Source organism: Condylostylus longicornis, unplaced genomic scaffold (genome assembly GCF_029603195.1).
Source record: "Condylostylus longicornis isolate FDR11 unplaced genomic scaffold, ASM2960319v2 ptg000100l, whole genome shotgun sequence".
Lineage (NCBI taxonomy): Eukaryota > Metazoa > Arthropoda > Insecta > Diptera > Dolichopodidae > Condylostylus > Condylostylus longicornis.
The window spans coordinates 4,314,211-4,602,568 of NW_026578068.1; the positions used below are offsets into that span (position 1 = coordinate 4,314,211).

The 288,358-nt window shown below is 23.2% G+C and overlaps 1 protein-coding gene across 2 annotated transcripts; it reads left to right on the top strand.

Annotated features, from left to right (window-relative positions):
• Window positions 1-39,862: 39,862 nt before the first annotated feature.
• On the top strand, window positions 39,863-158,986 carry LOC129614079 (dystrophin-like). Of its 2 annotated transcripts, XM_055528467.1 has the most exons (8): window positions 39,863-41,040; window positions 41,543-42,349; window positions 103,259-103,349; window positions 103,652-103,772; window positions 105,888-106,021; window positions 106,681-106,774; window positions 107,297-107,377; window positions 158,928-158,986. In XM_055528467.1, exons 1-8 carry the CDS (start codon window positions 39,924-39,926, stop codon window positions 158,946-158,948), a joined length of 2,466 nt encoding a protein of 821 aa, XP_055384442.1. In that variant the 5' UTR covers window positions 39,863-39,923; the 3' UTR covers window positions 158,949-158,986. The 2 variants fall into 2 exon arrangements, with proteins under 2 accessions (XP_055384442.1, XP_055384441.1); XM_055528466.1 differs by lacking the exon at window positions 158,928-158,986 and having other exon boundaries at window positions 107,297-107,490.
• The last annotated feature ends 129,372 nt before the right edge of the window (window positions 158,987-288,358 follow it).

Consider the following 288,358-nt stretch of genomic DNA (forward strand, 5'->3'; position numbering starts at 1 on the left):
CCCCTGTGCAGATTTTGTGGGGGTGGCGATGAGACCGCCGTGCACATTCTCTGCGACTGTCCGGCACTGGCTGTTCGGCGCCGCAATTGTCTTGGACATGGGTCCCTAAGTGTTCGGGAACTATTGTCCAACTCCCTTAGGGATATCTCCGGCTTTGTGATTGGGACGGGGATATTATAGACGGGAGAGTGGGGTGGCTACAATAAGTCAAAAATGGCTGCGGTGGCTTGGGGGGATGCTCCTGTCCCCACTCAGTTCCCTTAGAATCTACAATCTACAAGGTCGATTTATTTCAACATAACTAAAAAAGTAACTAATTGATGTGGGGACGGAATACAACTTTACAATTTTGTAAATAACTATAGTCCCAATTTTATAATTTCAATTTCGATTTATGTTGAATGGTTCAAATTAAAAGTCCTGTAAGCCAACGTGTAAAGTAACGTGTAATTTTTTTTTTCAACAACTTTTTAATTTTTTTCGAAGTCTAAGAAGAAAAGTACTTCACCACATTAGTAGAGTAATTTTAATTCAGTTTAAATGTATTAAGGGTGAATAGCCAACGCACTGCCCTCTTGATTAGTTTAACACTGCATTAAGAAGAAAGATGAGTTATGAATTTATTATTTTAGAAGAGGGTATATATACAAACGAATGTCAAATTGATTTATTTTACAGTACACCCCTTCTGTTAAATTTCATTTGAATTATTTATTCCAGAAAATATCAAAGCCAAAGTCAAACAAAAAAATTGTTCTTAATTTCTATCGCTTCATATATTTTTAAAACATAAACTAAATTTAAACTGAAACAATTTAATAATTTATTGCCATATTATATAATGCATGTCTCTTTGAAATCCTTTTACTTTAAATGCTCCTACAAGAAATTTTAACAAAACCTTCTGAAAAAATATTCAACTAATAATTTTTATTTTTCTTCGGGTATATCAATAACCTGATAAAGGTCTTGCAATTCTAATTTAATTTTATTATAAAACCATTCAACAATTTAAAAAGCAACAGATGTGGTTGAAATCTTAACCGCTAAGAAAATGAAAATTGAGGAGAGAAGTACAGGTAGATAACAAAATATTTTCTGTGTAAATTTTTAACTTAAAAATTCCTTTTATATAGGAATATAATAGTCCTTAAGGCAACATTATTTTTCCTACAACAAAAAAAAAAACTAGAAAAGAAAGTCATTCGACAAGCAGTGGCATAGTAACTATCTATTTCTCCATGTATTAGAAATGTTAAAAAAAATTTTTTTTTTTTGTTGTTTTTTATACATCCGTGATGTAAGAAAATTTTGTATCTTATGTTGTGTTTTTCTTTAGTTTGTATCATTTTTCTTTATTTCTCTGTAAATTTTATTTAAGATTTTCTCCGAAATGGTGTTACTTTTGTTGGTTTTAAATAAATAAAAATGAAAATTTTCAAATAACATGGAATAAAAGTTCTTGATATATTTAATCTTTTATACTTTGGTTCAATAAAAATTTTATTTGGTTCAACAAATTTTCTTTCTTTTTTGAAAAATTGAACAAACCGAGAGCAATAACAAGGTACTCGTACTTGTACTTTTTCTAGTACATAATAAAAATGATTGCAATTTGTATAACACTAAATATTTTATAAAAAAATTATTAATTTTTTTTAAATAGGAAATATTTTTAATCTTAGAATATCTTATAATCTGTTCAAATTGTATTAAATTGGTTATTTTATATAATTTTCATAATTCATTGGCTTATGATTGCCCAAAAAATAATAACTATTGATTTCTCTTACAACTTATTGTCTCTATTATTGTCGTTTTATTCGAACATCTTTAAGAAATATCATGAAATATATTTGAAATCTATTTCTTTTTTTAAATAAAGTTTAAATATTTCTTGTTATTTTACTACTTATTTGATTTGATAAACTGGGAGTTGGTTCAAATGTATATTAATGTATATATATACATGATATATAAAATATATATGAAAATTTTAATAATAAAATATCAATTCAATTATATTTTGTCGTTTTGCTGTAGGTAAATGTGGGATATATAAAAAGATATTAACATAATAAAAATTTTAAAATTTTATTAGATTTTCGTTTAAACAATAAATTTTAAGGATGGTAGCCCAAGGATAGAAATCTGTTTCATATGGAAAAAAAATAAATCAAGAGAAAACTAAGAGATATTTTAACGCTTTTGAAGCAGAACATATAACCTAATATAAGAGCATTATTATTTATTTTTTTAAATTTACATTCTCAATTGCTCTACTGAATTTCAATAGAAAAATGTATACCTACATATTTGCATTTTATTTTGTGTTTTATATTTAAATATTGATAAACATTAAGTTTTATATTGATTTATATACTAAATATGAGAGAACACTAGAAACTGTTATTAAAGTAAGACAGAAATTTTTGGGATAGGACGTTTTATATTTATAGGATCAAAATAAATATTGATTATTGATGATTTATTTCAATAAAATATTTAGATTTTTGTATCGTTTTGCATTAAAACATCACCTTGAAATTCTATATAGCAAAAAAAATTATGAATACATTATACATAATATTATTTATTACTATCATTACAATCACGATCCACCACACAACCTATAGCGGTTTATGAAGTTCTGAAATAATCAAAAACTTCGGAAACGTGGTAATGTTAATAAAATCTAGTGTAATAAGTAGTTCAATTTTCCTTTCGAGAATATTTTAAAAATGTCAAACATATTTGAAGTATTAAGGGGGGTTACTCAATACTCATATTCAATTTTCATATTTAATGTGAGCTATTCTGAAAAAATATTAAGAAACTTTTTTTGAAAATGCGAACTTTTCCGTGCAACAAAAAAAATATGATTAATCTCAATCGAATTTTTATTGTTATGGGTTCATTGATCAATAAGGCCAAACTTTAAAGGTATTTGCAAGTATAATATATATATATATATAATATTACTAAACCACTTACTATTATAATGAAAGTCGTCATATCATCATTATAATCTCTGTCGCAGAAATATATACGTTATGTACACGTAAATATTTTTTTCTATTACTACATTGAATACGTGTTCGTTAACCTCATTTCCGGTAATATTATGAGAGAAAAATATATATTTTTTTTTTATTTTTGTAATAATTTAAAATCTAGACAAATAAGGAAGAAACTTCTTACTTACTTATACATACTTATTCATACATATAGAAATATTATCATGAAAATAAAATTTTCTAGAATTTATTCAAAGTATTTTTTAAAAAAAAATTTTATGCAGTTATGATTCATCATTATTAAACTTAACATAAAAATCATTGATATTATTATATATATATTTGTGTTATGTGTACATTTATCATTTATGTAATGTTATCATCATTATACTCGACAAAATATTGAAATATGAATTTAACAAAATTTACAAGTAGTTATATAAATATAATATGGAAATTCAATGAAGAAAATAAAAATTTCCTTTTTTTTACGTACACATAAATACAAACATATATTAAAATTTCAATATTAATTTATTGCAGAAATTTATAAATCAGTATAGATGCATGAAGTTTTAGGATATTATTCGTAGTTTAATATTATATGGAGAAAATAATATTTTACTTAAACTGAATATAAGTATAACATGAAATTTTATATCTAAGAATAAAATTTATATGTAATACTTAACAGGTTTCTATGTATTCTACATTGTTACGTGAGGTACTTTTTTTTAAGAAAACTCAAAAGTAAATTTTAACAAAGAGACCTACATATCTAAATTTTGGATTTGAAATTAGAGATTTATAACCAATATTGTACATATGATAAATTCTTAATTTCATTTTGTAAAATATATTAATAAAATTTTAACAAAATTTACATACAAATTTGTATATATACATGCACATATTATATTTGTGTGAAATTTAATGATACAATATAATGTATAGTTTAATAATGTATATAATGGTATAGTTTAAATTGACCATAGATCGACTATTTCAGTTAAAATGAAGTATAATGAGTACTCGTATAACAGAATTCATGCAAATAATAAATTTAAATGTAAAAAAATTAGTTTTATTTGATACTCCAAGATAATTCTCCAAGAATAGTTTTCACAAAAACAGTCAAAGATCATGTCATACTGTAAAACTTTCTTGTAGTACCTTAACAGATTAAATTTGATTAAATGTTTATATTCGATTTGGTGTTAAAGCAAAAAATTTCAAATTAATTTTAATACATACGTAATTATCTAAAAAAGATACTTTTTGCTGTTAAAAGCCAAAATACATAATTTCATATTAATGATCATGAATTTTAAATAATTTTCTCATATAGCATAATTTTCCATTAGAACAGTTAGCAAAAATCTAGTTTAATCTTTAAAAAAGAAAAAAAAAATTCAATGTGCTTATAAAATTTTACGAGAATGCTTACGAAGTCTAAAAGTATGCAATTATTATTACTATTACGTATCTTTTATTTTGGTTTTGCCAACATAATAGTAATATGAGTCATTAAGGATTTCAAAATTTATTATTTTATTTAAGCGTACAACTACACACATATATTGTTTTTACATATAATACATGAAATAATTTATATATATATAATACGCAATTTTTATTATATTATACGATCATTATGAAAAGGTAATAAGAATTATTGTAATGATAGCAGCTAAACGATAAAATTCACTAGAAGAAAAAAAAAATGTTAAATTCAAAAAGCCCATAAAATTGTTTTATTACTGAGCTGTTTTTCTTTTAACTATAATAACGTGTAGAGAAAAATAAATACACAAGAAATACAGAGAACAAAGAATAGATGCTGTATAATGAAACCAGTTACAATTTGCCTATAAATTTTTATTCAAAATAAGAATGAAGAAAAATAATGATCAAGAATTTGGGACTAAAGATATTGAAATTATTCAAGATTCTTTTTGTAGCCATTAAGTTTTTTCTTGTTAATTTTTGAACAAGGTGATTCGAAACTTTTTGATTAATTTGCTTTAAAGCTTAGATTTTTTTTAAATAAATTTAATCTCACTTTAAACATGGAATATAATTGTAAAAATAAGATATTTTATATTTTATAATTAATATTATATAATTAATTTAAATATTAAAATTGTTTCATTTGAACTATTCGAATCACACGAATTTGAAGTTTTTGAATCACACTCTACTTTTTAATAAAACATTCCTCATTTGAATATTGTGTACATTTATGCACATATTATATATATATATTATATAAGAAAATATAAAATGAAAATAGCAATAACGTGTTCTTTTAGATAGGTACTTAAATAGTAGAAAAGCATACGACGGCATAAAAAATCTCATAAGATTATCTTGGTTTTTAATTCAAATCTTTATTCTTAAGTATTCAATACAGACATGAACAAAACAATACTGTTTTTGACTGAAATTTTTTTGAATTTCTGAACAATAATTCTAAAGGAATGTAACATAATTGATATACCAACATAACGACGTTGGGAATCTAACATGATTTTCAAGTGAATGTTAAACAGACTGAAGACTAAATTTTTAAATTTTCTTGGAAGAAAAGTTTTTAATATAGGTATTCAAAAGTTAATTACTATTCGATAGTTTTCAAAAAAGCAAATTTTTAGAACTTGATATAATTAATTGAATATTATTTTGTGCAAATTAAATAAGTTATAGTATATAGTGATACTCCGTATTCTCTTAAATTAGGTCTAATATCTAAAAAATCATCATAGTTTTAAATAAATCATCATAGTTTTCGTTAGTATTCGTATTACTCAATGAATGTTCGATTTTGACCACGAATGTACGAAAATTGCAAAGATTATCTGTAAATATAAAAATTTATAAACACATACAACATACATATATACACGTATATTATTGTAAATAATCAGGAGTACGCATACTGCATAGTAATCAGAAAATTTATTCATGTTCTTTAGACAATTTTTGTAATTTTTCAGTTTTTTCTTTCTATTTTTCTTATATACTTAGACTTTTTTCTAGTATTTGAAAAATTTTGAATTGAAAATAAAGGTGAAATTATTCAATAGAACTTCTTATTATTCTTGTTGTAGTGGCAACAGCAGTGTTGTAGTAGTTCCTGTTATTTTTCATGTTATATTTTTTTATTCCACTTTTTTCTTTTTTTTTTCAAATATTCGTACACTTTATGTACATTCATTTCAGGATACTTTAGTTGTCGGAACACGTTCTTCTATATATATATATATATATAAATATATAATTTTATAGATTTTTTCTACTCACATGAATCAAGATATGGTTTTGTTATTTTCTTCGTTTTCACGCAGAAAAGAAAAAATTGATATAATTCGTTCTTATTTACAATGTGTTGAATAATTTTCTTTTGGTATCTTACCTTGAAATCAACTAACGTATACCTGTAATTTATATAATGTTTATTGAAGAAAGAATTCATAATATTAGAAAAAATCAAATGCATGTTAAAGAAAATTTTAAAGTTTTTTAGAATTTATTTCATTTTTTTTTTCAAACTTTAAAAAACATACTTTTTTCCCCAAATATATCAAGAAGTTAAATTTATAAAATTTTCCTAAATCTACTCTAATACAATATTGAATTTCGATTGCTGTTAAAGATTTTTATTTAATTTTTTCAATTGTTATGCAAAACGAATTTTTTTTCTTAGTAAATTTTCAAGATAAAATAATCTTTGATTGGTAAATCAATTTTTTATTCATATCCTTTTTTATAAAGAAAAAAAACTATATTATACGCTTAAATGTTTTTAAAGTATTTCTTAAAGTGAAACTATACTTTAAACTTCGGAGAATTCAATATAATTTGAAATAGTTCTATAAACGCAAACTTTTGATTTTTTATTCTCTAATAAATTTATGGTTTTGACTAATTAAACGAAAGGGAAAAAATTTAATCGACTTTAAGTTTATGTTGACTTTTCATAAAATTGTTATAAATTTCTTTGTAATGTAGAATTTTTTGACTATCGTTTTAACATAGCATGAACTGTTTGCTAATTTAAATATTCTACATTTACAAATGGGGCAAAAACAACTTTGGGTTAAAAATTTTACAATGTGTCATTTTAAAATTGCTAAATGATTTGCATGCAATTGCATTATAAAACCCTTCACCAATAAGCTGACAAATCGTACTATATACATAATTAATAAAATGTCTTTATATTATAACCAAGTACAATTAGTTATATAACCAAGTATGTTACGCAGACCACGCCGTTTTATTAGCTGTAAATGAAGATGATTTACAGATGCTGTTATACACATTTAAATCTACTGCAGAGCACTAAAATATGAAAATATCAGTATCGAAGATAAAATCTATGACCATTTCGAAAGATCCACTCCGTTGTTAGTTGGCGACAGACGGCACTATAATTAAACAGATAACCTTGAGGCACAAACCAGTAAAGGCACTGCAATATCTGGATACTTACGTGATATAATATGGAGTAATAGATACGTGTTACTAGAAAATAAAATATCCACAAAATATGTCCTATATTGACATTTGCCGTCGAATCAAAATCTGAACAACTGAAATGAAAACATTAAGGCAGATATGCGGGTAATCACTATGAGGTAAAAAAAACCCGATACAGACGTAAAAGAAAAATATAATATTCAAGATACCGATCGCTGGACCCGTGACAGACAGCAACATTGAAGAGATCACGTCAATAGAATGAGTGACAACCGACTTGTGAAAATTGCCATGACCAGCAAACCGAGTGGGAAGAGACAAGTAGGAGGACCACCTAATACAAGAGGAAGAAGAAGAAGTACAATTATTTTATAAATTATAGAAGAACTCTATAAAATCTAGGAACTCTGTAGAATATCTGAGAATTTTGATTAGGTCTTAATCTTATTGCAGAATAACTAATGAGATTTCATGCCATCAAACAGATCTGAATGAGATGTCAAAATTTTTCCAAGAAAATAGTCATTTTATTTTGTAAAATATAACTTTTATGTAACTATCATATTTCGATGAAAGCAATACGGTTGATATTCAGAAAAAATTTATTTTATACTTTAAGAGTTTGAAAATTTTTAATATTCTTGTTATCTTTCTTCAAGATTTCTTTACATAATTTGAAAAGGTTTTTTTATATAACTTGTATGTAGAAGAAATGATGTAAAAGTTTTAAAAAATTTTTTGTTCTGTTTTTATGATTCAAAAAAACTTCATGATTCAAAGTAGTTTTTTAGTATCCCAGAGTAGAAATACAACTGTTTGTGTACAATATTACTAGTTTATTTGCTTTAGAAGTAACTTGTTTTTATTTGTTAGCAAATTCTATTAGAAACTTTTTAAATTTGCATATATGGTTTGTAAATAACTTTACATATATAAAGCAACACCTATGTATAGTTGATTTTATTTTCCTTTAAAAAAAAGTACTATAGCATTAATAAACCATTTTCATTTCCTTTTTTGTTTGTTGGAAAATCACTTTTGGTTTTAAAGTTTTAAACTTCATTATAGTATTTGAATATATTTACTATTTGTGGTATTATTAGTATAGTTCCGAAATTGATAAAATTTATAAAATTATATTTTCTAAATTTTCTATTAAAAGTAATTGAATTTTTTAAATTTAATTTTTTGAATTAAATTTTGGGAATATGAGGCAATTAATTTTACAAAGATTTTTAAAGAGTATTACAGTTAAAATTAAAGAATGTTTTATTTAAATGTGATGTAGAATATTATAATTTTACAATAAGAATATTTTGTGTTTAGTTCAAAAGAATTGATTCTAATTATATTCGTGATTTAGCATTCTGTTATAATTGTTCAGGAAGTAGATTAAAAACATTATTTTGTGTTAATTTTCGTCCTGTAAGCAATAATAATTTAGTTCTCAGTAACGAATACATAAATGTTAAATGTTTTTTTTGGTTGCGACAATTTATTGCAATTTAAGCATTTTTTTATAAATTTTTCATGCAAGACATAATTTATTTTTATAATCAGCCAACCGTAGAAATATGTACAAATTTATTTAAAATAAAACTGTCATTCATAATTTTTCTAGATTGGTAGAAAAAATGTTTTACATTCTGATGTTTAATCCAGAAGCTTTTTTTTATAGAATTGCTTTATTTCTTAAAACAGTATTTTAAAAACTCTGAGGTGCCAGTTACACATCAGACAAAATCTACGATCAAATCTTATGAGCATTTACACATCAGATTCATTTTAATGCCAGTCTTTTTGACAGTAATCGTGGAAAAACTTTTTAAAAATTTATTTTGCGCCATTTTTTTTTTAAAAAATATGACAGAAAATCTGATGATAGTGAGATATGTTTCTATTACTCTCATCAGTTTTTATCTATCGCCAGACTTCGATTACACATCAGATTCAGATTTAATTATAGGACTTGCAAGAACATTATTATTTGATTCAAAAGAAATCTCACACCGAATTCAGTTAAAATTTAAAAGGAGCTTTGTATAACAAATACGTACATATTGCTATACACAAATTAATGAAATTTTAAAAAATATTATTTTCCCTCTTTGTTCGTCTTAAAAATTTAATGTGTGTTCGTTAAAACATTTCTGGCAGGCTAAATCAAAATATACGTAATAGAAAAAATTTTCTATAAAATTATACAGTTAGATGACATTTAAATTTCTAGTTAAAGTACTCAAAAAAGAAATTAAGAACATTTTTCTGGGATTTTTTTCGAGAAAATTTTTAATTAATTTTTTGAAATCCTTGCAATTTTAAAATTACCAATTTGTGTACTCGACAATTAAAACTTTTGTTAAATATTTGAATATTTTATATTTTTGTGAAATTTTAATTATTATCTTTTACAAATGACATACTTTTTTTTTTAAAAAATTAAATTATTTGAAATTAATAATGAAAGATTCTGTATAAAGAAAATGTGCTCCATTTTTTTGTCCTAGTTTTACACAAATATTTAAAATATAACATTTTTAAAAAATTATTTTAGTTTTTCTCTTAAATTTTTATAAAATGTAGATGTAGTTTAACTTGAAAATATACGACGGTAAAATTGCTCACTTCTGTAAAAATAAAATTATATAATTAATATCCATATAAAATGAAAACATACCGAAATAACATTTTACTTACATATAACAGCTAGAGTAACAAATGTTATATTTTCGAACAAATGAAATAAATTATTCAATTTCGAGTATCTTATTAAACGCAATATTGGAATATTACAATTATTTACAATTATAAAATCATAGTTTAATATAATAGTATATAACAGTATAAGAAATCATTCGAATATTCACTTTAAAATGTCGCTTTTATAATGGAAATTACCGTATGTGTAAATATGTCAATTTGCAAAAGTTTTCAAAATTAGTAATCATAGTATATTAAAATATTCTCATCATTATTCTATAACTGATATCGTTCTTATAAAGGGAATATTTATTACTTTTTACTGGATAATTGAGATTGTCCATTATATTATAGCAGTGTACGCAGTAGTTTATATTTACACCATCATATTAAAATAAATTACTTTATCCTTAAAGCTTATGCATATCGTAAATTAAAATATATAATATCTCGCTACGTAAGTTAGATAATAACTTTTTTTTTCTAGGTCATCATTTAATCACGATCATATTCTATAGCATTCTATAACAATGTGCATGTAATTGAAAGATAAGGCTACAAATTATGCATTGTGCTTACATATAGGAATTTAAAAAAAAGAAAATAAGAATATAACACTATATTTTATCACAAAAATCCCAATCATTAAAATGAAAGGAGAACAAATTTTTACCCTTTCCTTTTTAGTTTATAAAAATTGAATAGCTTTTATTTATTCTTATATACATAATGTATCAATATATACATACATCAATATAATATAAAATTGCATTGTTTTATGAAATATCCTGCAATATATTAAAAAAAAATCCTGTTAAAACAATGAATTTTCAGTTATTTTCCGTTGTATAACAGTAATAGATACAATAGTTTTGTTCTTTATTTCAATGTTTCGTTGGTTCAGCTAGTTGTTTTTTAGTGAAAAAGTCAAAGAGCACAACACACATACAATTTATATTCACATATATATACATATAATAGATATAATAGCCACCACACAAGCCACTATGTGTTTTATCAAATAAATAGAGTAAAATACTTTGATGGCTAAATGTTTTTTTTGTTCCATAATGTACATAAATTGGTATCAATAATCTAGTACGAACAATAAAATTAAAAATACTAAAATAGGATTCTTAGTTATATATACTGAGATTATACTTAGTTATATATACTGCCTATGTACAAGTGCATGTTATTAAGTGTAATGCGGCTATAAGTAGTATTGTACATAACTGCAGTTATAATTAGGTTTAAAACAAGAAAAAATGTACAGTTGACCATGTCAACTTTGTGGTACTCATATAAAGTTTGCAAGTGACAGAAAATAAAAGTACTTATACAGCTAAATAAACTTTTTCCTGCAAAAGTTAAGTATACTTTAGTTTTTATCAGTTTTAATATTATGACTAAATTATTTTAGATTTTATATGGTGTATACACTGTAAAATTTACGCATTCCTATAATTAAATTTTATATTGATTTCTGTTTTATAAATGGGATCATAACTTCATAATACTTTCCGAACTTTTTTTCGTAAAACCATTAAAGTCATAAAATGAAATCAAGAACCGTATGGAAATATAAGAAAAGAATAATAAAATGTAACAGACATATAGGCTTATAATATATACGAGTATGTGTACATATGTAAATATAGCAGATAAAAATAAAAAGTACTTAAACGGGCTTTTTAAGCTTTTCGCAATAAGATAAAATTTTATTACACTCTGCACAAAAATAATTGAATTTTAAAAATTATTTGAATAATTATTCGAAAGAATCCTTGCATAATTCAATTATTCAAATTATTTTAATAGTTTATTATTCTTTTAAATATATAATATTGGATTCCTAAAAGGATTTTAATTTAAAAAAAAAAATTATGAAAATATTTGAAATATTTTCAGAACAAATTTTGGTTCATAAGATTTAGAAAATCCTATACATAAAATGTGCTATCCCAAATGTTATCTTATGATTCGCACTATTAGAAATAAAATAAAATAAAAATATTTCGAAATCTAATTTCGGATTAGTGACACTCTTGTTAAACAATTTCGAGCTATTTTTTAACACTTACACTTCTGATCCTTCGAATCGTTTTTAAGCTTTTTTAAGCTATAAAAATTTATTAATTACTTCTATTATTTCTATTTCTTCTATTATTTCTAAATATAGGCATAATCAGTTTGTAGAATATTTTAAAAATCCCAAATTCGTTTAATTTTTTTTTGTTCCCAAATGAATTGGTATATTACCAATAACAATAATTATATTACACTACTTTCAATAAGTTTAAAAATCATTAGGAAGTCACCCTATAAGTTTATAGTATTATGTTTTATATATCGTACATATATATATACATAAATGAAAATATAAATTATTTTTTAAGATAAAATAGTTTTCTCTTAAAGCATTCTGTTATATATTAAGGTCATACTTTGAAATTACAACAATAGTTTAAAAATGAGGAAAATAATTTAGAAAAGCCAGAAGAAAAATAAGGTCAAATATTTTCTACAAAAATTCTTTTAAACTATAAAATTATTAAATTCTTTTGCAAAGCTTGTCATGTATAAATTACATTCATAACAATACACATATATATTTATATATGTATATACTAAATATATAGTGCTAAATATTTTTAAGCAAATTTAATGCATGTATGCATGCATACTTCTTTAAATATAAAATTTCGATTTATTCATATATATACAACAAGCTTTGATTACTAATTAGATTTTTCTTTTTTTTTATTTTAAATCATAATATGTATTCAACTTGTATATATATAAGTTTTTTTCTTAAAATTTATAAAAATTTCATTTATATAAATATTTTGTTAGTTTTTGTTTTTGCTTAATCCTTTTTTACTTATCCAATAATCTTTAATAGTTTTATATATCATTTTCATATACATCTATATATACATAAAATGCAAAGTATATAATATTTGTGTAATATTTATTTCAATATATATGCACATATATGTTTTGTATATGTTAATGTTGTTAATATAATTTTATTAACTTAATATGGGAAAGCATATTTAGAATTCCCATAACATTATGAATAAGGATATATAAAAAGGATATTAATATTTAAAATTTAATATTTTGTTTTAAATTATTTTTTGTTCATTTTTTCTTCTTTTGTACTTTTTTTTTTGTTTAAATTTTTGTATTTAAGTTAATGTGCACATTATATTAAAATCGAGATTAAAGGAGACCTAAAGGAGACTTAAAATAATTAAAACAAAATCATAATATTGCCCTAATTTTTTTTTTTCGTTTTTTTACTTTACTTTTTAAGTTTTTATTATTCACATTTTCTTATTTTTCTTCTTTTTTCCTGCATAAATAAACAGTTCAATTAAACTAATTAAAATCAAGTTTTAGCTTTCAAACAAAAAGAATATAAAAATAATTAAAATGGTTATAAAACGTAAAGAGGGACGGACAAATTCATGTAAATAAAAATACCGAGAATGTTGTTAAATTATTTACAAAAATTCTTTGAACTATACAATTTTTTTAAACTTTTAAATGAAAAATTGATAAAATTTCGCTTAAACTGAATAAAGATTGTCTGCGTATATCAAAAATTTAGGCTATGAGATTTTGAAGTTGAAAGCTTACTAATATTTTAACTTACATTTAAAAATGAGACCATTTTTTCGAATTTCGTAAAATAATGGAAGAAAGTGGTAATAACTCAGATTGTAAATCGACCATGCGAGCTCAATATTAATTATATAAAGTACATAAAGATGAAAACACACACATTAAAATTTTAAAATATTTCGTTAATACGTTATAATAATTTTTGAAAATAATTAGAGATTTTGGAAGTGTTAAGGAATACATAAGTTTACTATCGCATTTATAAATATTTTTTTAAGATACATGTCAATAATGTGGTATACGTAATTATTAGAATAATGCAAAAAAACAATTAATTCTTTTTTTGTCAACAACTGTAATTAATTATGACATACATAATATGCTTACTTAATTATTTATTATATATAGAAAATTATAGTATTATTTCATAAATGGGAGGAGAAGATACACTTTTCATTTTCGATGATTTTCAATTATATTTTCATTATGAATTTCTAACAATTATCTACATATATTGTTAGAACATGTACAATACATACATTCATATAAAATATTTAAAACATATCAATCAAGATTCATGTAATTTGTAAAGACATAATTTTATTCATATGAAGAAATCAGTCAGACTATAATGTTATACAGGGAAAAAAAGATAGAAAATTTATTATTAGTATGTTATAACAAAAAAAAAAAAAACAAGTCCTTTGTGTGTATGTTATTTATATACTCATATGTGTACATAAATCATGTACACACTTATTATCTAAATATCAAATGTATGTATATGTATAAATAAATACAATATGTCCAATAATAAAAGTGATTTTAGTCAACCAATTATTTAGTCATCTATTATTTTCGGAAATTTCTTTTTCTTTTTTCAACAAAGAAAAAAAAGTAAAATCAAAATATACAAAAAATATTTCTTATTACATTAAACAACATATATGTGTACACATAATGTGCATATGCACTAATACTAATTGTATATAAGTATGGATTTAACTAAATGGTTCCAGTATATTATTTTTACATTAAACATTGAAATAACAAAGTCGTATAATTCATTTTTTCTTTGAAATATAAACTAGAAATAGGAGGACATTTTGTGTGTTATTCTTTTTCAGTATTTATAATTTTTATCAAAATGGTTTCTATTTTGAAGTACAACCTTACATCCTTGTTAAATTAACATCAGCATCATTATCAAAAATTTTTAGCAAATTTCAAGTTTTATTGAAATCTCCTCTTTTTATTTTAGTACTTGAAACACATTGTTTCTGAAGAATATATCTATAATTTTGTAAGTAATTATAAAGTAATTATACCTTTTTTATATGCAATTTCGTAATATTTTAATTATGTAAAATTTTATAGCAGTGTTTTCATATCGAACATTTTTGGTTTGATCTGATGAAAATTTCAAGAAAATTAGGCTGTGTAAACGTCCTTGGGCGTTAGACAATTTAAATTTTTGTGATAAAAGAACGTAGAAAATCTAAAGATTGTTGTACAGTTTGTGAATAAACATTATGCTATCATGTCGAATATTTTGCTGTTCATTACATGTAGTTGAAATTGTTCATCATAGTAGCAATATTCTCAACTCAATTATCGGTAAAACTATATATAAAATAATCATAATCTATGTGCATTGTATTTTGTTTTTCTCTATACTACACCCATTCGTTATAAATTTTTCTTAAATTTTTTTCCTGATTTTCACCAGTCCATTGAATGATTCATAAAAGAGAAGAAAATAATAGTACAAAAAGTATTCTGTTTCATCATTTTTTTCTTACTTACATTATATACCATTATCAAGGTTGATAATATCATGATAGTAATCATAAAAATAGTATAACATAAGTACTCTATTGAGTTCAATAACCTCTGTGATAACTAAGATATATAAATAAAAGTATTTGATGGCAAATTATAAAATTATTTTTTTACACACTATTTCGAATATTTTATCTTCTCTTATAAGAATGGTTACAAGCATTAATAACCAAAATAAAAAAAAATAAATTCTATAATAGTTATTTCCTTTAAGAAGATGGAAAACCAAACCACGCAATCTTTCTTTTTTTCCACAAGGATGTTTCGTGTCATAAATAAGGAGCTAACCAAAAACAAAAAAAAAATACAAAGAAGTCAAAATAGCCTTGATGCCATGAAAAAGTCTTAAATTTATCATATTATTAAATTATCGTACATAAATACATATATTATTTATATGCACATATACAATTATGTATATGTGTATAACTGTATAATAATTTATATTTCTATTTTTTTCCTCCTTGTGGTATTCTTTTATATAGAATTTTCTTCCATTTGTTGTATTATAAGAATTTGTGAAGAAGAACATGTAAACTTAATCTATTATTAGAATATTCGGAATTTTCATAACAATAGGACTGGCTATTTCTATTGTTATCAGTATTTTGAAGTTTTTATTTTTTCTTTTATTTGTTCTTTCTATCCTATTCTTATTTTCTTTTCTGTTGTGACAAGTATGCTGTCAGTATGACAGAATTTTCTACGTTTTTAATTGTATACAAAGTTTATACAAGAATATATTATATATTTCTCTTAAATATCCTCATTTATATGTATGTGAGTATATGTATATAAAATTATTTTTATTGGAAAATACAAAAAAAAAAATTAAATTTATGTATCATTAATTTAACGTGTAACATTTTGAATTGTTGCGGAGACAGAAGGAAAGTAATTGGTATATAATGAGTATTTTATAAGCTTTAATAAAATTATAAAAGTATGTATCAAGAATATTCTGATCTGATATACTTATAAAATTAGATATATATAAGTAGGTATGTACCAATGTATAATAATAAAAATTGAGGTCAAATGAAATATAATTTTTTCTCAATTTCTTCATTCGGTTTTTTTTTTCTCTGTAACAAAGTATTGGGTTTTGTAACAACACTATATAGGCATGAAAAATTCAACTTATTTTGTGAATTGAGAATATTAAAAATGAAAAGGGGAGAACTGAAAAAAATTAGTTATGACAAAAAATGTTTTAGTTTAAGATTTTCATGCAATGTTTAAGGCTCGGAAGATTTCTGAATAACAAAGGAATATTAAATATGTATGTGTTTTTTTTTTGCTGATATTATGGGAGAATAAAAAAATAGTTAGAATTTAATTAATATGCAATAAGAATTCTCAAAAGGCTGAAAATTTTAATTTTTACTTTAATTCAATTTTCGAAAATTTAAGTATACCAATGTTATGAGTTAGCAATCAAATGTAGTTTAAATAAAGTAGTTGAATATCAGTAGACTTGAAAGAGATGACAGTAAATTTAAAGTTTTAATACATAATTCTTGCAATCTACATATTAAACTCATAAATCAGTAAGAATTTTCGAATTCTTCTATTCCTATTATACAGTTTTTTTTTTTCATTTCTGAATCAACAGATATCACAAGGTCTGCCTATGTATAATAAATATGATTATATAAAATTGAATACAACTTAAACGAAAAACTGTAAATCAATCATAATAAAAGTTATTTAATCAAAATTCAGTAAATTGATAGACAAATTTTGATTATTTAAATATTTATACATGTTGTAACTATGAGCAGTAGACGTCTATATTATAAAGACTCTCTAAGTAACAATTTGCTTTGTAATATTATAATTTATTCAAATATTCAATATAAAATTTCCTTGCTATAAATTATTTAATTTAAAATTTTGAAAAGAAAATCTCTTTAAAGTCGTACTTTTCTCTTCTCAAATTTTCTCTTTCTCATCTCCTTTAATTTATATAAATAATATATGCAAATATATATACATATGTATGTAGTTTTCTCTAATAAATTTTACGCATATCATTAGTGAATATTATATTAAATTTTGTTACTCGATTCTAAAAAAAAAAAGTGTATGCAAATATATAAAAATATATTTTTAGTGGTATTGTGTGCATTGATAAAAACTAACACAATAGGAATTTTTAATTCAACATAATAAATACAATAACAAAATATTTTAAAGCATAGCAAAAGGCGCATGTCACAATTTTTATTTTATTTTCTTTTTTATATAATTTTTCATTCACCTTACTAGTTAAGCGTGTGTTTGTTTATACTAACTACTATATTTTAAACGTAATTTTTTTCTCAACACAAATAAACATTAATATTCCGGTTATACTATTTACATGTAGTTAATTTATTCTGTTTTAAGGATATAGTAATGAATTATTCATATATACAATTTTGTATAGTGGTGAGTTTTTATACTGAAAATTATTACCCATAAATTGACAGGAGAAAAACATACAGAGAGTTGTGTTTGCGCCCCAAAGAGAAATATTGTTGCTCTCTCTTTGTTTTTAATAATATTTTTCTCTTATTTAATATTTTTGCAAGACATCCAAGCTAAACGTATTTTTAATGCTAGTATGTGAATATCTAAATATCCTACATGTATTAGACATCTGTTTTATTTTATATTTTATGTTGAAGACGATTTTTATTTTTGCCGGTATTTCAATTTAAAATATACTTTAACATAACTTTATGTATATATGTATGTGAGTAAATATGTTCCTCTAAAATTTTCTATAAAATAGCCAACACTTATATATATATATTATATTAAGTAATGTAATATTTGGATAAAATATATACATACAACATAAAAATATACGCTATATTATTATAAATTTCGGAATGTTACACACTATGTTCACCTTTTTGAGAGTTTTTGTTTTTGTTTCATCCTTTTCTATTGAATTTATTTTTGGGTTGCTTAAATTAACATTGTACCTACATATATACAAATAGATGTATAAATATATTTTTGTAAATTAAAGTTTTAAATATTTAAAATAAACATGTTTACATACATATTGCAATTTGTTCAAAAAGTCTGAAGAGGTTGGAGGTTAAGGTTACTATATAATACTTATATATTATATAAATGGGAAATGGAAATTTATTTCGCTCTAAGGTATAGGAATATGGTATTAATATTAAAACAAAAGTATTAAACTAAATTATTCAAAATTTTAAAAATAATATTTATTTATATGAATATATAATAAATTTAAATGGATGTCCTTTTATTCTTTCGATATTGTTTTGTTGATATTTTTCTTGATTATATTTGTCATATTTTTTGTTAATAAGTTGAACAAATTCGAATTTCATTTTCTTTTGTTATATTATTACAAAAACTTTCAAATATATTTTCATAATATTTTTGCATAAAATTAAAGGTATGTGTGTATTTATAAAACTGCATTGATTTATTGAATAAAATCAAACAGTTTTTAAATCGATTAATTATTATTTACTTTATAACCAAATCATATATATAGTTTATTTTGTATTCTTATCAAAATATTATAAGTTTTAAGCGAATTGATAAATTTCCTCTTGAATACTGTAAAATTGAAAATTCTCGTTAAAATTCTCAAATTAAATTTTTAGCTAGGATCATTAACGAAATCATTGTCATAAATTTTGTTCTATCAATTTCTTACAATATCTGTATTTTGTTCAAATCACATTTATGTCTTTTTTATCTAATTCTTTTGGCGTTTCTTTAATTATTTTAAATTTTACTTAATTTATTTTACAAGATTTCGAAAATTATATCTGATTTTAATTATTTTGTTCTACGCTCTTGCAATTGTTCTATCTACCCGTTTTCTTTTCAGTTTTATTTCCATTTTGCTATTTTAATAAAAGTAATACTAATATACACTATTATCATAAAACGGTTAAAAGTTTTCTTCTTTATTTTATTACTACTGCAATAAATAGGTTACGCTCATTAACATTCATTTTGTCTGTATAATATGGCAATCTGCATAAAAAGCGGAACAAATTTTCAAAAACATTAGTAGAATACAAAAAAAAAAACCTTTTATCGATAGGATGTAATGCTCTAGAACTTTAATATAATAATTTTCAAATCCTTTTTGTTCTATATAAAGAGCTCTTATTATAACTATCATGTTATTTCATTAAATTTAAAAAAGTATAGTATTTACCGTGCTTTAAATAATTCTGTAGAAATAAATATGTAAATTTTTTACTGTTATCATAGCCAGCATTAAAAAAAGTAAAGCACAAGTAAAAGCAAAAAAGTACCTTCATATTTCCCCGTTATTTTTGGAATAATTTTAAGCACTTGTGATAATTGAAAAAAAAAATTGCAATTGCAGAAAGAAATAGCGCGTTTAATAGCATTTTGCTCAGAGCGGGTATATAAAAGTTGTAATTTGCTATTCTACGAGTATTTCATAAATTTTACAAAACAAGCAACTAATCTTAGATTTTTTTAATTAAATTTAAATATGATATTGTTTCTCTATGAATTTTGAGTGACATTTATTTTATGATAAAATCAAAATGAATAGTAGGTTTTGACAATTTTTTTCAATGGTGATTGCGGAGATTCCGGACTACATACATATGTATACTTTAACATCTGTTTTACTGCTTATACCCGTTTTTGGTCATTTTTTAGTTGTCTGTCATAGCATACCTTCGTATATTCATTCTTTCATCGTGTATTTATTCATTAATATTATTCTGCTAAATATTTTAGCAGATTTTACAAATATAGCTAAATAAAAATTTGGTCTTCTATAAAGTTCAAAATTATCCTTTAAATATTAAAATTGAAATAAAAACATTTTATTACAATGCCTATATGCATAAGTTGATGTTTTTACACTAAGAATTCTGTGAAAAATTTTTGTTAATTAAATATTATGTAGGAACATATTTGACCATAAGCACATAGGTAAAAATAAAAACATATTTGAAAAAATTTTTGTCATAAAATTGTTGCGGTTCTGTGATTTTTATGAATTTACATCAAATGTTGAATTATATGCGCTTTTGGCAAATATGATGATATTATTTTTCTCTAGTGAAATAAATATAAGAGAATTCAATTGGAAATGGCAGAAATCAAAAGCAAGTAACTATATCGATAATTATTCATTCAAGAGTGAAACATAAAAATATTTGTGTATTATTTTATTTTTAATTTAAACTCAAATAATTTTTAATCATTTTTATTTAACAGTTTTTCTTACAGTCTTCCAATATTACATTATTTAAAAGTTAAATTTCAATTTTCTGCCATTGAAAACGTATCTTAGTGCTTTATCGTAAAATTAGAACTTGCCTACTTTTAATGTGTAATTTAAAATGAAATTTATTTGCATTTTATGAGGAATTTTTATAATTTGATCAAATTTCCACCATTGAAGAACCTCATATGAAATTTTTACCGTTTTCCTTTTTTTACCTATTTCTTACATTCACTATATTAATCACGTTATTGGAAACAATTTGAAAAATTTAGTAACTTATAAATAGGGACAGTTCTACACTTTCAGAATTATCAAACCTTATAGTATTTTAATTTATGAAATAAATATAGAAAAAATATTTCAACTAATTTTATTTTTTGCTAAATTAATAATACTAGATTTAGTAAATTTTGTGAAAATCTTTTAAGAAATACAAAATGTGGTCGGTAAATAATGTAGTAAAACAATAGAATGATTTAAAATTTGCTCACACATTCAAATATATTTCGCAGAAGTAGTAAAATATTTTGGATAAGCATTTTTTTTTTGTAAAAAAAAAAATAAATAAAAAAATAAATAAATTTCTGGAAATGTTATTATTTCAAAAAAAAAAAAAAGAGAAACAAAAATGGTGAAAACAAAAATATATATATACAAAAAACCCGAACGGGAAATTGAAAAAAAGAAAATGTAATTTAAGATAAACAAGGCATAATTTTCACAAGGATATGTGCTTATCATTTATTATGTTTCATACATAATATGTACATACACAAATATACGTAATACATGTAAGGATATGTTTCTGAATTTTATTATGTGATTATTATTGTTATTTTATCTTAAATTAAGATTTGAAAAATAATATTGAATAATAATAATAATAATAATAATGAAATTCAGGAACATTTTTTTTTTATCCTTGTATAACATCATGATGAAATTGCGTACGAAAAGGCAATATCAAATGAACTGTATTTGAATAAAAATTTTGAAACTTATTCAAAAATATTATTGATTTTCAATATAATTTTGGTATGAATGTATGTATATATAAGTAAAAATTTATATACACATATACATATACTTAATATATGGAAGCGGTTTTCATTATTCAACAATATTATTTCAGATTATACAAGTATAAAATTTAAAAATGAATTTTAATAATTTTTTTAATTTTTTTTGTCAAGAAATTTTATTGCGAACGTATTATTTATAAATAATAATTGTTATTTGTAATATTTAAAATTATTGATTCGTATTGTGAATTTCATTAATTTTGGATCGACGAATTTGAGTTTTGTGAAGAGGCAAAATTTAATTTTGATGTCCATATTTCCGTAATTTCAGGATAGTTTTCTTTCTAACATCATGATAATTTTAAAGATTTTCTTACATTACGTTAGCTCATGCGAAAATTTTTGAAGTTCTTATTACTTCGTTATAGTTTCATTTAAAAATCATTTTTTCTAAAGGAAATTTTTAATAATTGTTTAACGGGCTTTGTCTAGTTTTCATTCTGTTTCATATTGTTTTATTTTACGGTCCTTTAAAGCAATTTTCTTTAAAATTTGTAATAATTCATTATATTAAATCTTAGGTTAAATGCTTCATCCCGTATTTCTTAATAAATAAAATAACATGTTATTTAAGAAAAACTTTTTTGTATAAATTTTGAAATATCCTTACGAAAGAACTAAAAAATCCTCGTCCGTTTTCTATATTCATTTTCTTTCCCGTTTAAATTTCAATTATTTTTTTTCAATCCCATCAAATGTATACTTTTTAAAGTTAATACTCTTTTGCAGTCTTCTTTTTAAAAATACATCAATTTGACCCAAATTAAAACAATTACTTTGGTGTGTCAATATTTACACTTATTGTTTTAGTATTTTTTTTATCTATTTTTAAAATATAAACCCCAAGAAAAAAGGCAAGAAAAAATGTAAACGGAAAAAACTCCTAAAATTTCTTTAGTTTTTTTCGAATCCTCCTTTATAAATAACTATCACGTGCTTGAAATTAACTCTTAAAAATAGAAAATTTTTAAAGGAGAAAACCAAAAGTTTAAAAGACATTACAAAGCCAAAAAATTTTCCCAATATTTTCTATATAATACGAATTTAAAAAATTTTCGCTGAAGGGATGAAAAAGTAAAAAAGAGCAGAAAATAAAATCAAACCCCTTTTTAAAGACATCTTCTTAATTTAAAGGCCAAGTGAAAAGAAAACAAATTTTTTTTTTCTTCATTTCAATTCTTAAAATAGCGTTTTTTTTTATATTTACTATTTCCCATTATCATAAATTTATGCCGCCTTCTTTTGAATTCTTTGTATCAGAACATTATCCTTTTTTTCACCAATTTCTTATTTTTCGGCGTTAACTATAAATTTTTTATAGCGTAAATTTTTTAAATTCACAACACCAATAGTGTAGAAAAAAGTATACTATTTCCCCTTTCTTCATCTTCCATGGTCGGAAACCATTTTTACTTTATGATTGTATTTTGACAGCATTTATCAGAAAATTTATCATAGCATCAAAACAACAATTTATTTTCACTATGCTCACAATGACCAATAGAGAAAATTTTTCTTATTTTTAAAAATTGCTCTCAGCAAATGGGAGTTCTGGTTTTCAATTTATTTACACTTTAACAAACTTAAATTGTTTGTCAAATTAATTTTAATGCACTTGGAAATCTAAACTTTGTAACATCTACAAGTTGTAAGCTTCAATTTACGTTTTAACTATCTTAAAAAATTTTTGTGACAAAATTTGTATATTGCAGCATTTCAATATTCTTCTTAAAATACAAGTTACCTTTTATAAAATTTAACATACAAACAAGAATTTAAAAATCTCATTATAGCAAAAAAACATCATTATGCCCTGCATGGTAGTATCACTAAAACCTCAATTATCTTATATCTGCAAACATTACAAACGAAATTATATAATACTGAAAAACATCGTAAAACTTTCAAAATAACCATTTTTTTTTTAGTCTATTTTGAACATATATGTACGTGTGTACAAGCGAACACAAGCGAAGATTTTCTTATCCTGTTCCTTGACTTTAATATACAGAAGCGAAATATGAAAATACATATTTATATGAAATATGAAAATTTAGAAATGATTTTTTTTTTTCTTTTTATGCGATAGTTAAGTGTGTCTAGTAGAACATTTGGTGCGGAATACGTAATTTTAAATCATTGCTTCAATTCACTTATAATGATTTTTTGTAAAGCATAAGCATGAAATTGTTGAAAAAAAAAATACTAAGATTTTCGCGATTTCTTTCGAGTACAAAAACAACAACAACTGAAAAACACAAAATTATGTAACAATTATGGTAAGAAGAAATAAAAATTCAATGTTCTGATGATGATATTTCAAGAACACGCAGTTTATGTACTTTTATAGAGGAGCAAAAATAACAAAACTGTCAAGATTTGAAAAGTAATGTCTAAAGAAAATTAAAGAAAACGAGGCGCAGGAAATGTTTTTTTTTTGTTCTTCTTTTATTTCTCGAAAAAGAAAAATGGAAAGCAAAACTTTTGAATTTTTAATAACGATTCTTGTTATCAAAAGAATGCCTCATTTTGGCTTTTATTTTCTTTTTTCCCCCCAAAGTATTTTTATGTTATGCGTTGTTGTTGCAGACTTGTATTTTGGTGTTCTGCAAAATATCAATGCCAAAATGTGGATGACGAGAAAATAAAAACACAAAAAAATTTTTCACTTAAATTTAAAGGAAAAAATTTTTTATCCACTTAACAGCAAGAGAACATTGCACTATTAAATTTTTGCTTTAAATTTTTAATTTATTATATTTTTTATTTATATATACATGTATAGTTGTATAAAATTAATAAATTTTACACAAGCCAATCCGCCTCGCGTTACTGTGGTCTTAGAAGAAAGAAATTATGACATTTTTCGTTATTAATTTATTCCAGCACTTAAACCAATTTCTCGAATGCATTCACATCTTCTTCTTGAGGCAAACTAAATGATAGTAAAGGCTTCCCTTTATTAAATTGTTTAAGGCTTCACTAGAACTTTAATATCTTTAGCATGATCACGATTTAGCCACTGGTGAATTTCTTTTCAAACTTAGTAAAATTCTAAATGTTTTTTTTATGAACTAAATTATAGAAACCTGAGGTCTCAAAGGGATGATCTCTAAAAATCTACCAAAACAAAAATTGTAGATCACAACAACATCTTTTCCGGTAAATAAAACCCGGTACGTCGATTTTTCATTTTAGTATAACGGGATCTTCCCACAGATTTTCCAAAAAAATTTTTAACTTAAGTTACATGATGATTAAAATTACCCAAGTTTTATCGTAATTGGACCTATATAGCGCAGGAGTACATGAAAGACACAGAAACAGACATACATCCATTAATTTTTACATAATATAAATATAAATACTCGTATGTATAGATAATGTGAATTTATGTACTTTAAAAATTTAAAATTTTTAATTATATTGAAAGTTTAAAAAAAAAATGAATATTTTCATATTTTAATGACAAATATTATTTAAAGTTGTGTAAGAAAAATGAATTTCTTGTTTTTATTACAGAAGCAACAATGCTTTTAATTAAATTAGTTTTGTCATAATATTCAAAATAATAAAGAAATTTGGCTAATTGATGCTGCCTGGTTGATATTTTTATACACTGTTATGAAAAAGTAACCCTATTGCAATTTCAAATGTTGTTGAAAAAAAATATTTTCAATAACAAGAAAATTCAATTAAATAAATTACAATTATTTTAAGACTTCATTTATATTTTCATTTAAGTCTCTTTAATTTTCATTATACCACTTGTATTTTCTAGTATTAAACCTTCTTTTCAGAAAAGAGACTAGTGAATTTATATAAGTATACGTAAGAATGATCTCAAACACTAAAAATGTCAATTTATTTCTTCTTTTATTTAAAATTTGCTTAATCAGATTGTGAACTCCAGTTCAATTAGATGTTGATTAGAATGAAACTCCTGACATCACTTCCTTAATTTTTAGTTGGCAGCCATATCGCAAGCCGAATACTGAATAAATTATTTATAATAAAGTAAATTAGTATTTGTCATTTAAATTTAAGAAAAATTTCATTTCAAATCGATGCAGTTCCTGTTTTAAATTCAAGTTGTAATTATTTTTTTTTAAATCAGAAACTTATAATAAGAAAAATTCGAAATAATTTTTGTTTTTGATTTATCGACAATCACAAATACTTTTACACCAACATCAAATATAAACTTCCTCTTCATTTCAAAATCTTATAAAAAATAAATTTCTTTATTTTAGAAAATATTTATTTTTTGGTATTTAAAAGTTGAAAAATGAAAAGTTAGAATACAAAAAAAAAAATTAGAAGAAAACTTTTTTCAAATTCAAAAATGTTATAAAAGTTTTAAAGTGAAAAATAAAAAAATTTTCTGTGAAACTGAAAAAGTTTTTCATAAATACACAGGCAATTCATTGTGCAGTAAAAATATTGATTTTAAACCATTAACAAAATTTTCTTTGAATTGTCAACTTTTGTACTTTATACAATATATGGAGGCGTATATAGAAAAATTTTGATGTGGTCAGTACAGCACCGATCGCCTTATGCTTCTTTTTTCGCAATGACACTTTGTAGAATTCATTTTTAATGTAGTGTACATTAATTGCTTTAGTTTCTGAATAAAAGTAAAAAAAATCAAAACAAACTTGTAGTAAAAGTCGATTTTGTAAAAGAATCACAAAAATTGATGAATTCATCCTATCTACAAAAAATCAGATTTCAATTTAATTTAAATCACAGTGTGTGTGATCATCTTTATGATCCCAATACTTATTTTAGTTATAACTTGGAGATAACGATTATATTGTTAGCAAAACTACCTAAAACTTTTATAATCATCTTAACACTAGGCCGTGGAAAATTTCTAATAATTATTCAAATATGTTAAAGTGAATTTAAACTCTTGTCCTAAATGACTTGAGTATTCTGTGAATATTTCGGAAAGTGGATTACTTATTGATTTAATCTACCGTATTTTCTCGTTTAGAATATAATTTAAAAGCCACTATGAATTATAACAGACTGACATTTTTAGCCACCATGAATCATAAAATTAATTAGTATAATGTAAAAATCAGTACAATACCATTCGAATTTTTATATCGCTTTCAAGTATTCAATATTTTATATGAGAATTTTCTTAAAATTTATTTTCTTGTTTTTCTTTATAAACTGTTATACAACATGTATGTACATTGTTGGCCAATTTACAAGAATATTAATATTTTGCAGAAAATTTGCTTAAAGGAAAATGTCTTAACAAGACATAATTAACCTCATTATAAAATTATTATGTGATTGATAACCTTCCTGTAGGATTTTTTTTTTGGTTTTTCTCATCCTCAATATTTTATGCGGCAGTTTGATTTGTTGGTTGTTTTCTTATGATGATATTCTTTTGTGTTTCTCAAACTTTTGAATGGATTCTACCAAATATATTTTTCTTATATTGATAAAATTTCAATTTTAAAACTGTTTTTGAGATTCGAAACGCGACAGATATTGGAACCGTATTTATTTTACTTCATGCAATAATTATTATGACAAAACACTTTATGCCAATAATTTAGACTAAAGTTTCTAAAGAAATTTTAAAATATTTACATAAAATAATAAATAATTTTTTTTTATTTTCTTTACAGGTAAATATTTTTAAGTGGATCTGTGTGTGATGTATATCGTAAATGTAAGCAATTTATAATTTTCTTAACAATATTTATATTTTATTTTCAAATTTAACTTATAAATAATGCTACATATATTGTTTATCTTCTTTTATAATTCAAAAAGATGAGTGATTCTATCAAATTATCCTACAAACTTTATATTTTTCACGTTCCTAAATAGTTTTTCTTGATACTGCTACAATTTCTTTTATAAATTTTAAATTACATGAGTTTTTTCTAATAAAATATTGGTAAGAATTCGATTGCACCATTTAAAATTAATTTGATGTACAACGTATTTAGTATTTACGAATATAACGAAATCCGGAAATTGCATTAAAATTGTCGTTATTTTTCTTTTAAGGAGAAAGTATTTTCCGTGATCTTATTTATAATTTATCAAAATCTTAAATATATTTTTATTTAAAAAATTAAGGAAGCCTTATTCTATTGCTTGACGTTTTTTTCATTTTTTTTTTGTACAATTTTCTCTTCCGCTTGAATTTATGAAAAATTATTAAAAAATATTTAATAACAAGTTCTTGTCTTTGTTGTGGTTTTCCCTCAATTTTACTTATATCCTTTTCATGTTCTTGAAATTATTTCTATAAAAACCAAAAAAAAACACAAAAGAATAAGAATTAAAAATGCTTGTTATTTCAAAATTCAAAAGAAATTGAAAAAGATTTTTAGCGGAACAACAGACTAAATTTATCAGTATAGACACAATTTTATAAAAAATGTGTGTGAAAAATATAATTACGTTTCTATAGCATAATTTTTTATGCTAATTAAAACAAAAAATTAAATATTTCAAATTGCGTTCACTCAGATTCCTAGACAATTTTGCGAAATTTTTTAATATTGGGTAGAAAAAGTTAATAAAAATAACTACGGTAATAATTATAGAGTTTCAATCTAAAATTTTCTCTTAATAGCATATTGAACAATTGCATACTGTTAGGCTTATCAATGTTATTAATAGAATATTTATAAAAAAATTGTCTTTCTTTGTTAAAAATTTTGGGTTGTTGGCGAAAGTTTCTTTTAGCTATTTATTTAAATTTTTTTATGAATTTCTTATCAATTTTGAAGAAAGCTTATTTAAAGTTCTTTGTTACTATGCTTCAGATTATTTTGCTTTTAGTTTGCATTTAAAGTTAAAAATTTCAAGTTAAATGAAATTGACGGCAAATTTCAATCACAATTCAAATGAAGTGGCATATATATGTATAATATTAGAAAATACTTTTAAATTTTTTATTTGAAACATTTTGCTAATTTTCTGTAGGCTGAATTTATCCCAATAGACTAAAATTCTCATCAGTTCTTTTGAAAACAATGTACTACTAAGTACGCACATCAAACCATTCATGAGTATTTACAAATATACATATTATATGAAATTTTTACGCTAAAAGAAATATTAAAACTTTTAAATCAATAAAACTTTAGTACTCTATATAAATCAGTATCTAGTAAAAGTCTTAAAATTTTTAAAATTATTTGTATAACATTATTGTAGAAATATATAGAATACATAATATGTATACAATATTAGAAATTATATTCAAACGAACCACAAAACCACTTGGACGAATGAATAAAAAAAAAATGTTTTTACAAAACAAGTTAAATATTTTTAATTGGAAAAGTATGGTTTTTTTTTTTGACAAATTATATTTAGATTTTTAAATTTGAAAATTGGTGTTTTGTGTCTAGAGAAGTCTTTTGCTGTCTGTAAGTGACACAAATTCAATTTTAATTTTATGTTGTTTCTTTTTTAAATTTAAGATGAATTTAGTACTTCTCATATAGTTTAGAATATTATTTTTTGTATCACTCGCAAATTATAGAAACCTGAAATACTTTGTACACCGTCTCTTTCGGCAATTAAAATTTTATGTTTGTATGTACATAAAACGTGATTAACAATTCTGCAAAAATAAATCATTTTTTGTACAAATTTGATATTTTTAATGAAATTCAAATAAAATTTAAAATTAATTTTTTAAAAAATTTTCCATATAAATTTTTTGTTTTGTTTTGTTTGTTTTTTATTCGAATGCAAATTAGATTATATGAAAACCTTTATTTACCAATTGTATAATTTAAATTATTATTAAATATTTATTACAAGATAATAACATTGAAAAATGCCGATGGGAATAAAAGTAAATTCAAGAGAAATACACACAATTTTCAGTTGTCTAACTATGTACAACAGCATAATAACAGATTTCTAAATTGCTATATAAGAAGGATTTGTGAACTTCAAATTGAAGATTATTATGATATTATTTTTTAATTAATGTTATAATACTTAACTTCTATTTGGTTTTTTAAAATTATATTAATCCTGTATTTGTATAAAAATTCACAATTTTTCTTTCCAAAAAATTTTCAAATTTAGTATGTGAAAATATTATTAGAAAAACATGTGTTTTTATTTTGATTTTCGAAAATCACATCAAACGAATATACCCAAATATAAAATACAATTTTTTGTATAATTATACAATAATAAAAATTAAATAATTTACAAAGAAACGAACTTTCTATATATATATATATACAAATCCTTTTACTTTAAAATTAATTCACTTATAATTATATACATAAATATATACCTTAATTCAAATAATATATTTAATGTAAATATAAATGTTTTCTATTATTACTCTTCTGTGAATAATTATCTAATTAATGTTTTCTTTATATTATGATAATAAGTCAATTATAAAGAATAAAATTTAAATAAAATTCATTAATTGTATATATGGTATGTATGTATATGTTATATTCAAATTTTATTCAAAAGACTTAAATCTATTTGATATCTTAGATATTGTTCTATTATTTTTACAAAAATTTACAAAAGAAAATTTTTGTTACATATACGTATAACATCTAAAACTTAATTTAATTTTTAAACCTTAAAAATATCCTTATCAAATAAATACTAAAGAAAAATCATTTAATGGAATTGTAACCGGTAGATTTGAAGTGACTCTTTTTAATTTAAGGACTTGTATATAAAGTTTTGGTTACACATACATTTAGAATAAATGTTATGTTTTTTTTTAAGGAAATATGCATAAAATGTTCGTATTAAAGAGAGAATTTTAATATGAGAAAAAAAAAACACAAATAAAATCTTGTATATAAGAGAAATATTCCTCGAAAAGAGAATTATTTATAGAGAGAGTAGTAAATTATTCAAACTCTTAAGATCGCAATAGTGAATAGAAAGAATGTATTTTAAACTAAATTTATATTAAATATATATACATAAAACGTGGCGAATTTATAATATTACTACTTAATTTTTATAGTAAATACTTTTATTTTTATAGTAAAATAAGACAACTTGTGATCTTAAAATATATCAAAATTAAAGATCTTATATATTGAAATTTCGAAATTAGATAAAAGTAAATCGAAAAAATTCTAACAATAATATACTACATTTCAATTACTAAAAAAGTGTTTATACTGTCAAACCAAATACTACTTACAATGTCTCTCGATGTTAAATTATTTGATATTCTATATTGTATATAAAAATTAAGAGATTTTTCAAAAGGAACCTAAAAGTACCTACATTCTAAATACCTATGTCTTAATAAAGACCTTCAAAACTTTTTGATTATCGAATTTTATTATAATTTTCTACATAAAAATTGATAATTTATTATTAATAAATTAACAACATTTTTTTCAGCTATAAAATATCGTCAAGGACATATCACTGTTTTTAATGCGTTCTCCTAAAGAACAGAAAAAAAAACGAAAAAAAAAACGAATATTAAAACAATAAAATAACAAATCTAAAAAATTTTCGAGGTCAATAGCATTTATCCGGTATAAATTATTATCATCATTGTATTTTTATTTCCCTTTCCTCCTCCATTGTATTTTTTTTTGTATGTTTATTGTGTTTATTTGTTTTTATTATAATATGTCCTTTTATTTCCTTCTTTTTTTTTTTAATAATCCTAACAATAACCAATACCAAATGCAGTTCATTTACCTACTTACTTATATTTTCTTATAATATTCAGTGAGAGAAGAGAGGAAATTCATAGTACAATTGTGTACATTTAAAAATTTAAGAGATACGAGTACTATACTCTTTTTTGATAAATTTTCAATAAAGAGAAAAAGAAAACTCACAAAAAGAGAGAAAATATTGAAAAAAACCCGTATTCTAGTGGTCTAACTTTTGGGAATTTTCATTGAAAATCTCTAGAATAAAGAAATCTCAGTTAAATTATAAAAGTAGCTGTTTTTCACCAGTCGGTTTTTGTACTTACGGTTGTGAAAACGTCGTAGTTGTCTATATACGTTTTGTATTTGAAAGGGAATAATAAAATATTTGTGCTGCCAAAAATTATATGAAAAAAAAAATAAGAAATACAAATATAATTGTAATAATAAAAAAAAAACAATTTAATATTACAAAAATATTTATTGGCAATTGGAATCTATTAAAAAATAAAAAAAATTCCAATTAAAATCTCTTACCATGAGAATTGAAAATTAAAAAGAAAACAAAAAATTTCTTTTTTTTTTAAGAAAAAATGTTTTTCTTATAAATACTTTTTTTGCTGATAAAATTTCGTCGGAATTGGAAACGCATAGTGTCTGATTACGGAATTATGAACGTATATTAATTTATTATTAAAATATATCGCAAATAATTTCATATCGTGGAATAATTTTATTTATAAAGAACAGGTACAAATGTAAGGACATTCTGCAAAATAAAAAAAATATTTCGACTTAACTAATAGTATCGCCCGCGTGCAAACGCGATGCGCTAATAAAAATTACTTCACATTTTGATTGCTAAATAAAATGTTCTATGTTATTTGTGAAAGATTAAATCCAATAAAAGATTTTGTAAAATAATTTTATTTTTTTTTATTAATTGAATGTTCATTATGCGTTCATGATTAAATAATATTATTAAATTATTGGATTAAATTGAATGTGAAAAAAAAAAAAATGTAGAAAAAAAAAATTATTGTAAACGGTATCGGAAATCTTGTTACCAATGAATTTGAATAAAACAAAAACAACAAAAAAGGATAACGAAATTAACATATCCTTGTTTTTATTTTAAGATTGTTATTTTTCCTTTTTTTTTGTATTATTATTACTTATTATTTTATATATCTACTTGAATCTATACATATACGGAAGTATTTAATTGAAAAAAAAAGGATAATAATACGAAAAAAAAATTCTATTTATTTGTTCTGAAATATTTTTTTTCTCTTTTATTTTTTTTTTGCTTGTGGGTCTTTTTTTTTAGCTCGAAGTAAAATTGTGCACATACAAACCCATACATTTAATATACATATATGCATGTATGTCTGTGTATATAAAAAGTGAAATATTTATTTACAAAAATAAAATTTCTGAAAGGATTTATTCGCACAAAATTCAATGAAATGATTTTCGAAACAAAAAAGCTACGCTCTATTACATAGTAAAATTGAAAAAAAAAAAAGATTTTATAAAAAGTATAAGAATAAAATCTATTGAGCAAGAATATTATGGAAAAAAACTTGTCCCATTCTTCCTTACATTTTCGAATCCTTCATAACTTTAAATTTATATGGACATTCATAAATGTATAAACCCCTTGTAAAGCAATGAACCAAGAAAAACAAATAATATATTAGAAAACAACAACTTCAATTACGAAAATAAAATAATAAATCGTATTTCCCGTTACTTATTTTACAACCTTACATTTTCTAATCGAATATGAATGTGTGTATGGCAGCAATTTAAATACTACTCAAATACATAATATATTTTTTATTTCAAAATAAATATACAATAAAACTTCCCCGTCATAACAAAATATAGAAAGGAGCAAGAAAAAAAATTTTTTTTTCTTTTTTACGAGTTACACAGTCAGTAGCATAAACCATAAAGTATACGATGTGTGCAATACAAATATTTTCGTTCATAAGTGTTTGTTTTACTTTCATTTTTGGGTTTGAAAAACCATTATTTTTTTCAACCCAAAATGTGATAAGCATTAATGTATATACATACTTATATTACAATTGTTATACGTTTTTGTGTGAGTATTTCCAAACTAAATCATTGATGTACTTTTAACGTTGTATTATAAATTTACTTTGAGTAAATTTATATGTTCATGGTGGATAATATAGTGGTGAATAAAATTAAATATTATGTATTTTATTTGTAAGAAAATTTTCAATTAAGAAACAATTATGTTTTTTAAGTTACCGTTATCTGAATTGCAGGTTTTCTAATATGTGGAAGTAAAATTTTTTTTTAAATTAGTCATAGTAGTGACTTTTGCTTCAGTCAAAGTAGGTTAAAACGTAGGTACCAAAGAGATGTAGAAAAGTTTAGTCGTAAGATTTCCTAACTCGTATTATGTTAAAACCTATAAGCTAAATCAATAGTTCTTGGCATCTATTATTATTTAAATATTTTTCATTTTCTTATACACTAATTTATTTTATCAAACCAATGATATACTGCAGCTCGTAATATTTCATTAAATATGTAATTCAATTATTGTAAATTTATAATATTGCGAAAAGTATTTCAAATATTTTTGTACACTATTCAAAAATGTTTCTATAATTTTTTATTATGTTCAGAGTTAAAATTTATTACATATACAGATTATTATTAAAATTTATTACATATTACAGATATATTCTAATATTTTTAGAGCAAATTTAGTTAATTTGAACATACATAAGCCAATTTGTCAGCTTATCAAGTGAACATGTGAAAATTTTCATGAGAGTAGTGGATGACAAGCAATTGCATTATCCATAATACCGTTTTCTAAAAAATATAAATTATACTTATGCTCAATTAAAATACATATACACAAAATCACTGTCAAAACATATGAGTTTTAGCTTCTAACTCAAAGTGATTAAAAAACTAATCAATTCATTTGTTTCAAAGGAAATTACTTTTTTATATAATTTTTATGATTATGCTTAATAAATAAATTTAAATTAATTTTTAAGTAAAACAGTGCCAGTATTAAAATATGAAAACAATTTGAAAGCAAAAAAATTTTAAACCCGGTAAATTTGTTTTCATGAAATCTGTATATATGTATAAGTGAATTGCAATAGTATGTACATTAAGTTTGCGTTACTACTTCAATATTACTCTATAAAAGCAAACAAACACACTTATAATATTGTTTTTCATACATGCTACTCTAATATTTCACCATTATGTTTTTAGAACAACATACATTTTTATTTACTTGTGTGTTAGAATACAAATATTATTTTACGCTTTAATGGTATGTGTATAGGCATATTTGTATAAAAATTCATAACTGTATTTAAAAATAGAGTACCGGAATTGTTAAGCAGTAAAAAAAGGAATATAAATTTTAAACATTTATCATGCCTGCATATTTAAAATGTGCTTTTTAAATTACAATAAAATATTTTTATTTCCAAAATTTTTTTGAATATTTTAAAACAGAAAAGATTTAGAATAACCTTCACCAATTTTGATATTACAGTTTTGATATTACAATTCAGAAAAAATATTACAGTTTATATGATGAAATTTTTGAAGAACATTTTCGATTTGTAATTCCAAATTTCAAACAACATCATTTAATGAAAATAAAATGTGAGACAAATCAATATGAAAATTTATACTGTTGCTTTTACTAATACATTTTTAAAATAGAAATAATAAATATATATATTATATTATTTAATATATGTTGTTTATTATTTCAAAAAATATATTGGTGAAGTTAAAATAACTTCAAAATAAAGAGAATATGAACCGGAAGAGAAAATTTCTCACAAGATTTCTACTCAAAGCAAAAAAAAAGAGAGTTTCTAAATTTTCTGTTTAATTTGTTTAATAAAAAGAGCGTTTTTAGAGAATTTTCATCCTAGAAATTTACAAAAACAAAAATTAGAGCATTATTTTCACACAGAAAAACTATAGTAAAATTATAAAAAAAGTAGTTGTACACTGCAAAAAAAACTTCCAATGAAATGTGGGGCTTAATATTCTTTTGCATTAACGTGAATCTATGCATTTTGCAAATTAAATGCTCATGAGAGAAAAATTAAAAAAAAATTCTTGAAAAATTTTAATTATTTTAAAAAATACAATTTCCACATAATTATATATAGAAAATTCTAATTTGTAAGGTACGTTGATATAAGTTTACGTATCTTAAGTGTATACTGGAACGTATACAATTTATTAATTTAAAAACTAAGGGTAAAGAAAAAAAGAACCTTTATATAATATATAAGTGTAATGGCTTTTAATACAGCAGAAGAGAAGAAAAAAAAATAAAAACTGAAAACAAAATAAAGATTTATGACTGTTTTATTCTTGAAAACTTAAAAAAGGGGATTTAGCAAACAGTAGAAATAAACCAAAAATCAAAAACAAAAAAATAGTAAAAAAGGATAGAAAAATATTAAACATAAAACATAAAAGAAAAAAAAATAGAAGAAAAATAGCAAAAAAGCAAACTATGTATGCCAAGCGGGACTAAAAATACACATGGCTGAAGAAAAAAAATAAAAAAAAAAATTCTTAGAGAAAATGTTTAAAAGAAAAAAGCGAAAATAAAAGAAAAAAAAATTCTGGTTATCGAGATTTGTGGACATTTTAAGTTAAAATTCTTTTTTTTTTTTTTTTTTTTTTTTTTTTGTGCCGTTAGAAAAAATTTCATGAAAAGAGAGAAGGGTCAGGATATAAGAATTCTTTTTTGTTGTTTTCGGTCTCAAGTGTGTTACGACAGAAAATTATTTGTGCACATACCAAGGAATATAAAAAAAAAAAAAAAAAACTGGAAATATATTTGAAATAATAAGACTTATCCTTTTTGTTTTTTTCTTCCATTGTAAAGGAGACGTAACCAAAAGAAAAATGAAACATTCAAGGGAACTTAAGGATGAAAATTTTTCATTCCACTTTTTATTTTATTTCATTTTTTTTTCTTCCTATCAGAATAAATTTGTAATAAAAACATTCCACAAATATTCGAAAAAGAGCCAAATAGAAAAAAAAGGTTGTAGACTATAAAACATCATATATGGATTATGGATATTACAGTATGCTTATATATGCAAATGTTTACGTACATACATACATACATGTTATGTGCTTGTACTAAAATTAACAAAATTAAAATTTATTTTACTTTGTTCTCAAATTTTCATATAAAACAGTGTAAATAACTTATTATAACATATTTACATATAAATCTACATTCATAAAATGATTTATTTGCTATTCATTTTGTCGTTTCAGTTTTAATAATATTATTATTATTTAAGTTTATTGTTATTATCCCCATATTTTTTGCATGTATACCTATATTATATATTTATTTACTACACCTAATACTTATATATGGTTTTGTTATTTCAATTTTATTAAATTTCCTAATAAAATTAAACCTAATAACAAAAAAATTTGTAGTTCATAACAAAATTAAATTGTTTCCAATTTAATAAAAAAAAGTTTAAATATATTAAATAATATTTAAATTTTTTATTTACATACACAAATATCCATAATAATTATCAAAAAAATAAATTATTTTATTAAAAAATATTAAATTGTTAACATTTTATGGAATTAAAGAATTTTTTCAAACCAAAGCATCAATGTTCAAAAATAAAAAATGTAATTATTTAAAGTTAAGGAAATTTAATGAATTTGGGGCATTAGATTTAGTGAATATAATAGTAGATAATTGTTAAAATATCTCCTACATACTCATGTCGATATAAATTTTCGCAATTGAAGTTGTTACTTAATTTCGGAAAAATAAAAAATTGAGGTATAGGTACTAGGTCTACTCTATTTCAATATTAAAAAAATAATAGAGGATGTTTTTAGGGCTTTGTCCCTATCCGTAATTTTTTCTTATACTAAATATAAATACATCGATGATACAAAATGCTATTATACAAAATATTATGTCCAGATAAAATAAATCTATTCAAATATGTTTTTCATCTTTTATATTATTTTGTATTACAAAATTTTCACTGAAATATATACGATATACAAATTATTTTCGTATAAAAAATTTAATGTTTAATCGTTCATAATTTAGCTATTTAAAAAAATTGAGAAATTGGTTATTATTTTTATTACAACAATTATTATTGAAATTTATAAATTTAAATCCTTTTTTTTTTGCAAAATTTAAAATTTCAAATAAATCTTTTTTATAGTTACCTATTGTAATGGTAAATACATTTTTATATATAAATATTGATAACAACAACATATTTATAACGAAATTATTAAATTCATAAAAATAATAATAATAAATTTATAATATTTATATAAAGATAAAATAACTTATAATTTAAATTTTCATAATATTATACGTAATATTGCAAATGCATACATAGTAATGTCTATTTATATGAAAATTATGGAATATATAATCAGCATATATAAAATTAGTGAAAAAAGTGGTAATCAATTTATTTAAATCAAAATAAGTGCATGTATAATTGGAAATAAAGTGTATGTATAAGTGGAAAAATATGATAATCAAAAAAAAATAATAATTTCATTGGAAATTGAAAATTTACAAAAAATATATTTGTATAAAATTTAATAATCGATGTGTTCAAATTATTGAATAAGAAATAAGAATTTAATAATCATAATACAAATTTATTACAATATTGTGTTTTTATATATGAGGATAAGAATTAAAATATCTTTCTAAATACATGAAATATTAAATATTTTAAAATATTCAAATAATTAAATTACTACCATAAACAAAAATATTTAAAATTGGAAAAAATGTAAGAAATGAGATAAAAATAAAATAATTATTGAAATTTCCCATTAATAAAAATATTACAAAATTTTAAAATAAAATAAAATATATGTATATCGAGATATACATACAAACTATACAATAATAACTAAATGTAATTTAAATTGGAATATGTTTCAAGAGTGAACAAAATTATAGTTTTAATTATAAGTGTATAATCAAAAAATAATATATCCAAAAGAGTAATATTAAGGTAATCTACATAATCATGATTCTAAAATTGTATAATTAATTAATATCCTATATTATTTACAACATAAAAATATTTATATATTAAATATTAAATTTTATGCATTTAATTCAATCATTACCCTTTCATATATAATTTAATTTAAAATTAAGCGATGTGATAAAAGTGTGTATGGTAATAAAAATAAAATAAAATAAAATATAATGGAATTGCTATTCATATAATACAATTTGGAGTAAAAATGCTTATAAAAAGAATATATAAAGTTAATTAAATAATATTATTATGTCTAATAGAAATAAAATCAAAATTAATAATATCAGAAAAAAAAAGCTATATATAAGAGAATTTAATGTCTAATTAAATTTTATGAAAAAAAAAATATATCATCGAAGAAGCTTTAAAAAAAGTAATAATATTTATCATAAAAGAATTTAATAATAATGATTAAAATTAAATTGAATACATAGTGTTTTACTACATATCTATATACATAATATATAGTTAATACAACATTATTAATTTAAATGCCGTATTTAATCAATTTATTAGCATGTCTTGATATATATAATATGTTCATGCCACTTGTATCCATATATATCTAAAAAATATATACATAAATGTTTAATATCTTAAGTCCATATAATTAATAAAATATTGGTATATCAATTCAATAGTCACAAATACACATATATATATATATATATATATATATATATGTATAATAATAATTATAATTATAATCAAAGTGTATTATCATTAATTATATGCAAATTTTATCGGCTTCAGTTTTTTATTAATAATATTTTCCTATAATCGTACATACATATATAAAACAACGTAATCTATATATAACCCTATATAATCATATATATTTAAAATATTATAAAATAACTAACGAATAAAACGCATATCATTTAAAAATTAGTATAATAAATGTGTATTAAATATATGTTAAGAACGTGTATGTTATATTTATAGAATATAAAAAAAAATAAAAATTATCAGTATTATTAATATAAATTATTTTTTTTTTTTCTGTTCGGTCAAAAAATTTAATTAAAAATTTAAACGCACAAAAAAATATAAGAAGATAAATTTTTTGATAAATTTTCCATAAATAAATCTATAATTTATTTATAACAATGTCGCAATCTAATCAACAATCAGTAGCAAATGCAACAAACTCAGAAAAATCTTCTGATATTTGTCCAGAAATACCTAAAATAACATCGGAATTAGCTGCACAAGCTGCTTTAAGAGCAAAACAAATGCAACATAAACCATTAAACCCCCCACCTCCACCCGTACCATTACATCATTATACGCATAATAATACTACTGAATTAAAAAAAGTTCCTGATATACCAGCTCGCTCAGATAATCATCATCGTATACCACCAGAAATTCCACCGAAACGTTCAAGTCTTAAAACAAAAACAATAACGGATCAACCAGTATCTCAACAAGCACAAATACAAAATCAACCACAGCCAATTCAACAACAACAACAACAACCGCAACAAATACAACATCATCAGCAACAATTACCAATACAACAATCACATTCACAAGCATCAACACAACAAATAGTACCACCAGCACCAACGCGTGCCCCACCGCCACTGCCACAGAAACCATCCTCAGCTTCATCGACAACATCGTCATCAGCAACAGGTAGCGCACAAAATTCACCACAACTAGTGCCAAAATTTAAAGAGAGACCTCATAGTGGTATTGGGACACCATTATCGCAATTACCAGCTGCTTTGATAGCTTATCAGCAGCAACAACAACAACATCAACAACAATCAACACATCCACAAAGGCCTATTTCAGCTGTTGGTTCTCTAACACCACAGATGTTACATAAATTTCAGCAACAAGCTCAACAACAACAAGAAAATAAAATATTACAAGGATCGCCACAACCAATTCAAAAATTTCCATCTGATAAAATTACTAGTTCACCACAATTTGGTATTCGTAATGTAAACTCTCCACAATTAAATGTTCGTTCAAGTCCAGCAACTGCGACCAATTCCCCACAAGTGAATAAAAAGATACCAACTAAGGTTATTTCACCAACAGAAGATTTTGGTTCTGAAGATGCCTTACGAGGTATTGAAAGTGGTCTTCGTAATATGGAACGTGCTATGCAAGAACAAATGAATTTACGTTCAATGGAAGCTGCTGCAGCTGCAGCTGCAAATCAAAAACTTCTGCAAGATAATATAAAATTTTCCATTGGAAGACAACTAGGTAGGTTGAATAGAACACAAAGCTTAATAACTGAGCATCAATTCTTTGGTATAACTCCTCTGTTTTTATATTTAAAGCCTATAGAGCTTTTTTACTTTCAAACTGGGCCTTGCATATTTTATGTATTTTTTTCTGTATTTATTTATCCATTTTTTTTGACTGTATCTCATATTTCGTAAGTTTTTATAAAATTTCTATTTTTTCCGAGTGAATAGTTTTGCTAATGCATACTCTAATTTCACATCAACATCCTCCATAGTTTTAAGTTTGCTGAAAGTAAATTTTCATTTAAAATCTAAAGCAAGGGCTTCAGTATTCGTTTATATTTTTCTATAACTATTTTTAATAGAAAAACCGATATAAAAAAAAACGTTTACATCAGTAGAATTGAATGCTCCTGAAATACTCAAAAAAAAAAAACAAAAAAAAAAATGAAAGTAAAATTATTTTTTTTTTTATTTCCCGTACTGTTTTTCAACGTTGTTCGTTTTTTTCACAACAGAAAATCAAAACCCCGCAATGCGTCTTAACAATCCAAATCAAACGGGGAAATCAAATTTAAATGATATCAATAATCAAAATACAGAACAACAAAATCAATTTAATCCAACAAGAGGATTAGAACGGAATTTAAGTATGGATCAAATGCGTCTCGATAATATTGCAATGTTAAATGCAACAAATGCATTGAATGCACCTGTTTCTAATATACGTTCAATGGAATCAAATCCGAACATACGTTCAGCATTTGAAGAAATTAAATTTCGTCATCAAAAACAACAACAACAGCAACAACAATCTGATCATAGTGGTATTAGTACCGGAAGTGGCAGTAGCAGTGGTAGTAATATTAGTGGAAATGCACTTACAAATAATAATAGTGGTATTATTAATAAACGCGGACCTGTCGAACATCATATGAGATCTTTGGACCGTAATTTACCTTTAGAATTGCAATATAGTCGTCATCGTTCTATACAAATGCAACAAGATTTTTCTATTAGTGGACCAGCTCCAACTAATATTGCTGAATTACGTGAACATATTAGACAACAATTGATCGGTGGTAGCAGTGCAACTGGTTTTTTACCAACTAGTCCCGCAGCTGCTGCATTAATACAACATCAACAACAACAGCAACAACAGCATCAACAGCAACAACAACAGCAGCAACAGCAAAATCTTAGCGGTATAATTGGTAGACAATCAGCTGGTATTGGTGGAGGTATATCAAGAGAAGATTTAAGAATGAGACGTCGTTCATCACACGATGAAACACAGTTATCACAACAGCAACAAGGAATTCCTGGTAATATAATACAAACAATCTAGAAAAAAAAATGCTTAATTTTTATTAACTATAACTTTTCTGTTCTATTTTTTTCCGCATTTTTTTTTTTTTTGTTGTTACAAGTATGAAAGAGATGTGTGTTCTTTATAAGTATATTTTTTTTCAAAAAGTTGATAGTTTTCTGTCTATAGCTTCAATCCATTTTTTGTGTAAATATACAAAAAGAAAACTGAAAAAAGAAAGAAAATAGCGAAAAGATTATTGGAAAATTTTGTGCCGTTGGTGGCATGAAACTTAGAGAGTCGGCATTCAAAAAAAAAATTAAAACCCAAAAAAAAAGAATATTTTTTGTGAAGTTAAAAAAGGAAGTCATATGCACAACTAGTTATATTCGTCCTACAGAATCCTTAATATGAATTGTAAAAGTTGCTAGAGAAACTTTCATTGTTACTATTTTTCTTCTATTGCTGATGGCATTATTCTTGTTTATTTTGTATATATTGTTCCTTTTTCATCCTTACTCCTTTCCCTTTCTCAGACATTAACTGAACTCAACAAGAATATTTATCTATAAGCTATTGGCATTGTGAAGGCATTCATATACATACATATTAAATGTATATATGTACATGTTATATTGGAGAATAATTCATAAGCGTAGATATTAATGTGTTGATTTTAGTTTATTTTTTTTTTTGATACATTTTCCGTTATTGAAATTCGAGTCATTGAACGTCTGGGAATGTAGTTTTGTTTTTAAACTTTTCTATTATTACTTGTTCTTTTTTTTCTTTTGGTTATCCTAGTTTTTTGCTTTTTTTGTGTCCTTTACACTTTATTGTATAGTGTGTGCTCTTATACTTCAATTATTTTCGCATTGATATTTTAAAAATGAAAAATAATTGCTTTACATCGTTTTAATTCGAAATCAAAAATAATTATACTATTGTAAACAAATATTGGAAAAAATTAATAAACCAAAACAAAAAGTTAAGTTTAAAGTAACATTACGACAATTAAGTTATTATTACTAGGACATTTATTGTTTTAGTCAACTTTAATTATATAAAATTTTTGAACAATTTTTTTTATGTTTGCAGATGAAATACTTGTGTAATTTAAGTTTTATATCTTAAAGTAATTTTTTAATAAAAATGGCCATAGAAATTTTGTTAACTAAAAAAATAATGTAAATTTTCTTTACATTTCTTGCGCAAGTTTTTCTAATTTTCATCTAAAAAAAATAAAATTTCCAATTGGATTACGTGGGAAATTTTCCATATTTATATTTGTATGTACACTATTGTATACATTTATGATACTCAATTGTAAAACAAAAATGTATGAATCCCATAACGTATTAAAATTTATCAACGTAGAAATTTGTGAAGAAAATTTATTAAGAACAATAACCGAAAATCTTCGAAATATGTAATATCAAGAAAAAAAAAATTTTCAATCCTTTTAAGTTTCTTTTATGAATTTTTCAAAACAAAAAGAATACACATACAATTTATTTCAAAAATAAAATATTTCAATTTTATTGACTTACATATATGTAATGTAAACATTTCAAAAAATTTGAAACGAGGAAATAAGTCAGGATAAATTTATTATATCCCTAATCAAGTTGACTTCCTTTTTAAAGTAATTTACGCCTAGAACATAAATTTTTATTTAAAAGCATAAGAAGAACAAAGAAAAAATAGAAAAGATAATCAAAATGAAAGAATTGAAGATGCGTATCATATTATAGAAGAAAATATAACATCAAGGATGTCTGTTTCTTACATTCTTTTATATAATCTTCGCATATATATCTGTCAGGTATCTAATATATAAACATAATATATCGAATTTTTGGAATATCATTATAAATAATACTTTATACTTTACCTTGAGCTTAAAATATAATATGTATATCCTTTCTACGTTCTATTAGTGCTTATATATTATTTAAATCATACAAGAAATATCTATATACTACACTGGCATACAAACAAATAACAAAACTGATAAAATGATAAAAGTATAGCTTTAATAATATATGCGCTCGATTATGGTAATAACATTTATTTATTCCTTCCTGTTTTGACAGTAATACCTTTCAGGACATATTAAGGATGATATTTTTTTCCCTCTTTCTCTTTGTCTCTCATATCTACTTCTTTTTGATTTAGTCTTTTTGTTTTTCTTTTCTGAGGGATGCGTTTTATATTTCAAATAATAAGCTATAATTTTCTCTTCTTACAACTCTCTTGTAGTCCTTGTTTTTTTTTCTTAACGTATATGTATTGATTTTCACTAATAATATTTTGTGCACAAATATAAATTGTGTATACCTATGTGTATATATTATAAAATAATCCTTATAAATAGAAATCATCATAATACCATATTCCTTATTTATTATGAAAAGTAGCATTGTTATACATTTTTATATCTGATATCGTGTGGCACGAGTAAATTACAACAAAATGAAAATTTGCATTTTTGTTACAATATATTTAACTGAAATAGCTAAAATATGCTATAATCAGCTATATTATCTGCTAACATTTTTTTAAGATTTCATTACATTGAATTATTCTTCAATAGTATTAATATGTATGTATAGGTAGAATATAGTAATTTTCTATGATGGTATACAAAGGATGAAAATGTACATAATTTATGTTCATAATGAAAGAAATCAAAAAAGCAGAATAAAAAATCTGTACTTAATAAGGTCATATAGCGATGTGTGGCGGCCAGTAAATATAATATATCATGAAAGTTTATATATTTGTGTATATTTGTGTATACTTTGGAATCCGATAATAATTTTTGATGCGATTATAGTAAAAAGTATTCAAAAAGGATGCTATACTTATTGACACATTTTAAATTAAAAAAACTTTTTTTAAAATGTTGATTGAAACACGTAAGGTACAATTTTGAGGTTTCTTTTTAAGCAATAACACTAGAGTCCGATAACTGAAAAATATAAAATATCTGTACAGAATTGAAATCAATTTTGAACTTATAGAACTGTTGTGTATGAAACAAGAACCCGGCGCCATATTAACTATTTAATATTTATTTGAAAAATAAAAATATGCTTTAAATTCTTCATTAATGATGAAGAATAAATTTAATTAAACAAATTATAGCAGATAGAGTCAGCTGAAATTATTCTTGTCACATTTTCTGTCCGTAATTATTCTTGTCACATTTTCTACAATGAATAGTATTTTAAATACAAAATAATAAAATAAAAATCTATGAATTTAAATTTATATTTTAAGTACAAATGTTTTTCTTGACCTAAAGTTAAAATTAAAATTTTTTTTTACAGTAAAATCTCTAACAATTTAATTTTCAATTTGGTTTAGCATTTCCTGACACTTAATTTTCAATAATTTTTGAACTTTTCTAAAATTTGGCAAACATAATTTTCATGGAAAAGAAAATTTTTTGTTTTTACTTTTGCATTTCTTTAAGATATCCTTTTATCTTTAAATGCTTTTTGAAATTCTCTTTTTTGTATGCTTATTTTTTATAATTATAATCCTTAATTAGTACTCAATTATTTGAAATCACCTTTCTGAAATCAAAAAAAAAAAAATGTAAAAAGTTTTGCTTTTTTTGTATTCATTAACCATTAAATTATGAAGAGGAAAAAAAAAATATTTTAACATTTTTCCTTCCTCTGGGCTTTTCTCTATTTAGCTTTTTTCTTTTTCACATAAATTTGAACTACGTTGATATTTCAATATTCCGCAGTTTCCGAGTTTTGGTATGTATACATATATGTAAAATTATATAATATTAGATTATGATATTTTTGTTCCTTTGGTATCGTATTTAACGAAATAACAACACACAGACAATAACAAGGTTCAAGGTCAAATTATTCTGTTGAGAATTGAATACCAGTTAGAGATCAATAAAGTGAATAATTTCATTTTCCTTATTATTTTAATTTTTTTATTTTCTTTTTTGTTTTCCCTGAAAACGGAAAGAAACCCATCAAGTTGATTATCATACACACACCATAAGTTAAATTTATTGATTTCAAGAAGTGAGGGGAATTTAATTTCATTTTATTTTTCTTTTTCTTATATTCTTCGCTTTAATACACACTTTCATGTATATTAGGGGCCGTTTATTATATAAAAAGTTTACATAGGTACTCGTATCTATGTTTTCATTATTCAAAGATAGAAACAAAATAAATAGAACCTTAAAAAAGGAAGAAAAAAATAAAAAATTTTTTTTTTTCTTTTCTTCCATTTCTTCTTTAATATCCTTTTGAATAAAAAAAACACAAATTATTTTTAAGGTACATATTTTAATTGTATGTATATTGATATATATATTTATATAACACAATACACAACACGACATACTCATTTACTCGCTTATATCTAACCAATTTATGTACGTACAAAAAATGAGAAAAAAAACTAGACTGACTTTTGTTCATTTCTTTTCAATGCTTTTTTTTCTACTGATATCAAATGTATAAACGGTGTTTATATACACAGAGAATATATTAGCAAATTAGTAAGAAAATTAAAAATTTCCTAAATGCAATTTTCCATCTTCAATTATCAAACTACATTTTATTGATTAAAAGTACTACCAAATAAAATATCAAAAGGAAACAATTGCAAACAAATTCATTTGTGTCTAAAACTCTTTTCCATTGATTAATCCGCTCATTATTAAACAATCTCAAATGTATTATGAGAAGTGTTTAATAAATATTTTCGGAAAATACACTTTGCGATCGGTTATATGCCGACTCATATCAGATTTTTTTATAATAAATGAAATGTTTTTTCTTAAATTATAATTTGAACTATTTCGAGAGAATTTGCTTGAAACAACTGTAAGGTTTTTATAAATTTCTACAACAAATAGAACTATATTAACTAACTTCAAAGTTTATTTGAATAAATATGAATTATTTTATAGAATTCGTTTTATATTGAAAATCAGAGAATTTTCTAAAATTCCATAATTACTTAAATAAATTGATAATTTGAAAAATAAAATAAACTATGTACCTACTTCTACTTCAATATTTGAAGTTGAGTAAGAAAATATTCTCCACGTTTTGAGCAGCGAGACCGCTCAAAAATAAAAAAAATATTATTAAAAAATACGATTTTTCTTTTTAAAGAAATAAAGAAAATTCAACGTAAAAAAAAGTATGTATATAATTTTATGATCCTGAAAAGGACATTAATTTTTATGTCTTTGAGCTTTTCATGAAAGAAAAATGAAAAGCAGAAAAAAAAAACCTTCCTCATTTTTTTTTGTTTTCTTTTCATTTGTTGATTATTTTATTTTTTCTTTATTTTTTTTTTTGTTTTCCTTGCGGATTCAGTGTTAATTTATTTAAGGACCTCTTTTTTTAGCACTATAAGGATTCCGTTTATTTGTTATTGTATGTATTTTGTCTTATATTTTTGAATTAAATTAATGATTTCAAAGAATATCACGAATAATTCATTCAAAAAAGCAAAAAAAAAAATTTTAATGTAGAATGAGAGAAAAAGATTAAATTTATATTTTTATATATAGAAGAAATTTTGTGATTCTTGAATAAAAATTCTTCTATCTGAGAAGAATTATGATGTTGTAATTTAAGAATATATTTTTAGTTTTTGTTTCTTTCTTTCTTTATATAATAAAATCTTAACAGAATAAGATTTGAAGCTTTTATTTTAGCACTTTAATGCTATATAAAAAGGAAAATTTATGGAATAATATTTTTGGAGAATCTCTTTCAAAATATATGAGAATATGCACTTAATTCCCACGTTTTTGTATACCATTGACTAAAAATTAATATTATTATTTGGATTCAAACAAAATAAGGAGATGACAAATTTTTAAGCTTTTCAATATTTTTTAATAGAAGGGAAGAACTTATATAATTTTTAAGTGGCTAGGTATTTAATTTTTTGTTTTTCTTTATTATTTTTCTAATTATTTAAAAAATGATTTAAAGTTTATATTAAAATATTTCAATGTGTTTGAAATTAGAAAAAAAAATTTAAGTGAGGGTAAATTTTTGTAATACTTTTTATTTTGGGGAAATTTATTATTGATGAAAAAGTATGCACTTAAACCACTTTCACGTACTGAAATTTACAACGGATTATTTTGTCAATTTTTCCTTAAATGAATTTCATGTAAACTTAAAATAATTTCGAGTTAAAAACAGGTTAAGTAAAATCAAGTCTTAAAATGAAAAATTTTGTAACTATTACAAATGATGGTTGTGTTTAGTCGTCATTTCCAATTTTCCATAATTTCCATAATTTCCCAATTTAAAAATTTCTCATTTTAAAAAAAAATTTAGAAATATTTTTTTTTAATAACGATTTCTTTGAATGCAATTAAAAAATTGAATGATATTAAAAAATTCCAAGTTAAGAAATGTAATATAGGAAAAAAATATATTCTCATAACTGCTTTTTATATGACCTTTTTTCTGTTTTCAATTTACCTTTTTTTCCCATTTTGCACTATATGTCGTCTTTCACTCTATATCAATAGAAGCAGCTGTATTATAGAAGCACTTATACAAAAGAATGTTATTTTTTGTATTAAAATATTTTTTGTATGCAAAAGCTCCTTTTAATTTATTTCTAATGAAAATATTAATTTCTTCATAGTTTTCGAAGTGGAATGTACCTGAAGAAAGCAAAAGTTCATTGTGTTATGAAATACATGCAATGTAATTAATTAAATTCAAAGAATTTAAAATGAAAATCATTCATTATTAGTATTAAAAAAATTTTTTTTTTAAACATTCTTTTTTAAATTAATTCGAAAGACGTAATGAAGTTCTTGAATAATTTTTTAATTTTATTGTGAAAAGAAATAAAACGAATTATATTTAATTTAAATAATTTAGTTCTGAAATTTATATTCAGTTATAAAATTATTATTGAAAAGTTAAGAAATATAGAGAACAAAGATTAGCTTTTGAAATTTTCTTGAAAATTTTTTTTTAATTTCTTTTACAAATTTTTGATACAAAAAGAAAAATTAATTAATTCTGACTTCCGATATATCATAGATTAGTTAAACTTAGGTTGGGTTAGGTTAGGCAAATAGCGACTACCGCAAAGTACGCATAGACCAGTAAGGTCCACTTTGATACCCTTGTATCCACAAAATCACCCACCCTCACGAAAACCAGTCGGAGCTTTTTATAAATCAGCTAAGGCCCCAAGCATTTACATTCGCGAGATACCGTAGTCTGTATAAAAAGAAAAATGACCCATGTAATTTCCGCCTTTTTTTTACGCTTTGTTAATTAGTCCGTTAATTTCGCCCTATGTTATTTTGAAAAGCCCTACCATTTCGAAAACTTTGTTTTCGCTACTTTTGAATTCAAGCAAACAAACATTCCATTATATCCAAGCAATAATAAACCTTATTCGAGAAAACAAAATTGTACGTCTTAGAGGACCTACATATTCGTAATTAATACCTGTTACATTGCTTAATAAAAACATTTCAATACATTGTAATTATTTTCAAATTACAAAATTTCACACAATACAATTAAATAGTTTCAATATAATCTATTTCGCATATGATTTTGCAAAAATTTTTTTATAAAGAACCAAGAAATGATTAACAATTTCTTTTATCTTGTTCCAGTTCAAAAGAATGTGCAAATCATTTTAATTTTATAGAAAAAAAAAATTTCTTTAATTTATGACTTATTGAGTAATGATTTGAAACCTGAAAATGGAAAAGGATCTTTTAGGTGAAATTCATTTATTATCTTAACACAATTAGTGATTGCACATATAAATTGCTTTGAATATTTTTGATTTATTATACTTTTCCAAAATAAATTAACTAGTAGGATTTAGTAACTATATACGATATACATAGTAACTTATGATCATAAAAGTAGTTTTAATTCGCAATAAATTATGAAAATTTGAGCTATTAAATATGAATATTCATTTCTCTATATACATATACATTATATAACTACAAAATATATATATATATGTATGGATGTGTGATAAAATAATGTTAATTCTTATCTCTTTATATTTTATTTATAATAGCCTTCAGTTTCTTTTTTAAAGAATAATATCAAAGCCACATATTATATTCATGAAAATACATACATAAAGCATTATGTCTGCAAATATTTAGAATTAATACAAATTTTATATGTATTTTAATATAATATATGTGAATATATATGTATGTACAATAAACATATTTGTGGATAGTATGTTTTTCTTTAAATATTATGTGCACATAATATATACAAACAAATATATATGTATATACTGAAATCAAATACAGAAAAAGAAATGAGAAAATAGAAGCGTTATTCAAGGCGAATTTGATATCAAATGGTCCAAATGATGAAAGATAAAGGAGTAGAAAAAGATGAATAGATGATAGAAATAAAAGGAAATAGCAAAATATCTATTTTTAGAATTTTCCTTTAACTTAAAGTTTTTCTTTAAGATTTCCTTATCTTTTATTATTTGTTTTTTTTTATATATCCTTGGAAGTGGAACATTTTTTCAGTAACACTTTACTTCTTTGAAAAGATTAATGTGTACATATAAAGTTTGTAAAACTTAAATAAATTTTCGACTATATGCTAAGAAGTTTTCAGGATAGAAATATAAATCTAACTGCTTACTATCCTTAGAATATGATTTACATTTTTAAAAATTTTTTAAAGTCAAGTGATCTATAATGAAATGTAAATGATTTTGTTTTCAACATGAATTTACAAATTCATATTTTTTTATCAAATTTTTCAAATTTCTGGAAATCTTTTAGTATAAATTTAAGTATAAGAACTTTTAGTATAAATTTTGTTCTTAAATTTAAAAATTTTGATTTTTATTTTAAATAGTGTGGTTAAGAGAAAAATTTGCAAAATTTAAAGTTTTAGTTTCTTATTCATATTATGTACATATATATACATGTAAATATATAATTATTTTAGCGGTTTTTAATATACATTTGCTCGTTTGAAAAAGAAGTTGAAATTCTTCGTCTAAAAGAGTTTAAAAGAAGTAGAATTAAGCGTTAAATACTGAAAGTGCATAACTTATTAAAACTTAAATGTTTGTAAATATTTTTTTTTACTATATGTTCTTATAAATATATTTTAGCATCTATATACCTTTATATATGTATATATGTATGTACAATCTTGCACAAAGTAATAGATGTGGTTAATGTGTACCATACTTGTATATTATATATTTATTTAAATGCAATGAACAAAACCTATAAATTTTGATTTGTCTCCATTCCATTTAACATTTATATAATAATAATGTGATTTTAATCACATATCTTAACGTTGAATCATCAACATATCTTTATGTTTATAGCAAACATTATTGACATTTTTCCTTCGTCACAATTTCGTATAATTCTATTATTAATCCAGTTCAGTATTTCTTTTTTCAATTGATGTTTTTTTTAGCTTATGATTTTATAAAATTTTAATTTAAAAACCTACATCATTTCTATTTATACCTTAAATAGGTCTAGGAAATCTAATATTTCCGGGAGAAAAGTATTAAATTTTAAAATCTTTATTGAAAAAAAATACTTTTCTCATTATATTTTTTTCCTAAAATTACCATCAAACAATTTGCAAATTTGGTTAAATTTTTCTTATAAACTTTTACTGTCTATTGTCTATAAATATTAACCATACATCCGTACGTATTTTAGTACCTATATTACTATGTATATACAAATTCTTAAGTGGAAAAATTATAAGTTTATTTCGTATAAAATAGAAGAAATATAAAATATTTTCTGAGAACTCATTTAAATTAGAAAAAAAATAAAATAATAATAAAACATTAATGGTTTCCTTAAATATCTCAACTCAACCCTTTTGTTTACAAGACAAACGTTTAATAATTTTGTTGCTCAAAAAATAACCATTCCATAACAGATTCTATTATTTTATACGAATGGGTCTTCATTCTCACACTAAAATTTTCAATAAAATACTTAAAAAAAAATTTTCCTTGAATATCCCTTATAACTAAAACAAAAAAAAATAAGAATTTTCTTTTCCCTTCAGTTTTCGTTTTTCTTTAAATATTTTATGTAACAACAACAATAATTATTATTATTCAAATTTATTATGGGGTGAAAAATGGTGGATATAATTTTTTTTTGGTGTTTTTTTTATTCTGTCGTCATCATTGTTGTTATTGTTTCTTCTACTTACACGTACAAAACAAAATAATAATGATGATAATATCAAACCACATAAAATTAAAAATACTTGAGAAATATAAAAAAAACACCCTCCATGTGTATTTGTTATTCACCATTACATGTATGTTGTGTTTTATCATATCTATGGTTGGTTTGATCTTGGAATAATAACATTTCAGTGTTTCCAAATATTGTTATACGTTTTACTATTGCATACACCATAAATATTTTTTGTATGATTGCCAAATAAATTAAACTTTGAATTTAATAAACTAAAAATTATTTTTTATAACATGCTTATGTAAAGAGTATTTATACTAGCAAAATGACATTGAAATTGTTAATCAAATTTAGTATATGTGTAGAATTACAATATATGTAAACTGTCATTAGCGAATTTCTCTTAAACCTAGAAAATTAATTCTTAATCAAATTTATACTTTAATTTCTTAAAGCAGCTACTATTTATTTCGAAATTTGAAGTTTTAGAATTGGTAACCCTAAATTAGTTTAAACATTTATGTTGCATATATATACAAAAACAAATGTTAAAATTCATTTGAAAATGAAATTTTTTTTCAAGATTCATTATCACTGATGACAACGACAAAGTACTTCTTATAATGTTGTATAAAAATATTGCAACACGAAAAAACAATAGATTTTTTTTCCTCTTTAAGGGATATGTAAACTATATATTATACGGTGGAGGAAAGTATAAAATACGAGGTGTTGTGGATCCATTTATAATTTATATATGTGAGTTTTAGCATATGCTATAAGTTTTTTGAAAGTGGAAATTTCATATATTTTGAAGGCAAAAGCTAGGATATGAAGGCGGTATTAGTAGTATATAAACTCATAAAACTATGTCAAACTATTTTTGTAGTGTTCCCTTATATAATTTTTGTTTTAAGATATTCATTTAATGTATAAACAGAAAGCGGTCTTGGTGAAAGTATGGGATCATTATCTTCTTTGGATTAATTTGTATATTTATTAAAATTTTTATTGAATTCTCCTATTATTAAAATATTTTAAAGTTTTCCTATTAAGCGATACTTTACAGTAATAACATTTTATACAATTTCTCCCTCACCAAATTAACATTTTAATGTGCACTTTTCTCATACTCGTATGCGTACATTTGTTATGTATTCATCAAATATTATGTAATATCAAAGTGTAATTGTTACCCTTAAAATTGTAATTTTTTTTGTTCTGATATCGTCCTGATGTACTGAGACAATTCGCATATTCTTATCATCCTAAATACTTATATATAACAAGTAATCTTATATACAAATAGTAAAAAAATTTCATTTTTTGTTACTCTTTTGTCTTATATCATACGTTGTATAATAAATAATATTATTTTATATTGCACCCAGAATTAAGTTAATATAAAAATCCTTTTTAGTATAATATTGTAGTTGTATAAATTTCATATAAATTTATTTTAAGTTTTGTTTTTTCTGTTTTAAGAAAAAAAAAGAATACAAATTTCAAATGCTTTTTATATTTTAACTCAATTTCTAAAAGGTATAATATTATGTGTATATATATATATATATATATATACAATTTTATATTATTATTTTATACTTATGTATATGTGATACAATGATACATCTGTTCTTGTTAAAAGGAAGATCGAAAGTAAAATACTATTGTTTTGATAAAATTATATTTTTCTAAAAGTGAATAAAAGTATAAAGTAGATTGGAAATGTTAGTACGTTGAGATGATGATGATATTCTATTAAGATATAAGACTACAAGTTCATGTGCATGCATTATATAAGCACATATAATATATTTTTATATATGTATATATGTATATATAAAGAAAAAAGGAAGTTAATACTTAGTTCAACATAATTTTCAATATTGAATAAAATCAAAATTTATGAAAAAGAAAAATGTAATTTTCAAGTGAAATGCAATTTTAAATTTAATGTAATATTCGTGTCTTATCAGTGTAAATATATGTATATTACTATATTAAATCAAAAATCAGAATTCTGTTCTACAATTATTTTGAAACTATATGGTTTAATTTTCTATACTTATACACATTATCTTATGCTCTTATATTATTTCAAATTTCAAACGGAGATATTTTCTTAAGATTACATAAAACGCGGTCGTTATTGGCAACAAAAAAAAATTATGTTTTCTTAGGCTAAAATAATAAATATATGCCCTTTAATAATATGTGAAAAATTTTCGCAAAATATTATTTTTGAATTTAAATAAAAATTTATATGAATTTTATTATTAGTAACATTTTTATTTTTTTCTATTAATTTAAATTAATTAAAATTTTGATACATAATGTTCGGTTTAGAAGAAACAAATAAAAAATTAATTAAAAATGAGTTCTTCATCTGTGGAAGTATTTAAAAAAAAAGTCTAAATAGATCACAAGCCATTTTAGTTAGGAATCTGATTGCTTATTATTTAATTACGTTTTGGATTGCTTTATCTAGTAAATATCGGCATTAACGTTATTTTATAATATTATTAACTTAAAATAGAACGTTTTAATAGTTTACCAAATTATTCAATGAACACCTACCCGCACAATGCTGAATTGTAAATTAAATTTAAAATCAATTTTGAAAAATTAATAAAACAATAAAAAGTAATTTAATATTAAAATTCGTGTTTATGTTAATGTATCCTTATCAAATTATCTTCGCTTTTTTTTATTGTACATCCATTCGTATAAAATTTCAGTAAACAATTATTTTATACAGTATACAAGTATTTTTTTCGCATTACACATTATACGTGTATTCCCTTTTTCATTTTTTCATATAAATGTACCATTATTTATCACACTGCTACTATGCATTTAATAGAAATGCAAAAAAATTGAAAACCAAAGAGAAATACAAGCAAGGTATGCTTCGTAATAACAAAATAAAAATCTTTTATATTTCCGTAGACGTCTTAGATTTCCTTCTCTTCCCGTGTTTTCCCATTTTTACCATTTCGCTTGAAAAATGTATGTATATGTATAATTCTCCCTTTTGAAATATACACGCATTTTACAAAATTAAATTTTAAAAGTGAGTAAATTATTTTATGAATAGCACACTTTAAACGATTTTACACAAATATTTTTAAGTCGGAACAAAAGAATACAAAAAGTGAAGCCGGAAAATGAAAAAACTCATAAAAACATGGTGGAATTGTTTCAGAAGAAAATTTTTTTATGTTTTACAGTCAGGAATTGTGTAGGTAGGTATGCACTACACAAACTATCTTATTTGCGTGTAGCAGATCCCATATTTCGCGTTCTTTTTACCGAAATAAAATCATGTTAGTTCGGAGTGGTTTGAAAAAAAAACTGTGTTTTTTTTTGTCTAGAAATTATCTTATATGTAGCAATAAAAACTAATTTCAATTTAAATATTAGAGATAACATTTATAAGCTAAATCATCTACCGGAATAAATGTGCGCAAGTATTCCTTTCAGCTATACTCTGGCATACGTATAGAGATTTATATTATATAAATGGGTGCGCCGAAAATTGAAATTTTACGAATTTCGAGATGTCGACAAGCTGGGAGGGAGTACAAGTGGAAAAACATTTTTTAAAAGCACCTGAATTTCAGACGCTTACAAGTTTCCATCCAGAAGAAAAATGGTATAAGAATGTGAAATTAATGTGTCTTATGTTAGTGTCAATTTCAACGGTCATTTTGTATTTTCAATAATCAATTGTGCTATGCCGTGGTAAAAGGAGCATTTCGCTACCTTTCTCCGTTTACGGAATTTAAAAATTTTTTATGGTTTCGTTACAATACTAATAGTCAAAAAAGGTTTTAGCAATTTGTTGAAATTTAAATTTTAAATTTCACACTTTACATTAAAATTAATGGCCAGTATCAAAAATAAATGTTAATAAACAATATCATAAGTTTATTCTCGGAATTATATTAAGATTTTCCTGTATTTATGTGATTACAAGTATGGCAAGTCTGAAATCTGCTTTGAAGAGAACATAAAAAGGAATATTAAATAAAATTCAAAGAGAAAAATCATAAATATTTAAGAAGTTCAAGAGAAACGAAAAAAATATCTTTAAAATTCACAATTTGTACTTTATTTTTTTCTCTTATTTTCCATTCCCAGATGGGGTTTTTCATTTTCACATGGATTGTGTTTAGTTTTCTTTTCCGGTTTACACAGAGAGACCAACAATTTCAAAAAATTTCCTTTAATTTATAGGGAAAATACAAAAGTTCTTAAAGTTTAAGGGATTTTTCTTTTTCATTTTTAAGATTTTTTTTTCTTCTTTTTAAGAACTCACATATACATAAAGAAAATAAAACGATTTAATGGGGTATTATCTTCTCATTCCTCTTCTTCTAATACAACTAAAGTATTTTAAGTACGTTTGTTTTTTCCACTACATATGCGTCTATGTCACTCAAAATTTTAAGTGTATTCTATGATTGTGATTTGTGAGTTTGTAACTCTCTCTCTTTTTTTTTATAAAATGTAATTTTTATTTTATTAACAACATTTTGTAAATTGAAAGCAGAATTTATTTGATAGAAGAAAATATTGATAAAGGCAAACTAGTTGATTTAATTTTTATATCTTATAGGAAAAGTGGTAATTACAAAAGTTTTGTTTTATTTCTGCAGAACATACACATATTTCTGTTATTTATGAATTTTATTGGGTTTTCATTTTATACATTAAGGTATATACTATTGAATCAATATTGATTCAGCACTTGGTACGTGATTTAGCTTATTTAATAACATTATTCATTCGATGTTTTTTTTATGGAGTATAATAAGGTTGGTATTATAATCGTTTTGATTCATTTATAACTAACTATCAAATGAAGCACAATTTCGTGGTGTCATCATTTATGTTGAACCTGATGAAGGGAATGGCCGTAAAAATGATTTTTGTACAAATTGATATTTATATCTTTTCTAGTATTTAGATAGTTTTCATTTTGACTATGTATTTTCAGATTTAGGTTGTAATTTTGTTACAAAACTATTGTAATTCTTTAAAAATATAATTGCCACACTCTGCTTGTATATAATATGCAATCAAAAATTCATTTATTCCTTCATCTTAAATCTTAATATTTTCCATGTGTTATAAAGCAGAGTTCTTTCTACAACATGTTTTTTAAATAAATATTATTTAATTTCCTATAAAAACATAGACCATTAAGTGCGGTTAATTATATTCAAGAAATTTATTCTCTTGAGAATAAAGAATCTCAAGTACATATTTTTAAAAAGTAAATTATGAGTGAGTGTTAAAATTCATGAATATATTCATATTCATTTTTCAAGCGTATTTCTCTGTATATATTTTAATTAATTTTAATAAATGAATAATTATTATTTAATTGAGCGAGTAAACTATTACGAAATATATTTGATTGCAGATTCAAATGGACCCTGAATCTGATTTCCGCGGTAATTCTATTTATTCATACATAAATTGAAAAATTTTATAAATAACTTTTATCTTTGTAATGAGAAATTGCTTTGATTTTCCTGAATCGAATTTACGAGTATTTTTAACATAGTAAATAATTGTTATACAAGTGATTGTGATGAGGTTTTCATTATAAATTTTTATGCTCACATAGGAACATTTGCTTTTTACATGAGTGTTGTCAGATTTTCGTATTATAAATTTCTTGTAGATTTTCCACTCTAATATTTTATTGTCTAGTACATTCATGTAAAAATGCTACCACAATACAGAAAAATGGAACCTCATATGACAAGCAACTTAGTTGTTTTTTATTATCGCATATTCTTTGATATTAAATATTTACATGAAGATTATTGTTTGGTGTGTTTTTTGACAATTTTTTGAACTAAAAATTTTCCAATATTCTATGTAAATACTAAAAATCTCACCAGAAAAAAATTTTCTTTCCTGATATAACATCTACAATTGGAGAACATAATACTGATTTGCAAAATGAAAATGTCTTTTTATACACACGCAAATTAATTTACAGATGTTATCCTGAAGTGTATTTAGAATTTTTGCATATCATGTTTATTTAGATCCATATAGAATAGGACATTCACACAAGGTTATATATAATATTATGTTGAGCAATATTTTTGAAAAATAATATATTTTTGACATTACAGTTTGAATTGTTGACTTGGTTTGTAAGTACAAACTTATTTGTGTAATTTGAAGTGATGATGAGAAAAGCTTATGGAAAATTAATAATTATTTGTCAAGTTGTGAATTCCCAGAGTATCTGTTGATTTTTCTTGGTATACAAGTTTGGAATCATACTTTTCTATAAGTAGCACAAATGACATAAGAATATTTTGTAAAATATTTGATCATAGTGTAAGATAAATGAGAAAATTGGTTTATTCTAGAAAAATTACTGTATATAACAAAAATTATGTGTGTAATATGTTTTAAGGTGTAATCGGATCAATTACTATTTAAATATTATTCATTCATAAATGAAATTTTTCAAAATTTTATAAATATAATTAATTGACTTTTTAATAAAAGTTCCGAGTTTCCGAGTATATTAGACTGAGTTTTATACAAGTATATAGTGTATTGAAAATTCTTCAATATAGGTGAGGTAAAATTGTCTTTTTTCCTTCTAAATGGAATTCTCCTTGCAATATGGAAAACCGGAAAAAAATAATATTTTCGAATAATGAATATTTTACAATATTTGGAGTAAGTTAAAAAAATTACTAAAAATTTTATAATATTTATATTTAACGGCACTTGTCTTTTAAATAATATGAAATGAAATATTTAATAATAATTGTTTATCAAAACTACATCGAATAATCCAATGATCCATGCATACAATGTACATATGTTTGTGTGCATATGTAAGTACGTATTGCAGCCTGTAGGCACAACAAAACATTTTGTAATGTGGTTCAATTTTTCCATATTTATTTTATAAAACAAATATTCTATATAATTTTCTTTTATATACATCATAATATTATTATTATTTAATTTAAAAAATATGCCAAATATTATTTTAAAATGAATGGATAATATTTTTATTTACCACAAAATGTATTGAAAAAATGTGGCTTGAAATGCTTAATGTAAAAATAAAGAGAACAGCAATATTTTGTGTTTGTAAATTTTAAATTAAAAATTGTATGTTAAATATTTATTGATGTAGGTGTTTACATGGAATCAGTTATTATGTACATGTTTGATTGGGAAAATGTACGTTAATAAAGGAATAGAAAAGATAGACAGACGGTATTGAAGATTGTAGATTTTTTAAGGGAACCGAGTAGAGTAGGAGAACCCCCCCGTAATTAAATTAGTTGTTTAAATTAATCCTAATTCAGAATCCTCATCTATTTTTTAGTTCCAAAACCTCTTATTCAAGTATGAAAATGTTTAATTTTTCTCCAAGTATTATTTCAAACTCAATATACTCAAAATATCGTTTTACGCATTCGTATAAATTTTGTTTTTAAAATTAAAGATTAAACTTAATTTTTATGTACAGTTTTATAATATCTCACATTCATCTGGGCCCTTAAAAAAAGTACTCAACGATGTATTAATATTAAATTTTTATTTTTAAAAAATATTGCAACATATGATTGCAACAAAAAGTGAACATTTTCATTTTATTCGTGATTAAGCTTCCTGTACATGTACCTACTTATTTATGTTATTAATATATTAATATATTGTAGAAATATATTTAAATTTACAAAAGAGAAAAAGATTATTCTTATTGAATTATATTTTAACATCACATTATTCCACCCGTATGATATTTATATTACTCGTATTATTAAAAAAAACAAATGACTATTTTAATATTTTATTTTAAAATACTTCCATAAAGGCATTAAAGGATTTAACAGTTAAAGAGTAATATATAAATTTCATGAACATTGTATAGGTTAAGTAGATTTTTTTATATTTTTATAAAAATATTATTTTTAAAGAAAATTAAAGATTTAAAATTAAATAAAGAAATGATATTAAATTACAGTAGAAGTTGGTTGTAATGAGTTGTAGTCTGTACAATAAATAAGTTTAGCTCATTTTGAAAACGGATGAAAAACGGACAGTTACAACTTTGTTAGCCTTAGGGAAAATATGGGTGCAACGATTGTTTCTATGTATATTCCCGTCTGAAATGTCTGAAAATTTTCTTTTGTATGTTTAAGAAACTTATTGCAGAAATATTAAATTAGATATGAATATTTGTATGAAAATGAAAATTTGTAAAGTTTTTGTAGTATAGTGACATCTCCCATACTAAAACATATTGATGCTACAAAATATAGGATACTAATTTACATTATCATAATAATGAAGATTGATACTTAACATTACACGCAATTAAAAATATGTTTGTTGCTATAATATGTCCACAAATCAACTATACACAATTTTTATATTCGTGTGAACAGATTTATTTCATAGCGAATCCAACAAAATAAATTTGTTATATAGGCTATTTTTTAAATATTTTATATATTATTATTATGCTGAGATTTCGATCGACTAAATGCTATACGTGAATGATTGTATGTTGATGAGGTTAAAAGAAAATTACATATTTATTTTAAATTTTTTATATTTTGTCATCAATAATTGTGGTTTAAAAAATATACATAAATTATACTTATACATGCATATTATATATGTATGTGTAGGCACTTATTATAATAAATATGATATAATAAAATTATTGTTGAAAACTGTTGGTAATTTAATCTTTTACATTTTAAATATTTAAAATGTTTTACAAATTTTTCGAATAATTAATTTATTACAAATCAGCTAGACTGTTCCGCGTTGCTTAGAAGAAAGAAAGATGCATTTTTTTATTTATTCTAGTGCTTTAAAATACTTACTAAAAAAAATGTTTATGTTTCAGATTTCACTTCTTGATAAATTTATTCTTAAGCCCATTAAAATACTAAATGTTAATAAATATGTTCAAAACAAAAATAGTAGATTTCGACTTTTCAATATTACTACAATATAACCAAAATATTGTAGATCTTCACTTTTGGCATAACAGGGCTTAAATAATCTAGATTGAACCAATTTTTTCTCCATAACTTTAAAGCCGAATTCTCATTGTGATCCTGAACATCCTGAAACTCCTAGACGTAATCGAATTAATGAATTTGTTTCAATATTCTAATATTAACACTCAAAAGTGTTCTGCTAAATTTTAAATTTTAGAAAGAAAAACTTTTAATATTCACCAATTTATATTTAAAAATTAATAAAAAAAGGAACTTATATACAGTGTACATTTGCATGCATATTAGAGTGGTTCATAGAAATTTTTTGTATAGGACCAGTTCGCTCTAGTGTTTTGATAATAGTCTTTTTGAGTTAATTATAAATCTGTAAATTTCGTTTTTTTTTTTAGGTTTAGTACAGTCTGAACCATGATCTCCAATGTTTATGATAATAAAAGTTTTTGAATCTCATAAACATATATGTACATATTTAATTTTCTAAATGAAGATTTTGTAAGTAATTAAGCGTGATGTTAGAAATATTATTAACTTAAAACAGTGTGATGTGGATGCGATGAACGAATAAAATTTTTAAAAATTTGTAATTTGTCTGAAAGACCAACATATTTTCACTCTTACAACTGTATATGGTAAAAAAATTTTATGACCCAATCTGGTGTACATCTATTCTATTCGTATATACGATTCTAATTTCCTTACCGATTCCTAAAATGTATAACAGCAGCTATAAAAATGTCCCTTAAAGTCATAAATCGTCTCAATTTACAAAATTAATGTTCAAGCGAATTGAATTCTCATATCTAACACATGTCTTGAATATTGTTAATTTCACTAATAATTCTTTTATAACATATAAAAAACAAACAAAAATCGATTTTTAGAAAATTGTTTAAAAGAAAAAATAATTTTGTTTTATGCCTACCCGAAGTTTTTTTATAGAAATTTTTTATGATGTAAAAATGTTTTTGCAATATTGAAATAAAATGTTGAAAATATTTTTCTAAAAATTTTTGTACACAAAAGCGTAACGGATATAGGCACTTCAAGATTATTTTAAAGAAAATACATCAGGTTAAATCTGAATGTCCATTTTGTTCGTTTGTTACTTGCTTATCATAATAAAAATAAAATAATAATTAATTGATCAGGTCCTGAACAATATTTTTAAATTTAAACGAACAAGTTTGAAAATATGACTAAAAAATGGATTTCGAGTTATCAAAATCAGTAAAAAAGTAGTATACAAATATAAGATGTTACTCTAAGTTGAAATTATTCAAAAACTTATACATTACTCTAATATTGTTTAAAAATAAAAAATATGGAGGCCATAAATTTTTATAGTTTTTATGTAAATGTAAATTGCTGTTGTAAACGTGTCCTTGATGAGATGGCAAAGAAAATCTAAAATAATAATAGTTAAAAAAAACATTACCAATAATATAGTAATACCCACTTACTTTGTAAAATGAAGTACTTTTAATGATATTCATTTTACATAACAATATCGTAAAGCATTTTTTAAAAAAATTTCACTTAAAAAAACAAATAATCATAAAAAATTAAACACCCACTTAAAATTTAATGTGAAATAATGCACCTTTTTAATTATTACGACTATAAATTGAAGTGTATTAAATTGATTAATGAGTAGGTACACCAAAAATTTAAAAGTATTAAAAAATTTTTATGTAACAAAATATGTCTGTTTGTGTATGTTGTTTTAAAAGTAAATCGTTTTATATATAAAACCTTTTATATTTATAATCCTACATATTTGGGATTTAATTTGCTGTTTTACATAAATAATAAACGTATATTTTTTTACGTTAAAAAAAGTAGCATGTTCTAGTTTATATTAACAATAACAATATTATTTATAGTGTATGATACTTAAAGAGGTCCTTTTTAAAATATCCCTTTTTTTTGATTAAATTGTATCCTTACATGATATTTCAAAAGAATCCTACATAATGAGTTATATATTCATATATATATATATATATATATATATATATATATATATATATTGTATTTATAGTTAGGATCCGACAACAAATGGAAAACTCGAAGTTTAAATTACATTCGTATATACAAATAAAGAAATTTCAGTTATAACGAGAAAAAAAATAGAGTTGACCTTGTCAACTCTGTGATACCCGTACGAATTTGTTATCCTATGTGCAAATAAAGATGCCATAACTGACTATGGGACAGACTATGACTTTAAGTTGCCGTATTACCATATTAATTTATGCAAAATTTCAGTACTGTGTGTTTTTCAAAATACTGTGTGTGCCAAACTACTATTTAAGTTGTATGGCAGCTACCAGAAAGAGCTAAGAAATTTTAACAAATTTTATCAAACACATTGGCACTGCTAATATATTCGGTTGTGTGAAATTTCAATACCATAGCTTTTATAGCTTCTGAGATATAGCCAAATAACTTTTGAAGTTGTATGGCAGGTACCAGAAGGAGCCAAGTAATTTCAACGACTTTTATGAAACACATTGGCCCTACTAATATATTTATTTGTGTGAAATTTCAGTACCATAGCTTTTATAGTTACTGAGATACAGCCAAATAATTTTTGAAGTTGTATGGCAGGTACCAGAAGGAGCCAAGTAATTTCAACGACTTTTATCATACACATTGGCCCTACTAATATATTCGTTTGTGTGAAATTTCATTACCACAAATTTTATAGTTTTTGAGATATAGCCAAATAAATTTTGAAGTTGTATGGCAGGTACCCGAACCGGTACCCCGATCATGTCCAATTTAAATAGGGTTCTGGCACTTACTCCAATAAACCATTTGCGAAAATGTGGTGAACTTAGCTCAATTAGTTTCTGAGTTATCATTGGGCCGGACGGACGGACGGACGGACAGACGGACAGACAAAGCTAAATCAACTCAGAATTTGACGCTGATCAAAAACATACTCTTGAGTCTATATCTAAGACCGTTATTTCTTAGCGTTACAAACGGTAAGGCAAATTTAGTGTACCCTTCGAACATACGTTCGTACGGGTATAAAAACTTGTCTACCCTTTTGTAATAACTACAAATCTAATTTTATCAGGTGATTGACTTTTACTTTTCAAATACGGCTCATACCTATGAACCTCTGTATATATACATAATATACTATACATACGATTTATACGCGTATAGAATGATATATTTTTACATATCAATTTATGTTCTATTCAAATTTATGATATTTTTGTATACTAATAAAGATTTTTAAAATAAAGCGACGAAATATGAAAATGTCCTTTTTTAATTTTTTTTTGGTTTGCATCTTTCTATATTATATTAGAGATATGTTTGTGTATTACACGATTTAGATTTTTCTTCAGCTCACATTTTTAATTATGTTAGCGTAGCTTAATCAAACTATTGATCGTAGCTTTTCAACAGAATTTTAGCACGAAATTTCAAGAAATTAGCACGAAAATTTTGAAATTTTGCACGAAATTTCGAAAAAAATGAATAACTAATGTTATTAAACAGCTTAAATAGACAATCTTTTGCTAATATTCTTATAAACAGCTTGTTTGGTGTGGAAACAAGCTTGTGTAAAAATTATTCCGCAGTCATTTAACACGTTTTTAGTGATCTTTTTCAACTTAAACTTTCAAAATTAACATTTCATGTTGCCGATATTAAAAAAATTATGTAAGTAAATTTTGAAGTATGAAAAATAAAACTAGTATAAAATTTAAGAGAAAAGTAAATGAATAAAATAACTTTTATTTGGGTCATATTATAAAAACGCAGTTCTGAAATAAAATAAAATTGAATTGAAATAAAGGGATTTTTATATCATAAGTAAAAATCTCTTATTGCCAAATTGATAAAGAACCGAAAAATATTTTATTATTTTTTTTGTGTTTATTTTCTCATTCAAAAAATACATTGCTTATTATAGGATTACCAGTTTCTTATGAAATAATGGTAAAATGCCCTTTATGTCCTTATGTTTCACGTTTTTTTCAAACTTTGTTTGGTATTTCGGTTTGAATATAAATTTCGGTTAAAAATAATCGAAATTTTCAGAAAAAAATATTGAGTTTTATTACTGACTATTGAAAATATAAAATTTTATATACGTGATTTAGTTAGAGAGAGTGATCTTACTAAATTATGCAAATAATTTATTAAAAGTGCAGTATATTAGTGTAAAAAACTTTCGTCTTAATTTTGATTGATGGAATACCTGCTAAATGAAAAACATTAATATTTGAGAAAATATGTGCGATATCTTCTAAGACGTTTTCCGTATGAAAGTCTTCGCATTGAAATTGTAAGCAAAAACAGTGTCTCTAATCAATTTTACGCAAATTCTTTTTATAGCATTCTGAAAAAAATTCTTAATGCCGTGTTTCAGAAATTGAAAAAAAGAATCAGCGTTGGAAAATTTAGTTTTATATTAGAACATTTGTCTCTAAACTCCATTTTATTGTTTCACTGAGAGATTTAAAACATTTATAAATTTTCTAACTTGAAAAGAAAAAAAAGCTCGACGACCAGAAACCCTAAATAAATTTTTTTTTGGTTATTTTTTTTTTAAATAATTTTTTTTTCATATTTAGTGTTATTTGCACTGGGGGTATAGTTTATGGTATTCTTTAGTAAAACTAACCCTAAATATTTTTTTTCTTTTTTTAAACACAAAAAAATTACTATAGGTGCATGTAGAGATTCATAAAAATGTATAAATATTCTTGTGCCTAAAGGATTCTATTTTTTTGATTGATAAGTATCAAGAGCTCTGATTTTCTTCATTGAATAAAATAATAGAAAAAAGAAACTGAATTTCTCCCAGTTTTTCTTTTTATTTTTTCTTTTTTCTGTTTTTTTTTTTTTTACAAAAACAATTTCTTGCAATTTTAATATTGTCCTTCGATTTTCTTCTTTACATACAATATACAATAAATTAGGTTTTCGTATAGCTTATATTTTACTTACCTTATCTCACCCACAAAATTTAACAAAAGAAATAGTATATATGTATTTGTATATTTTTATTATGAAGGATATTTTATAAAAATTTGTTCAAATGTGTGTATACGTACAATATAAATATTATAGAAAACTGAGAAAAAAAAAAGTTGAAAAATAGGAATATAAAAATAACTAAATCCTTTGAAAGGATAAATTTTGTAATGTGTTTGTTGTTACTAATAGTAAATGTAAATATAAATAATATGTTTCAGTGTTTGTATATTTGAAAAACATGTTATGAAAAAAAAATCAATAAAATTTCTTTTTGTTTTCTTTGATTACTTTTTATATTCTTGTTACAATAAGTAACCGAAATTTCAAATAATACACATAAAGTTTATTTAATATGCGCCTTATTAATTTAGTGATATTAATTATAATGTGAATTATATACTCAAGACTGCTAGTTAGTATAAGCACTAAAAATTTTAATTTATAATTTTTTTGCGCATTAATGTTTTATTCAATGAAATTGGGGCAGATCTATTATAGAATTACTAAATAAACAAAACCATTACCAATATAAAATTAATATTTGCTACAAGCGGATATATAGTACAAATACTCACCTGCAGTAATCGAGCATTTATATTGAGCATTTGTCATTGAGCCGTCAATTCGCCTATTCAAATAATTATTAGTCTGTTGTAACCACTTCGAATATTTGAAACAATAATAGAAAAGAAAAAAATAGAAAAAAAAATGAAATTAATTCAACATTTCACCACAGGAAAATTTGAAATAATTTTTGAAGCACATTTGGTATAGTCATAAAATTATTTTGAATGTTGTATGCAACATGTAAATATTTTCTTCATAAATAAAGCATAAAATAATACAGATAGTTCGAAAAATATTTTTAGTAAATTATTTGGAATTTTTAAAGCTCCAATTACACTCTAGATAAAATTACCCATATTTCAATATACTGATTCAGCATTAGAGAGTTTTAAAACTTTGTATGTACATTATTTATACTGAAATCTGTAAAATATTAAAATATTTTATTATTTTAAATTAAGCAAGTTATTTTTTTTTTTGTAATTTTTATAATAAAGCTTTTGCAAATGTGATTTTTTTTAATTAATAATTATTTTTTATTTATTTTTAGGTAAGTTGATGAAAATCACAATTAATAATTAATTATGCTCTTGTTGGTAAGCATTTTAAATTTCAAATTTTTGTACATTTATTAAGTATTTGTACACTTACTTTACTATTAATTATAATTAATCGTACCTATAGTCCCATGATTATGTAAATGTCTCTACTCTTAGAGATATGAAATAAAATATTAAAATATTCTAAATATCTTAAATTGTCAAATGTTCTCCGAATTAAATTATTGTTTTGATCCGATTTTATGATATCCGACTCAACTAAGACATAAACTAAATTTAAAAACTCTATTATTTATATGTAAGAAAATTAAAGATTTCTAATTTATTTATTATTTTTCACGAACATAAAATTTTCATATTTAATTCTATTCCCGCTGAAAATTGAATATTTAGAACATCAGTTTTATAACACTCTGCGTAAATACAGTATATTTTTGAAAAAATATACATTATGTATTATTTAAGTTATAAGGAACTTTTATTGTTGTTTGTGCACCACTATATACATATATTTATATACAGTAGCGCTTATATAAATAGTTAGTATAGGAACAGTTTGTCAACAAAAGAATTTTATTGTTATTTTTCACGGGGAATATTTTTTTTTCTTCTTCAAAAGCACAATATTCATATAAATAATTTAGTATATATATTTATACGAATATACTTGTACCTACACATACACATTTAACTAAGTACATTTATATACGTTTTGTGAATGAATTTAATAAAAAAAGATTTTCCATTGAAAATTTTTTTTGTATACAAGTTCTTTATTTTTTATTATCCTTTTTTTTTACTCTGTCATTGTCCTATTTTAAAGCGTAAAGTAAAAATTTTTTTTATTTTATTTTTTTTCAAATTGTTTTAAATATTAAATACGTATGTATACATTATACGTGGCTTCAATATGCACAATACATAAAGGAAATAATATATACTCAAAATAAAAATTATGTTAATGGAGTACAAAAAAAATATTTATAAAAAAAATACGAAATTTTCATTTAAATTCAAATAAACATTTTGTATAATGTACTCAAATTCTTAAAACTACATATATGAGTTACTTAAAACAAAAACTTTTATTTTTTTTTACAAATTTTCTATCGCAAAAACGTAAAATCTAGAACTACTTTGTAACAATTTTTAGAGTATTTGTGATATAATTATTTTTGTAAAATATTATATTTTATATGCAAACTGAAATTTTACCGAAAAAAAAACAACAAATTTTACCCATTTTACCCACATATAAGTAATTTTACCCCATAACAAGTCGTTTCTAATTTATTTTTGTTTAATATCTTGCTAAGCTTTTGTTAACATTAAAAATCTAAAAAAAAATTTCTATATATTCTATATATTTCTCTTCTGCAGAATTTAGTTCTTGTTCTTGAACCCTGCACACGTCATCTTTTGCCGGAAAAATATTTTCGGCTAAATTTTCCTCTTTTATAAAAAAGTTAAAATTTTCAGCATGTTGAAACCCAAATGACAGTTTCTAATTATTTTTTACTTAATTTTATTTCAATAAAATATTGTTTTTGCTTCAAATTTTTTTTTTCTATATTGTACAGTTTTTATTTAAAATTTTATTTATATTTTTAATGGCATTTTGCTCTGAAGGATAGTCGGCAGAATTTATCCTGAAAATGTTTTAATAATTTTTTCCCCTTTTGTTTTTTTTTATTTAATTAAACTGCCAAAAAATGGAATTTCCGCAAGAATATATTTTTTTTTTTTCATTAGAAAATTCATTTTTATTTACACTTAATTACCGAATATTCAGGAAAAATAAGAGTTTGTAAAATAGAGAGGACTTAAAGCGATTCTCTATGCAAAAGTTTACAAAATTTTACAGTTTCATCCTAAGAGGAAACCCTGAATTTTTCTTTTCTTTCGAAACTTGAGGAGAATTTTAAACAACATTTTACACAAACTATACTTTATGCTACGTTACCAACATTTACAGTGGAACTGAAATTATAGAATAGTATACAAAACGAAATTTATTTTTTTTTTAAATCAATATTAAGATTTTTATTGAAAAAACGAAGTGGTTCTGAAATATCTCAAATGTTATACATTAATTAAGAATTTACTCAAACAAAGCGCACTCATTTCAAATTCCAGTGTTGAATATAGAAGTTTGTATGGTCTTATTTAACATATTTGTCGTTCAAATTCATGGGGAATTTTATCTTTTTGTATGAAACATAATGAATCTTAAGCTATTTACATGAAAAATATTTTGACTGTTTTCGAAATTTTATAACATTAAAATTTTATGCAGACATTCTAAAACCGCCTAATTCACCCATTTTCTATTTTAATAATTTTTTTTTATTATTCTGATTCATTATTATTATTTTTTTTTTCATTTCTCTCATTTATTATATTCAAAACAATTCAACAGTTTGTTGAACCGCTAGAGCATATATTAACTTAATTTTTTATAGTTAAAGTTTAGTTTTAGAATTTTCACAATTTTTCCCCTATCATGCTGCATAATATTGTATTGTATTTGTATGAATTATATTCTAGTAATTTATGTATAATAACGTTGTATATATTCATATGAATACATAAAATAAGATGCGGTGTATAATTTTCATCTTATTTGTTTATTCCCCAGTTAAAGTCCTGTAGCCTAAATAATAAATATAGGCACTAAATGTATACGTATTTAAACGTGACATCTTTAAAGAATATGTTAGATATACTCGTACATACGATGAATTTACATATTAATACTTAGGTTAAAAATAAAATAAATTTTGTCTTTAGGGAAAAATAAAAAAAATTTTATTGTTAAACCTTTTTTTTTCTAAATTTTTGACTATATTTTCAAGTAAATTTAAAATGCAATAATATGTGTATGATATGTAACAAGTTATAAAATTAAAAAAAAAAAAAACAAATTAACTTTAAGTATTCATGATTTTTTAAGAACTTAATAGGTGGTTCCCCCATAAATATGGAAGTTGCCAAATTTTTATTTCTCTTATGAGATTCATTTTTTTTTAGCTAAGTTGTTTTATTATGCCATATGAAGTTGATACTAAAGCTTACAATAGTTAAAATTTTACAAAATTTACTATTTTTGTTATTATAACAGAAAGCAAAACTAAAAAATTTGATATGATCACCACATAACCGACAGCAAGGTGTATTGTTTAGTTCAGCAAAAATTTTGCACAAGATGAAAATGTCTTTTTAACACTTATTTCAAATTGTAAGGACGCTAGTAAGCTTTTAGTTAACATACCTAGAAAAATGTAAATTTCACTCTTAGTAGAGTTTCGCCTTGTGCTATCTTTGAAAGCTTGGTCAATTATTTCAGGTACCAAACAAAACCTAAATATTAAATTTCAAGAAGTTCAGTCAATTAGCTCCTTAGATATGGGGAAAAAATGTAAAATCGGCTTCTAGTGAAAGTTTCCGAGCTCTGATTTTCCCAGAAAATTTGTAAGTTCATTACTTTCATGTCCGGAATTGAAATATTATATTTCAAGGGAATTGATTGATTATTTCTCTTTATTAAGTTTTTTCACAAAATCTCCGAACATTCTAATATTAACATTATTTCTAAACATTACAAAATAGGAAACTACTTTTAATACAAAACTACATACTTACTCTTATACAACTGATTTTGCATTCGAAACACATAACAGCAAATATAAAATAGTTGTCTAAACTTTAAGTAATATGCTACCAAAACATTGGATTTAAACATTCGATGGCATAAATATCAGTCGTATATAACACATAAAATTGGAGGATTTATTAAAACCAATTACATTTAATAGAAATTTAGGTATAATTAAATAGAAAGTTAGATATACTTTTTTTAAAATATGTTTCCTAATAATTACGAGTGCATGTTTTGGTAATTGAATTCAATACCACCCCCCTCCCCCAACCAAAGTAATACCTATTGTGTAATTTTGACCTCCCAATTCTTATTAAGAAAAGTACAGCTCTTTACTCATGTATTTAAATTTTATATATATAATCTTTTAAATAAGATTCACCATTTTGTTTTTACTTATATTTAAATAGATTCGCTACCGTAACAGCCATTAATAAATAGCTATTAAGAAATTAAATTACAGTTTAAAATCTTTTAATCTCTGTCATAAATGGAAAAAAAAAATCTATTTTTCTCAATAAATCTTAAATAAAAATTAAATTGAAATCTACAAAATAGAAGAATACCTAAGGATGAATAAGACCCGGAGAAATAATTTTTTTTGAAATATTAAATAAGACAAAAAAGAAAGGACGATATTAATAACTTTTTTGCCTAATGACTTTAAAACCTTTCAATTGTTGTTTTGTTAGTCATATACCAACAGTAGCAACAACTACCTATGCCGCAAAATAATAAAAACAAAAAGTAAAAAAATTCTATTATAATTCAGTCAAATCCAGAAAATTTCCCAAAAATTTGTACAAATATGTACTTATACATTCACAGTTATGAATAGAAAATGCTCCTTAAAGCAAATTTTTAAATGATTATGGAATCGCCTTCAGTTTAACCTTAATAGCATATAATAAGTTAAAAATGTGAAAAACGAATAATTTACTGGCGCAATGTTTAGAGCGAAGCTATCTTTTATCAATATTTATCTCCGAAAATTAAAAAAAAAAGTCACTATAAAAGCAAAAAAATTGAAGAAATTAATAAAAATTCTTCCTTAATAACAATTTATCCCAAAAAATTTTAACAATACAATCATAAAAACGGGAGGAAAATTATGTTTGATCCTTATTACTTAAAGTCATCTAAACGAAAAACTGCTATATAAATGAAATTGAAAATAACACTATTCATTCCTTATTGTAATTATGTTGTAACATTTATTTGCTTAAATGCCTTGGTAACTTGAATAACAATCTTGTTACAAATTATTATTCTGTGTAAAATAATTTATTTAACATGAAAATTATAAATAATAATAGAAAACTTTTAGAGCCTATAATATTCAATGCCATACAATCTATTTACAATCCAGGATTACATTGATTGCATTTTGAAATTAGTGTAAATTTAAAAATAATAATGAATTAATCGTTGTACTGAATCGATCGTTAAAGATGCCAATGGAATTCCATTTTAAACGTATGTTTAGTAAGCAGTTAATTTGAAGAGACTCGATTATTGCTTTTAAGCAACTAGCTATAATATCTTATACTTTTCTTATATTTTAAATCCGTATAAAAATATAGAAAAATTCTATGTGTACTCGAAAACTCAATTACGTAACAGAGTGCAGACAATTTTTAAAACTGAAAACATATAAAACGTATTTTCCTCCCCCCGAAAATAATACCTCTTGTGTAAATTTTACCACCCTATTCTTATATTTTTTTTATTTATTCCTTTTCTAGGTTTTTCTTTCGCCATTTTTAAGCAGTTTTACTCCATTTTCAATTCCTCTTTGCCTCCTCATTATGTTTTGCCTCTTAAATATCCTTCATCTCATTTAAGTAATTTCTATTTATGATTTTGCAATATCTTTAACAGAGGCATAACAAAAAGACAAAAGAAACAAAAAAAAAAAAAAAGAAAAATAAAATCATATTTTTTTTCATTAAACTTTTTTCATTTCCCTATAGAATGAAAATACTTTTGCATTATCCTTTTTATTTAGACTAAGAGTAAAGAGAAAAAAAAATTTTTTTTTGTTTTGTTATGTAATAATATGTTTGTGAATGTATATGTTTATATATATATATATATATAAATTTTCTTTTTTATTCTCGCAGTCTATTTTAGTACACTCACAAGAATAAAAATCAATTTTTATATTAAAGCGAGAAGGATTTAATATATAATTCATATGCATATGTATGTGTACATAACGATACTTTCATACTGATTTACCCCTCAAAAAAGAGAGTATAGAAAAATAAATGTAGTTCAAAATATCGTAATATTAAATTACATGAATATAGACGTAAAAGTGGACTATAAAAACGAAGTTAATTCAAAATCAAAGTGCATTTTTTTTGTATACCTTAGCTTATCAAGAAATTTAGAAAAATAATTAAAACATTTTGAACTAACTGTGGCAACACTTGGTTACTATTAAAATAATATATGACGGCTTTTTGTGTTCATTGGAGTAATTGAAGCAAAAAAAAGAAGTGGCGTTATGTTCTTTATTACAGAAACTTTTTAAATTTTGGCTTAATTGCCTTGAAAACGGAGTGCACAAAAACAATTAAAATATCAAAATTTTTTATGTCCATGAAATTTGATGTTGATTTTTGAAAGACGAATGTGGTTGTAAGTTCAAAAATTAATAACGAATTTTCCAATTATCCCCAACTTTGAAAAAGAAGCATTTCGGCGCTATAACATTGTTGAATTGAGTAGCAATACAGCGTTATTGCAGTTTTAAATTTATGGTATTCGGAACTTTATGGATTATACAGACGGTATTTTCTTTTTGCCCTTTCAATAAAGAAAGTTTATTTAGAATAGGCGAATAATTCAATATACTCAATTTCTAAAATTTAGTTTTCCATAAAACTGTATCTGTACAATTTTTCTACCTTTTTGTAGTCGAAATTCTGATCATTAATGCGAAATAATGTATACATTATGAAAAATTTATAGAATAATCAAAAATACAAAAAAAAAAGAACATCTCAGATGAAATGATAAGTAGGGCGAATATAATATATACATATATATTTTTTCTATAATGCCTAAACGCTGAATAAAATGAAAGATAAAATAAGGAAGAAAAGAAAATAACTATGAAAAGAAACTAAAAAACGATGTCAAGGCAAAAAAAAAACTTTTTTTTTTTCTAAACACAAAGAAATGTTGAATAGAATGATGATATCCAGCCGAATTTGCAATTATATTATTTTAATAGCTTACAAAAGAGAAAGCAAAAAAAAATGTAAATGTGAATGGAAATTTCTTCCATAATTATTGTATTTGTCAAATTATTTTAGGTTCAAGAATTTAATAAATAAAAAATTAAAAATAACAAAAAAATTTAATAAGAAAGTCGTAAAAATTTACAAAATGGCTTTTCTATGTTTTATTAAGGGTATAGAAAGTGTGTAGCTTTGTTGGGTAGCTTTGTTGGTGTTTATGAGGGTAAAATAAAAAACAAATTATGTTATATAGCAATTGTGATGGGATAAAAAAAACTTATAAAAATGCAGAAAAATTTTATTATGAAGATTTTATTCGGCCATTAAAGATTATTTTTGGCTTGACTGGAAATTTAACTGATAAAAAAAATTTAATAGAAATTGTTGTTAAGTTGGATGTTAGAGAAAGTAAAAACGACGACGAAAAAATGTAACGGAAATAATATATAACAGGCTTTAATTTCACAGTCTTATTTTATTTTCATATGATGCATTTGAAACACAATTTAGTGGAAGAATATTGTGCGAAAAAAAAAATATAGTCAACATGATATTATACAAAACATACCGTATTTTTTACAAGACATAATCAGTTTATAATACGGGTGAGAATGCGGGGTTAAATTAAAATGAAAATGTTTTGTTTGCATACAATAAACATTGTAACATAAAGGATGCATAACTGCAATTTTGGTCAAAGTAACAAAACCAAAGGGATACTCATTTCTCACTTTGAAAAATTTTAATTCAATAATGTTTTAAAAAAAAAATCTTTAAAAAATAAAGCAGAATAATATGTTTACTTTCCTCACATAATTTCTCAAGATTAAATTTTTACCCTGATTTAAGAAGGAATTAATACGAGTATATTTCAGTTTTTAATTCAATTAAATTTTATTTCATTTATAAACACTCTTCTGTTGTACAAGAAGCGATCTTAATAAAGCATTATGTGCTCCACCCCAGATCAGAATACCATATTGTAGACTTGATGGAAATAAAGCATAATAAAGTGAGACTAGCAGCTTTTGCTAACCAATCTGCTTCAAGAGGTAAAACTGTCTAATTTTGTGTGCTCCGACCAATAACATTTCCTATTTAAAATCACACCCAAATATTTAAAAGAACTAACATATTCCAACTTAAAGCGGCCAGAATCACAACTGTCCAGGTTATTAAAATAAAAGTTTAATTTATCATAATTCAAATCGTATAAGTATTTCATTAAACTAAACTAATGACAGGTAGGGAAATAATAATATAAATTATGCCACCGACAAGTGGCACCGAGCGAACCAGAGTAAAAAAACAATATTTTAGTTTTATATCACTTAATAAGAATATGCGTATGTTTAATAATTTCTAAATCAAAATTAATATCACAAACAATTACAAAATTATAGGAATTGTTATATGAGCAATCAACATCTTCTGCGAAAGCAACAGTTCTATCTTTTATAAAATTTTGCAAAAAAATTAAAATAAAAAATATTAATAAAATTATAGGGCCCAATACAGAACCTTGTGGTATACCCACTTGATTAACATTAAAGTCACTAAAAACACCATATGCAATATACATATACATTATACATATAAATATAATACACATAGTATAGATACTACCAAAAATTCGTAACCTAAAAAAATGTGTGCAAGGTGTCGGATTTTTTGTTTTTAAGATTTGTTAAAAAATAATGTCTATCAGAAGTAATGAAGGTTAAAAATTCTTATAGCTTTTCTTTTTAAACCAAATTTAAGGTCAAAATATTTTTCATAAAATGTTTCCAATAAATTATTTCTTAATTAAGAAATGGAGTGAATATTTATGTGATATTTAAATGATTTTATTTTGTCCCTTATACTTACGATGTCTGTTACATATTAATATAGAGAGCAATGTGTTTTAATAGATTTTAATTTTAAATAAATTCTTGAACAATATTATAGTGCGATAAAAAATATTCTTCAAAGTATAAAATTATGGTAATGAGTGAAGGGACGAAAGTGAAAGAGATTATATGAAAAAAATTATTGAATTAAAATTTAAAAACAACATCAAATTTATTGAATAAAATATTTTAAAATGTAAATTTTATATTAAGCCAAACTAAAAACTCCAAAACCGATTGATTAGCATGGAACCTAAAATTTCATTTATACGTTGATATTATGGTCAAGCAATTTGATATTTCAACTTAAACACTTCAAAATTTTATAACAGAATTCTTTTTAGTTCTTATCTTATTTTAGTTCTGTCATTTTAAATAATTTATTCAAAATTCAAGTTCAATATAGATTTGGTATTGACATATTTTTTTTTTAATACCCTCTTCTTTAATTTGTTTACTATTAAATGTATAAAATCCAAAAATATTATTATGTACAAATATATGCCTTTATATATACATACATACAAATATTCCAATAAATTTTTAATTTTAAAATAAATTCTGAGAAAAGGATTTTAATTTTTTTTTTCATTTTTTTTTTTAATACTGTTTTTATTTTATCATAATACTTACATACATATATGTATTATAAATCTTTTAGAACTTTATTTTTTATACAAAAGAAAGTTTATTTCTTCCTAAAAATTTTGATGGACATTTCTGGTATGAAAAGATTATCAAAAAGATCCTTTTTTTTCTTGTTCGGGATATGATTCATGTCAGACCATTTTTTTGTGTAAGGTTAAAGAGATTCATTTTAGTTTAAAATTCATATCAATATAAATAATCCTTTAGGGAAATACATATATATATTTTTTTTTCAATCTACATAATATGCCATGTAAGTACATACTGTATAAATATATCAACATTTTATTTACGAAAAAATAATAAATTTGTGGTAAAATTATTATTAATATAAAATGAAAGAAAATCCGATTTACAATATATTTTTTATATTTCTTTCTTATACACATATAATTCAATATTTATAGGTGTTTGTTATATATGTGTATGTATGTCATTTATTTTATTCTTTTTTTTTAATATTAAATCATTGAACTTCTGATTTATTCACTTTGAATTATTTTTATGTGCATATTTTCCTATATTTAATTTTCTTATATAAAATGAAAATTAAAATCGATTTAATTTAAATTTTATTCTAAAGTACATGTGCATATAATTTGAATACATATAAAGCATAACTCATAAATTTTATTTAATTAATTTTGGAAAGTTTTTGACATTAAATGAAAATTCCGTAGATAAAATAATGCTTTTAAATTTTCTTAAATTATTGCTCAATAATTTTAATTCATAAAAATACCTTCTGTATAATTACATTTTTGCAACATAAATTTTATATACTTGAATATTTGCTAAAAGCAGTTGTTCTCAATCTCATAGTTTTATTAACGCTTGCTTATTATTTTTTCTTATTCTAATTAATTCAATATCATTTCAAGAAAATCTGTTTCAGAAGAGAATTTCATCATTCTAAAGAGAATTTCTTATTTAGTACTTGTTTGAGAATCAAGCTGTAGTGTCAATAACCGTGTTAATTGACAATAATATTAAAAATTAGCAAATCACTTAAAATAATTTTTCAAAAAACGCAGAAATAAGTTTTGAATTTGCCATTGTTTTTGACATTTTAAGCATGAATTATGTAATTTTTCTAAAAAGTAAATCACCTGAACGTTTTTGTGTAAAAAATGGCATGACTTAGATCCTGATATTTAATACCTATATAAAATCTCGTCATACAAATGTTTTTAGTAATTGCATTTTTCTCTCACCAGGTTTAAGTTCTTTATCATTTTATTTATTTAGAATAAAAAAAAACCGAATGCACACCATGCGATGACAGAAAAGCATGATGCTTTAAAATTTCATATTTTACAATTCATCATGTTTACTTTCATATTTTTAAACACTTCATCCTTGTTTTTTTCAAAATTTTCATTTTATGAGAATTGTAAAAGCGAAAAAAAAAATCATCTTTTTTAAACCCGTTTATATATTTTTTCAACAGCTTTTCAAAGTTTTTGTCATTCTCAAAGTAAATCAAAATTTTTGTCATTCTCAAAGTAAATCAAAATTTTTGAGGATGGAGTAAAATTTTTGTATTAATGTTGTCCTCAGTGCAAGTTCGAATTTTCGGTGGTGAAAGAAAGGAGGTTTGTGATTGGAATATCTCATTATTACTATTCTTAAAATATAATAACTATGTATACCGAATATGTACGCTACTTTAAGTTTTAGGTCTAATCAGTCATAAAATAAAACTCAAACTGTATTACATTATTTATGATAATTGAGATCATAATAAGGATATCGCAATTTTTAAACATCTTTTAACACAACAAAAATGAGAGACGAAATATTTGACAGTCTATCAGTACCTGTATATTTATCAATTTTAATCCAATCGTTTAAGAAATTTTTTCTACTCATTCTGATATCTAAGCATAATTAGGTGTTTTTATGGCAATAATAACATTAGAAATTTATTTTTCTTGCAAACAATAAAACAGAGAAAAGAGGCATGAAAATAAAATAAAAAAAAAATGAAATGTTTTCGCATATTATAATGCCTGTATTGTGTCATACTGTTGTGTCACAAACGGCGTATATGCTATTCAAAAAATTTCCACCGTCATTCTACTTCGCAGAAAATAAATTTGTGGAATAAAATTTTATTTTTCTTTTAATTTCACTACGTATATGTATATGTAAATACATATTTACGTAATTTTAATAAAACAGGGTTAATATTCAAAATACAGTTGGAATTTGATAACTTACAATCTCACGTTAGTGCGAAAAAATATTTCTAGTTGTAGAAAAAATAGAAGAAGTAACATAAATTCATGAAAGTGATATGAAAAAATTCGTTGAACAATGTGTTTTCTGCTGATTTAACAGTTCTTGCAATGTATGACGACAGTACTTTACTACTTTTGTGATTTTTGACATAGAAACACTTTCTCATGTTTCCGTGAATGATTTTTTCAATAGACAATCTTATCTCGTATTATGGCTATCTCATATAGTTTTAACAATACGAAAATTTTAAGTTGATTCACCTCTACTTTTTAGTCGATTTGGAGTGTACCATGTTCAATAAGGAAAATCGTTAATGACTGGATCAAATTTCCTTGTTACTCCACTTTATACACAAAGCCTATACGAACTACATACTTACATAAATATCAAAAATTTTCGTGGCTTCCGAGATTACAAAATATTCGAGGCTTCAATTGAAATTAAACATTTCTTCAAATATTTTTATGACTAAAATTGTTTTGATTTGAATAAAAAAAAGAAAAATTTTCATGGTTCGAGGTTTGGATATTTTGACTTTACAGCAGTTTTAATTTTCTAAAACTGTAATATGTAGTAAAAGTTTCTTTCTATATATAGAAAAATTCTATGAAAAATCAAAACAAAAAACGGAATTCAACAATTCGAACTTATCCGTCCTTCTGTCAGTATTCGTTCAAAAATTTTAAAATCTCTTTACATTCGGAGCTTAATTCGATATCTGGACTAAATGGGTCGAGTCTTGGGTCAATTTTCATTATTTTCAATAAACGTGACTAGCTTCAGTTTTTGTTTTAATATTAAAGTTTAAAATTTGTTTATTTTTTTGCCACATAGTAAAAAATGTGCTGTTGTAGCAAGTTAATTTTTTAATAACTTGTTTTTTTGCCATTCTTATTGTTAACTGTTTGTATGTGAAACTGTATGCTGCTTCCTAAAGTTTATATTTTTTATTTTCTCCTTTTTTGAAAAAATTTTTTTTTTCTCAAAATTTTCAAGTCAAAAATCCATATTAAAAGTTGTGAAGTCTTGAGAAAAGTTTCTAAAAAATAAGGGGTAAAATCAACTTTTTCTTTATGTAATCATTTTCTTATACAAAAAAGAGGAAAAAAAGAATTTAATTTTTCGGTATATATAGAAGAACATGGTCTTGAAAAAACGGCAACTAGAGCATTTTAAATTGTGACATTAACGTTTGTGTATTAGTATTTAAGAATACACTTTCATATATAAAATAATATGTGCATATACACACATATATTATGTTATATATTTATTTTCATATTTGACTATAGCAAATAAATTTTTAAATTGAAAAAAACATCTTGATACAGAAGTGAAAATTTTAAAAACTTGAATATTATAAAAAAATTTGGGTAGTTATAAAAGTATATTAAGAACCTATACACAAATTTTTTGATTGCTAAATTTTGTAGAATTAAATTTGTTAATACTAATAATATTAAAATAAGATTCGTACTTTAGCTTATCATTCTATTCAATATTTTTGGGAATAAGATAGAATATATTCTTTTTTTTATGTTTATTCAATGAAGAGGAAACGGTAATCCAACAGGTACCAAATTGTTTCTGTATTAAAAAAGATTTTTTTTTTGTTATTTTTTCAAATTCTTTATAATCATAAAGAGGAGCGACTCCATAGTGATACAATAAAGTTGTAGGTAAAATATTAGTATTAACGTTTGGTCAAACTAAGCAGTTAACAGCTTGTACATACGTGGATATGAATATATATATAAATATATATCTATACAACATGTACTTACATTAATTTAATAACACATACGTATGTACTCGTAAATATTTCATTATTTATGTGCACGTTTTATTGAAAATTTTATTAAAACATAAAATTTTAAAAACAGAAAAGTTCTTTTTTTTTTGAAAATATAAAATAAAATGAAATCAGAGTCCTTACGAGATTTTAATTTCAAAATTATTACATATATTAAATAAAATCAATACTAAATACTTATAAAAGTATATACATACTTATATACAAATATCGAAGGATTTCTATATAAAAACGTAATTTTCTTTGAAATAAAAGTTAAAAGGCGTTTAAATTTCCATTTTTATGGTTTGCTTTATAGGTAATTTTAAAGCGTTAAAACCAAAAAAAAAAAAACAACAAAAATATATTATATGTATAAAAAAAAAAAAAGAAGAAGCTTCGAAACTTTTAATAGTATATATTTAAGGATTTTATGATACATAATATAAATGAATTTATTTATTTTATTTTTTTTTATTTTTATTATATTTTAGGTGTAATGTGAGAAAAATTTTTACGTAATTTTCGTATTTATTGTCAACGATAAGTGAATCCTTTTTTTTCTGTTGATTATACTATACCTAATGTGTTGCATTATGTACTTATACTGCTCTATACATACACACATTTTATATACCGAAAATAATATGTGTAATTTAAATAGGTTTTTTTTATGAATTCATTTACACTTTGATATCTGTGATTTGTTTTTTATGCTTGTGTGTAAACTTGTAATATGATAGGTATACTTATATTTGTTTCATGTTTTATGTACAATATATTATTATTTTCGTTATTACCATTGTAATTTACAAGTAACATTAAACTTTATACAAATATACATAAACGCATAAGCATAGAACTATGTATGTGGCAAGCATGGTTTATTATTTTATTGAAAAAGTTTTATACGATATTTTTAACTGAACAAAGTTTATGAAAATTTTGAAAAGTAAAATCTGCAAGATTGACAGCTTGAATAAAATTATTATATGTGTAAATAATATGTGCGGAGTTTTTTTTATTTTAAAAGTAATTTTTTGTAATTTTAAACTTCGCGTTAGCTAATATTGTGCTTGATGCAAATAATGTGTATTAAATATAATAAATATATTAAATTAAATTCTTACACATGTAAACTTTTGTTTTAATTCTAAGTTTTTATTAATTTAATTTATATTTCTTAAAATAAAAATTTTTCGTATATTAAAACTATATGGTTCAAATTGTATGCAAAGAGATTATACATTTTAATTATTTTTCTTCTTAAAAACATACATTAAGCGAATTTAGCATTTATAAATATTAAGAGTTTGAAATCGTGTTCGAAATTTCAAATTTTATTAAATATTTAGATGTACATGTACTAAATATTGGATGTATAAGCATTTCTTTTGTTTTTAATAAATGCAATTTGCTAATTTTACTAATTTACTAATTGTTTAAGTTATTTAATAATTATTATAGATGAAAGCAGCAATGATTTATGTATGCGACATTACTCTCCACAATTTCCGGCTTCATGCTTTTCAGAAATAATTTTTGTACGTACAAGTATGCAAATTACTACTTAACACAAAATATTCTATCAGAATAAGATATTTATTTTGCAGGTGAAACTTTTTCTCCCTTTATAATTTTTTTAATAATTTTATGTGTTTGTGTTTTTTCATTTCCAAATTAAATTTCGAAAAACATATTAAAATTAAAACAATTTAATTGCAAAATGAAGTAAAAATATTTCATTTTTTTAAAAGCTCTTATATGTGTACTGAAATATTTTATATACATATATAAAATACCAGTACTATGTTTTAAGTGCTTCTACATACATTTAATTTGTAAAAAATACTATGAGAAGGATAAAATTAAAATTTCCTTATTCCTCATTGGTTATCGAAACTGAAAACTTTGTCGTTTCAAAAAAAAAAAAAAACAAAAAAAAGTTTTATACCCTTTTTTTAAATATTTAAATCACTGTAAGCATTAAGGATAATCTGACAAGCATAAATAATATGTATTTATGTACGTGCCTATACTTAGCTGCAAATACACTTTTAAACACAAAATATGAATAAAGGTATAATAATGTAAAATTATACTACACCTTATCGTACACATACACAAAATGCATGCAAGTTGAAAAACAAAAAATCGATCCCTTTAACTGATAAAATCAAGACAAATTTTATTTTGCTTTTATTTTTTGGAAAAAAAAAATAAATAAAAATACGAGTACATAAAGAGAAAAAAAATCTTTTTTCAAACTTTGATTTTTCGCCATATATTACGAAAGTACAAGTTTATATGCATGCAAGTGTTACCCATTTTCATTTCCCAATACCTGCTATGTAATTTACTGGTATTTATTCTTTCTATAATTTTAATTTTATATTTATTTTCTTCTTGTTTTTATCCATTAAAATTTCATTTTGCATGAACCCTTTTTAATAGCTTAAGTATTCTATTGGGCCTCAAAAATTTAAGAACTGTCCGTGCATGTATTTATTTTCGTATTGTAGTTTTATGTATTTTAAAATTAAAGAAAAAAAATTTTTTATACAACAAAAAAAAAAAATCTGGATTTTTTTTTCTTTTTATGTTTTTGCATGAGTGTCCTGATTGCTATTTAGCCTTGGCTTAAATAAGTTGGGTTAATGTTTTTTAGTTTTTTTTCTGCTTCTGTTGCAGTTCAATTCATTTTATAACTTTTTTGTCCTTGCATGTAGTTGTCTTTGTGGTTTCAAGACAATTACATGTAATGGAACAAATTTATAATATGAATACAAAATATATGAAAAGTCAAAATAATTAAATGTTGTGGGAAGGGCATTAAAATTATAATTGTTTTATAAAATAAATAGACTACTAATAATAATAAGTACATACTCGTATATTATGTTAAGCAACGATTAACGAGCATATTATAAAAACTTTAGGTTTCGGTTATTCTTCTCAACAACAGCTTCAAGACAAAATAATAAATTTTGGGACGATTGACCTGTGGCTAATTTGAAGATTTGTAGCAAGAAGCATGTCGGTGCTGTTGATTCTGAAAGCGTTTTTTAGTAACTGGAGATATTATGTATAGCATAACGGATTAAACATGAAAGACTAAAACTTAGTTCTACCTAGGAAGGAAAAAATATACATATATAAATACTTTTTTTTTAATTTTATAAAACGATTTTAGATTCTACTAAAATTTTTAGTAATAAATGAAATTATTAAATTTTTGTTGCCCGACATCTTTACAATTAATACTAAACTAGTATTAAAACAAAATTGAAATAAGATTAGAAAGAATTAATTTGAAAATTAATATTTTTTGAAATTATTAACTAAATTGGTTCGTCATTGTTAAATATTTGCATTGACTGTCAATGAAAACTTATTTAATTTTTTTATATGAAATGGTTTGATAACTTCGTTTAAAAACACCTATAATTGAAAAAAAATTTTATATTTCACATTAGTTAGCTAAAGGCTTACTAATTTCTCAAAAATTAGAAAGAAGTGTTTGAAAGGCATTTTTATAATCTTTTGTAACACGCTAAACAATACTTATTGCGGTCACTTACGTGTTGACCTCATCAAATTTTTTTGTTTTCGTGGTAATGTTACGCCGAACTAGAAAATGAATTGGTCTTCATTTTTAATCTTTGATCCTTAATCCGACATACGAAAAATGGAAAAAGGCAATGCCATATCATAAAGTTATAGATATAGTTAAACATTTAGATTTATTCGTAATATGTAGATTGTCTTGTAGGAAATAAAAAATACAAATCGGTAAAAATCATTTCATAAATTTATGAAAGCCTGCCTCTCTTTTTATATATTGTATATTGACTCTACTTGCTGAATTTTTAATAATATTTTATCTCTTTTATTTTTCTATTAAACTTTAGAATTTCACTTTCTGTTTGCAGTCGTATAACCTTACCTTGTGTTTACCTTTATCATAATAAAAATAATTTCCATGGCCTCTCTTTTATTGCTTTTTTAATAACAAAAAAGAAAAACAGGGAAAAAATTAAAAATATTTATTAATGTAAAAATTCAGGGATAAGAAAAACTTGTTTCTTATAACGGATATTTTTTAATGCATTTTCAAAATGAATTCCTTTTTTTTTTATCATTTCTACTGTTTTTTTAATTACTCTCGATAGGATTATAAGCATGCTTATTTTTGTTTTATCTCTTTCCTCTCTTTCCTAAGCCTATTTAAACATTTTTTCTTTTGTTTCTTTTAATACTTTTATATTTTCTTTGCTTAATAAAGAGAAAAGGAGAAAAAAAGGATCAAGGGCTATTAGAAAGTGTTTTTGTTTTAATTGTTTTGCCACTTAATACTACGCGCCAATTGTGTACAATAATAATGATAGCGGTAGTAGGGTTAATAATGATGAATGTTTAAAATATTTAAAAAAAAAAAACAAAAAAAGAAAATTTCACGAAACGCTTTTATCGTTTTTGTATAAACTTTTTGTAGACTTAAAGAAGTGATCTTTGCGGTGCAATTTTAGTGTTTGTTACAAGAAGGAAAACCATAAAAATAAAGTGAATAAAAATAAAAATATACATAGTATAATAACAAGTTGAAAACAGAAAAAAAATTATGTGATCAGCACATACCTAACTGATCACAGGGTGTATTTTTACTTTAGCAAATGTGTTGCCCAAAAATTTTGAAGTGATCTTGTTTAACCTTGCTTGATTCAGGTAAATTAAAAATATACGAGTGCACACACAGACCGAACAACAGTCTGGTATCTTTTAATAATACTTCATTAACGTTTCTCTATCAATTACTGACCGTATTTCATGCAATGTTAAATTTGTGTTTTCACCTAAATTCAAGTAAAAATTCGCTCTCATATTAATAACTTTAATACTTTAATCATAAGAGCATAACGAAACAATGTAAACTAAGTAGTAACAGTACACACAACTACTAACTCTACTACTATAATTAATAAAGAAAATTAGTATGCAATCATTAATTAACATCGAGTTCGCGAACCCTCTTTAACTCTGGTATCTGGTAGTGCCAAATACCAACAAGAAGTAAATATTGATAAAGAAATCAAATTGCTTCCAGAAATCACAATACAGAAAAACATTTATAAAACTTGTAAAAAATTCTAGAATTCTAAATATTTTGTAGAATATTTTTATTTTTTTTATTATTTTCACACTAACTCGCGTTATTATATATACGTTCCATTATTATAGTATACGTACATATGTACATAAAGGTATGTACATATTCTTATTTATTATTTGTGTTTTTCTTGGTTTACCCTGGAAAAAATATGAAACCGTTTACAGATTTAACAATTTTCCCAGTGTTCTTAGTACTAATTTAAAACTTATTTTTTTTAAGTATGTATAGTGGTACTTAGGGTTCTGTTTTGTACATTTTTAATATTTTTTTTTTGATTATGATTAACTTGAAAAACAGTTAGAAGCAAGTAGAAATTGTTTATTAAATTTATTTTAATTTTCCGTGAAAAACTAATTCAACTTTTACGAAAACTAAAATTTAAAATTTTTTGAGTATATTAAAATTAAACAAAAATTTTTTTAAAACTTTTTGAAACTTGAAAAAAAATATTTTCCTTTAAGCCGTTTTTGGGTTATTTTATTAAAAAAAAAATATTATTATGTGTAAGAATGAATTTCTATGTGAGTGTGTATGCTTATAAACAAATTGAATCTTACATTTAAAAATTTTTAAACTATTTTTAAACTATTTAAAAGTGGAAAATTTTTAAAATCTGAAAATATTAACTGGATTTTCAAAGTTTCTTTTCAATTGCATATTTCATTGGCAGTGCTAGTTCAAGCCAAATAATGTTATGTTCAAACAGTTGAATGAGAAAATTTAATTAAAAAAAAAAATTCAACTTATAGGAAATACATACACAAATTCATATACTTAATTGTAATGGTTTTGGATGTTAAAAGTTTTTTAGTACGTAACTGATGCCGCTTCATTATTGCCGATATGTACTTATTCTGCAGTAATTTAATACAATTTTTAGGTTACTAGCTTTTAGTTTTCTATTTTTTAAAAATGTTTGCCGTTTTTTCTTTTTGAGTTGAAGCTAAATTTAGTGTACCGTTTTATATTTAATTGCTTATTTAAGCTGTTTAAAATGTTGGCAATTATGAAACGCTATGTGTATTTCATTTGTGTCGCAAATATGGAAGTTGTTAATATGTTATACACATTTACAAACTTCTGAACACTACACAAGTTTATATTCATTTTGTATTGTTTTATACATTCATGTACACAGATTGTATATTCTAGATCTAAACGAGAATTTTCTTATTGTAAAACTTTTTAACATTCTTTGTTGTCAAAAACGTATAAAATCTGTTAATAAAATGAATTATTTTCATATATTTTCTTTTATTTCAATTTTAGTTAATTTTTTAATTTGAAACATGTATATAATAATAATATACTTAAAAATCTAAAAGAAGAAAAAAATTTTATTAAGCAGATAACATTTTATTTGAAATACAAGATTCTTTTTCGTTTGTGAATGTTCAAGAATTCAGAAATTATGTAAATTTAATAAGTGAATTTAAGGTACTTTAATGTAATTAAAAATTTTTTTATTTAATTTTTAAAGTGTAATATGCATACTTTAAATGTATTTTAAAAATATTTAATTAAAAATTATATCATATATTCATACATAATATCCTAATAATATTCTTTATATAAATATATAATACATTTATTTATATGAGTATATTTATAAATATGTACACATGTATGTATATATATGTGACATCACAAAGAGACGAGCTACATACATTTTGAAATATAAACACAAAGAAAATTTGTATAGACAAAATAAAGCAATTTCCGACACACAAAGTATTCATATTTGTCTCTGTGAAAACATGTTCTGTTAAAATAAAATTAAGTCAACTAAAATAGGAGACAAAATTCTTTTATAAGCACGTATGTGCATATCTACATAAATTCATTAATAATATTATTATGTTTAAAGGAAATAGGATGCTTTTGAAATAAATATTTACAACACAATATATATGTATTCAGGAATTGATATCATTTCATTGCAACAAAGCCGATTTTAAAGATTTCGGTTTAATTGCATTAATTTTGATAATGGATTGGTTTTCAAAAAAAAAAAACAAAGTATATTTCTCTTAACCTCAATTTGAGAATTCTTAGTGGATATCCAAAATCGACGATTTTAAATAAGCCTTTGCATAATTGTATACTTATCTACATTTAACTTTTTTTGGAGAGATAGATTACTATTCTGAATCTTGATTTAAATAAATATAAATATAATCGAGCCTTATACCTTAGATATACGTAATGTTTTTGTCAGCTTTTATTTAATTTCTTTATTTATTGTAGAACCACCCTGTATGTGTGTATGTATAAATACATATATGTATGTATATTCAAGTAGACATATTATACGTTATGACAAATATTTTGCATTCATTTCAAAGGATTTCAGGAAATCACATACACGAATTTATTTTTTTCAGTCATGTTATTTAAATCTACAAAAATGTATGTGTATATGTATGTAATATGAGGAAATAAATGAATATTAAATATAAAGAAATATTATAAGAGATAATAATAAAGTATGAATTCTTTTGTAAAACTATATACGGTATATGTAGTTTTTTGTAAACAAAAAATTTTCCACATTTTGTTCTCAATTTCATTGTATTTTAATGATAATGTCATTTAAAAATCACATTTTATTGTATAATAAAGCAGTGCATCACTGTTCTTTAATGTGCGTTTTCTTGTTTTCTTTTTTTTAGTTTTCATTGATAAATATTCAAATTGTATTCCTATGGAGAAATTTAAATGGCGAAGCAATGAATAAAGGATGTATTTTCTTCAATAATAACTGTTCATGATATTAACATGGAACAGTACTAATTATATTTGTACTCGTATTTACATAAAATTATAAACATTTTGGAATGTATATGTTGGTTATTAATTTTTATTTTAAAACTGACACAAAAAATTATAATAAATAGAATATTCTGAAATAGTGTAAATTTTACAAAAAGTTTTAAAGTTAAATGAACTCGACTCAGTTGATTATATTGGACGTTTTAAATGTGGCCCAGTTTTGGGCTATTCGAATAAGCTATGTAACGTTAGAATTAAGTTATACTTGTAAAGTCACAATGACAATGAATGATTTAAAGATTCAAATTAAAATTGCATGAAAATTTGAAAACTTTGTTCAAACTCAGAAATTAAACGCTTAAAAAATTACTTATTATAATGATCATATGTATACTTGCCAACATTAACATAAATGTGTTCCAAATAATCGACAACTTTTTTGTTATTTTTTCGCTATTGTTAGTGTTCCTCATTTTAATACAAAGTGGCTTTATAAAATAAAATGAACCATGAAGGTAAACTGTATTAATTTCTAGTACATTTATTCAATTTACAATTTTCTACTCTTCTTCTTTTCATATATTTTTTCCATTTTCTTCTACATATACATAGTATTAATAATGTTTGTTCATCTGTTTCTGAAACATTTTTTATATAAATGAAATATATCAATTTTAAAATTTAATATATTTTCCATTCTGATTCACTTTTATAGAACATTCACATATAACTATTGAGCGAAACCGTATTGTTTGCATTTTTATAATGTTTTGCTCCAGCATATTTTTATAGAATATCCTAGTTCTCAAAAAGAATGAAAAGTGAAGCGCGATTTATTCATGTTAAAGAAAAACTGAATATTAAAACTAAAAAGTTTTTCTTTTTCAACCAAATTGAAAAAAGGAGATTTAATTTACAATATGAAAATCAAATTTGTATTTTCCTTTTGTCAAAGCAGTTTTTTTTTTGCATTTCCTTGAAACAATACACAAACAATAAGAACAGGATATTCATTTAGTGGGAAATATCATAAAATTTTTGAAAATGCATTGGGGTATTTTAATATACATATACATTTTGTATGTGCAATTTAAAGAAATATACAGGATTTCAAAAAACCTGCCTAAGAATTCAACTTTTTTCCCTTCGTTTTTTTGCAAAGTGTTCTAATGTACCTATTGTACTTATTGTAATTTATATATTAATTCATATAGACGCTTTAATTACTTAAACATAAACAATTATGTGTGCATATTATTAAATAGGATACGAAAATTAGCTAACAAAAAAATATTCGACTAAACGTACTTCTTTTCCAGAACAAAATAGAATTTATTAACAATACTGACAAATTTATATTATATAACAATAGATGTCACTGAAAATTTTTCGACTCCGCACTTTAGTTTGTAAAGCGTAAAAGCTAAGGTCACTAGTTATTATCATTCATCCTTAATTTTTTTTAAACAAACCTCTGCATTAAATAAAATAATAACCGGAAGACAATGGAAAAACCATAAATAAGGAAAATTTAGGATTTATTGCATTATGTATTGCATTACGTAATTATGTATAGTTACATTTACTTATATTTGAATAACCAAAATAATTTTTATTTTTTTTTTATTTTCAGGTATGTATTAACAATCATTTCTAAAATTTTCGTTTAAAATTAGTGGAGGTTAAGAGATTTTTGTAAGTATATGTATCACATAAGTATTTAAGGATTACTTTACAATAATTATGTATGTAGCTCAACGTTTCAATGGTTCTTTTGAAAAATCCAGTTATTCAAAGAAAACAGAATTAAATATGAAAGAGATTTTAAGTTTTTTTTAGTAAATTATAAAATAGGTATATTCATTTAATATAATTATAAAGTAAACATATTCTTTTTATAAGACCTGGATGCGATTAATAAATGTTATTATATTCAATTACAATTTTATTTTATACATCTATAAGATGACATCAATTAAAAGTTTGAGAAATATAAGACAAAAATTCTTTATGCTGTACCAATATTTTACATGAACTTTTGCATAATATTTAGTTATACACAAATATGTATATAAAAGTATTTACTCGGGAACTTCGTTTGAATATTCAATAATGAAGTAACATAACGACATACTTTGTAATTACATAGCATCTTAAAATGGAGTGCTTTTAATAACGCCAACTTATTTTTAAATTTTTCTTGCTGTTAATAATTATTTGTATTTTTTTCTGAATGAAATTGTAATGGGTTTGATCTGAAAATATTTTTCTTTACAACATAAAAATAAAAATATTGTGAGTTCTTTTGATGTTACGGTAATTTGGATCTTATCAAAAATTAAAATGTTGAAAAAATTTTTAGGAAAGCTCAAAGAGTTTTCTTTTATTATTATTTATAAGCAATTACGATAAAATTGCCTACTTTTAGGTTATTTTCTAAATTTTCTGAATATTTCTAAAAAGTTCGCGTTAAATTTAAGGCAAAATATTTTCTAAAACCACGCATTTTCTCATTTTAACATTTAAAGATTGAATTAAACATTTTTTAATTAATATTCAAGCTAAAACAAAACTTCAAATTTATGATTGACATACGAGTAGACCAGTGTAGCTTTATGAAAAGAATTTTTTATTATATGCGTAAAAGTACTTATGAATAAATTTTCCTGATATATGTGTAGATGATTTTAAAATTAAGTTGTCAAATTCTCAGATTTTAAAGTAATTACACATACTTACGCATCTTTTCCATATGCGAATACTTTTACGTTACAATAGCGATAGTTTAATTTTTCATACATCTTAAAAACATTCGTTGTTTATATAGAAATTCTCATTTAATAACTTCATTATTACACTAGCTAATGTGCATGTACAATTTTAAACAGACAAAATGTAAATTTATAAAATGCAAATACATATATAAATATTCGAATTTATGTTTTTATTCTAGGAAATATTAAAATCCGTAGTGTATAGCATATGAGAAATTATATATCTTTGCGAGCACGTAAAGTCATAATATATATACATATATTTGTGTATATACAGCTCATACACATATTTATAAATGTATTATAGTCATAAGAACTGTAAGGAAAATCTGCAAAATATGAGAAAATATTTTTTAATCAAAACTAAAAAAAAAAAATTTATGAAGTTTAGTAATTGCTTTTGACTGTATATTCACCCCTTTTATTTTCCTTGTTTTGGGGGTATGAATTTAAAGCGGTACTTGTTTTTTTGATTACTCATAGATTTATGATTATTCTATATTATAGTCATGTATATGAATATTAGGTAGACTTTGAAAAGGATTTCCTTAAATAAGTAATTTGATGAGAGAAAAATGTTAGTTTCAACTGTTTTGCCATAACGAAAGTAATAATCTACTCTAATTCGTATACAGCTGCAAAATGGTATTAGAGCTAAAAAACTATCTATAATATCTTCAGTTATAAACTTAAATGTAAACTGACATTATATATATTGAAATTTAGTAGCCTTAGTGCAGCTCATTATACGGATTGTTTTAAGTGAGAGTATTTGATAATCAAAATTGGTAAATTCACAATTTGGTTTCGTAAAGAAAAAAGTATACACTTTAAATGTACGACAATTTATCAAAAATTCTAAAAATTGAACAATCCAACCTTCCATAATCTATAACTCGCTCGATAAGTATCAAACTGGCACAGATGCCATCAATCTTTTTAAAATGGTTTTAGAGTCTTTTTAAGGAAACTGATGTAAAATGTCGAAACCCTCAGTAGTCAATATGATAATGCGAACATTTTCAGTTTTGTATCACGACAAACGGGCCATGCTGGTCCAAAATTTACAGTGAATAGGCCTCTAACTCCCTTTTTGATAAAATAAGCTAAAGGCTCCTTAAAATGTAGTCAAGTGGGCTACCGTTGAAAAGGTTTCGGAAATCGATTCTGCCTGGATGTTCATGCCTCAAAATAGGTGACTTTTAAGCGTGAATACCCTCCTTAAAAACCTTGGAGAGAAAGCGAAATAGATAAAATTTTTTTCCTAGAAAAATTTTCTCCTCGTAAAAATATATTAGTATATAAAATTGCATTTTAAGGGATGTAAGAGTTTAGTAAAAAGACGTACGAATGGACGGGCTATTAAGATCATTGCTCTCCATTTGTTCGTAAAACATTTAAGATTATACGGTTAACGAAATTATACAATTTCGAAGTTAACAAAAATCAAGTGTAAATACATGGATTTTACAAAATTGAATTCTTCTTTACAATAAATTAAATTAAATTAATCTTTTACAACAAATTAATTCATATATGTATACAGGAACCTTTTATATTACTTCGCATATGAATAACCTGTACTTAATATTGACCTGTTCTGGTTCAAATTAATTTTACTAGATAACTATACGTCATATACATAATACATACATACAAGAAGTACTACACTGTTACAATTTAACTACATATTTCTGTTTCTTAATCTTTACTATATTATCACTCAAAATAATGACTTCTCTTCTAAGGACATTTTCTTCTATTGTTCTTTTCTTAGATTAAACGATAACTAGTTATATAATAAAATATTATACAGTCTCTGATGGTAAATGCTGCCTTTTTTCTTTTTTTTTATACTTATAGTCCATTAAATCTACTTAACCTAAAGAAAATTTAATAGAGCATAGTTCTCATAGTAGTATATCTTTTCAGTAAACAGTATGTAAGAGAAATACACAAAGATTTTTAATCGGTATTTCTGACTTGATACCTGGTTTAAAATTAAGTGAGTCAAAGATGTAAAAATTTTGTAAATTAAATAATGAGTGATAACTGGTTTTAATAAATATATATTATGTAAATTTTTATGAACAGTTTTCACAAAAGAGTTTCCACAAATTCTGGAACCTGTTCAAATGTCTGTAGGGACCAATGTACATATTTTTAGATGTTCTAAACCCTTTAAAGATGAAATGTGAGCTATATATATAATATTTCACTTATACTACTCGTAAGTAAAATACCACAGTAAAAATTGTAACAAACAGAATTTTAAATTTTCAATTATTTTTACTAGAGAGTTGATCTTGAAGTTTAAGTTTGTGAATTAGATAAAAAATATACTTTCTTGTTTTAGCTCTTCATTAATTGTTTTAATATTTTTTTTTTAATTCTTTTGTTATAGGTCTTTAGATCTTGATTTTGTACAGGGTTTTAAGAGAAATATTTTGATGAGTACAGATAAATCCCACTTTAAGTACCCTTAAATTCCCTAATTCATTTTTAGCGAAATTTTTCGCAAATATCTAATATAATATAAAGCGATTAAAATTATTCTAAAATTATTTAGCATGTTCGGTTTAATAGATGTCCACTACAAAATACATAAAGTATAACATTAAAAAAATTTTTCTCTTATAGTTATTCTTTTATGGTATTCTATTTTCTTTTTACATTACTTAACCACTTGAAAATCTTTAAGTATTAAAACATAATGTTGATTACTGACTTTAGAATATTATGAGGTCTCATGCTCTATTATTTTGATATACGAATATACGATATAATACATTATAGTTTTTATATTAATATAAATTGTATAAAAGTATACATACATTTTCAAACTATAAATAACAGAATATATGATAGCTCTAGTAAGTATACTATTCTATAGTAATATATACTTTTATATTATGGCATATGTATACACTGTACGTAGCATGTTGCTTGTCATTTTTTAAAATGAGAAAAAATATTAGAGATAGTACAAAAAGTAAATAGCTTTTAGTCTCATTATAAATATACAATATATAAGTATGAATATTATATTTATTGTGTACATACGATATTATTTTAAATTCATAAGGTGAAAGCTCTTTCTAAGGAATATATAAATAATATTCTATCCTATAATAGAATAAATACACAATGTATGTATGTACGTATATAATTTTATAATATTTTATATAAAAATTGTATTTTCTCATGTACAAAATGCGAACAATATTGTAGTAATCTTAAATTGCATAGTAATTACCTCTATTGTGTTGTATTTTTGCTGACTCAATATTCATAACATTATTATATTGTTGTGCATTTATGACTTTGTTTTTGAAAAATAAGGAGCACAAAAACGAATAAAATTATTTTCTGAATCCTTTATTTTTCTTTTTCATCCTGTTGAAACAAAACGTAAATATAATGTACAGATATGTATATATAGTGCGGTTGTAAAATTTTGCATATAAATATTTTATATTACTCCATGTAGTTAGAAAACCGAAGCACATCACCATAAGATAATCCATCTTATACGTATATATATATTTATGTAGAACAAATTTGTTAATGCAGGGTCAGCATAAAATATAATTATGATTGTTAATCCAAAAAATTAATATTGTACTACGCTTTCTACTGTAATATTATTAGTTTCCCTGTCTCGTTTCTTCCCATCCGGTTTTTTTTTTGTTTTAAATTTAATTCAAATGATAATGAAATTTCAAATTGGAATATAATCATTGGTATATGCGATTCAATATTGCATATATTTAGGGGCATTATAGTTTATGACATAATTTATGTACTCTAATGATTGTAATATGTGATTACATTTTCTGTTTTGCATTTCGAAAAATTTTATTCGGTTAAATTGGATGGTAGATAGTGGAAACTAAACAGGCAACGAAAAATTGTTCTTATTATAAGAAATTAAAATTATACATGAGTTTATAAATCTAAATTCTGAATTCCTCTGTAATTCCACTGTGTTAATCCGTTTTCTTATATTTCAGTTCTTTAAGAAGAATGTACTATTTTACAATTACTTGACTAGTGAAATTTTTTTACTCGGTATTTTGAAATTATAAAATATATTCGAAAAATACCTATACCTTCTTGAATACAGCTTTAAAATTATATATATTTACTAATTATTACATGTATATATGCATATATGTATATTATTATAATATGAGTTTGAGTTTATTTTTCTTTAAGTAAAAGTTTTTCAATCAAATGTATTTGGTTATAAGTATACCTATTAGTAAATAAATTCATCACAACAATTTATTATGTGTACGCACTTTAAATATTATATTTTTATTTCAAAGTACATACATACATATATTAATATTTACTTAGTAAATCCAATGCAAATATTAGTTCCAGTGTACCTAAAATGCAACAAATATTATGTATGCCTTTATTAATAAAATTTATTAATATTTTATTAGATGATGTTGTTAATTATTTTTATTTGTTAAATAAAATGCTGTTGCATTTATTGTAAATTTTTGAATCTATAAAGTAAATCATAATATTAATTATTGTATTAATATGTATTATATAGCAATCGGTCGGATCGGTCTATGAATATTTCATTTGTTGATCAAAATTTTAAACCATAATTTCTAAACCATCAAATATCAATATTGGGTATACGTCCATGAGTTGATATTGCTGTTAGTGACATGACAATTAACGAGCATTATTATTATAACAAATACTTATGCATTTATATTTATCAAACTTTATTACTTCTTTATTGATAAAAGTTAGACACATAGTTAATTTAAGAATTTTAAATAAGTTTGTGTAAGGTCTAATTCATAGTTTAGTTCTATATAAGGTAATACTGTTTTCCTATATAAGCTAAAAGGAGCCGAAATTTTTAACAAAAAGTTGGCCATTTGCCAAAAATTTTCCAAATTTATTTTTGATATCTCAAGTTTCCAGAGATATTAATTAAAGTATTTCACTATATTGACAAAATAGGTCAATAATTAAAAAAAAAATCAATTTTCTACTTTACTTAAATTTTTTATTATTTTCTAACCTCATTATACAATCATAAAGGACTTAGGTAATTAACAATTTTACTTAACTCTAATAGAAATGATATATTCCAAAATTTGAATAGTCTGTTGTACGTTGATAAATATAATAAAGGCGTGCTTGCAAAAGATTATTCATTTTCGGTACCGTTTTTTCATATACTCAACAAGTATGTTTATATGTATGGGCATAACTATATCCAAATACATGCATACATATGTATGTATTTTTCAATTTTTCATATAGAACGAATAAAATCTTACAATACAAGAAGTTAAATACATTGACCTCATCCAAATCTCAAAAATTACAAAAAAAAAAAAACTAAAAACCATTGAACAAACATGGAAAAACAAATTAATGTATTTGCCTTTTTATATTCTTAAATACTTTTATACACTTAAACTGAAATTTTTTACATCATGACAAAACTATAAAAATTTTCCTTTAATGGCTGGTAAGTTTTATTTTACAGTTTTGTATCTCTAATTCAAATACAAATAAAAAGGAAATCAAGGAGTAAAGAATAAAATAGTCTACAGTCAGGAACTTTGTATTAACACGCAATTTTCCTTTTTTTAATTTTTTGCTCTTATACTTGATTTAGTTATGCTCGTTTTTTTTTTTTTTTTGTGGATTTTATTCAAGTTATTTCACCGGTACTTTTTCCCTTTTGTTTTAATTAAAGTACAACACGAAAGGTGATATTCAAACGTAGTATCAAGATTTAGTATTTTTTTTTCTATATGCATTTGTATTACGTATTATAGTTTTTTTTTTATACATTATATACGACTGTAAACTAACTGGTCTATAATTAGGATATTTTGAATTGTACGCAATATAATATGGAAAAAAAAACCAATTAGTATCATGGGGTAAATGCGAGACACTATACTAGTAAATATTATCTGATTGCGGTAATTATACACAAAAACATAATGTATAAAACATAACATTTTTAACGAACAAAATTTAATTTTCGAATTTCATTTATATAGAAATTAAACACATTGGAGTATAAACGTACAAGTGTAATAAAGAATTCTTTTTAAACTTATTGTCATTTGTAATGACTTTGTTATTGTTATTTCCTTTAAAAGCCGAGTGATCAAATTCAAATATTAATGTTAATTCTGAGACACAATTTTTGAGAACAATACTGAGTGCTGAATAATGATAAAAGATCATTTCCATATTATTAAAACCTCTTTGTAGTTCTGCGTTTATATAATAAAGGCCTACCTTATATCTCTTGTGACACCGTTGTTCTAAAGACTAAGATTTACTGTAACTAATAATTTTTGGATTCAAATTGTTACCGTTGGAAATAAATTTTCACAGAATTCTTAACTGTTATATAAATTTATTATAGTACCACAAAATATTCTATATGTAATTAATTATAGTAAAATTATAAATTTTTTTTATTTTTTTAGAATATAATTTTAATTTTTAAGTATTTTTAAATCTAAATTTTTTTATATTTTTTTTATTTATTAATGTTTTACATTTTTTTTCTCTCTTTTTCATATATATATCTCCTATTTTATATCTTTTTTAAATACTGTACATTACAACAACAAAAAATAATTTTCATTCATTTCATCCTTAACGCTTCCATACATAACACGAAAATATCAAAAATTGTGAATGCATTTAATATGGCCAATTGAATATTATTTAAAAAAAAATTTTTTATATATACATCTTGCTTGTGTTTAATAATTGAAATATATAAAAAAAAATTTAAAGCAAAATATACAGGTGTATTTGAAATCGCTCCCCATTGTTCAACTCAATTAGACAACATTCGTATGTGCTTAAAAGGTAAAAAATAAAATACCAAAAAAAAAAAATCATTCACTTTTTAATAATTAATATTTTAAATATTATTGGACTAAAAAATTTAAGTTCATAATTTTGTATACTCGTAAATAATAACAATAATATTAACTAATTTTATAATAATTAATAATAATTAAGGAGAATATAAGTGGCAAACCCAACATTTAAATGGTTTCACTGTTATTTAAATATTTTTTTTCTTTTTTGGTGTAAAAGTGTATAATAACTAAAATATTAATAATATTAAATAAAATCAACATTATAATTATTATTTTTATAAATAATGTGAAGGACCCCTTGGTTGTAATTTAATACCAATACTAGAAGGGAATACGAAAAAAAAATTCATGTGCAAATATGCAACACAAGGGAAGATTTATGTACGAAAAAATGTTTTGCTGGTGATGGAAATTTCAATATTAACTCTTTTTTGTACTCAATTTCATGTTATATGTATGGTTTGGTGTTTTTTTTTTTTTGTACGTAACTAACATTTTATCATGTAGTTAACAAAATATTAACTTAAGTTGGAAAAAAATAAAACTTTTTCTTTGACTTGTTTTTTTTTTCTTTATTATCCTTTTTTTATGTTCCTTGTAACTTTTTTTTTTTGGAAAATATATAAGAATACTTGTAAGAATTTTATTTTTATAATGTTATTTCTTTTCAGGAAGAAGACCATAATAAACAGTTTATTTAAGTTACTATAATTTATTATGTTAGGTGATAATCAAAGACTAAGCTATTCTACTTTTGTAAATGTTGGGATAACAGTCTTTTCCGATTTTCTGTAATATATTCCATAAAATTCTATAATCAGTTTGTGTATAGGGCAACTTTTTTCAGAGTAAATGAGGTTAAGAATTAATTTTTTTTTTAATTCAAACCGGTCTAATTTTTCTAGTTGGAACATTTTGAAAATTATTAAAGTTCATTTATATTATCTAAAATTATTCGTTTAAGTATATCGTGAAAAAAAAAACAATGTGAGGTTGAACGTGAGAACAGCTAAATAAAAATAATAAAAAAAATTATTCTAAACACGAAAACATTTTTTTTTTTTTACAAATTTTGAATGCTTTTAAATTTGGTCCGATTCTTCAACCAAATTTTTGCAGAAATTTATGATCAATTATATGATTACAATATCCCCTTGTGCAGGTAGTGCCAAACTATTTTTTAAATGAATACACGACTTTGTCATTTCATATCTAAATATTTAAATCCCTCTCTCTAACTTTACATCCCCCTAAAGAAAAAAGCGGATGAGAAGTATAAGAAACTTGGGATGAGAAACAAAAATAATTATTTAAAATTGAAAAATATGCAATTTGAAGAATTTTAAAAAATCTTATCTTAAGACTTATTTTGATGTTTTATTATAATTATCCTGATTATTATAATGGTATGTGTTCTTTTCAGCATCAGACACTATAAAATTAAAAAAAGTTTTTTTGGATTTCATTTGCATATAACAGATCTTTTATAACAATCAAAATATTTTTATGTAAATCCATATATGTATATAAATGCACTTATATAAATATTGATTTGTGTATATATTTTTCAATTACAATAAAAAAATATGAGTATACATATAGCATATGTGTATATGTATATTAAAAAAAAAGAAAAAAAGATTGAAAAAGAAACGTAAAAAACTTTCATATATAAAGAGGCGGAAAATCTAATTTATTTATTTTGTCTTATTCCTGGAAAAATTCCTGAAAAATAAACTAAAGTTTCAAATTAAATTTCATGTCATTTTCTTTTTATTAGATATTACCCCTTTTTTTCAATATGATCATTTCCAAAGTATGGAATGGATGTAGTAAAAGAAGCAATATAATACAAGTAAAAGCAATATTAAAAAATAAAATAAAAATTGCAGAAAGAAAAAACAAATTTAATTTTCATATTTTAATTAAAAATAAAAAAGAAAAATATTAGAAGTGTTCATATATTTACAAACAAAAAATATTTGATTAACTTTGACAACACTGTAGATATGGGGAATTCAAATAAAAACTAGTTTTTGTTGATTTTGAATGAAAATTATATTGAGTCTTTAAAATTGTTTCAGAGCTAACATTACTTGTAACTTATGATTTAAGATTTTAGAATAAAAATTTAGAATAGTGTGAGTAAAGAAATGTGTTATTCAAAGAAATTTTTAATTCACAATTATACTAGCCCTGATTTATTTAGTTCTAAAACAAGTTCTATAACAAAAAATTATGATTAAAGAAAACTTTGAACGGAAAAAAATTACAAATTGAGATTCAAATTGCAATTAAATTCCGAATGAAATTAAATTAAATTTAATCAATATGAGAAATATGTATATTTGTAATATCCTACTCGTAAGTGTATTGCAAATTATTAACTTTTACATTTCAGAACTTTGAATAAAGTTCAAAAAAATTTTTTTTGAGTTGAGAATGTCAAAACAAAAGAAAATTCAATTTTGTAATATAGGTGTAAAATTGCACTGTTTTTTTGACCATTTTTTTCATTTGAATAATATATTGTCATTTGAGAACCTTTATTTTGATTGATAGTAATGTATGAACTAGTTTCGAAATTATTTTTCAAATTCATTTTCACATATTGTTGCTATACCCTTTTTTCATATGAATCCATTGAAATAAGTTGGATACACAATGTTATTAAAATGAAGTTTTGCAAATTTGAAGTAAAAATAATTCTAATTAAATTAATTATAGAATTTTTATAAAATTAATTTTCCTTTCAAATTAATTCACATTAATTATGGAATCACAGAATTATATTCCTATAACACAATTTCGTGTTAGTTAACTAAAATTTTTATTATATTTTATGACAATCAAGAATATTATAAATAAAAGCAAAATTTACTTCTTATTTATAAATATTAAGAAATCTATTCAATTTATAAGAAAGACAAACTTCTTTTAAATTTCTTCACCCATTCCTGAATTTAAATTTCCCATGATAGTCTCATTAAAATCTAAGTGTTGAATAACTAACTATAATTAACTGAAGAGTTCATTTCGTATTATTTGTTTTACTTTTGATTTAGAAGTTTCTAGAAAAATCTTTACATCTTATTGAAGAGATAAAAATTTTCCTGGAATTTCATGTTGTTTCTTTTTCACTGGAAATAATATTCCAGTATAAGAAAAACACAAAAGAATTCTTCAAAGGGATAGTTCTTTATAAGAAGAATAAAATTCAAACTTTCATTTTACTTTATTACCCTTAATGGTAACGATTATCGTCATTATTTTACCTATACATCTAAAACATTTTTTGGCCTCAGAATTATTATAAAAAAAATAAGATATTTATCCAACATTTTTTTCTTTTGAAATAAAATAAAATTTGTCCTTTTAAAGATATAAAGGAAATATATAATTTTAATCTATAAAGAAATAATTTCAGAGTTCTCTTGATCATTATAGCTACAAGTTAAATATTTTTAACACAAAACATTTACGTTAATTATCCATTTTAGGAAACAAAAAAATTTAACGAAATTCTTTTTCGAAATTATATAAATGTGACGTGAATGGTTAGAATAGTTTTGTTATACAAATAAAATAATCCATAATTTATAAAATAATATTTCCATCCTTTAAAAACTATATTAAATGTACACAAGCATATTTATAACATAAAACACAAAGTTTTGCCTTAAAATACATAATTAAAAAAGTATAAACGAACTGACAGATTTGAGTGCCTACTTATTCCATTTTTTTTCGCAAAGTAATTTTAAAGTAAAAGTAAGTGCTATTGATTTTATATTGAAAAATAATTGAAACTCTTTAGGTTACACTTAATAATATAACGTTGTGTTATTAAGCGATTAAAGAAAATATTTAATTAGAGAATTAAAGCGACTTATCCAGATTATTTCTATACTTGCACTAAATTTAATATCGAATGATATATACATATAAATACATTGATAACAACAGAATACAATTTAAATGAAAATTAATTAAATGCACAGAGCAAATACAATGCAACATTACAAACTCACATTTTTATTAAGCACAATGCAATTAGATATACATTCAAATGAAAAGAAAATTTATTGCTTATTTTTTCAGATAATTACTAGAATTGATTCAATAATTTCTGAAATGTTATTGTACATACAGACTTGATTATATAAAAAAATCTATACATTTTATATAAGTACAAGATGGAATCTAATATTAATAATATGGTATCTAATAGCACGATTGTTTATGCTTGACACAAACAAGTTTTTGATGTTGTTTCTAAAAAAAAAGAAAAAAGTTTAATAATAAATATTTTATTAATCCATTTAAATAATTCAAAATTTCATGCTAAATCTATTCCTATTGAATTATTAACAATATTTTATTTTTTTTGCATATTTACAGTAACAAGATTAAGAGAGCATTGGGACGAGACATCATCATGTGTATTACAAAGAGCTTCACAATTGAAAAATATGTTAGGTGACTCGCAAAGGTTAGTTCAAATAAAAATTTTGAAATGCTTTTGTTGTATAATTTCATCCTAAAATTAAAAAATTTAGAATCCAAATTTAAATGAAAACAAAAATTGCAATAAAGATCTTCTATATAGAAAAATTTTAAAACGCTAATTTTTAAAAGCTAATATGTACAAAATATGCTTTGAATAGAAATATCTTTTAAATATTCTACAGTCTACGCTTCAACATATTTATTAATCTATATTATGTATAATAAAATCTAATATTATTTTAATCGAAAAAAAAAAAATATTTTTCATAATTTAATAATATTTAGATATGAAAGCAAACGTCTTGAAATTGAAACATGGCTATCACGTATGGAAAATCGTTGTGAACGTATGGGATCTGTTGCAACAACAGCTGACGTTTTAGAAGCACAACAAAAGGAACAAAAGGTAAAAAAAATTTATATAAAAGCAAAAATTGTGTGATTACGAAAGTTTTTTGGCTTAACATAAGAAGAACACAAAATAACAGATATCACAATTTTGTGGTACCACACAATTTTAATGTATGATTCTTGCCAAAGTATAAACCATAAACCATAAAAATATCAAAAAGGATAATTTCTTGCAAGTGTTCAAGTTGTTTTTTAAATGTAATTATTTTACCGTATCTTTTTCGTGGAAAATATTGAAAAATATGATGTAAAATTGGTTGGGTGAAATTTTAATGGCTTAACATAATTTTAGTTTTCAATTTAATTTTCTTGTTTCTAAAAGGTATAAGTTTTCAGTTTCTTAAACTACTTTGGCACAGAATATAAAAAATGTTTTTAAGTTATTAATATTTTTAAGAATTTGGCGACAATACAAAGTTTTGATATAAAATGAAATTGAAAATTTTTGAATGTTATTGTGGTCGTAATGATGTAGGAAATGTTGGATTTTGATTATTTTGCGATTTAGAGAGATAGTTTCTATCAATGAAGCATTTTTAAATTCACTCCTCACAAAACAAAATGTCAAACAAAATGGCAAGTGTGAAAGTACTAAAAGGTCAGGAAAAAAAATCAGCTCGATCAGTTTTTCGGAAAATATTTTCAAGCAAAATTGTACTTTCAGTTTCTGTTTATTTCAACTCAGTTTCGAAGACTGTATGAAAAAAAAGTAATTAAATTCCTCGGTAATCTTTATATTTGCATAAATTAATCTATTTCAAGGATATGAAATGAACAAATAGTTAATTACTCGTATAAGTAAAAATTGTATGTGTCTGCATATGCTGATAAATCAACAAACTTATGCTCCTATCTATCTGATGTGTTTTTAAACACGTATTTTGCATAAAACAAAAAAAATATGCAAAAAATTCATTCGATTGAATTCGTGCGCTTTGTACATACACTCCAATCCCAATTATAAATATCGATATCTACTTCATATTTCGACTTTCAATATAACATAAATGTATACATATATACATCACAGTCAAACTGTACAAGAACCACGCATTATCAATGAGAATGTTTCCTTTAAATATGTGTTGTGTTCCAATGCATCGACTATATTTTTTATTATTGAATATTACAGATCTAGATATAGATAAATAGCTTTTGTTTCTAAAAGCTGTTGTTTTTAATAGTTATCTATCTAAATCTGCTTATATTTTGCACTCTGACTATGCTTTTGCCTATCTGTTTACAACACGTACTCAGGTTTTCTAATATGAAGTTTAAATTAAGAAAGTTAGTGGTAAAGAAACCTTAGGAAACGATTTGTGTGACCTTTCCCTTATATTTCAAAGTTCCAGAAATGAAAGTTTTTGTTAGCCAAATTTTGTCTAAACTATAAATAAACTTTAGGTTCACGGAAGTGCAAAAAGTGGTTAGACCCGAGAAATATGTATGTGCCGGGATGTTAACTATGCAAATACTAGTATGTCAAATTGCTCTTTTAATTCATCAGCTTCTTGAACACATTTTTCTTAAATTTTTGAAGTTATTTTGTCTGTAAATTGTATGAATTCGATTTTTTTTATTGTATTACAATAAAATTTCTTCCCAAAAAATTCTAAAAGGAAAATTTAGAGACCGAATTGTATCTGAATTTAACTGACAGCAAACGGTTTTTACCGACCGCATTTTAGTATAATAAGGGAAAATATGTGATGGCACCAAATTTTGTTTGTCGGGTTTTTCGCGGAAACACACTAAATTAACTATTTTTGACGAGGTTCCTTTTTACAATATCCGAGATACACCGGGTCTGAAATAAACACAGTTCTTTTACTGTTCGCGAAATCCAACACATTCTACTTTTGAAGAATTTTAAACCACTATTTTTTTTTTCAAATATATATATTTAGTAAAAACACAGTTGTACATTTATACATACGTATATATATTCATACAAAATTCTTTGAATACGCTTTAAATGGTTTTCCATCATTGAAGGCATATTGTGTCTATTCAAACCTTATTGATGTAGATTTACTTTGACTAATTTATAACGTTTTTGTTTTAATTATTTTTTTCTTTTTATTTTTTTTTAAACTAAAACTATTTAAAGTCTTTCCATGCTGAGTTGCATCAATACAAGCATCATATAGAATTGTTCAATGCTTTAACACAAAAGTTAATTGCAGTTTATCCAACTGATGATACATCACGTATTAAAAGAATGACAGAAGCAGTCAATCAAAGGTAAGTGTTAAAGAGACCACTAAAGCTTTGGAATTAACTATGTATGTATACGGTATATACCAATGAATATATTATTCGCTCGTACTCTTATATTATTGGTTGTATATGCTCAATTATGATTTGCAATCCTGCAAAATTTTAAAATTTCAGTTTAAATTTATACTTACATGTATTTATAGAAGATTTTAAACATTTTGAAATGAAAGAAGAATCTTAATAATTTTTGAATTTTACATGGAAAATTAGTTACCCCATGCATTGAAAGTTTAAAAATGTGTGCTGTTACTTCCATTCCCTAACAAAATAAAAAAACAAGAAAAATGCTATGTTTTACGTTCTATACATACTTATGAATTCTTCGAAATTCAAGCATATAGCCAAGCATATTTGCATTAATAGTATGTATGACCGAAAATTGTATTTATATAAGTTTCCGCGTATAAAAGCGTGCAGGGTCAGCTATAGCTTTATATCTATAGTGTAGCAAGCATAACAATATACATACATGTTAACAATATAAAATTGCATACTTTTATGGATTAATACTGTAGATACATACATATTTTGTATAAATACTGCAATTATTTCTCAAAAAATATGTAATTTTCAATTTATATACGAAAATATAAAAAGATAAAAATAATTATTTCTTATTTCAGGTACAATAATTTAAATAATGCTGTTATAAATCGTGGAAAATTATTGCACGCTGCTGTACATAATTTACAATCATTTGACAGATCCATGGATCAGGTAAACATTTTCTTATATTATGTACCTATATATGTGCATACATCTGAGTTTTTGAATTCTTGCTTTCATCATATCAGACTTATATAGTTATAAGTTTATTAAAAATGCCGGGCAGATCTAAAACTTAAGTGACAATGAATTTTTTACAAGTTTGAATAAAAACTTTTATTGATAGTTGTAAAAATTAAAATTCAAGCGAATTGAATGCATAAATTCCTAAAAATTTCATTCACTTCAAAATTTTCCTAACATTTATAACTTTACTAATAAAAGAATTTATTTTATTCTCTTTGAATCCCATGTTGTTCAAAACACAATTTAAAGAGATTCCAAATTATTATGACGTCTTTAATAGCGCCTTACTGTAATGCAAATATTTGACAATGGCAATACAATACAAACCTTTTTTTTAAACTTTTCTTTTTATTTAAACGCCATCATTGAGCTTTTTTACTTATTTCTCTTAAAACCATATTAATTTATTATTAATAAAATTATTGATAAAAATATTATTTCTTACAGTTCTTAGCTTTCTTGTCTGAAGCAGAATCATTATGTGAAAATGCTGAAGCGGAAATCGACAGAAATCCAATGGTGCTAAAGGTAAGTGCTAAAAACATTTTTTACTTTTTGTAAAATATGCAAAACATTGTGCTAAATGATTATTTTCTTTGCTAAATTCACTTGATTTTAAAACGAAAAATTTTTGGAGACTTTTTTTACATTTATAATTTGAAAGTAGGTGAAAGTGGTCCGTACCTGATCTTAAAATACGGTGAATTTTATCATTATTTTATCACTATTTGGTTTGTGACTTAGATACAATTTCATTGTTACATTTAATTTTCAATAGATAGCGGAAAAGTATAAAATATAAAATGAAAAGGTTTTTGAGTTGACTAAAATTAATTAAAAAATTATGAGAAAAATTTTGTATTTTACCGTTTTATTCGAAAAGTTTTTCGGTTTTGTTGTGGGTTTAGATCTTAGAAAAGAAATTATGTATGTATTTTGATGTTTTATTTGAACGAAAATTTTATTCAAAATTAAAATTTGTTTTATATTGAAAAAATCATGTTTCTGGGTATTTTTCTGAAACACATACTTTCCTAATTGAAATTGAAATTTTTATGGCAAATAACGAGTGAAGAAGGTATGAAACCTTTAGTACAAAAAAATTTTTTGGAAAAATTGGTGTTTGTACAATTTTTACGATGTATTCGCTGTTGAATGACAAAAATTATTGGTCCTTATTATGAAAAAAATATTTCGTACGATATTTCTTATCAGAAGCATTGTACGACATATTTTTTTCATAATAAAGGCCATTGTGTTTGTTTTAAAAATTTCCTGACAAAAAAAATAAATTAGGCACGAATCAGGTGTGTTGGCAGAATAAAATTTTTAAACGATATGTTTGTAAGGATTAATGTTACAAGTATTCATGTTACGCAACTAAGCCATATGAAAAATTAATTTTACTTGTAATTTCTTTGAAATTTTAGAGTCGCTCTTCTATTTCTTTGCTTCAGAAAATATTTGCAAAATCCGAATTCAATTAAAACATTGGTTAATATTACTATTTTTTAAACTATAAAACTAATTCAAATGTCCACTAAAATGAGACGCTGAATGAATCAATTAAAATTGATTTGAATTGATTGAAATTAGAAAAATTTAACATTTTTTAGCGTCGTATTAAAATGCACATATGTAAGCTTAAAAACTTTCAATACCAATAACTTGTTCGTTGAATAGAATTCTACTTATCAGCACTGATGAATTAAAAATATTGTCTCAAGTTTTGACTCTTATTTTGTCTAACTTTTTTTCTTCTTTTCTTCCTATTACATGGCACATGACGTATCGGTAGTTACCTCTTCTGTTCTTTTATTTTTATAACACATACCAATACATATACAAACACAATATACATTTAAAACATAATATATATATACAAAGATTGTTATATATACATTTTATATGTATTCAAATGCATTGCTGTTTTTTTTTAGTTGTTGTATTTCTATTCATAAATTTTCTATTTACGTTTACTGCAACTCTTGAATTAATAAGCTTGCAACAACTTGACCCCATTTTGACACATCTTTTTCACATTTTCATATTTTAAATAAATATGTAAGTAAATTTATTTCTTATTTGTGTAGGTATACAGGAGATTTCTACTTATGCATGTATATTGCAAAATATTTATTTTCTTTTTTTTTCTATCGTATAATATGTACGTCCTGTGGAACGGATATACACGAGAGTACATAATTCAAAGAAAATCTTATAAAAAAAATGAAAAGCAAAAAGAAGAAAAGGTAAAATAAAATTAAAACAGTAATTAAAAATATAATTTTACGAAGGAGACTTCGAAATTGTGTGCTACCGTACATTGTTAAGGTTTTAATTAAATAAAAAAGGACGTGATTTGAAGAAGAAGATAATATGGTTGGCATAATTTTATGGAATAGTGAAAATTTTCCATTTTAGCATATTATGAAATTTAAAGTATTCTTATATAGATTTTTAATTTTTTTATTATGTATACAGTTTGATATTTTATTAAAATTCAAATTCTATTGGGATTTATTATTAAAAATTCTTTAAGAATTGGTTTAGATAAAATATCAATTTTTTTTTATTAAATATGTATTATATAATATTTTTGTTTGGCTGGGATCATTATCGTTTTGGTTGGAATTTCAGCTCAAACTGTAGGTGGAAGAGTGTAGAGGTACAACTTTTGCGTTAAATTGAGTATTTTAAACCTTAATAATTTTTAATTGAAAAATTATTTTCTTCTTAAATTCACTTATTATTTTAATTACTCAATTTGTGACTAGTGTATTTTTTTTCGATATAAATGTTATTCAAATTAGTAACAGGATTAGCATGGTAAAATAAATAAACTTCACATTAGTAACAATAAGCTTATTTAAAAAGTGACCGTTCTAAAGAAGAGATGCCACATAAATTGACAAAAGACCTATTTGATTTGATTATCTGGAACTCTTTGAGTCAGAATTCTTCGGGGTAATAATGAATTTGTTGGTATTCTCTGCATCAAAATTTAAAAAAAATATAAACCTTGACGTTTTCGCTTGTTGAAAAACTGTTCACTTATTTTTATCCCGAAACAAAGAACTATTTTATTTAAAATTAAAATAGGATTTATTTTGATTTTTTTTATATGCATAAAAATGAAATTTAACACAAAAAATGCAAAAAAAAAGAAAAAGTTTATTCAGGAAAATTGTGCACAGGAAAAAAATTAGTTTTAATTTTTTTCTCCTTTTTTCCCTCCAACTTTTTTATTCGGTTTGTATTCATAAAAGTGAAGAAATACTATATCTTGCTTTTGGAATTTAATTATGAAGTGGTCGCGCCAAATTTTAAAATTAAAACAGCATTATGTTGATAAAAGACGCAGACATTATGTTATATAATTATGTCTGTTTCTTTTGTTATAATATAAATTTCAATATATACATACGTGTAAGAATTATATTTGCGAGATACGTATATTAAAATTCACCGCTCCATTTGTAACCCAGCCACATACAAAAAGTATTTACACAGACATTTTGCGTACAATTGAGTTATAGATTCATTATCTGTTCCATCTATCTTTACGACTATTAAAACTGGGTTCAGGTAAATCCACTAAAATTATTTTCATGTAAAATAGTTCAAAATAGTAGTTAAGTTCATTTAAGTGCGTAGTGACATTTAGTCATATTTCAAAAACTAAAGTTTTTGATTCGATGTTACTATTCTGATTATAATGCTACAACTTGATTTTTAAACTTAGTAGAGAACGAAATGGGCTGCAAATTTCAAAATTGGGTGATGTGAAAGCCATATACTGCAAGTTTTCAACACTGCCATGCTACAACTTGGTCCAATTTAAATTTCAATTCAAATAGAACCAAAAAATACATAACAGTTATTTATTTAATTGTTTATTTTCAGGTTTGATTTAGAACTTTATATTCTGATTAAGAGTTATAAGACCTGGAACAATGTTTTCCTTTCAATCATATTTTCTGTAGAAATTTGCTTTATTTTCAAATATTAGCCATTCCATGTACAAAACATAAAATGAAAATAGTTTCTACCAAAACCATGTTGGGTAAATCATTAAACTCTTCAACATTTTTGTTTTTCCATCTTTTTATAATATTTAATCTACGTTTACATAATATCCTGAAATGACTATCACCGCGACTATACAGTTATATTTCAATTTATACATTTTATAAATATAATGGTTAAGAAAAACATTATTTATTTGCAGCACATAGCATGTTTTTATATAGTTGTGTATATAGTTTACGAATTTTGTGTGTGTCATGTTATTAAAGTAATATTTTTCTCATTTTGATTCACCTTTTTAATCACCTTTTTTTTTTAAATTTTTATGTCACTTTTTAATTAAAGTTGTTGCTTTTTTGTTATTTAATTTTTTTTTACCTCGTTTACTTTGCTTAATGAAAAATAAAGATTTTCTTTTGTATAACATTTTTGGGGTCGCATCGTTTTTTTCATCTATATGTTATCTATGTACTATGTATGTATAATTATGTATATAATGTGTGCAACTCGAACCATATTACTTTTAAAATATTTAAATGTGTAATGCAAAAAATTTTTTTTCGTTCCATTTTATAGTTTTTTTTTTTGAAAAGAAAAGTAATTTGATGATATGTGAATAGCCTGCGAATATTGCTGTTGGTAGATAGACGACCTATAAAACAGGAAAAAAAAAAAACGAAAAATAGTGTGCAAAAATGTCAAGCAAAATTTGTACTCACATTCGCATATAAGATGAGAGAGAAAAAAAAATTAAAATTAGGGTTAGCCAAAATTAGAGCACCAAAATCATTTTCAGGATTTCATTTATATGAGAAATTCAATGGTCCATATGTTAATACAAATTATTATTTATTACATGTGTGTTGTATCAGGGAAAAAGTATGCATGTCTGTTATAACAAAATAGGAAAAAAACGAACTGATTAAATACCTTCAAGCGCCTTCATTTTCTATTTGCAAATGCAACACAGTTTATGGTGTATAATATGGTATTGCTGCTTGTTCCTCAAAATGGATTTAGACTGAAATTTATTTCAATTTTTTAAGTACTTTTGAAATATATCAAATGTTAGTATAATCAGTTTAAGATCAAAAATAATTGTAAAGTGAATCCATTTTTCTTATAAATTAATATAATAATAGTTTTCTTGATTAATAATTAGGTTTTATGGTATGTATATTATATGTAGGAGTTTAAATAATAGAGGGCAACTGGAACTATTATTTATTTAAGTGTCCTTAGGATCTTTTTGCACTTGAGAAATATTAATATTTAATTTCATTCGGTGTTTATGAATAAAGTTAAATATTAATTTTTTGCATAGTTTACATATTCATGCTAAGCATATTTTGTAATTCTAAATGTTTATTAAGCATACATATGAGAATAATGAAAATCGTTAAGAATATTTTAAATTTTTAATTTTTTTTATTTTTTTAATATATTTGTTTTACATTGTGAAGAGTAGGTGATTAAAACAAAGATTTTACATATTGTAATGGTATTAAATGTTTGAGATTTTGAAAGATGTTTTAAAATATTTACACTAAAATTTTTAGAATATGCAAGAAAGGATAACAACATAAAAGTAATGAAATTGTGACAAATTCGTTATTCGTCCGTTCCTCAAAAAGAATTCAAATAACAACAAAAGTTTGTAGTTATTTAGTTATTCTAATTAAGGAACCGGCCAGGCCAGAACATGCAGATATTAAAAAAATTTATTATGCTTATTTTGGAATAAAAATCAAATAATTTTATGTTAATTCTGAGACAAGCTGTTAGGTAATCATATTTGCTAGATATCACCAATTATGGCACCTTTTAATCACATATATTGTTCTATTTATATATAAATAAAGCATCTGTATATTTTGTATTTGAGTTTAAACATGTTTAAATTTACATTTTAAGTGTTACTATGTAAACTATTTACCTATATATCTATCAATATGAATACGTCAGACTTCGTGTTAATATACTTCTATAAAATTTTAATCTTTACTCTAACATAAACATAAAAAAATATGCACATATCCATTATGAAATATGCTTCTTTTTACATTATATAAACAAGGATAGTGAAAAAAGGGTATTGCAGCGTTTGCAGAAGACTATAAGTAAAAGCTAAGGCAATAGATGAACAAAAAAAAAATTAGTTAACAATATTTAAAGTACTAGGTAATATAGGGGTGCAAATAACTTATATGTGAAATCGTATGTATGTACTACACACATAATTACGTATATTTTGCACGTATTATAATATATATATGACATACGAGTAGTATATATGTATATCTGGAATATTATGTGCAAATTCACAATTTAAATTTCACCTTTAAAGTTCTCTTTTTATAACGAAAAATAATAAAATTAACATGGACAACTTGCTAAAGACAAACGAAATAAAAGTACAAATATTGAAATATAATTCTTTGTTCTTACATATATAGATAAAGTGCTTGTCGTTGCTAATATATGGTTCGTGATAAAATCAGATTTAAAATAATTTTTTATATAAAATTCTAAGTATAAAATTTTTGGTTCATTAGCAGAAATTATTTAAACTGATTTGATTTTATAATATTTGAGATTTTTAGTTTTATTACAAAATCTCATTTATATTACAAGTGCTGATTTGTCACATTAACAAAACTTTTTGTATTGTCTTACATGATAATATTGTGCAGTACCCTATATTATATAGGTTAGATTAGATTAAAAGGTTTCTCTCTACAACATAAATTTTTATTATATTTGTTAAGTTTAACCAAATTACAAAATTTGAATAAAATTTTGGTATTCATTTTAATAATAGTGTACAGCAAATTTGAAACTTCTTGGGTTTTTTTTTTTTAATTCTTCGTTAAGTAAATTAATTTTTTATTAACTAAATCACAAATTTGATGATTAGCTATGTACCACTTGCTTAAATAACTTTAAAGTTCTAAATAATCAAATCAAATATTTTTCAAATGTGCGGTGGAATAAAATTAAATTCAATTTTATGAAGTTCATCTATCAAATTGTTTAAAACCTTCTGGAACCTAATATTTTGAATTCGATAGAAAACTTAAGCTTAAAAAATTTATTAGTTCTCCATTTTACAGTAAAGAGGGTGAAGTTTCTATATATATTGTATTTTATATGTCGCATTTATTCAATCAACTGAAAAGGTGTAAAGTTAAAAAGGACAACCATTTTCTTATTTCACCGATAGCATTATTTTTTTTTCCTTATATTTTGTGGGTTAAAGTAAGAAATAAGAAACCGAAAATTTCAAAAATATTTTCCAAAAAAAAATAAAATAGAAAAAAAAACTGATGCAAAGCATTTTATTAACTTGATTTACCATTTTCCTTTTTCCTTTAATTTTTCGTTTTTTTTTGTACTAACTTTTTCGAAACTAGAAGATTTATGAGAGGTGGAAGGAAAATATAAATTGAAGATTTGCATGTTATTAACTTTTAAAGGTGTTACACATGTTTACAAAAAATTTTTTTTTGGTTTCTTCTTTTCTTGAAATTTGGGTTCTCATTTTTTTTTCTATTGAAATAAAATAATTTGAGCAGAAATTTCTTTTATTTTTCTTTTTTTTTATGGAGAAAAATAAGAATGTTTTCAATAAATTTTTTGAAAAAAAAATCCCCAATAAATAAAGATAGACAGGAACTTATAAGATCTCATTTATATAATTTAGAAATTTAAAAATAAATTCTTATTACAAGCAAACATAGAAGAATTATTGAAATTTGTTGCAATTAGTAGTTACATTAAGTTCTTTCGATTAGTTACACAGAGAAATTAACATGATAAATTTATAAATAAAACAAATAGTTGTGGTATTATGAAGGTATTATATAAAATATCTTGAAATAAAAAATTAAAAAAGTGTTTTACTCAAAAATGTAAGAGTGTTATGATTTTTGCATTATACAAAAATATTTCATTCAAAAATCGATGTAAGTCCATGGGAGTTTTTCTTGATACTATGAGTACTTAGGCTAATACTGAAGAACAAAAAAATCGATTTTGTATTTTGTGAAGTCATGAAGAAACGTTTGTTCTTGCAGTTTTGCCAATAAACGAATAAAGCAAACCTATCCGTAAAACCATTGACGTTGCCAATTATGAATAATTTAAAGAAATTTTATGCTAACATTCTATATGAAGAGGAAAATTTTGGAGAACTATTTGCAAACAATTTCATGTGAATTAATTTAAATTAAAGCAGTTCTTTCTCTAATATTTTTCCTATATAATTGGAAAACTTTAGAATTGAAAAAAATTAGCTCAATAATTCAGAAAATAAAAAAAAAATATTTTTTTGAGTTTTGTCCACTTACATTTAATTTTGTTGGAAAACTGTGAGTGAACAACAATATTTGAAAATCACTTAAAAATATTTTGTAAATTTGATTTTATATTCAATGATCATTATTCAATAATAACAATTAGAATACAATTCCCTTTGATACTAAAAGAAAACCAGTGTTTTCCACTTTAAATTAAAAAATTTTCAAAATAAAATTCATAATAAAATTGGAAACAATAAATTGCCTACGAAAAATTCCTAATGTAATAAAAAAATAAGATCGAAAATTATAGAGGCAAAAAAAATCTAAAAAAAGACTTTTCGGTGGTTGCCTTAAAAAACTGCTTATAAATTTTACAAAATATTTTTACAGTAGTACACCAAGCCCATATTCCGTTTGCAATTATTAAAAGTTTAGAAAATTTAACTATAGCATTATGTTTACCTTTTATGAATTATAAAAATAATTGAAATAAAAAACATGTGCGATTAAGAGGAAAAGCATATAAAAAATCTAGTTTATGTCTTAAAAAATCTATTATCCTTTTACGTCTGCTATTCATAAAAATCTTTGATCAATTAGCAAATACTAAAAACATTAATTATGTTTTATCTTTTCAATTAAGAAATAAAAAAGAAAATGAAGAGAATTTCAATTTTAGCCTTGGCCTTTTTTTTCGAAATATTTTTTCTTTTTTTATTTCTATAGATAAAAAAAATTTTTTTTTCAATAAATTTTTTTTCAAATTTTTCTTCTTTATTGTTCGCTCTCTATAAAAAAAAAAACGAAAATCCAAATTAAAATATGTGCATTTTATGTATCTGCTTTTGCCGTCTATCTTTTTGGCTTTGTTGTTTGTTCTTTTCATTTTCTTTTTTGCTTTATTGATATATGATCAAACAAATTCAAAATAAATTTTAAAGTAAGCCATATTGAAATTGAATTTAACATTCAATTTTTAATTGAAGACCTGCATTCAACATTCACACAATCCAGAATATATGATTCTGAAGTATGGACATATGATATAGGTATATATATACGTAATATACTGCTGACTAATAAAGCATTCAAATATAATGGGAATAAAAACAAAAAATTGGAAGGAAAATATTGAAAAAAGATAACGGGGAAAAAGAAAATATTAGAGGGAAAACAGAAATAAAACATGTAAAAAAATAACAAAAAGCACTGCAAACTTTAAAGTTAAGGCTGAAGCATCAAACCAGGCACTTCAAATTAAAAAATGGTACTTCAATCAAATTAGACACTTTTAGGAGTTTTTCAAATATTTGGTTATCAATTTTAGTTTTAGTTTTTTTTTTTTTATTTGAATAATATACAGAGGCATTATATAACTAACGCAATATGTAGAATTGTAAACAAAATTAGTTTTATGTGTGTGGTTACTTCATTTTAAATATTTTTGAATATTACATAAAATTTTTTGGCTTAAATATTTTTGTGGGGTCATTTAATAATACAAAGAAAAAAATTGGTGGTACCAGCTAGACCAAAATTATTAAATTTTATGTGAAAAAAAATCAGACAGATGTAAAAAAGAAGACGAATCTAGTTATTACCATATGTTATGATAGTTACATTTCAGAAAAAAAAATCAGTATGACGTTCGAACTCAGACTACTTCAAAGTCAAGTTTCAATTTAGAAAACTAGTGTGTGAATATACAATCGATATTATTTTGAAAATTATTTCTTGAGTCGAATATATTATTATAACGGTTCAAATATAATAATATAACATCTTCATTTTGTTATAAATACGAGTAGTATTCAATAAAAATTCAATTTAAATGCATTTATAGGGCAATAGAAATTAAAAAAATTGAATTTCTTATTTGTAATAGGGCTGAAATTTTCTGATCACTTATGATTTTGAAAATAGAAAAAATACTTTTTTTTTTATTATGAAAATGTTATTTTGTTAATTATTTCCGGAAATTATTGAAAAATACATTATTTTGAAATATAATTATAACATAAAGTGTATATAAGTATAAACATGCATTGTATAGATTAATAATAGAAGAGACAGCTTAATAATTACATTGTATGCAACATACATATACACGCACTTGATGCATACTTGAAAATTTATGTTGGGGTTTCCAGTTGAAGAGATAAGAAGAGCCTACTTGTGTTATGTTTAAAAAAAAAAAATTGATTTCGATGAGTTGATTTTTTTATACGCGGTTAAATTTTGGGTTTTAAATTTACACTTGATGTTCAAACATTGTATTTTATTAAAATGGAATTATTATGCAATTATCTTGAATATAATAGAGTAGTTAAGGAGAATTTTATTTTTAAAAATATCATTTTATTTTAAATCTGAATATTTGTGTGTATTCATAAGTGTTATAACAAATAATTTTTAGTAGTAAGTAGTATAGGTTCACAATACATTACAGATAGTGCAACTATCTTTTTTACGCAAAAATGTATAAGTTTCAGTTGTGTTTTACCGAGCGCGTTGCATACTATATGGTAGGTTATTTTTAAATTATTCTAATAAATTACTGAACTATTTTAAAGAAGTTCCATTTGTGATATCCAGAAATTGGGATCAATGCTGTTTAACCCTGCTTAGCGATTTGGAGTCGAGACATCAAATTACAGGAATTAGGATCGAAAATTTTAAAGAACTTCAAAAATTATTAAAAGTCGTATGAGATTTTAAAGAAAATCTTCCTGAAAAGAAGTAGATAATTTTTATTTATTTACGAATTGAATAAGTTCTATTCTGATTTATTATATTGCGGTATAGATGTGCGAAATTCAAAACTTGTCTCTTATTAGAAATCAATATGCAAAATATAGAAATAGTTTGATGAGTTACATACATATATAAACAAATGATTATAAAAATTATTTATTTAATCGATTTACGTAATTAATTTAATTATTACGTTAGTTTAGTTTATCTAAGTATTTTTGAAGAAACTAAAGCAAATATAAATTTAGAACTTGTTACGTCGGGTATTTATTTTTGCTCTCCATACAGGAAAACTATTTGATTTTGGAATTTATTTTGCTTTGTCAAAAACTGTATCTTTAACACATAAACTTTATATGTATGTTATATGTAAACAAAGCATAACAAAAGCGTGCGAAGTATTGCAATTGAAATTCTTTTTAGCCTATTTTTGACTTTTTAATTTGTAGAAAATTTGGAAAACCAAAACTATTTTCTGGCTTTTTTGAAAAAATATTTGTAGTAAATTGAATTTACATTATATAAAATAAACAAATATACACGAAACTATATCATGTAAATATATAAAAGTTGATTGACATATTAAACGTAAATATTAAATAATACAATCTCTGTATTGAAAAATAAAATCTACAATCTCTATACTTAATTTCAAGGACGTTTTACTATAATATTGTTGATACATTTAATGCGAAATCCGCGACACCCAAATAATAATTAGAAATCTAAACAATTGGATTTTACATTAAAAATTATGAAAAACAGAAACTTGAAGATACTAACACATTTTTACGTCATGAGCCTTCAGCAATTATAAAGTAAAATAGGAAATACAAGTCGTAGAAATTTATTAAGTCATAAAAACCATGTTGGTTTAGTTGATTAACAAAAGATGGAAATGCAATATTATTAATTGATTCATTAATCCTAATCATTGAAAGCATATTTAGTATCATGGGCTAGAATTAATCTCTGGAATCAAATACAATGGTAGCATATAGTTAAAACTAATGTAAAATTAGCTATATCAAATTTTTTTCTGTATGTGCACTTTGTAAAATTTGTGTATGTGAACATTTATAATTAAGGCGTATACCAAATTTTCTCAAACGCTTTTACTTTAAGTGATGATGAGATATTATTAAAACATTTTGTACTTTTCAAAATGAAATTAATTTCAAAATTTAAAATGATATATGGGGAATATATTGATGACTTTTAAATGATATTACCTCAGTCTATGTAAATACCGCAATGATGCCGGCTTCCGAATTTTTTAAATTAATTTGTATTTCAATTTAGAAGTTATAATTAATAATATTTTTAAAAATACCACAATTTGGAAGCAAAGGTGACGAGTTTTGTTAGTTATTTTGATTAAAGGGAAATTTAGTCTTAAAAAATCTAAATACTTTTTGTTTTTTTTTTTAAGATTAAATTTTTAGTATGTTCCTCAAACTAGCACTTAATTCCAATTTAAATTAAATTTCTTGAATCTTTAAAATTAAAAATATAAAATGTCATATTTAAAATTTAGAATACCTTGTTTTTGTATTCATGTACTTTTATTATTTTTATACTTTTAAAATTCGATTTACATTTGCTCTAAATCTTAATAAAATTTTGACAAAAAAAATCTTGAAAAAAGTTTTATTGATTGACATTTTTTACGTATGTATGTATAGGAAAAATTAAAACTTTTATTAGATTAATTTTTTTAACTTATCAAAAGTCTTATAGAGTGTAAAATTTAAAAAAAAAATTTCGTAGAAAATTTTAGAAATAGGCTTTTGACATTTCTTAATTTACTCAAATTTAAATTCTTTATAGGCACTAATCATTTAAAAAATAAAATATTTTGTGATTTAAGTTATGGTTATGCAGAATTCTCTGCAGTACAGACATCTTTATGTTTAATTTCTTAATAATGACAGTGGGAGTATAAAACAAAATGAGAACTCTTAAAATTTTAATATTTGTAAATTCTTCTGTTTCTATGCTTATAAAACGAATTCTTTGTAAGTTAATAATTGAATGAACAATTGCTAAATGTGTGGAATCAAGCTAAGGAATTCATGGGATAGTTGTAAGTAAATTAGTAACCTACGGACGAGTATAATTAACCAAAAAGATTGTTTTTTTTTTATTTATGGCCGAACAAAATATTTTATGTATAATACAGAATAAAATATTTAAAAGAATGTCGAATGTTTTGATTTTTTTATTTATTCTTTTTTTCTCATTAAATTTTTAAGAATCTGTTTAGTCACATTTAATTGTATAAGTCATGTCGATAAATGAATCAATAGATTAAAATTCTGAAAGCTTGAATTAAATAAAGAAAAGAAAAAAATCAGAATGAATTAGTAATCATAATAAGACACAAAAAAGATTGTATAATGTGAGGATAAAGGAGAAATAGTCTTTCTATTGCTTTTCTAATATGTGAAATTGAATTTTTAATACCTTTTAATTCCATAGGCATATAGTATAGTTGTTGCCTATATACATGTGAAATATTAAATAGAATAATTTACAGCATTATGAATAATTAATTTGTTACAAAAAAGTATAGCACTAAATGAAATTATATTTACCCAAAATTTTATGAAAAAAAAAAATAGTAACATACAAACATTAAAATTAAAAATAAAATAATAGACTAGAGACGCTTAAAAAATTTATTGTCCTTGTCAAATATCTTAAATGCATCCTATTTAATTTATTTGGACAGACAATATAAAAGTTTTAGTTAATTTTTCTAGATAAAATTTATAATACCTTAGCACACGTGTATTTTACATTATTTTTTAAATTTTCCAAAATGTTTGAAAAAAAAAAATTGTTTAAATAAAAGAGGAAAAAATGGCAAATAAAAAACCTTCAAAAAACAAAAATTAAATTATAAAACAGATCTTTAGACTTATGAATCTTTATAAATATTTAAATGTCAAATAAATAAATTACCAAAAAAAAAAATAAATAAATAAATTGACAACAACAAAAAAATCATTGAGTTCATATTCAGCTTCTCAAACACAAAAAATAAAAAAAGAAAATAAAAAGAAAAAAATTGTTATTTTTTTTTTTTATTTATTTTCAAAACCGGCATATCAGAAGAATACAACAAAAACAATGAAATTATTTACGAACCAAAACACTTAAAAATCACTCTCCCATTCTTACATCGCAAAAATTTTTGTACTAAATATGATATAAATGTATTTTTAGTACATGCGCAGATTATCAACTATTTCCGGAAAAATGAAAATTTCCACCTTGTACTAAAAAATCTACATGGCATATACATTGGAGGGATTGAAAATTGTTTATAAGAAAAAAGTAAAACAAATTTCTTTCTGAGAGATTCTGATTCTGTATTTGTTGCTGGATGCAACTAAATTCAGCGCTTTAAAACTCTCGTTAACTCGTTTAATAAATTTTTTGAATTGTTAAAAATGCTTTTGGGGTTCCAACTTTTCTTGTTCTACTGAAGAAAAATAAAATTTTGTAAAAAAATGCAGTTGAAAAATGTTTTTCTCCTTTTTTTTTTTACTTTGCATTTTTCCGTAACCGGAAAAATAAAATTCGATGTTTTCCATTGTTTATTTATATTTAAATGTTGCTTAATAAGAAAATTATGTTGCCAGAAATTTGTTATCAATGTTTATAACGAAATTTTTTGGTATGTATCGGAATTCGGTATGATACCTACATAATTTTATATTGAAAAGAGTGATGTTGAGTTGAGATGATGTTGAGATGATTTTGTTCATTTTGTTTCTTTACAAACATAGAAATTTTATTGTTTTGTATGTAAAAAAAAATTGACGTTTTCTGAATGCATATTTTTGGTTTGTATTTTTGATCAAATTAAAATATTTTTTCTGTATTTGATTCATAAAAGCAAAACAAACAATATATTTTTGTTTATTTTTTTTTGCATTTTTTGATTTTTTCTCTTATTCATTCGTTTTTGGGGGTAATTTACCCGCTTTTTCTTCTATATGATTCGATGTTTACTATGTTTTTATTTTGTTTTGTTTTTCTCTGAATTTTTTATTCAATTTTTATATACGATTGTATTTTAGTTTAAGCGTTTATATGCTTCGAGCAACATCGAATAACGGTAAAAATAACGGGTTAAAACGATTTTATTCTTCTTTATAAATTTTTTTATATATCAAATATTTTTGTTTTAAATATTTATAATTAAAAAATAATTGTTTTATTAAATTATAAAGTTTATGTAACAATATAATTACATGTTTGTACATGTATAAATAATATTGTATATACATATTTAAATCTATTTATTCATGAATACATTTTATTGTTATTAACTCAATTATTTGTCCGGGCATTAACATTTTCTTAAATAGTGCGTTAACAAAATAATTCGCGCGCGCGTTATTTCTTTATTGTTTAAATAATTTAATGTAAAATAAAATAATTTTTTAAAAATAATATAATTTTAAATTATATTAAAAAAAGGAGAATGTATATTCTAAAAGTTTTTTAAATTAAAAAAAAAATTAATAATCTGGTTACAATTATTTTAAAAAAATAATTATTTTTGTAGAAATTTTCATAAATAATTAAAAAAAAAAATAATGTGAAAAAAAATTCATTTGTTGTGGTTTTCTTTTTTCATTTATTTTTGAAAAAAAAAAATAATAATAAAAATTTAATGAAAATGAATACATTAAAACTAAAGCCCGATAAAAAGAGAAGAATATGTAAAAAAATTATAGAAAAATTTTTGAGATGAAAAATGTAAAACATTAAAAATTTATAGAGAAAAAATATAAATGAGTATAAAATGCATAATTAAATAAGATTTTTTTTTTGTTTATTTGTGCTTGTGTTTTATTTGATAAGAAAATGGCCTTATATGGTATAAAATAAACGTTTTGGTTTTTATGTATGCAAAAAGTAATTAAATTAAAAATGGAAATGCGAAAAGAAGAGTACAATAGTTTAAATTATTTTCATAAAAAAATATGCTTATTAATTGAATTTATTTATTTACGAAAAAAATGGTTTTATTCAGAATATCCTTAATTAAACTTGTATTATTTTATTATAAACATCAAAGTTTTGAAAAACGGAATAACAAATGAAAAAATTATTAATAAATTTTTTCAATTATATATTTTATGGATAAATGTTATAAAGAAGTGTACATAGATTATTATTATGCAGAAAATCGGAAATATTTAAATTTGTTATTGATGAAAATCATATTTGGCGAAAATCATAACTAAGCCAATTTTATTTTTGTATAAAATAGTTGAACTTTATTCGTTCATGTTAAGTCATGAATCTTTTAATTTAGGAGAATTAGGACATAAAATTTTTTTGTGTACTGATTCTCAAAGTAACTTAACAAAATTTTGTTCAAATTTTGTTAAGCTACTTATTTATTTACTAATTTATATTATTTACAAACCGTATCATTGAAAAGTTGAAGTATTTAAAAAGGAAATACAAAGGAAAAAAGTTCGATGAACATAATATTGCAAAAAAATTGCCTACTTTTAGGCAATATTAGTTTATATTGCTATAATCCAAAAATTATAGCAGTAGCAAAAATCCAAAAATTGCTTTCATTCATTTCTTGCTTTAAGCACATTAGGTTTATCTAAAAAGAATATAGGCATGGATTGTCAATGAAGATGTAACGTCTTTTGTTGTTCCCAGCTGAAGTTTTGTAGTATTTCTAGTTGTTACAATTTCGCACTAAAAGTTGTTACATTTTATCACAAATTCAAAAATTGGAATAAATGACTTAAAGTCGCTTATTTAATTTTTTTTTTCAAAAATAATATTCATTAGAGGAAATTCATATTAAGTGTGTCACTATAATGTTTGGATAAATTGATGATTGGAGCTATATTTTTTCTAGAATGAAGTGAGGCTTTAAGCTTTGTACAATTATATTTGTAAGCAAGAATATTCATGGATTGAAGTATTAGATAACCGTGGAAATAAAATAACAAAAAAAAAAACAATTTAAAAAGTTTTTAGGTTATTTCTTATGTTTTTTGTTATGCTTTACTATTCTATTAGGGTCTTTCTTAAATTCATACCTAATTGATTTTTTCTAATTCTCTTTCTTAAATTCATACCTAATTGATTGTTTTAAAAACTTTTGACAATATTGAAGCTCCAATTAATTATACATTATTTCATGCACTAAAGGCATTACCCTTTATGTTCCCTTTATATGGTAAATGGGTAAATTAAGATTATTGAAGAGATATTGAAAAGAAAAATATATAGAAAAAAAAAAATTAAATTTACATGTTTTTCATGTAAAATGTCGAAATTTCTGGATTTTTATTGTGAATTCCGAATAAATTGTGCAAGGGAGTCAGTTCTGTTAAAAAATTTGATCATATATTATATAAGAAAAATGTAAGGAAACCGTAAAAATTATTTAATTTAGAAATATATTCTTATATATAAAAATTATTAAGAAATATTGTAAAAATTTCTTTACAAGTAAGAAAGAAGAAATTTAATTTTGTTAACTTTTTAAATTAATTTGGAGTTTTTTATATTAATTATTTATTAAATTAATGCATGAATGTCTTATTATATGAGCTCTCGACATTTTATAGCTGTTTTTCTGCAGTAAAATTTCTGATAAATTCCTCTAAACACATAAGGATTAAATACAGAAGTCCAACCTTAATTACTATTTGTAATCTTGAATGAATTTTCATCTTTGAATGAAAACCTTTTTTAATATTTCATTTTTCTTTAAAGTAATTTTTTTGATTAAATAATCAAAAAATAATTTAAATTATAATTTATCTAATCTAAAAAACAAAAATTCTAAATATTATTACTAAAAATCGATTTCTTATCAAGTTTTTACAATAGAAAACAGATGAAAATTCCACATAACTATAAAATAAAAAAAAAATTCATCTGGTACTTTTTCTTTCTCTATTTTTTACGTCATTCCTACATATACAACGTTTAGTTTTGGTCATCTTCTTTTATTAAAAATTATAAAAGCAACAAAAATATTAAAACAAAAAGTAAAAAAAAAAACGTATATAACAAAATAAACTGTCAGATATGATTGACATATCCTTGATAAGTCCGTTTATCTTATTTATAACAGTACCAAAAAAAAAAACGAGAAAGCACATGAAATGGATACAAAATGGCTTTCAAATATTTATGATATAAAATTCTTTAATAAATTATGAAATAAAAAAAAGGACAAGAAAACCTTAAAATTAACAGAAAACAAGGGCACATTGGAGATAAATAATAAAAAAAGAAATAGAGAAAAAAATTTGGGAGACGAAGATTTTTTATTAGATAAATTTTCTATCAAATTCGGTTAAATGTTTTTTTTTTTTCTTAAATTTAATTAGGTTTAACCAAATGAAAATTCTAAATTTAAATGAAATTCATTTTGATATAGATCAGATGATTACAATGTGGAAAAAAATTTCAAATCATCTTAAGTGTAATGTTATTATAAAAATTTAAAGTATAATTGAGTTGTTTCAAAACTATAAAAGAATTTTTTATTAAAATTTCGAATGCCTGAAGATTTTTTTGTTAATATTAATTTTTTTTTATAATATTAAAGAATTTTTATTTTAAATAATTTCTAAATTAAAATTATTAAATTTTTAGTTCTTTTGGTAAAAAATTCGCTTCTCTTTAGTTCACTTTTTTTACGTTTAATATAAAATTAAAGTTTAACAAAAAAATTTCTTATTTTTGTTATAATAGCGTGTATTTCTATTAATGGAAGTCAACCCTTTGGTCTATCTAAAAATTTTATTGGGTTTATAAAGAAGATCAATTCGTTTTTTTCAAATTTAATTATGATTTCATTCAGTTTCATGTAATTTATTATTACAAAATCTCATACTTTCAGTATGTCTTAAATTCAGTAAACTGTTTGCTTGCTAATTCCTGTACATTTTAAAAAATTATCGAATTACTTTAATTTTTCATTATTATTTCGAAAACACAATGCAAAACACAAAACTTAATCCATAGGTTAAAAAATATCATTTTTATTTTGTACAATTTTAAAAATTAAGCTCAGAAATAAAAGATATTGTATGCTTTGAATATTAAATAATTAATTATTTAATATTCACAATAAATTTTTTTTAATAATCATATTGGATATAAAAATATTTTATTTTTTTGATTGCCATTTTGAGATTGGTGACATTTATAAATTAAGAATAAAAAATTTCGGAAATACTTAAGCTTAAAATCATTTTCAAAATGATTTTCGTTTTCTTTTTTAATTTTTATTTAATTTTTAAAAAACTTGAAAATATTATTTGAAAATACTTCGGCGAGAATGTTTGCTTATATATACAAAATTAACTGTGGAGATTTTTTAATAAAATTTTTTGTCGATTCTTATTCACAAAATATTTTTTTTTTTTATATAAGAGAAGCGGTACATAAGAGAAAACGAATTCAATTTTTAAATATGTAAATACAAAATTACACTTAAATTTTTGAAAAATTTCAGAGTTAAATAAAAAGGGTTTAAGTTTTAAGGTATTTTAAGCACACTATAAATTTTGTTTTCTGCTTCTTATAAAATCAAAAATATTCATTTTACATAATTTAAAATTTTTTCTGTAAAATAAATAGAGAATAGTACAAGCTTTAAATTAAAAATTCAGAAATGAGTATGAAACTATGATAAATTAGGAATTATTACAACTAAACTGGATAACACCACCGACTTACTGATATTTCCTCTTTGATTTCATCTTACAAATTTCTATTTAAGGCGCTTTAGTTTTATTTTTTTTCAGTTTTCCTGCAAATTAATTTTTTTTTTATTTGAGTAAACATTTTCCGTTCTCTTTTTATGTACACATGATTTTTTTTTTCAAATAGATTTGGGGTGCTTCTTGTCTGGTCTTTAACTTCCTGAAAATATTTTATATATTTTTTTTGCTTCCCCACTAAAATTGTACTTAGATTCTTTCATATTTTATCCTGGAAATGTTCGTCCACTTTTTTGGAAAATTCAATATAATTTTTCTTGCTCTTCTTTAGTTTTGTTTAGTTCTTTCTTCATAGATAAGTTTAGCATATGAAACTTCAAAATAAAGTTAGAGAGAAGATAAGAACAAAAATTTATCAACAAACAAAAAAAAATTGGAAATAGTGGGTTAAGGATGAAATTGAAATTGTTTCTTAAACAAAAAAAATTTTTTTTGCATCTAATAAATTTTCTAACTAGATTGCCATCTCCATCTATTTTAAAAATATTTTGGAAAATAAGTAAAAATTATAATTATTAACTTTACCCAAAGAAAAATGTTCATAAGGCTTAGGTTTGGTTGAAATTATCCTAATATTAGGTGAAGTTGAAGTATTTGAAAACATAACATACTTAAGAGGTACGGCCAAATTTCATTTTCAATTCTGCTCTGCGAAGGTTTACGATAAGGTAAATACTTTTCAAAACATGTCGAAAACTGATTTTAATATGTTTGCAAAAAGAAGGGTGTAAGTGGTTGTACAATATCCGTTTCTTTAAATGAAACTCCGGTCTAAATGCTTAGTTCTCAATTGTTTCTGTGTGTAGAAAGAAAAAATTAACTAACTGAACTTATGAAATTAATCAACAATTTATCAAAAATTTTATAAAATCTTTAAAAATAGAATTTTGAAAGCCAAGTCTCATACTTACATAATATATAATCTATACATATCTACATATATATATATATTACAATTTTTTCTTTAATGGGTTTAGAGCTGTCCTTAACTAGATTCTCTTTATGTTGATTGTAAAATATTTTGCGATAATCACAGAGAAAAATCAAATTTTTTCCAAATGTGTACCTATATTTTCATTTTTCAAATTTTTCGTCTTATGTGGAATGACAATTAGAATTGCATATTTTTGATTAAATAATAGATTATTTAATTTATTTTTTAAGTAAAGAAAATTTCAATAAAATTCAAATTACTTTAATAATTAATGATTTTGTGAGAGAGTGCCCCCGAATATATGCAATTTTTTAAATTTAATTTCATATTGGAAACTGGTTTCAAAATATGTAAAATAAATAACCTCAAAAGCATTTGAAAAAAATTAAAAAATTGTATAATAATCCTTCTAGGTATAAATTTCTTACCAAACATAGTTTTTATGACCAAATGGTAATCTCATCATCAAATTATAAAAAAAAATAATATCTAAAATTTTAAACGAAATGAAAAATATATAAGTAGTAAAAAAATATTTGAATTACTCGTAAAGAAAAAAAAGAAGTTGATTGTTGAAAAAAGACAATACACACAGCCATAATTACAGAGAATAAAACAAAATATCGTTATACATAAACCTTAGTTGATTAAAAAACAAAAGATCATATCCTCTGAAAAACAACTGACTGGCTTTTTAGTTTAAATCTATTCTTCTTCTGACTTGAATTTAATTTTATAGCATTTCAGTATAATATTCATTTACATATATGAAAAGTACAAGTATAACTAATAGAAAATATTATGTAATAGACAGAAGAAGTAGCATAAAGTATCTTAATAACTATACAAAGATGTTCACAATATTCACATACATAATATATTGTGTATATAAATATTCCACTTATGCAAGTATTTATTTTGATAGTTAAGTGTGATTTTCATCGTTATCCTTTTATGAAACGTTAGGAGCATAATAATCTATTTTTTTTTTTTTTCTGAAAATTTTTCTCTTATATTTTATTATTTTTTACGTTAGAATTTTTGTTTACTACAATGTATATATTTTTTATTTATAAAAACGTTCTATGTTGTATAAATATTAAAAAAAAAAAAATGGAAAATAATGGAAAATTTATGTGTGGATTTGTTATTCCTATTTATGCAAAACAGTGTAGAAAGTAGAAAAGGAAAGAAGAACAGGAAAACAAGCAATTTTAACAACAGCACTGCAAAAAAAAAATAAAAATAAAAATAGTAAACACAAAAATAAAGTTAAAACAAAAAGATTCGGAAGCTTAAATCTTAAATTAAGGACATGAGGCGAGTAAAAATATTAAGCAAAAATGGAGACAAACAAATCTGTTGTTATGTTCATGGGTTTTCTGTTTTATTTTTATATTATTCCTTGTTTGTTTATATGTAAATTTAATTACCACGAGTTGGGGTTAAACTATGGGACAAAAAAAGTAAACAAAATATGAAATTATTAAATTTTTACTCTTTGTATTTTTTTTTTGTTTTTCAAATTAAAAAGTGAAAGGAGTGGCAGTAGTAGGAAGATAATGCAGACAATATTTTATAAAAAAAAATCTATGAAGCTACCTGCTGTATTATAATTTAATATTGTTTGAAATTCTGAATGGCAAAAGTTTCTGAAAGCCAAAAATATAAAATCATAGTTTTTTTTTTGTAGTTAAAATAGGGTTTTTAGTTTCGTTGAAAATCACACACATAAATTTTAATTTTTGTCACCGTGAGTTTTGTTGAAAAGAATGACGTTTTTATATAACATAGAAAATATTAATTTGTTTTCCGTTTGCCTCAAGGAATTTTTTAAAATGAAAACATTTTTTTCGGTTTTTTAAACCTTTCTATATGTATATATATATATATAAACACCTATAGATTGAATGAAGTAGAAGGAATAATCTTATGACCAAAATTTTATTCAAATATGTTTTAATTTTTTTTTTTGAAGAAGTTAATTTAATTAATTAAAACATGTTTTAAATAAAAAAAACTTTTATGACTACCGAAATTGGAGTAAATAATTATTTAATACAATACTATTGTAGAAATTATTTTCGTATTAAGTATAGTTTTTAGAAAAAATTTATGTTATGGGTCAACTTCATGTGCAAATGTTATGGGTCAACTCCATATAATATTTGTTCAGTAGGTACCAATTATTTTGCAGTAACAACTTTTCTATATCAAAATTTTACTGATATCTGTGTTTATAAAAAATATTTCAAACTAAAATTACATAACGAATAATATTTTCTCTTTTAAACGAGTTCCCAAAATAAAAATTTTTTCCCTAATTTTTTATTTATTTTTTTTTTTTGTATAATTCTATAAGGAAAAACAATTATTTACGTAATTAGTTTACCAAAATTGTATTAATTATTCTTTATACGTGCGCATATTTTTTACAAAATAAAATTTTTATTTTCTTTTTTAATTGAAAAGTACACAAAAATACACACAAAAAAAAATCAATTTTAAATTTCAACGCCAATTGCATATTAAATTAAATAAAATTCGTTAAATATCTTTCATTAAAATTCTAGTTGTATATAATTTTAATTACATCGATTATAATTATTATCAAATTTAAAAATTTAAAGCATGAATTTTTTTTTTTTTACAATACAAGAGATTTTATATGACTAGCAAAAAAAAAAAAATAGGAAAATTTTCAAATTAGTAAATTTATTTTTGGTACATTGATTCAATATATAGAATAATGTTATAAAAAATTTATTAATAATCATTTAATTGAGCCAATTATAATCATTATGAAATCCGATAGAATTTTAATCTGGTGGATTTTAAATATATTATGTAAATTTGTAATAATTTACTTACTTATATTTTACTTTAATTTTAAACGTATATTATTTTAGGTTATTAAATATTTTTTTAAATTTATGCATTTATTTTAGAAAAATATTTTAATTACGAGAAATTTTTAATACTCAAATTATACTCGTAATTATGAGGAATTTTCGATTTTTACTGCAATTTTTAAATTGCTTAATTATAATATTATTTTATTTTAAGGTAATATTTCTTGCCTTCTATTGAAACTCAAGAAATTCCTTGTAAATTTCTAATTGAAATACAGAATGAATTGTAGCAACGTTTAGTGTAATATTAGAGAAAGGTCCATTCAAAATTAAGTAAAACCTATTTCTAACACGATTATTGAATCAGATGAACCTAATTCTCTTATTAAATGAGAGTATAGTGCCAATTCTAATTTTTTTTAAAGCGCTTTTCTTTAATTTATATTAGGTCTCAGAATGTAACGTAGAACATGGATGGCAATTAAAGGGCACGCGTGCCAAACTTGGCACGGAAAAAAAATTTGATGGCACGTTATAGTTGTGCCTCGACAAATTTTTATATAGATTTTTTTTCTAATAAAAAATCTAAAAACTCGTTGAAAAATTGATTGAATGAAAAATTTCCTAAAAATGATAATTTCCTAATAGCGAAATGACAAATATTCAAAACCAAACATATTCAAATGTTATATTCTTTTTATTTTTGTTTTTTTTTCACTTCACTAACCCAGCATTTACACGTACAAGTTACTTGCAAGAAAGTTGCAATACATACAAAAATTTTACTAACACATTGAAATATTTCTACTTGCTTGTTTACTTGCAGTTCAACTTGCAAGAAAATTTTGCTGCCAGTAATTTGACATATTGAGAATTTCTTGCGAAAGTCTTTTTTCCGTTTTGAATCATGTACATTCAAAGACTAGAAACAGATTAACAGAGGAAGATTCGGCAGCATGTATTACTCTGCAGTCAACAATGTACCAGCCCGACATAAAAACTCTTGCAAGTAATATGAAACAAAAAGTTTCTGATAAAAAATTAAATTAATATTTTTTCTATCTGTATTTATTAATTTTTATACCTTGAACTATAATATGTATAAATAAATATTATTACAACTTGTCATAATATTGTATTTACCTAACCATACCTGTACTTGGTACTGTGCTGGCACGGGAAAAAATGTGACAATAAATTTCCCCAAATTTTGGCACTTTGATCAAACCCTATTTGCCATCCCTGACGTAGAACACCATCATATTTATATAGGTATATGAAAAATTTTATTTACTATAATCTTTCGTGAATTGTTGTTTTCAATCGGAAGTACGAAATGAAACTATATTTTTTTTGTACTAGCATTAAATTTTTAAATTGATATTAAATAATTGAAATTAGGGTTTCTTTTTTTTAATCTCATACTTGAATGGAATATTTATTCGTTTTATATTTCTTTTTGATTTTTATTCAAAATTATACAAAATTAAAATTGGGCAAATATGTTTCACAAAAAATTTCAATGTTTTTTTTAATATATAATAAATTCAATTAATAAGCTTATGTATTTAATGCATACAAATATGTTTTTTATTTACATACTTCATATATTACAGTGTGTTTATATAAAAAAGTAATTTTTGATTAATAATTGTTATATTTTTTCAAAATGTATAATTGTTTCCATTATTAATAGTTTTCAACTAATTTTTCACTTCAGTTTTAAGTAAAAACAAAAAAAAATTAAATTTTTTTCTGGTTTATGTGAAAATTTTTAATAGGAAATGTGAAAAATAAGAATATAAAAAAAATGAAATTCATACTCTATTACCCTGTTATTTAATAAATAACACAATAATTTCTAATAGAATATTGAGTGGTACGTGTTTTCAATTTTCAAGTATAAAAGAAATGAAATTACAAAAAAAATAATAATATATATTTATTGTATAGTTCGTTTTTTTATATTTTGCTCTCTCATAATTAATACACAATAGAAAAGTGAAAAATATAATACAAAAATTAATAATAAAAAAGTTGCTTATAAATGTGCATTCATACGTGTCCTTAAAAGGGTTTTTTTTTCCAATTTGTATGACAAATATACATCAAAAATTCAAACTGTTATAGATGAATTGAAGAATGAATGTTATTGTAAAAAAAAAAGTTGAATTATAAATGAATTTAATAAATTTTTTAACAGAAAGTTAAATAAAAAGTTAATATTTAAAGAAAAAAAAAAAATAAACGGAAAGCACAAATATTTTTTTCCCTAAAATTTAAGGAAAAAAATTGATCCGTTTCAAATTGAATTTTTAAATAAATTTTGTTAGATTCTTTATTATGTTTGGAAAAAATTTAAATACGTTTATGTATTGAAATTGTAAAGCTTTCCCTTAAATAAATTCAATGTGAAGCTTCTTCAAATTTTATTATGATTTTCTCCTAGTGCGATTAGTGTATAAATTACATATGTATTAAAGTTATTTCATTTTTAGTAAAAATTTTTGACGATTATAAATTTTTGAATTTTAACTTAAATATCCGGGTATTAAAACAATAATTTCATAAATTATTCTATAAATATTTTTCCTCATTTTTGTTGTAAAGCACCTAAAAAAATTAATTAGATTAAATTTGGTGGTAAGTTATTTAAATTATACAGAAAGTTATTTAATCATAAAAGTTAAATTTAAAATAAAAAAAAAGAAATTAATTATGAAAAATATTGTACAATTTTAAATGAAATTAATTTAATAAATTAATAATAAATAACATAAAAATATTAAAAAATTTATCAAAATTTTTAATAAAAAAAAATTACGAATATCATAATATAAAAAGTGTTATTAATTAAATTAAAACAAAAATTATTTTATTGATAGTACCAATAAAAATAAATTTTAATATTAAAAAATTTTTTATTAAAATATGAAATAAATAAATGAACTTAATCAAACAAATTCAAAACTTTTAAAAATTAAAAATAAAAAATGAACTATTATTAAATAAAACTTTAAATAAAATACATAGTTATCATATCATAAATATCAGTTTATTTACATATTATTTACATTTACTTAAATATTTATATACATACATAAACATGACATCGACAACACATTTACAAAATGGCATTAATGCTAATGATACAAATAGTACTGATAATGATACAAAAGATTGTAAAACAAATGAATTACACGATAGTTCTACGACATTATTAAAAGAACAACAACATAGAAAGGTAATTAATCAACAAATAAATACAATTAGTGAACAAAATCAATCATCACCTCAACAACAATATCAACAACAGTCACAACATCAACAACAACAACAACAGCAATTACAACATAATGGGAATATTAATATAAATAATAATTTAAATAATAATCAAAATAATTCAAATTCAACAACAAATTTTAAATTATACAATGGTTATAATGGTCCATTATTACAACAGCAAGCACAACTCCAGCAACAATCAAATTTGCACACAACAAATACTTTTCAATCAATATCTCAATTACAACAACAACAACAGCAACATCAACAATTTGATATAACAACATCTACAGGAATGAATCGTAAAATTCAATTAAATGGTGGCAGCGAATTGAGAATTGATGAAAAAAATATATCACTTCATATTAATAATCCATTTATAGGTGTAAATAATTCGACATCACCTGGCACTGGTAATATAATTAATCAAAATCATAATAATAGGATCTCACCGACAGCAATACAATATGGAAATTTTAATTCACCAGATTCATCAAATTTCGTAAATACAAATCGCAATGTATATTTACAATCACCTCAATTGCAACAGCAACAGCAACATCACCACCAGCAACAATTATCTCAACAAAATTTAATTACCCCACCATCTAAACAATCTGATGCAGTTGATTATGCTGACCCACAAAAACTTCTATTACGTCCGAAACCCCGTCCTGCAAGTATACCGGTTACATCACCATTGAATGATTTAAACAACGATATTAAAGCAACGATTTATACAGCCCAACAACAACTACAACAACATCAGCAACGTTTAATTGCCGCAAGACAATTACAAGCACAAACTATACAACAACATCAACAACAATTATATCAGCAAAGATTAGGCTCTGTTGTACAACAGCAACAGCAGCAGCAAGCAGTACATCAATTACAGCAACAAAATCAACATATGTCGTCAGAAAAGGAAAGAGAAAGCATTTATTCATCCTTACAGAATCAATTTCGTAACAGTCCGGGACGTTTAAATCAAGTTCCGTTATATACACCACCATCACCAATTTCAACGAATCCATCTACGACATCATCTTCAACGAACCCGTCGACATCATCATCAACAACGCAAAGCCAAAATATGGTAAAATGTTTTCCAAGCGTTCTTCTTTCCAAAATTTGCACCATTATTAAAATAATTCGTATCTGATTTTAATTTTTTGCCCATTTCGCAAAAAAAATGCCTCAATTGATTTAAAAATGAATAATGAACTTCTTCTCGAATTCAAATATTATTTCAATTTTTAAATCGGTAACGCGATACATAACAATTTCAAATATTTTCCTGCATTATTTATTAAATTTATGTTTATTCTATTAAAAAATTATTTTCAATATATATATCCATATATATGAAGTATATGTCCAACATTTACAATGTGTTTGAATATATGTAGATGTTGAATAAATGTAGTATCTACATTTACAGCTGTATGTCTAGTTTTGCACTACATGTTCAAAACATTTAAATGAGGAATTTTTAATTATATAATTTTAAAATATTTAAATTTTAATTTCTCAAATGAATTACATTAAAAATTCTAATTTAATTCGTTTACATCTCATTGCGAAAGCATATGTATATATTAGTTCCTGTATCCTTTTACGAAAATTATGAATTCAAAGTTAATGCTACGAAAATCAGAAAACAACACCAAAGCCAGAAATTTATTTTTTTTAACTTTTTTTTTTGGACAATGTAAAATATGTTCGCAAATTTTGGAAAATTGAAAACTTTTTTTTAGTTTTTATTGCATCCTTTCATTATAATTATACAGAACCAAAAACTTCAGTACCAACAAAATCCTCAGCATCCAATCGTCCCGAGACGTTCGCATAGTACACCACGTCCAGTGCAAAATTCTTCAACCACAACATCAGCGGGTGGTGGTCATACTCCCAATATAATAGTAAATGGTCAAATAGTTGCAAATCAACGTCCACGTAGCATAGATCGTTGTAATGGAATTGAAAAAAGTTATAAACCCCCACCAATACCTAGCCGACGTTTTTCTCAGCCCGGTGGTTTGAATAGCATGAGTAATAACAATGGATCATCATCAAATATATCAACTGCAGGGGTTGGGAATACTGCAACATCTAACAATAACGCATCACCTCAGTTACAACAATTACAGCAGCAACAACAAATGTTAAATCAAAATTTACGAAATTTAACTGGAAATTGTGGTACAGCTACTTCATCTTCATCGGCTACTGCAGCAGCAGCAGCAGCTTTAGTTGCTGCTCAAAAAACTTTAATGTCTGGAAATGGTTTATTACAAACTAATTCAAATGTTAACAGCAATACATTGGGTGGTCCTGGAATGAGACATTCAGTAACATTTCATGGAACATTAAACAGACAATCATCATCATCTATAAATTCTGTTGGAAATTCTTCAGTGTCTAGTGGTTTGGAAAATGGGAATTCTAGCAATTCAGATTCTTTGGGGGGAGGAGTATCTAATACTTGTGTCAATGTTACTACACCGACTGGTCAAAATATAATATCAAATGCTGTAGTTGGCAATACTGGAACATTACCTAACAAAAGGAAATCAGATAGGCCGATGTCTTATGCATATGGAACAGTACCAGATCAAGCGTATCTAGAAAATCAATTGCGTATATATTCAGAACAATTGCGAACAATTACAGAGAGCGTTAGGAAATATTCAGAACAAGCAAAGTTGTTATCTGAATTAAAACGCCAACAAGGACATAGTAAACAGGGGCAATCAAATAGTGGTTTACCAGTTCGCGGTAATGATCATCAGAATTTGTTAATGCAGGTGCCACAAAATCAAAATCAACAACAAGGTCAAATACAGGTACCACAACCTCAACCTCATCTGCCGATATCACAGTCATTAGGCAACTTTACTACTTTGGGAGGAAATAGGGAATTTGATCAACGAAAACCAAATGTACCACCAAACATAATTAATCCTGAAGATGAACCTCAAACACCATCACATCAGTTACGCGTTTTTCTCGATAGTATACGTAGTTCAATGCGTTCTGATAACAATACAGCCAACAGTAATCAAACTGGGCAATCTATTGTCCCCGAAGAAAAATCTGCAAAAATTCCAGTTTCACATTCAACTTCATTTCATAAAATACCAATTTCCCAAATAGATAAACAGAATTTATCAACACCTAACAGTCTCGCATCGACTCCACATCAAAATGCGATGGGCGATCAAAAATCACCAGCAGCTCCTCCAGGTGAACTTCGAACACCTTCAGATCAATTAAGAGTATTTTTAGATGCAATTCGTTCTAATCAAATACCAGAATCTGATAGTAAACAGTCCTTAAAAGAATGTTTTTCAAAAGCGGTTGTACAACCAAAGGATCAAGTTGGACCTCTTAATAATGTTCCTCAGCGCCCAAAATCAACAAATTTGGATAATTTTATTGGTCATAGTATGAAAGCATCTGAAAGTTTTCATCAAATATCCGATAATTTACGAATAATGAGTCAAGATTTGGAAGCATTAAGTCCAAGTAAAAATTTAACTAATAATCCAAAAACTCAGCCTCTAAAAATATCGACTGGTGGTCATACAGCTGATTTTAATCAAATACTAGATAATTTTCATCAAATGGCTGATCAATATAAAGCTGCTGGCTCATTAGAATATCTAAAAAAGTGTTCAGACGCATTACGTCAAACATCGGACCAATTGAAAATGCAGCAACAAATGCAGCATCAAAATAATCAATTCGGTGATTCTGATAGTAGCTCATGTAGCACTACGCCTGGTTCAATACGCGAAGCTGTTCAAAATTTATTAATGCAACCGCGTAATGGTTTTCAAATATTGGATGACCGTATGCGTTTATTTATTGATATATTAGATAGTCAAGAAAAATTTAGCCAGGTGAGCGGCGAAAATCAAATAAAGGTTTGCTATCAATGTTTTTTGTAACTATGGTTCTTTAGAGTTTTGGATTTTAATTTTAATTCATTATCATTCTAATCATAATCATTGTAGTTGAAAATTTTCATTGGTAAAAAAACATTTGATGTGTTGTGTGTGTATGTATAATTTTTTTTATTTATATATAAGTGTGTACGCTTTTCCCGTAGTTTGTGTGTGCATAAATAATAATATGGTATTTGTTTTACAATAAGATCGAAAAAAAAAATATTTTTATGAACATTTCCGCTTTGAAATAGCTTAAAAGACCAAAAATTTTTTAAACTATGTAAACATTGAAATAAGTTTTACTTTAAAACCTTACAGAATTTATTTTTGAAAGAATGTGTTTAATTTACTAGAAAACATTTTAATACTATCGATCCTATTGGCAAACTTATTTTTGGAACTAATCCAAATTGCATGCATCTTCTTACGTAAATTTTGCATTGACGACTCCTTGATATTATTATTTACATTATAGAATATCTTATCCCTTAGGAATATTTCTTGGATAAGTTTGTCACATTTAATAATATGTTACACATATGATAGTTCTGTTGATTCAATTCTGGATAACATTTATATTTATATTAAAATTTTAGTTTTATTAACATATAGTCTTATTTCAAGAACGCTAAGAATTCGTTTAAAATATCGTAAAACAATAAATGAATAAATACTAGTCAGGAGTATATTTCTTCGAATCTTAACTTGAACAAATTGTTCAATTTTAAACCTTTTATTTACTATTATGAATATCGAGCTATTATGGATTATTATTATTTTTATAACATTAATCGAAATTAGTTTTGCTCAAATATGTTGCTCTTGTACTTTAAACTCCCATTATGTTTTTGTTCTTTATTTTAAATCATATCAATTTCTTCAGGCATATTAAATTTTTGCCTATAAAAATATGTGTCGTAAAAATATTTATTATTCAAAATTCGCTTGCTTTTAATAGACTCAAAAATGTGTATTTAGATCTTTTTAATTTTTTTTTGGATTTTTTTATCAAGTTCACTGTCTTCAATAATTGCTTTCTATTAATGGTTAAAATTACTTCAGTCTACGAATTAAATTCAAAGATAACAGATTTAATAGGTTTAAAAGACGATTGAGGCTATATTTGTAAATTTAAAATATTGAAAGTAAAATCATTGAAACAGGGAATTCAACGGGAAAGAATCAAAACAAAAACCACTAAATTTTGTTTAATATATTCAAAACACGTAATCTAATCACGACAGCTACATTCCATTGAACAAATTTACAATATTTTTTTGTTGTTTCTAATGCAATCAGTTACCTATAAACTTTTTTCGTGGTATTGAATTAAAAATTGAGAATTTTTAAAGTACAACAAAAAATTTAATGAAAAACCTGAAAAAAAAAACATTGGCTATGACAATATTACATACGTAATGAAAGTATCCTTAGAAAGTCTAGCCAAAATTTAGAGAGTAAAAATTTCTAGTATAAAATTAGTTAAACATTTTATTTTAATTAAAACAACGAATTTGAACGTTGGTCTTTAATAATTGTCTTGTTATAAAAAATGTTCATATTCATAATGGACATTAAAATATTATTTCTGAAGTCTTGAGGCAGCTGTTGTTAGATCTTACAAAATTCAAAATTTTTCATATTAATGTATTACCAAAATTGTTTAAGTAAAATTTGAATATATTGTAGGGATTATAGTTTCTGTGATATGTCTTAATTATTTATAGAGGTTTATGGCATCTTTTTTAGAAATTTGTATGCAATAACATAATTTAAATGTTCTAAGGTTTTATAGTTTTCAAATAACGAATTTACTTTTGGAGTTATATACAACCTAACTGAACGTTTGCTTTGAGTGCGTCTATAGTAAATATAGAGTTTATAAACTCAAAGCGCTTGTGAGCTATTACTTTGATTAACGGACTAACAGTCTAACGGGAGAGACTTACACAAAAATTACACGGAATTGGACAATGAGGAGGCATGTGCATAATATAGATGCCTTTATCTCAGATATTTGTTATCTTTGCGATTTTTTTTCTTAAGGGTATTTATCGCAAAATTTATTAAAACTCATTATTTTACGATAACAGGTATGTCTCCTATTTTTTATATATGAATGCTTACAAAAAAATTTATTCCGTTATTAATATACTATGGATTTAATGAAAACTTATTAAAAAAAATTTTTTTCAATTTAAAACTGAGTAATAATTTTTGATTTATTAACCTTTTACATTACAAAGAAAATATGTAAAACGAAGCGACCTTTGAACAAGACTTATTTTGTAAAACCTAGCAACTAGAGAAGAACAATAACAATGAAAAATGTTCACTTATTTAATATTTTTATCATCTTAGTTCATTTATATTTTTGTGATTCTTACATTGAATCTATAGCGTATCCATAAACTTTTGTTTCATTGGTAAAGAAAATTGTTTTTAATTTCCACAAAATTGCAAATAATTTTTAAAAATGAAAAATATTGTTTGCCTTTTTCTCTTTTAGTATTTTACGTCAGGATATATTGGGACATTTTTGCTTTTCTTTCTTTCATTTTTAACAAATCGTTCCGAAACATTTTTTATTTTGAAGTTTTGATTTTTTCTTTTTTTTGTTTTCGTTTCCGATTTTCTTTCTTGTAAAACATAATTCTTCATTTCGAAACAAATAACATTTTTTTTTTCTCTCTTTTTCCTTTTACTCTCTTTTATCTTGTCATCGCATTTTAACATCATCAAGATATTTTATTCTGTTTTTTTTCTTACTTTTGTGGATATTTTACTTATTTTCTTGGGCTTTATATTTTTCTGATTGAATATGTATAGAAAAGGGGGTTGGGAAGAAGGTGGAGTTTCTCAAGAAGGTAAAAAGTTTAAAAGAATGAAAATGAAGGAAATTGAAGGAAATTTTTAAGGAAATTATCTTGTAGATGAATGTTAGATGAACAAATAAATGACAAAAAAAAAAGAAAAAAGGAATAACGAAATCAAAACACCATTGAGTTTTCTTTTGCCCTCCTTTTTCTCGCCTTTGCCTTTTCTATTATGGATCGTTTAAACGCCTTCCAATGCTTTATGTTTTATTATACATATTTTTTATTGTGAATTTTGTTTTCTGTTTTTTTTTTCTCAAGAATATTTTAAGTAAATTTATAAGAATAAGGACTGAGGATAAGTGTGTAAATTTGTACAGAATCATTGTAAAGTGTCTTTTAAAAACAATCAAGTAGGTAAGAAGGTACGATTTTCCCAAAAAAAAAAATCTTAAAATAAATTATTATGTTTAATTTTTTATAAATTTCTTTACAAAGAAGAAATTATATTTGCTTTTCAAATGTCTACTTTATTTGAGAAATCCTTGTGATATAAATAATGCATATTGTTTTGTAGAAATGACAAAAGAATGACAATAATAATAGATATGTTAATTTTTTTTTCTCAAGTGGTAACAGTTCCTTGAATCTTGAAAGGTGTCAAAAAGAAGTCTCTTTTAAATATGATATACATTCTGCGATACACTTACATAATCTACCTTCTATTTTAGAATTTAATAAAATAATTATGAAAAAAAAATTTGAACGTTGAACATTGTTTTAACATATTATGTGATCAGAATGCTCAACGCTATGTCGAAAATATACGCAAGGCAGAAAGAGTTGTCTTATACATTTTGGAAATTCACTTTTATTTAAATTCATTTGGGTTGTCTTAAGAAATTGAAATGCAATATTTCAAAAAAAATTTCTTAGAAATAAAGTATTAATACAAAATTCTGAGAAATAAAAATATTAATATAATAGTTAAAACTAGTATTATATCAGTTATATTATGCTATAACATTTAAATTTAAATATAATTATAAATAACATGAATAAATGGACATTATTAAGATTCCATAATTACAAAAATGTTTTAACTACTAAGTTGTACATAACATGTAGTTTTTTATCTTTATTATTAAATCTCATAAGAACAACTAATGGCAATGCCTTCATACAACTGCAGAATAGATGGATGGCGTAGTCAAAGGAACGAGTCAAGGCAGAAAATTTAAAAATTTTTTCTTCTTGAACTGGGTTTGAACCAGAGATCTACCGCTTTCTAGGCGGACGCTCTAACAAGTGAGCTACAGAGGTATGAAGAAATCACCGGGAAATTGTTTTTCAGAAATCGTTGTTTTTGCATTTTAATAAAAAATTATTTATTTAAAATAAAAACATATATTGTATATTATGAGTGTATCAGTTTTTAATTTTGAATTACTAAAATCCCTATATTTTCAAGAACATTTACAAAAACGTCTTCATACATTGTATTTTCAAACTATTGATTTTAACATCAAACTAAAACTGATTTATTTTTAGTTATAATAATTAATTTAAATTTTATCGAACTATAAAACTTTATTAAAAATTAATTCCAATTTATATCATATATATGGAAATTAAATTTTCATAAAATCAAAACCTTATAATTACACAGATTTGATAAATATTTATATTGATTGATTGGTTGAATTATTAGAATTCCTTAGGATTGAATAATATGTATGTAAATATTCGTCTAAAAGACGAATTCAAATATGAATATGTGTATGTGTAACACATTTTAATATAATATAAAAGTAAAAATTTATAGTATAATTAAATAATATTGCATATATAATATAAATTATACTGTGAATAATTTAAATAAATTTTCAAAGCGATATTCTAATTACATACATTTGTTTATATATATGTATTCGTTATGTGTATTATACATACATATATCTACATTATAGTGTTAAATCAATTAATAATTATAATTTTCTAGCTTTGCTAGTAAATATGTCTTATATAATGTGTAATATAATATAATTATTTAAAACCTATAAATAATATGATTATATATTTATATATATATATATATATATATATATATATATATATATATATATATATATATATAATATAAAGAATGATTTATTCAAATAATATTATATTTGAAATCTAAATTTACACCTAATACAAAATTTTATTTGGTTTTTTAATTATTATATTCATATATACATAAATATTTATATATTAGTAATTATATTTTGAAAATTCAATTAAATATGGTCATATTTATAAATTCAATATATTATTAAACACCTGTAATTTTATTAGTTAATTCTGGTTGAAATTATGAAAATTTTCGAAATAGAATTTATTATTGTATATTTACAGCAATTATTTGTTATTAAAATTGTGTTAAAATAAATATAATAAATATACCTTATGTTTATATGTAATAATATTATGTTCCATAATATTCATACATTTGGATGGTATGATGAATCTACTGCTTCGTTTAAACAAAGTGTTATATATAAAGATTGTTATATAAATGGCCATATCAGTATTCTTGACATAACTTCTATAAGAAAATGTGAACAATATTATATGGGAAAACTATTGGAAAAGTATGAACAAATTAAATTGATTACGAGTATATTAAAATATTCTTTATAATCTAAAATACAAACAATTTTTTTTACGAAGAAAAATTAGTAAATTTTTGGAAATTTCTTGAAATTATTAAGCTACGGTTATGTGGTTTCAAATTTCAACCAATATTAGAAGCTTTTAATTTTCAAATAAAATCGATTTTTAAAATGTATTAATTATTTTTTGAAGCCAACGAAATAGGACATAATGTAGTTGCATTTTGTGAATCAAAGTGCTATGCCTTTAACAAAGATCTAATTTTACAATATTGTAAATAAAAATTCTATAAAATTTTCATATAATTTTCTGTAATAATTTAAACCAATATTAAAATCTGTTACTTAAAATTTATTAAAATAAAGGTAATTTCTAATATATCAAACTGTTATATACATAATTATTATATAGTAATATATTGTTGATAAATAGTATAAAGAATAAGTTTTTATTTATTACACCCTACATTAAAGATAGTTTTTGAATAATAAAAACTTAACAGCTGAAATTTTTTTTTGTATAACGTTAAATCAGTTCTGTCATCACCTTAAAATTTTAATTATACAAGTAATACCATACATAGATATATTAATTCCCATATTTTATACTATTTACATATTGTAAACAGAATCCTTTTGTAAATCCCTTTATAATATAAAATAAGCCTACCCACAATAATAAATTCAAAAATTAACACTTTAAAGCGTGGTGTGAAATAAATTGATCACATATTTACCTACATTTAGTATGTCTATATAAATATATAGTACCGTATATATAATGCATTTATATTATTATTTTGTACAAAATTGTATACGTACAAAAATATAGTTCACTATTTGAAATTGTACGCAATGTTAAAGTTTCTGTAAGTACCTAAACATGAGTATAACCCAACATGTTAATAATATATAACAATTATATATGTACATATAGTATGTATGTATATAAGTGTGTATCAGAAATTTATTTTATTTTATGTTTATACAAAATTTTGCTTAAGTCTTTACGAAAAATCCTATATAAATCTTTTCATTATTATTAATTCGTATATTTTCAATTTTCATATTATAGTCATTAATAATTTTCTAAAATTTTATTAAAATTTACATTTTGCGTTTATTTGGGTATGAGTTAACCATATACAAAATCCTATATAATTAGTTTAATGTATAATACATATGTATGTATTATTTATATAATGATGTGTGGAGAAATAGCACGTAACCAATATTATTTTCAAAAGGATTCAATATACAATCAAATCGTTTACTCTTATAATTTTTAATTTTCCTAAAGGTATATAATACTGAATCTGACATTATCCTTTTTAAACCATTCGTTCTATAATTCTATTGCAATATAGATATATATAATGATTATTGTATATATATGTATGGATATATGACTTATCCATTTACAACCATTATAGCATACACGAATCTATACACTCAAAAGTGAAAAGTTTTAGTGAATGGAATTGTTTTCATTCGATGAAATTTGTTTTTCTATTTTTTTTTTTTTAAATTTAGAAAAATAGTAAGTATTTCAGGATCCTTGAAATTAAATTTTAAGTAACTATAATAAATTTGAATTAACCAGATGTGAAATGAGGAAAGATATTATTTTTAGTTCAGAATTTAAATTTAAAACATGAATGTGAATTATTGATTTTTTATTGAATTTTTTTGAAAAATTCAATTTTAAAATTAAAAAAAAAAATTTTTTTAAATTCTGTGTAACAGGGTTATTGATAATATATAATTTGTTTAAATTTTAAGTAGGACTGAAATCTAATAATTATTGTTAGATTATATTTGTTATGAAATCAAAATATTAGATTAGTGTTAGATTGTGTATAGAACGTTTATAGAAAAGAAGATTTTAGACTAATGTACATTTGAGTTTTTTTTTAAATTTAATTTCATAATATCAAAACTTATAAATTTACTTGTACAACGTCACGAAATGCTTTTTTTAACTTTTGGTTTTCCATTTAATACCTTTATATCCTATCATTTACATATAATATTTGGTGTTTTGGGGGAAAAAATAACAAATAAAAAGGATAGAACTAAAAAATGATAAAATTACATTTATTTGGCATGTGAAAACTAAAAATTTTTGATAAAACATATTTCATTTCCGTTTTCCAGATTTTGCAAATAAAACATTTCTATTTACTTTTACAGTTAGTTAAAGCTTAATCGTCAGTTTTAATATTCAATTCATGTGTATAACTGAAATATATATATATATATATATATATTTAATAATTGTATATTTGTGTTCCCTACATTATCCAAGCCGAAATAGAATTAAATTTAGACTATATTAACACTTTAATTTTGATTTATTTCCAGGATATTAATATTTGGTGGTATATATCACCATATATACATACATATATTTTATATGAATGTATATTGAACGTATCTTAAAATACATACCGTGCATACACTTATGTACGTATACGATGTGTATGCCACAAAATTTATTTTTTAATATTTTTTTTTTTTTGGAAGGAAACAGGATATACATGAATACCAAATGAATTTATTTGGAACGAAGGAATTGTCCCTTATCTACAGATTTCAACAGAATTCCATTCTTTAAAAATGCAAATTTATTAGTCATGTGTCTATGTATTGTAGCAAACATATGTATGTATGTAGAAAAATAGACTTTAAATTATAATTTCACAATACATACATAATGTATTTGCACATGAAAGAACATAAAATGTAGTACATACATACAGATATTCTGTTTTTGGTATTTCTCAATTCTTTTGTTGGAATTTTTTTTTTTTTGAGTCGATTTAAATTTTGCTTAATTTTATTTTATAAAAGAAATTTAATTTTAAAGAAAATGTTTTTGTCACATAGAACTTTAAGATACATAATTTGTTATAATAATATTTTAAGCCCATAAGGATGCAATTTTTCCAATTTATGGTAGTCGAAATAATTATATTATGCATTACGTGCTCTGTCCCTTTTTTGTTTTGCTATGTTTTTATTTCAATTTAACATTGGTTTAACATTGGGCACTTTCTTTGATATCAAATAATAGAATTCTTTCCCAATTTCTGCGACCACTAAATTCGACACTGCCTTCATTCAGAAAGTTACATTCGAAATATGAAGTTTTATAAAAAAAATATAAATTCAATTGGAAACGTGCTTCTCGACTTAGTGGAAATTTTTGTTTTCGTTAAAATCAAATGCATATTCAAATAATAATTAAAAAAATATTCTCTCAGAAAATTAAAATAAAAAAAATTATAATTTTTTCCATTTATAAATTTATTCGAAATAAAAATATTAAAAGTTGAAAAAAAAAATCATTGAACTTTATATAAAGACGAAAAAAAAAACTAAAAAGTTTTCTCTTTTTTTCCTATTTTGCCAAACTATTGCGCGTACATAATTTACATCCTTTGCACACATAAGGATCCCATATAAATCATTTAAAAAATAAAAGTAATTTTTTTTTATTCATACTTATGTAGGTATATAATGTGTATAAGTATATATATGTTTGTATTTTGTGATATATGCAGTAATATGTATATATATATATATGTAAATATTATATGCAAATTACAATACAGTCTAATGGAAGTGAAAAGATTTTTTTTTGTTTTCTAAATATATTCTGATGTATGTATATAAAGATGTTTTAATATCCATATATCCATATTTAATTTTTTATATTTATGTATAAATTTTTTGAATTGTTTTTATTATCTAACCATGCTCGCTATTACCAGCTTTCTATCTACATATGTATAGTATGTTCATTATTGAAATACAACGAACGCTTGACTTCATTTCTCACTCATACTTATATTTATATTATTTATTGTATAATGCAAAAAAATTTTTTTTTATGTTTATTGTTATAATATTAATCCTGATGCTTTTAAAATATCGATCGATAAATTTTCTGTTATTCCATTAATCCTGATGCTTTTAAAGGATCGATCGATAAAATTGCACCATTTATCATCGCATTGAGCAAGAACATAAAAAAAGAATAGAGACTTTGTGGTTAAATATAATAGAATAAGATGAAATATAATATTTTAAATAAGTAGTAACACAATATTAAGTACATAGATTTGTAATATATAAAAAATTTATTCTAGGAAAATTTTAATATTTTTCCTCAATTTAAAATAAAAATCTACAAAGAAAACAAAAATGAAAAGTCTTTAGGGATTTGTTAAAAGGTTAGATACAAAAATACTCTTATAGTACGTACGCAAAGTATTACAGCGAAATATGATGTCAAGGAAACATATTTTTTTTTGCCTCTGAATCCAAAAATTTTGTTTTTCTTTTAGGTTTCTTCATCGTTTTCTCAACAAAAGCTACATGTGCTATATATTTGTATGTAGATATGAAAAAATTTCCATAATTTTAGGTTAAGGTATTAATTTTAATGTACATAAGTACGTACATGTATATGGAAAGTATAAGATGGCATAATACTCTTAAAAGAAGCTACAGAAAGATTTTCTTCTTATATTAATAGTGTTTTTCATTCATATAAAATAAATTTTTCTAAGAAATCTAAAATTATCTCGATACTGAATGAAATATAAATTCAGAAGGCCGATATTTACAGATTATCAATAGTTTTACAATGAATCTTTAATTGATCGAACTGTAGAATGTAGGCATGCCTCATCGGAGATTAGCTTAGTTACATTAAAAAAAAATTTGTACAAAAATAAATGTAAAAAAATATTTCAAAGTAGATTTTAACGTGCTGCTATAGCAAACGAGCTGAAAATATTTAAAAATTATAAACCAAATAAAGAGGAATATATATTTATACATGAACCGCAACTTAATTCACATAAAATTAGAAAATATATTTTGCTCTTGTTGGTGTGATAGAAAATGTTCCCAATTAGTTTGATTGTTAAGTCGGAGTTAATAAGTCTTAAGATTTTGTATTCTAGCAGCTTTCTTGTATTAAACTTAATATAACCCGAAATTTTACTTCTTATATTACAAATTTAATTTTCCTTCGCGCTATCTAAAAAATTATTCCAAATTTATAAACAACACGGGAAAATTACATCGTGTAAATATTTTAATTTTTTTTCCCGTTTGTAAATTCCTGTTAAATAACCTATCATTGTTATACATTTTAATGTGCATATGTATACATATTTAATATGAGTAATACACAAAGATACCTACTTTAACCAGGAGGATAAAATTGTCAAGGAAATTTGACTTTCAAATGATTAATTGACAAATTACCTTTTTTGTGGGAAAAAATATTAAGGAAGAAACACTTCGTCGTTTTTTTTTTCTTCATATTATTCAGAAGCATTGAAGTTGGATGAACAGAAGGAGCATAAATTGATGTTTTGCATAGAGTAGAGAGAAAACAAAATAATATAAAAATTATTGTATCTGTATGGTATTTAGCATGAAATTAAGGGGTTGATATTTCACCTCAAATTTAAAATAAATTAAAAAAATGATAAGTAAATTTTTATAAATATATATGTATATATATATATGTTGTTTGTAGCAAAGTGGAGGATAAAAAAATTTACAAGTTGATAAAAAAATTATAATATGAATTTTTAATTTGATTAAGAGCTTCTTATACAAAAAAAAAAATAAGAGAAAATATATGATAATTTTTATCATGTTGTCTGAGAAGATAAGAGTTTATTATTTTTTTTAATATATTTTTAATAAATATTAAATTTTCATATATAATTTAATTAAAGATATACAACGATATGGTTACGACTTGAAGAGTTACCAACAGGACATTTTTATCCGAAAAAAAGATATTTCAAGTTGCTACATAGAATAAATGTTATTATTCTACAAGTCTACACAAAAAAAGGAACGTGATTTTAATAACTTTATAAAATTTTCCAAAAAATTTTGAGCAAAAATTAGAAATCCGCTAAAAAATTGAATTAAATAAGTTATGAAAATTGAAATATTATATAAATGTTTCTTTATATCTATGGAATAGAATTATACGGCAGAAATTTATTTCCTCATTCAAGAATTGGACACCGTTTCTTTAATATCTTTTAAATAATAAGCATTTATTATAGGTGAAATTAAAAAATCTATTTCAAAATGTTCATTTTTTATAAATTACTACATTGATACAAAAAATTTCAATTTATTCTGTAGCTAAAGTTTGTATTCCGAAGTAATATTTCCATACTTCCATAATTTAATATTAAATGACAACACTAATTAATATTTTATTTTGAAAGCGTTAAATATTGCTGGTGTTATAATAAACACTTTTATAATTGAAAAAAAAAAAAAAATAATTTTTCTTATTTCCAAATGAATATTAGTTAAAGTAATTAATTAAATTGTAGATTTTAATTTAATGTTGTGTTTCAAGTAATTTTATGAAAATGTGTAGCTTAGGAATGTGCTGTTTTATATAGGGGAAGAAATTTATATAAATTTCTATTAACATATTTTTATTAGTATGTATGCACGTTATATCAGTCTGTAATAGATATAACAAGTGTTTATGATAATAAATGTCTGAAGTTATTTTGCCAGACATCTTTAAAGAGGGTGCCGAGGGTATAATAAATTTTGAAATATTAAAAAACTTAAAAAATATGACGAACACAAATAAATATTTTTCTTTCTATATTGAAAAATAGAAATATTTTTATTTACAATATCAAGTCGTTTTTAAAAATTTGGAAAAATAATAGAAATTTGTATGAAAATCAATTTTGCCATATTATAAACAATTTTTTTACAATTCTTTTATTTTCAAATGCAATACATGCAAATATATATTTTTATATTGAAATATAAATATATTTATGTAATAAATAATTAATTTCTAGTTTATATAACAGCAATATTTTAAACAAACGTTTGCAATTAATTTAAAATTTAAAAAGTTTTTTTAATCAGTTTTTGAAAAACATGGTGTATCGTTGCTTAATATAAACTACATATATCCCTTGTACATATATATACTCGTACATATATATATATAATTATTAACAATATACGATTTGTATTTTAATTACGAAAATATTTATTTAATTTTTTATTCGTATAAATTTGTATTTCTAATTCAATGTGATTTAATCCTTTTTTTTTCCTAAATAAAATGCGATTATTTCAAAATTTTTAAGGATTAGATTTTATTTTCTAAAATAGGAATTAATAAAAAAAAATCCAAAAAAAAAAAAAATTCCAATCATTTTATTTAGACATATTATGCATATTATATGAATATTTTAATAATTTTAATTTAATATTCAAAAACTTAAATCATATTAAAATTTTATATTCAAATTACGTAGATTATAAAATCTCCTTTCTGTTCACGAGTCGCAAAATTCGAAATTTGAATAGCAAAAATTTCAATTACAAAAAACTACATTTTTGTTTTTAATTTTTCTCTTTTTTTTTTATATTTCAATTTCTGAAAATATTTGTTAAAATTAAAAGCTCCTGTGATAAAATAACCATAAATATATAATTAGATTAAAAAATATACATATATATTATGTATTTTCAATATATGTAGCTAGCATTTTTAAAAACAGAATATCAAAATTTGGCATATCTTTTAATTACTTTAACTGAATTAATTTTTGTGGGAAAATATAGGTCTTATGGCTTTTTGCTTTTGTTTTTTTTTTTTATTGAAGTATTAATTAAATAAAATTTAATTTTAAACGAATAAAAAACACCACTTAAAAATTATAATTTATCTATAAATTATAAGTATGTATGTTATATATGTGTTATATATATAAGTACAATGTATTATATAATAATATAGTCATGTATTATATACATTTATATTACATATATATACAAAATCTTAATTATTCCCTCTTTTTAATATACAATTTTCTTTTTCCAATATAAGTTGCGATATAACTTGCAATATAGATTCTTTAATTGGTATAACAATCAAATTTAATTAAAGCTCTCATTAGAAAGAAAATTTTGCTCGAGTTTTCCTAGTTTAATGTGCAAATAGTATATAAGAGCTCATATATGGAGTTCAATTTATGTGCCCATTTGTGTCAAAATTATCCATGTCAAGTGCTATGTATATGAATTCTTATTAATCGTTTTAAATTTAAAATATAAATAATATTTTCGATTTAAATTAAAAAATTTGCATATAATTTATTAGTAAATTATTATTTTTGAGATTTACTATACTTAATAATGAGTAAAACTGTATAATATTTTCTTCTTATCTTTATGATTGTCTATAATAGAGTGGGGACTAACATAATAAAGTAAAATACATTAAGTTATTATGAAAATAAAATAAAGTTTTTAATCAAAATATGAAATTTGTTTTTAAACCTCCCAAGTCGGTCCTTGTTTATAATCCGTACATACAGACAGCACTTGTTTATAATCCTCACATACTATAGAAGTATTTTAAAATAAATAAAATGGCAATGAAAAAAAAAAATCAATAATAGTATTTTGTTTTGATTATTTGTTTAAACGTGTCCATTTTATTTACTAATACAAAACATAATATGTATATATGTGATTAAGCATGTATACTGTGTATGTACATATATGCGCTAAACGACTATGAAATATAATGTTCTTTTTTTCCAAATATTAATTTTCAAAAATTTTCATTCACAATGTATTTTAATAGAATTTCATATAGAAGTCCCTGCATTTTTACAACTTTCAAAATAAATTTTTGTTTCTATATTTCTATATCTTTATATTACTAATGTATAGTTAAATGTGAATGTATATATGTATACCAATATTGATCTAAGCTGAGGTATGTGTTTTTAAAAGAAAAATAATAGTAAATAAATAACAAAATCCATAATAGCAATTTGTGAACAACTGGCATTTTGCGTTTATGAATAAACCTAAAGTATAAGATATAATGCTAGGAAATCTACCTTTAATTTCCGTTTAAAGTTATGTAACATTATATATGTATTAAGCATATACACAAATATGTATATTATTACGTAAATGTTGATAATTGAATAAAAGTCAGTTAAATATTGTTTTTTCTATTTTTTTTTGTAAATAAGAAATGGTTTCCGTTTAGTGTGTCTGTAAAATTTTTATCTAAATAAGTGTATACATACATCTAGATAAAAATTCTCCTACATACATAAAATATTCTGAACAAATATTTTTGGTTTTCAACGTTTTGTGCAATTTTACAGTATACATTTTATATTTTTTGTAAATTTAGAAAATTAGAAAATTAATATTTTAAAGAGATTTTCTGAATTTATAAATTTCATACACAAAATTGATTAAGAAAGTGAAGATTATTCTTCAAAATAATAAAATTTTATTTTTGAATCGCTTTAATGGAGTAATAGCGTCCTCTCCAATAGCAGTAATAACACAGACCTTTTAAAATAATACTTCTTTTATTTTTGCCTTATGTAATGGTATAACAAAAACTTCAAACCTGTTTTAATATATTATATTTGTTATTGAGGAATCTTAAAAATATTATATAAAACTTTGTTACTCGTATGGTAAATGAATTTAAATATTATTTTTTCACATTTTTCTTTGTGAATAGGTGCACTTTCTAATAAATTATATTTTAATTTTTTTCTGTTTATTATTAAACTTATAAAAATATTAATTAGCTAATTGATTTCTGTTCTCCTTTTCATATCCTTTATTGTACGCTCTTTTTGCAAATGGGTGTTATAAATTATTTAACATTCAGGCATTTATATCCAAATTTTCCAACTTTTGCAGCATAAATGCATATATGTATTTGTATGTTTGGTTTGACCAAGTTAATATGTGTGTATATGCCTATACTTGTATTTTGATAAATGAATTATTTTTATAAATAAAAAAAAAATTCATAAAAATTGACCGCCATTTCATAAATTTATAATTTATATTGTGTGTATATTGGCAGGAGGCTTTAGAAAGACAGACAAATTACTTCGTTTATTTAAAAATAATGTAATGTTAAAGTTAATTCTTAGGCTAATATTACAACACAATAACGATTCTCGTAAATATTTCCAGTTATTTTGTTTTCAGTAAGTAGATTCCAATAAGTAGAACCTATATGAGTATTTTGAACCTATAAAGTATTTTGTGCTCAGTTTTTAAACAAAATCTAGTTGAAATCTAAATTTGCATTTTATTTATTTTTAAAATACAAAAGATTGCATACTTTTAGGGTAACACTGCGTACACCAAAAAAAATAATATGAAATGAATGTTCAGATAAATGCAATATATTTAGAATACCTTAAAAAGTTAATATATATAAAAAATTGTAAGTAAGCTGTTTATTGTTTACAACTCTACATTATTTTTAGGTAAACGGGGAAGTGAGATAATTGATTTAATATTAAATTAAAAGCGAATCTTATTTGTTGAAAAGGAATTTTTTTTCCAATTCCTATTTTATTTATTTACTTCTTCTGTTTTGAGGTCAATATAACAAGGATGATGATGATATTTGATGCTTCTATACCATAAATATTTACTATTATCATGGTGTACTTATACATACATCGTATACATAAATATTATTTTGTATATTAAAACACACTAATAGGTAAATATTGATTTATTGCTCTTTGTTTTTGACGTAGGGTTTCGATGTTTCGTGCAATTTTATATCAACATAGTATGGACATTACTATGTTTTAAAATGTCTGTATTACTGTGTATAGTAAATACATAATATATAGATAAATCAACTAACGATTGTCGAAGTGTAAAATTTATTGATTATATAAGTTTATATGAACGTATATGAATGTGTTAATTAAAATCGGTTGTCAGAGTTGTACATGTATTTTATTTCACTTTTTTTTTATTATATTTTTTTTTTTTGCTATTACTTTTTTTAATTAAATTATTTACAATATTTCAATTTTCCGTTCGTTGTACGTTATTTTAATTATTTTATTGAAAAATTAATTTATATGGCATATTAACCCTTATTATATTTATATATAATATAATATATAACATATTTTTTTTTTGCGGAAGTTAAAAGAATGTTATTACTAGGGTGGAAGAAGGATATTTATAAAACTGTGTGTATGTACATGTCAGAAAAAACTGTTATATTATGTGGGTGTATATGTAGTATTTCAAGATGGTTATGGATAAAATAAAAATACTGAAAAATAATATTTAAGGTACTGTTAAAAAATACAGTAAATTATAAAAATATTAAATGAAAATTGTGAGAAAATTTTTATTAAAAAACTATGATGAATGCCTTATACGTTAAAACCTATCCAGTATCTTGCGCTCAAATTTAAAAAAATCTATTTGAAATCTAAACCTAAGTTTTATTTATTTTTAAAATGTAAAATATTGCATACTTTTAGGGTAACACTGTTTTTCAAATTAAATGAATTTATCAGTCTAAAATATAGCCAAGATTTAGGCCATTAAGGTAATAAAATTTTATTTTAGTTGAAAATACTTCATGTTGCAGCTCATTAAAAATGTTTACGAATGACTAAGTGCCATTTTTCTGAAATTCAGTTTGATTTTGCATTTTTTTTATTCCTTTTTTCTTTCTTCCCATAAAATTTATTATAAGGTTGATTTTATTATACATATTTAGTTAGTTTCCAAAAAAAAAAAATTCTGAAAATGCACTACAAATTAAATTCAGTTAATGTAAAAAAATTTTTATGCTCCAATTTTTTTTTTCTTTTTTGCTTTTAGAACATAAAATGCATCTCACCCTTGTTTATACTTCGTACATGCTTTATACTAACTTTAGTTTTGAATAATTTATGAAATTTTTCCATTTTCTTTTAAAAGAAAGTTGAAAATTGGAACGAAGCGTATGTATGTAGTAGGAAAAAATATCCAATGTCTACAATTTTAAAATTAGAATTGGTCTCTAACGTGTAACAATATTATACAGCTATTGCTGTTGTATATTGCGTTTGTAATAAAATTTTATTTTTTACTTTATGACATATATTATGAGTATATAAAATGTATATAAATAGAAATACACGTTATTATATTATACAAACACAGTATTATCGAAATAATACTGTGCCTATGTATTACACTGAAAAAAATATATTTACATAATACTAAAATATACTTACGTTCTCTTTATATACAATTGTTGTATATCCGACTTCATACTATATCCGACTGTTCAAATTACAAATTTATAACGTTCTTTTTTTTTTTGTTTTTTTGGTTTTTTATTTTGAATGTTTCATCTGACATTGTAATATCGTCATCGGATGCAGTTAAAATTACGAATTCATGTTCCGGTATCAAATTTACAGTTGAACTACCTACCTACCTATTCGTATATTTAGTACAATCAATGTATACAGAGAAATGAGAGAACAAAAATTTAAAAATAAAAACAGAAAAAAAAAAAGCATTTTCCGCACATTTCCCTCTTTAAAATTGTGTATACATTATAAACTTATCCATACCCATTTACATGCATATATACATACTACATGTATATAAAAAAGTATTTATATAAATCTACAGATTTTTTGGGTTTTTGTTTTGTTAAGTCCAAAACGACCTCTGAATTAATATTAGGATAGTCAGTCTCTAAAGCGATTTTGATAAAGTCTGAATACAAAAAAAAAATATTTATTTCTTTTCTTTTGTTTTTCTTTATAACGAAATAGAATTAGCTTTTCTGACTAAAATTTTAAAATTCTTATATCAAGTTTTGTATATTTGCTATATACATACACATTAATTAATATATTATATATACATACACTAAGAACGTAGTCATAACATTTAGGCATGTAAATGTGTACGGTTTTGGAGACTGTACAGATACTTTCTCTTTGTATTTTGTATATATGTACATGTAAATGAAAACATGAGCCGATATACTCCTGATGGTGGTATATGGTGAAAATTTACTGTGAAGTTTTGTAACTTTTACAAATGTAAGTATTTGTTTTATTTATTTGTTTTTGTTTTTTCATTATGGGTTTCAATTTTATTTTCAAGAGTATGAAAACTTTTATTTTTTTTTTTAAATATTTTTTCAATTACAGGTACACAACGGTATTATAGTATTTCGATATGTAAAGTTTAATGAAATGATATAGGAAAAAGGATACCAAAACTAAAATGGTGTTAAATTAAAATTGTAAAGGATATCCTTTTTATGTTTGAGTTATATTTGCAGTATAACCTATGAGTGATGAACGAAATATTGGAAAATAAAAAAAATGTAAAAAAAAAAACGAAATATTGGAATTGTGAATTTTTTGCTTCCCTTTTTTTTTTATATAAACTCAAATATGAACTGAACGTTCATTCAATTGAATAGTGTTGCCAATTATAGTTCAAAATATCAAATAAAAGCTATTTAACAAAAAAAAAATATTCAAATACATAAATTGAAAAATTTCTCTATGATAAAAAATACATATATGTATGTAGCACATACTTATAGTAATATACATATATGCATGATATATTTTAGAGATTTGTACATTCAAAATAGAAATATGAAACATTTTATCAAAACAAATGAGTAATAAAACTGAATTAGACAAATTTTTAATAAGTACTTGAATAAATTTAAAAATTCCACTGCTCATTTAATTTCTAGTTTGAATTACTTAAGCTATTTTTAATATAATTTTTAGCTACTCGGATCAAGTATGTATACGAGTGGTATATTTATTGATATTTTATATTAAATAAATTTATGAAAAAATTTGAAAATAAATTTATTTTTAATTTTTCTCAAATTTCATATCATTTTTAAATACAACAATTATATGAATTTAAAATTAATCGAAAAAAAAAATTAAGGAAAAAAATCTCGAACTATTTTTCTGTGAAAGGTACTAAAAAAGTTTTATACAGGATATGCAAATGTATGTCGTTCTATGAACATTTGGTGGGGTATGAAAATGTAGGTTTCGTCCTACTGAGCTTTATAACGATTGCTTGCTCCTGCTGGGCACTAGATTTCGAAAATCTGTTCTGAAAAGAAATTCAAGTTGATGGAATTTGTGTCACGGTATGACTTTCAATAAATAATAATTAATAAATATTTCAGGCCATTTGATAAGTGGATCGCTTTTAAACTGGAACCTACGTAGTTCAGAGTCAATTTCCCTTAAATTTACAAAATATAATCATGTTACGGTTAGACATCGCTGAGAAGGTCGTATAGCTCAACAATATTTAGGGACCACTTTGATCAACTACTCGTAAGACCTGCTCCATTTTCCAACTTTAAGAAATGTCAGAATCAGTAAAGCCTTTGCAAATATTAATGAATGTTACAAAAAATAATTTTAAAATTAAAGGATAATATTAATTCACCTATATTTTTACAATTTTTTACTCACAACATTAATTCTTTGATATTATGTATAGGCTATCTTAATTTTTATAATTTCTTTGAAAATTTTTTTAAAAATTCATGCTCTAATTCGTAACACTTTCACAATTTTAAATTCAAATACGAAAGCCAAAATATATGTAATAATAAATTTATTAATGTGTGCACACATTCACAAAACATAATATTTTGCAAACTTTTCGGTTTGGGAGTTATACGAATAAAGAATATTAGTAAATTTTTAATTGGATTTTAATGTCAAAAAGAAATTTTTTCTTATACATAGAGAAAACAGAAAAAAAAAATAATTATGAATTTAAAGTACCTTATAGATATTTTCGTTTTAAATTATGCTCATTATAAATTAAAATAGTTTTAAATTTAGGAAAAGTAAAACCATTTCTAAAGTTAAAAATATGGAATAGAAGAAATTCTTCTCTAATTTTTAATAAATATTTGAGTACATTAGGTCAGTTTATTTCCTTAATATATTACAATATCTTTGTATAGACATATTAAATGTTGTATTAGCTTAAATATGAAAAAAAAAATTGTTGTAGCATAAGAATGAAAAGGTAAAGTTTTAATAAGAATAATTTTAATAAGGATTAAGGAGAAGACGATTTAACTATATAGAGAAACAAGTAAAATTTCAATTTAAAACTTAAATTAAAAAATTTTATGTTATAATTAAGTGATTTTGTATATTTAATCAAAATTGGATATTCCATTTTCTTTGAATTATTTGTGTATAAAGAAAAACCCATTCGCCTATATAAAAATAAAAACTTTTGTTCCTTTCCAAAATTTTTTTATACTCGTATGCCATTATTTTGCCTGTCATTGAAATTTCATACACAAATTTTTTCAATCTAGTTTGCACTCCTTTATAATTTTGTGGTTAATTTTTATTTAAGAAAGCTTTGGAACACAAATTCATATTTTAAAAGAAATTATTAGAAATGTTGAGTATGAACCTGTTTTCTACTAAAATTATTTCTACTGTGTTACTGCCAAATGCAATTTATTGATATGCGTGCCATTATTTTGATTCAAATTTCTATATTTAAACTGAACTTAGCAATTTATGTTGAAGTTGAATTAATTTTAAGAACCGTATAATTGCAATACTGAATTCAATGAAATTGTTTTTTTTTTTTTTGGTTTTTGTGTGATTGCTGTGTTATATATGCGTATAAAAATTTAAAAAGTCTCCAAAAACCCAATTTCATGTGCTTTTTATTTTCTTCATGTTTTGTAGATGTTTTTTTTAATAAATATTAATTATGAACATATTTATTAACAATATCAAATTTTTTTTCTAGGTAAGAAAGAGTTTTCTTTAGTTTGGAAGTTGACATTTAAAAAAAAAATTATAAACAGGTACAATTTAAGTATAAATTACTTTTAATTTAATTTTTTTCGTTTCAATATGGCGGTAAGTATATTATATACTCAATTTAATATTATAAATATATTTTATTTTTGTTGAAAACGTTAACACATTCACTTTAATTTCTGTGAGAAAAAGTGAGTTAGTTCTTAATTTTGTACATGCCAATTTTGGATCTTCTCGAGCCAATTCTATATTTTATCTAAATTTTGTTCGAAAAAATTGAGCAATAGTAAAAAATATTAATTTTTTTTTCTTAAAATTCACAATATACACAAAACTGTATTTTATTATTTTTACACACATTTATATTATAATACATATAATATTCATACTTATGTGTGATATACATATATATATATATTTTTTTTAAATATGTATGAAGCTCCATGAAACCTTAAATAACACAATTAACACCTATTTAAGTAGTACAACTTATAAGTTAATTAATAAAAAAACATAATATATAAATTTTTGTACCATAAATCAACCATAAAAATTAAAGTGGTCTCTGTTTAATTAAAGGATTTTTTAATATTTTTCTTCTGATATAAGCATATTAAGTGTAATTTTAACACAACAGTTAAAAATATGATCCTCTTACTTATTCTTACAGTCAAATTTTTGTACGTATATACATATATACATGCACGTGTGTATTATAAATATGTTCTGAAATTATTTATATATATATATTTCAGTTATATAGAATAACATTTATGCTCTGAAATTTATCATTTTAATGACACATTAAATAACAGTAAAAGAGAGCACGCATGGTATAGTAAACTATACGTATACACGCATGTAACACATATTCAAATAAGTAAGTAGTATATTAATAAGTTTATATCATAAAAATTTTTATTTTTTTTTTTGCTAAATTAAAATAATTAAAAGGAAAGATTAAATGTAATTAGGTTGTTTTAAGAATCTTTCCATCTAATATTTATATAGCATAACTACTGCATAATATGTATATGTTTTCCCAGTTCTCCTAAATTTTTTTTCTTTTTTGTTTTTATATATATGTTATATTAATAATTTATTATAAATTTATTCGACCCGACCCAACATAATTTTCAAACTATAAATAAAATATGAATGAACCTCGAATCCTTGAAAGTTTTTTTTGTATGCTAAATGTTCTGTCTACATATACGTGTATAATATGTGTATGGACATATACATATTTATATATGTATATACGAGATAATATTTTAATAAATGCATATTTGAATAATGCAAAGAGTAAAAAAGTAAAATAAGAAAAAAAAAAGAAGAGTAGAAAAGATGAGAAATATAAAAAGCAATTTACAAGTTTTCATAAATTACAAGTTACTTAACCCCACTGTCATTAATTAATTATTTAGGGCTTCAATAAATCCTGAAGGATATTAAATAACAAAAAAAAAATTGTATAAAAATTAATATGCTCCTATATATTCATGTACTTATACATAACAATTATTATTTTTATAATATATACTAATATAGCATAATATTTTATATGAAATGTTAAAAATTTTGCTGAATGAAATTATAACATTTAGTCATACATATACGCAGGCGCGGTTCTGATGTATTCGTCGCCCTAAGCGGTTCCTAAAAAGTGCGCCCCCCCCCCCTTCAACCTTTTCACCTATTTTATTACTGTGAACAAAATTTAATAGGCATTGCACATTGTGCATCATAAAGCAGTTTCTTGTAACCTTATTGTGCTGAATTATAGAATTAAAGTCTGGAACTAAACTTTCAATTTTTTGTTTTATAAATTCAAAAACAAGGTAATTTATTTAACTTTTTGTTTTTTTAGGAAGTTATGATCAGATTTATATCAATCATTTAAACTTGATTTTTTGATTTTAACAACCAAAAAATTTACTTTTTGACGTAAGTGAAACTTATTGTAAAAGGTTCTATGAAAATTATATCAAATGAACTTTTTCACAGCTTATTTGAATATGAAACAAGTAAAAACGTTTCAGTCGGTATAAACCGATTGAATAATACCCTGCACCTTTCGTTATTGTGTAGCAATTACTCGAGCCTGTGAAGTCATTCTATAGAAACTTCACGGATATGTCTGACCTATAATTGGACATCCGACTGCCAAGTTTCATAAATCTGATTTTATAATTTTTCCAAATATTTAAAATTAGCTTTTGGAGTTGTATGGCAAGTACCTGAACCTGTCAAACAATTCCATCAAAACTTCACAAATATATCTGATCTACAATCGGACACACAACTGCCAAGTATCATGAATCTGACTTTATTATTTTTCCAAATATTTAAAATATGCTTTTGGAGTTGTTTGGCAAGTCCCCGAACCTGTCAAGCAATTCCACTAAAACTTCACAAATATATATGATCTATAATCGGACACACAACTGCCAAGTTTCATGGATCTGACTTTATTATTTTTCCAAATATTAAGAATAAGCTTTAAGACTTGTATGGGAGCTACTCGAACCTGTCAAGCAATCCCATTAAAACTTTAGAAATATGTCTGACCTATAATTGGACACACAACTGCCAAGTTTCATCAATCTGACTTTATTATTTCTCCAAATATTTAAAATTAGCTTCTGGAGTTGTATGGCAGGTACCCGAACCTGTAAAGCAATTCCTCTAAAACTTCAGAAGTATATTTGACCTATAATTGGACACATGACTGCCAAGTTTCATGAATCTGACTTTATTATTTTGCCGAATATAAAAAATTTGCTGTTGGAGTTGTATGGCAGCCACCCGAACCGGTGCAGCTATCCCATTATAATTTTTAGAGCATGTGTAGAATATAATTGGACACGTGTGTACAAAGTTTTATATTTACAGCTTTATTAGTTTTTGAAATATTCAAAATAAACTCTTTGAGTTGTATGGCATCTACCCGAACCCGTTGTCCGAATTAGTCCAATAACAATAGGGCTCGTCCTTGGCACAAAAGAAAAAACTTGTGAAAGTTTGGTGTCGATTGCATTATTCGTTTTTGAGTTATCGTGCGAACGGACGGACGGACGGACGGACAGACGGACATGTCTAAATCGACGCAGAATTTTACGCTGAGCAAGAATATATATATATGTCCATACCGCAGATGACTCCTTCAAGTAGTTACAAACTCCATACCAAAGTTAATATACCCTTCACGAAGTGCAGGGTATAAAAAAGTAAAAAATTATTTTTATTTTTATTCGTAATTTTATTTTTATTTTTATAATTATTTTTATTTTTATTCGTAAAATTTGGCTTTTTATTTCACAAATCGCCTGAGAAATGAAGCAGCGTATAAAAAATGTTTCGACTTGCATTCAAAAATTTAAGGAAAATCAAAGTTTCGTTCTAAAATTTGTGACTTAAAAACTAAGCTTTTCATGTACATAGCTATAAGCTTTTATACTGTTCATTATATTTTTTAGATTTTATTAAAATAAATGCATTTACTGGTATTTATAGGCTCGTGGTTTTGAAATTTCAGAATGTCGTTTTGCTTAACTGTTTTAATTTTGGAGATAAATGTGTGAAGCAAATTATGCGCCATTTCATTTTACTCTTATTTTTTGGATGACTTACACTACATCAATTCAGCATAAAAATTCTTAACATTCACTTGATTATTAAACAACATTTTTTCAATTCAATATAAGTAGTAGATTTTATCAATTAAAATTTAATTCTGTGATTGATAACAGTTTTTTCAAAAACGAAAGCAGAACATAGTAGTAGAAATTCATAACGATCATGTAATTTTAAAATTCATTCAAAATTTTTTGTTCTTAAACAAAAACAAAATATTGGTATACACAATCTCAATATCAAGCTATGCTTTCCATCATTTAAGAATATTGCTCTCATTCTCTTTTTCTAATTTCTTTCTATTCTCATTCTTAATTTGTGTTTTTTTTGTTTTGTTCTTGTTGTTTACTAATGCAATAGTATACAGAAAAGTAATACATTATAATAATGTGTTTGTTTGTTTGGTGAGTGGGCGCCAACTAAGCAAAAATAAAATTTTGCATGTATGAAACAATTTAAATATAATGTGTACGAACGAGTGTAGCCACTAAGCATAGTAAAAACATTGCTTTGTGATATAATTATATGTGTACGAGCGAGTGTTGATAGCGAGCAATCTCAGCAAAATAAAAATTTTGCTTTATGAGATAATTATATGTGTACGCATGAGTGTTGATCTTATTCATATTAGACAATATAAATTATGTGTACATGTGTATTTTTGAATATTTTTATTTGTTGCGTACATTGCTTCTATATATGTATGTATATTATATGAGACGATTTCACTTATATATATGAACGTTTGAATGTATACAGCTGTGTGAAATAATATTCTGTGTTTATAGGCATATACAGTACATAAAAAATAAGAATGAATGAGTAGTGTAGAGTAAAGAAATGTATGAGTAATTTTAATTCTATGAACATTTTTTGTTATATGGTGCAAATAGAAAATATGTGTAGGAACAAAATATTATGTTTGCATGTAGGTAGATTTTATTAAGTTAATTTCGCTATAAATTGATGTATAAAAAAAAACTTGGAATCCTTTTTTTTGGGTGAAAATTTTTTTTTTTTAAATTTAGGGGTTTTTTAAGTTTTCAATGGCGCCCCTATTTTTTATCGCCCATTGCAAATGCATACTTTGCATGTATGATAAATCCGGGGCTGCATATACGTATATATGCTATATATATTATACATATAATGAATTTATCTTAATATATTTTGGCTTACATATAAATATACGATGAAAAAAATTATCTTTAATATTATTGGTAGGGAGGGTATGTGGTTCAAATTTTTTGCAAAATATAAAAAGAGTTTCGAATCATATACACTATATGTATAAATAACTATATCCAGATATTATATTAAGTGTAGGCATGTACAAAAAAGTGTGTTTTAATTTGTTATTTGTGTAAAGTTTTTCTCACGTATTGGCAATATAATACAGACAAATTTTTAATTTACTCATATGTAATATGATGTAGGGTGCTTTGCTGCCAAAAAACAAAAAAAAAATTTTTTTTGTTATTGTTTTATCACCCCATCTGATAATTAATTAGTGCCCAACTTACAAATGTATAAAATAAATACTATTTCTAATTATATATATTAATAGATTTTTTCTGATCGAAATTCATAATTTACAATGATTTAATGAACTTCTTACAATTTATGTGATATACCTATTAAGAATAACAATCTAAAGTTAGAGCATGGAAACTCTGTATAAATTAATTAATTTAAAAGAAAACAAACTTCGTGGCTGACGGTATTCTTCAATTTTTACATAATTTTTAATAAAATATTCATCTGGTTTACTCTTTCGTATTTTTACCTAAATAAATATCTTTTCATAAAATTCATTTCTTCAAAAATTGAAACACACACCTACTCGAATATACGTAGGACATAATATTTTTGTGACAATTTTACTTGTATTTTTAAAACTTAAGGTCTTATAAAAACAAAAAAAATTTAAAAATATTTTTTATTATATACATTTTTTTTTATTTTTTTATATATGTTTGTATATGAAACATTGGAAAAAATCACTGAGCAAAAACAAAGTATCCTCCGCAAACAAAAAAAAAAAATAAATAAAAATTATTACTATATGCAGCTTATTATTATCATTATTGTTCCAGCATTATCCAAGCATCATATACCCAACAAAAATAAAAATAACAGTATAATAACGATAATAAAAAATTACAACAAATATTATAACTGTAGAATAAATGAAAAGCAAAAACAAGAAAAAAAAAATAAAACTATAAAAATCATGTATTTGTGGTAGTAAAGTAAGTGAGACCATATATAGAGTTCAAGTACAGTTAGTTAAAATCATAAAGTACATACACATAATATATAATATGTATATGTGTATGTTTTGTCTCATATATATTTTCCAGAACATAAAATGGAAAATGGAATACAAAATAATAAAAATAACTAAAGGAACTAAACTGAATCACTTATTCTTTCTTTTTAATGGGGTATCCTTTTCTGTATAACTTTTTTTTTTCTCTCGATTATGATATATGTTTCATACATATGCATAAGTCTATATTTATATTAATTTTATAAATCCTTTTTATATTTATTTATCTCTTGTTCAAAATATTTGTGTGATAATATATGCATCATTATACATACATTTAGCATAAGTGAGGTACAAAATATAATAGGTTTGTACGTTATACACAATCAAGCGTTTGTAATATACATACTTTAATAATTTACTTTTAATGATAATATAAAAATAATCGGAGTTATAGTTAACTGTTTGACTCCTTTTAGTAAAACAGTTTTATTTAACACATAAGTGAAAGAAATTTATTTTTCTTGTAATATATTTTTAATATTTTAATTTGTTAAGAATATTTGGTCACAATTATGTTTTTAAAAACCCCATACATACATTTGTATGTATATTTCCTTATTAAATTAAAAATATCAAACAAAGTTTTCCAATTATTCCTACGAGCTAATTAAAAATGTGCAATTTTATTTTTTGTATTAAATTTTTTAATAATATTTTAATTGGCATATATTTAAATATTGTATTTATTTTTCAAAATTTTTGGGGCCATCGAAATTTTTCATTAATTTATTTCTGTAAAAATTGAATTTATCTCAATATTAATAATGAAAATATTTTTTGGTACCCTTTAGTTTTGGGTTTTTACAACAAATTTTATACAACCAAATATAAGCATAATAAAAATGCTTACAGAATAAAATAAAAAACAAAAAATTATTACCAAAATGACATTCACAACAATAGCAGACATAAAAATTTATACTCATTTGCTTTAAATTATACCAACTAAGAAAAATTCAAAATTTTCTTTTATTTTAGTTGTTTAAGTGATATGTACAAATAAAGTTCTAACAACACAAAATTTTCAACACTATATAGACTGTATCCCATATAAATTTATAAATATATAAATTAGATATACATATATTTAGTGTAAAGAAATATAAAGGATTCAAGGCATAAAATATAAGGAAGAATAATTGACAAACAAAAAAAATACAGTATATGTGGGGGGGGGGGGGGGGGGACTTTTATAATATTAATAAATGTGATATTATATGGCATATAATTATTATGATGACAAAGACTCGTGGGAATTTCATAATCATATATATATATAAGTAAATATTAATATATATATGCAAAATATATTTATATGAATGAAAAGAAACAATGTATATAAGTTTGTATTGAGGTTAAAATGCCATATGAGTTCATGTTTTCCTTTTTTTTTTTTTTAAGTTTTTTTTCTTACTCTCTTTCTCTTTTTCTCTTCCTCTGCTTGCCTTTCGGATCTTTCAATTTTTCTGTTCCTCAAAAATTGTACGATTAATATACAAACATACACACTAATAATACTGTAACATGTTTGTCATCTTCTGATGAAGATAAAAACGACTTGATGTGCATATCATTATCATTATTACTATTGTTATTATAAAAGCCTACAAAAATTTTAGTCAGATATGTAAAACATTTTTTGTTGTTAAATGATATGTAAAAATAGAACTGTATTTCCGATGTAATTAATTTTTTAGGTTTACATTATTTTATGATAATTTAAAGCATTCTTATTAATAAAAATGAAATGAAGTTTAATTTTTAAATCACATATAGGTATGTGTGAGCACTTAAAAAAAAGAGTTCTTCAGCGGTTTTGAATTAAAATTATACATACTCGTACATATTACTAAAATTCTCTGTAAATGTAAAAAAAATATTGAAAGCAAAGTTGTAATTCAAATCTTAATATTACATTGCTAATTGAATAATTTTACTGGTCATCATCGAATAATGTGAAATTTAAAATAATAGAGGAATAGGCTTTTAAAGTTTAAATTTTTCATAAATGACGATAGAAATTTTTATAATTGAAAACACAAACGCGGGCCGGTAATTTTTCCTTTGTATTCTACGCTATATATTTTTAAGAAATGTCACAACATTAAAATAAGGGAATTGAGGACTTGAAAATTAGTTAGAGGAAAAAAAATTATGGTTTTTTATTTTTGTAATATAAACATGTATGGGATGTTCATTATTAAAGTAAGCCAAAAGTTAATTAGTGGAAGTTACTCTCTTTAACTAAATAAAGGTTATAAAAGAAAAACCCAATTTTGTTTTTTCTTTTTTTTTCTCTTGTTATTAGTTTAAGCAAATTTGTACTCATGTTCTTTTGAGTGTTGGAAAAAGATGGGACAAAATTAGTTTTTTTTTTCTTATTGTTTCTGCTTTGCTTTCTCTTTATTCGTAGTATAAAAAAATGAACCCGCAAAAAAGGTAAAGGAACAATACTAAAATAAAAGTTAAAGTGTTGGAAAATTTTAAATAAAATGAAAAAGTTTAAAACAAAAATAAAAATAAAAAACAAATTTTAAGAGAGAAATTTTACTTGGTTTATTTACTTGTTTCTGTTTTTTATTTTGAATAAAAAATTCCAAAATATTTAATTTAATATTAAATTTTTAAAAGTTGTTATAATAACTTTTTTGTTTTAATTTCTTGAATATGTGTGCTTATTTAGCACAAATATTAAAAATTTAGCACAAAAAAAAAGTGTTACATATGAAATGATTTAAAATTTAAACTTTTATTAGATTAAGTTCTCGATTTTGTCGTTTATGGAGCATTTTATGAAAAAAGACAAGAGTAAGGGGGTGGTATTTTTTATAGCTCATAATTGATATTTTGTAATTGCAACATGATTACATAGTTTAAATGGGGGAATTGTATGAAAAATAATTTATGAAAGGAGTCTGTTGAATAGAAATCTAAAAAATCGGGCCTTAGTTAAATTTGAAATGAATATCTTTTATAATTTCAATGAAATAAAATTTTTCTATGCTTTATCAAAAACAATTGAAATACATGAGTTTTGAAAGAAAATTTTAATTTTTGTTTAATAAAAATTTTTATAGCTTACATTTAGGCGCATAATGTTCGTTATCTTTTTGATACATGTATATATAAACAAATATAATTATCGACTATTGTATAGAATTTTTTAAATCATTGACTTCTTTAAATTACATTCATTACATTCAATTAATTTTATTTTACAATGTTCGTAAAATCAATATTGCAATAATGTTTTGCTTTTATATAATTTCAACATTCTCATCAAATATTTCCAAGAGAGTAATTTTCACAGCTATTATCGCAACATTTTGAACATTTTTATTAAAGGAAATGTTAATTTAAATTTTCTTTAAAAATTTTCATCTCATAACAATAAGAACATATTTAACATGAAAAGAGATTTCAAATTTTATTGGTTTTCTTTCTTTATTTGTTTTTATTATTATTTTAATTTTAAAATAATTTGAAAATTGTTCATTATTTTTATTATCATTGCCATTATTATAATAAGAATATTGTTGTATATAACTATGTATTATAACGATTCTCCTTTTAGCGAATATTTCTTCGTTTTATATAATCCCTGCAATGTGTAAAGTTTTCTTTCATAAGAAATCTTATTATTTTATTTTTACTCCTTTTCCAATTCTGATTTTAAAATTGAATGGCTTATATATACAAATATGTATGCATCTTTATTTATATTAACATGCATATATATAACGTTTGCGAATATATTTTTCATGTAATAAAATTTTGTGTTAGACCACAAAATTTCATTTTGATAGAATAAATGTGCGCGAAGAAAAAGCAATGGTAATATTATAATATGTAGAGATATGAATGTGGCATTGAATCTGTGCAATTTTGTATTAAACGAAAATGACACTAAATTGTAAATTTAAATGGAATTATGTGAATAGAGTGAATTCATATCTTTTTATGAAACAAATTTTTTTTTGTAATATTTTATATTATTATCTTGTTCATTTCATTCGTATAATGTATAAGTGTTATGACCGTATATATCGCTTTTGTAGCGCAATAAGTAATTCTATTACAAATATAATGGATATGTGGTTGAAAATTTTGTAAGCACAGAGTTTGTCTGAAAAGTATTTGGAATCATATTAGCAATAATTTTAATATAGAAGTTTCTTTTCTTGGTTGTAAGCTTCATTAAAAGAATAAAATCATGAAGGTATAAAAAATAGTAAACGAAAAAGACAGTTCATTTAGGAGTAGGAAAAATTTCTTTTCTACATGAAGTTTCTTATATTGAGAATGACATACATACATATAAAATAAAACGAAACTGAAAAGTAAGTAAAAATTTATGTGATCAATTTTTACAATGAGTCATTCGGATCAAGCAATTGATTCTGTTACGAATGCTGCTCTCATTTATATATGAATGAATATGTAGTAAGTACAAGCCTTGATATATTGCGATATTATGAAGCCTTGGATTAATATGTAATACAAATCTTGATATATTACGTATGTGTGCTGTGGCATATTGGAAAATTTGTTGATAACACTTTGTGTAAAATATTATTTGTGCACCATGTATGGTATGTAATATAAAATGTTAGATATATACGAGTACATTATACACCCTTACGACATAAATATTATAACCATATTTAGTACATTTACATAACAATATAAAACGTTTAAACTGAAATTTAAAATTTTATTTCTTTCAATTGCAATTTTAGTTTCAATTTTCTTAATATATTCCGTAGATATTTATTTAAATAGGAAAATATTTTGCAACAGAAACGACAACAACAACATCATAGTAGTAGTACTAGGAGTAGTGGTAGTAATAGTAAGCATTAAGAGTAAAACATATTTCATAAGGAAAATTTTTCCGGAAATAAAAACGCAAAATAGAAAACTATTATTTTTTTTTTGTATAACATTCTTTTTGAGTTTATAGAGTTTCGTGGGTAAAACTGTAATAATATTTTATGTTTGAGGAACAAGTTTATAATTTTCATTTATGTTTTTATTTTTTTTTTTTTTTGGTTAAAATTTTCTCTTGTATTTTACTATTTTATGACATACGACTTAAGGAAGTGCATATAAGTTAAATAAAATTTTCGAACTTCTTTTCAAAATATGCAATTTTAACTTTGTTTCCAAAACGATAAAAAATAGTTACAAGAAAATATTTAAAAATATGCAAGAAAATTTTGATTTAATTTTTTTTTATTACATAAGAATATTGTTTCTATTGTGAATATATAGCGAAAATATATAGAAACTACCCATATTGGGAAATTTTAAAAATCTGTATGTAGATTGTAGAATCTTTGAGCATGATGAATTTAAAGTTTCTAGACATTTTATATTGCTTTAATAAAAATAAGAGGAACATTTTAGATATACTTTATTTTACCGCAAACAGTACTCGTGTACACTTAATTTTAGTGGATTCTTTAAAGTATATTGTTTACAAAAATTTTTAGTAGCTTAACATTTCGGTTAAATGATTCATGAACTGTGTAAAGTTTTTGTTTAATTATTTAACCAAATGGGTCAAATTTAACTAAATTTTTGAAAGCCCCAAAAATAATTCCTTAACAAGACTAAATATTCTAAAAAACTAGATTGACTGTCTTCCGAACAGTTTTACTAATATTAAATTTAAGTTGGATTCTATTAAAAATGTTTAGGTCCTATGGTTTATTCAAATACATGAGTTTAGAATCTGGGATCAAAACCATTGTTCAAAGATATCAAAAATTTAATTTAAAAATTAATAAACATATTTAAAATTTTATATTTTCACACGTCATTATAAAATTTGTTATGAAAACAAAATCTTGATGTTATGTTCTTCTAATATTCATGAATGGTCCATTAAAATGATTTTTTTTTCTTCTATTTTTAAATCAATCATATAAATAAAATTAGTTTCAGTTGAAAAACTTTTATAAGTATGAGCAGAAAAGAAAAAAAATTGCTATCGAAACTTAATTTAAAATATGTTGTGTAGAAATGTGTCTGGGGGAAAAAAACATTGATAAATATTTCATTATATACCATCAAAATCAATGAAATGTGAAAAAAAAAGTGAAATGAAATTTTTTAGTTATATTCCAGATTGGGCAACATATTGAAAGGATGTATTAACGGATCTCTACTCAACCAGAGAATGAAGAGGAACATAAAATAAATTTGGAACGGGCATTTTTTTTTACAGGATAACCTCATAAATGCTTGTATATATCACAAAAATTATAATAATGTTAATAAAATAATGGACCTAAACTAAAATTAGTAGCTGTCCATTTAAACCTCACAACAGTTAATATTTTCAACTCGCCCATTCTAGAGCTGTCAATGTGGATCAGATGTCGAGACACGTCTTATGTAACGCGTTACGCGAAATATTCGCGCTTCTGCAAAATTAAATTCAAAATTTGTAGTCTAACAAAGAATTTCATATTTTAAGCTTAACTTTCGTGCAAAACGAAAAAAAGATTACAATCTCATTTGAAAATTTTGAATTTTAGATAATGAATTTCCCTTTTTTTCATTCGTTTGAATTCAGTTGTTGTCATATGATTTTAGTTTCGCTTTAAGCAAGTTTTAGTTTTTTTTTTTTTTTTTCAAATTTTCACATCCATTGCATTTTTTTTTTTGTTTCACATTTTAAGTTTCTTTTATGATTTTTTGTTACATTTTTATTTTAGTTAGTTTTTGGTTTTAAAACATAAAACAGTAACACAAGCTGCATGATAATAAGGAAGGGAAGAAAAAGTGAATTTATAATAACACAAAGCAAAAATAGAACAGCAAAAAAAAAAAAATTTATTTGGATTCAAAAAGATCCTTTAAATTCTAAAATTGAAATCAACACGAAAAATTTTTCAACTGAAATAATCCAATTGTAAAAGAACCAGAATTTTTTTTTTTTATTTATTTTTATTTTTTTTTATTTCATCCTTGCTACTACTCGTATACTTGTACGAGTACTTTGAATCTAATGTCAAAAATGTTTCTCGGTCCACAACATTTTGAATTATATTAAGTAAGTTTGAGACCAATTCAGTTATACGGTTAATGTGAAATTGTTACGGCAAAAAACTAAAAAAGAATAAAAAAAAAAATTTAATAAAATTTTTTATTTTTGATTTTTTTTATTTAGTTTTAACAAAAAAAAAAAAAGTCCTTTATTTTGACTTCATTATGTGAATATCAGATAATTGCATTTAAAAGTGCTTCAAGCAAAGCTATATAGCAAAAAAAGAGAAAAAAGAAATGAAGAAAAAGAAATAATTTGAAAGACCATTGCAGCCTTTTAAAATAAATTGCATAAATTGAGAATTTTTGTAAGGAAATTGTTAAAAAAGTTTTATACAAAGTTGGAAAATTTATATCTTGCATTATAATGTTTACTAATTTGAGGTTATGTAATTAAACATTTTTAATGTATAATTTTATTATATAATTGACTGTAGGTAAAACAAGAAAATTAAATTTAAATAAATAAAAGTATAATATTATATATAATGTCACTTATGAAAGAAAATAGTCTTAATTGAGAACTAAGAAATGAAATTTTAATGTAATTTTGGAAATTCTGACTAACTACTTGATGACTAGTTTATTTAATTATTAAACATGCAATATACGATGCTAATTTTCAGAATGATGGTCTAAGAACTCTATGAAAATGTTTGAAATTTTTTTAAAATATTCCCACATTTAGTTGAAATTTATTATCCTTGAAATTGTAGCCACATAAGACGTCAATTTTGAAATTCTCTTAATCAATATACAAGGACATCTGTTTTCATATTGAAGAAATAGGCTCTACCTCTTTTAATATGACTAATAATTATAACAAACTGTTAAATATATACAACACTAGTGAGTTAAAAATTTTAATAAAGTTATGGCCAGCCCAATTTTCTCTTGATTCCATAATACAATTTAAACATTTATGTGTTTTATTTTTGTATAATCTTTAGCTACAATGTATAAAATTGAGGAAATTTCAGTTTAAATAAAAAAGTTCAATTTTTTTTTTTATTTCCAACCATTTTATTTATGCTTTTTTTTTGTATCATAACACTTTATTGCACAATAATCGAATATCAGCGCAAGGATGATGCATTTTATATAAAATTCATTGTTTTTATCATTTTGAAAAATAACTTCTCTTCAATTTTAAGTATATTTTCTGTTTTATTTTTATTTGGAAAATGCTTATTGTTAGAAAATACAACTTGAAGGAATTTTCTATACACCATTATATGTAATAAGTGCTAGTAAAATATTTTTAATATCATTTAACCTTCCACATACGTACTTACATACATAATATACTCGTATATTTTTTTTTTATTATAAATATAACTGTAAGGAAAACTAAAAGAACATTATACTTATACTAAAATAACGTCATTATATCACCATCATTTCGACCTTTTATTATTCCCCTTAGACTCGTATAAATGTAGTATACGTATAATATAAGTATACTATACTTATATATATAAGTATATAAGGATCAATAACATATCAAATGGAAGAGAATTATGAAATTATTTTGTTTTTTTTCTTTTAAACATAAAAATATAAAGTATGCTTGTGTACATGAATGTGATAAAAATACTGGGTGTTTAAATTTAAACTTAATAAACACTTTAGCGTATTTATAATATTTGTTAAAAAGTTTCCCTGGAAAAGGAGGTTAAAAGTTTTAAAAATTTTACAGTTCATATTCATTATAAATTATTTAATGAAGATTTATGCTACTATCTATACAGTTGACCTTCTATTATAAATAGCGTAAATTTGCAAAAAATATTTTTGATTTATAAAAAAGTAATTATCTTAATATTAAATTTTTAAGAGCTACCTTGACTTGTTTACTTTTGATTCTGTAATTTTGTAAATTTTCAGTTCAAAATATAGTCTTTATACAATTCATAATTAAAACTACTTTCAATCAAAATTATCTTACTACTTTTGATTATTTACAAGAAAATGTTAAGTTGTATGTAAATTACATTCTTGTTAAATTACTTGTTTTAATTATTACATAGGAAAACAAATTTGAAGTATATTTAAGATTGAATTTTTGACTTGAATTCGCAGGCTTTAACACTCTGGAAATATTGTTTTTTAAAAGTAAAAGTGCAATATTGATATTATCATTGTGCTCTTGAGCTTATTTGTCTAACATGTTTTGCTTGCTTACATCTTCTTAATCTACCTTATAAATTAGTCAGGTGGCTTAGAATCAGCTCCATACCTTCCTTTTACTATTTATTATACACTTTTTAATAAAATTATGGATATGCTTACATATTATACCTGGTCATACTTCCAATATGTAAATTATACACATGGTTTATAAATATATTAACATAATTATCTATACTATTTCCTACATGATTTGAAACCTACATTTTTTTTATTTTGTATTAACCCAAACTGTACAATAGTTTCAGACTTTAGAGAATAAACATGGTTTTTATAAAACTTTTGTAGATAGGCATGTTTGCTTTCAGGATACGGATACTTCATATATATGCACATATATATATAAAATATTGGAATTGAATTGTAAAGAAAAACGTTAAAAATATCGATACCCACAATAAATTTTGAAATATATTAACCATATGTTCATTTTAATAGTCAATTTTAAATGTATAAATTTTTTTACTACTATTATTATCATTATTATTATTATTACTATTATTTTATTATCAATTCCTCTATACAGCATTGCATAAACTTTTATACTGTATACATTGAAATGTTTTTGAACTCATATTCTCTAACAGTTATAGAAAATTCATTTTATAAGTGTTCAATACAAATTATTGAATATTGTTACATAATAATGTGTATGAGAAAATTCTATTCAGTTAAAAGTGCTCTTATATCAATTTTCCTGTATTTTTGTATCAGTAAAACTACTTATGTACATTTGTATAATAAAAGTCCAAAAGGTTTTTATACCTTATTGTATTTCACGATTTAAAAAATGCTTTGGGTTTTCATTTATATACTTTGCCACGAAATATTTTGTAATATTGTAATATAGACTAATATGTAGTCTTCCAACGTAGTATTAACTCTATTCAGTCCTTCAGTTTAAGAAATGTTAAAATTGTGAAACATTAATTTTTTTTTTATTTTCTTAAATTTTATTTTAATAAATATCATTTGAACGATTAAGAATGCTGAATTTTCCGGTGTTGTTTTTTTGAAATTTTGAGGTTAAGCTTATTGGCTATAGCTGAAATTTGCTGACGATGTATCCTATTAGATGTTTGGTATTTAAAAGCACAGTTATAATCAGACAGATAAAAAATAAATATTCATTCAAATTTCCTAAAACATTTTTTAAATAATCTCCCCAAATATTGAAAATTATTTTCTGACTATAGGAATTTCATTAAAAATTTAATATTGATCAATATTCAATTTCTCCTGAAATTTAATGGAAGTATGAAACATTTTAATATTACTTTAAATTTTTATTACAATTTGTTTTCATATTTCCAGGTTTAATAATGATTTTCTTTGTTGCAATTGACTTTTTTAAACTTTTCAGTGAACTATTGCAGACAATAAATTCTTTAGGGTAATCAAATAGAAATTTTTTTTTTGAATATTTCATGTTAATACTTCTAAAAATGTCAATTAAGGGATTCATTTACAATTTTTTCCCACTTGTATCCTGAGTTGTTTTTTTTTTACTTATTTCCTCTCGTGTATATATTTTACTGATTTTGTACGAACAGAAAGAAAAAAGAGAACAGAAAGGTGCAGGATAAACTGGCATCAGTTTGTTTGATTCAATGTATCATAAAGTAAATCCCATATCTACTTCAATATTTCATTAGTATCAATGGCACATTGGTTTCATAAATCTCATTGTTGGTGGTTGTTTTTTTTTTCGTAAATCATGCAAATATTATAGGTATCTAACAGTCTTTTATTTGTTGTCGTTTACTTGTTTTTTATATTGTTGTTATTTAAATTTCATAAGAGTATAATATAGATGTTCAAATAGGATCAAAATTTATGAGTATAGGAATCATAGCCTAAAAGAAAGTATCAGTTTTAATAAAAATAAAGAAGGAAACCTAAGGTATTCTTTTCATTTCCCTTCAGTTTTGTTGTTGAAGTTAAAGTAAAAATTTGTATTCCTTTTATAAAATATTGCAAAAACCTCTATATGGAGTAGATATTCCGAATTCAATGGCTTACCAACAAAATATAAAACAAAATGTAAAATAAAAATAAAATTGTTAAAAAAACGAAAGAAAAAAAGTTGAAAAATAAACAAGCAAAATGAAAATGCAGCCCTATCAAACCCATACAGAAAGATAAATTTGAAACAATATAGTAGTCACTATGTATAGACTGTGGAAACCTCGTTTCCTTTAAAAAAAATATTTATTTGTTTTTCTGCAATGGATCTGAACGAAGATCAAGTTTTCATAGTAAGACAAAAATAGAAGAATTTTTTATTTTTTAATTTTATTTGCATAACTCGAAAACTTTCATAAAAACCAATTTTTGGTCACTAGTTCTGTGATATTTGAGCTAGGCTGTCTCACCATCTAACACGTATGAAATATTTTGTCCCTGAAATATGAAATATTTTCAGCAAGCTTCGTCATATTTAACAAAAGCGTACATCCATTGCAAAAAAAGGAACAGCAAAATATTCACAAAACAAGCGAAACAAAGCGAACAATACAAAAAGCAATAGCATAAAAATTGAAAACAAAAAAAAAAATAAAAAAGATTCTGTTTTTCCTCCACATTCCGGATTTTTCTGGGTATTATACCATGTCATCCTAGTCTTGTTAGCACAATGGAGACAAGCAAATAACAAAAAGGGAAAAAGCAAAATGAGAAAAATTTTTACTATAAATGAGTTGGGAAAAAAAAACCGCTTTAAAAAAATAATAACTGAAAAATTTTATTACGATAACAAAGGAGGAAAGAAAGAAAAAATAACAAAACAACAATTGAAAAAGGTAGAGACAGGATTTTAAAGTTCAGACAGTAACGAGTGAAGCTATTAATCATCCTTTTTTACCCCCTTTATATTTTCTACTTATTTCACGTTGTAACGTTTGAAGCAAATATGAATTTGTTTCTGTCTACTACAAGTCATTTTAAAAATTTTTCCTAAACATTATGATATACTTGTGGTATATTCAAGGATCCTGTTCGCAAATACTGTGGTATGTTCAATAAATTCATAATGAGCTTAATCAGTTTAAAAGTGATTAAAGAATTTTTCATTAAAAATGTTGAAATTTTTTCGAAATTTCATTTTTTTTAGATGTTTGAAAAAAATCTTTGGAATAAGATATTTTTGTTTTTGCTGATATATTTCGTGCGCTATACTTACGCACTTTATCAAAGCTGATTTTCTTCTAATTTAAGACAGCAAAAAATTAAAATCAAACTCTATTTAAATTAGAAATATTATACCTGACTTAATCTAAAATTTTGAAACTTTTTTTGTTCGGAAAGGTTCTTCAAAATTTTGTCAACAAATTTGAAAGAAGTTCATAAAACTTTCCTTTGGAAATTGATCCAATGAATATCTAGGTCCTAGGAAAAATTCAGAGAAAATCTTAAAAATTATCGTCAAACATTAGGCAGTATTCTCAGGACTGAGAAGCTCTATCGAACAAGGTTTCTTCAGCTTTCTAAATATTTTTCAACATTGCAGATTAGAATTTGTTAGTGATGTAAATGAAGTAATTAAAATGTGTAATACTTATATCGTTCTATTATTACATCACTTACCAAATTCAAAACTTAAAATCTGGACACTTAAAGTTATACTATTATGTTCATGGGTTACAATAACTGAAACATTTATAATTTTTTAAAAATAACAAAAAAATGGGAAACGGGAGCGGGCTTGTATGATGTGGTTATTATTCTAAAACTTTTTTCGAATTTTTAATATATTTGTACTTTCCTTTTATTTGGTGTTTGTTTACTTTCAATGTCTATAGTTTCGAAACTATAAGAGAGTAAGAGAATGAGTGAAAGATACTCTTTGTAATAATTCAAAACTGAAGTAAGCAATAGAAGAACCATTCTTTTCCTCTTATTATTTGTAATTTAGTAAAAGAATGAATAAAAATTCACTTATACAATAAATATGTTATTTTTATGTGTTTGTTTTACAGGAAAAATAAAAATTCTCAAAGATATACATACCTAGATAATATATAAAAAGTTTCATAATGACGACCTAAAGGCTTATGTATGTACACACTTACATATAATTATTATGTGGTTAGTAAAAGAAAACAGTATTTTTTCCTGGTTGTTAGTTCTTTCGCTGTATTTTAAAACAAAACAAAAATTGCACATTCTACAAAAATAATAAAAATAATAATTGATAAAGCTTTTAAGATAAACATTTGTTCTAAAATATGTTCTAATAACCATTATTATTTCAATTGTTACAATTGTTATTGTTAGAAATGAAAGAAATGTGAAAGAAGAAACCATATAATATCACCCGCCTACAAAATGTTTAACATTTTTTCAACATTATTTTTTGCTGAATTTCAAATAAAATGTATAAGTATATGAATTTTATTTTTTACCAGAAAGGAGGATTCTTCATTTTGTATAAATACGTGAAAAAGGTAGAAAGCGCAAAGGGAAAAAAAAAAAACAAAAAAACTTCCTTCTAAGTGTTAAGAAATAAAAGGGTTCACTGATAACACTTTATATAAGAATTACATTTTTGTGTTTTCCTTTCCCACTTTATTATTGTTATTTCTTCAATACTATACAAGGATAATGGAAAGATAATATGACATTGAAAAGTTAACGAGATATACAAAACGTACATACACACATATTAATATAAATTTTATATTATTAAACTTACATTCAATTTTATAGGAGATTCGAAAGCTTAAAAGTATCTTCTAAATGATGTTCCCAGCGTATAATATTACGTAGCGTATGAATATAGCGTATAATATTATTTAAGCAGGATAACAAAGAAGTTTTTTGATTATGATGAATTGTTTTTCTCCCTGTATTTTAATTTTTTTTTTATTTTTTCTTTTTTTCGTTTTGCTTTTAAATATTGTGTAATAAATTTATAATGCGCTTACCTTAATAGGGGAAAAAATATGTTATACGATTTTTTTTTTTTGCGAAAATTAAATGTTAAATAAAAAAGGGAATGTTAAATGAAAATAGGAAGTGATCCTAAAATAAAATTATGAATAAAAATGGTTTTAAAAAAGTTGAAAATAATAATGATTATAAACTTGAGTTATTTAAAAATAAAAACAAAACCAAACAAAAATAAAAATGAAATGAAAAAAGGATCTCAAAAAAAAAATAGACAGGCATGGCAGAGTTCACCACCCAAATATTTATTTTTTTGTATCTTTTTCTACTTTACAATCTTAAATAATTAATTATTTTTTAAAATAATTATGGCATGATATTAATGAATAGTATTTTGATAATCAAGAATATCAAACTAAATATTAAAGTATGAGTGTAGGTTAGGATACTTTACGAAATAAAAGAGATAAAGGGGGAACGGGAAAATTAGCTGCAAACTAAAAGAGTCTCTCTTTTTTAAACAATTATTAATTATAAATATAAAATATAAATTTTATTAAAATTTTTAGTAAAATATTATTTTTAGCTTTGGGGTATTCGGGCGAGCGAAAATATATGTAAAATTCTATTAATTCCCAAAAATTTTTTTAAATACAAGAATTTTTCGTTCAATTGGGTAAAGACACTTGATTTTCGCTAATAGATACCTATATATTTTGAGTGTAACATATGTACTTATCAAAGCTGATTGATTGTTATACAATTGATTTAGAAATGAGAACAATATTAAATGCAATTGTTTAGTGGATTAAACTTTTATTCAGAAGTTGGTACCAAAGCTCGACTGTTTTCGAGATCAAATATTTATTTGCTTCTGTGTTTTTGTTTATAACTTCCGTTCAAACCTCTCCAAGTTAATAGGTTGGAGAGCTTTCCCACGAATTTCATATTATAATTCAATCGTAAATGTTAAATTATTTTTTAATTTAGTGTGAAAAGTGCTTTACAAAATGATTGCATGCAAGTATATTATTATATACGTTTATTATGTATATATGCAGTTATATTAGAAATATTTAAAAAAAACTGCCTTAGGTGGCAATTAGCTTATTAGTTTTAAATATCTTTCTGTATCCACTTGTGTTTTTTGTGAAAAAAATATTTAAAGTAAAAATTTTCATTTTCAATAACATTCCAATAAAATTTTTTTAATGAAAAAGATTGTATTAAATTTTGTATTTATATTTACTTAACCTTCCTCTACCTTATATAAATTTTTGCATTATTGTATATATAAATATGTATGACTATTCGCATACATAATATACATTTTGTTCTTTTGAAGTTCTATAATCCTTTTTATAATACTTCAAAGTCATACTTAACATTATCCTCTTTTTTCAAAAAAAAAAAAAAAACCCCAAAAAATAAGCAAAATTTTTAATACATATTTTTATTTAAGATCAAAATATTTAAGCTAAAAAATATATGAACAAATTCCCTAAGGGCTCCTTAAAAAAAAAAAAAGGAAAGAAAACAAAAAGCAATAAATCCTTTAATACCATTCCTTATTTCTATATCTGCTTTTCCAATATTATTTATAAATCGTATTTTAAATTAATCAAATAAATATTTACATAAATCATCAAACACGAGTCAATAATGTCAGATTTGCTTTATGATCTTTTTATTTATTATTTTCGATTCTATAATTTTTTTTTCCTGTATTTTATTTATTTGAAAAATAAATACAATATTAAATATGTATGAATGAAAATGAAAAAAACAAATAAAATTTTTTTATTGAAAATTTTATTTTAACCGTGTAAAATAAAATTGTTCGTATGTGTGTATGGCAGAAAATTTTTTTGGCAACTTTCAGAAGTGAATGAGTAGCTATTGTCGACTATGATGTATATTATTTCAGTTTGTACAGCTTGAATCCTTATCTTTATCAAATATATGGTTATTTTTTGTTAGCTCTATGACTTACAGAAGAAATATTTGAAAATATTAATTTCTAAGAAATATCTTTATGTGAAATCAACAAAATATAAAAGTTATACTTACATACAAAAAATTGATCATTATGGTTTAAAATTCATTCTAATTGGGACAAAAGTATTCAAGGAGAGTCCTTAGTATACCATTCTACTATCATAAATTAGCATGCGAATGTTCATACTTTGTAATTTTTAGAAAAGTAATTTGTAATTTTCACTTCTATTTTGAAAGTTTATGATTTATTTTTCTTCATTTTGATTTCATTTTTAAAAAAACAAATACACATTGTAATTTGTATATATTTTTTGTAAATTGTACTTGCTTAAATTTGAAACACTTTTCATTCAAATTAAATGCGGAGAATTTGCACATTTCAAAAACTTTATTTAATAAAATTACGAAACAAAAATTGTGTTTTAACTTAAGTTTAAAGTTTTTCCAATAATGTTTAATTTAATAAAGTTAAATTAAGGATTATAAGTTAGAAAATAAAATTATAAGGTTTATCTAGTTTGCAGTAATATTTTAAATTTAGTTATTATATATTATGGTGATCTTAATTCCGAAGTGAATGTATAGAAATTCTTCCTCATTTTCGCAGTTTTTTATAATATTTAGTAGGTTTTTTCAAGTGAAAAGTAAAATCTTACGTCTGCATATATTTATGTGTGAAATCAAATTATAAGATATGTGTACGTATTGAATTCAAATTAGAAAATTTCTAAAAAATTTGAATTTTCAATCCGCTTTTAATGAACAATAATATAAATTTCGCCTCAATATTAATTTTTGATAATCGCCTCGATAAAAATTTTTAATAGTTTTTAAAATTATATATGGAATTTGAAAATATTTTTTCGCATCGCCAAATCAATATGAATACTTTTCAATACATTTAAACTTATTTGTATACATTTAAAAAATTTTCAGGCAATTTTAAAATTTCTTTAATATTCAAATGAATATTAATGCTTTATTCTAAAATATTGCTATATGCATTTTTCTGCATGTGAACATTTTATTTTATCTGAAAAAAAAATAAGAAAGAAAACTTGCCATAATAAGAAAGAAAACTTCCTATGCTAGCAATTAATAGTTATCGAACTATTTTCAAAGGAATTTTTTATTTTACATTACATTATTCTTTTTCGATATCTCAAAGAAATTTTTTATTCATAAAGGTAATAGCTGAAAAGAAAACATAATTCTTCCATAATATGTACGGAACATGTTTAAATTTCTGAACTGAATGTATAAATTCATACGTAATTATAATATGTAAATTTTAAGACGATCTTGTCGACTTTGCAAAATTGTGTTGCATTTGCTAATGCACTATCGGAATATATTTGTATATTTCGATTTCCTTTCGATAAAAAAATAACATTTATAACTTTTGAATAAGGGAAGTCATTTAAATTTTGACTTATTATTTTCACTAATTTGTAAGTAAAGTGAAAAACATATTGCTCTACTTTAACGGCAAATTTACAAACATTTGCCAATATACACATTGTAAGCAGTGTGTTGAAGTAAAAATATTATTACTATAATAAATACTTTGATAATTTTGAAATATGCAGAAAATGTATTTTCTTATGGCTGCAATTTAATAAAACTTCCATTCATTCATATAATATGTACTTACAATACGATATACATTATGTACACAATTATCCACATATTTTTATCTTTAGACATTAAGTATACATAAATATTATATAGTTATACTGACATAGTCTCGCATATTAAAATTTTTAATTATAAGAAATAATCCTTTTGATATTATGAAAGTAATTAGTTGTTTACTTCTCTAATTTTTCTTTGTATAAAAAATTAAAAAGGATGCAAATTATACCACAAAGGATATACGATATTATAGTACATAACACATTACGCATTATTATTATTATTATGTTCATGAAAATATGGTAAAAAAAAAAAATTAAGACAACTTTACAAAAATTAATGTTAAAACTGCTGTGTGTATAACTACATCTAACATATCTATAGGTACCAAAGTATATTCTACATACACACATATTTCTAATAGAATATTGCTTACAATGTATAGTCGAAGTTACATTTCATGAGGCAAATAGTTTTTTTTTTTTTTTAAAAAAACCTTTGAATTTTATTTTGAACGAAAAGAAATTTAATTTGAAAAGGAAATTTAAAAATTTATACCTTGTGTTCTTTTTCTGTTATGAGATGTGAGAAAATTTGCATACAAACTTACAGCTAAAGTTATAAGTAAATTGAAATTTGAAAATTGAATATTTAATTAAAAACAAAAATTTCTTTTTCTTTTAATTTTTAAATTGCCTTTTGTTTTAAATCTAAAGTCAATTTTTGTTTAGTTTAGTTAGTTATTGCCATAATTTAATTTTAGGAATATCTGAGAAATAAATGTTTTATATTCAATATTATTCATTTAAAATTTTTCATATTTCTTGCCTATTGACATAATAACTTTATTAGTTTTTATAATTATTTAAGCAGGGATTATTTTTGTTCAGTTGAATGTAATTTTGTGCAAGGATTCATTTCAAAAGGAAAGGTTCTTTCTTGTTTTAAACCTCGTTTACTAATTTTCATTGATGTTCACATAAATACGTACAGATGAATTTAATCGATCATTTTTTTTGGTTCTCTATAGTAGTATAAGAAACTAGTTTTAAAGAATAAACATATACATATTCAAACATATATATATTTGTATATATATTTAATTAAACAGAAATTAGAACAATAAAACATATATTTTCAGGTAATTTGTGTGCGATATTGAACAACTGAAACTAAATAAGGTTGCGAAAGGATAAGTTTATTAAAATTAAATACTATAATTTGCAAGAAAACTGACAACAAGCAATATAGTGTAGTTACATGTTTCAATACATGCGATTTGAAGCCATTTTATTCTCGATTTCAATTAAAAATCTCAATTTCAAAGGTTTCAACATTTTCCAAAAATCTCAAAAGTTTCAATATTTCCTTTGCATATTTTTATAAAACAACATTTTATTTTTAAATGAATTGCAAATTTTCCAAAAAAATTCTTAAATTACAAATTTTCTCAGAAAATATAAAATACATAATATTTCTTCACCTCATTTTTATTAGTTACATTATTTGATTACAAAACAACATCAATGAGATTTATAACCAAAAAAATTTTCAAATTTATTGTTATAGAATGCGGATAAATGATTGTGGCGCTGAAAAGCCAAAAAAAAAAAAATATTTTTATAAACATATAAAAATTTCTTTGAAAATATTTATAATTATTTTCTATTTTTTTTTTTTTTATTCTTAAATCGAAACGAATAAAATCTTTTATTGAAATTTTTTAATTTATAACCTGTCAAAAAAGGACGAAAAAAGATATGTCAAGATCATAATAAAAATGAAAATATTGACGTAGGGTTTTTAAGTTGATTTTACACTGGTGCAAATATATACGTATAATATGTATATTGTATTGCCTGGTATTCATAATAAATGCTTGTGTTTCCTCCATTTGAATGCGAATGCTGCATAAAACATTAAATTTTTTTGAACGTATCTAATAATTTTCTTGTTAGCAAAAACTTTTGAAGAATATTAATAAATCGGATGTACCAGTTTCTGATTTTAATATAGGGCAAACTAACACAGATCTATGAATGAAAAGTTTCTTTAAATAAATCATGTTTATTTGGAATTTTCGGATGCCAAATGAAATTTAATTGTTTTGAAGTTAAAAATTAAGTTGTATATGTGAGGATTTCTATATTTTCTTACCTTGTCTCCTATTTGAAATTAATTATTGTTCGGATTTATTTACATACACTTACAATGTGCTATCTCTCCATACTAATTATATAATCGGTCCCCAACATACTTTAGTAAATATTATAATAAAATATATTTTTCTTCAGAAGGAACGCGTTTGGTTTTTTATGATAATTTTTTATAAATACTTTTTTTATTTATATTTATCCATTTATACTTCTTATAAAAATAAAATTTCCATATCATATTAAAGTTATGTGCTATACAAGACAGTAACGTATATAAATGTTAAGATTGTAAGGACCTGTGTATTTTTTTTTGATTCATCTTGAGGACGACATGATCCCATAAAATTACAGAAAAAGGTGTACCAAAATTCATTACTTCCTTTTTCCCTTTTAACATAAAACCATAAATAAAGGTGAAAAGAAAAAAATAAAATAAAATTTATACTTTTATATTCAAATGTAAAAGTAGAAAATATCGTATTAGCAATAGGCCTATGACATTAAAAGGTTGTAGTTGAATTGAATAAATTGGTAACATGTACAAGTTTAGCTATAAATATTTTTTACAGGGAAACTACCTAAAATAAAACAAGAATAAAGGAAAACACTTGAATGAAATTATCCTTGTTAAAATGAAAAATTACATTTTGTTTAAGAATTGAAATTGTAAGATGACTCGCTATGAATTTAATGATAAGAAATTGTGTAATGTATTTTTTTAACAGCAGACGCTATACGAAAAACTTATGCGTTTCTTCTAATAATTGGAAAATAAGTTTATTATCATTTTACGTAATTTGATTCGCAATATTCAAAAAAATTTTTATATCAAATACCTTAATACCTGGGATTATTTGTGCCAGTGTATGGTCGAAATGGATTGTAGTTTGCAAAACTTCAATAAATCCTAGTTTTTAAATTCATCGTAATCTTAATCGTCATACACATTATTCGCTTGAGGTCAAGCTTTTTGATTACTTATCATACTATATATACAGCGCCCCAAGGTTATTGGTTGCCGATTTTTCAAATCGATTACATATAGAATTAGGTTTAAGTTATGATTCTCGCCTTTTTATACGATTATCATATAAATCGTAAAGAACAAGAAGAAAAATTACAGAAAACAAAATAATAAAGTGCCTTAATTATACCTAATAAAATTGGGACACATTTATTGCCTTCTATTTTTTGACAAAATTCTTCTTTGCTCACTTATTTTTACTATTTCCGATGCCGTAAAGGTGATGAATGACTTTCCCATTTTTTGAGGTTTCTTAAACTTAATTTTTTATTGTTATTTTTTTACCTTAAAAAAATTTTTTTTTTTTAGAATTCTAAGGTTCGAGACTTAATGATGTATAAATTAGAGATTTATAAAGAGACAGAAATATGCTCAATCATTCCAAAAACGAAAAAAATATCCTTTTTTGGTATAGGAGTGAAATTTTCAAAGTTTCCCTTTTTTGTTAACAGGTTTCACATTACTTTCCCTTAAAGACATCATCCTTTTTTTAAGATTTTTACTTTCTTACTTATGTAATATTAAAAGGATACATGAAAAAGGAAGAAAATTTATGTTCTAAATGATATATGGTATAAATTTTAAACGGAGGGAAAAAACATTAAAATTAAAAGTTTATGGAAGAAGTTAAGTGGATCAGTCAAATGAGGAAATTTGATTGTGAATCAATTCTCTTCAACATATTGCATGTAAATACTTTAAATAATATAATGTTTGTGGAAGAAATTTTTGAAATTAAAAAATATTTTCAATATTTTCTATAAAATTCAATATTTTTCAATATTCACTATGTTGTTTTAAAGAGCGAAATTTACTTAATTGACAACTATTTTTATAGTGTGATTAAAATGTCATTGACATTAATATTAAACTTAAAAAAAAGTATATACAACCAAAAACAATAGAAACATTGTAGAATAACTTCATTTCCTATTCACCAAGTCAATTTTTGAAAACTATACGTTTATGCATTATTTATAATATCCCGTAATTGTTCTGGATAATTAGATGAGTTTTGCCGTTACAATTTAATTGATTTTTACAATTTCTATATTATCCTTGTAAGTCCTTTGCTTACTGGAATTTTTTATATATTATGTATGTATGCTCGCTCTGACATTTTTACTTCTGACTTGAATAGAACAAAACATAATATGAAAATGAAATATAATTATTTAAGTATATGATTGTTAAAGACGAAAAAAAAAATTAATAATTGCATATTTTTCTTTTTCAATTCTTAACCTTATTTTATGTTATGAATTTAATATATATGTACATAAATTATGGTTATGTGTACGATTATAAACTAAGGATTACCAACGAACTTACCCAAAGATTGAAATAAAATAAAAATCTGCTTTGACTGTAATAACTATGGGATATCTTTGCCACTATACTCTAGAAAACCTTCGAATATTCTGAAAACCTTATAGTCTTATTTTGATATGATAATTGTATAATAATTTATCGTACAATTACCATATCTATCTATATGATCTTGTATGATAATTGAAATATCATTTGAACTGTGTTAATTAATCAGAAGAAAATGAATAAAGGACCTTAATTCATCTAAGAAAAGCAATAATTTGTAGTAGTAAACTATGCTATAAATCTAAATTAAATCACATTCTTTAAGTATATGTACAAACATACTTTGTTGAAAATTTCTTAACATAGTGTGAAAATGTTCTTTTATATTCAATGTAAATAATTACCTTATGCTTTTCTTTTTGATTTTCCTATTCGAATTTAAAGTAATTTAAGGACCATTCTTATTGTATGAGTTTATATGCTTCTATGAATACTAACACAAAATTTTGTAATGAATATGTACATATAGTATATAATATATATATATATATATATATATATATATAGAGGGAATTGTTATTAAAGAAATAGCATTAAAAAAAATTAAAAAAAACATTCTTAAGTTAAAAATAGTGAAGTTGTTGGCAGAGCGCATAAGTTATGCAATTTTATTTGTATCAAAATTTTTGTTTTTTGCTTTTTTTTTAAACATTTTTTATTCATGTAGATACAATATAAAAATGGTGACATTTTAAAGTTTTTACTTTTTATATTATAATATGAAATATTTGTATGTACATATGTGTCAAAAGTAAATTTTCTTATTTATTTATATATTTTAAAATAAGTGTATGTGTAGTAAAATTGGTTTTACCGATTATTATGTAAAATTTTATCATCTGAAACTAAATAGGCAAACTTGTTATTAATCTGCAAATAAGAACAAATTTTTCTGCTTTTGTTTAATTGTAAAGGAAATTTTGGCTTTTTCTTCGAAATTTTATTGTCTTATTAATCTACTTAAATTACAAAAGAAAAGATATTAAAAATACATACTTATATACTCGTAATTTGCTACACTTACATTTATAGAGAAAAAATGCATAATACTGCGTAATAAAGATTTTTGTTAACGAGATTTTTGCCATATTATACCAAAATGATGGTCAGAACACAGGGCGAGGAATTATGAGTAAATGGCGGTTAAAAGAAAATTTATTGGAAAAATTTTTAAAAAATTTTGATTTTGCGATTGAATATTTCTGAAACTAAAAAAATCTTTGAAACCACTGACATACCATTAGAAGGGTTTTCTTAGCTCTAAAATGAGTATACACAGTTGTCTTTACTTGTCATACTTTCCGAGCTATAAATAAAAACGTAAAATTTTGACGACTTTCACATATTCTAACTTTGAGATCCCATAACTCGAGAAAGGAGCCCAAAAAGTAAAATGTCACTAGTCGTTTTTTGCTGGTATAAGGTGATTACCCTGATTCCGGAATACCATTGAGTTTCCGACACCTTGTATATAAATATATATATATATGTACAATATTAAAAGAGTCTAACTTCATTTATCTTTATTTAAGCAAATTATTAACTTTCAGAATTGAGTTGGTTTTCCCGGTTTTGTGAGTAAAATATCAAATACTTGCCTTACATTGGTTTATTCTTAGAATGCGCAAATATGAAAACAAATTGACATTTTATTTTAGTTTATTTTTTTTTCGTAAAAGTTTTATTTTTTGCATTGTATTTGTAAGACAGGTGAAAAATTCTGTTGGTTTTTCTTTTAACATATTTTCTATGTCTTTTTATTTATACTATTTTTCTTTTAGCATCCTGCTCGTGACTTGAATTATGATGCACATATACATACATTCATAATATACTTAGAAATTCTATTTAGAAATGTGTCATATTTTTTTGTTCAAGAGTAAAAGGTTTTTTCATAGCCATTTTGGGTTTTGTTTTTTTTTTTCATTCTTTATGTGTTCAAGAAGAGGAAAGTGCAAATATTTAGTTTTTTTTTTCTCTTCAAAAATAGGGGCGAAATTGTACCTATTCAGTGTGAATATGTGAATGTAGGTAAATGAAATGTAGGTACGTTAAAAGTTTGTATAAATGAAAAAAGTTGTTTAAATTCAAGAGATGTGGATAACTTTTTTTTGTCCTTCTTTAATTTGTGTATTGCAGAAAAAATATCTTACAGTTGTGTGCATATAAAAAGTATATGTATATATACATTGTGTATATTTATTTATATTTTTTTTTTCTCTGTGAAATTCTTAGTTTACTAATATTGTTGTTCAGTAATTTAATAATTTTGATTAATGAGAAGTAAAATTAAAATAGAAGTACGTCAATTAAATGTGATTTACTGGTAAAAATTTGTAAATATGTATGTAATTTAATAGAACTGAATTGCATCTTGTGTACCTATAAACATTTCAATGACTGATAATTAAGTTTTAAAAGACAAATGAAAATAAGTCATGACTTAATCATATATAGCATGCAATTATAGTGGAAATTTTTTCTCATTTTATTTTTAAGATGTACTTAAAAGGTTAATTAACAACTTTAAATGCAAATATTAAATGTGTTTTGCATACGAATTTCAAATCACAATATTTTTGATTTTGTTATAAAATTTTTCAAATTACATTAAAATAATTCTTTAGTGCTTATAAGTGAAATTTGAAAATTTTTCATAATGTAATGTGAAATAATGTGAGATAAGTGACACAAGGGTTTTTTTTAAAATGTTTATTGTACATCAATTAAAAAAGTTAATTAAAAAATTCATAAAATACAAATTTTACATTTACATAGGACTATTATTCTGTAACATTTAGGTATCATACTCTTTCAGTTGTTTAGAAGTTATTCAATTCAAAGTACATGTTACTTTTAATTCTTAAACATAAAATTGAAAAAACGAGTGAAATTACGCAATATTATGTCATTATTCTTTATGTTTCAGCTACATATCCATTAAATTCTACATTTTATAATAAATTTCAATTTATAAGATAAACACTGTTCAATAAGTTACTTTTTTTGGTTTACTCTTAAAAAATATGCACTTGAAAACTTTTTTTGTATAGATTACGAATTTCGTAAATTTTTATTATATTTCGAACTACTTAAAATAAGTAAGAGATTATACCAACATATAATATACTTACATATTATCATCATATTTCATATATACTTTCAAAGAAGAAACAATGAATACAGCATATTGCTTTCCATACAATCATCCAAATAAATAAATGGAAAAATGTTTTAAATAAATTATAATATTTTCAAAAAGTAGTGTCATAATCTGTCCTAATATTATAATAATACTCGTATATTATTTACTCTTACATACTAAACCATATGTTATATAGTAATATTGTATATTACTATAAGCTATTATCCTTAAGGTAATGTTTTCACACATGTGTACATACATAATAAAATATTAAACATAGGCATAATATGCATTTTTAGTTTTTGAAGCCACAAAATATAAATTTGATGTATAGCTGTACAATACAAAAATTTTATAATATTTCTCATCCATTAGAGCATGTTCCATTCCGGTACAATGTGTAATTCTTGTTTTTGTTGCATAACGTATACAAGTATGTATGTACAAACGGCACTATTACCTCCTCTTAAATCAAAATATAAAAAGAAGTAGAATTATGTTTGTGCTTTTACTATACTTGACTTTACTTGTGACATTTGTGATATTTTTCGTGATAATAATAACGGTAGTTTTGTGTGTCTTTATTTAACTCTTCATTTTCTTCTTCATATTTTGTTTAGTGTGTCAACATTATTTTTGCTTCCAATTTTATATTGTTGTTATTTTCAAAAACATTTCTTCATTTTGAGTCCGTTTTAAGATGCAAATAACTTTTTTTTACCTGAGTAAATATAAAATTTTTCCTTTTTAAAGGCAAGAACCTCGTCTCTATAATATGAGTTTTTAGTATAGCTTTTTAGATATAAAGAAAAGGGAAATATTTAATAATATTTCTAACAAGTTTTAACTTTAATAAGGTTCAGTTCTTTCTGTTTTCAATTTCAGTTTTTTGTTAGATATGTTAAAAGCAATTATTTAAAATAGAATTGGAAGAGTAGAAAGAAAATGTGTATTTGATGTTAAACTATATAGTATGACTATATGTCCATTATTGTAAATTCCAGTTATAAGATATGATTATGGTGGCAACTCAAGGAGCTTGTGCTTTAATTTATATGCTTTTATTTAATTGACAAATTTTTAACTTTTTGCTTACTGGAATTCCTCCTAATGTATAATGCATGTCAAAACTAATGTTGTAGTAAAAGAGACTTTTTATACCCGTACGAACGTATGTTCGAAGGGTATACTAAATTTGCCTTACCGTTTGTAACGCTAAGAAATAACGGTGTTAGATATAGACTCAAGTGTATGTTTTTGATCAGCGTCAAATTCTGAGTTGATTTAGCTTTGTCTGTCCGTCCGTCCGTCCGTCCGTCCGTCCGTCCGTCCGTCCGTCCGAACGATAACTCAAAAACTAATTGAGCTAAGTTCACCAAATTTTCACAAATGATTTATTGTAGTAAGTGCCAGAACCCTATTTAAATTGGACGTGATCGGGGTACCGGTTCGGGTAGCTGCCATACAACTTCAAAATTTATTTGGCTATATCTCAGAAACTATAAAAGTTGTGGTATTGAAATTTCACACAAACAAATATATTAATAGGGCCAATGTGACTCATAAAAGTCGTTGAAATCACTTGGCTCCTTCTGGTACCTGCCATACAACTTCAAAAGTTATTTGACTATATTTCAGAAACTATTAAAGCTATGGTATTGAAATTTCACAAAAACGAATATATTAGTAGGGCCAATGTGTCCCATAAAAGTCGTTGAAATTACTTGGCTCCTTCTGGTACCTGCCATACAACTTCAAAAGTTATTTGACTATATTTCAGAAACTATTAAAGCTATGGTATTGAAATTTCACACGAACGAATATATTAGTAGGGCCAATGCGTCTCGTAAAAGTTGTTGAAATTACTTGGCTCCTTCTGGTACCTGCCATACAACTTCAAAAGTTATTTGGCTATATCTCAGAAACTATAAAAGCTGTGATATTGAGATTTCACACAAGTGAATATATTAGTAGGGCCGATGTGCTTGATAAAATTCGCTAAAATTTCTTGGCTCTTTCTGGTAGCTGCCATACAACTTCAATAGTAGTTTGGCACAACCAGTATTTTGAAAAACACATAGTACTGAAATTTTGCATAAATTAATATGGTAATACGGCAATTTAAAGTCATAGTCTGCCCCATAGTTAGTTATGGCACATTAGTTATTCGCACATAGGACAACAAATTCGTACGGGTATCACAGAGTTGACAAAGTCAACTCTACTTTTTTTCTCGTTTATTTTAAATTTTCAATTATTTAAAATTTTTTTAAAATATCGTGCATAAATTTATAAGAAACATTGAGCATGCCTTGTTTTACGCCAACTTTGTAACATGTTTTGTAAGCCACTGAAAAATTTAAAAAAATTATTAATTGTTTAAATAAAATTCTTAAAAATTTTAAAATTTCCGGTATAATAAGAACTGCAAACTCTAAAATTTTGCCTAATATATTTTAAAAATTTTCGCGATTTTGTAAAGCTTTTTATAAAATACGAAACAAGCTGTACAGTAATTATAAAATATAAGTATCTGTGCATATTATTGTTATTATATCTTGAAGGGAAAATATGAAGAAATTTCATCATATGAAAAATTGTTTACATTCATATGAGAAAAAATTTACTTTAAAATTTATACTTCGGATTCACTTTGAATATTATTAAAATATTTCAAAATCTTTGTATTTCAATTTTTTTAAAATTACATTCTTTATTTATGGAAGGAAGTCATATTTATTTGAAAGTATGTACACATACATCGTTTATTATACTAATACATTTGATTCTTCCATATATATCATTTCATCCTTTTCAAGTTTTCTCATATATTTGTGAAGTTGGATATATTTTACATATAAGATTGTCGCAAGATGTTTTCTATATTAAATATTCATAGCTCGTTTATTCGGTCAAAGCTGCCATTTTTCTTCCTTTTTCCTTTATATTTTCCCCTTTATAAGGATAATAATAAAAAAAAAATGAAAGTATACATTTTCCAAGGAATATTTTAAAAATTCACAAAAAATAAAATCAAAATAGAAAATATGCATACGAGACAAAAAAAAAAAAATATTCAATCCTGCTATTTTCATTCGTTTTATTTTAAGGAGAAATGATGTATTGGCAAAAAACAACCGCACAATTTACATTAAAGGACATTTCCGACACAACCATATAGTAATCATATTATAACAAGAAGATAACAATAAATAAGTAAAAATAAAACAAAAAGCCCTTAAGAAATACAAATGTTCAAATGTTTCGAGTATAGATGTAGATTAATGTCGTATATTTATATGCATCGAAAGTACGCAATAAATATACAGTTATATACAATAAATGCATGTTAATATATGTATGTAAGGGGGCAAAGATTTCTTGAAAAATTTATTGTATTGATACTACATGTTAAAGAATATTTTAAAAAAATAATGTTACAATTTTTCTACAATTATTCACTCGTGAATTTAAAATTATTTTAAAAATTTAGTCAAAAACAAAAGTTTAGGAAGTTGTTGTTGTAAAAATATTTTCGTAAAAAAAAACTTTAACTTTCGTATAAAAGTTATTTAATATATACTTTGTATATAAATATACAATTACATTGATTTTCTAACCAGCAAAGTTTACAAATGAATGTTAAAAAAAAATTTCTTTAAAAACGTTAAATGAAAAATAAAATTTTTAAAATTGGTTTTTTCATTAAAACCAAACGGCTTCATGCTATAAAAATCGAAAATTACCGTAGTGAAGAAAAACAGTTTTTCAAAAAAAACCATATATAATTTTCCAATTAATTTCTACTTTTTTAAAAAAATTAACATTTAATAAATGTTGTAGAAAGACCTTCTTAAATAATTTTTGTGCAGTTTTTAAAATCATGAATTTTTAACAGTGAAATTGCTTTATTAAAACATTTTGAAATTTTAATATCACTGTAGACAGATTACATCTTAAAATTTTGAAATTGAAATTTCATAGAATTGTTATGAATAGTATATTACACCATTCTCTCAAGAAAACGAGCTGAAATGTATGTAAAATTTGGTAAAATTTCAACAAAATCATTACGAACTAAATTTATATAGAGAGAGCTCCACGGACAGGAACCCAAACTGAAATATCTCTAAGAATACATCTAATAATATCTCTAAGAATAATAAGAGTCATTTCTCTAAGATCAAAATATCTCTAAGAATAATAAGAGTCATTTAAAGAGAATCTGTATACTAAATGCGCTTTAGATCTTTTCTCCTCCTTTAAATGGCATTTAAGCACCTTTTTGTAAAACTAGCTATGTCAAAATCAATATTGAAAAATTATTGTGAATTTTTTATGCAAAATATTCATTAAAAACAAAACTTTTAAAGTACTAAACGCATTTAAAACGAAAAATTAAATTAAAAACTAAAATGAAATTCGATTAATTAAGAAATAATATACAAGAAAAAAGCTTGCAACATTTAACGAGCATTGAGAGTTCAAGTGATTCTATTACAAAAGAGAAATAGTATTTTATTCAGAACCTTGAAATCAATCTCAAATTTTTCCATATATTCATCAATTTAAATTTCACCTTTTTTTGATATAGCATCTTATATCCAACTCATTCTTAAATTTTTCCACTAGATATTTTCTTAACGCAAAAAAAGCAAAAAAAAAAAAAGATTTTTTTTTTTTTAAGAAATTCTGGAAAATTGATTTATTTCGTCCTCACAGATATTTTTTGATCTAATCATATCCAATTTCTTGCCGTGATATTCTTTTATTATTTAAGTGTTTCCCTTTTTTTTTTTATTAAATCAAAACCAAAAGCACAACAATCCTTTTATTGTTTGCAAACAAAAATCAAAAAGAAACAATACATATTTTCCCAAAGGATATAACACAATTTTAAAAATTTTATTATATTGGATCCTTTTTGCTTGTTTAAACAAGAAAATAGAATAAAAAAAAGAAAAATGCAAAAAACAAAATATATTTAAAGTTGAACAAATACCGTTGTCTATATAAAATTTTTAAAATACTTCTATCACATATCCGAAATGATACAAAAGCAAAAGGGCCTAAAATATATATATATATAAAGAGCAAAAGGATATAGCTATCATCACATCAACCGTTTAATGTGATGTTAGTGGGAAAAATATCTTACTTGTACATCGTCATTGTGTCAGAAGCAATAATATTATTTTCACTTATTACGCCAAATTGAGGTTAACTTTCTATAAAAATATACGAAAAAAAAAATAAAAAAAAAAAAACATAAATAAATGGAAAGAAAAATTTTGCTAGAAGCGAAATATAAAATGTATTTCAAAAACGAACCTTTTACATGATATAAGATGCCAGTCTTTAATATAGAATAATTTCCTTTTACAGAAAAGAGACATCTGAAAAGAATTAAGGATTCAAACAAAAATGAATAAAATGATATATGAATTAAGGATCAACCGTTTTTAGTAATAACGATTGGAAACTCAATATAAAATGTAAAATTTAAAATATCAAAGGGTTTAATTTTTCATCTTTGTTTTATTCATTCTGTCATTTGGGATTTTTGTAAATCAATACTTTAAAAATTCAAAGAATTTTATAAAAAGCAATAAAATTAATTTTGATATTGGTGTTTAAAATGTAAAAATTTTTAACAATTGCCGATCACTATGTGTCCTATTAAAAAAAAAACGCGTTATTTATAAAAAATATTTGATGTTATTAAGCAATAAAATTGAAATCCTTGAAACTTGTGTATTATTTTTGTTTAATTTATATAGGTTCTATTGGGATTATATAGGTTATATTGGAATGTTTTTATTACAAATCAAATTAACAAGTCAATCACTGGCACAGCACCGCTTGAATATGATCTCTTACAGAATTACAAACATTCATTTTTAAAAGTCATATTATGTTTTTGAATAAACAAGAAACTGCATTCCTGCAGAAAAGTATTCACATATTCCGATATTTTATTTGAGCTGACTAGATTTATGTAAAATCGAAATTTTTGATTAAATGTGCTAGGAAACAATTCAAAATATTCTACAATACCAAAAACTTTCGTCTTTTAAAATGAGTAGTAATATCTCTTATAAATAAAAATTAAAATAAAAACAAGCTTTCATATTAAATTAATTTCGAAAGCTAAAACTTATCAAGAAAAAAAATAATGTAAGAAGTTGAAAATTTTATTTCTTAAATTATTAAAGATTTTCTTGTTTGAAATTGATTGAAGTTTTCCCTCAATTTTTCAAGCAAAAAAAGAAAACCTTTTACTTTTTGTTACTTTTTCAATATGAAAGGGTCTGAAATTGCATGCATATTGAGAAAATTTTTATTACAAAACTCTATATAACGCGCTTGTATAAAAATGGAAAGAGTATATAAATAATTTCTTTTTGATCGAAATTTATTTTACTAAGTTTGTAAATTCATAATAACAATACATAATGTACGTTGATATTTTATTGGAGAATATCAGAAAGGGGTTAAAAATGATTGAGGAAAAAGTTAAAATTGAAAGAGAGTTGGTATTGAGTTGATTGGGTACATGCATACTAAAAAAATAGAAGAAATTCATATTTCTACAATGATGAAAAATGTTCAGTTTTGATGAAGGTTATTAATTTCTTCTTTTCTCGTTCATTTTATACCACCTTTTTTTCCACCATGCCATTTTATTCTCTTCCAATTTCTTTTACAGTCGAAAAACAAAAAAAAAACGAGGAAAAACAAATTTTTATATTTTTTTTTTTATGAGAGTGCCATAAATGGAACAGCGTATGTGAAAAATTGCAAAAGGAAATACATTTCGGTTGGCTATACTACCCTCGTTTTAGTCCTTTGTTGAATTATTAAAAATTAATGTTGAAAAAATTGTAGAAATCAAATGTATATATGTAGGGCAAAATTAATATCACAGTTTCCCTTCTGTACTTATGCACAGTTGTTTGTTCATATTGAGTGTATGCATAGATACATATTTGTACATACATATTATATATTTTATACAAATTTAATGAGAAAATTTGTGAAGCTGTTTGCTTGTTTTTTTTTTTGCTTTTTGAACAGTTCGGAATTTACGGGTATTTTAAAATCAATTGAAAAATAAAACAAAAAAATAAAAAAAAAATGGGAAAATATCAACAAGAAACTTAAGGGGTTATTTTTATGAAATTGATTTTTTTTTCTATTTTGTTTTTTTTTCTTTATATTTAATGGGTTATTTCGTGGTTGGTCAGGTTATTTATGACAAGGAATATTGCTTTTTGAATATTATATTATTATTATTATTAATACAAAAACGAAGGGAGAAAAAGTATATATACATATTTATAATGGTTATTGGAGTAGAAAGGAAAAATTTCAAGTTGCAAACAAAGTGTTTTCTATTATTTTTATTTGTATACTATATGTATATTCACATAAACTTTTTATATTAATCAATAACTTATAAATTATTATATTATATATAGGTACATAATATTAATAGCATACAGATCCTTACAAACATACTCATATAGCATTTCGTTTACTAAGTGATATACATATAAACACACAATATGTATATAGGTAATAAGTACTCAATATTAATATTTGGGTCATAACTAGGTTTAAATAAAATTACACATTATATAATATGTATACAAAGAAAAAATCATACATATTTTCATATTATATTAAAATAAAGCGGAAGTGGATCTTTTATGCTCTTTTTTATTTAGAAGTGGAGGTGATCCTTGAATATTATTATAACGCATATGTGTGTAATATATGTATATGTGTTATTATAGAGACGCATACTCATTCATTTATTAAGAACCTACACAATATTGCATATATAATCGTATATGTAACCGATAAATATGTGCGTATATTCGTGTGCTAAAATAAAATGAGAAGAAAATTAAAAAAAAATCGTTGTGCTTTATAGTGATACTTTAGTTTGTATATGATTATATATATTTATATATATATATATATACATCATATACCTAGCATAATTTCAAATACATTCTAGTCATTATTTTATATTATTATCGACTGAATGGGAATTGAATAATTTTTATAAAACAACTTTTATAAAATTAGATTTAAGGGGAAAAAAAAATTTAATTTTAATTTAGTTCCCTAAAATATTAAATTGTTTTTTTTTTTTCAATCAGTGTTGGAATTTTAGAATTAAAAATGTTCGCAATAGAAATCTACCCATAAAAGTATGTTCATAAAAATATTGTTATCTGGACTAGGCTTAATTTTTTCCAATAAATTGCTTGATTTTAAAATATGATAAAAAACCAATTTAGAACAAATTTTGTGCAAAAATAATTTTTGCATAAAATAAACGAATGTAATAATTTCTAAAATTTTTTAATCAAAAAATGAAATTAAAGCACCTTCAAACAAATTTATAGAATTTCCATATAAGCAAAATGACTGCCCAAAGTGGCTTTGCCGTAAAGCTCTGTGCCAAACCCTGTATAGTTAATCTTTGATTTATAATAAAATGTGCTTTAAAATATTTTCTTACCTTATTCAAATCGATCTTTAATGTTTTTGTTTTATATTTTATTTTGTAAATCTCTTCTTAACAGGTTTTTAGAGTTGATGCGACTTTAACGAATGATTACAATTTAATACATGAATAAATTGAATATATTTCAAAAACATTTCTTACTATTAAAGCATTATGTTACACTAGCACAAGTATGTTTGAATTTTTGTTTGGTATTTGGTTTTTGTTTCCTTATATGGAAATCAAATTAAAGGTTTAACAGTTGTAGTTCAAGTTGTTCCTGTATAATTTCATAAAAATCAGTTATATTTCTCATTTCCTTTTCCCATTTTTCTTCCATTTTTCAAAATTTTCCTATTCAAAAATGCAACAAAAAATTTCATTTCGTTTTAAATTTCTCTTTTTGTCCTTCTTTCATCTGTTTTCATTTTAAAAATAATTTCATTTTACTTCATTTAAGTTGATCTTTTCATCGCGTTTCTCGTTATTCTTTTATACAGTCGAAGCAATCGTTCCATTTTATTGTTCTCTTTTTTTTTTTCAGATGAACTCATTTCAGATGTTTTGAACTCAGAAATTAATTTTTACAATGTTGCGGAATAGTAGTAAAATATAAGGATTATAAGTTAGACACTTACATAGTAGTGTAGACTTAAATGTTATATGTATGTATGTGTATACATATACAATTTTAACTATTCAACAGAAAATAATTAAGAGAAATTGTACAATTATACTAAAATACTTAAATTAGCCCGGAGTATATAATCCTATTCAAATTATTTTATTCTGCTATGTATTAAAGTTGAAATAATTTTATAACATAAAATTTATATTCTTCTTTTCCTCTTTTAACTACCATCATAGATTATCGTGATTATTTTAAATCCTTGATATGAAAAAAATAGAAAAGAAAATAAAAACAATAAAATGTTGATTTGTAAGTTTATAATAAGAGTATACAATAAACGTCTCTGTTGGTTTTTGACTAAATATTCTTCCGAGAGCATATTTTACTCTATTTAAATAGAAATGCTGTACATAGCATAAATTCGTATTATTTTGCATATAAGCTTATAGAAAGTTTTTTTAGTGTAATTTTTTATGAAATATTAAGTACCGCTTTAAAACATCCTCTCCAGACTTTATATATACATTATGTAAAATGCATGTGTACATATGCATTATTCATATAATGTACCTACCACTTGTTTTATTTTAAATACGTTTTTATACTATTTTAAACTTGAAAAGGACATTTTCTGCTTCCAAAATGAATAGTTTCTTGTAGTGTGTTTTTGTTATATCTAAAAATTTTTATTTCGAGGGCTTATTATTAAATTCAAGTAACAGTATTTTATTTCTTTAAGATTTATATAAAGAAATAATATTATGTAATATATTAGCGTTCCCTTACACTTTTGAGAGAGAAAATGTAATTTACCTTTTGTTTTTATGACTTTTTGTATATATATATATATATATATATATATATATATATATATATATATATATTATATAAGTGTATATCGCATACATTTGAAAAAAATTTACTTTCCTAATTTACTTACTCAACTTAATGTTTCGATAAATGGTATGAAAATATATATAATTATACTCTCAAATTACATGCATAGGTTATGTTACTTTATTACAACTGGAATATAATTAACGTGCTGTAAAACATAAATTAATATTAAGAGTATTGTAAAATTTGGTAATAGGTTAATTTGCAAGTTTTAGAAAAGAAAATTATCTGATTCGTTTGGCACATATCAACGCGTTTAATATTTTGAAATTTTAATAAGTTTGTTCTTATTGTTTCAAATAGGAATCGCGTAAGAATGAGAAAATATCTAGGCCCCGATGTGCTTCAGAATTTGATCAATAATTCAGTCATACAGAATTCATATAATACAGATATACAAATCACTAAAAATAGGTTTTTTACACTTCTCTTACATGAAACACACAAAATTTGAACAAAATTTTTCATCTCCTTCCTTTCCTGCGTTTGATACATATTCACTGCTTTATCCACAGATTATTTGTTTTATCCGATCTTGTTGAATTTTTTAATATATAATACATACCTCAAAACATTTTAAGAGTAATTATTTTACTCTCTATTTTTTATTACTTAGTGTGAAATTTTGTATGGCAGTAGCGGTGCTAATATTTTTACAAATGTAGTAAGTCAAGTCAAATATTTTAGATTAGATGTTATGAACAAATTTAGTGGTATAAACATATATATGTGTATGGGAAGAAAAGGATTTTATTATAAAAGAAATTGCAATAGTGAGTTACAATTGCATTATGAGTTACAATTTTTTATAACAAAAATTATGCCAAAATTTTTTTTTCGAAATTGAATTAAAAAATAATATATACGAAAAAATCAATGATTATCAACTCTTAAAAATTTTACATAAAATTTTACAATCCATAAAAATTTTTTATAGTCGATTGAAAATTACTTTTTATGCCCATCTATTTGCATACATCGTTTGCAAAAAAAAAATTATGCAAATGCATTAAAATCCCATGCCTGAAATGAAATAATTCAATATTTTTCACAAAAGTATAATTTGCATTCTTTATTATAGAAGGGTTAAAATAACATTAAAAAAAATGATTATAATAGCATTCAATGGCAGATATATGAACTTAATTGATAATTTCGAAGAAGAAAAAATTAGCATTCTGAGAATTAAAAATTATTGATAAAATAAAAAAAAACCAAAAATCTTTTCAGGTCCATGTAAAATAATTATCTTAAAATAATTTTCACAAGTGATATTTTGTTTCATAATAATATAATTCTTAATTGTTTAATGTGCATATGCAAGTGTAGGTATTTACGTATGTGTACTTAAAAAAAAATTTATGAATTTTTTATTATGAAACCTTAAAACATATAATAATCATTTAAAACCATATACGCCATGAATAATATTTTAATATAAATTGCAATGCTCATTGAACATTGAAATTATTAACACATATAGTATGTATAAGTATATAAAATTGATTGTACATACACTTTAACATAAAATCAACCATTAAAAATCATTCAGTTCACTAATTTTTTCTTCCTTATACGAATAAATAAAAACATGATACCTACATATTTCTGTACATTATAAGGATATAAAATGTAGGCAAAAGGATTTCCGATTTCATTTTTTTTCCGATATTTTCTTCAATTTTATTTTTGTTTTTTTTTTTGTTTTTGTGTTTACTCAAATTCAAATAAATCATTCCAATAAATATTTTAATAAAATTTACATTGTAAAAAGCATTCATAAACGTTAAATATAAATAAGAAAAAAGAAAAAATGATCACATTGAAGCAGAAAAGTTCCAATAAATTTAACTCCTTTAGGCATCACAATCATAAACAATGCGTGTATATAAATAAAATAAAGATGTTTGTATTATGATCACACATATTGTTATTGAAAATAAGTACATGTATATAAACACGTTCTTGTATATACTAAATAAATAATGGAAGCAAATGCACACATATGTAATATTGCAAATAAAATGAAAGCAAAAAAAGAAAACGTTACAATAAAAATAATTTTTGATTTAAAATCAACAATTTATTTTTATATATATACGTATATATATATTCACATATATGTACTTATATTAAAAAAATTTCTGTATAGAGTGAGGCAATTTTTTATGACCCGAAAATATTTGAACATTTTTCTCGAATCTATTTAAATGTTTTTGATTTTAAAGCAAAGTGTAACAGAAAAAAAGTATAAATTACCAGTTTTAACACTTTCTTTTTTTTAATTTTCTATTTTTTAAATTGACTATAAATCGGCTTTTCTTTCTCTTCTTTGATTTCCCCACAAGGAAGACATATAAATTCGATCTCACAATTTTAGAATGCAAATTGTAAGGAAAAGTTTTAAAATTTTAAAATATAAAGATTCATTCTTTGTGGTAGAATGTTCTCTTAAAATACCCTGTAAAAACAAAATTTGTATTAAAAATCAGCAAACAAGAAAAAAAAATTATTATTTGTAGCAAAATAAAATAAATGTAAAACATGAATAAAAAAAATACTGCAATAACAAAGCATAATATTCTTACATATATGAAAAAAAAATTAACAGGTCCTTATATCGATAATAACAAGATTTTTATAAGTGCTACATCATTTATCGAACATATCGCATGCATTTACGATTGCATTGGTCGAAATAAAATTTAATTCTAAAAAACAATAAACAGATTGTTATAAAAAAAAACCAATAATTTTCATGACACAACTATTAAATATTAACAACTCTTGTTAAATATTTTTAATTTGTTTTTTTTATTTTATGTGAAAAGAAATTTTTAATTGAACGAAAACGAAATGCGAAAATTAAAATGAAAAACCCGAAAACAGAATGGTACGTTACAAGATAATGATTCAGTATTGAGAAGTATCTGTGGTCATACTGCAACCCTATAATCTGCATCTAGACGTTTTCGCTTTAGTGTTTAACAATATTTTTATTTAGCCCTTTTTAGCAGAATTGAATAAAAGTGGTTATTAGTTTCCTTAGCTTAGCTATTTACAACATCGGTTTACTTTTAGGAAGCACGCTATAGAATTCTGAATTTTTATTGCTAAACAATACGTAAAAATTAATAATTTGCTTATTTCATCAAAATTTTTTTCCCAACAAGTTCCGGTCTCTTAAATATATCAAAAGTTTCATTTTCATTTTCTTATTTATATAAGCTTTTCCAAATTTCTACAAGAGCAAAAGTTTAACAGTCAGTGTCCTTTCAGAGAGTCCTAGCCTTTGAATTTTAACATAATGCAAACGTTTCTTTTAATTTTTTCTTTACCCTAAAAGTATGCAATTTTTATGTATTAATTGAAAATAACTTTTTTTTGCGTTTTTGTTAGTCGTTAAGTATAAAAATGTAATATAACGTTCAAATAATATTAAATACAAAACTACACAAACTATTTTATTCATAAATATTAATTTTTAGGAAAAATAATGATGAAAAAGTGTCACACATACGCATATGTATAACAATTTGAATTTTCCACTTTTAATTTATAAAAAATTGATCTGTTTTTTAAAATACATAATATGTATTTTAAATTATTGAAAATAAGAAGAAAACCAAAATTTGTATTATTAATTTTATTAGAAATTTTTAATAAAATAAAAATTTATGTTTTCTTCTTTCATAAAAAAAAAATTATCCTTTCAAAAAAAAATGTGTTATTTAAATGCTTCTTATTATAACTTTACAATAATAAAGAAAAAAAATAATTTCCATTAACATCAAAAAACAATTTATCTTTCCAACTTAAAAAAAATTATGTGTGTATAAAAACTTTTTATGTACCTTTAAAACACTTTTTTTTTAGATGATTTTTCTTATATCCTTTGACATTATTAATGTATTTTTTGAAAAAAAAGGAAAACTGGAAGAAAATAACAAAAATACAAAAGAATAAAAATGTTATTTTTTTCTTTCAATAATTTCTTCCACCTCTTCCTGAAAAACCAATTCATATCCTTTGAGAAACAAAATCAAGACAAATATTGTGTTCTTTTAATTTTTCTTCATTCTAATAAAATATAAATATCGATTACCTGTTCATTCTCATCAGTATTATTTAATTTTTTTTTTCGTTCTTGTGTTGTTATTTTTCTTTTATTCTCTTAACATTTTTTAAACTATATATACTTGTATAATCCAATGATGAATATATCCTTTAAGATAATATAATACATATTATATTTAATGCTATAAAATAATTTTGTTTATAATACCAAAGAAAACAAAATGAAAACGAAAAAAAATATAAAAACATTTAACATAAAATCAATATAATATTTATGTACTTACCTTATTTTATAACGCAATACTAACACAATATACTCACAAAAATATTCACCATAAAATCATATAATCTTTAAACATAATATTACCAGGATATTAGTCACAACATAGATAACAAAAGAAACAATATACTGACAAAAAAAAAATAAGCTTGATTTCTAAATCCTTAATAAATCCAAGTTTTTTTTTTATACATTATTTTTTTTATTTTTTTAATAAAGTGACCATCATCGATTTTGGAAGGAATTTCCCTATATTATAAACCGATATTTCCTTATTTAATATTATTCCGAAATATAAACCATAAGATAACATATATGTGGGTATGTAATTACAGAAAAACTTATATACATATGTATACATTTATGTTTATAGTAATGTACTTAAAAAAAAGATGGGAATTATGTTAACAAAATATAAAAACAGGATGTTTCATTTTTTGTGTTCAATAATTTTGTTTTTTTTTTTATTTGTTTATAAAAAAGAAAGAATTTACAAGAGCCACAAAATAAAAAGAATATAAATGGAGATGGTTTGTACAATACTATAGGATATTTATGCGACTTCCAAGAGCTATTCTTTTTTAGTTCTAAAAAAATTAATTTTATATGCAATATGAGACTATTAAAGGATAAAATTTATTAAGAAATTCATGTCATAACTTATAAGACAAGCATTAAGTAACTCAACACGATTTTCAACTGCAGAAATAGCACAAATCAAATGACTTTAAATAAACTCATTCTGTTACTCTAAGCCGCGTATTATACTTACTCTAAGATTTACTTAAAAAGTTTCAAAATTTGCTAATCTAAAATTATAAGGATTTTTGATAGAATAGATAAGCAAGCGGATGAATTTAAATGCACACCTATATGTCCTTCAATCTTATTTCTAAATTTCCTCTTTTACTTATATTTCTTATAAACGAAACGGCCCAATTATATATAATCAGTCAAGATAGTTCGTATGGCTAGTACAAGCAAAAAAAGTTATAGAAAAGGACTAAAAAAGGTAAAATAAACAAAATCTAAATTACATCAAAAGGATATCAATGTACATTTTTTGAAGTTTACGAGTTTTTTGATGTCATCTTATCATTTTTTTCTTACCACTTTTGATGTAGCTTTTTTATTTTCTATAAAACATTTATTGCATATTCTGTTTTTATTGGTTTTATACTTCACCTATGTGATTTGTCGGTCTGCTTGTCTATTATTAATTTGAATTATAGGCTGTGCATAGATTTTCTAGAGTAGGACCAATATAGTGGTTTAAAGCATTTAAAACTTTTTTAATCATTGCTTTTTTTTAAATTACGAAATGAAAATTGTTTACTAAAAATTTCATCAGACTTGAACAAGTCTGAGAACCATAGTGCATTTGGGATAACATATTTTGAACTATTACAATCTTTGATGCATTTTATTTTCAAACCAAAATACGATCATCTATTTGATCACCCACATTATTAAAGGTAAATCACTAAAACATGCCTTTTAACCGTATTGACGTTTCCAATTTCATTTGATTCGTCTACAAAAACACAAATGCATTATTATTTTTTTAAATACAAAAATAAGTTGGCAATTCGAACGATGGGACAAATTTTGTATTTTGTTGTTTGCTTAAAAAGTTTTCCACCAGTATAAAAAAAATCAAAGGAAATATGGTTTTTGTTCTAAATAATTGATTGTGGTCATCAACAAAAAACACATAAATCCACCTACAACAATATAAGGAAAGTAAAAAGAGAACAAAGAAAAATAAAAAAAAAATTGAAAGAAAGAAAAATCAAAAAGGTACATACTTAATAGCAAAACCAACACAAAAAAAATGAGAGATTGACACACAAGGACATAAAAAGGACATGAATAAAAAGTAAACATTCTTTTCTTTTTACAGTGGTCGTAATAGGTATTATGTATTGTAAGAGAACACTTCCAATATGTGTATATATTTATAATAAAAATAGGCAAGAGCCATATGTGCCTATATATAAGATTGAAGGGATATGTACATAATATGTAATAAAAAAAAAGTGATGAATTTTTTATGAGAAAATTTATACCGTTATCTTTTGGCATTAAATTGACCTCTTTATTGTGCTAGTAATTTTTTATTTTTTTTTTTTTGTTATGTTTTTTACTCTAAAGTACAGGTGAAGATATCAGGTACATAATATTGAAATTAATTTCACTTTATACAGAAAGAAAAATATAGACACATTTATATGATGTAAGTATGACATTATGTAACATGATATCAAAAGTTGGTATAGATGAGATCACAAAAATTACAAGATGTTAATCCGAATATCTAATAGTTATTTTTGAAATTACTTGATTCGAAGTAATATCAACTTTTTGAAAATTCATCTTAAATTAAGCATATAAAATTTTACAAGAAGTATTGGTTTCTCTAAAGTTAAGATGCAGTACAGTTTTTATATCGTCTAGTATAATCTCGAAGTAGTTTTAATAATTAAAAGCCCCATGGTAATTTGGAAAAATTCACGACTGGCACTTCTCTTAGATTTAGGATTTTCTACACTCTACTTTGCAGGGTTATTTGTCATTTTCAAATTATATAATTTAATTTTTTAAGGAAAATAACTAAATGTTAAATGCGGGCCCCAATGGTACATATAGGCCACCTAAACCCGTCGTGGTACCGCATTGATTTCCTTATAAATAAACTATAATTTAATATCCTAGAGTAAACTGTGGTCACTTGAAAAAAATATCGTGTAAGTAAATATTGTATTTTTTTTTTATACTTTTCCGCATAAAATTCATACCTGTTATATCTTAAAAACATAAATCTGTGACTATACATACGAGTATAATGAATATAAAAATAAGGGATTTAATTTTCCATTTTCAAATTGAAAATATGGAAATTTATGCAAAACTGTTGCCCAGTAAGTCACATTCGGCTTATTTATTTATAATGTTATATAAGGAAAAAACTAAAAATAATAAAAGTAGTTGCCATATTAACTATACATTATACACGTTTGACATTTTGTATGAAATTCAAAAAAAATTTTCAAAGATTTACAATATAATATTAACTCTTCGGTATCTTCAGTATCTCACCAGTGCTTAATGTTATTTTTATAATATGGTTTTAGAAAATTTCCAAGTATTTATATAATGCAGTTGTGTTTTTTCCTTTGTACCGTTTTGGTAATATATTTTAAATTTGACATTAATTGTTCTAAAGGGCACAATTGAAAAAACATTTTTCCTTTATATATTTTAATATAAGCCTTAAGATTCAATGTACAAAACCTACTAATAAGTATAACGTATTTTGTTGCATATAAATGTAGGTACGCATATTTTAATTAAAAATTTATTTAAGAAAAAGGAAACTGTTATATAATGAATTCGGATTAAACTAGGAATTTATAAGGTAGTTTTTTTTTCTTTGAACAAGTGAAAATCCTTTTTTTTTTTGAAAACAATGTGATACTTAAATTACTTTCATCAATATACCAAAATTATTTTGCATATTTTTAGGTAAAAAAAAATTAAAAAGTTCGCTAATGTTGTGCTTAAAATAAAACATATTTCTGCTTCAATGAATTTTTCAAAACTGATTTTATTATAATGTATAAAAAATGAAATGTACACAAACAGTAACTTAAAAATGATGTTACCTGGATTTTAATTGAGTCCGAGAATGTCAATTATCTGTAATGTCAATTATATGTATTGGCAGCAAAACTTAAGAGTTATTTAATGAAAAGAGTGTTCGATTTTTTGGCTTTTAAAAATTACAACCTTCTGCCTGAAAAAATATAATATCAAAAATTTTAAAAATAAGTAGTTTAAGATGCTTTATTTTTATGATTCCCTGTAGAAGAAACATTTGCTGAGTTCTAAAACTTCAAATTTTAGGATTTTGCAATAGCCCCCATTGCTTATTGCTTAGAGTGAGAAGAAGCAAAATATTATATTTTATTGAAACAAATTTTTCGCAGAGATCTATTTCTACGTAAAATTTGACCACTTTATTTTGTAGAATAGGTAGAAGTTTTGCAAAAAACAACACACGCCGCACACAGATGGACAGAGTAAAATAACTAGATATTTATGAAATTTAATTAGAAAAATTGCAAAAACTAATTTCTAATTAAATTTAATTTCTTGTACAAAAAATTATAAACTACTTTTGCTTTTACGCAACATTCCGTACAGAAAATATTTTTTTAATATTTGTACTTCATTATTAGTGCCCAATCAAATTTTTCTACATTTTTTCCCATAGGCATTACTTTTATTATAAATAAAATTTAAATTACTACAAAAAAAAATATTAAAACTTATTAATATTAAAACGTACGATAATTAATATTCTTCTTCAAAATTTATTATGATTAAAAACAAAAATTAAGAAAAGTATTCTTAATTTTTTATAATATTAGTACGATTTTTATATTTAATATAATTCAATATTTTATTCTTTTCTTGTATTTAATTATTTTTATTTAATCCTTTTATAACAATTTATTTCTAATATTTTAATTGAAACAATACTATACGATATAATAAAATTGTTCAACAATAAATTTAAGCACATTGTATTTAATAATCTTATTCTTCGTACAATTCCTATATACAAATTAAATGAGAATAATTCTTTAAGTATAAAAAGTAAAAGGATATTTTTGTTATGAAATTTTCTGGGTTTTTTTAAAAGTTTGTATGAGTTTTGCCGAAAAAGGAACAGAAAATGTTACAATAGAAAAAATGAAAAATTTAAAATATCAGAATTTAATTCATTTGGAATTTTAAAATATTTAAAAATAAAATATTTTGGAATAAATCCCAAAGATTCAAAATAAACTTAAAGATATAATGAATAAAATGAATTTTAGAATTTTTATCAAATTTAGATGTTTTAAATTTTGGAAGTTTTGTGAACACTTTGAGTAAAATGACGTATTCATGAATTGAATGAAATGAAGAATTTTTGTTTATCAGCAAGACATGGTACCAAAACAATTCCCATTTTACATAGCTTCGATTTTTTATTTAATTAACTCGTTCTAGATAAGATCGCTGTGATTTAGTTTCGCTGTTTGTTTTTAAAACCAATTTAGATTTAGTTTTAAAAATAAAATTTTAATTACAATAATTTTTAAATGAATGGTTTTTTAATTTTATTGCTCATACGATTAAAATATATTTTATTTTTTATAACATTATCAAACTAATCTAAAATATATTTATATACTAATAATACGAATATAATACTTAATTCCCAATAATCTATCAGAAGAACGAAAAAAAAATAAGCAAAAAATTGTTCAATTTTTTTTTACTGAAAACATTAGGAAGTATACATGTGTGCTTGCAATAAAATAATATACATATAATACAAATTTATAACAAATTATCAAATCCATAAGATAATCATTTTTTTTTACCATATAATTACCCGTAAACCATTTAATTTATCAGCTTATAATGCTTTGTAATAGTGCTTCAATTAATTTTAACCGAATGAAATTATTTTTCATATTATCAACAAAATGTTATTTGAATGTGAGAACAAAGAATAAAATCTAAATACAATTTTTACACATACACGTATGTGTAGATGTAATGTAGGCGACAAAAGATAAAAAATATATCACAATTTAAATCCCTTTTTAAAAAAACACAATTTTCCATTTTATTTGTTTTTGTTTCGTTATGCATAGTAATGTTTTTAAATCACCATCGATCTGTTCACAGTTTTCAAGTGTGCGTAAGTGAAAGGAATATAGTTTCATCCACTTTGTGAAATAAATACATTTAATTTGTGGCTCTCAAATCGATTATAAATTCAATTTTATATGAAGTTGATCCAGTTCATACTAAGGTATAATGAGAAAAAAATAAATTTTAATTTTATGAGAATTTCAATTTAGAGTATGCAAATTCCAATTTAGAGTATTATATTCCAAAAAAGAACAGCTGATAACAAAATTAAACAAGGATGAATTAAGCGTAATAATATGTTTTGTTTGTTTTAACAAAATAATATAGTCTAACTTCACAACTATATCAAATTCTTTGTACTCTTTACATTTTTATTGTGAACTATAATTTGCTATAATGGTTCTATAAACGAATTCAAAATATATTTCAACTCTTTTAAATTACTAAAACAGTAAGTTAATTCCCCAATATATTCAATGTACCAATATTACCACCACAATAGTAGTATTTAAATTTTTTTTTATTATTCTTTTCTATATTTGTTGGATTTTTGTTCTTTTTTTTTTAATTCTCTACATTTTCCTATATTATTTTTGTACATGTAAAATAAGAGCCTTCTCTTGCTTTATTTAAAAATTTTTGTACTTTTGTTTCAATATCATTTTACGTTTGTAAGCGTGTAACTGCTGTATAGTTCAACTTTATATTATAATATTTATAATACATATAGTTATGCACAAATTATGCTATATAATGTAGATGTGCTACATAATGTATATAATGTGTTTGTACATAATATATTATAACTATATATGTGGCACATTTTGATGTTATTCGTTTGCTTGTTTATTCATATTAAAGAAATTAGTAAAAGAGATCCTGCTGTTCTCAAAATTAACAACTATGAAACCAATTTAAAATAATCCTGCAATACATAAAATGAAAATACCAACCTGTCGGCGTGATTTTTTTTCATTTAACAAATTATTTGATTAAAATAGGATTTAAGAAAGATTTTTTGTTACTTTGTATTTTGAATATATAGAATTAAGTGTACATATGTATATGATTTTATTTTGAGTAATAGAATTTTCACCTATGAAAAATAATTAGATATAGAACAGCTTATATTGATGGATGTATTTCCTAGTACATTTAACAGTAAGAATTACATACCTGTTATCCCAATATGCATTATATGTTAAGAGGTACCGCATATGTTTTTCATAAGCTTCTATAATTGATTTTTTTTTAAATGATTTTGTTCTTCTCTAGTAAAATTGTTATTCAACTTAATATTCGCTCTTAAGTTATAATATTAATAATGATTAAAGAATTTTTGTAGTTCAATAAAAAATAGTATTTAAAATAATTGTATGGCTCATATCCTGTTTTACAGTTTTCAACCAAAAGCATGCAAATTAGATTTCTTTTAAATTTGAAGTATTTTGTCAAACCTACGAGATTCGAATTTGTTTCAATTTCAAACTTAATTTTCTTTTCATATTGATCTTGGTTTTAAATATTTTATTGTAAAAGGAAATTTTTAGAATGCTAAATAAAATTTTTAAATTTACTTTTCTTAGCAAATCTTTACGTAGCCATCTTTTTTATAATATTTACTTTTTCATGAATTAAAATACAAGAATTGAATTGAATACAACTAGTTACTTGAATAAAACAAAATTATAGATAATGATAGCTTCCATTGAATTAAATAACTAAAAAACGAAACAGGTACGAGTTGTTTTTTAAAAAAAAATTTTCATTCTTTTAACAGGATTTGCTTTTTTCAAAACAATATTTTTTATACAACAAATTATAAATTTCTTTTATACTAAATTTTTAAAACACTTCTTTCTGGCGATAGTCTAGAATAGAAAATGCAGAGAATTCCTATTTCCTATTGTTTTTAACAAAAAATTTTTTTCTTATTGTCTTTATTTTAAAGACTCTTTAACCTAAACTAGAAAAATCATCAAGCTATTAAGTAAGAGGGTTTACTTTTGTATTTTACTCATACGACATTTACATTGTTTTGATCTTAAACCATATATCCTTTCGTTTATAAAATAAAATTTTTTTTTTTCCTTGTTGATGGTTTCTTACTTTAAATTAAATCGCATGTCTTAATATAAGCTTAAAGCACTTTATGCCTTTTAAATAAAAAATATTATTATAAACAGGCATTTATACGGATAATTTCTGTTGACATATATAAAATGCAATTATAATTTCTTTGCATGTAACATTATTTTGCTTTAAAACCTGTCCCCTTTGTTTAGTTTCCGATATAAATACGTGTGAAATCCACAAAACAATGCATCTCTTCTCTTACAGAATGATAAATAGTATTATATGTGGTACTGTGTGATTATATGTATGTTAATTTGTTTGCGTAAATAAATATAAATTCTCTACTTGAATATTATAAGAGTTTAACATTTTTAAAAGGAGTTACGCCATTTAAAAAAAAAAAATATAGTTGAAATATAGAAATATTTAATTCATAGTACTATATACCTCGAAACATGTTACTAATATGTCCACACATATACATTACTTTAGCTTTTGATACAGTCTACCTAAACATTACAGTTTACATTTCTGAAAATGTACGTATCTATTTATGTATGTACATGGAATTTTAAGTGTTTTTGTTAGACAATGTGAAAATGTTTAAAAAATACAAAATTTTGTGCAGCGAATCATTTCATAAATGTAAACTATAAACATAGTTTAATCTTACAGGAATTAAACAAAAAATATATAGATATATGTGATTTAATTATAATGAAGAAAAAAGTCCTATAATATACACATAAAATTTGTTATCATATTAAAGTTTTCCCATGAAAGTATACACTGTAATATACCTACAGTTACCATCAGTTCTTTAAAAAAAACAGTTGCTATTTGCATGTGAAACATAGAAAACAAAGAAATTAATTGCTGCTCTTCTTATTTTTATTTCATAGCTTCTCGTTATATCTAAAATAATGTTTATAAGCCGTTGTTACCTACATAATTTAAGTTCAAAGGACCTCATTTTATAAAACCAAAGATCTTTTTAGCACTTTTCCAAAAAATTTTTTGAAAAAAGTGCTTATTAGTTTCACTCTGTCCGTCCGTCCGTCCGTCCGTCCGTCCGTCCGTCCGTCCGTGGACACTTTTTTTGTTTACAAAACTTCTACACCCTTGAAGATAGAAACCTGAAATTTTATATGTACATAGATCTTTACTAGAAACTTACTTCCGTAGAACAAAATTTTTACCTATCTCCCCCCCTCTAGAAGTTATACCCCCCCAAAACCTTAAAAATGGCCTTTTTTAACTTTTTGTTGCAATGAAACCATAAGCATTTTTGAAATTTTGCAAACGCAGAAAGGCAGTGGCTTGCTTCCCCTAGCGCGGTATGCTATAGTCAAAATTTAGAAAAACAAAATGGCCGTTCAAATTTACCGTTATCTAAAGTCCTTTTTTTCCAAATTTTTGATGTCATTTTTCTTCTAGACCCCAGACTGCAGAAGCTTGAAATTTTAGGAGCTTTTAGACATTAACAAATAGTTCATTTCGTTAGAAGAAAATTTTTTTCCATCTCCACCCCCTCTCAAGTTATCACCTCTTGAAATTCGTAAAATTTGAATTTTTGACACCTTATATTTCCAAAATCGTACGTTTTTTCAAATTTCTATAAACGCAAAAAGCTAACGGTAAATTCCATGACATTAAAAAATATAATTATTTTCCTTAACTCACACAATTAACCCTTAAAATCGAGCAATATGTTAACCCCTTTTTATATTAATTTTTGCTTTATTTCAAAGACTGCATAAATCGTTCATCCTAAATATATGCAATCCTAGAAAGAGTTTTGTATATGAATGAAAATAATTTTAAGAATGTGTGATAGGTATACATAGACTGTATTTAAAAGCAGAATTTTCACTTGTTGAAGGGAAAAGTGCTACAATACAAACCATTGGTTTGACCCAACTTTATTTATTTTGAAAACGTTAAAAGAGCGAAATGTATGTGAAAACGTTTGTGTAAAATATATGTATGTACGTATATAAGTACTTGCACTTGTTTTTTTTTTTACTACAGCAAATTTCAATACGTACCTACATAAATGTAAGTAGAATATTTTTTTCTTTAATCAGCTACGACCATCATATTGTGATTCTGGTTTTTGAAAATTTATGACTAGGATGTCTGTCTAGTATTATCCTATTTTACATATGTATAATTGTACCTGTGAAAAAAATGATTTATTTTTAGATTTCTAGACAATAATGGTATTAAACCATACAAGTAGTTGAAATAAAAGTATGTTGAGTTTGGATAAGCACACGCCTCTAAGTGGGTGTCTTCTATTCTATATATGCAATAATAAATTAATAATATTTATGTATGAGAAAAACCAAAATTCATAAACGCTTAAAAAAACTTAAAATGTCCTTAAAATTTTGCCAAAGGAAATTTTTTTTTCTAGATTTATTTATTTGTGTTAATCTTTATATTAAAATTTAGTTTAATTTCTTCATTGAAATAAATATGAAGAAATTCTTAAATTCTTGAATTTTATTTAAAATATTTTCATGAAATTATACTACATTACATTTTACTGTCTTCATGAGCAAGTAGGCTCATTTGGAGATAAATTATAAAGTAAATAAATAAGAAAAATAAAAATTTTCCTGTGGTATATGAAGATTTTCAAAAATTAGAGTATTTTAAGCAGTAACAAAATATGAAAAGAATAATTATAAGGAATTAAAATTATTATTATCAGAAACCTTTAAATATGATTCAGCTCAATATATCGGTATTTATTTTTCAAGCGATAAGAGCTTATCTAAATAATTTCTTAATAAATTTTTCCTAAAAAAGTCAATATAAAAATTTTTTTATTTTAAGAATAAAACACGTCTGTAAGTACTATATCTTAACCTTTTTTCAAAATTAATTACTTATGAATTTCTATTTGTTTTGAAGCTTAGCATTTAAAATTATTGTATTATACAGGCTTAGCAATAACAATCAGCAATATTGGGTTTAGCAATAACAATCTAATATACAAGTGGGTTTAGCTGCAAATGTTTTTCGTTTTCAATTTTTTTACAGTATGGTTGTAAATATATAGATGTACATGTTACTTACAAATTATTAATGAAAGAAATTATTATTTTAATTAAAAATAAATTTAAATAAAATTTGTGGCATTTTGATTTTGTGTTTATATTTTTGCCGCGTATTTCTTCTAAAACTTTTTAATCATAAAACCACTAGTCGTTTCTTTAAAGGTTGTTAAAATAAAATATTAAATTTACAATTGGTAATAACTGCTGCAGGTCATTGAAAATTTCATTCTAAAAATAATAAAAAACACAATTTTTTTGAACAAAAAAATGAAGCAAAAATTTCCTTGAAAAAATAATTTAAAAAATTTATTTAAATTTTATCAACACTTATAGATAATTTATTAAAAATTTCCACTTGCGAATCAGCATCTCGTACTTTGCGATAACTTAATAAATTTATTATCAATCACATTTTTTTAAATTATGTATTTAAAATACGATATTATAAAATTTTGTTAAACCATAAGATAAAATACAATATAACAATTGCCAAAAATATTTAAGTATTTTCGACATTTTGGTTTTGTAATATTACATTGAAATCCCGTTAAAAATAAAATTAAGATATTGTCCTTTTAAAAACGGATTTACATAATATTTTATGCAGAAAATTTTTCTCTACACCAAAAAAATCACTAAAAGTCTAAAAAGAAAAAGACAAAATCAAATAAAAAACATTTAATAACGAAAATATACAAAATTCTTATCTTGGTCACAAAATATCGAATTTTATTATCCCTATAAATATTTTACTTTTTAACTTTTTTATTTTTTTATTTCACATTCTCGAATATACATTACTGAGTCCAATATATTGCATTTCGTCATATACATATACATCCTCAATAATATGAATATTGGCAATCTATTTCTGATAAAGGGCTATTTATTTATTTATATTTCTTTGTTGTTAAGCGATTCGCCTTGCCGACTATTGTCATCGGCATTATACAGATTTAAAATTTTCCAATTTTTATATTCCTTTTATATGCACATAGCTTAATATTTATAAAACTTAATATTAAAGTTAGCAATAAAAATTGTTGTCCTTTTTTTTTTTTTTGTTTTTTTGGACTTTTATTTTTAGATTTTATTTTTAACCCTTTTTTATATTATCCTATTTAAATGCAATGAAAAATTCAAAAAAAAACAAAAAAAATGAATAAAGTCTAATAATCGATAATCGTCAACTCTAAAAATAAATTTTATCATTGGTCACATTTCATTATACATATAGAAATAATATAATATAAGTATGTATATGTATTTAAATATTTTGGAACAAGGACAATATTTTTCTAAATAAACATAATGTATCACATAGTATGTAGGTATATATACATTTGATATATATGTAGTTGATGTAATAAAATAAATTTTCCGATAAGAGCACCTAATGTTACACTAAAATAATATTGTTTATATATATACATTTTTTATAAATATTTTAAATCTATTATGGTATTTTTTTTTTTGTTTTAGAATTCATAAAATTTAAACATTTAAATAAAAAGTATTTTCGCTTTGAAAATACTTTGAAAATAATATTGTATTTGAAATAATATGGAATAGGTTAGAATTTTCGAGGATATTAAATTTAACTTCAGAGCAGGATATAAATAACTGTGTTGTATCACCATTATTCAATCGAAATTTATTGTACATAAAAATTGAGATCAAAGTAGCGTAAAAACGTCAAAATTTTTAAAATATGAATTTTAAGAAACAAAGAAATTTTAAATAATATTGGTAATTTAAGTTTTTATATTATTTTAAAATTTATTCATTCTTTTGAAAAACCAAAAATTATTAATTGTTAGAAAGTTTATTTAAAATAATTTATTTGACATTGAAAACATCATTCAAGTCAAAAACACACTCAAAAAAAAATGGAAATTAAATTTAATTTTGAAATATCAACTTTTTATTTCAAAAAATCTTAAATGTGTGAGTATGTAAATGCCATGTACGTATATAATTTATCAGTACATAATTTTTGTGTTATTTACTTGTATATACAAACATTTAGCACGATATTGTATTTAAAATATTATTTTACATATATTAAATTAAAAACATAAAATCAGACGAAAAATTACTTCAAATCAATCACAGAAACTTTTTAAATACAAAAAAAAACACAATTCGAAAAATTTATTTTGGATTAACAAATATAAATGGACATATAAAAAATATATTTTGTATAAAATCTGTAACACAGTACATTTACATACATACATATATGTTATTTTGTCGAAAAAATGTCCGAAATATTTTTTTTACGTAATTTTATTTTTTCGTGATTTAACCATTGTTGGGAAAGCAAAAACACTTATATGAAAATTTTTTTATAAAATATATAATGTATGTATGTATGTATAAGTATTTGTAAATCAGAAAATATTATAAAATTTATTTCCTTATATATTTTTAAACGTATATATATAAATAACTATATTGTTATTGTATATTCGAAAATTCAATGTAAAACCACATAAAAATAATAACAATTTATCAAAATATCCAATGATTACTGGTTCTTTTTAACCTTCCTTAATATTACTGAAGTTTATATAAATTAATATTGTAAGTATATTGCCATTTTATTTATAGGATTTTCGTATATATATCACATATATATACGTACCATTATACACTCTGTGATCTTACAATGTGAAATATTTTTTGACCACAAATGTAAAAACAAAAGACAATTCATCTTTTCATTTCGGTAATAAATTTGTATTTTTCTACTTCTTTCTTTGGATTTTCGGATTCAGTGTTTCTGCTTTATCATTATTATTTGTTGTTTTTGTATGGATTATTTTATATATTTTATTTTTTTGAATGTCCTTTGTTTACTCAGTAAACTACATACTTATATACATATGTATAATTTTCTATTTTACCATAACTTCTTATCCCTATATAATAATTATTCGTATACAATTCGTATGTGTGTTCACATTATTCTGGTACAGTTTTTCTTTATAATTTTTATTTTATTTTGCAATATAAAAATTACACTATTTATTTTTTCCTTTCATATTTATTATGTACTCATATGGATTTAGAAAATAAGAACCAAATATACAAAGAAAAAAAAATAAGACAAATTACAGAATAAAAGAAGGTCCTTCTTTTGTAGCCATCTGTCATCAGGATATAAGATTTTTTATTTTTTTTTTTAATATGAACGTACACATTATGTATGTAGTTTGGCATTTCCTTCTTCCAATGGGAGCATTTGTAATAAAATATCAACTTAATTTTTTTTTTTGTTGAATAACATTTAAACATCATTTGATTAATAATGTGTGTATATATTAAAACTTGAAATTTATATTGTGAAAAATAGAAAAAAGTAAAAAGGAAATTAATGTATAAAAATATTGAAGATTTTTTCTAAAACATTTCTTTGATGAAATATTTAAAGCATATTATTGTACATATAGCATAATAAACAACCATAAAAATATAACCACGGAAATTTTGTATGGAAACTTGTAAGGTGATCTAATAATAATGATATTGCAAAATGCATTCATATCGTCAGGAAACTGCTACGATTATCAAATTAATAAATTTCTAAAGTTAACAAAATTGGGTAAATATATAAAAAGTTTTACGTTGATGAATTGTTCAACCATTTTTAAATCGAAGAATTCTTAAACTACCCAAAATAATGAATTTTTGCAAATTGGATATTTGACTGTAAAAGCCATAGCTGCTTTTTTACCTCTTGTAGTAAATGTAAAAATTCGCATTCTTGGTATAACAATTTGAACTAAACTTCTTATATTTTGTAACACCCTTTTTCAAGTTCATGTGCAAATATACAAAATAGATGGAAAACTATTTTGAATAGGATAAAATCAAAAAAAAGGAATATAATATGGTTGTTCATGCGGTTTTCATTTAAACAAAATTTGAAAACCAAATTGATTGAATGTGGTTGAAAATATTTTTAAAAAAATTTGAGGAAATTGGTTTTTTTTTGCCTCAGAACAAACTTGTACAATACTCGTTTTATTGATAATGTTAGTATTTTAGAGAGTTATTATGACTATTATATATTTAGAAATTGTGAAATAAAAAAAATGTTAACAAAAATTTCAAACTGATTATTATTTTAACAGGAAGGAAATTAATTTTGTATTCATGTCACATACTTTGCCACTTTCCTTATACAATAGATTAACAATTAACAGGTTAATATAAGGTGTAGTGTACGCAAAAAATATAATTGGCCTAATTATTTATATTAAGAGAACAATGTAAGCAAAATATTAGATAGGTCCTAATATAGAAAATATAAGTCCTAATTTAGAAAATTGTACTTGCACATAATTTTTTCATAAATAAGAAATTGATGCTATATATTGTACTTACATAAATTTTATATATTTTTTGACAGATATATTCAAAATGAAATTCGATTTTAAGTTTATTTGGCAATAAATTCATTTTCTCTTATTAAAAAATTAAGGGCAATCAAATTCGCTCTTATTTAATTTTTGAAATACACCTTTATAAATACATAAAATCTAAACTACATTTACAAATATTCGTTCTTTATCATCCCCATTTTTTTATTTAATTTACTCCATTATATAAATGAAAAAATATTTTTAGAACGTAAAAAAAGAAAAAAATTTTGTCATATCATGCAGCATCTGTTTGCTTACTAAAAAAAATATTTGAAAATAACCATTTTTCCCATTTTAATTTTTATAATTTCCTCCCTTTTCTAATTTCTGCAACCAAATAAGAAAAATCTCCCATCAAAAAAATGATATTAATTTTTTTTTTTTAAAATTAATCAAAAAAAAAAAAAAATTTACCATTAAAACCAAACAAAAATAAATCGAAATTATTAAAGGTCCAAAAAATTATACAAGCAAAAAAGGACAATTGGTTGTAAAAAATTATGTATAACTTACGTCGCATGTATACAAGTATAAAATTAAACCTTATCCTCTCAATGATTATTTTAAAAATTGTGTTTTTGTTATTGTTGTACAACAATACAAAAATAGAAAAGAGAAGGTGAAAATAAAAAATTTAAAGGTAATGTTTATTATGTCACTGTTCTTTCCCGGCCCCCATTTTCCTCTTAAAAAACAGCACATGGAAAATGTACGTCATCATACACATATTTTGCAATAAGAAGTATATGTATGAGTTTAAATTGTACATGTGTATATTAATGTTTCTAAAAATAAAATTACAACTGGGTAAAAAAATATTTGTAAAATTTCTTACAACTTCAAGAACACAATATTTTTTATTTTTTGTGTTTTACTGTAATTTTATGTATGTATGTATGTATGATGCATACGAACAAATCGTTTTTAGAGAACAAATTCTTTTCTATTTATATTTTGAAAACATTATAAAGGTGGGCTTTTAGTCAATTTTATTTTTAATATTAAATTTAAACAGAGAAAGAACTGCCACTGCTGCAGATTAATGAAATATTTTTGCAGTAAAATTTTTTATTTTAATTTAAGAAATTTAATAATGACATTAATAGATAAATAAATCATTGTACAACATTTTCCATATGTTTGGAGCGAATTCTTGGCACAATTTTCAACTAAAAATTAATAAAATTTAAGACAAATTATTTTGTAATATTTTCGATTATTGAGTCAATTGAATAGTTTATTTAAAAATTCCTTTACTTGATATTATTATTTTTTCAATTTTATCCGAATAATTTTCAAATTAATTTTAATAATATTTTTTTATAAATTTATTTTTATATATATGTATGTACATAATTGCGACATTAAACTTAAATACCAATATTAAATTTTCATGTAACAAACATAATTTAAAATCTGTAAAACAAATAAATAATATTTAAAGAATTACGTTTCCTTCTACATAACATTCTAAATCTAAGAGATTAACAACAAAATACAAAACCATATAAATGTATATAACAATTTACAAATCACTTTTGGTATTTTATTTACAACCTTTTTATTGCAAATTGAATTTTTCATTATTATCAAATTATATAAAGCACATAACACATATAAGAATAGAAACAAAAAATAAAACTTAATTTTAAAAATATCATACTTACACTCACATACATACGCATATATACATTAATATTATAAGAACATTAAACTTTTACTGAATTAAATTTAATTTAATGTAGGTATTATTTCCCAAGTAGAATGTTTGGTACATGATGTGGTTACAGTGTTGAGGTTGATTTCTAAATCTTGAATAACAATTTTTTCATATAATACACATTTGAAATTCTTACATTATATTATTATTTTGTTGTTTATTATGTAAAATTTTAATACACGCTTTAATTTAAAAGGCAATAAAAACTTATTTTTTTAATTATTATAAAAGATAAAAATTCTTTACTAATGTTTCACCCGTAAAACACCTTAAATGAATTTGTTAGTTAGTCACTGCACTTTATTTAAATGTATAGGCATCTACATACATATATATATTCATAAGAAAATCTTTTAATGTATTTTATTATTACATACATACATGCAAGTGATGTTATTTATAGCTGTCTTCGTGAATTTTCTTTTCTTTAACCCTCCTTCATTTTTTGAGTCTGTAACAGTCAATTTATTTATTTTTTTTCTCAAGAAAAAAAAAACGAAAATCTTAATGTTCCTACTCATTTCAAAGATATTAAAAAAGGAAATATGAAATATAAGTATATAAAGGTAAAAAAATATATTTATGTATGTACATAAATTGCTCAAGAAAAAGTCAAACAAAATGAAAAGAACGAGAAAAAAAAAATGTTAAGAAATTTTATCTACATACGAACACATACACACACATTTATAAAGTATTTATTACATAATATGTAGAACAACTACTTAATGGACTGGAATAAAAAAATCATCTTAGAAAGAAGAAATAAAAATTTTCTTCTCTTATAAAACAAGGACAATAGTAAAAATTGCTCATAAAAAAATCAGCACTAAAATCATTTTATATGTACCCATTAAATACAATCATATTTTTAAAGGATCAGAGAAAATTTTTTTTTTCTTTACTACTGGCGCATAACTTTATGATTATGAAAGTTAAAGAGAAAAAATGATGAAAACTTTTTTCGCCCCTAAACTATTCAGGTGTGAAAAGTATAGAAAAAAAAAAGGTCAAGAAGTTTATTTACCACCTCAATTGATATTCTCATGAGGAAAATGTTGTTAAATCTTAGAAAATACCAAAGTATATCTAAAATAAAAAAAAAAAAAAAGAATTAAAACTCATTTTTCTAGCTTTTAAGTTAGAATCGATTTCTATTACGAATGGAGAAAAAAAAAATTTCAGTTTATTGAACTGAAATATTTTCATAAATTTTTCTACCTAAAATACTGAAACTGAGAAAGGTTCATAAAAAAATTCAATTTATGAAAAATAAATTGTTTTCCTTCATTCTTCAATTAATAAAACATTTTTTTTTATGTTCAATGCGTGTTGGTAGTTTTTATAATTTTTTATATGGAATATTAAACACGGTATATATAGGGATCTGATCACGTTGTAAGCTCTGTAATTTCGGAATTAATAAATTAACCATTGAAAAGAATAGATTTGTTACATAAAATTTAAGTGCTAGTTAACAAAAGTTTAAATGATATTTTAAATTTCATTTAAATTTTTAAGTTTTATTTATAACATCATTTATTCTATTTTGTTGTGCGCGAAATAAAAGAAATGTGCGAAAAAATCCATTTTCCCTGCCAGTTTATATTATCATTTCGCATAGAGTAATAATAATAATTTTGTACTAACACATTTTTGTAGAATTCTAAATTTAAAATAATTAAAAAGATACATAATATATCAACACATGAACAATTTTAGAAATATTACAAGGACGAATACAAAACAAGAGCGAATATTATTATGAACCATAAAATTTTAAAACATTATCCTTTTTAATATTTAATATTTCTAGAATACATAAAAATAATTGGCGTTCTTTCTATTAAGGGTATAAAATCTGGTAGAATATATTTTACAAAGCATTTTATACGCGTTTTGCTAATTAGAAAAATATTTATTTAACGTAATTAAAGAATTTAAAATATTCTATAAATTTTATAAAGGGAAATATTCAATAAGCTAAATTAACTTTAATAATAATATCATAAATTTACTTTAAACTTTATATTGTTGAATGATAAATTATGAATAAAGCTTAGTAGTAAATACACAAAATTTTTAAAATCAATGTCTGTGAGCAATTTTCCAAGATCACATAATATTTGCTAATATCAAATCAGTTAAGACAATGCTTGTATACATAGCTATATACAATTGTTAGGAAGTTATAAAAATATCATAGTTTATAATTAAGAATACGAAATTATTTCAGTAATGTTTTATATAATAATATTGCAGCATTATACTTCCAGTCATTTTATTTCTATTTTTTATTTAATTAAATTGTTATTTAATTTTTTAAATTTTTCACTATCAACCAAAAATTTCTGAATCCGAAAAGAAAATATTTTATATATGATTTCACAATTCAAATTCCAATAAATTCAAACTATTAAAATACGAAAAAAAATATTATATACATTTTTATATGGCGATATTTCTCTAATATATTGCCGTTTTATCAAAATTTTATAATCAAAAAATAAAAATATTCCCACGTTGTATCATTAAACCAACTGATATAATGTATAAAAGTTATTGCATGAGAAAAAATATAAAATTATAAAAAAATTGTATGCAATGCAGTTGATAAAAAATTATTTTAAAAATTTTTATATTGGTTGAAATAAACAGCCAATTAATATCAACGTTAAATATTAAATTTAATAAAATTTTAAATAGAAATTTACTTTATTTTTCGATTTTAAAATAGGAATTGAAAATTGCCTTGCAATTTTTTTAATTACTCTTTTAATTTTAATTATCTACATAATACTCATGCGCCATTTTAACTATAGGGAAATGGAAACTAAATTTGTTTGGTGGACAACGCTAGTCGATTTATTCGTCTTTTTATTCTTTAAAACATCGCAAATTCATTCGGGCAAAGCTACTTCTTGCGGAAAAATCAAATTCATCCGCAAGATAAAAAATGTCTGAAAAATTTATTGAAATTTGAAATTCCAAATTCAAGCAACAAAAACAAATCCTTTCAAATATGTGATTTCAGATTCACAAATGAGCAAATATACATACATATGAAATTATTAAATATTTAAATTTTTTAAAACTAAATGTTATTTTATATTTTGTTATAACAACTGCAGTTTTCGACATAATTATTATAATGCAGTAAGTTTAATTTAAAACATTATTAATTCATTAAGAATTCATTTCATTTAATTAATGGTAAAACACTAACAGATTTTCAATTTAAATTATCTCAAGTAATTAATAATTTAAAATTTTAAATAACTCTTTTATAAAGAACACATTTTAACAGTGTTTGTGTTTAAAAAACTTTCATATATATATATATTTATATTTCTATAATAAATACACTGACAGTACAAATTTTTTAATAGGTACATTGTTTTATATTTTCAATCAAAATTAAATTAAATTAAAACTCATTCAACCTTCATCATATTAAAATAAAATTCAAAATTTTATACTTAAATTAATAGAATAAAAGTAAAACAAATAAATTAATTATGAATTTATTACAAATTGCTTTTATTAAAAAATACATAAAGATTAATTGAAAAGCTCTTCAGAAATTTTCTATCTTCCAAATATTACATAATATACCTACATATCTAGTACAGTCCAAAAAACATTATGAATTTATATGTTGTATTTATATTTAATTTTCTTTAACATAATATTGTGAATGTTCACTTAATGATGTTTGATTAACCATTTTTCTAAATTGTTGATAAACTCAGGCCCGCCACAGAAAATAAAAGTATAAAATTTATGTTTTGTATCAAAGTATTTTGTGTATATATCTCAATAAAAGTCCTTCAAATCAACAAAATTTGATCCTTTTTTAAAAGGAATAACATAAAAACACAAAACAATAAAAATTAAATACATTTTTAGAAAATCAACCATCAACCCCCAGGATAATTACTATTGTTGTTGTACCAGATCTTTAAAATAACAATTAACTGTTATTTTTATTGTTACGTACGTATTATCATTGTAAGATACGCAAAAACAACCGTAAATGTAAAACCATTTTATTATTATGATTATTATTATTATTATTATTAAGGATAAAAATACATCCGGAAAATATAAAGAAATGAACTCAAAAAATTTCAAAATGTCATTATCTTATGGAATGTTGATTTTGATTAAGCTGTTAACTGTCATGTTAATTGGAATGTGCTTGATATTTTAATGTTTTGTTTCTTTCTTTGTGGAAAAAGGTTGTTAAAATGGTTTTAATTACCGACTTATTTATTTGTAATATTTTTTTTTATTTTAATATAAAATTTATTTTAATAACATAGACTCATAGAGCGTCATGTTTCTCACTCTTAAGTACAATTAATGTACTTCCCTCTCATATATATGTGTATATATATTTATATATGTGTATGTGTATATGTATGTACAACAACAATAAATTAAAATTTTTAAATTGTTTCAAATTGGCATATAAATATAAAGTCAAAAACACAAAAGAGTAATTCGTTTTATTTAATTGTATACAAGTTCAATTTTATTCGAATAATTTTACGATAATGACAGTAATTATATTGTTACATATTAAAACAATTGACGTATGATAACATTTTACTCTATAGTCTTGTATTAAATGATTTCCTACATTAAATTATTTATAAAAAAGGAAAAATTGATTAACCGACTGTTCTAAAATATTTTAATAAAGAAAGCCATTACAAATGACAACATAAATTTCTGGGTTCATGAATATTCTTAATTTATAAATTTTTGCATATTCTTAATGTTTATCCTTAATATTCTAATTTTTAAAAGCTTTTTTAAATTATAGTAAGTGTTATTCCTTAACTAATCCTTTATATGTTGTAAAATTCTGCCTATTACTCTTATATTTTGCAAAAGAACCTATTTTTAATATATTGGATTATTTCAGATAGCACTTAGTTAGATGACAAAAAAATATGAGAACCGAACCAATGTTAAAATTTATTAAAATATTTGAGATTGATTGCAATTAGAATGGAACAAATTACTTATGAAAAACCGGATTTTACATGACTACATTTACAATAATGAAATTTAATTATTCTTGCATTCTAAACTGAAACCTTAAATGTGAATAATTTTGCATTGAAGCCTTAAATGTGAATAATTTTAATAATATTATTGAAGGAAAATTTGTAATACATTGCAATAAAAATGAACATTTTATTATTTCTCTACAAAATAGTAAATAAAAAAATTAACAGGACATTTCTTTCACTTTACTTGGATTATCTATACATTACTTACATGCTTGCAAAGAATATAATTCGCAACACTTGTACACATCTTTAAAAATTACTTTTAATTTGTTGTTTTGTTTATTTCGTTCTTTTTTTTTTGTTTTCCTTAATGGGTAATGAACATAATTACCTCATTAATATTTTGAGTTGTTTTCTTGCTATTTCATACTATTGCCCTTGTTACACAAAAAATGAAAAATTAAATATAATCTTCAGGTATTAAATATTATAGTAATTATTATTATCATTATATACATGAAATTAAAATGGGCCTTATTGTATCAGCCCCTATTCATGAATTTTAATATTATAAATAAAATAAAGAACGAAGAAAGTAGAAAATTACTTGTTTTGTTTTAATCCTCCTTATAATAATTAACGAAAATTTTTCTTACATATTACACAGGTTGTTTTATTTGATGAAATTCAATTAGGAGTTAGTTGCAAGTAAAATAATTTCTAATAATTATATACATTATATGGTGTTAATTTGTTATTATAATTATACATAGTTCTGTTATAATTTAATTACACATGCTATTATATTAATTATGTAGGACAATACTTTAATACAAAAGAAAATATTAATTATAAACGTTTATTTTTAAAGGCCAACTATAGTTATTAAATCACTATTGTAATATTGTTATGAACACCTTAATATAAAATGGCTAATACCTTGATATTTAATTGAGATAAAGTGAAATTGTTGGAATTTTGTTTTTCGCAATTGTTCAAACGCATAATATGCAGTAATAAGTACAAAATAAGTAATTTTATTTTCATTTATAATTTATACTAATTTTCATATTTATAAGTAATTTATTCATATTCATATTTATAAAAAGTAATTTATTAATATTCATATTTATAATTTATAATACATTCATATTTATAAGTAATTTTATGCTAAGGATCAAATAAAAATTATACATGATTTAAAGCATCTAATTGGATTTGTTCCACTTTCTTTTTTCATATTTTGCAGTCCAAACTATTTTTTATTTATCACTCTAACTTGTAGCTCATGTTAATCATATTTTGTAATAAAACTGATGTTGTAGGGTTTCGAATACTCATGCAAAAGAATTTCATTTTATTTTACTACAGCTGGTTTCGCTAGATAATTTTTCTAGATGCTTTAAAATCCAGAATCAAAAAAAATCTTAAAAAAATTACAAAAGAAAAAAAATTTTTTTTGCAAGTAAAAATGCAGTCGTTACACATAAACAAAAATTAAAAAATATTTTTAAAATTTCTGGTGTCATTGTTATTCTTACGATTTTATAATATTGCAGACTATCAAATTATTTTATAAAGAACCACTTAAAAATTATTATGGGTGTCGTAAAAACCAAACTTAATATGCAAAAGAAAACGCTTCTATATTAAAAATAATAACAATGAAATATTTTATGACATCATAAAAAAAGAACAATTAATTTTCGCTATTTTTGTAAAAATTAAATTAATATTTTTCATTTATGTGGTGCATCACATAATACGGTAAACTTGGATTTTCTTTTCACTATTTCTGTAGTATTACTGAATTAAAACCTTGGTCTTTCAATAGAAAAGTTGTGTTCTAAAAGTTTATTATTTTAAAACTTTATATTTTCAGTATTTTAAAAAAAAATTCCCCATTATTTCTATTTAATTTGAAAAATATAATATACGATAAAAATCATGGGTTTTTTGAAAATTTTTGGTCAAATCATTGGAAGAAACTTGTATATTTTACATTTTGAATATTTAAGTACTATAAACAGCATTTTGAATTTTTATTTTAATTTTGTTAATTAAATTTTATTAATTTAATTTTTTCTTTGCATATTTTCAGGTAAATATTCTGAATAAATAACTCTCATGTATCAACAATATCGTATGTAAATTAAATTTTAAATATTTTATTTTTGTTATCAAAAAATCGTAATTGCTTAATACTTTCTAATAATATTTTATAATAATATTAATATTTATATTTAAAGGTACAAATCCAATAATTATTAATTTATTTATTTTCAAGTTGTTATAAAGAACTTTTCATGTCCTCAAAATATTTATTTTATTAAAATTGTATAAGACTTAAATTTACAAAGTCAAAAGAATAAAAGGAAATTTTTAATTCTCTATTTTATTGTAATAAATAGCTATTTATTTTTGAATCAAAATTTATAAAATTCGATAATATAATCTATTACATTATTATTAATAAATTTTACATAGTATTATAAGTATATACCTATGTATATGTATTATAAAATTATTGTGGTCAGATCAATTACATTAAATTTCTTACTTAATTATATAAAAATAAAAAGATTTTTTTGGAGTAATACATTTATGTATAACACATAAATATACGCATATATATGTATTAAATGTGTGTATTTTAAATAATGATCATAAATACCACCACAAATGAGTTCCTTATTGAAAAAAATTAGGAGCTTCTTAAGAAAAATAATAATAATTTCTAATAAAGTAATTAGATTAATTTAACTTTAACGAATTTCGACTGTAGAATATTAAGGTGTACGAAAAGGTTAAATAAATGTTTTAAGAGGGACGAAATTAGCGTTAACTATAATAGTTTAAGAAACTTAATTTAGATAAAGGTCTTACGAAATCATATTATAGAGCCTGCGCAGTTTAATAGCTTATGAATGTTTAATAGTATATTTTGCAAACTAAGCTTAAAATCTTGTTAAAATGTTTTAAATATAATTTTTTGAATTAAATATATATAATCCGTGTATATATTTTTATCGTCTACATATATTTTGAATAGTCGTACAATTAATATCTTAAAAAAAATTACTATTGCTATAAGAAAATAAAATAGAGATTTTTCAATTAGAAGTTTTTTAGTAAATTTAATTTGAATCTATTTCTTCTTCTATTGCCAACAAAATTTGATAGGTATAAGTAAAAACGAAAAATTCCATTAAAATTAGGTCGTTCATGGAGTTCCTAGTAATTCTCTACTGTTATTGGTACAGTTATTAAGTTACATTTTTATGGAACTGTATAGATCTTTTAAATTATCCTTATAATTGTATTTTTATAAAAAATTCTCTAACAGAACAGAATTTTCCCAAATTACATAAACCACAAATTATTAATTACGCATAATTAATTTTATTCTCTATATACTTTCTTTTATATATGTATGTTTTTTTCATCCTTATCTTTAATTTCCTTGTCTTCCGTATACCAATATATGTATATACATATGTATATGTATATTAAATCAGAATAACATGCAATTATTTAGATTTAAATATCTTATATAAATATTTCTAAATTTCAATGTCTATTCTTCTCTAAATAACCCTCATACCTTATATATGAAGTTTAGAAAATACCCACATAATTTAATTACATGATTTACGCCACCTATTTCAATACACATGATAATTATTATTAAGGATACTAAAATTAATACAAACAAAAACTACTAATTTATATAAGAAAGAAAATAAAATTCTGCAAATATTATATTATATATAAATCCATATATATTTGTATATAACATAAAATTATATATTATTATAAAGGAACACTATATATTATGTACTATGTGTATATTTATATATTATATTGTATGTACATTATAAATAAATGCTTTAATATAATATCCTTTTAATAATGAAATGCTAATAAATTTTATTAAAGGACTCTAATGGGATTTTCTTTTCTACCAATTTACATACTTACATACTCGTATACATAATATTGATATATAAATATTATATACATTTAGATAATATTTTTTTAAGAATCTTATATTTTCTTTTCTCTTTATAAAAGCAATAATAATATTTAAGGATTCATAAAGATCCCTTTTTAGGAATATTTAAATGTTATAAATATAGATAGAATTTTCTCATTATGGAAAATTACCTTTGAAATTTTTTTCTTTTATAAAGTAAAAATTCCAAATTTTCATATTTTTATTAAAACAATCTGAACATTTAGACTTTATTTTTTTTTCTTTTAATTTTAAAAAGATTATAAGACGTTAGTACCATCTGGATACTAGAATATTATTTCAAGGAACTAAAAAGAATAAATTTTTGGTATAGCTTCTTAATATAGTGTAGAGAAAAATATTAGTATATAGGCTGTAATAAAATTGTTTTGTTAATATTTTAAATTAATGCTAAAACAAAAATGTTAATTTTTATGAAATGAATGTCTTTAGAAATAGCGAGGATGGCTTAAAAAACGTTTGTGTTACACAATATTGAAAAAAACAATTACTAAAAAAAATGAAAATTCTTTGCATAATATGGCATTCGAAACCGTAGTATTTTCTGGTGAATAAAGTAATATGTGTATTTTTTTTTGGCCAAGTACTTTGTTAGTTATACTAAAACCGTCTATTCCAATTTCTTTAATATAGCAAGGACAGCTTACTAAAAAATCTTAGTTACAAATGATTTTCTTTTACATAAACTTTTTGTGTAACTTCTTTCTTTTCTTGAAATCTAAGGCCGTGAGAAAAGTAACTTACTGGTATAGAACCATAAAAATCAATTAAATTCCTTTTATTCCCTACTATCATATTTCTTAAAAAGTTTGTATATATTTTATCCTTTTCACCTTTTTAAAAAAAAATATTTTGTGTCGAATTTATGTTTTGGCATTGTTACAAATTTTTTAGTTTGTTGTTATTGAAAAAAAATATTCTTTTGCTTCTGCATTAAAATTAGATAAAATATGACTTTTTCTTCCTTTCTACGTGAGTGTCTTTTATGTTCAGTTACAGTTATGGTTAATGAGTTGTCATTTATTAAATATATATAGATGATCCCGATTTATATTTGTTTATATATAGTACTTTTGAAATTAATCACGAATTACGATAATATATTTTGAATTCACAGAGAGATTATGGTATTGTTTTCCCTATTCAAAAATAAAAATACTTTTAATTTAATCGTATAAAGTAGTAAAATAATTAATAAATTTAATCTGAAACATTAAGTCTTCTCTATTATTTTATAAAAGTAATCTTTAAGCAATCATACACACATGAAATTTAAATGTTTTTAAATTTCATGTTTGTAAAAATAATGTATATGTATGTAGTTCTATGAGGCTTTAAATTATATATTTATATAAATTTATATATACTATGTATATTCGCTTTAATTTAAAATTAAAAAAACAAAAATTAAATATTCAAGGTTGAATTTTTTTTTTTTTAAATAAAATTTCAGTAGATAGTTTTCTCTTACATAAATATTTTTAATCAACACAATAATTTTAATTTTATTTTGTTGCAATTCTCATCACGTTTTTATTTCTAAACTATTTTACATTTATAAAAATAAACAGCTTTAAACTATCAAAAATTATTTACATTAAGGCTATAATTGAATATACGTACATATACATGTAAATAGTGTAGGTACCTCGATGTATAACACATCACATACTGCACATACCATAATTAAATTTAAATATTTATATAAAAAATTTATTTAAGAAATAACTGAGCATATAAAATAAGTTAGAAAAAAATTTTTTTTTTTTTTTTTTTGGGAAAATTTCTTTTCTCTAAATTATAAAGTAAAAATGAAAAAGTTTTTTTCTATTTTTTACAGTTGAGTTTTTCCCAAAAGAATTTTCATTCTTTATTTTATATGAAAAAAGTTTACAAATTTCTTTCTTCTATTACATGCACGACCTCCGTTATATTTTTTTCTTTTACGTTTGAATAAAAATTTTGTAGTTAAGTTTGAAAATTCTTTCTTTTACCTCAAGTCTTTAGGAAAATTAATTGTATAAATTTTATTTGTTTTTTTTTGTCTTTATTTCATACATATACATTTATCTATTGTATTCTTACTTCACAAACTTTCTCCCTAACCCAAGTCCTTAGAAAGTCTATTTAGCTTCATTTATTTTATAGAAGAAAAAAAAAACTTTAATTTTATTTACCTGTGTAATATTATTCATATTGTCGTAAAAAGGAATTCTGCAAATAGTATACACGTACATATACGTATAGTGTGGTATGTATATGTATGCAATTCAAGAGTGCAAATATTATCCTTCTAAATTAAATAATTAACTTAAAACTTTATCCTTGTGAAAAAAAGCACTGTGAATATATAGACTAACTTTATTTATCATAAATAAAATAAAAAAATTTAAGAAATTCAGAAATTCAAAGTGGATAGAAGAGAAAGAATTTTAGGATCTTATCTAGAATATACATATATTATACTTGAAATAATTTACCCTGAGATTTACTTGGTTTAACAGTATTTATTTAGAACAAATGTTTACCTCTATTATATACAACAGTCCTACAAAACCATATAATTGTAATGATAATAATTTTATTTTTATCCTTTTTTGAATTACCACCCCGCCACATAGGTTTTTATTATGCGCATGTAGAACTATTTAGCGTTCTTTAAATTATTATTTTTACATATGTATACATGATATGTACATATATGTTTATACAATACTTTTAACTCATTATAATATATAGTGTAATATTTGCATTCATTCTACGTTATTTATTATATACCATTTATATACATAATGTGTACAAATATTCAGCATGTGTGAAAAATTTAAATGAAATTTCAAATTGTAAATGAATACATTTGCTTTTTTTTTTTTTGTCAAACTATAAAATGAAAAAGTTTTACAAGTTTTTTGTTTTTAGTTAAATTGAAAAATATTGCGGAAATTGAAAATTAAATATGTGAAGAAAAAATTTTTATGCTCTTAATTTTTTATTGCATTTTGAAAACTTTTCCACTTAAGAAAAAAAAATCACACTTTTTAAAAAATGAAAAATTTAACAATATTTTTCCAACAATAAATTTTTTAAAATTTCTAATTTCAACAATATTATATAACACTCGTCGTATGTCTTATATATTCCATATAACTGTTTACTAAAATTTTTAAAAGAATTTTATAGCAGAGGATATTCGTAGTGATTTCCAATTCGTAATTTTAATTGGATATTAAATTCATTTTTTATTATAGAAACATGATATTCTCAATATTCGACAATAGCAGTGTATTTGGAAAATTTTAGACAATTGTGTAAATGTCAAAAAAATCAAATATTGTGCTTGAAACTTATCTAACATCAGATTATTAAAATTCAAATTTTATTCTAACGTGTCATGTATAACTAAGTGTTGTATTGTTGTTTTAAATTTCTTTCACGACTTCTATATAATTGCAATAATTTTTTTTCTAAACACATTTTTTATAATAATTTTTGAGAATTAATATCTACTAAAATGTGTTGGCTATAAATATTACTGAGTATATAAGGACATTTTGTTTCATATCCTTAAGAATTTTTAGCTGTAATATTATTTACTGTGTGAATTTCAAAAATTATTGATTTATAAATTTTTTTGACCTGACCAAATTTGTTATAGTTTTTTTTTGTTTCGGTGTGCAAAATTTGGAATCTCTAATAGCAATCTCATGATATTAAAACAATGCTTTATTTTATAATGAATATTTTATTGATTTGGAATTAGTAGGAAAAAGGAAAACCCTCTATTCTTCAATATATTGCAATATTTGAAAAAAAAATTATAAGTTTTTTCTCCCACATATCAGTAGATAACTAAGTTTTTTCTCTCACTTCAATCAATTCTATTTACTTTTAATTACAACATAATAATAAAAAAAAATATAAAAAAAAATTACATATAAAAAATAATAATTTAAAAATGCATAAAAAGTTTCGCATCAACACTTAAAAATTGGTATAAAAGAGAATAATAATCTCCATGAAAAAGGATAATTTAAAAAAAAAATGTTTGTTCTTTTCTCTCACAATTAAACGTTATAACCCATATAAAAAGAAAATTAAAAAAAAAATAAGTACCAAGAATTTTTAAATCAAAATTCCATTGCCGTTTTCTAGAGACAAGAAAATAAAACCATATTTAAATATTCATATGTATGGTGCATATGTGTGTACAAAAAAAATGCTTTATTCTAAGCAATTAAAATGAAAATGAAAAATAAAATATAATAATTTCGTGCGGGTAGAAAAAATAAAAAATCTTTGAAATCCTTTTAAAATCTTTATGCAAAAAAATATTTTTAATTCTGAAAAGTAACGAAACCCACATAATTCTATTCTTTTTTCAATCCATATAAAATATTATTGATGTACTTTGCTACAAAAGTATTCAAGATATGCAAGAAGTCATTCCATATAAAACCAAAAAACCACACATACAATTTAAATGAACTGCTATGATTACACATCTAGGTTTTGGCTTACTGTATGCAATTAATTACATATTGCATTTTTATGTCATTGAAGGTAAAGGTACAATTGGAAAATAAATCACATTGCGAATTGTTCCTGTTACTTATAGTCAAGTTCGTTTTCTAGAATCTAGAATATAAAAAATTTTACATATTTAATTTCAATTTTCCTGTTTTTTTTCCTTTTTCTATTTTAATTCAAAGTTTAGTTTTAATTGAGGGAAATAAACCATTTATTAAACCAAAAATTAAAGCATAAGAAAAAAATTTGGTTTGATTGCAACTTTTAATTTAACAACCACATTTTATTTGTATAACAGTATAACAATATCAATAAATATAATAAGTTTTATTTCAACGAATATCTTTTATTAAAAACAGATTTCAATTTTACTTGATTAAAAGGATTTTGGTAGGAGATAATAATGCCTAGGTACAAACTTTGTCATTATTAAAAAAATTTTTTTTTCCTTTTGCTTTTAACGATTCCCTGTTATTTTTTTATGTCAATCAAAAACGGATGTTATACATATACATATGCTTCTATATTACTTATGCTTTTTATATCGTTTAAAAAATATTTTACTTTAAAATTAAATTCAATCAGTTCTGAAACGAAATCATTGTAAAAGTAGAATGAGTATTCATAATGTAGGTAGATAATGGAAAGAAAAATATACCACGTTTGGCTGATATTCTGGAGATATTTTAATGACACTTGTTAGAATTGTAAATGTACAATTATAAATGTGTGTTAAAATATTAATAATTATCGGCAATATTTCCTTTGATATTCCTATTGTATGATCACTGACAAGAATTTTAAATAGGATGGTCAATTATTTATTTATTTAAGCTTACAAAAATATTTGAAGTTATCTCAATAAATTCTCGAATATTTAACTCTTTTCAGCATAAACTTTTCGAATCTGCCATAGTTCCATATTATGTAATAATTGAATATAATTTTAGAAATAGTGTAATGGATTTTTGCTAACACAAAAATTAATGTGCAAAAGTTCTAAATTTTTATTGTTATTTTTGATAAACTATTTTCAATATTTTTCTTTGACTCAAATAATTCCTATTGTAAAAAACAAAAATTATAACGACACCATACTTTATTATAACATTATAACGTACTTTAACATATTTGCTTATAAATATAAAACTTGACAATCACTATAACCCTCCTACTCCAACCCATTTTGCAACCCATAATTAGGGATAATACAATTTCGCCCATTTAATTTTTATTTTTTATCATTTTATTAACTCCATTTTTAAAGGAACAAATTTTATTATTTCAAGGCAATAGAATGTGGACATATTGGGAATATTGAAAACCATAATTAACAACAAAGTATGGACAAAACAAACGAAACTTTTATATGTATTACAAAATGGTTTAAATACGGTCACCCTATGTACTTTAGGGTGCTTTTCCATACATCCTATTTTTTGATATTTAGTTAATTGACTGTAAAATCCTCTATTTAAAGGAATAGTATTTAGTGTTTTTATTTTCGTTATCATTGCCATAATGTTGTTTTAATATTGGTATAAAGGTTCAATTTTAATTGAATAAAATTCTATATGTATTTTCAATGGAATAGTATAATAATAAAAATCGAATTCTCTTATAAATTTTATATTAAATTTTTTACATTTAATTCCTGATTAATGTTTTGTTTTGTCTTGTCATATTAGGAAATACATTTTCAATAGAAGTATTTTGTCTGTTTAGTATAATTTTGCGATAAAATTTAATTACTAATAATTTTTGTATATTTTATGTAATACGCGATGTGTTATTATTATGTAAATTAACTCTACGATTTTTCCTGCGTATTTTTGGATTCAGGTTTTCCGTCAAATTGCAATTATTTAACAGTAAGCAAAAATATAACATTAGACCTTAGAAGCATGATTTCTTTTTACAAAAGTATTTTCTAAAATAATCTTAATATTTAGGTATAAAAATTAGATAAATTTTTTTTTGCTTATTCAAATACATTAATTTGCTTACTCACTCATTATAAGAGATCCATTATTCGTCTTGATTTTTTTTCAACTTGAAGTTACTTTTTAATTTATTTTCAGATACATATATCTTTTTCATAACAAATTCGTTTATATATAAATATCCGCACATATACCAAACAAAGAATCTACAAAAGACAAATGTGTCAGGTTGAATTGACACTTTCACTCCTTAAATTAATCTCAACATTAATAAAAATGGGGTCTAATGATAATAAAAAAAATTATATCAAACAAAATAAATTAAAAAAAAAATAAAGGCAGCTACGTAGGGTGTAATCTGGAGGTCCAATATAAAGTGAATTATATACAGGGATAAGGAACAGTAAAAAGAGCAAAACAATAGAATGTGAGATGGTAAAAAAATTAATAAATAAAAAAAAGGGATAATCAGCATGCTGGGTTTGTTTATCAACTTGATAGGCTTAGAAGACATTAAATTGAGTGAATTTTTTTCATTTTTGTTTCGGATTTTTTATTACTTCCAGGAATTTTTTTTTCTTGTCTCAATACGCCGTTATTCATAATGAAATAGACCTTGAACTGAGTTTAATATAAAGAAATTTGTTGGTCCAAACATTAAATTGATAATGATTTGTTAATTTAACTAATTAGAAAGGACTTTTTGGATATTTTCTTTTGTGTCGTAGAATATTGTTTTTTTCTCTTTTTTCTCCTTCATTTTAATAATTAAAAAAAATTTTTTTTAATTGGATGATTTTTAGCGCGATATTTAACATTATTCTTAATTGAAATGGTATTGTGTTAGACATCAGTTGAAAGTGAAATTAAAACAAGGAGAAATTATAATATGTATTTTTTTTACTTAAATGATTGATGAAATAAAATAAAATTGCATACTTCTAGGTATATTGATGCTATGGTAGTTTTAAACATTTATTCATGTAGTTCTTTATTGTGATATTTTTAATGATATATACATATACATAATTCAATGATGACAATTTAAATAGCTAAAAATATAAAATTTAATAATTATTCTCTTCTATATTTTTGGAAAGGGATAGTGTAAATAGTTTTTTTGGATGTTGTAAAAAAAATTCGACGAATTTGGGAACAATATCGTAATTAAAATTTTAAATTTATACTAAAATTTCGGTAAACTTTAATGCATAAACTAAATAATATCCTAAAATTACTGTGAAAATGAAACGTGTCTAGATTCATTCACGTCTTTTTCCAACAAACAAAAAATATATATGTATATGTATACATATTTTAATGGTTGTTCCTTTTATAAATTGACGAATAACTTTTCATTATTATTAATCGTTAACTGTGCTAAGCACTTAAATTTATTTTAAATGAAATACTTTAAAAACGCAAAAAAAAAAAATTGCGAATCACTTACTTTACATTTTTACGCTCTCATAAAAAAATATTTTAAAAATTTTTCACCTAAATCGTTTTAAATATCCTAAGTACAAAAAACAATCTAGGTAAACCCTAACATATTAAATTTTATAGTCAAATTCATCATAAAATCATTTGGTTTTTTGTTTCTTTTTTTATTTTCTGTGTAAAAACCAAAACAAAAAATATTTTGAAATAAATTTTACTTTTCCTCTTTTTATCATTTGTTTTCTTTTTTTTTTTTTTTTAATATTATTCTTGCACATTTATTTTAAAAATTTTACCAAAAAAGAAAATAAAATATAATCGTCCTTAAAATATTTATGTGAGAATAATTCAAGGCAAGCGAGAGTGAGTAAAAGTAGCAAAAAAAAATGAAAAATATAAAAGGAATCTGAAAACCAGAATAATTTTTCAAAATTCTAAAGCAATTTTCTTAAAATGTTTCTATAAGAAAATCTCCCAATTGGTATTAAGGCAAATGAACACACATAAAAAAAAATTATTCTGTTTTTAGCCTTAGTGAATTTGAAGTCTCTTGGCTTTTTCAATTTTTTAATGCTTTCATTTTTAATGTTTTGCAATTTGTCAAAATGTAAAGCCATTTTAACATTATGTTTTTTTTTTAATCCCCCGTTTTGATTTTTTTTTCTCAAAATATTCCTTTAGATGTTTATAAGTATATACTGATAAAGTAAAAACATAAAAAAGAGAGGAAATTCTGCAGAAACAGAACTGACATTTTATATACATACGTATAACTGTGTTTTTTTATTACATAATATTGGTAATAGATACGGACAGTATAACACTTGTTTTGAACAGGAATTTTGTTAATTAAGAATAACTCAGTATAACTCTTACCACTTTATAGTATTTTGATTGTTGATTGTAATAGCAAGCTCATTCTACTAATTAAAATATAAATTTTAAATCGAAGAAGTTAAATTTTGAATCGAAACCACGAAAATATCGAAAAGAAAATTTTTTGCAATTTTCGATATAATCCTGTATTTCAACTATTGTGCATGACAATATATGTGTATACAGATATTATATCTAATTTACATAACTCAGAGTCTTTATGTAAATTCGGTATAATATGTTTTGAATATCAAACAAGTACGTTCTAAGGCTAACTGGTAATGTTTTATAAATGTTATATAAATCTAAATAAGTGTATTGTTATGTCGGTGATAATTGAGCATTAAAATTTTTATAATTCTGTAAATTAAATAAAAAGTCGACCTTGGCGGGATGTGTTCCATATTCGAATAAAACACAAATACCCACCTTTTTACGCAAAAATATTTCAAATCGATTTGATTAGAATTTACCTAATTACGAGCATAATGTTCAATCACCTTGATGTTCCCATTGAATTTTTCATTCATAATTTTTCTAATTTTTTTGTATAAATTAGAAACTTCTGTAAACTTATTACAATAACGAAAGAATGCGTGGGAATTCTATACCAACAGATAAGTTTCGAAGATAAATGTATATACTTGTGTCTACGTAAATATAAAATAAAAATATAAAAAAACGAGAAAAAAAATAGAGTTGACCTTGTCAACTCTGTGATACCCGTACGAATTTGTTATCCTATGTGCAAATAAAGATGCCGTAACTGACTAAGGGACACATTAATTTATGCAAAATTTCAATACTGTCTGTTTTTCAAAATACTGTGTGTGCCAAACTACTATTTAAGTTGTATGGCAGCTACCAGAAAAAGCTAAGAAATTTTAACAAATTTTATCAAACACATTGGCCCTAGTAATATATTCGCTTGTGTGAAATTTCAATACCATAGCTTTTATAGTTTCTGAGATATAGCCAAATAACTTTTGAAGTTGTATGGCAGGTACCAGAAGGAGCCAAGTAATTTCAACGACTTTTATCATACACATTGGCCCTACTAGTGTATTCGTTTGTGTGAAATTTCAATACCATAGCTTATATGGTTTTTGAGATATAGCCAAATAACTTTTGAAGTTGTATGGCAGGTACCAGAAGGAGCCAAGTAATTTCAACGACTTTTATCATACACATTGGCCCTACTAATATATTCGTTTGTGTGAAATTTCAATACCACAACTTTTATAGTTTCTGAGATATAGCCAAATAAATTTTGAAGTTGTATGGCAGCTACCCGAACCGGTACCCCGATCATGTCCAATTTAACTAGGGTTCTGGCACTTACTACAATAAATCATTTATGAAAATTTGGTGAACTTAGCTCAATTAGTTTTTGAGTTATCGTTGGGACGGACGGACGGACGGACGGACGGACGGACGGACAGACAAAGCTAAATCAACTCAGAATTTGACGCTGATCAAAAACATACACTTGAGTCTATATCTAAGACCGTTATTTCTTAGCGTTACAAACGGTAAGGCAAATTTAGTATACCCTTCGAACATACGTTCGTACGGGTATAATAAATAAATGATATAATTTATTTAAACAGCTTTAAGCCACTAAAATTTTTAACTGTTTTAAGAAAAAAAAATGTATACAACCATATATCTATATGTATGTGGTAGTAAATAGGAAAGCGGTAGAAATGATTAACGATTTCTTGTTACCGTGAATGATAGAATAAATTATGCAAAATATAAATAAATAAACAAATAAGCAGATAGATGAGAATTTTTCATAACGTGCACAGGAATTATACTTGGATTTAAACCAGCAAGCTCCAATATGTATTTTGAAGCTATAAATAATTTTTAATTTTCTAAAATGTAATTTCATCTCGTATTCTGGAATTTAAAATTCAGTGAAAATAGAAATTATATTTGTTCTATATTTTCATTATTAGTTACAATTTGCTTACTCTTTTGTCTGAGTACACAGTAAAAATCATCACAAGGTCCATGAAATAACTCGATTTTAAAGTGTTACGTCTAATACCCAGCGCATTAAATTAACGAACAGAATGATAAGCTTATTTATAGAGCTTTATAAATTTGAAGTCAATTAATTCTACACCTAAATTCTTAGTATTAATTTTTCTAAATGAATTAAATTTCATACGAACCTAAGTACAAAATATTTATGAAAATATAAACTTAAGCGCGTTTTTTAAATTACATATTACCTAAGTTTGTGCAGTATAAGTAGCCATTAATTTAAATTTTTACAAATTTAAAATAATCATAGTTCTGTTATAAATTGTAAGTGCTCTACATCTCTACTCGACATCTCTATTTAAAAAAAAATTTATTTGGTAGTCATTCCTTTGCAAAACAATCTAATACTGAATTTTGAAAAAATATGCTACAGCGCTACGATTTCCAGAAAGATTTGCCTACAATTTTTTATTTCCTATCTAGTGATAACCGTTTTATTATGTAACAATTCATTAGTCATTTTTCTGTTAAAATGCATCATTAACATATTTTGTGATTATATTAGCTCTTGTTAAATTAAATTGTGTTTTCTATACGAATTGTAAAATTTTTTATGATCACCTTGACTCGTGCAAATAGCACCCTAGTGATATTTTTATAATTGCTTTTATTTTTATTAAATATTTTGTGTATGTTTAACAACATTATATATATTTCCAATACAAGCCCTGAAATCAATTTGTTAGTTTGTTTAGAGTGACTGTAGACTAGTAGAAGCATTGAAATTAAAACCTTTCCAGTATAATAAATGAACGTCAAGGTTTTAGTAAAGGAATTTATCAAAGAATTTACGGATAAGAACATAAAGAGCTAAATTTTGCATTTAATCATAACTCAGAGTGCAATTAAAAATTATTTGTAATAAAAATAGACGAGAAGTGAATTAGAAAAGAAACTAACGAAATTTTGTAAAAGCCAATTGTTCAAGACAAAGTAAAATTATTTTTTGAATTAATATCGCGTTTTATCACTCGGACTTGTTTATTAACGATACTACCATTTTAATTTCATATTAAAAATTTTTCCATCATTTTAATTTAAAATTTCCGCAAGCAATTATATAACCTTTTATAAAAATATTATTGCATTCAAACACGACTCACCAATTTTCAATAAAATGGAATGTAATCTAAATTAGAGAATTAAATTGTATTTTTTTAAGTACTTAATTTGTAAAAAATGTAATACGAGTATAATTTCAAAAATATATTTTTTAAATTTATTTTTAAATATAATTAGTTTTGAGCAGTTTCACTGAATGACTCTTTCAATAACAAAATTTTATTTAGAACAGTAGTTGTCCGATTTAGAAGGGAAATACCTGAAATCTGTTTTTAAAATAAAAATGCACGTATTGCAATGGATTCTGTTGGTTTTTTTCGTCGCTTATTCAATTAAAAATTTTGGAATATTTTGTGAATCTCCTCTAGTTCTCACAGAAATTAACTTGAAAGTATTTGTGCAAGATTTGATCAAAAGTGGAAAATTTGAACATTTATTTATTTATGAATTGAACCAATTGAGTCCATCAATTTCTGAAGTTCTTCTTAGATTCGATTTCCCGGTGTTCAATTTCAAAGGTGATGATATTTTAGCAAGCTTTAAATTCAGATTTTACAAATATTATAACGAAAATTTGTTGATTATTATCGAAATTGGTGATATTGATGGTGTATTATATAATTTAAAATTTTTAATCAAAGTATTTAAGAGAATACATAATTTTATCAAGGTGATTTTAATAATATCATCCGAACTAAGCCTTAAATATTCTGAATTTTTGAAAGTTATCTTTTTATGGCTTAGACGACATAATTTATTTGACACTATCGTATTAGAGCTTGCACTTGACAATAAAGATATTATGAAAATTTTAACATATTTCCCATATCCCGAATTGGAAATCAACGAATTATGGTCAAATCAATCGAGAAAAAATTTAACAGTAACTTCAATATTTCCATCAAAAGTTAATAACTTATATGGATATAAATTACGTTGTTATTATGCTGAAAAAACTCCTTGGATAATGAAAATGAATCAATCGTCCACCATACAAAAAGTGAATGAGAAGAAAAAAGAAATTATATTCAAAGGATTGGGATTTAAAATTTTTGATACATTTGTTAACATGATTAACAGTTCGTTAAATTTGATTGAACTAAAATATATGAGACAAATTTATGAAAGATTTGAAACAGGAGAAATCGATTTAACGCTTATTCCAAACATTAGATTTGTTGATGACAATATGGCAAACATTCCAACATATTCAATTGATCTCAATTATATACGTACATTAGTTCCTGTAGGGCAGCTAGCTTCACCATATATATATTATTTAAAACCTTTCACAATACGAGTTTGGCTTTTGATAATATTCGGATATATACTTTCAACAATTTTTATTTCAATAACAACGTTCTGCGTTTATGGATCTTGGGATATTCAGAGAAATTTCATGTTGATTTTATCATATTTTCTATATATAACATTTAAAAATTCGAATAGAATAGAAAATTTGAAAAATTTCAGATTTCATTCAATTAATATTTTAATAATTATTTGGGGATTTTTTATAACAACAAAATACTGGTCAAGTTTAGCTTTACTATTTCAGGGACCAATTTACGAAAAAGAAATAGACTCATTTGAAGATATTGAAAAAGCAAAACTTAAAATTCATTTTTTGAATCAACCTTTTAATGAACTGCGCCTATATCTTAATGATACCAATCGACACTGGCAGAAATTATTTGTACCAAAGACGTTGACGGAAATTGAAATGACAAGAACTCAATTGAATACCTCTCAGGCATATGTAATATCAGAATTGGCTGGAATTTATTTAATATGGCGACAAAGAATTTTAGTACATCCAATAATGAGATTTGCTGATGTAATACTCAATAATGTTCATTTAACATTCCCGTTGCCTATGAATAGTCCATTTTTGAAGAAATTTAATGCATACTATTTACTTGTTTTTGAATGTGGTTTTTTTGAAATTTGGAAAAGGCAAACATTTATTGATTACGAAATTTTGAAAACTATTAAAGGTATTGAAAATTCAATCAAACATAGAAATCATAATAATTATACACCAATATCAATGAAAAATCTACAAATATCATGGTATATATTATTGATTGGATGGACGATAAGTTTCTTGTGTTTAATTTTTGAAATATGCTTCAAAAAAATTCGTAAAACAACATTTTTTAATAGAGTGAAAAAATAACTAATACGAAATTTTCTAAATGTTGACATCAGCAAAATTTTTAGATATAAAATTGTATTATTGGGTGTATATGCATACGATATTTTGTTATAATATTGTTATAATTGTAATAATTTAATTACTAACCAAAGAAGTAGTAGTGGCAAAACAGTAAGGGTTTGTAAAAAGTGAATAAAAAATATCGGATAAGAAATATAACAGTTATTCGTTAATTGATAGTTTATGCGTGAATTTATAATTTTTACATGCAAAATTTCTCCAAATCGATTCAGCAGGACATTTTCTCGATATCTTCACTTAAAATTTACTTTTCGGGTTTCAAGATGATTTAAGAAACAAATTATTAATTAAAATGTAAAAAATTTAATTCAAGTGAAAACCAATCTAGCAATAATGCAGTTGGGAAATGCCGAAAAGAAAATAATTAATATAAGGGTTAAATACAATATGTATAGAATATTAAGCTAACAAATTTTTGAAAAAAAAAAAAATAAAATCATTTCAAGTATTAATAATTCATATTATTACACTTATATAAAATTAAATATTCAATTTATATAATAATATTCCAAAAATAAATAGGTTTTATTACTCATGTAGCAAAATACTTACATATAGATACTAAATGTAATATGTATGAATAATTTGGTATAACAAGACAATTTTTATCTTCGCTTTTACAGAGTAATTTTCCCTATCAAATACATGATATTTATATTTTTAATAAATTTTTTCATTTTGCAAATTTCTTTGCTTGTTTTTCTTTTACGTACTTGTATACATTCATAATAAATATAACATGTCTTTTACAACATAATAATCCTCACATATCCTTGTCATTGAAGAAAATGAATATTATGATATACAAGCCATGTATGTTTTACGTGTATAATTTTTTTTTCTCATATATACAATTATTATTATTACCAGATTATATAAGAATATTCATAAGAGCTGTCAAAGTGACATTTTACTCTTCATTTATAGAGCGAATAAAAATTTATGTAGATAACACTTTATAAGAGTATATTTATAAATATGTATGTATATTGTATATGGAAATGGTGGTTCACTATATTCAAAGCTATGTATAAATATCTACAAAGTATCTAAATTCATACTCCATATACACACACTATTTCTGTGCACGAAAACTATTACCAAAATATATAATATATATTAGGGAAAGAGTATATACATATTGTATACATATTTATAAAAAAAAAGTAGCAAAAATTTCAACGTTTTCATAACATTGAATGAAATGTGGAAATATTTTTTTTTTTTTTGGTTTATTAAAAAAAATCGAGAAACTAAAATAAGGATAAAATTGTCCCTGCACACAACATTTTGTATCGTCTTTCAATATTCGTACAATTTTTTTTACCGTACATTTTCTTATGTTTTTCTATTTTTTTTTCTACTTTACACACATTTCTGCAGTATATAAAATGATACCACTATTGTTATACAATTCTCTAAAATCCCTTTTATGACATAGTATGCTGTGTTCAATTCTGAAAGAAAAAAAAAATCGTTTCCTTTACAAAAAAAAAAAAAAAATTCTTTTTTTAAATAAATTTATCCTTTAAGAAGATTTATAACTAATGCAAATCCTGTGGAAATGGAAATGGAAGATGATGGAATAATAAAAACATGCACTGAAAAAAACTAAATACGATTATTCCAATTTCTGAATGTGATACGAATAGTTATACAGATAAAAATTATAGTGTATGTGTAAGAAATATTTCGCGAATATTTATAAAATTATTAACACAAGGTGTTTTTTCATTCATATAATTAATTATTATTGCCATCATAATACAAAGATATTAATTAGAGTTATGGAAATGTTGGATATTAAATGCTTTAATTCTTTAGTTATTGGGCTGAATCTATATTATATGTAGATACTTTGAATTTAAGTTTTACTGTAGCAAGGGTTTTTTTGGAAAGATCCTGATGGAAGGTTCACCTTTCCTATTTGTTATTGAGTAATTAAATTCCAAAAATATTAATAAACTGATAAAATTTAATATAATAACACATACTGAAATATTGTTAATTCTATCTAAAAACAACTCGAATATATTCTTCAACATTTTTTTTTGTAATAACGCTATTGGAGTAATAATAATGATAGTAATGAAGATTTTCAATATTTAAGAATAAAATAAAAATATTTTTTATTAAAAAAACAACATTTGTAGTATTAAAAATGTGAACAAATTACAATAATGAATAAATACATTTAATTGCAGTAGTTGATCATACATACTCACGTATTGTTTATCACAAAAATACACATGTGTCCTGCATATATATGTCCCACATACACCGTGAATACACTATTACAGTATGTATATACAATAGATTTATAAAATATAAGAAATAATGTAGGACAAAACTAGATGTTCTATATTTTCAAAATTATAATAAATTCTTAAGAAAATATTCACCTGATTTTCATTCCTGTCATTCTTATATTATTTGAAAATAAAAGTTCTATATACACGTTTATAACTTCATACAATCTTATAGAAACATTTTCATAGACACATTCCTTCGTTATCTTGTTTCAATTCAAGATGTTCGCAGAAAGAAAAAAAAAATAGAACGAGAAAGAAAAGTAAATCACACAAATTCATATTAATCCTCTTAAAAAAAAAAGTAAGGAAAAAAAAAAAATTAAATAAAAATAAACTAAAGCCTGGCACAAAAATAAGTGGATCAAATCATAACAATATCATTTCTTATGGGTATCATCATAATGATATTACTATATCAATATCAAGTCATCATCATTATCACATTCATCATCAATATTAACATGTACCATTTTTTAGTTAAACTATAATAGCATAAAAAACTTTCAACGTTTTCATTTTTCATATACCATAAGTTTTGTTTGCCTTTTTTCTTTTTTCCAATTTAAGAAAATAAACATGATGGGATTATCTCTCATACCATTTGTATAGCATCTTTTCTTCTCTATATAAAATATTATGTATAGTGGTGAAAAAAAAATATTTAACATATTGACAAAATAATAAAAAAACTAACGGGATAAAAGAACAAAAAATTGTATACACGAGAAAAAAACGAAATTCATTCCAGTCCTGTATATATTATAGGCCCCCACCTAACACAGACTTTATACCATTAAATATATTGAAATAATACATTACACATTTGCACATCGGTGTATACTACACAAACAAAAAAAAAAACTGTGAAAGATTTATGAAAATGAAAAAAAGATTGACATACTGAAAATTCTTTGATGAATGTGTTGATGGTTGTGTCACAAAATACATTTAACATCATGAAAATGATAAAAACACAAAAAAAAATTTGAGTAATAGGAAAAGTTTCTAAAATTCCATTCTTTTCGAGAGCAAAATCCTGAAAACCTGGTTTTAATGCTGAGTTTGCAAATTTTTCCCATGCTCGTCCTCAATTTTCTTTCATATTTTTATTTTTATCTTTTATTTGTTGCTATGAAATTGAAAATATATTCTTAACAAGGAAAACTGTGAAGGACTTTAAATATTTGCATGCATATTTTGTATATAACTTTTTTGCATTTAACTACATATATATTTGTATAAAGTTATATATGCATTATATAGGACGAAGTTAATCCTTTTTAGAAGTTAATATATTTTTTTCTTCTTTTTTTTCATTTATCATTTTTCTTAATTTTCACAAACATGATTTTTTCCTTTCGGGTAGATGTTTTAATTTAGTTGCATAGAAAGTGAAATGAATATGTATGTATTACTCGTATATGGTAGTTTCTGAACAACAATGATATAATATTATTATATTTATGGATATTGCTGTAATATAAAATGACATGTTCATTAAGAAAAGAAAATTTAATAAATTTTGAATGATATGCAAATAGGTAGAGCAAATATAGGAACACAATGAAATTTTAAAGTAAATATATGAATTCAAAAAGATTAAATTAAAAATAGAAGAAATATGTATTGTTTGTTGTTGGAATTAATTTAATGTTTTTCCTTTGTGTAAGCTATTTTGAATAAAATAAACCCAAATCAAAATATTATATTAGAAAGATTACGTTTAACTATAAATTTTATATAACCGAAATTTCTAATTTTTTATCTCAAACCTTTTCGTTAATTTACAAAAACTTTGAGAATGGTGAATGAGCCTCCCCAATGAGAATTGGAATGAGTCTTATATTTTAACAGTTTATAGATATCGAAAAAAGTGTTAGCCTTTTAATAATTTTTTTTTGAAAATTTTCCGGCCATTGCTTTTCCGTCACTAACTAATGATTGTCTAATTTAATAGTATATATTGAGATATTAACAAAAATAAACCACTAATATGCTGGGTTAATCTTTATGCGAAAATTGTCATTTACAAAAATATGTCCCCTAATTTTATGCAAAATTGCTGAAATAAAACCTTTCAGTTTTTTTTAGACCTAAAGTAAGCACTTGTTAATTTTTAATTTTAAAACTAAATTTTAAATAAATTTCTTCTCAATTTTATGTTAAAACTGAATATAATACGTAAGTATATACATGTGAATACTAAATACTTGCATAATTCGAACAACACTTCTCACAGAAAAATTAAATTGTACAATACATTATACATGTACGTAGGACATGAAAGAGTTTGATACAGAATGAGTCAATAATAGGATTATAATAAACTGTAACGCACCACTAATTTAAAGCAAGACCCATATATTTGTATTGTTGCAAGTTCATTGCAACATATTTTAAAACAGAAACAACAGTTGTCAGCGTGTAATGCTTAATATTAAAATTTTGAATTGTTGCTCCACTTTTTGATTATTTTTTTAAATAATTCTAAATCTCCAAAATGAATTTTTAATATTCTTGGTGAAATTTTGTTTTTGATTAAATATTCTTGTTCAATAAAAAGTTTTTTAAAAATTTGAAAAAACTACTTTCCCTGCCGTAAATGTGCTGCGTAAGTCAGATTTTTTAAGTCATAATTTAACAGAAGTTATAAAAACTATTTTATTCTTTGACATCATAGAATAAATTTTCAATTTTATTTATTTTGATATATAAAATATTTAAGATTTGGTTTCCAAGAATAACCAATTTTTTCATTACTCTTCAACGTCTAGTTTTTTTTTATTTCTCTTTTTTATCTACAACAGTTTAATTTATCTTTTTTCATTGCTTTGCATTGATGTAAATGCACCTTAATTTTGAGCTTTGTCATTATTTTCCTTTATATTATTGATTTACCTTTCCGATCTTCCATCATAACTTTTCATATGAAAAAAAAAAAAATATTTTCAAAGAATTTCTTACTTCCTTTCAATTAAACATAAACGCCTGAAGGTATGCATCAAAAGGTTATTTCTCTTCAATATGTACTCTAATATTATAATATTATAAGGATTTAAAATTCCTCATTATTTTCAAGCATAAACTCCATAAAAGTAGTAGATGATGATTTTAAAACCATTTAAACAACGGTACATCAACATATACAATGTATACATACTTTTAGAGAATAACGTTATTTTATAATATCCGGCTACCCATGACTTATATGCATTAATATTTTCTTCACTTTTAAGAAAAGAAAGACAAAGAAAAATATGACATTAAAATGAATAGTTATGAAAATGGAAAAATTTTCAGTGAAATAAAATCAGATAGAATTCAATTCAAAGGACAAAAAAAAAGCAAAAAAAAATATATATAAATAAACAAATATATATATATATTTTTTGTTCATTATCCTTTCTCTTTCTAATGCGCTCATTTTTCCCTTCTTTTCAGTTTCGTTTATTGTTTTTGAACCTCTTTAATAGGGAAATTTTCATATAATATTCAGCGATAATTCCTTTTTGAATATGATGCCGCCCTAAATTCAAGTTTCCTTTCTTTTAGCTAAAATAAAAAAAAGAATTTTTTTTTCTTTATTTTTGCCCTTTAGGTGGGTTAAAGATTTTTGTTCCGGGGTCTTACATTTTTTAAATAATAATAAAAATAATAATAAAAATAATAATAATACTTAAAAAAAAATAAAAAAAAAAAAAGTAGTAATGAAAACAAAACAAAATGAAGGGTTACCTTTTTTTTGTTGTTTTTTTTTTTTTTACTGCAGTGAGTCAATTTTTGTGTTTACTGTGAAATGGTTCAAGGGTGAATAAGGTTTGTAAAAAAAAATTTACAAATGGGTTTAATGAATTGCTTGTTAAAAAATAAAGAGCTGTAAAAAACAATATAGTTTTTGTTAAAACTAAATACGCAAATATGTTGATAAATTTCATTGTTTTGAATTTAGGTGTGTATAATGTGTATAAATTTTCAGGGTTTTCCATATCTACTTTTTAAAGTGCATATATCCAAAAGAAATTGGAATTTGGAAGCCCATCCTAGCTTCATTCTTTTAGTCCGTTCATGTATCTGTTTACAAAACTTTTACACTCTTAAGATAAAAAGCTGAAAATTTATATACTTTACTAAAAACTTAATTCTATAGAAGGAAATTTTTATCTACTTTCCCGCCTCCAAAATCCGAAAAATGACATTTTTTTGACTACTATTTTATCGAAACCAAAAACATTTGTAAAGATCGGCAAACGTATAAAATTAGCGACATACTTCTTTTACAGCTTATTTGAACATTGACATGACAAAATTGCCATTAAAATTAACCGGCATCTATAAGCCATTTTATTCAAACTTTTAATATCGTTTTTCTTCTAGACTTTAAGTTGCAGAAGTCTGAAATCTCATCAGCTTTTAAAAGCAAATGAATAATTTTCACGGTTTCCACGATTTGTGTGTAAAAAAACTCGTTAAAAAATTATTCATATAACGTTTTACAAAACAAAACTGCCATCTGCACCACAATATATAAGAAGAAAAAGTTTACAGAAGAGAACAGTAGAATAGTAAAATTAGTTATTCGTTATAAATCAATTTTCTATTATTAATGTTTAAAGGTTTATTTCATTCTCTATTACAGTTTTCTATAATAGAAGTTTTTATTATAATTTATATAATAGAAGTTACATGGAACTGGAAAATTCGAAAAGAACAAAATTTGCTTACAAGAAACTCGACGAATGACTCCAAATTCTTTATTACTTCGGAATGTTGGCATACTTATGCATATTTTTTTTTGTTACTTATAAGAAACATTTCACTGAGCAAATTATTATTTTAACGGATAAAATTTTGCGCCTTTATTTTTTTAACTGATTTTAAATATTAATCCTTCACTTCCTTTAAGTCCGGATTTTTATCTAACGCAGAAGATAAAAACATAAAAACGGATGATAAAGGCAAAACAAAAGGGCAAAATAAAAAAATTATTTTAAATTTTAACAATCTGTGATGGATTGAATATGAAAGCTTGTCCTCATTTTAATTTTTTCTGTTTTTAGACATACATTTATACATACAAGAGGTTAAAGATAAAACAAAATAAATAAAGACACAAAAAAAAAGGACTCGTGAGTTTTTTCCCTATTTTGGTTCATTCAATGGAAAGGAAAATAAGGTTAAAAGTATTTGCTTTTCCCTCGGTTTTTTTTTTTTAATTTTTTTGTTGCGTTGTTTCTTTACACTTTTATTTTTAGCGCCTAAAGCGCCACATAAATATGTAAAATAAAATAAAATGAGTGGAATGAAGAAATTATTTTTAATTGTATGTCTGAAGTAAAGGCTAACACAACAAGAATAAAAATAACATACAAAAAATGAAGCCCGCATTTGAAGTGTTAGCGTACATATAATATATACATATATAATTGTATTATCCTGTCATAATGACAAACCTTTAAAAAATATAATTAATAAAAAGTAATAATTGCAAACTTTTGTGTGTTGTTTTAAAAATAAAAAGAAAAAACAAAAAAATTTAACCAGCTGATCTTTAAATATAAGTTCATCATAAATTTAAAAAAAAATTTAATCACATGAATTTCGTTTTCGAGTGCGCATACAGAATTATGTTTCATACTCTTAAAACTAATATATGATTAAAGAAATAATGATGACGAATAAAAAGAAAAAAATGCTGGTGTTTCTACAAAAAGTTAAAGCTTCCGCAATTAAATAAATTTAAACTTAAGCAATTTTTTTGATCACGATATTCAAATACATTTATTCGCTTCCGATTTCGAATAAATTCTAGATCACTTAAAAAATTCTAGACAATAAATTTCTTACCAACAATATTTTTAATTACATCGTAAATTACAGTTAAAATTGAATACATTTATAAAAAATGATTTTATTGTTTAATTCATAAAATGAATAATAATTTGTGATTGGTTGATTATAGAATCTACTGTTTCCGATGATACGATGTGTTGTGACACGATTCTTAAAACAAATGATGGAGATGTTTTAAGATACAATATAATTATTCTTAAATTTAAATTTACAGCAAAATCTCTTAAGTATACAAAAACAAAATCGAGAACATAGTCTAATAAAATAGCCGAATAAAGAAAGTACATTTTCTTTACTCTATACTCTAAATCCTACCCAAATATTACTGAAAACATAATGAATGACAATTCCAATGTACCGTAATCGCTCATCATGCAAATTACATAAAAAAATTACAAGCTTTCTTGATTTGTCTTTTTTTTTATATATAAATATTTTTTTTGACAAATTATATTTTTTTATTCCCTTTATCCTAGTGATATACATAATTTAAATAAAGTCTCAAGTTAGTGAAGTATCTTTTTTTCATGGGACCTACATCTTGTATGTTAACGCAGAGCGTGTATTTATATATGTACATAATGGAATACATGCATATAATAAGTTAGAACAAAATATACGTGTTTTATACAAGTGTGTGTTTATATAGAAATACGTTCGTATATGTACAAAGTTATTTTTTATTTCTTCAAAAATTATCCTTTTAAATATTATATAAACCAAGGATATTATATTTATGTTGTTTTTTTTTTATTAAAGATCCTTTTCATTTTGGCGTTTTACTTTGCCTCTCTCATTTTCTCTTGCTTCATTTCCTTTGTTTTGATATAATTGAAATAAAGAAGGGGAATAAAAGAATATAGAATAAAATTATAAAATAAAACCGATCGTCATCAATCACTTTTCCTCTAAATAAATATGTATAATTATATAGCTATGTACAAAGAGGGATATACTTGCTTTTATTTATATTATATATGCTCCATTTTTCTTTTTAATTTTATTACAAAAATATTTTCAAGGATAATTTTTCCATGGAATATATTTCTTAACAGAAACCATTACAAAAAAAAAATATCGTTCATTTTTCTCGTCCTCGTTTTTAATTTTCTGTCAAATTTCTGATTCGGCTATTTCTGATTCTGTATATAATATGTTTAAAAAAAAATAGAATTAACTAAATGACAGTGAAAGAAAATAAGTAAGTGTTTTATATGCATATCTACTATTTTTATGTAGATATTTCCTTGTATTGTGTAATAGATGCTACAAAATATAATAAGGATAATTGAAGTTAACAAGAAGACGAATCAATTTTGCTTTGCAATTTTATCTTTTCTATTTTTTTTTGTTTTACTATTACTTACTTATTATAACTGAAAGAAAAGACAAATAATAAGAGGAACAAGAATTGATAGAAATAAAACTAAAAGAAAAAAAATAAAGGATTTCATTCATTCTATTTTAACTTTTTTTTTTACCAATAAAATTTTTCTCAATGATAATTGAAGTGCACAATTAAATTTAAAAAAAAATTACTGATGATACAAAAAAAAAAAAAAGATGGTAGATCCTGATTGTCCTTTATTATAATAAAATTGGATAATGATAAGAGGATATTGATATTACATTTATAAAATTAAATAATGAATTTAAAATCAATTTAATTTTCAACAATTTTTGCAATAATTCACAGAGCTAATTTTATATTTATTCCTGCGGTTATTTTTATTTTGATATAATGAAAATTTTATATGTATCTAGTTAATCATTTTGCAGATTTTCAAAATTAAAATTTATTTGAGAGTTTTTAATACACTTATTTTAAAATGGAAATTTATTAAATTAGCAAAAACTCATTATTTTAAGAATATTTCGGCAATAAAATAAAATAACAGATGATTAGAAATTATGTTGAAATTTTGGAAAATCATCTGATAATCTCAAAACTGAAATAAGCAATAAAATTTTGCAAAATTTAATCAAATTATTATATTTTTAGTTAAAAGTAAGGAATCAGATATTATGAATTCATTTTTAAAATTTTTAAGTTCTAATAATGTTTGGAAATGCATTTTGGAACAAAAAAGCCATTAATATTGTTCTAATTGTTTATTATCTTCAAGCTTCTTATAAGTTGAGTATAATTCAAAAATTTCTCTTAATTGATCTGAGCCCTGTAAAACAATAAAATTTAGTCAAAATAATAAGGTATGCAAACTTATGATCGTAGGTTTGCTTTCTTTTTTTATTTCACTTATTTACATATGTATAATATGTATTTGGTTTTAAATTGTACTAAAATTGTAAATACTTTTTCTTAAAAAAATACAAACAGCAAACACAATGTTATCTTTATTTTCGACAAAAATTTTATTTAGGTGACTATGATTGTAGAATAATTATAAAGTAGAAAGCTTCACACATTTCAATGAAAGCATACACAATTTGTTCTTAATGTAATTATAAATTATACACAAATTATTTTATATATGTAAGAACGAATTCTCTATTTAGTATAAATGTTTTCCATATTTGCAATTCTAAATGAATACAAAATTTTAGCTACGATAGAATAAAAAATTTTAATGAATTGCTTGTTTAATAAAGATTTTTACATGGTAAATATTTTATTATTTTGAATATTATTAAAATTTTAATTCATTTTACATTTCAAATCAAGGTTGATTGTAAATGCATACAAGATTACCTCTTTGAAAGTCTATATATATATATATATATGTATATATGACCTGAATGACTTATTTAGATAAATAATATAAATATAAGCATTTTTACAAAGAATATGAATATGTAATTTAAAAATACATTGTTTCCATATTTTTTGAGGGAATTTCAAATAAATATGTGTTATATTCCTATATTATATAATTACATATTATAACATAAATATGTATATGGTTAAATCTTACAAAAATTCAAAATTTGATTATAATTAAGATAAATTGTTTTACAGAAAAATATTTTATTTTATTCTTAAAAAATTTATAAAGATAAAAAAAGCAATTAATAAAAAAAAACTCATTTACAAAAAAAAAAAATAATAATTATTGTATAAAAGAGTTACTTTCTATATGAACTTCACTTTTCAAAGAGAAAGAGAACGAAATTTATTCTAATAAATTGTAATTATTTTCAATGACATTAATTATGAATACCACAATTTATGCCAAAAATATACAAACATACATTACACAGACGATTCATGTAATCATTCATGCTTTTATTATTTTTGAATTTTTATTAACAGCAAGACTGTAAATCATTAGTATGTAATAATGTAAGATAGGTATTTAATGTAAAATAAAATTATGATTGATGACTTTTAGGGTATTATTCGATTTTTTTTAAACGGTACAAAATTTTCTAAACAGATAAAAAATTATATAATATTTTTTTATAAAAATCATAAAATTTATTTAAATATTATATATTTTATATTACATATTATAAAAATTTGTAAATTTTGTGTATTTTAAAGGATATGAGACGATTTCTGTACAATATTAATTTGCTTTATGCTAAAATTAATTAAGTAGCATTTTCCATTCAACTCTATTACTAATAATCTATTATAGATACCTGATAATAAATAATTTACAAAAAATTTGGAGTGAATATTATCAAAAATATTTATAAAACAATAAATTATAATCTTAAAATACAGTCATTTTAAAAATCATGTAAAAAATTTTAAGCAAAAGTTAACCATTTCCACTTTTGTGATTAGTAAATAAAATTATTTTGTTAGCCGCTTGCCATGATTAGTTATTTTAATAACGTTTCTTAATTAAACCCGAAACCACGCTTTTGTATTCTATATTACAAAAGACAATAAAATGAGATTTTTCTTGAAATTTATTTTACTACCACAAAAATTATAAAATATAGCTGGTAACTTCATTCATTTCGGATTTTAGCTGCTTCTTTTCGAAAAACTTACACGAAATTAAAGATCAATTTATTTTTTATCAAATTATATCAAATTTTATAAAAGATAAAACTTAATACTTAACCTTAAATATACAAAAACATGAATCTAAAATATTAAGTACTTTATAATTGAAATTGTTTTATCAGATTTCATGAATATAATATAATAATTCTCAAAAAAGAAATCCCCCTTATATATATATATATATAAAAAAAGAATTTATTTACAAATATAAATTCCTTTGGAAAATATTTTTGCTGATTCTTATACAAATATAGAATATTCAGGATAACCATTATAATTTTCATTTGACTCTTCAACTTTTCAATATTTTACAAACTTATAAAACGTGTTGAAAGTATAACTAAACCAATTTATTGATACTTAAAAAAATATCTTATATATAACTTAAAAGTAACAAGTATATACTTTTCCTCAAATATTTTAAAGATTGAATGAAATTCTATATATATATAATGATGAAAATTTATTAAAATTAAGCATTAAAGAATATTTTTTTAAAATATAAAATGTAGAATTTTTTTTTCTTATTTCTGAATATTTTAATAAGGATAATAATACTTAGAGAATTTTCATTTTAATAAAATATTTTCATAATCAATCACCTTTTCATTTCTTTCAATATTTAAAAAAGCCTTTTAATTTATAGAAAATCTTAAATATTAAAATTAAAATATACTTAATTTATAAATAATAACATGAAATATTTAAAGAAAAACTTTTTTTTTCAAGTCGAATAAGAAGCAAAAAATATAAGGCAATTTTCTAAAACACTTAGCAAAATATGTCTAAAATTTTAAAAAATGATCTATAATCAAATTACTTAAAAGAATAAGTTTATTTCATCCCTTTTTATGTATATATATAAATATATACATATTTTTTTTTGTCCAATTATAAATTTGGGCTCATATTAATATACAATTATAGAAATTTTCAGTATAATTAATTTTGAAATACATACCCTTATCAATTATACCAATTATGTGTATATAAGTATAGGTATAATTTATAAATTTTTAATGTAAACAAAAAGAAAATTGAATTTTTCTTTTGAAGTTGTTAATAAAAAATTAGAAAACTTTAAAAGGGTTTAAAGTATACAAAAAATGTCTTGAATAAAATAAATTAAAAAAATTTAGATAAAAAATATAAAATGCAAAACATATTTTTTTGATAAATAATATTCTAATTAGAAAAATTTTCGAATGAGGTTTCTCAAATCCACAAGAATTTTTCGGATGCAAAAATTATAAATTCGGATTGATTTAAATATTATAAATTTTAATTGGTTGTATCAATAAATTTTGATAAAATTTTGAATGACATGAGATTTGAAATGAGTCTAAAAAATAATATTATGAGAGTGCATAAAAGGAATGAGGAAATACAATATGCTTGCAAGTTAATTTTGCTTTTGTTTTGTCTAACCTCATAATTGGAACAATAGGAGTCTCCGAAATACAATAAATATTAATTTTATCTCATCAAATTGAATGGATATTCAGAATTTAAATAACGAGTATAAGAATACCATTAAAAATAGTCTTTCATAAACAATGCTAAAATCAGTAACTCGTTCGTATATTTAAACTCTCGTATATTTAAAAGTATGAAACTATGCAAGTATAAAAATTTTAATGTAAATTATTTTTAATAATTCTCTCTCTCTCTCTCTCTCAAAAATGAAAAGCAACAAAATAACAAAAAACAAATGAATAATTTTTCAAAAAGGAAATGCATAATCGTATTCATATACGTATGTGCATTAGTCGAAAACTGTGAATATACATATAAGTATTGCATGCGAATGTAGATTCAGACAATTTTCCATTTATGATGATGATATATAAAGATAACGTTGCATTAATTTTCCGTTTTAAAACTAAATGTATTCTGTCTCTGTTTTCCACACATTATTATCATTCTAATTTTTGAATATTATAAAATATATCCTAAATTTCTTAATGAAAACAAGTTTTAAAAACTTCTCTAGAGAATACATATAAATTATATTCCAACTAAAGCATCCGATTTTTATTAAAACACAAATCTGTATGTACACATACATTTAATACAGTATTAATATAGTTGTATGTGTACTATATTATAATGTAGAGATAATGTTATAATATAGAACATAATATTATATAATTGAAATTTTTCATTAAACATATTAAAATACTACTTGTATCAACCTAATTTATCCCAACATATAGAACATATTGAAATTTATACCAATTTTTCATGATTTTCCTCTGCCAAAATTTGAAGAAAAAAAATAATTGTGTTTTTTTAATGAATTAAAAGAAAAAGTTTTTACGCGAGATATATCGTGAATATTTTAGTTCATTATTATTTTTAGATCAAATCAAGTTTTAAGTTAAAGTTGTAAGAGTTATATAACGTATTCAACATGCATTCCATAAAACCTATATTCGCAAAACATTCTAAATACCAACTTGCATACACTGAAATTGAAGTGGATTTTATTTTAGTCATAATATTCAGTTATAAGGAGGGCATATTTTTATTCCAATCGAACTACAATCGAACAACATTGTGTTTGAGACAATCTACAACATAAAGTAGCTTAGAAAACTTAAAATTGAAAAGCTACACATCATATTCAAGGGTAATCGTAATCTAGCCATTTGCCCCACGAATGGCCAGTGTCCCGTGCAAACTGCAGTTAGGCAGGCAATGGCTTCCGGAGGCTTCGCTAGTAGCCTATTCAATTTCCTAAGATCGTATTTTGGCCAGATTATGAGGAGTGGACGGAGCTTTCCATATGCGGTTGGAGCACGATAGATAATGTCTGCTTATATATATTAATTTTCACTGTATTGATGTGATCGAAAAGCCGTTCCGGCCGGAAATGTTCATGGCTGAGTCGCACCTAGCCAACTCATCCACTCATTCATTTCTCGCTATATTATGGTGGTCTGGTGCCCAAAGAAGTGTGGTACTATGGTAACTGCACACCCGCACTGAAAACACATACTCTTATTTCAAATCAGAATTTTTGTTAAATGGAAGCAAGACATTCCAATTGTATAAAGATTGTTAATATATGAATGTACTAAATATAAAATTTAATATAAAATTTAATTGGAAACTAAACCAAAATGAATCTTAAGTTAAGTTATACATACAAAATAGAGCATAATTAATACATAAAATTTATTTAATATATACGTACATACATTTTTTTAACCATAGACAAATGCATACATATATTATGTATGACATAATATATATATTTATGCATACATACGTGATATAAATTTTAAAATATTCATAAGAATTTTTACATAGTATCTCATAGCTAAGGAAATGAATCAGTGCAATGCAAAATATATTTGTTTGTACATAAATATTAAAATTCTAAAATAAAGGATTGGGAATATGCATTTGGGTTAAAAACATTTACACAAAAGGTTTTTTTATTTTGCTTTTGTTTTTTTTTTTGATTATGCAAATAATGTAAATTGTTTTTCCTTTTACACATATTCAATTATTTATCTATAAAATTAATGCACCTCTCTTATACTCTTGCAAAAAATGTAAAAAAAAAAAAACAAGAAGACGTTCTTCTTCTTTCAAATTTGGAAGAAGTAAAAATTACTATAAACTTTTTTTCTTGTGTGTTTCGGAAAAATATTATTAAATTTTCATTTTTTGTTTCTTTTCAATTACTTCTTCTCTACTTGCCATTTTCTTGTTGATGAAATTTTTTATTTCGTTTTCAACAATTTTAAAACCAAGTTCATGCTTAACCAATTTCATTTTGAAAGAAATAATGTTTAGCTCACTGTATTTAAATTTTTCATAACTGTTGTATTTTGTTCATTTTGTTCATTTTGTTCATTCTGCTTTTTTCGTTGAAGTTTACAAAAGTTTTATACACATACTCGTATGCTTGTATGTATGAATACTTTTTCAAGTTTTTAATACTTTTTATTTTGATGGGTTTATTCATTTTTGAATAAACTTGATTATAAAACTTTTTGATTTGATCGTATTCGTATATGACAAATTCATATTAATTTTTCTATGAATCTCAAGTCTTCTCCATAAAAGTTTTTCTTTTCCGCTAATATTTTTGATTTAATGTTTTAAAAAATTCGAGAAATTTTGAAATGTTGTTAAGAATTGAAATTATTATATTTCTTATAACTTATAATTTCAGCTACACAACACGCCATAAGAAATGAAAATGAAAGTTCTATATTGCATATTTAATATACTATTTCATATGGGAGATATAAACTAACGGTATGGTGTATTCAGAATTGAAAACATTCTATAGTTCCTGCAGTGAAAATTGAATTGCAATTAAATTCACTTTGTTGTCAAAAATTAAATTTATCAATAATTTTATAGACATGAATAATACAAATACCAGGTTCCAGAAAACATAGTATAACAGTTTAGTTAGTTGAATGAAAATTTTAGTCAAATACATAGAAAATTGAGAAATATAAGATTTCAGTTTCCATATAAAATGTACCAAATATTAACTAAAGCTCAAATCCTCAGTATGACATTAAAATTATTATGACATTTACTATTAACAATGAATTAATGTATGTTTCCAAAAAAAATTTCCTTTAAGTAAACTCCACAGCAAACCACTAAAATCTTACATACTTTAATAAAACACCTTATCACTTTCCTAAAAACGATACGGACCTTATTGTCATGTTCGCATTTGTCAAGTATAGTATGAAAAACTTCTTTTACTGTTATCTATAGTTTAAATTTTTACAATTAAAATTTATGAAGATGATTTATTTATTTATACTATAAGCAATACACCTTTACACATTCAGATTTTTATGAATATGAAAATTAAATGGAATATGAAAAGAAATAATAATTTTCATTTCCATATAATCTTCTCCAAAAGATTTTCTCATTTGACTTACAAAACCAAAATTATCATAATGAAATATGAGGATTTTTCTTTTAAATTTACAAAGTTCATTTTATGTACGTTGTTCGGGACCAAAAAAAAAAGCAACTCTTAATGTCAATGCACTATAATACTTATAAGAAACGTTATGATTGTTATATAAAAATTATTTATTATTTAAAAATGAAGACGTGAAGAGTGTGATATTCTTGAAAACTATTCCAATAAATATTTATTATGGTATTAACACAACAATTCAAATTTTCCAATAAGAAATTTTTATATACATACATAAAGAAACATATTTTCTCTATTCTGTTGCCACAAATCAAAAGTGGTTAAGCCGCTTTATCTAATTATTTTTATTACAAATTTGAACTCTTAAAAGTTTTATCTATTTTTCGTCCAAATTTGATCTGCAAAAAAGCTACCGCTTTCTGTTTTGTTTTTTATTTGAAAATTTGATCTGATCTAAATTAATATTTGTAAATAATTAAAAGTTCCTTTTTTAAACTTGCTATTATGAAAATTTTATTACGCAAAGTATTGTTCCTTATTTGGATTTTATCTATATGGACTAGGTAATCTTTGAAAATCATTGAAAATTTTGATACGAATTTCCGAAACATACATCTAAACGCACTTTAGAGTACTTACTTAGATTTTATAAAATAAATTAATTCTCAGTTTAAGTATGACTAAATCTCGTTTAATATGTTTGCACTACAAATACACAAGAAAATATATTGAGTATCAATTATCAAAAACACAGTCATAGCAGGATATTTTATTAGTATACTTTTATAGAATTACGTAATTAGAGTATAATAAAAGCGACATAAATGATAATGAAATAATGAATTTAAATATAAACATAAACAAGAACTGCAAGTGTATTGGTACTATCACACAAAACATAAACACAAATACATATATCATTATACCTTTTTGCTTCCCATTTTTCAGGCTTTGTATAATTCATTATACCAAGGAACTATATAAAAGATAATAGAGTAGAATCCTTTTATTATACTTCTATTATGTTTTTTTTTATGTGGAAATTTCTAAGTTTCCTTTGTTTATATTTCATTTAGGTTTTTCATTTTATTTCACATAAAAATTGAATAGCAATAAAAAGACAAAGTTTTATGACAGAAAAATTTTCGTGGTGAATTTTAATGTTTTGTTATGTTCTTTTATTATTATTTTTGTTTTTTTTTTTTTTGGTTTTGTTATAAAACCTCGCCAATGTATATGCAATTGTTTATTTTATACTTTTGTTTTTTATATTATGATGAAATGGAAAGGAGGCTGCAATAAACAAAATGCGAGAAAATGAATTAAAATACAATGAATAATGGTTTTTTGTTTGATTATTTCAAACATGAATAATGTAAATAAAATGAAACCGTAATTGTTAACTAAGAATAAAGGAAAATAAACAGAGTATGCAACCTTAATATAGATGTGATTTATATAATGAAGTATACGATTAAAGCATTTACTAGTTTTTGCATATACATAAACATCAACTGATTGTTTTAAATATCCAGGTGTATGTATACATAATCATAGTTGTTTTGATTTATTTAATGATTTGATGAGCTTTGAAGTTTTGAATTTTAGGAATTCTTTCACTTTTTTTTTTATTTATTCTTTAAACTTTTTACATGAATTTTTTTTTTGTTAAGATCGTTAATAAATTGAAATTTCATGTAAATCATCAATTATTTAGTTGAATTTGATAATACAAAAATCATTTTTTATTACAAATTTTTATCGCAACGAAAATTAATTGCGAAATTGACACTTTTAAAATTATCATAAAATTCTTTAAATTTTATCCATTTTAAATTTATAATAAAAATTCAAAAACCATAATTTTAAAAGTTTTTAAAGTTCCTATATTCCTATATGAAAAAGGATGTCTATAAATGTTTTTTAAACATGTAATTAAAAATAGATATAATTAGTTTATTCAACCAGCAAAATACACATAATAAACTCTGAATCCTGTATAGGTATGTTGTATACATATCTCCCCATATCTGTAGTTATAACTATATATTTAAAATAATTTATTTATATAAATTCTTAAAAGGATATTTTTATATTTTTTTTAATCTTTTCTTTTTCAGGATCTTCAGTCAGAAATAGAAACTCATCGTGTTGTTTATGATAGATTAGATGGAACTGGACGTAAACTTTTAGGTTCATTAACATCTCAAGAAGATGCTGTTATGTTACAAAGACGTTTAGATGAAATGAATCAGAGATGGAATCATTTGAAAGCTAAAAGTATTGCAATTAGGTAAGTTTTCATTTTTTGTTTTAAAATAAATTTCTTCAAAATTTCTTTTACGTACATAAAAACTTTAACAGCAAAATTCGTTATAATTTTATATTAAAATTGAATTTATTGAGTTGAAATTTCAAACATAATTCATTTTATTAGTAATTTTTAAATAAAAATTCAACGCTAACCTAATTGTTATACCATAATTTAATTAAAGGTTTAACAACTAAATATTTTGTTTGAAACGCAATTTTTTCCTACCCTGAAAGTATGCAATAATTTCTAAAATGATATTAAAATTAATATAATCGAAAAATTACAATTTTCATAAAGGTTGAAAAACCTTTTTTATAAAAATGAAAAAATCATTATTCAACTGAATATTAATAATTATTATTGTTTGCTATTTTGATAATAATCTAAACTTTTCCTTAAGTTTTTCCATTTTATATAATTTTAATTATTAAAAAATTCACTCTTTTAATTAAAAACCATTTTTTTATTTTTAAATTTATACAGTAAAGTTTCTCTTTGTATATTATTAAATTTGAAACAAAGAAGTTTTGAAACTTATTAATATCGTAATTAATTTCAACCTTATATAAATATTTATTACGGTAATTAAAATCAATTTGAGAATAAAAGTATCACCCATAAGCCAATATATAAGGAACAAAAAACACAAAAACCTTGAAAATTTTCTACCCGAAAAAATTCCCACTTATTTTAATATTTAATTTCCATAAAAAATAATGTAATTATTCAAAAATATACATATAAATTTATGTTATATATTTGTATATATATATATAAGTTTATGTATATTTTAAGTCTTTAAAAATTTTAAGTTTTCCAAACATATAATTGAAAACTTAATAAACAAAAGAGGAAAAACAAAATTGTCTAAATGAAAAATTGAAATATTCCCTAAAACGCTTTTTTATTTTTTCATATTAATTTTCATTATTATAACTGTTCATTCATACTACTTCCTTTAATGTAAATATTCTTAAATTTTCCAAAAAGGTTTATAGTATCTGTATAAACATAAGACTTTAGCAAGACGTGAAAGAATGAGAATAGCAGCATATAACAAAATTTTCTATTTTCATCCTTTCTTTTTTTTTTTTGTTTTTCTGCAATAACAAAGTCTAGTCCAAGTTGTTAAGCTTCTTAACCACAAACTGTTCAATATATAGGAACTGTTGTTGGCCTTGTTATTATTTTTGTTGTTCTTGCCGTTGTTCTTTGCAAACATTGATTCATTATCGTCTTACAATCAATGTATATAATATTCGTATCCATATATATATATATATATATGTATTTATATAGACACTTGTGTATATGAAGACGTGAATACCATTTTTCTGAAGACAAACTTTTTCTTCAAAAAAAAATAAACAAAAAGAAAAAAACAAAACAATGTAAAAAACAAGAATAGCAAGAAGAAAGCAAATTTCCCGTTAACACATATAACAATAAAAAGCAATCAAAAAATAATCAAGAAAACGATAAAAATAATAAAGAAAAAGCGAAGGAAAGAAAAAAAATCACGCATTCTAAAACTTAAAACAAACTTTATAAAAACCAACCTCTCTCGTAAACCTAACCTTCACCGATCCCCAGGAAAATACATACCATTTTCCGTTTCTTTTCGGTTTTTTTTATATAATGGATTTCTTGTAAATTTTAGCACATTTTATATAATGAATATATATTTTTCTCTACTTTTGTCTCTCCATCATTTTTGTAACAAAATTTCAAAACAAATTATTATTATACAAAATAGCAAAAATCAGACGAAAGGTTCTTTTTAGTACTTTATGGGAGACGATATGTTTAGATATCAAACATTGATCTTGAATTTTATTTCTTGAAATTTGAAAATTTTCTTTCAGCAAAATGAAATCAAGCAAAATATACGCAAACATAGAGTTCAAAAAGTAAATCTTATACACAATTGTTAGAATCGACTTTGAATTGTTAAAATTTAAGAATGAAGGGAATACATTGTGATATTTGCTGTACGAGTATAACACTCTTCTGTAACTTTCCTCTATAACAAACTTCTATAACATATTTTCAATATATTGTTTACATGTAGGCTCTATCATAACTATTTGTATTATATACTTATACCCTTATTAGCGTAAGAATATCTCCTTCAAGAAAAATATTTTGCTTCTTGATGTGTTAAACATTTGCCACCTCAATATAGTAGCTTTAAACATAAAGTTTCAATACAAAAAAAAAAAAATAAAAACTTAAAAGAAAAGAAACCAGAAAAAAATCAACAAAAGAAGAGAAACAAAAAATCAAATGAGAAGCAATATAAAAGCGATAGAAAAAGTCAGTAATAGATTTAAAATAAAATTTGTACTAAAGATAAAGGAAAATGTTAAATAATGATTCAAAATATAGAATAGTAACAAAATTTTCTAAGAACAACAGAGAAAAATGAGAGTTTGAGACATTAAAATTACACCATACATAGATATACGTATATGATGAAATAAACAATGAGAAAATGCGATGGAGAAGAACTTTTAAAACTTTATGTCGGCAAAGTTGTACGATAATTTTTATTAGACACGATAAGAAGAAAACGATTATCAGAGCCGCTTCTTTTTTTTTTCTCACTTCATCCTTATTAAATATTTTACAATTTTTTTTTTCCATGTTGCTTGTATTTTTTCGATAGTTTTTCTTTAAAATATTATGCAATATAAATTGCAAGAAAAGAACGAACATAAAACGAGCAATAAAAGTTTTCAACTAAGTACTTAAAGAAAATTTTGTATTAAATTTGTTGGAAAAATAAATATCCAATGTAAAAATAAAACAACAATAATGTTTCATAAATTGCAACACGGAGTGAAAATTGCTTTAATAAATGATCCGACTTATGAGTCAAATTTAATTAAAAATGAAAATTTGGAAATCCTGGGATGTTAACTTTATTTGATCATCAAAAATTTATATAATTAATTTTCATAAAGAATATTATGAGTAACGTCGAATTGCCATTTAGGCAGGCCAAATTATGAACTTTTAACTTGCGATATACGCTAAGTCCTCGAGATACGACATTTTTGGTTCCAGAAATTTATGTCGTAACTCGAATTGTCGTTTGAGGAGGAAAAAAAGTGTATTGAAACAAAAAGTGAATTAGACAAACTATGTTATAAAATAATTAACCTTTTTTTTTACAAAAAGGTAACAAAGTTTGAAAAAGAACAACAAAATATAATAACAAAATCAAAAAAATTCAATGATGTAACAAAAATAAATAAAATAAAATCTAAATAAGTTGATATTTTATCACTTCAATTCGTATTCTTAACTACGAACTAGAATTTTTAACTAGAAAGAGTTCATTGTTGAAGTATGTGCTTTAGTGTCGTCTTATAACTAAATTCGGTGTAGATTTTTATTCGAAAAACAGTAAAATCTGTCAAAAAAACAATTTTTTTTTTAAATTTTCAATGTCGTATTAGGAACAATGTCGTAAGCCGAATAAAAATGATCCAAATTTATATCATGTCGTAACTCGAAATGTCGTATTAGAAGATGTCGTATCTCGAGGACTTAGTGTACATATAAAATATAAAAAAGACGGAATATTTTAGAAATTGATTCCTTAATATTATGAACAGTATTTTTTTTGCTTGTTTGGCAAATGCTACCGACTCTTTAACCATTATTAACCATTTACGCGCATTCATACCCAATGGTTTATAATTTTGCTCTTTTATTGTATTTCTGAATCAAGAAAAATTGTAAATTAATTTAAAAATATTCTTTTTATTTTATTTAGTTTTCTCCCCCATTATTTGTGTAAAACTTGGACATAAATTTACCATAACTATTAAAACTTTACTCTTTTAAAAAATTTTTATATTAATCTGCAAACTTAAAATTAAATTAAAAGATTTATTTTTAACTATTGTATGAAGCGGATATAATTCTGGATTCCATCTATCAAAACCATCTATACTGGATTCTGGATTCCATCATATGAAACCATCTATACTGGATAGCTGGATTCATATTTCAACTAATTGACTCTATATAGATGTTTGATACTCAATAAAAAAAAACAAAAGCAAAAATACTTCATTTCAGCAAATAAAATCATTTCGCCGTTCCTTCCACTAAACAGTCTTATTTAATTGCCATTCTAAAAAACTTTTTCACTTTTTTCATATTAAAATAATAAATTGTGTTTTTCATAAATATTTAATTAGCTCAAATGCACTTTAGAAAAACATACAAATAGAGTTCGTAATTTTGTTGACAACTAATTGAAAAATTTATATTATGTTTATGTAAGCAACATTCTCTATAATCATAATATACAATCTTTGTGCAATTCATATAAACTTACACTTTATAAAAATGCTATGTTAAAGGAAAAAAGCTACATTTGCATTTTAAACGATCTAGGTCCTAGGAACATACAAATTAATTTGTTCATATATAAATTAACGAAAGTCAATGAACTCAAGTGGAATATATTGATTTTTATAGAATATGAATATATTAAAGATTTAGATCAGTTTAGAGAAATTTATATTGAATATGTGCTATATTTTATAAGTTGCGATTTTTGATATTATTCCGTTTGCTTGCTTAATAATACAATATATCCTTTCATTAAAACGAATAATTAAGCATTGCCGCGAATTTCGGGAAAATACGAAGAAGTTGCTTACTTCATTTATTATCAGATGGAGTAATCACATCTTATTTCGGAAATGAATATTTAAATTAATATTTTTTCTTACCTCTTTTTCGTTCTTTTGATGCTATATGCTCTTAGAGTTGGAAATATTTAGACTTTCAGCAACTTGTTTCTTTGAAACTTTCTTTTTGTTTTCAGTTAGTTTTTTTTTTTACAAAAAAATATAATTTTTCATTGAAAACTAACCTAATTAGCCATCAAATTCCTGTTCTTATCCTAAAGGTATGCAATAATCGGATATAAACCATGATACTTAGAGAAGAATGTTAACAATTTTTTAATCCTTAGAAATGTTAGCATTTTGCCTTGTTCAAGAGAAATGTGTTACTTTACTAATAATAGATTCTATACGATTTGATTATTTTTTTGGTTCTTTATTAAATTCACATTGAATTCAAGTTTATATTAGAAAAAAAATAAAATACCTTATTACTGTTCGAACATCAAAGCAAAAAAAAATCGAAAAATTTATTGAAAAGTTCATCTCATGAATTTAGATTTCAAAACAATATTGTTTCATCACATTCTCGATATGTATTTATAATTTCATATAATTATAAATACATACAATATTCAACTATTTACTACCAAAATGATTCTTTATTACAATGACAAATAATATTCCTTGATTAATTTGAATAAAACTAAAAATGATTTCATAATTTTTTATGTGCATATATACAATATTTGTATGTTCTTGTACTTTGTTTCAATACTAAGCCGCATAAATAATATTGCAAAATAAATTACTCAACAAAAGAAAATATTGAAAAAACGTGTTCTGATCCTTAAATCAAAACAGTATGTCATTCAAGATAATACAATCAATCTTTATTTTAAAGCAACAAAAATTCCATTTGTCCTTATCGTAAATGAAAACAATAATCGCAATTTCTACATATTTTTCAAAATTTATTTTTATTACATTTAAATTCAGAAAGCTGTTGAATATTCGTCTTTTATAAACAATAATGATTCAACCAAAATAAAACCATATCGTAGCTATAAATTCTGAAGCATAAGAATTTAAATCGAAAATAAGAAACATATTTAAGAATTCAATTTAGCACAAAAGAAAGGATAAAAATCTTATTATTATTTTATTTTTGATTTGCTCTTCTGATTTTTTCAGTATTAAATAAAAACCTACACCAGCATTACGTAAATTTTCCTGATTAGTTTATATTTTATTATTTCCAACGTTCCTTTTCAAAAAATTTATGTTTTATGTGATTGCTTAAGCTGTAAAAAAGTACAAAGGCGAGTCAAAAACCGAGTTCCATTTTTGTGATTTGCTTTAAGCTTCAAATTTATAAAAATGTGCCATACGTGCTAAGAAAGCAGATGCGTTTACGAAAATAGAAAAGAATTTATTTGCGTGTACTTTGTATACAAGTGAATTTTAAAATCTTGCAAATCATTGCATCATAACTTTTAATCGGGTAACAAGATTACCTTTTTCTTTTTATATCGGGGAAATAGAAGGCTAATAAATTTTTTTAGTAGAATTTTACGTAGTCAATTTTCTTTCCTGTATACTCGTATGTTATACATTTGCATATTTCTGTGTATGTAAAAATAAAATATATTTATAGTATATAAAATCAAGAAAAAAAAATGAAAATAAATAAAGGAAGTTAACAATTTATTTTTTCTATCCCGTTAACTTAAATCCTTGAAAAATAATCCTATATTTTCAAAAAGTAAACTTACCTAAGTTTATATTCGAAATACAATCACCTATGTAAATTCAAAACATTCATTTTTTTTTTATCTTGTATGTTCATTGTCGTGTACAGGATGTTTAGGTGACAAACAATAGTGATTGTGATTGAAAGTTGGTTAAAAAATATATTGGAACTCCGAATTGTACAAGAACGTATCTAAGAAAAATCTTAAATGAAAACAAAATGTCTTCTGCATATTTTATATATTTATGACTGAAGCCTTTAATTTCGAAAGAATTACCAGCCCTATGATTGTGAATTTAATGATCACTCTGTACATGTACATTCACCTGAAATTTGATTAAGTGAACAAATACACATAATAAAGTACGAAATGAAAATATTGTTGGGAATATAAAGAAAGGATTCGGATGTTATAAGAACATAGATTTTCCTTGAATTTATTTCACTGAAGATTATGTTTAAAAAAAAATATTTTTTTTTGTTTTATTTAAAAAATAGCAATCATTTTGTTTTTATTTTCTCATTTTAAATTCTATTATAAATTTTAATATTCCTTGTTATACGGAAAAAAACTTAGATATTAAAAAAAAAAAAAATACGCGTATTTTATTTGTTGAGAAATTGTAACGTGTCTAAAGTGGTAGATTTATTGTGTTAAAACTTTTAAACAAAGTTGATGACAGGATTGATACACTTAACAAGTAACGGAGTACTCGTACAAAAAAAAAATTGAAAATTTTATTTTCATCCCATATTTTCCGTAGTAAGTCTCTATCAGTAGACTATCGTGGTAACTATATTATGAAGGTGTTTACAAAAAATTTAATTACAATCGGGAATCACTTAATGAAATTATTTAACTTTGACGAAATTTTTAAAAAAATATCGTCTATATTAGTGGTGCTGCCAAAATTTTTTAAAATTATTGTTTTTTTTTAAGGTCAATTTTTAATTTAGCATACCTGGAACAAACCAAAGTTATTTTTAACTTAATTCACTGCACATAAATTTATCAGAAAATTTTATTAAAAATATTTTTAAAATATTTTAGATTTAGAATAAATAGTTACCTTAGCTTTTTTAAAATTATGGTTTTGACACAAATTATGTGGTTATAATAATAATTCGAATTTACTATTAAAATTTAGTTTTTGGAAACTTTAGGATACTGCAATATATAAAGCTATGAATTTCTTGAAGTGTATATAAATTATTCAAAAAACAGTATGCACTCTACGTTTTAGAAAACGTAACCATCAAATTTTATTTAGAATAACTTAAATAGAATGGTTTATAGCCCTTTATTGATTTGAAAGAATCTCTAAAGCACTGTAGAATCTAGTATTTCTACATTAAGGATATGAAGAAAATTTTTAAGAGTACCTATAAAATTTAAAAAGTTGATTTATCAAGTTTTTAAAAAAAAAAAACCACCGAAAAGTTACATGAATACTATTCTAATAAAGGTGTTTTATATAAAAAAAAATGTAGAAGCATCACCCTTTATAACAAAACACTTAATAGATAGGGTGATCATACGTATATTTCTTTTATTCGGGTTGTTTCTATTTTTATTTTATGTTTTAGTCGAATCACTATTCAGATACCGTATATTTTATTTTGAAAATACCATTCAAAATAAAATAAAGGGTACCTGATTGTTTCAAAATAATCTTATTTGATTCATTATTTTCAAATATATTCAATTGATATTGTCAAGTAAGAGAATAATATAGACTAGTTTTCTCAAGAAAGTGACGAAACTATTGAACGATATAGAATGATATACAGCAATATTCAACGGCTTTAAGTCTTGCTTAAGTTTCTTGAATTAAAAATTAAATCAGTTCCATTGTATATTTCATTTCTCAAAGCGACTTTATGTTAAAAAGAAATCACTACTTAGAGTCGAATCGTTGCCAAAGTCTCGAAATATTTTACAATTTCTGTTTGTTTTAAAACAATTCTAATTGCGTGTTTCAAGAAAAGTTTTTATTTATTTCAAAGGAGAATTTTTATTGAAAATATACAGTGTTGACATGTTAATTTTGGCAAGAGCAGAATAATATTAAATGAACTTTGATTATTTTCCTTAAATATTTGGTATAAAATATTATTATGGTCACCTTACACGTAAGAAGATACTGAAATATCAAATACAGAAAAATAAATTTATATTCATAAATATTTATTTTTTTATATTATGTTTTTCTTACAAATACACTTACATACATAAATATGTACATATAAATATCTGCATGTTGTCTAAGAAAAACAAAAGGATAATATAAATCAGAATAAGAAAGTAAATATTATTTTTGTTGTTTTGAAAGTAATAAAAAATAAATTTAAATGTTGCTTTTTTTTATCCATTTTTTTTGTTTCACTTGAGTGTAGAAAAAACAAATAAAAAATTTGATTTCGTTATTTTTACTTTGAATTGAAAAAGTTTCTTTTTTGTTTTTTTTTTCTTTTTTGAAGAAAATGCAAAATTTAAAATGAATATTATTATGATAATAAACAAGAATGAACGAGTTTAAAATAAAAGGATTTTTTTTAAACCTAAAGAATATCAGAACCATATGTATAAGGTTTACACTCAAGTGCATTACATCGTTAAGTGATATTCTAAAAAAGAAATTGCATCAAATTTAAAGGAGGGTTTTGTGAAAATCTGAAACTGTTCAATATATTTCCAGCATAAAATATAAAAAAATTTATTTAATTTTATGAATTTCTCTAAGTCTTTCTATAAGCCACAACACGCATGTGTAGTTGCAAAGTTCTATCTCAACAATAGTTTAAGAGTAGAATGGGAAATAGCAAATTTATTCTAATTGAAAAATTTACAAAAAAATTTGTTGTTGAAATTGAACTTTTGAAAAAAAATTTTTTCAAAAAAATTTTGTTTTAATTTTCTTTTCAATAAACGCAGTATTTTTAATTTTTTTCTGTACGAGTTGTCTTAATTTGTTGAAAAATTAAGAAGTATATGAAAATAATGTTCATTGGTTCAATGCATAAATGTGTCGACAATTACCTAGAATTATTTCATTATTATTCATAAAATATATTATTTAAATTGCAATACGCATTGTTCAAATTTAAAACTTTCAAAATTTTACAAAAGCGCCTATGTATATTCAATATAAATGTATATTATATCACAAAAGACCTAAAATACTTCTATATCCATAAAGTAATTATCTTACAAATACTTTGAAATAATTTTGTAAAAAATACTTTCTTAACATCCTTAATTAAATCAACATGTAAACTCCCGTATCTGCTTTTAAATTGTAGTGCTAAAAGAAGCTCTTATTTTATAATAATTTTAATTTAACTTTTCAATTTATAGTAATTTAAAAAGAAACTTTTTTTTTCTGTATTTTCAATTACTTTTACAAGGACACTATATATACAATACAATGGGAACAAATGATGCAGCATTATAAAATTACATTGTATATATAGTATCAAACTATGCAACCATTGCATATTCTTCTTATATATTTAAATTCCTTGTAAGGTATACTTTTTCCCTTGGGGATGTAATCATAATAATAAAGAATATCACCTCTTATACAATAAATTACAACGTCCTTATTTTATTCCCGTTGTATATTACAAGTCTATATTCTGGATACTACAATTTTATATAGACATGCACTTGTACTTGTAAAAATATAAGTAAAACTATAAAAAAAGTCATATTATTATTATACGCTGCGTTAAGAGTGTACAGTAACAAAAGTTGAAGTTAGAAAGCTTTTTTGTAAAAAAAAATTTCAGGAAATGATGTTAAAAAAAAAGAAAAGAAATTAAAGTAAATATCAAATTTAATTTTAATTTCAAATTTAATTCTTGCAGTATTTTAAATTGAAAAAAAAACCGTCTTGGAAATTGTAACACTAAAAAGGAAAAATAGTTGAAGTTGAAGATTCTTAAAAGAAAATTTTTCTACTCTACGCCATAAAGGGTTCTTTTCTCAAGGAGTTTCTGTAACTGACAAAATAAAAATTTTATTTGCAAAAAAAAAAAATTATTTTTTTTTCTTCTTTACGTTTACGATGCAACCAAATACTATAAAAAGAAAATGAAATGGCTGATGTGGTCAGCAAATAACCGGCGCCAATATGTATTTTCTGGTTTGGTAAAATTTTTCCCCAAAATTATGAAAATCTCGGAGCTTTTGTGGATATACTTAGAAGAATGTAAACTTAGTTGTTAGGAGAAGTTTAGTTGCTGGCAAAAATTCCTGTTGAAATTTCGCGACCGAACGCAACGTGTTCAGTAAAAATAAATCTACATACATAAATAATAAACAAATAAAAAGAAAATTTTAAATTTTGGATGGCAAATATACACAGCCAATAAAAGAAAAAGTCCAAGAAGAATCTTCGTTTCATATGCATTGCATCCATTTTGAATAGATAATTTGAAGTCATAAGTTCTCATACTTCATTACTATGTTGGAAGACAGACTAAAGAATTAGCGATTTTGTAAATGCAAAGCAAAGTAGATGAGATGGAAGTTAATCTATAGCTTGCTTATGTTAAGCATTGATACTTTACGGTAACCGCGGCAATCTAACCTGTACAGATGTATTTCCGGCCAAGACAAAAATTTTGAAATATGTACAATCCGACCATTTTAGATTTGCTGGAAAAGAAGCCTTGTTTTTGATTAAAAAATATTTGAAATGTTGAGAAGAGAACCAAAGAAATATTTTTCCCTGCATTTAAGTTTTTTACATAATTTCTCACCCACATGATATTTGGTGTCAGAAATTATACCAAAGGTATTAAAAGTTGTCTTGGCTTTGGAGGATTGATTATTATGAAAAATTTAACGCAAATCTTGATAATGTTAGTTGAATTTTTTTAGTTCATTAAGTGTTCAATATAAGTCAAAAATTTATTAAAGTTTTACATAAATATGTAAAAGAAATTACTTGAGAGTGTATCACCTTTTTTTATATTTTGTTTATTTTTCTCAGTGCAATTGAGAACTCTTCCATTTCAATTTAATTTTTAATTTAATTAATTTTCTCAACCATATCGCAAACTTAACTCGTTCGTATTTCTTTTGTTTTCTTTCAGAAATCGTTTAGAATCAAATGCTGAGCATTGGAATGCTCTACTATTATCGCTTAGAGAATTAACGGAATGGGTAATAAGAAAAGATACAGAATTATCCACATTAGGTTTGGGCCCAGTAAGAGGTGATGCAGCCAGTTTACAAAAACAACTGGTAAGTATTCAATATTTTCATGAAAAATATTTTAAGTTATCTTTTAATTTTCTTCAATTAAGCAGCTTGTAAAATGCTTTTTGTCAATTTTAACAGTATATATGTACATATTAAAATGAATTGGTAATATTAAAATGAATTGTTTATTTCCTTAAAGAATAATTCGCTTAACATAAAAAAAGGTCAAATGTTATCATAACAATCACAAATTATCATATAAACTATATAATACTAATATTTATAAATATACATACATAACTATATGATATGTATATCTCGTACTTAGATTCATATTATATAGAAAATCCCAAATTGTGTTCACTAATCCTCACCAAGAAAGGTCATTTTTGATTTCCCTTGACAACATAACATATAAAAAAAAATAATCCTCATAACATTAGAATCTTACATTATCCTGACATTATCCTTACATTAGCGAACATCAAATCTGAACTAAAAATTATTTGACCATTAAATGGTATTTTATTTACCATTCCACTTTTAATAATAATGCCCCTTATTATGCTTATATTAATATATACGTATAATATATGAAATTATATTATGTTGTATGTATATAATACGTGTTATATATAAGCTTAACAATGTTATAATGCTACTAGATGCTTATAATTATATATTATATGTATATAATGATAATATTATGCTTCCACCTATGCACTTATACGTAATTATATGGATTTATACATAAGTATACGAGTTCTGCAGAATCTTTTTTTTCTAATGTACTACGCAGAAAAGTAGTTATATTATACAATATAAATTATTACCATTCCAATATCCTTAACAACAAAACAAAATAGAAAACGTGAATACCCAAAAGGAAAAAACAAACTAATACATAAATTTTTTTATCCCTCCTAACACATAAATGAAATCCGCAAATCAAATACATAGCATGTATGAACGTAAACGCATATAAAATATATATAGAAAAGATTGAGGAAAGTTAAATAACATTTTTTTGACTATCTCATAAATATTTTATTACACTCTTAGCATTTCTTTTTAGTTAGATAGATGGAAATAGATTTTTTAACTTAAATAAAAAAATCTGATGTGACCATTACATAATCGATGTTCCACAAGATTAAGAAAATAACCTCTAAATACTTCTAAATTTTTAAGACGCTAGTAAGTTTTAGTTAGCATATCTAGGAAAATCTAGGTACATTTGTGCTATCCGGATTCCCTGAAATGTTCGTCAGTTACTATAAATTTTGGTGAAAAACGGTTCAGCCGAACTTGAGATGCTGGTCTACACAGACAGGCAGATCGGTTCTTAAACTAGTTTATTTAATCTTCCTTACTCGACATGTGAAATTTAATGCTATCATATAACCTCTCTTATTGCATTCAATAAGTTGGTCGGTAAAAAAAACAACTATCAGCAGAAAATTGAATATAATCTTTGTGTGGTTTGATGTTCCAGGAAGCAAAAATTGAATTCTTATTAATTAAAGATGGGTCCGTCATTTGATAAGAAGATTTTTTATTAAAATATTTCAATAAATGGCAGAAACCAAAATTTTCAAAATAAAAAATTCCGTATGCACAATATTTTGTAATAATAATATTTCGAAAAAAATTACAGATCTTTATTTCCAAAAATGATCGATCAATTTTTTTCACAAAAACAGAAAATATCAATTTGTATATTTTTCGAAAGTAATCAAAATAAATTTCTGAAATACTGTTCAAATTGAGAAGAAATACAATAGTTTAATGGTAAGTTAATTGAGGAACTTCTGACTTTTCTAATAAAAATAATATTAAATAAATACTCAAAGCGGAATAGCATGTCTTACATCTTAAATTTCTTTATCATGTTCTAATATTAACTTAAACGTGAATACATTAACTAAATTAATAAAACTAATCATCAAATATTTTAAACTCCTTAGAAACTTATCAATTAAACACATATTAAATAGATCAGCTAAAAAATAATTATTAGAAAACAGGTTTACTGGATTAGCATTCCAGTGTTAAATTTGCATTGCCTTAGAACTTTTGTTCGTAAACCATTCTTCATATAATATTTTTTACCAACCTACTTTTTACTAGCATATCTGGTATATAATAATTACAATATCAACAAGAGGCTTAAAATAAAGGCTTAAAATATTCGCATAAATTTTTGTCAATTCTAGAAATTATGCAATATTTTAAAAAGTAAAAAGCAATAAAATACATTTTTAATTTGTATTCTTAATAAAATTGAAAACCAAATTTATCGAGTGGAATAATGGCCAAAACATTACTTATCTATATTATAAGATACGTTAAAAATATAAAGCAGACTATTCAATATCTATATATTGAATTAGTCTGGCCTCATGTATATTGCATACGTTGCAATGGAAAATATTTTATAATCCAACGAAATTTAGTATTTTATTGTGGTTAATAATTTTATTCTTATAATTTTCATGTACTTATATAAGACAAAAGTATTGAAAAAGTAAAATTGAAGAAATTTATTAATAAATTTTTTAATTTTCCTCGATTTCGTTTTCTATCGATTGCTATAGAAAAAACGGATAGAAATCCTTAATACATAAAAAACCAAAAAAAAAAAAATTAATTTCAATATTCATTTGAGTACTGAGATGAGGTTTTTTTCAATATCAGTTTTATAGGTTAATTGCGAGAAATCCTAATTAAAATGAATACCATAAAAATTATAATAATACAAAACGATTCAATTATAAATATTTAGAGTCCATTTATATGTTAATTCTCTGGATTTTAGCAAATCTAAAAGGAAATGAATGATTTGGAACGATTTTTTTCTAATATATTATAATTATTTTTATGGTATGTGTGTCATTAATATTTATTTATTTTATTTAGCTTTTATAATGAATTTCAAATGTCGTATAAATTTTGAATATTCTTTACAATATATTTTAAGAAAGATATATTACAAACTTTTCTAATAAAAATAATGATTTGCTTTAGAAAAATTTTTTATAGTTGAAAATTTGAACAAAAACCAAACAATTAAAATTTTTTTAAGAGAATTATTGTTTTTCAAATGTAGAAGTAGACAATGAATTTACTTTTTTAGAACCAATATTTTTTTCCCCACAAAAATACACATTGTACTTGTATTTGTACTAATATATGTGCAACATACGCTCATTATGATAGAAGGCTTTCTTTTAAACAAATAAGCGTTATTTATCTCATAATTGAAAATATGTGAACTTTGAAAGTAAATTAGAAATAGCGTAAACGCTTAACTTTCATTCTAATTACTTACCTACCGAACGATATGCATATGCTGACAATTTTAAACCTAACGATATGCAATTTATTGATTAAATTTTAAACCTATCTAAAATCAATAATAACATGCGTACAAATTGTTTTCAGTTTCAATATATTTAATTATAATATTAAGTACATTTCTCTAATATATTTAATATTAAAATTCATACAAATTTCATTTTTATATATTATATAATATTACAAATGTGATTTGTTCCTATTCTCAATTAGCATGTGGTAAATTTTTTTGTTTTGCCGACTATTTTATCGAACTAGTCCAAATTTCATGGAATCAAAAAATTCTGATTTGATTATTTTTTTATATTGCAATTTGCATATGAATTGTACAATCATTTTTTTCATAATTTTTGCATAAAATAAAAAGTGGTAAAAAAAAAATTAAATTTACTGCATGTGTTCTGTATATATATATACATATATATATACGTATGCATTTAATATGAAGTAAAAAATTGTAGTAAAAAACCTAAAATGGTGAAAAAAAGAAGAGATAAAATTATGGACCGCTATGACCACTGAATGTGTTTCAGGATAATTTGTTGTAAATCAACCAAAAATAAATATGTATAGACTTGCAACCATTGTATACGTTATATTGTATATGTACATGTAGCTGTAAAAAATTCTATATTATATAAGAAGGTATACAATCCAATAAATTAAAATATTTTTTCTCGAATTATTTATGTTTTTTTTTATTGCTATAAAATTTTAATTTATTTCCCTTACGTTTAAGTACAAATCGATAATATGAGTAAGACCACCGAATCATTTTGGTTGCGTTCCATAAAATGAAATAAAAATATATTTCATTAAAAAATATTATAGATGGTCAATGAATTCGATCTAAACAGAATAATATAATTGAACAAAAAATTAAAATTTAATTCGTTTTTCGTGGAGGATAAGGTTTTTATATATATATATATTTTTTTTAATTTAATAATAATCCACTTTTATATATAATATTTAAAATCACAGAAAAAAATAAGTAATAAAAATAATAATTTGTTAACTTAAATTATCTCAATTGTTAAAATTTTTCAAATATTTAGATAATGCACACAATATTTATGTAATTTAGAGAGAAAATAAATAAAAATATGCATATATGTATGTATATATATATTTAATTTTTATGATACACGACACGCTTATATAATATAACTATTTCTGCATTGATATTGATTATGTGGAAAGAAATGTGGTTAGAATAAATAATATTAAGGTTATAATGGTTGTACGGTTTAAAATTTGAATATTCTTAAATAATTATTTTATATTTTATATTCCTAAAGTTTAGTTGAAATTCCAAGATTCCAATGTAACATACATACTATAAAGATATACTTCTAAGGACTGTGTGATGTGATCAACATCGTTCTGTATCAGCCATAGCACTTATCCGATTACAAATTGTTATAAAACAGTTTTGACAACAGTTCTAACAAATTTTCCGTACAAAAAGTTTTACAAAACCATTATTTCAAATAAATTTCGTTTATAATTAAGAAAATTTATAAGTATTCTCGATATAGCAAAAAATGAATGTTGAATTTCATACAACAAATAATGTAAGAATGAATAATTCAGTTAAAGCAAAAAATCTTATTAATTCTCATTTGTTTTAATTCAAAATAACTAAGTTTTTGCTTGTCCATTTTATAATTACAAATGCTTATATGAAAAATATATCAAAATTGCAAAAAAAATTAATATGTATTTAAAAAGTGTAAATTTAAATCTTATGACTTGCAAAATTTATTTCTCCGTGTGTTACATAAACACATTCTCCTACATACATAAACACATATCCAAAGGTACATGCATATATGTACATAAACATGTGACAAAATATCGAAAAATCCTTGGAAAAAATTAAATAAGAGAATTTTTCAATTTCTACAAGCACTTCAAAATGTCAATTATTTTCGGACCATAAAATCCAATTAATCATTTAAAAATAAAAATGAACTGTAATTTTAAACAATACAAAAAGGATGTTGAAACAAAAAAAAATCAACAAAAGTTTCACTTTATAACGTAGCATTTAAAGTAATGAAAGTGTAAAAAGTTCCTGCCATATAAATTTTTTTTCTTTCTGTGTTTTTATTTCGGGTATTGTTAGAAAAAATCATCCACAGAATTTTTATTTCTCTTTTTTCACATATTATCTTAGTCATTTTCTATTGGTTTCATTTACAAAATTTTCAACAATGCGCTTGTTAAAATTTTTCAATGTTTATATAAAATTGCAATTTTATTTACTACACTTACCTTATTTGGTCTTACAAGTAAAGTAAAATATTAAACAATACGTGACTCGATATGACCACCTAATGTACCAACCACGATATGACTACCTATGCGTAATATGTTCGTACACAACTTGTACATAGAATGCACCTAAATTTGTAATGTGTTGCGTATGTCTACTGCCCTGTCTTAAGTATCAATGAATTGATTAAATTAAGTAAGAATAACATATATGTGCTTTCATATATTTTTTACACATGAAAGAACATATTTTTAGCTGAAATCTTTATACATTCCATATCAGTTGTCGGTTTTGGTCTCACTCTATTTTAAATTCAAAACTAGATTAGTAGCTACCACAATATTTTCAATTTTCTATACAATTTTACAATTTCACACCTATTATTTACCATATATTTTACTGCTATGGTATTATAAATATAGATAAACATAAAAATTACAATTTCATTCAATTGAAAGTCTTTTAAAATAAATGAAATTGTGATAATGAACAATAAAGAAACGAAAAAAAAAATCATTACTTGACATAAAATTTCTAAAAGTCCAGTCGCTCCTGTTCTTAATTTTATAGTTTATAATTTTTTTTTGATATCTTTAGTAATACACATCATAGCTTCAGCTGCAACTTCGTATACTTATACATAATATTTAAAGAATCAAAAACAATTACATTTAAAGTATGTGAGTATATAGTTATGTACATACATGTTATATTTATTGTTCTGTGATATACTTATTGTTACATATAAAATGTTTTTTTTTTTTGTAAAAACTACTATTTCAATTAGTTTAATTGATTTGAATGTAATATAAAAATTGCAGTAGTAAGATAAATTTTTATCTTTCCGTTGCTTTTTTTATGTTTTACAACCAATTTAGTTACATATAGAGATTTTTAAACTGTTTTATGTTTCTAATATGGTGTTATTTGATTTCTAATGGAAATGATAGCAATAATATTCAATTTAAAATTTAGTAAGATTATTTAAATTGACAACAGTATCAAATTGAAGAAATTCATTATCGGTCCATTGGCTATATAAAATAATATGCTCATAGCAAAAATTTATTTTTTGAAAAAGAAATGGAGAGTAAAAATAATCAGAGGACAAATATTTAGAATATAATATTTGGAACATTTTCATTTATTGCTAAATTCTTGATAAGTGAATTAAAAGAAGATTTTAGTTATTAAGTATTTCTGAAGATTGGTATGATTATATAAGAATATTATCCTTGCCCTTAGGGATCTTAATTTAATACGATTTATTTTACACTTACAGAAAATTTTAACAGATTAAATGAAATTTTAATTTATTAAATTGAATTATTTTTAAAAGATAAATTAATTGAATAGAAAGTTTTATTATTATTGTTGCAGAATTAATGGAATAGAAATCATGCTTTATCGTAATTTTTCTTTTTCTGTTTTTATTAAAAGCTTACTTACGATTATTGATCATTAATTTTCTCTTAAACTCAGCATTTAAAAATTGTTTTTTAATATTAAAAAATTTTAACTTTTTTATATTACTTGTATGTAAAAATTATATATTCTTTATTTCTATGTCAATTATTATAAGAACTTATAAGGACTTATGTGAACAATTTATTCATATATATTATATAGGTACATAATACAAATATACATAACATTATGTAGTATTGCATTTACTGTATAACACAACTAATATTAAAATTTTAGTAATTTAAGTATTAAAAATTTAAAATAATAAACTTTTAATTTATAATTTTTAGAAATTTTTGAATTAATTAAAATTAATTGAAAACAAAAAAAAATCAATATTGGAATGTCAATGATTTTAAAATAAATATAAAATTGTTTGTCCTTTACTGAACATTTAAAAAAATTTTTAGGTTCAATGAGAGATGACCAAAAATATAATACGATGTTATTATGAATAAATAGATTTCAACTACTACTCGTAAACTTTTCTCTACAATACCTCTCCCTATATTTTTATTGAAAAGCACGATTAAAAATAATATACATACATAATTTATAAAATACTTAATTTCCTTATTTATTGTAATTGACGTAAAATTTAATTAGGTATTTAATGAAACTAAAAATTTGTGTATAATTTTTGGTCGCAGTTTGTAATTATTGGTATTTATTCGTTTAATTCAACTCCATGGCAAACTGATAAATCCTAAAAATAAAACGTTTGTTGTTTGTTTCTCTTCAGAAGTTGCATTTAAAAACTTAATTAATTTTCCCTTATTTTTATTTAACATTTATTCAATTATTTATTTAGGATCAAAAACGAATATCATTTTTATTTTTCCCTCACTATTTTTACAGTTTTTTTATGTAAATAAATTTTATTTTTATCAATATTCCGAATATATCGTGTTGTATTTACAGTTTTTAATTTTTTTCTCTCTTTAGTATCAATATTCATTTAAATGAAATTAAAATAATAAATTATATTAAAAGGAAAAGACAATAATAAAAAAACGACCTCTGCTGACAGATATTGAAACCACAAATTGTCACAAAGTGTAAAACTAAATATAATAAAATATTTGTTTTAATTTTTTTTTATTTACAACTTTCATATTTTACCAATTTAAAAATTTACTGTAAACTATTTGTAAAATATTTCGAAAATTGAAGCTCATTTTACTCATTTGCACTGCATACAGTAAGGGAGTAATTATGATGGTAAAAAATTTTAGCCGGCGAATTTTCAATCGAAGTGCATCTTTGTAATAGATGAAAATTAATAAACAATTTTAACTTGCAATTTCAATGTTAACTTGCGTAAGTCAGATATAAGAGGTTTGAAGGTTGATTTTTGTCATTTGCATATCTATACACTATCTCATTAACAAGTTGGTAGGAACATAACTACCAACTTGAAGATGTTGTAAATAAATATATTTTTAATAATATTTAATTTTTTATGTTTTTGCAATTTCAAATTGTAACCGTATAAGCACCCTATAAATATGTATATACATATTTTTTTTTAATAAACTTTATTATATACGTGATGTCAAATAGATTATTAATGAAACCACAATTTCAAGTAAATTAATCAACTCACAAAATGGCTAGCCGCGATGTCATTTTATTTTGATGTTTCTGTTGTTTTTGCTTACACAAATAATTGATATAATTTATATAAATTTTTTTTCTATAAATCGTTTCATTCGTACAAATTAATAATCAAATTTATTAAGAATCAATTCTGTGATTCTGAAATGTAGATTGGTGTTTTAAAAATTCTTTAAAAAAATGTTAAATTGGCTCAAAGGCAAAAATAGAAAATCAAAGTAAACATGGGTACCTCACCAAAATTTGTCAAATGTGTTGCAACCGCTTCTTATGACAAAACTTATAATAAATTTGGTTTGAATGTCATGCCTAAGATTCGAATTGAATGCAGCATTAAAATAAACAATGATAATTTATCTTATATACAAGAATTTAAGTACAACAAATTAACTATAGTCAAGCCTGATCAAACTTTAAAATAAAATCTTAGATATTCTTTGTTTCTTTGTAAGAATGGTAAATTTATGTGGGTTAATTTATGTGGACCAATAGACAATTTTATTACTATTCAACATGAATGTAAATTTACTGATGTTTTTATACTTCGATACACATATATGTATGAATAAGGTTTTTTTTTATTTTCACTTCTGTTAATTAATCCTTAAAAGTAAAAACGTGTTTTCTGTCTTCCTTTATTTCATTCTTTCATATCTCAGATTTCCACAAACACTTTGTTTTCAGAATTCTTTTTTATGTGTTTTATTTGGCGCCAAGCCTTTCCAAATTAATTTTAAAAAAGTACTTATTAGTTTCACACTGTCAAACCGTTTACAAAACTTCTATATCCTTGAAGATAAAAAGCTGATTTTTCATATGGACATAATTTTGTACAAGAAATTTGTATTATAATTATTTACCACATCTCCCCCACCTTCCATTCCATTTCTAAGAGTTATAGCCCCCACAATCCTAAAAATTCTATATTTGAACTATTTATTGTAACAAAACCAGAAAAATTTGTTAAATTCTGCAAAAGTAGAAGATTGGTTCTGGGCTTCTTTCAGTTTTCCCTCACAAGTTCTCGGCTCTCAAAATTCATTAATTTTAATTTTTCGCACTATATATTTCCGAAACTACAAGCTTTTTCAAACTTCTAGGGAATGCCATGCCAACATAGTATAATTATTTTTCGGAACTCACGCAATTAGCCCTTTAATTGCGTATGAAAGAAAATAATTTAAATAATGTGATTGTTGTTTTCGAAAGCAGTATTTTCACCTTTTGAAACAAAAAGTGCTAATTTAAAGACATTGGTTTGGCACAACTTTATTTTTCTATTTTATATTGTTTTACAACAAAGACTTTTAAGGACCTATTTTTTGTTTCGTTTTTTGTAATGTTTTCATTTGTTTTTGCTTTAATAGTTGTTTGGTTATTTTATTTTCATTTTTAAGTCCTTAACATCAAAAGAATATAATACAACAAAGCTCTGTATATTAACTTATACACATGATAATACATGAAATAGCATTGTTATACATTATATGGTTTGTTTATTGTTATTCTTTGTATTAACCTAATGTTTAAGGACAATGGCCTTTAGTAGTGAATCTATTTTTCTTTTTTGATCATTTATTTATTTCGTTTTTTCTTTGTTTTTCTTTTCTTGAAAAAATAAATCATGAATTTTCTAAACTTTTATTTTTTATGAATTTTTTTCTTGGATATTCTTTCGGTTTTTCTTTTTATTTGTATTGTGATACCTCAAGGACATTCTTAAATACATTATTTTTTAAAGCGATATTAATTCTACATTGTTTGTAAACTATTTTGTTTAAAAACCAAATTCTTATTTTATTTTTCTATTTTAAAAGCTACTAAATAATAAAATTAGCGTGTTAGGTAATTTTTACATTATAAAGCTGCTGTATAAAACCACATTTTAAATGATATGGTGTTAAATGATTCCGTATAGTTTTTTATTATATTTAAATAGATGTTTTGAAACACAAATTATTATAAGAACACGTGTATATAAATCACTCTTTTGACACTGAAATTTACCTTGGCAAAAAAACAAAAAATTTTTTGAAAATTTTGCACGACCCCCTACCTCGGCAAAAAATTGAAAATTTTTTAAAATTTTGACCGATTCCCTACCTTGGCAAAAAATTGAAAATTTTTTAAAATTTTGCACGACCCCCTACCTTGGCAAAAAATTGAAAATTTTTTAAAATTTTGCACGACCATCTACCTTGGCAAAAAATTGAAATTTTTTAAAATTTTGCACGACCCCCTACCTTGGCAAAAAATTGAAAATTTTTTAAAATTTTGCACGACCATCTACCTTGGCAAAAAATTGAAATTTTTTAAAATTTTGCACGACCCCCTACCTTGGCAAAAAAACAAAAAATTTTTTGAAAATTTTGCACGACCCCCTACCTCGGCAAAAAATTGAAAATTTTTTAAAATTTTGCACGACCCCCTACCTTGGCAAAAAATTGAAAATTTTTTAAAATTTTGCACGACCCCCTACCTTGCCAAAAAATTGAAAATTTTTTAAAATTTTGCACGACCCCCTACCTCGGCAAAAAATTGAAAATTTTTTAAAATTTTGCACGACCCCCTACCTTGGCAAAAAATTGAAAATTTTTTAAAATTTTGCACGAAACCCCCAACCTTGGCAAAAAATTGAAAATTTTTTAAAATTTTGCACGACCCCCTACCTTGGCAAAAAATTGAAAATTTTTTAAAATTTTGCACGACCATCTACCTTGGCAAAAAATTGAAATTTTTTAAAATTTTGCACGACCCCCTACCTTGGCAAAAAAACAAAAAATTTTTTGAAAATTTTGCACGACCCCCTACCTCGGCAAAAAATTGAAAATTTTTTAAAATTTTGACCGATTCCCTACCTTGGCAAAAAATTGAAAATTTTTTAAAATTTTGCACGACCCCCTACCTTGGCAAAAAATTGAAAATTTTTTAAAATTTTGCACGACCCCCTACCTTGGCAAAAAATTGAAAATTTTTTAAAATTTTGCACGACCCCCTACCTTGGCAAAAAATTGAAAATTTTTTAGAATTTTGCACGACCCCCCTACCTTGGCAAAAAATTGAAAATTTTTTAAAATTTTGCACGACCCCCTGCCTTGGCAAAAAATTGAAAATTTTTTAAAATTTTGCACGACCCCCTACCTTGGCAAAAAATTGAAAATTTTTTAAAATTTTGCACGACCCCCTACCTCGGCAAAAAATTGAAAATTTTTTAAAATTTTGCACGACCATCTACCTTGGCAAAAAATTGAAATTTTTTAAAATTTTGCACGACCCCCTACCTTGGCAAAAAAACAAAAAATTTTTTGAAAATTTTGCACGACCCCCTACCTCGGCAAAAAATTGAAAATTTTTTAAAATTTTGACCGATTCCCTACCTTGGCAAAAAATTGAAAATTTTTTAAAATTTTGCACGACCCCCTACCTTGGCAAAAAATTGAAAATTTTTTAAAATTTTGCACGACCCCCTACCTTGGCAAAAAATTGAAAATTTTTTAGAATTTTGCACGACCCCCTACCTTGGCAAAAAATTGAAAATTTTTTAAAATTTTGCACGACCCCCTACCTTGGCAAAAAATTAAAAATTTTTTAAAATTTTGCACGACCCCCTACCTTGGCAAAAAATTGAAAATTTTTT

Excerpts from the sequence above, each read along its gene's own strand:
- LOC129614079 (XM_055528466.1), top strand. The coding sequence starts at position 39,924 with ATGTCGCAATCTAATCAACAATCAGTAGCAAATGCAACAAACTCAGAA. Across the intron at positions 41,041-41,542 it reads TTCCATTGGAAGACAACTAG|AAAATCAAAACCCCGCAATG; the intron begins GTAGGTTGAATA and ends TTTTCACAACAG. Across the intron at positions 106,775-107,296 it reads TTGACAGATCCATGGATCAG|TTCTTAGCTTTCTTGTCTGA; the intron begins GTAAACATTTTC and ends TATTTCTTACAG.